The 243,793-nt window shown below is 40.0% G+C and overlaps 1 long non-coding RNA gene across 1 annotated transcript; it reads left to right on the top strand.

The window, feature by feature from the left end:
* The first annotated feature begins 86,375 nt into the window (after positions 1–86,375).
* Positions 86,376–237,789, top strand: LOC125373507. Its single transcript, XR_007218377.1, has 3 exons — positions 86,376–86,491; positions 235,467–235,528; positions 237,693–237,789. It is a non-coding gene; the product is annotated as an uncharacterized LOC125373507 (long non-coding RNA).
* The last annotated feature ends 6,004 nt before the right edge of the window (positions 237,790–243,793 follow it).

Genomic DNA, 243,793 nt, shown 5'->3' on the forward strand with positions numbered 1-243,793 from the left:
GTATCAAACGAAGGCATGGGACTTCGATTTTGATGACTCAATCCTCGAGTCGAGCGAGGATGCCATGTTATTTAAAACCACCATAAATCGTAGAAATTGTGTTAACAGCTTGCCGAGTTGCAAACACTGTAGCTTTTTCAGGACACTGCGTTTCAATACATTTAGATTAGTTTATGGAGACAGCAAGGTTTATGTCCCTCTGAAGACAGGTTTACTTGCCATTCCAGATTGGGTAGAATTTTTTCAATGGTGGACCACAAGATATAAAACCTTTATAACAAACTCTATATGTGTTGCGTTCAGTTCTTTAACAAACTTAAAGAAATGTAAATCAGAATACGATTTTACTTGACTGACTGTTTTCAGGCAGCTGTCGCATGGCAGGATTTCTGCTTTCGGTAGAGGAGGACGTGCTAACCCTTTTCGAGAAAACTATGTGTCATCACTGATTTTCAGGGGTCTACTCACATAGTTTTCACATATAGTTTGCCCATTTGCATAAAAAATGTATGTGTTTGTTGCCTGACGCTGCACAGAGTCCTAAGCATTGATTCTTACTTCTAGAACAGGTACCGTAAGCCTGGTGGCAAATTTTACGAAAAAAGCAACTTTTCAACGTTATCCTTCGTGACGATGTTGTTGTTGTTGTTGGCTACTATAATGCACAACCACCCTTAGCTAAGGTGATGACGTAAATCCTGCTGGGGTATCATGCAGGAAGCCGAGGTACTCTAAGTCCCCATGATGCCCAGTGAGGTGGCCTAGCTTTGGTTACTGGTGGTCTATATAGCCCGTGATTTGAAAGTATATATATGATCTTGTTATGCTCAAATATGTTTTATAAATTGTTTTTAAAAATAACATTGATAAATGACTCAATTGTAAACCAATTAACTTGGTCTCGTCACTATATGGCTTAAATAATGCCGATGCGACGTTAAATTTTAACTCACTCACTCACTATTGTTATTTACAGATTTAAATTAAAAATGCAGCAAAGAGGGTTTTAGGTGATCCTGGCACAGTCAGGCTGGTTAGGCTCATCATCAGCTCAGGGCCCTTGCCCCTTCTACACGCAGCCCAGACAGCGAATGGGACTTCTCCCATGAAGCGCTGCCTCGTCAAACCCACCCAGAACTTTTCGGAGACTGTGAAGACTCCCTAACACTGCAGCCTTCTGCATTACCCAGATTGTCAGAAGGGCTGTATTCCTGGTAGCAAACCCGGGTACTCTCCCAATGTCAGTCAACAGATTTGGAGGTACCAAACCTAAGGCACCGAGAACAATGGGGAGTCGGACAACTTTGTACTTGGGATGCAAGTGTGAGACTTCGAAAGCGAGGTCTGTATATTTGCCATGTTTTTCCTCAATCTTGTCAATCAAATTACTGTCAAAAGGGACAGAAAATTCAATGATATAAATGATTTCATTGGATTTATCAAAAAGGACAAGATCAGGTTTGTTGGCCTGGATATGTCCTTAGGCTGAAAACGGGCCTATTCCAAAGGATTTTGTATTTATCATTTTCCATGACGTATATTCACAAGCCACAAGCATGGCATCGCGGTCATAAAACGATCGAGCCACCCTATCATGTCGCTTAGGATACTGTGCCAAAGCTGGGCATTCACTGACAATGAGTTGGACAGTCTCATTAAATTCAATGCATAATCTACATATCATGTTTACATTTTGATGCAAAATCACACATTGATGGTTTTCTGTGGAAAGTGACTGGTCCTGAGCAGCAAACAGAAAGCCTTCTGTTTCATTTTTCAGGCCAGTCGTCTCTGCAGGGTTGCTGATCGTCTCAACATACTGCACATTAACTTGACGCAGTGGTCGTTCAGAGAGCCTCTCTTTGAAAAACTGAGTCTATGATTATTATTATTATTGTTAACTCGATAACATCGCCGTTACCCCGTAGGGATTTCTGATTCCCAACATATTCGGTAACAGTCGACGTCTGTCTGTCCGGAGATAACAAATGTGACCTGGCTGTGATTGCGGATCCTCATGGATAGATAGCATGGATCGATGCTCATGCTGGTAACGATTTGCTAGCCTTGATTCGTTACAGGTCGCCATTGTAAAACCATATTGCTTTTCTGCGGCACAAAACGTTTGGTTGTAAATTACTTTGGCACTGGGTGTACGTAAAGAAACTTACAACAGTGACAAGTGAGAGGTGGATCTCTAAAGGTGATGTCTCTCACACTATGAAGTATGGCAATATGCTTCAGAGGAGAAATAAGTAATAACAATGATAACAATTAAAATTATACAATAACGACACAGTTTCATTTTCCTAATAACTGTCATATCTCGAAAGATCACCATGCATCTCACCAATGCAACAAATCTCGACCTGATCACATATTCCAGTTTTCACTGTGAATCATTTATCGGACTTGTGGGAGGACTGTAAATATTACAAGAAACATAACTCGGTTCAGAAAATTACAATTAATCCGCTTTGTTACTAAAGCATGTACATTCACTTCAACTTCACTATTGTTACCTGGAGGAAGCATGTTGCCAGGCCGACTCCTTAAGAATTAACACATGCTGGTGGAATTTCAAGGATTTAATATTTGTTTTGATAACGTAGGGACCGTGTCACAAGTGGGGACCCATGCACCAGAGTTCATCTATACTTCATTAAAATTTTACTTTTTTTAGTGAGTAAGAATCCAACCAATGCATCTCACCAAATTAACTAAGCGTCGTCCTCGCAGTATTTGCCTACCTGGGATGAATATTATACGTTACCCTCCAGCAGAATCAACAGATGCAGAAAGTGCTTCCAGGTCGTCTCCTGTAGAATTAACAGATAGAGGTTGTGCTGCCAGGCCGACTCCTATAGGATTAACAGATGCAGGTTGTGCTGCCAGGCCGACTCCTATAGGATTAACAGATGCAGATAGTGCTGCCAGGCCGATTCATATAGGATTAACAGATGCAGGTAGTGCTGCCAGGCGGAAACCGTTAGGATTAACAGATGCAGGTGGTGCTGCCAGGCCGACTCCTATAGGATTAACAGAAGCGGGTAGTGCTGCCAGGCCGACTCCTATAGGATTAACAGATGCAGGTAGTGCTGCCAGGTCGACTCCTATATGATTAACAGATGCAGGTTCAGCCGGCAAGCACACATGCCGGCATCATTTGAAAGGATCAAGGATTGAATGTTTGTTTTGATAACGTGGGGACCAGTGGACTGGCGTTCACCTATATTCTATTGAAATTTTACATTTTGAGTGAGATAGAACTCGTATCGAATAATTAAATCAATCACTTCGTACCAAATTAACCAAGTGTCGTTCTCGCAGTACCCCCACACCTGGATACCCGTGAAGACCCGGGGTAGAATAGATCTTCAGCAACCCATGCTTGCCCTAAAAGGTGACTATGCCTGTCGTAAGAGGCGGGATCGGGTGGTCAGACTCGCTGACTTGGTTGATGTATGTCGTCGTATCCCAATGGCGTAGATCGATGCTCATGATGTCAATCACTGGATTGTATGGTCCAGACTCGATTATTTACAGACCGCCGTCATATAGCCGGAATATTGCTGAGTGCAGCCAAAAACAACAAAACAAACAAAAAACAAAACCTCCACACCTGGGAATTATGTACATTAATCTTGGCTTTGTCGTGATCAGAGGCCAGTACGAAATGTTGAGGACACTACACCCAAAGGATATACATGATTGTTCGTGCTGGCTTGTTTAGAGAAAGCCGCCTCGAAGAGTAACGATAGAGGCGTAAAGAAACAACCCCTTACTCCATCTGTCTCAAGTGGGTACTTCGCTGACTAAACTTTCAGAGTTATAAAGGCTTTTATAGCGTCTCTCATTGAGTGTAACACAAACATGTACATAGCATGGATGTATACTTTCTTTACCCGTCAGTATACATGTACATGTTATTAACATAAAGTTTAAACCAGAGTAAATACCAACATTCAAAGCCCAGTCGTCTAAGGTGCCGCAATTTGTTGTGCAGTGTTGCCTCCCTTGGGCACGCCAGACACCTATGATTACGGGTTCTGTTACAGTTTCGCCCCAATTATGTTTCTAAGTTCGACAGCACCCATGCACGTGGCTTTCACTTCTAGAACTTGCAACAATTCGGGCTTTCCTCCAACATTTTGTTGACACATCGTGATATAACAGGAATGCTGTTCAAAGCAGCCTTAAACCCAACTCACTCGCTCACTCACCAAATTCCAGACTTTCCCATTTTGTCGACTTATCCTCTCCAACAACGTTTTAGGAAACACCTCATTTCAACAATGTTGATGAAAAAAAGCAAAACCTAAATTATAAGAACTTGTAGAACGTGTTCGTTTCTGTTTGATAGCCTTTGGTTGCTTACAAGGACTCTCCGTGTCTATATGCAATAACAGAATGAACAAGGGACAAACCTCTCCTTCAATTCAAATCTTGAAAAGAAATGCTGATTTTTCCTAAACGCCTGACCACCAACATCACTGAATAGTTAATGATTTACTGGGCGTAGTGAAGAACGACCAGTTTCTTTGCTAAATAGTTTTCTGATGTGGCAATGCTAAAGAAAACAATGTCTTATAAAAAGATTTGTCTGAGTCTTTGCGAAATTCTAAGAATGATAAGCCAAAACCCTATCTTCATCTGCGATAGCAGACCCCTAGGCTAGCTGCGATAACAACGTGTTTGTAATTTGAAGATAGCACAAAATCGACGGCGCTGTAGAGGACGTTATGTGTTCGTGTTCCATTACGGATCAGTTTCAAGGAAGATTGTTTAACCGCAGGCAAAAGAAATAGAAAGTATACTGTTTCCTAAAAAGTCTTGTAAGAAGAATGTTTGTCACGTTATACCAATTCTGATTCTTGCGGGTGCAATGTCTGTTGGTAAAAGCATTTTCTCGTCACTACACAAATGGGTGTACCAATTTGGGTACACTGTACAAAATCTCTTCTGGTCTTAAGCAACATATTCTTGTCGTAAGAGGCGACTTATTGCGTAAATGGCGACTAACGGGATATATAGGGTAGTCAGACTCGCTGACCTGGTTGATGCATGTCATTGTATCCTTATTACGTAGATCAATGCTCACGGTGTCAATCACTGTATCGTCTGTTCCAAACTGGAATATTTGCAGTCCGTCGTCATATAGCTAGACTACTGCTGAGTGCGGCGTTAATCAAGGTGAGGTGAGGTGAATTTGGGTTAAACGTCGCGTCCAAGATAATTGCACTTATATAGCGACGTGCACGTGCATGCACGTGTGTGTGTGTGTGGCTGCTTGTACTAGTCCGGACTGATGCCGATTTATAGTGCTAGCTCACTGAGATACCATGCCGCAGTTTAACATGAATACCCCACTCAGACAAAGTATACTGACTCCGAGCCGACAAGTCCTTGTTTTAGCCCCTTAATGCCGAGCGCCAGACAGGGTAACAACAAGTACCATCTTTTAACGTCTTTTGGTATGACGCAGCCGGGGATCGAACCCCGAACCTTCCGCTCTCCGGGCGGACGCTCTACCACTAGACCATGGAGGCGGTCCGATCGAGTTAATAAACAAAGGAAGACATACACAATGGTACCGATTCTTGCTCTTGTTATGTTTTTGCTTGAATTTTTAATAGGGTGGCTGGAATATATCTGGACACACTTTTTCTTCTTACAAATCCTTAATGGCAGATCATTCAAAGTCATTATAAATCCCCTGGGGATTCGTGATACAATTGCCATGCTGGTCGTATGAGACGATTGTATAGTTGTAGAGCGGGCTGAGGGTGTGTGTGTGTGTGTGTGTGTGGTGGCTGTGGTGGTGGTTCGGACCTGGTTGATTGTGTGTCATCGTAACCGGATCGTTGCTCGGAACATCCATCACGGGATTGTTTGGTCCAGACTAGATTATACTTACATGCAGCTGGAATATTTTTTGATTAGAGCGATGCTAAACAACAAACATTATATAAACGTAAACACATCATTCCATGTTCTGGAATGTGTTCTGAAGATGTAATCCCTCACTGTAAAGCAAGTTAATCCACACGAACAGTGTTTCACATGCTAGGATTATAAATAATACATGTATGTAACTGCAATAGTCGAACCAAATGGCTACACTAAAGACCATTGGGACGAGGCTCCCTTTAACAGCAACTCATGTCACATCAATCCAGGGTTACCATCTTTGATTGTTCAACACCGTCTACACACTTGCAGATGCAAACAATGTTTCTTTGACTGATTTGGCTGACAATGCGGACGAACCCTTGATTAGGGTTCGACTCTCCCCCACGGGTACAGTACGTGAAGCTCTGTCGTGGCATTACAATACAACACTAAAGGAAAACAGTAACTAAGATTAATATAAAATATATTCTGAAATAATATAATGCACCTGCCAAACATACCCATGAAGACATCTTCACTGAAGTTCATGATTCAACGTGTGCGAGTATCATACTCCCAAGCAGGATAATGCCCCCCCTACATGTTGTTAATTGAATTGTTACACCACCCCTCCCGTGAAGATTCCGGGGTAGAATAGGTCTTCAGCAACCCTTGCTTGCCGTAAAAGGTGACTATGCTTGTCTTAAAAGGCGACTTACGGGATCGGTAGGTCAGGCTCGCTGACTTGGTTGATGCATGTCATCGATCCCAATTGCGTGGATCGATGCTCATGATATTAATCACTGGATTGTCTGGTCCAGACTCGATTATTTACAGACCGCCGTCATATAGGTGGAATTTTGCCGAGTGCGGCGTTAAACAACCAACCAACCAACCAACCTCTTTAGGGGCGTGTCGCTCTGTCTCCTGTTACCAAGTACATGTACGAGTTTCGTCAATGATAAAATGTTGATCAGATCTAGACGAATGACCGCACATTATATATGTTCTTACTTTCAATAACAAAACACATTAAAACCACTTTATATGAAGAACTGTTACTTGTTCCGTTAGTATATGGTATAATTAAACATACAAGTATTAACTTGTCATTCATTTGATGAAATACGTAACGCAATGATTTGTACATTGGCGCGTCAGAGATGGTGCCAAGTGATTCATGATGATCAGGTATATGGCCTGATCGCGTGTGCCCTGATGAAGTTCATGATTGCTCATGCGTTACAGTGGGTATTCCCCAGACACTAATAATATAACTGAAATGCTGTTCATAGCGGAGTTAAACCTATTGGTGTGTAATACTTGAGTGTCCATATCACGGCTTGTCAGCTGAATGAGGAAGGCTTGTCAGAAATGATGCAGGCAGTAGACGTTTATATATGTAGCGCCGTGACTTTACCCAAGGGTACAAGTATGGTTCTGACAGATTAAGGATCTTAATTATGCATTCAAACCCATGAAAAGCGTATTGCATAAGTTTATTTAGGTGGTATCATTTTACAATTCCGCTTACCCAAAATGTCACAAATAGGTTATTCAAGCAAACAGTTGGGCCGTTTTCTTAATGGTAATGAAAACATTCAATGTTCGCGAAAGGGAAAAACAGTCAATTCTTTGTCAGCCATTTCCAAAATCCTGTTTTATTCATTTCTTACCGAAATAATCTTCAGAGATCACTCTCAGTAATCGCTGTTTTCAAAACAAATGAATTCTTCAGACTGAAACAAAAAAGTAAATAAACAAAATAATTCCAAAGAGACTGTGTACACCAAGTTGCGGCGCCACAAGAAATATAACCATCCGTCCGACCTAAAAGGCATATCTATCACAGGCAAGCCGTATCATAACGCATTCTACCTTTTAAATAAAAGAGGTCGTTATTAGGTTCATGGTCTTTTGTCAATATGTGTGGATTTGGGTAAATATATACATTAAGAACATATACTTCGGACCCAGAATATTAATATCTGGGTTTGTTTGACCGATAATGTGGCTATTCAGTGGAAGGAACCGGGTTTAATACTTCTCGGCACCGGCGTCAGGGGCCACTTCTTCTGCATCAATACACCTTGATCATTTCTTATCTCCTGAGATTTCTCTCACTTGGCCATGGTTTCAGACACGAAACGTCATTTCGCAGTCTTCTGTTCCTAAAAGAAAATCGAATATGAAATCAAATAGGACTTACACATTTCCAAGCGTACCCAATGAACCAGATTCGGAAAATATGAGACGAGCCGGTGCCGGATTATATCAATTTGTCAAAAATCCGCACGCAAACGAAAAGAATTGAAGGATGTTTTATAGTGCCTCAAATGTTGTTTTAGGTTCTTTGTCTTCAAAAATGTTGATTAAATCAGATTGGGCGTAAAGGAACAGTTTTGTCAAGAAATTGGAAAATTGGTGAAAAACCATGAATAAAGCTTCTCACTCCGCTGATGTTTCCGCAAAGCCGAATTCTGATATAAAACATGTTTCAGATAATGTACAAGCGGTTTGTTTTTAGCATGTTCAAATTAGCCTAAGCCTCTTTTCAGCACCTTAATGCCATACGCTATTGCAGCGTGATACCCAAACCCAAGGCATTATGAAATATCAAACGAAGGCATGGGACTTCGATTTTGATGACTCAATCCTCGACTCGAGCGAGGATGCCATGTTATTTAAAACCACCATAAAACGTAGAAATTGTGTTCACAGCTTGCCGTGTTGCAAACACTGTAGCTTTTTCAGGACACTGCGTTTCAATAAATTTAGATTATATGCAGTTTATGGAGACAGGAAGATTTATGTCCCTCTGAAGACAGGTTTACTTGCAATTCCAGATTGGGTAGAATTTTTCCAAAGGTGGACCACAAGATATAAAACCTTTATAACAAACTCTATATGAGTTGCGTTCAGTTCTTCAGCAACCTTAAAGAAATGTAAATCAGAATATGAAGTCGAATCATGGTGTGTTGGCTTAGTGCTTGTCAGACATTCAGTCAATGATATCCTACGCAGGGTCTGCATATACAAAAAGAAGACAACAGTGTTACGTTTCAGGATTGCTAAGCAACGAGAAAAGGTTACAACGACAACACGTGGTATTGGTGATATGTGGTGGTATGTTTGTTTCAAAACGAATATATTTGTTTCTTAACTTTCAAGCAGCATAAATCTCTACTACTTGCACACAGCAGACGCATGGCAGGAGTATTGTGTGATTGACGTGGGTTACCGGTAGGATTTGGTTTGTTGTTTAACGCCGCACTCAGCAATATCCCAGCTATATAACGGCGGTCTGTAAGTAATCGAGTCAGGACCAGACAATCCAGTGATTGACAACATGGACATCGATCCATGCAATTGGGATTGATGACATGCATCAACCAAGTCAGCGAGCCTGACCACCCGATCCCGTTAGTCGCCTCTTACGACAAGCATAGTCACCTTTTACGGCAAGCATGGGTTGCTGAAGACCTATTCTACCCCGGATCTTCACGGGCCTACCGGTAGGACAGAAGGTGCTCACACCTGGTGTCGTCACTGATTTTCATATAGTATTGTACCGTGAACGCCGAAAGGAATCTGTTTCGACAGATAATCACAGACTGGTTATTCTCTTGCATTGATGTTTTATATATATTACGGAAATAGTTTGCAGTTAGTCGGAGGGTTTAGTAAGAAGATATAAAACATCAACGCAACGAGATTCCTGATCAGAACAGATCCCCATCACTTCTGATTATAGTCGACTTCTGTGGGTCCGATGGCAACAATGTGTGACCTGGCTGTGATTAGGGATCTTCATGGATTGATGGCATGGATCGATGTTGTGCTGGTAACTCCTTGTTTGCCTTGATTTTTTCCAGGTCACTATCGTTATGCTGATATTGCTGTCTGCGGCGCAAAACAAAATTCAACCAATTACGCATCCAGCCCTTGGCCAATGGATTCATGTCGGTATTACACTCCATTTGTCTATGCGTCTGTAAATAGTGTCTCCACAGTGCAGTTTTTGAACGTTTTTTTGTTGGAAATAAATGACTGGCGTTGAATGTAAGTAACGAGACTTACAATAGTGACCAGTTAGAGGTGAATCTCCAAAAGTGATATCTCTCACACTATGAAGTATGGTAATATGCTTCAAAGGACAAATATGTAATAAAAATGATTAAAAGTAAAATACAAACTATGACCCACAAGTTTATTTCCCCGATATCTGTCATATCACGAAAGGGCGCACTGCAGCTCACTCATGCAGCACTTCCCGACCTGATCACATATTCTAGTTTTCACTGTGTATAATCTATCGGACTTGTGGGAGGACTGTAAATTTTATGAGAAACATAACTCGTTCGGATAAAACTGTAAAACTATTTTTAGTTCACTTTTGAGTAAAATAAATCACCTGACATAATAAACCAAGGGTTATTTATGCCATATGGATACAAAAGAACCAGAGAAACGATAATTTGTCAGGAACACCCAGAACTCATCAAAATAAAATGGTCCAACTCGAGATGATTGATCCGCTTTGCTACACAAACATGTACATTCACTCTAACGTTAGTGTTTACCTGGGAGGAAGCGTGCTGCGAGGCCAACTCCCCCAAGGACTAACAGAAGCAGGTAGTGCTGCCAGGCCGGTATCGTTTAAGGGATCAAGGATTTTATGCTTGTTTTTATAAAGTTGGAACTGTGTCCCTATTGGAGACCAGTGAAAAAATAAAAGCGACAAAATTCGTTCCATATTCATACGAAATCTCTGCTTAAAGCAGAGGCGAATGTACGATTCCGATTACATCAGGAGCATGTGTATATGAATCATCAAATAGTGCTGATATCAAGTGTTCGCTAAATACCGAGCGTATCCTGCCCTACCAGTGACACCCGTCCCAAACACATGCAAAGGCAAGTCAACTGTACACCTGACAAAAACACGGGAACATATGATTCATGTCAATATAGGAGATAGAAGATCCGGGTAGAGAGGAGGTCTTCAGCAACCCATGCTTGTCGTAAGAAGCGACTAACGGATCGGGTGGTCAGCTTCGATGACTTCGTTTGATGCATGTCATCGTACCTAAGTCGCGTAGATCGATGCTCATAATGTCAATCACTGGATTGGCCTGTCCAGTCCCAATAATACCCTGCAAAAAAGCCGCAAAAAGTAGTAATATCTTAAATATCTGATAGAGTGTAGCTAGAATCCGTACAAAATTAATACCAAAAGTGAATTGGCCATTTCTGCTTGGATTGGAATTGATTTGTGTGGAAAGAATGAGGCACTGCAAAAATGTGGTGAAAAGATGGGATAATCGCAAAAACACAACCACGCGAGAGCCTGGCGCCGAAACACACCAGCATAACATGCACGTGCAACATCACTTGTTGGGCTATGAAAACGTTGGGTTTTCATTTGCATGCCATCACCAATATGACAGCAATTTAGCTGCGAAAAAATGCATCGGCTAACGGAAGCCCAACGCAACAACACCATCGGTAGACCGCAAACAGGAGAATCACCTTTGGCCGTAGCCAGGATTTTCCACATAGCACCAAGCATCATTACAATACCGTGGAACCGTTATCAGACACATAGGACAACATTCGACCACGTATAACTACCAGAACACAGGACAGATTCATACGGCTATGTCACATACGTAAAAGAACCACCACAGAATGTGCACTGTGACGAACCGTTTACGCGCTCAAGGTATTCGCGCTAGACGACCACTTCGAGGTGTCATTTTGGCGGTTTAAAGGTCACAGAGTATGGCCACAACTGCTATGGAGACAAGTTGCGTTTAGTGACGAGTCACGTTTCAATGCTTGACCCTGTGGGTGGTAGATGTCGTGTTTATAGGCGTTGCGGGCAACGTTGTGCATAGAACCACATACAGGACGTAGTGTGATGATGTGGGCAGATATCTCCTACACTTGTAGGACTTACTTGGTGCAAGTTCTGGAAAACAACGTTACACGGATGAGATTCTTTGACCACACGTCCTTCCCATTTTCCAACAAGACAATGCCCGACACCACACGGCAATACTGACAACAGACCTTTTGCAGGAATCACAACATCTAGGTCCGCCATGGCCCTCCATGTCTTCATTTAAACCCATTCATGGGATGCACTGGACCAACGAACGCTAGCAAATAAGCACCAACCACAGACCCCCGACAGTTGGCAAAAGGACTGCTACCAGAAGGGGTGAGCAGTCCCCAGGCCCCAATTTGCTTCAATGGGACGACGATGCCAGTCAGTTTTGGCCTTACAAGATATTGAAAACAGATGACCTTCACCTAGAAAATCTAATGTGCCATGTGTGCCAAATGGGACCTTGGTAAATGAACAATTGACTACTTTTTTCATTCATAAAAAAGAGCGAGACGTCATTCTATTTGCAACTATGCAGAACTGAAGCAATCTCATGGGAGCGAAAGACATTTACACACACTTTACTAAACCAAATAAGATAGTCACACGCATCAACTTCGCTTTGCATTCTGTATTAGTTATGCACAGAGCTACTACAGACATCATATAATTGAGCCAGATCTATATCCATTTGAATGTACTACTACCGATCGATAGATGGACCCAAACACTTTCACGACTTTCAATTTGATTTAATATAAAAGTATAAGCGTGGTGAAATGAAGTCACTTTTAGCTATCTATATTTTGACATGGGTAATAAATAAAATACCACACTCATTCTCATTAGATGCCATTTTTACGTAACTCGTGAACTTTCTATGGTATCTGAACTCGCCTTCGCTCGATCAGATACCATAGAAAGTCCACTCGTTTCGTAAAATTGGAATCTAACGAGAATAAGTATAGTATTCTCTAATATGATATATAAAATATACATAAAAAAGACAATTTTGCGTTGTTTGTTTGCAGAGTATATTTACAGACAACCTTCGTACAGCTCGAGTGCGGCGTAAAACAAACAAACAAACAATAGGGGACTAACGCTCACCTATAGTGAAATTTGAATTAGGACACGTTTCCAATTAATATATCGACCACTCTCTTACCAAATTAACTAAAGGTCAGCCTCGTAGTACCTCCCCACCTGGGATGAATGCTACACATTATTCTAGGCTTTGTCAGAGGCAAATACGAACTGATGAGGTCACCACATCCAAAGGATATACATGAGTGGACGTGTATATTAGAAGACCCAGTGCGTTCCAGACATTGCTGGAGGCTATATTTTCTGTTAAACGGCTACCCTGTTTCCAATACAATGTACTGTGTTGATTGAGGCGTCATTGAACATATCGGCAATCTATTATTAAAACCTTAATTAAAGCCCTTTAACTCTCATGGTTACCGAAATATGTCTCAGCAAATATCTACATCAAACAGTGTCCATTCTATTTATGTGGATAATTTGATTTGTTATGCAAATAAAGGTAGATACAATCGTGAACTGGAAGTTAAAAGGGATATTTTCGTTGTTTGTGTCATAATTATGACAGTGATAAACTGCCGGCCAAAAGAAAGTATACACTTGAAAACTGGATTTGACCAAACTATTGCTAACGTTATCAAACGTTACTAGCCTTGAAACAGTCACCGAAATATTTCAAACGTAAGGACCAATGCACAACTGTGATTCCTGTATTAAATCCATCAATTGTGTCTTCAGCCACCATAAAATATGGGTGTATACTTTCTTTTTTGGGTCACCTTTTTTCAACAACCCTATCCTAAGACAGCATAGGACACTGCAGAACAATTCTGTCCCGGAATTTCCACGAGGGACATTGTAAGGAACTCACATCTGAATCAAGTGGGTAATTCGTTGACGAAAGGTTCAAAGTTGAAAATGCTTTTATATTGTCTCTTATTAAGTACAACACAACCATGTACATAGCAACCAGGGTGTCGCAGCGTCAGCGCAAAGGGACGTAACTCCAAAATGGTTATCTCCTTTGATCAGTAAACCGCATTAGACTTTTAGTCAAATCAAACTATTTGAAATCGGTTAACTGTATCTGAATATCCGAGGACTATAGTTTCAGTTTGTTTTGTTCGTTCCCATTGTCAGTTAACCAACACTTTTCTGCTTATCTAAATAACACTGAACTTTGAACATTTAATTTTTTGGATTTGGTAAAGGAAAAAGAAGATAAAAACGAGCTTGTTAACGGTAGACAGCCTAGTGGCGTGAAGGAAACTGTATTTTTATGCGGTAATGTTTTTGGGGGGATTGGGTAAAAAATCTTTCAGTTAAATAAACATGTCTGTCTACAATACCGTGCCAATGAATACATTTTCTTCCTTCAAAGAAATATGCTTCATTACTGGACAACCCGAATTGCGTTAATGCATTTTTATTTCTCTGATATGCCAATGGGAGAATTAAAACGAGGGATGTAGCTTTGAACTTTAGCAAACACGATAGAAGCTGCTACGAAAATTAGCCTAAACTTCACGCAGACAATTAAAGTTGTCGGACTGTCGAAGCTCCTGACAGCCCCCTCCGGCTCCTGTCATCCGCAGCAGTGCCATCATTACTCAGACACCTAACCAATCCAGCAGCCATGTTTTTGGACCTTCCTGGCACAGTTATAAATGATAGTTTTGCAAATGTCAACAACTTCCAGACCGGTGACCCTGTTTATGGCCATGAGATCACGATCGCCATCTAATTTATGATAAGGATTACATCGTGAAGATATTCTTGGGTGAGTTCTGTGCCGCTAGTGAAGAATGTTAGGACTCGTGATGAAAACAAGGCATTCCACAGTGTTCTTAAACGAGCCAAGTATGTGGGATATGAATGTTGGTTTTGTTGAAGGTTCTGTACTGCTGGACGGTACAGAAATGAGCAGCAGCCAAACGAAGTGCATATCAAACCAGACTCAGTTTTGCAAGGAAAGGCTATCTGAACGACAACTGCAGTGTTTACGTGCAGTGTGTTGAGACGATCAGCAACCCTGCCGAGTTTTGGGCTTGGATGAAGTCGACTGTCCTGAAAAGTAAAACAGAAGGCTTTCTGTTTGCTGCTCAGAACCAGTCAGTTCCCCCTCGAAACCGTCAATGTGTGATTTTGCATCAAACTGTTAATATGACATGTAGGTGAGGTGAGGTGAAATTGGGTTTAACGTCGCGTCAAAGATTATTGCACTTATATAGCGACGTTAATATGAGATGTAGCTTATGCAATGAACTTAATGAGACTGTTCAACACATTGTCAGTGGATGCCAACCTTTGGCACAACCACAGTGTCTTTAGCGACATGATGGTTTGCTGCCAGTAATACAGCCCTTCTGACACTCGGTGTAATGCAGAAGGCTGCAGTGTTGGGGAGTCTTCACATTCTCCGAAACGTTCTTAGTTAGTTCAACTAGGCAGCGCTTCGCTATCCCATTCGCTGTCCCATTACTCTGAGTTTCTTGTAATGTAGTTTGGGAGGTCGTTATCCGTATATCCATATACAATGTACTACACTGTACCTATATCGCAATGACCCAGTCGATTATTCCAGTGATGAAACAAATCGTATATATCGATCTTCTTCTGATCTCCGTTCCAAATCGGGACAATAATAAGTGAATGAGTGAGTGTGGCTTTACGCCGCTTTTAGCAAATTATATTCTCACAATATCAGGCTAATAGGCTTCACACATTGTACCCATGTCGGGAATCGAACCCGGGTCTTCGGCGTGACGAGCGAACGCTTTAACCTCTAGGCTACCCGACCGCCTCGGGGACATAATAAGTTTCCGGAATTCTAGACAATAGACTTTGGATGGAGAAAGCCTGGTTTGAACATGGATCTGGTATTAGGTGTACCTATTTCATATCTCTTGTTGGGGCGTCACGTATGTTGTTGTTTGACGAGGTTGTGTTGGCATGGACGTCCACGTTGTTGCTATTATTTTGGTGGAGAATGACTACTCACACCATCTCTTATGACTAACCAAATTTTTTAAAACTCAAAAGAAGTAAAAGAACACCCGATTCGTTCATATTACTAGCCAATGTATCTTGTAATGACCCAATCAATGATACGGTATATATATAACAGCATGATAACTGTCGTATAAAATTGAATAAAGTAATATGAAAGAATCGGGCACTTTTCGTCTTCTTGTCAATAGCATACTTTGATTTTGTGAAATAAGTACATTTTGTCCTTCATCGTAAAGTCTTATTCACGAGTTACCTCATTTCCAGTAACCTGTTGTCTCTCAGGCAGATGTCAAGAAATAGTTAAATTGTATTTTATTTTGCACTCTGTAACCTTCAGATACACCAAAAAAGTCTTTTATGTCATTATCATGGAATAAAATTAATTTGATATGATTTTTTTATCATCTTTGAAGTAAATTGCGATTTGGCACCTAACACGTCTCTTAAACGTTAATGAGGCATACTATTGACGTGAATTTCCATGAGTTGTCAAAGGGTTGCCGAGTTACAATTCATTTTAATCATCTTAAGAAAAGATTGGAAAAACGGAAAACGTTTTGAGGTTTAAAGTCAATGATCAAACAATGGTTGCAGGATCTTGATTGCCGGAGGTTTCGTGAAAGCTCATTAAAGTAGGTCGTGCTGTGAGTACTTAAAGATTATTTTCAATAATATAACTGTTTCACAATAACAGCATTTATCGCCAATACTATGAACGTAACACAACATTGCTTTAACATAATGTGATAACAGTGACACTGTCATGCAGTGTCCAAATTGATAAAATCACGTGTTTTGCTACTGTCTATAACAATAAAAACTGTACTGGAGTATCAATAAAAACCGCCAAAAGAATATCACGACCAACTGCAGAACAACGGGGGCTACCGATTTGAGTGATCCAGATGGGGCACCCAACGTCCACGCTGCAAGAACCTGTGGCTGTTCCAGGGTTCCAATTGATAACTTGATGATTCGGTTCACACAGACAGGTCGGCCTTCTGATAGACCTAGAACAGATAGAAGTCACAAGTCACCACGCCGCACAAGTCAGCGGTATGGCCGAACTTTGCGCTTACGTAACCGTTTTCTGACGGTGACGTCATCAGTGGCCATGGCATTATTGATCGAATCGTGTGAGTCGACAGACAGTAACAAGAAGATTGCGTGATGGTGTCAGATCACACAGACCATACAGGGTGACGACAGTGACCAGGAGACATCGTCATGTAAGATAACAATGGTTCAGACATGTTAGGCATTGGCAATTACGCTATTGGCGAATGGCCATTTTTTCGGGCGAGAGTAGGTTCTGCTCCTCCAGGAATGATGGCAGGTCTTTAGACGAAGAGGGGAGCTGTGCGTTCAAGACCTACGGGGGTGGTAGCGTCAGGTTGTGGGGTGGCATCTGGCGATAGGACAACAGACTCGTCATCTCTAACGGTAATCTATCTGCTCTAAGTGAACCCTGTTCTCATAGGAAAACGCCAGACCCCACAATGCACGTCTCTGTCAAGACTGTCACAATAACGTCAACGTCTTGCCAGGGCCTTGACGCTCTATCATCTATCGAGCATCTTGAAAACCACCTTGACCGTCAGATTTGATTGAGTCAGCAGCCATCATTCAACAGACAGCAACTGACACAACCTCTGACAGAGGAATCCCAAATGACGTCATGAGAATACTCGCTGCATGTGTTCGTTATGGAAATTCCATTTCAGATCCCATGTGCGACCTTTCGGTCTTGATGTCTCAGTTACTTACAGTAGCCTTCAATAGCGTAGCGCTGAATAACCTTTATTATTGATTTATTAAATAATTTCATACATAACTTCCCTCACATTACATCTTAGTTAGATCCAACAAATATTTTTGCACATGTTAAGTTTCTTTTGGCACCGAGAAAATAATTTTGCGATAGCTGTAACAATACGCTCACTTTTTTACACAATACGGTATATATACATGTAGCAAAATACGATACCTGTTACGCAGTACGGTATACATAACGGAATAGGGTAATAGTAACAAAATATTGCCTTTCCATCTGCAGGTGGATGAGGCACATGATCCCGGGTTGGAGTAGCAGATTCGCCCTGACAATGTATCGAGGATCGTCAGCACCATACACATGTACATGTTCCTTTCACCAAAGTAAACGAGCTGACACGATGCTATATATCTAACATACCGTTCAATGCAACGGTTGGTTGGTTGGTTTGTTGTTTAACGCCGCACTCAGCAATATTCCAGCTATATGACGGCGGTCTGTAAATAATCGAGTCTGGACCAGACAATCCAGTGATTAATATCATGAGCATCGATCCACGCAATTGGGATCGATGACATGCATCAACCAAGTCAGCGAGCCTGACCACCCGATCCCGTTAGTCGCCTTTTACGACAAGCATGGGTTGCTGAAGACCTATTCTACCCCGGATCTTCACGGGTCAATGCAACGGTAAAAACTACTCACTCACACATTCCACTTATTTTGTAGATATATATAGTTGTATGTGACTTATCTTTGCTGTCACGTGTCAACTGACCATGAACATATGCAGTAAAAATATATTATACTGTGTATGCAATATAGGTCACGCGTTGCTTGGTCTTAAGGTGCCATGCACCTAAAATTCAAAGGTCAACGGAGATATACATGTCACAATCGACAATTTCAATATGGTTATAGCCTCGGGAAACTTCTGGCATTAAAGCCATACGCCTAGACTGACACGTCGCCAGTCGTGGTGAGAGAGCTGACGTCGTTGTGTCTAATGATTACTATTCCAATATGATGGACACTGTCTTGAGCTTCTTAAAGAAATCTTCACTGTGATAGATCCCATAAACTATATTAAGCATTGTCTTACCGGAAGCAATTGCGCCTTAAAATCCGGACAAGAAGCGGAACATGCCGACAGTAACCTTAAATGTTATCTTTCACCACAATGGTCCGTTGCAAACATTTATCCATGAATATAGTTCAGAGTCAAACAGATTTGGATGCAAATGGCTTCCTTAGAGTGGTTTTCATTTGTGTAGGATATTTCAAGGAGGAACTTGATCAATCCTGTGTCCATTTTAGGTCATGACGTTATTATCAGTGCCATATTTTATGTTATGACATCTTTCTCTCTGTATTTAGGATTCCCTGTTTAAAACCTGCATCACATCGGACTATCTTCCCGAGATGTCACTCCATGGCATAACTGAAACTGAAAGAACTTTACCTTTCAAAGCGGCGTTAAACTAAATTCATTCACTCACTCACTTTAACTGTACAATGATCTCGACATATACAAAAGCCAACTTTGTAGGGCAGGACGTGAGTGTCATCGACGATACGAAATTGTAAAGTAGAGATTTGGATTTCCCCATGAATGCAATTCAAATATCCTTAGAATTTTGCGATTGCTTTACAGTGAGAATTCACACACCTTGGGCCAGAAAGAATCCCCAGGTTGCCATGCTTGTTTCATTGCTATTTGGGTAAGGATCGGAAGTAACATTGTGTTACCTGGACCCGTGACACGAAGCATTTAAATGCGGCGAGTATCGTCACACTGGGTTTAAATATTGGAGGTAAAATATCAAAAGCTTCATGGAACGTGGTTCTGGTTGATGCAGTGTTATCGTGCCTGAATGGTGGGGTTCGTTGTTCATGCTGTTATTCACTGATGCGTCCCGATTATGAGCTGGCGGACCTTGATCTAAAAAATGACTTCCACTCACTTACAGGTAAACTGTCACGCCCCATATTTTACCACATGTGAACATTCGGAGATCTTTACTGTTCAAGGAGAACAAGTAATCTTTCTTACGCAACTTGTCAGTAATTTAAATCTCTGTGGTGATCATTCGAACGACTTAATGATAAGAAAAAGCGACAAAACATTTCAATGATCATCAGAAATATATTCGATTCCGGATATAACATGAGCATGTGTTCATGAATCACTGTCAAATAGTGATGAAACAAGGTGAGAATATCCTCCCCCAACAGTGGCACCCGTCACAAACACAAGCAAAGGCTAGGCAATTGTGATAATAATCACATGTAAATATGTAAGTCCCGAAACAAACTTCATCAAACGTTGCAACTTAATGGAAGTAGATACCAAACACGAAAGGAATTCTATTTCTCTGACGAACACCCAATGAACTCCACTGACGTAATGTTTGGTAGAAACGTGAATATTGTCCCTTTGAAGAAAGAACGCTCCATAATTCACATTTAGCCAAAACACTCTTTTACAAGAAAGTGTCTGTTGTCATGACGCGCCGTGCAGTATTTATGTCAAATTTGACAATATTGATATTTTATACTAAAAATACATCGAATCAATTTTTACTGCCGCTCTGGAACGGCGGTACAAGTGTTATGGGAATGCCGTCCGCACGAGTATCTTCTCAAACCTCCATCGAAAACTACGCCATAAATCTGATTTTACATGTGAAGGACTTGGATGAAATTACATACCCATAAAGTTTGCAATATTACCTAAATCCGACGCCAACAAGTAACATATCTGCATGTGGCTTTAAGTGTAAATTACTGGTTTTGCTTACCTACGGTCCTCCCAAATAATACCATATGAAAAGTAACTAGAAAACCCTTATTGAATCAGTTCTAATTCATTAAAAGGATTAATTCCAATTACGTATTTGTCTTAATCACCCAGTGACAGTTGTACAAAGCATGTCCTCCATTTGGAATCATCCATTCCCATTGTGTACTTCTTCCAAAACCTGATCTGCTTTTATCTGGACCAACTGAAAATGTTTTAGCTATGTGTTGCTGAAGCTGCCATGTTTTTCTCAAAAAGAGTCCTGTCACAGACAATGCTGCGTGTAAAATAATTGGAGACAAGTTTGACATGTTTTGTTTTTTTCTCTACTCGGAAGCTATCGATTATTTGTCAATTTGGGAATAAAGGCCGCCTATAGGATTTGCAATATCAATCTTTTTTCAATTGTGGCAGGTCGGAACTGATTCTGTATTGGATCTGTATGTAACTTATGTAATTTGCAGTAACTTCTGCATGAAGAAAAAGCATGATTTTTCAATAGGCAAAATGGAATTAAACATACATGATATGTAAATTAGCAATTTGCTGAAGAACTTAAAAGGAATATTTTTTCATAACTACAAAATACTTTGAATTACAAACAGCAGTTGTCAAGTCACTTTTTAGTGATAATTTAGTTTGTGTAGAAGCATAACTTAAAATGGCACCAACCGAAAGTTGAATTATATAGCTGTTATTTCAACCAGTGATTTGGAAAAAATATAGTCGATTATAAACAGGTCTGCGATACGGTTGCCACCAGCAGCAGTGCTATGTTTTGTCGTATGTTTGAGAAATCCCAAAACGTTAGTTCACTCAATGCACAGCTCAAGTTGGTCTGGTTTGTTTACGGGCGCCATCGCGTGCAGGAGTATTGCGTCTGACAATGGAGACATACTTTTTACTTGCTGTAGTTCGATCCCCGGCCGCGTCATACCAAAAGACGTTTAAAGATAGTACCTGCTGGGGCTAAAACAAGGATTAGTCGGCTCGGAGTCTTGAACGCGACGTTAAACCTCACCTCACCTCACCTCACCTCACCTCACCTCACCTCGCCTCACCTCACTTGCTGTGTGAGTTGCGGCTGCTACCCGTTTCATGAACTCCTAGTGTCATCACTGATCTTCAGTGATTCATTCATATTGGCTGTGGGTTAAAATTCCATATTCGATACATTATGAACTTTGGTCTGTCAGCACTAGAAGTATAACCATGCTCGTTGGTTTCACCACATCTTACACCGTCTACAATCTGCTTCATCTGGCTGACACGCCGTGACATAACTAATATACAGTTGAAACAGACTTTACACCCAACTCACTCATTTCCCCCATACGACCAAACGTGCACTGTGAGTCACGAGGATGCTGAATATCGACCATACAAATCCTCACGGGTACCCCAGCTCGCATCGGTCGATGGTAACCAGTACCCCCCAGGCGACTGTAACACAACTTGAATATTAAGAGGCATAAACTCTCACTCACCCGATATTCCAAGGTCTGTGTTGACCATTATCTATCAGTTTCGCCATTCTTTTGCCTCTTACGCCAAATAGAATCTTTTTGGTCTGATAATCGAGACTGGTTATTCTCTAGCGTTGACATTGTGTATTTATTTACTGACAGTAAATATGCATGATTATGATATTACCGGTAAACTTTTGAAGACGATATTGTCAGTTTTAACTTGATATGGCACCAACTTATTACTAAAATGGTAACACAAAACGTCATTTTTGACTGAATAATCAGTCTCAATTATCTGCCGAAACAGATTCCGTTGGTCGTAAAAGGCAAATATAGATATTTGATCGAAATTGAAAAGGTGCTGTTGGGTAACCTTGCAATTAAAGTGCTCGGGATCTATTCCTCACATGGATACACTGTCTGAAGCCCTCTGCTGATGTGATATTACTGGAGTATTACTTATTGCAGCGTAATAATATTCATTCATTCACCCTGAACGACCATATCAAAGATCCCCGTTTGCTTAAAACCAACGTTAGATATACACTTTACCTTCAGACATGTTTCACAAGATCAGGTCTAGATTGAAGTGCTTCTGAGAAAATGGATTTATCTGTCCTTTTGTCAAGGCAGTTTACTGGTCGGAGAAACGTTGCACTTTCAAAGTTGCCAATTATCAGTTAGAAGATGCTTTAGAGAAATAAAATCGCTATTCGATGTTTTTTTCAGTTTAATATACCCATGTTTCAACTCACTTTTAACGTGATCGTGACTTGAGTAATAACGAAATTGGGAAGCTGAAACAACAAAACCTCGTTCAAAGAATTAACGAACAAGCTGCATTGAAAACAACAGAAAATCGATTTTATCGTAAAATTAAATCTCCGAATTATCTTTTCAGGCAGAATGCAGATTTAAAATAGCACATCTGTGATAGAGGAGCCTCCAAACGTTTTATTCACCTCGACAGAACGGTAGGAATCACATCTGTAGCTGGTCCCGACGGGTTTCCGTAAGTTTCTTTCAAATACATGGAATTACCATTGACGTAACCTTGGCGTTACTTTGGGAACTAAAAGACACCATATTACTGTAAAAATAAAAGTGTTTTCACATGAATATTACTTTGTCGGCTCTCTTCTAACGTTTTGCATGCATGCAGCTGTGAAGAATTTGGCAAATGTAATCCGACAATGTATGTTAGAATAATGATGTTTGACTCTTCGATCAGATTATATTCACTATTTGAATATCAACCAGAACTAATTATCTCGAACTGAAGGGACCTACAGAAATAGCTAAAAGGTTAAAGAAAATTGAATACTTCAAGGTTTCTTTTAAAATGTGGACACAACTAGCTTAGGCAGAGTTCAAGATTTCCCCATTTACAAATTCTCCAGCTGATACTATCGTGTTTAGAAACAATGTCAGTCAATTGCGCGAGTTTTCAAAGGAAATGAAGTATTTCGGATAGGTGAGTGAGTAAGTGAGTTGGGTTTATTCCAGTTGTATCAAGGCGTGTCAGCTTTGCTTTGTCTCACGTTTACCACTCTGGTGAAACCAACGAGCACGGATATGGTGCTGACAAATGTAGAAACATAATTGGGGGTGAACATTTCTAAAAGCGCGGTAATTTAATACATTTGTGTTTACCTCTTTCTTATGGATGCAAGGAACCGCCTCCGTGGTCTAGAGGTAGAGCGTCCGCCCGGAGAGCGGAAGGTCCGGGGTTCGATCCCCGACCGCGTCATACCAAAAGACGTTAAAAGATGGTACTTGTTGTTACCCTGTCTGGCGATCGGCATTAACAAGGCTAAAACAAGGACTGGTCGGCTCGGAGTCAGTATACTTTGTCTGAGTGGGGTATTCATGACTGTTAAACTGCGGCATGGCATCTCAGTGAGCTAGCATTATAAATCGGCATCAGTCCGGACTAGTACAAGCAGCCACACAAACACACACACGTACATGCACGTCGCTATATAAGTGCAATAATCTTGGACGCGACGTTAAACCCCATTTCACCTCACCTCACCTATGGATGCAAGGAGGTACATGTAAGTGTGTGACTATTAAGACTACCGACTTGGTCTGTATCAACGCTGTGAAACAAAGGAAATGTGGTTATTTTCAATGTTCGTAAATTCTGTCCCAGAGAGGTAATACATGTACCTTGCCTAAAACGGACAGTCTCAACATGTCAAGGATATCTCATTGGTTAGAAGGTCTGTACCAGAGCAAACTGGCTCTTTCAAGAGTCCAAAGCATGATGAAGCAATGGCTCTAAGTGAATAAAAAAAGTCTTTCTCTGACATCTGCTTGGCAAAATGCATAATTTTAATCATTTCAAGAGTTTTCGAGAATGCAGTTGTGCCACGACTTAGAAATACGGTTTATCGTGTTTGAAGTTCATGTCTAAAATAAAAGGAAGATAATCTTTAATAAATTAACATTTCGATCAAAGCCCGATGGCTCTTCAGATCTTATACTTAATAATGTTTTGCTTCCAATTTTAGCAGTTCAGTCAAGTATAGAAATTACTAAAGTTATTAAAGATTCATCCCAAAATCAATAATTTCTTGACATGGAATCAGAAAAATAACTTTATTTCAATTCCTATGATGAAAGGGGCCGTTCGCCATCATGCTCAGAAACAAATGTTGGAATGTTAGGAGAGGGACGTGTTATTTATTTCCAAGTGTGTTACGTATAAATCAGATTGGAGATGGCTGGGGCAAGCGTAGATTGAAATGTGTAACGTAGCGAATAGAATGGCAAATAAAACTGCTCCCTCGTCGAAAACGTTACATAGAATTCCATCGTTTTGAGTAAGGGTGATGTTTTAAATTCGTATTTATAACCGTTATCTTTGGTACTGGTTTTGGAAATTTCGACATAACATTTTCCGCACTGTCCTGTAATGAATCTACTCAGTTGCTGCATTTAGGGCACGTTGCTCTAAACCGTTTGTACAACAGATACTGGCAACCTTAAGTCATGAATACAACTGAAGTCATCAATACAACTGAAGTCATGCATACAACTGAAGTCATGCATACAACTGAAGTCATCAATTCAACTGAGGTCACCAATACAACTGAAGTCATCAATACAACTGAAGTCATCAATACAACTGAGGTCATGCATACAACTGAGGTCATGCATACAACTGAGGTCAAAAATACAACTGAAGTCATGAATACATCTGAAGTCATCAATACAACTGAAGTAATGAATACATCTGAAGTCATCAATACAACTGAAGTAATGAATACATCTGAAGTCATCAATACAACTGAGGTCATGCATACAACTGAGTTCTCCAATACAACTGAGGCCATCCATACAACTACCAATATACCTCTACTGCTACAAATGCTACTCTACCTCTGTTGTAATTCACGCATGGCATCATCAACACTATCACTATCGTCACTATCACCATCCCTACATCCCTATTACCACCGTCACTACTACTACCATCATACCCCTAGTACCATCATCACTAAGCCACCATTTAATTTACATCGTTAATTTACCATCGTCACAATCACCACCCTCATGTCCCTATTGTCATCGTCATTACCATCAACATCACATCCTTATTGTCACCATAAAATGTTTTCTTTTTTATTTACATGAACCAAGTCGATTTGACGTTTTGTCCCCGAGGAATATGACTAACGTTGCATTTAACAAAACACATGTTGAACGAACAACATAGAAACTGTTTGGGCCGAGACAGTAAAAATATCCCCACTATGCTGCAGACGGGACTGCTGCAACATATGGTTTAGATTGCAGTTCTCGTTGTTGTCCTCTGGGATATCATAAATTCGACCTATGTTCAACATGTATGCAATTTCTGTTTCAAAAACGAAATTTCCTTTTCAAATATCATTAATATATGGTCAGTAGAGGAATATTTTCTTTTCGAAATCCTCTCCATGCGGTATTTCTTCATGTGGCACAAAAGGTGCAAAACACGTCTCACTGATCCTGAACTAAAATCTAACTTTTCAGCTAAAACCATTGAGGCTGCACAAAGTAAGAACAAGACTATACTCTGTGTCATTGACAGAAATTAAACCACTCCAGCAACTTGTGCTGATCAGTGGGACTGCAAACACCAATACCCCACGGTATCAACAAGAGAGTATAGTTCTCGATATTGCTTTGAAACCTTTGGCCAAACCAGACTCCACTACATCAAACAAAGACCGCATGTTCTTGATTTTTAAAAATTAGAAAACAAGGGAAATGATGCCTTTAATGCACCTAACATTCACAGACAAAAATAGGTTTTCCAAAAATGTCCCACAATATGTCTAATTTCAGAAACCAACAATTTCATTATCCTATACGAACACCATTTCATCCATTTTGTTCAATTACAGGAACGTGTAACAGAACGTTGACTTTTCATGATGTCATGATCATGACAGTTCATGATGTAAATTCCACCACTTGTGGAAGACTCGTCATCCTGCTACCAACCCAAACAATACCACCCGTCGTCAGTTCTTCACATATGGACCAACATATCGTGAGCACCCTCCTACCAATTTGGATCGCAATCCATAATCATTATGGATGCTGTCGAAACACATGCCAAACAATTGGCTAAAATAGAAGAGGAACCTCTTTCACGTCTTTCTGAGTGAGCACAATCAGCATGTGATGTTATCATTGGTAGAATGCACAAACTGAAAAAAGAGGAAACAGAACTGGAATAAACCCAGTCTGTCCTAGTCAGCTGTCATTCTGCATGAACAGTTTGTAGTTGTTCCCACTGAAAAGGCCTCAAATTACATAACCCTTACATGTAAGAAACGCTACATTGACGTGACATATGAACATAACGCAACATGTAAGGCTAGTATGGTTACTGAGGAAACCATGCATCATTAATAACAACTTTTGGCTTGACTCTAAAACCCGAAGACATGTCCATTCATCTGTTGTACTGGATTCCAAAGATCCATAAAAACCCATTCTAATTGAGACACATTGATCGGCAAATCCCAGTCTCATAGATTAACCATAATCCTTAATACAATCAGGGAAGGTATTTCTTTATATTCACAGAAGGTATTCAAGATACCTAGATTCTAACTTTATTTGCGACTTTATACAAACGCAGAAAAGAACCAAGCTGAATTCTGCCAAAACGTTTGATTCTTCAACTTTGTACACCACTACCCCACATTAAAAGCTTAAGGAAAAAATTCATTCCTTGATCCATGGGTGCCTCTGCTACAAAACGCGGTGACCACAGATACAGTAACATACGTATCTTCAGAGGTTCAGGGAAATTTGTCAAAAATGAAACCAACTGTCATCTGAGTGAGTGAGTGAGTTGGGTTTTACGCCGCTTCTAACAGTAATCCAGTTATATCACGGGGTAGATGTCATCTGAAGTTTCTGAGAAAACAATATGTGAAATGCTGGACTTCCTCATTGATAACATCTATGTAAAACTTATGGAAAAGACTTTTAGGCAAGAAGTAGGCATCCCCATGGGCACCAATTGTGCTCCCTTTCTTGCTGATCTGTTTGGTTATGCATATGAATCAGAATGTCTGTTGGCATTGGCAAAGGCAAAACAAGGTAATTTGGACAGGAACTTAAGCTTCAGGAATATTGATGATCTGCTATCGTTCAATAACCATCAAATAGCGAACTCCCTTCCACTGAACTCTCATCTTAACCAGAACTATAACAGACCAGTGAGACCGCATCATCCGATTGATATTTAGATGTACATAAAGATTCAGTGTGACTAAAATTCCACAAGACTGTATGACAAGAGGGATGACTTCATCTTTCCAATAGTCAACTTTCCCTTATGTCGAGCAGTATTCCTGCAGCTCCAGACTTTGGTGCTGATATTGAGGTACACTCGAGCATGCTCTTTCTTCAAAGATTTTAAAGAGCGTCATAAAACTCTTGCTAAGAAATTATTTGATTAAGGCTACTCCATTCAAGACCTCAGCAAAGCTTTCAAGACGTTTTATGGTAGTCATGTCGAGGATATTTCTAAACTTCACGCATTACTGACAAGAATAATGTCCGATGAAGTTCCCTATTTTGACTTGAACCATATGTTGCCGCGGTTTTTTCAGGCGACTAATTGACATGCTTTTGCATGTGTATGTGATGGGTGTAACCGGTGGGGCAGGATACGCTTACCTCAACGCGAACACCTGGTATCATCACTATTTGATACTGATTCATAAACGGATGTTCATGATCTCGTCGGTATCGCACAATCGATTCTGCCGTTAGCAGTGATGTCTTTTGAATATGGAAAGGGTTTTGTCGCCACCGCCATCCCAATCGCATCGTCACTACCATCAACAACGACCGCCTCCGTGGTCTAGTGGTAGAGTGTCCACCCGGAGAGCAGAAGGCCAGGGTTCGATCCCCGGCCGCGTCCTACCATAAGACGTAAAAAGATGGTACTTGCTGTTACCCTGTCTGGCGCTCGGCATTAAGGGGCTAAAACAAGGACTGGTAGCCCCAGAGTCAGTATGCCGTATCTGAGTGGGGTATTCATGTTAAACTGCGACATGGTATCTCAGTGGGCTGGCACTATAAATCGGCATCAGTCCGGACTAGTACAAGTAGCCACACACACACACGAGCATGCACGTCGCTGTATAAGTGTAATAACCTTGGACGCCACGTTAAACCCCATTTTATATCATCTAACTTACCATCACCATCACATCCCTGTTGTCATCATCACAAACCTGTACCTAACATCTGTATTGACATAGCCACTCCCTTCATCACTACATCCCTGTTGTCATCATCACTACCATCACCATCACATCATTTTTGTCACCATCACTTAGTCTAGCATCAACATTACATCCCTGTTGTCACCACTAGCATCGCTATCACATTCCCATTGTCATCATTACTGGCATCACCATCACATCCACATTGATACCGTCCCTACCGTCACCGTTATATCCATGTTGTCATCATAACTACCATCACCATTAGATTCATTTTGCCATCTTCACTAGCAACCCAATCACATCCCAATTGTCATCATAACTACCATCACCATTACATCCCTATTGTCACCTTCACTAGCATCAGCATTACATCCCTGTTGTCATTATCACTAGCATCACGATCCCATCTCTATTATCATCATCACTAGCATCACCATTACATCCCTATTGTCATCATTACTAGCATCAGCATTACATCCCTATTGTCATCATCACTATCATCACCATCACATCCCTATTGTCATCATAACCAGCATCACCATCACATCCCTGTTGTCATCATTCCTAGCATCACCATCACATCCCTGTTGTCATCATCACTACCAACACCATTAGATTCCCTTTGTCATCATCACTATCATCACCATCACATCCCTATTGTCATCATTACTAGCATCAACATTACATCCCTATTGTCATCATCACTCGCATCACCATCACATCCCTGTTGTCATCATCACTACCATCACCATCACATCCCTATTGTCATCATCACTATCATCACCATCACATCCCTATTGTCATCATTACTAGCATCAGAATTACATCCCTATTGTCATCATCACTAGCATCACCATCACATCCCTAGTGTCACCATCACTAGCATCACCATCACATCCCTATTGTCATCATTATAGCATCAGCATTACATCCCTATTGTCATCATCACTATCTTCACCATCACATCCCTATTGTCATCATTACTAGCATAACTATCACATCCCTTTTGTCATCATAACTAGTATCACCATCACATCCCTATTGTCATCATTACTAGCATCACCATAACATCCCTGTTGTCATCATCACTACCAACACCATTAGATTCCCTTTGTCATCATCACTAGCATCACCATCACATCCCTATTGTCTTCATTACTAGCATCACCATCACATCCCTGTTGTCATCATCACTATCATCACCATCACATCCCTGTTGTCATCATCACTATCATCACCATCACATCCCTATTGTCATCATCACTATCATCACCATCACATCCCTATTGTCATCATTCCTAGCATCACCATCACATCCCTGTTGTCATCATTTCTAGCATCACCATTACATCCCTGTTGTCATCATCACTACCATCACCATTAGATTCCCTTTGTCATCACCAAATTCATCACCATCACATCCCTATTGTCATCATCACTACCATCAGCATTACATCCCTGTTGTCATCATCACTATCATCACCATCACATCCCTAGTGTCATCATAACTACCATCTCATTAGATTCCCTTTGTAATCATCACTTTCATCACCATCACATCCCCATTGTCATGATTACTACCATCACCATTAGATTCCCTTTGTCATCATCACTAGCATCCCAATCACATCCCTGTTGTCATCGTCACTTACTCAAGCTTTACCATTACATCACTATTGTCATCGTCACAACCATCATCATTAGATTCACATGACATTATGCCATCAGCCGCTAGGTTTTGATGGTCCAGATAGTGGGAACTTGAGTAACATTGTATCTTTAATATCGTTTCCCTTCTACCAAATGTTACCATGATTCGCACATCCTTTCATCTCATTGCCCTAGTTGTTTCCGAAATAAATCTGCTTTGTTCTTTGCTCCATAACATCCGTTTCTTATCCAAATCCACCTTAAAGCCAACAACTGCTGCTCGTGCAAGCGCTGATGCTGGCATTGTAACAATGATGACTCAACTATAATCACATATTGGATACTGTTTTGTGCGCTGAAATAATTGTTTTTGCTGTCGACGTCACAGCAGGAAAGGAGTCCGAGGATGAAAGGAAAAGAACTTTCACGCATGACAATGATGATCCATCTTTCTTGGGCCGGTCGAGCATGAAAAACCTTTCAATGAAAAGGCATTAATATACTTACCGCTTATATGTTATTACCATCGATGAAGGTGAACCTTTCTCAGCTTGACGTATACTCTGCTAAAAATCTTCAACGTGGGTGCATTTAGTTTATTCTGTGAGTGTCTTTGTTTGAGTAACTTTTGAACTAAAAATGTTGGTATAATTTAATGTTTCAAATATGTCCTATTTTGATATATTTTTCGTATGTTGTTCATAGTTGTGACATCGTAGTGTTCATAGTTGATGTAAGATATTAGTGGGCATGAGGACATTGAAGAGTGTCTCGACCGACATGTTCTATCATTTATTATTACGAAGTGGGAAACACAATATATTAGAATACACATGTGTAGGGGTGTTACAATGAGTCACAATAATGTAAACCAAATAGGAGTGTGCGGCGTAATATAATTGGTTACGATTATTGTAAACTGGGATTCGAAGTCTTAAAATCTTCTTGATTTGTCATGTCCCAAATTTGAGGAAACAAACCCATCACGCTCGGCATTCGAATAATATTTACCAGTATAACTTTGATATAGTTGATCTGTCGCAGCATTCTACATGCACTAACCTGTCAGGTTCAGTTCAAAGAACATGACATAATTCATTGTATCATGACGTCACATAATGCCAGAGTGACAATATGTATGTCTCACACCTGTTTGTGTACACTTAGAAAGAAACTGCTTCGGACAATAACCTTTACCTTACTGTTTTGTATTTTGCAATGTCAATAAACATTGTTGTACGATTTGTGGATGTTATGGAGTATTATAGCTAAAATGGACAGAATTATCATTAAACCACCTGCATGTTATCAGAAATGAGCGGGCCACTGTAACTTGATAATGTCCTCATATTGCTTGACGAGGGGCCATTATCACGCCCGTTGTTAGGTGACGTCATAGGATAGAAATAGGTGACGTCACGTTAAATAGTGACGTCATCTGGTTTGTTCTATGACGTTTCCGTATTTGTAAAAGTGGGTCAGTGACATTCGTGTTGATTGCAGTAAATGTTTCAAAACCGATATTGTTGTTTCTTTGTATTTGATAATAAATTCTATCCATTTTAGCTATAATAACGGTAACGCTATCATCGGGCAGTTAATGGAAAACCTCGGGCTTCTGCAAATGATTATGCCCTGAAAAATAGCGTTACCCTTATCTTATATTGACATTAAATATACATTATATATATTAGGTATTAGGTACGTAATTTATTACTGGGATGGGTGGGTTGTGGATGCACTAATGTTCCGAAAATAACTACCCTTCCCTAATGCTTGTCATATTTTTGGAAGATCCTCCCCATATATTTGTACATTTGTTTCATAACCATCCTTGTAAAGACAAAATGCAAAAGCACTTCATACTTTTATTATACAAAGGTCCATGCTTATATGACACTCCCAAAATTTCGGTATTCTATTTTATTACCCTTCTCCAGAAACTGTTATGATGTTTGGTGACCCTTCCATGATTCCCTCTGACCCACCTAACCCTAAACTAAATCACTCTCTGAAACAAATAATCGTTTTCCTGCCCTTCAATGCAAATAGAACCCTTTGATATTTATTTTGTTATGAAACAACACTAAATCCTCCTAAGGTAACAGTAGGTAACATTTTATTCCCACCAACACCTCCACCCACCCACCCATCCCACCCACACACCACACCACACCCGTCGTGGTATGCCTGGAATAAGCTGCGTAAAACCCTTCTCACTCATTCCATCCCTCTAAGACTCTCGAAAATGTGAAACCGGAAACACCCCCATAGTTACGCAAATTCCTGTACATACTTCTTTATCTTTTAAGATATACGTGCATAATACAACACTGATATTGTTTTAGCGTGATTCAAGAGACACTCCAATTCCAATCTGTTGATGACTGTGACGTCTTTTATCTCTGAATGATCATTCCAAAGTGTGTAGTTTCACTGCACAAACGCCACAATCTGAATGGAGTGTCACAAAGCCAGACACATATCAGTCTGATTACACATCCCAGGCTCCAGATCATACTCCTAAACAGATTGAAGACTAAAAGGACCACAACAGCAAATGTTGGAATCTTAACTCGACACTCGTCACAAACCGTGATGTTAATGGTGCCGGACAATGTAACCAGCACGAGTCAACATAGGTATTCATCTTCAGTTATTTACTGTCAATGTCTGAAGACAAGTGTATCTCGGATGTCTCCGGAGATGCTGTTCACACAATTACGTCTCATGCCGCTAAAGCTGATTGTACAGAGGATGCTGGACAGATTTAGCCTAAATGTGCTTCTGTGATTTGATTTTAAGACGTTCGAACGCGTATCCTTGGTGAGAGTGAAGTTTACTTTTCTCATTGTTACAGCTGAAACTGCGAAGTTTTATGGCTCAATTTGTTTGAAATAAAAGAGATAAAACCATTTCTACAAGCAAGAAAAAATATATATGCTAAAAGTAGAGTTCACATATGTATGTATGTATGTATGTATGTATGTATGTATGTATGTATGTATGGATGGATGGATGGATGTGTGGTGTGTGTGTGTGTGTGTGTGTGTGTGTGTGTGTGTGTGTGTGTGTGTGTGTGTGTCTGTCTGTCTGTCTGTCTGTCTGTCTGTATGTATGTATGTATGTATGTTTGTTGGTCTGTATGAGACACATGACCAAGCTACAGGCGCCTACTTAGCAGCGTTCTCTGAGGAACAGTCGTTTCCTGCAGAGCAAAGCAAGTCAATGGACAGCATTACCAACACGTTCGGGCACATGCTATTTCATCTGTGTTTTCCCCTAACCGTTATATATTCAAAGGTAGAACTGCAGGAGATTGTGATGGTAGCTATACCTGTATATCCGAACAGGGATGTAGTGTAGTAGACTCTTTTATTGGATCACCAAACGTGTGTATACATTGTACATCGTTCTTCATAAAAATAGAGTGGAATCTAAACATATGTTTGTTTCACTTTGAACGAAAGCCAAGCAAAACCTTTAAAGAAAGGACTACAGAAGTTAGGCATATAAACTCACATTGTCATAAATGGAATGAATACCAATCTGCTGTTTATCTTGACATATTAAACAAATGTAGGTGTTTTGATGAGATCATTGTCAAGGTGGAATTGGATTTTAATCTTTCATCTGAAGGTATGAAAAAGCTGTTTTCATAGCTTACCATCTAATGACAGTTTCTATGGGTTTGATTATAAACAAGCTAAGCGTCAAGCAAGAAAATGTCTTGTACGATTCAGCTGCAGTAAAACAGATTAACAATAACGTATCTACTACCGTATAAGAAATGTATAAAGAAATGGATGCAGACAAGCTAAACGGAATTTTCAGAGTAGGAAAAGAACAAAGCTTCAACTGGAATTAAAGACTCAGGTAGATTTTGGAAAGAAATTAGAAGTATTTAAGGGCGATCTGTTAATCAGTCCAATATCGACAATGATTCCTAGTTCAATCATTTTAAGAGTGTATTTACCAAAGGTTATACTCATGTAAATATTAATGACGATATTGTCCATAATCATTTGACATTAGGTTATGTTGACCTGTGTCAGCTTGACTCATGTATAAAAGAAGCAGAACTTAACGTAGCATTGCATCACTTAAGAAATAGCAAATCAGCTGGAAAAGATTGAACACTGATTGAAATGTTGAAGCATTCTGTAAATAATACTTTTTACTTTTTTGTAAAGCTGTCTAATACGGTGTTTTCGAATCTGCTGTGTTTCCCGATACGAGGACAAATGCAATAATAGTTCCAATTCATAAGACAGGATTGAGAAATAATCCTGATAATTACAGGGGGATTTATCTGCCTGTAATTGGAAAAATATATACAAGTATTATAAATAATTGAATTTCGACCTGGGCACGAATTCGGGAAGAGATACCAAGCTGGTTTCAGACAGTGATATTCCACTGTAGATCATATTTTTACTTTGTACGAAATGTTTATCAAAATGAAAAAAGAAACTGTATGTTTTGTTTTAGTTGATTTAAAAAAAACATTTGATTCCATGAATCGCACTGAACTTTTGCAATGCTTATTTTCAGCTGGTTTACGTAGAAAAATGATAAAAGCACTTGAAAGTATATATTCATCAGTAATAGCATGTGTAAGAGGTAATAACAAATATTGTACTGGTAATTGTGAGTGTCCCATTGGACTAAGGCAAGGCTGCATACGAAGTCCATTGTGCTATGTCTTGGAATTAGCAAAATAAATTTTAAGAAATGGAAAATACGGAGTGCAGTTGTTTCTGGACATGTTCGAAATCTTGCTACTTATGTTTCCTGATGATGTCATCCTGTTCTCTAACGCAGGATTACAGAAGCAACTGCACTTTCTTGAATCATACGCAGATGTGTGGGGTCTAACGGTCAATATAGAAAAGACACATATTGTTGTATTTAGAAGAGGTTAAGAGGTGGTGCATATATAAAGGGAAGCAAATGTAATCTGTAAATACATGTCATTATGTATATATTTAGAAACTATTTTCTCTAGTACTCAGTCTCTATAAATTTATATATGTATTGAAGACATAGCTGCAAGAGGTAAACGAGCTCTAATGGAAGAAACTGTCAATTTAAGCAAACTTGACTTAGTTGTCTCTGTGGTATTAAAAGAGTGAGTGAGTGAGTGTGTTGGGTTTAACGCCGCTTTTAACAGTATTCCAGTCATATCGCGGCGTGTCAGCTTAATTTTGGAGGAAAGCCCGAAGTGATGCATGTCTCAGACATTTACCACTTCGGTGAAACCCACGAGCACGGGTATGGTGCTGACAAACCTAGAAACATAATTGGGGCGAACCGGGATTTGAACCCACAATCATAGGTTTCTGGCGAGCCCAAGGGACGCAACTCTGCACAGCGAATCGCGACGCCTTAGACGACTGGGCAACCCGTGCTCCCTGGTATTAAAAGAAATATTTGATACACAAATACATTCAATTCTCTTATATGGTTGGGGGTTTGGGACCTACAAAGATATGATAAGATAGAATATGTACATTAAATGGCATGTAAAAAGTATTAAATGTTGATGAAATATACACATGCTAATTTTAGCAGTTCCTGGTTCGAGAAAGATATTTACCGTAAGTTTGAATTCCGTATTGATAATATCCTTATTGTAGTGTTGACATAACTGGTCCTGTTGTACGCTTTGCTCTTGGAAACTCAAAGCAAGCTCGTTGCTCTATCTGGACTCCAGTGTGACACATTATTTAAACAATCGATAATGTCTGTAATGTAACAACAGTGAACCTAATTTGCGTTAGAGTATTTATGTTTGTAACGGATATAATTGACAAAAACTTTGACAAACTCTTATCTTTATTCATTGAAGTAACCCTAAAGGTTCAGTCTCGTAAATTAAAAACACTGACATTGACCTCCAAATCCATGCATTACCTCTTTCCATCACGATAATGCCAAAAATGCCATTAGTGTTACAACCATTAAAGCACAGACAATTTAAATAAAAGACACTTTACTTGATTTAATGGCAACAGATATAATCGTGACACACCTAGTCCCAAATTGCACAGGAAAGGGTTTGAGGTCAGAGGCCATTTTAAGAAAATTGAAAAATATTTCAAACAGTTACAATTTTGAATAAATAAAACGTTTATGTAAACAAATATATGTTATGTCATCCTAGTTCTGGTGTATTTAAATACGTGCCTTATATGTGTCTTGATTCGGAAAGGTTCGTTGATGTAGTTTTGACGTGAAACATCACAACCTCCAAGCATGCGTCCGTATCACACATCCCATGTTATATCATAAATGCGTGGTGATAATATCAGAGAGTGATTATGGTTTTACGCTTTTTTTACCAATGTTCCAGCAATATCATGGCGGGGGTCACCAGATATGGGCTTCACACATTTGCACCCGTGTCGGGAATCGAACCCACGTGGCGAGCGGAAGCTTACACCACCAGGCTAGGTTATCGCTGATAGGAAGATGTCATTTGCACATGCAATTCAGAGATCTGTACAAGTCCTCTACCACCTTATTGTGTTGTATTCTACAAAGAAAGATGTATGCAGCTGGAAATGTAAGCCGTTTGCACGTTCATCCAGCCTCTCAGATACACTCTGACAAGCAATATTCATGTGGACGTACTCCTTCATGTGGACAAATCCATTTGTAAATCCGGTTCAGGGGAATGAGTAAGTAACGTTGATGCAGAACTTGGTAAGCATACCTATTATAGGCCGCTTGGTGTGTGGCTATTAAGTTAATGGGTGAGCCTATGCAAAGAAAAAATAAGATGATTGTTGAAATGCAACGCTGTATTCCTTCAGTAAGTTTACATGGAGGCAGTCACTTTTAAAAAATATATTTCAAAACTCGCATTCAGCATATAACGTATTTCCCGAACGATCACATGTACTAATATCCGTTATCCGTACATATCGGTAAATGGACGGAACAATACAAAACTACGTCCTCACCTTTGTTTTTACCCACTTTTATCTTCATATCACACACACACACACACACACACACACACACACACACACACACACACACACGCACGCACGCACGCACGCACGCACGCACGCACGCACGCACGCACACACACACACACACACACACACACACACGCACACACACACACACACACACACACACTTCTTATTGCGGTTGACACCGCTGGTTCGAACCGAGGAGACCTTCATCTTGAACAGTACTGTACACGACTAACAGTCAGAACATATCGGATGACAGTCGGAAAGTATCGGGTGGCAGTCAGAAGTACCGAGCATAGCGACAGTAATGGAGACCGAGTCATCAACTGGAGCAGGTGCGAGGCCACCGATGTAATCCTTGTGAAGCAGTCTTCTTCAGCGCTAATTGCCCCAGCCTTTCCGCTGCAACGCCGTCTCCTTGACTATGAACTGAACTGGGACACTTATATCTTAGCCTGCCTGTATGTATATGTATCTATGCAAAATGTAACCAATAAGCAATTCCGGTATCCCCTAGCAACAAAGTACAATGTTTTCCTTGCTATATCAACAGAGCAGTTTGCTTCTAAAAGGCCTAGCAAGTTTCATCCGACTAAATGCATCAATATTAGAAGCCGTCTGGACTGGTGTTGTTAGCGCATAATTTACTACTGTTGAGTACGACATTTTGACTATTTTGATATACAAGGTTCAGAAATATCATTACGTATTTCAGTTGGGGAAACATAAGACATGACATGTCAACGCAATTATCATATAATCGCTATGTCATGGCCTTTCCGTACTTGCGTACAAGACGGCAGTTGTCGACAAACCCAATCAGCGCTAAATTATGAATCAGTTGCTTAATGTAGCATTTCATGCTTCCAGACAACAGTAAGTCGTATACGAATGTGTACACGGTACGTTGGAATTGAACCATGTTCCCCTTTGAAGCACAGTAATATGATCATCCTGATCCGTTGTGTGTTGATAACGCTTGGAATTATTGGGTGTTAATGTTGTGACAAGTATATGGCCATACATCATTTAAATTGCCAAGATACATTAGGTCCTAACCTATCTCAGACCGTATCACTCATCCCTTGCCGTAAACCATCCCTTCTATTTAAACCAGTCTTAATTAAAATCAACGGTAAACAGTCAAGAAATTCCTATCGGCTACCGATCGCGTCTAGACACAACCGATATGCGAATATACGCCTTAAGATTCATGAACCGTCCCACAGTGTCTGTCCAGACATTTGTGGTTCTGCTGATGGCCTGGATATGGAGTATTGGTTGCACGCATTCAACTGTAGCCTTATAGATCAACTAAATTGGGCATCGAATATGTGCTAGACGTCATCACGGGTTTTAACTGGCAATGCACAGACCGTTTGGGGAATGCTAAAACCTTTTCTTGCAGCCATTTTAGGATTCATTTTCTGCTGTTGGGACTGTGTGATCTTCTGAGGGGTAGTTATGCTTCCTCCAGATTAACACAGCTCTGTTGTCTAGGTTATCCATTGTCCACCAGAAGTCTCGGTTGCAAGTCTTTCGGAGTTGGGAGGACTTTGGAATTCTGCAAATAAAAGCGACAAAATTCATTCGATAATCATAAGAAATCTCATCATAAGAGTCGAGTGTACGATTCCGACTGTATGATTTTTATTTGTTAATGAATCGCTATCAGATTGTGATGATGCTAGGTGGTGATGAAAAGGTGCGCGCATCCTGCCCCACCGGTGACACCCGTCACAAATACATGCAAGGGCAAGTTATTTGTTCACCTGAAAAAACACATGGGAACATATGATACAAGCCAAAATAGGGATTTACATCAGAAATCATTTTTGTCATTGATGCGTGAAATTTAGAAATGTCTTTCACATGTCTTCTTTTTAAAAGCTTTACTGAGACCTCGAATGTTGTAACCTGATCAAACAAGGAATGAACGACATGTAAGTAGAGGTATTTTGTAATATACAGCTGGTTTGTAACATGTGTTTTTTGTCTGTTGTTTACATGACACTCAGCAATATTCCAGCTACTTGACGGAGGTCTTTATATAATCGAATCTGGATCATACAATACAGGGACTGGAATCATGATCATCAATCTATCTATACGATGACATGCTTCAACCAAGTCAGAGAGCCTTGCCAACTGATCCCAGTAGACGCCTCTCACGACAAGCATGGGTTACTGAAGACCAGCTCTAACCTGGCTTTTCACTGGGGTGTAACATAGGTTAGATTTTAAAGGTATTGAACAGGTTGCTAATGGGTAGTTAGAATATAAGTGTCAATTTATATACACACCGTGTTTGCATGTGTATGATCACGAGCATGGAAATACACATTTTCAATATTTCTATTGAGGTCGCAATTATCAAACTTGGTATTTCATAACTGATTCGAATTAAGCAATGTAATTACTACATTGATTGATGTAGTTATGAAAAAACTGATTAAACCTAAACACCATAAACAATTACGTTTGGACGCATGAACATGTGCATTCATGCACATGTAAGAATTCTGGCGTCAGTTATTCAATACGGAAAAAAAGTGATCGAAACTATTTTTTATTTTATTATTAATCTCAAACCATTAAAATTATCAGTACCATTTGAGTCATATCAAGGAATGTGTTTAGTAAGTAGATATATGGTTCTAAGGATGCGTAGCAGGGCGTGGAGTCATCCCACAGATGACATCCTCACCTTGTCAGCTTGCTAACGGGGTTAACCTCTTTGGTCATGTGGACAAGGCGTCCGACCCCTGCTCAGAAGGTCTGTGGTTCGAATCCCATCACGGGACACGGAAATTTTATGGCCGCTACAGATGCATTACAATGTGGAAGCTATTCATTGTACAGAGACCAAACATACATGTCATAGAAAATGCTAGTCGTATGGTCTGTAGGATTCATAGTTAGATTTCCAAAGGCCAAAGATCAGCAACATAAAGCCTTTTATGGTCAATCTTCGACCATAAAACAACATGATCAATGATATATTGCATAATATCGAACCGCCATGTCTTGTCTGTCAGCAATATTCATCCAAATGACGGCGTCATGTCGACCACACAGTCGTTTAACGTCGCGTCCAACTTTATTGCACTTATATAGCGACTTATATACAGACACAGTGTATGGGGCCACGGACTCCGAACCGACCTTGTTTTAGCCCCGTACCGCCGAGCGCCAGACAGGGTAACAAGAAATACCATTTTTTAAGTTGTTTTGGTATGACTCGCCCGGGATCAAACCCCGGACCTTCCGTTCTCCGGGCGGACGCTCCAGACCACGGAAGCGGTCCCACACAGTTGGGATCCGTTCTTACGAGAAACATGGGTTGCTGGGGATCAGTTCTAACCCGGAATCCCCACTGTCATGTCTCTACACGATGAACCACCACGCTAACCAAACGTATTCAAAGTATGATTTACTTATCCTTGCAGCTCCTGTATATGAAAATATAGCTGAAAGGAGATGCGATCCCATCTCTTGGGCTTCAAGAAAAATGACTTTGAAATAAAATTTCAGAAATCATTACAGATAATTGATTTTTCACAGTACCCAAACCTGAAGGGAATTGTCAATTGTGTTATGCTTCATAACTTGAAAAGCAGTTTTTGCTCTTTTGACATTCATGGCTCAAGGACACAGCCTGAAGACGACAAATTAGGACAATAAGAGATTTGAAGGTGGTTAAAAACTATATCTGTACAGTTCTTAACTACCCTCATGTTGCGAAGGTTGTGCAAAGGAAGGGTTGGTTGGTTGGTTTGTTGTTTAACGCCGCACTCAGCAATATTCCAGCCATATGACGGCGGTCTGTAAATAATCGAGTCTGGACCAGACAATCCAGTGATTAACATCACGAGCATCGATCCACGCAATTGGGACCAATGACATGCATCAACCAAGTCAGCGAGCCTGACCATCCGATCCCGTTAGTCGCCTTTTACGACAAGCATAGTCACCTTTTACGGCAAGCATGGGTTGCTGAAGACCTATACTACCCCGGAATCTTCACGGGTCTGCAAAGGAAGGGTGCATGTGTTATTCGTGTGTTATTGCATTAAGTAATGGGTCCCCATGTTTCATTACGCTAATTTTAACATTGTTTGTACATGATCTGCCATCTGTACATGAGACTTTTATCTCATGCATGTATTGCAAAAAGGTCTGCAGTAATGCAGGTGTACATCTCACACATGTTGACATGTTTAACAGCAATTAATTTCAGTTTAGATTACAAATCATGTATTGAACTCTAAAATTTACATTATGGAATTGTCTTTTAGTTGTATGGTTGTCCGAACCAGACAATCCAGTGATTGATATCATGAGCATCCATCAACGCAAGCGTGATCGATGACATGCTTCAACCAAGTCAGCGAGCCTGACCACGCGGGCCTGACCACCCGATCCCGTTAGTCTTACGACAAGCATAGTCGCCTTTTACGGCAAGAATGGGTTGCTGAAGACCTAATCTACCCCGGATCTTCATGGGTTCTGTCTGTAAATAATCGAGTCTGGACCAGACAATCCAGTGATTGACATCATGAGCATCGATCAACGCAATTAGGATACGATAAAATGTATGAACCAAGTCAGCGAGCCTGACCACCCGATCCCGTTAGTCGCCTCTTACGACATGCATAGTCGCCATTTACGACAAACATGGGTTGCTGAAGACCTATTCTAACCGGGATCTTCACTTGATAGGTGTATGTGTTTGCAGTGTTTGTATGGATTCATGTTGTAAAGGTTGAAGGTTACATATGACATTACAGGTTCATATCAATGTAACTACACAATTGAAATGACTGTCACTGAACTATATCAGCGCAAAAATATCCTATCAATGACAGTCTATGTCCAAGACGGTATGCTTAATTATGCTTAATGGCAGGTGCTATCGGTAGTGCAGAGCATTCTAACCCTTTCTGCGTGCATCTGGTGTCATCAGTTTCAGTGGTTCTTTCACAGGACATTCATCACTGTTTTGTATTTTCGGCAGACATTCAATGCTGATGTTCTCTGGCGTTGACTGTTTGAACGCATCAGTTTGCTATGACATTTAATCATCAGGTAATCCAATACATCACTTCCCCTTCCGGAACGGAATTAATACCCAGATAGGATGGGTACAACGCGTGAACCAGCAGATTGGAGGCCATCGTACATTGATGACGTGGATCGTTGTTCATGTTATCAACCACAGGTTTGCTTGTCTCAGGGATATAGTGTAAACTTTGATTCTGTAGTAAAACAACATCCACCATCTCATGTGCTTTTTAACCACATGAAGGAACATTCTGTATCCTGTAAAATGTACTGATAGCAAGTGAAGCAAGTAACGTTTTGTTTCCAAGGGTAAGGAATCAACAAAAATAATACCTCGCAAAACTGAGACGAATATAGTTACACTTGTAAAAACGTTGTATGCGGCGAACGTGTATTCCTTTTTTATTGTTTATCACAAAGTGCTCTATTAAATTAACAACACTGGTTTTTGATCCACATGCAACTGCTGATTACTTGACGTACAGCTGATGACAAAACAAATGTTTGTTTGTTTGTTTAAGACTGCAATAGTTCCGCTATAAGACGACGGCTTTTACATAATGCATTCTGGATCAGACAAACCAGTGAATGATATTATAAGTAATCATACCCGCCGTCGGAGTCCGATGACATACTATCAACCGAATCACCGCGACAGACCACATGATCAGTAAAGTAACAGTATAAAATGGTTCATTCTAGATGCAACGGACCTGGACTCTTGGAAATTTAAAATAGGACGTTTTATCTCTAATTATCTACGTGACCCCTCAATAATAACGCTGAGTTCACATGTATAGGTACCTGGGCACCCTCGGGGCGAAGAGTGGGAACGGGTGGCCCAGTCGTCTAACGCGCCGCGATTCGCTGAGAAGAGTTGCGTCCCTTGGGTACGCCAAAAACTTATGGTTTTGGGTTCGAATCCCGATTCGCCCCGATTATGTTTCTAGGTTTGTCAGCACCATACCCGTGTTTGTGGGCTTCACCGAAGTGGTAAACATCTAAGACCTGCATCACTTCAGGCTTTCCTCCCACATTAAGCTGACACGCTGTGATATAACTGGAATACTGTTAAAAGCGGCGTTAAACCCAACTCACTCACTCAGGGCTAAGAGTATGAAATAAGGAATACGAAATACAGCCGATGTCAGAATTAAATGATTGACATAAGGTATTCTTATTTGAGAGCCCATATCTGGACACTATTTAAACAGTACCCTCCGATATACAATATGGATAACACGACCATGTTATAGTATTGTTGCGTTGGTATGTTGTTTGCGATATTCCAGCTGTATGACGGCGGTCTGAAAACAATCGAGTCTTGTGTCACCCGTTAGTCGTCCTTTTCTACCAGCATGGGTTGCTGAATATCAATGTTAACCCGAATCGTCACGGGTCCATGTTAAACCATGTCAAACTAATATGTTCCGATAGTTGCATGTTGGTCATGACGCATACACACCACCAATGAGTACTACACAACCCGCTGCTTTAGTAACAGTGGTCCGACAGAACAAAGTCACAAATTAGGCTTGGTATTTGCATGCGTCCTGTCCCGAGGGGGAATACAAATGATGTTCAAATCTCACAATCCCCATGTGAGGTTTTCTTAAACGACACTAGCGGTGTCAACTACAAATATTCATGATCATGGGATTTCCAGGAAGCTCATGCACAATGTCCAACCTCTTGCTACTAGTGTTTAACTGCATCCATATATTGCACATACGTTGCAGGTGGATTTGTGAAAAATATTGCTTCGCTTTCTTGTGTAGTTGGGGGAATCCATGTTCTACAGAAGGTAATGTCTGCATTTAAGCTTACTCAGCATCAGTATGTGATCGCGAAGAGGTCGTTTTGCTCAGTGTGCTATTTATATTGCATTGACCTGCGATCATAGAACGTTTATGTCCATAGATATTCATAAGCCAGATAATGAATCTCCCGTTACTATCATCCAAGTTAATTGAAACAGCTTGGTCGTATCTTATAATATATATAATTTACATGAGGTTTAATAATGACATCCTTAATATATATTGATCGAGAAGATGATTGCTTTGGGACATTCAATTGTCCAATGACACTCTCGGCAATCGCGTTCAAGCATAAGACGTCCCTCAGGTATCATCAGATTGTGTTGGAAGAGGCAAATGACATGGGTTTGTACTTGTCATTGCTGATAACCATCTACACTTTGACAGTGAACAGTCGAAATGTTCTAGATGACTTTCAAGATCAAGTAATTTTCTCGATGAAAGTTTACTTTTTGGGTTTTATTGAATTTGACAGATGTAGATTCAATAATTGGCGAAATGATAACTGGTGGATTTCTCTGATGTTTGCTGAAATTTGTCCATAGCGTTCTTCGTGAACTTCTGTGAAATACTCTTCAGTCGAAGATTCAGTTCATGAACTTTTAATAGCTTTAATTTAATAACTTTAACTGTATCTCTGCTTTCTTCGTGATGCTAAAAATGAGTTGTCTTCATTTATAGCTGCATTACTACTTCTGACGTAGAGTATAGTGCCATTGTTGAAAAGAATATATATTGATTAATGTCATTACTGCACCAATTAGGGTTACATTGAGCTGGAAAGTTCTGAGACCACCAATTCACTATTGCGAAAATCATATTTCGATAAGAAAAATGATCTAACAGTCTTGCATTGTATTCCAAGTATGAAAGAAATCAATACGGACTAATGGAAAAATATCAAACCTGGACCAAAACGGTTGATGAAAACCAAACAGACAAAAGACCAAGTGCAGAAAGTAATGTCAAAGTAACTAGGTTTAAGGATGCTATTCAGTAGATGTATTTGGACACATGCTTTACCTTTTTGTCTAGCATATAGAAGACAGGGCTACTCTCTGCTTTGATCTGCAATAAATCATAATTTCCCTGACGCCCTTTGTCAGTCTCACTATTAGCCATCAAAGCTTGACTATGGAACCAAAGGCTGTTATATTTTGCCCAAAATCCTTTCCACGGTTAATATCATAAAGCTAAGTGGGCAATTCTGTTTTAGGTCTGCGCGCAAGACTCTTCGGGCGATTGGGGAGACCCAAGGCTACAGGCTCTCAATCCTCTGCCCCTTTTTCTCATGCTTCTGAAATCCCTTATACTGTTAGTACTATTTGAGGTGTCTGGGAATTGATTATCCCATTGTAAAGCCTAAATCGCTATCTTCTTGGAGTATTTAACAAATTGATTTCCATCAGTGTAGAGCGATTCTCGTGATGTTCCCTGCCCACTTTTCACCAAGAGCCGATGCTGTATGAAAGTTCAATATTTGCTCAATCGAGACGTGATCAGGCTGGAAAATGGTTACTAGTTCGGTTAACTTGTTTGACTATATGGAAAATCCTGCATTTATGCTTGAAGACTTGTGAAAATGAATAGCACTGATATTTAATTAGCATTGAACAGTATAATGAAATGGTCTAAGCAAATACTGTAACATGGCTTGAATAAGGTTCATATTGTTACAATTGTGTGAAAATAATCTCTTTTTTACATTCGCAAATTGTTATTGTATATGGAAGATTTTATAATATATGTTTCATTGACGTACGCTACAAGGTATCTTGAAAGAGGAACTTTAGAAGCTGTGGTGTCAATGAAGACCGATGTATTTCAACTTATCTTTTCTTTATCCATTCAATGCGAGTGGTACTTGTCTAATAAAGGAACTAGCAGCTGTACCTAAACGTTATTTTAGAAGAATAAAGAAGTTGAAATTCATTTAATCCAGTCTGCCTTCATTCATAAGTGTGTAAAGCCCATTATCTGGTGTCGTCGCCGTGAGGGGCGGTCGGGTAGCCTAGTGGTTAAAGCATTCGCTCGTCAAGACCCGGGTTCGATTCCCGACATGGGTACAATGTGTGAAGCCCATTTCTGGTGTCCCCCGCCGTGATATTGCTGGAATATTGCTAAAAGCAGGGTAATACTATACTCACTCACTCACTCACTCACTCACTCACTCGACGCCGTGATACTGCTGGAATATTCATATACGGCGTAAAACCACACCCACTCACTCACGCACTCACTTCAGTCATATGCTACAGGGTGTACATATGCTGTTCAGTGTGTACAGCATCTACAATCAGGTAGGGTATTTATGGATTTATCTTGGAAAGAAATTGCGTGCAGTTGCTCGCTCTAACTGGGTCAAGTGCTTATCATTTCCTCCAAGAATGAACTATTCACGTTATATGTCTAAATGAAGAGAATTTTACGGTCCACTTTACAACGCAATATTGTTTGTACCCATGAGATATTATTCAGCTCTGTCCAAACTAATAAGTAAATATTCCATTATATGTGTCTCTTAAACGTGGGCTCGTTCAACGGAGAAACATGGTTTCATGCAACCAGCGTCACAAATACTGCGTTAGATGGCTAGCGCAGCATTTCCCAAACAAATCTCTTGACATGTATACAGATCTATGACCAAAATGCTTTCACTTAGGACATGACAATTTGTAATAACCGACATTCGGAATCGTCATATCACCGTTGATGGTATCAGGAACGTTTGATTTACATCTACATAACTTCAGGACATCTTCCCGCGATTGTTTGCATTGATTCGCAGCCCGCAGGGAACCCACCATTGTGTTGTTTCTCTCTTGGAACAACGGATATTATCAGAGCTGATCGAACAGAAAGCAATGAATGAGAATTGGCTAGCTAGAAGTGACAACTCCGTGGTACTTGGCGTCAGGAATTCCAAGTGGTCTTACCATCACTTATTTAGACCCACTACTTGACAATGATGTAGCAATAAACGAAGTTTTTATAGATCTTGAATATATTTACGTTAATTATCCGAAAGAATAGACCAAACAACATTTCTATGGCAGGCGATGATAGTCAATTCTTAAAGGGCTTGGTATTGGAAATATTGCCATAATATATTTGTGATGGATAAACAGAGTGATGAGATCTAGGTAGCATTGATCTATATTCCTACAAAGACAGAATAGCTTCTCGGTCGCCAGAGTGATGTATAAGTAGCGAATTAATGTAACTTTACGCACAGCAAATCACACGGTGTAGTCGATTCTGACTATCCCACCAAAGGCAGTGTTATATTATTTAATATTTTAACCCTAAGCTGCTGATGTTTATGTCAATTCCTAATGCACTTCAATTAACGATGTACTTTGATACATGTACCACATGAGATGACTCTCTACACAAAACCATATTCTTCCCTTGCTAATTACGTTTACTAGGGTATAAAACCTGCCACATGCCATAAGAAAGTGTGCATGTCACTACATGGTGTTCCTTTTATCGAGCTTTATGCGTTATAAAAAAGGTAATAACATTATTTTCCCCAAATGGACAGTTATGATTAAATCCATGGAGCTCTCATGTAAAAAATAAGGTAATATTTTTGGAAGCAGACTTAATCTCATTTTGACTCACATTACAGTTCTGCCCACAGTGTTGGAGGCACTGAAGATGATCTTTGCTATATTAATTAAACACGGATATGATTAATATAAATCTTTCTATGATATTCTAGCTGTTTAAGCAAATCTACGACATATACTCTTCAAAAAGGGGATCATGAAAACTACATGTAAGTACCAAGTATTCAAACAAAGAAAAGTGTTGAAGACAAACATTGTATGCAAGAATGTTAATGTCTGTAAAACAGCAAAAGACATCCAATAGTTTGCACGTGCTTCACGCAGTAGCGCCACACACGTGCATATAGTGTCGTCATTCCTGATTTTGACACTTTCAAGGAAGGTAGATTATTCGCTGTGGACTATTTTTTCTGTTAATCTTAGTGATTCTGCTTATGATACAGTTCTTTACTTCATTGCAGTCATTGTTTGTATATGAACTCGTGATGTGGTGTCTGCAACGCACAGCGCGTCAAAGGGCATGCTGGAAACTGAGTTAGTGACGATCGACCCGTTTAAGGCGTACCAGGTCAATGACAAGAGTACAGGATCGATTGATCCACAAACAGGCTCTACGAAATCAAGCTCAAACGTCGACTCAAATCAGGCTACTGGGGTACGAGTTACGAGTTGCGCCTCATCGCCATGCTCGACTGCCACGTGTTGTGGTGCCATTTACGAATCGTCAAACTGCCAACAAATGTCAATGGTGTACACAACGTCGAAACTGAGTTGTCAGATGAGTCCCGAATCATTTTGCAAAGGCGTGGTCATGTCAGTCAAGCCAATGTCAACCTGAGACCTCAAGACAGATTTGGCATCACAATGACTCGAACTCCACTCCATATTGTGCAAGGAAGGGTCACTGGACTGTACTATCGGGACAGCATCCTGACACCCTTTTTGTCCCGTTTTGCAAGGCGTGTGGGTCGACGTTTGTTTTTTCAGGACGACAAAGCCCGTGTTCACCGTGCATGAATCGCCAATGCTCACCTCATCCGTAAAGTGCCATGGCCAGCAACGAGTCAAGACCTTTCTCTCTTTGAACAGGTCTGGGACAAGATAGGAAGACGTGTGCGTCACGGTCAAAAGCCGTCGACCACGTTGGCTGTACTTGGCAAGGCACTGCAAGAGGTGTGAGACAGACTCCTCAAATCGCCAATGGGAAACTCATACGCAGTATGCCTCGTCAAGTGAATGAATGTTTAACAAACAGGGGTGGTATTACGCACAACTGATCCGAAAATGTCAACTTTGCAATTTCTTAACCCTATCGTCCTTAAAGATCTTTGGCGGCCATAACGTCCACAGTCGTACGTCACTTCCCATTATTATGTGTTCCCAATTTGTTCATTATTATCATACAACTATTGCCAGAAACAAATATATCTTACAATTTTGGAAATTTTAAATTAATTCCGACTTCCCCCTTCTTTTTTAAGAATATATATTATGGTAGTACCCTAGCTGCTACTTGCATAAATCATGTCCGTTCGTTTGAAACAGTTCTCAGGCCCACAAAGTTTCGTTTGGTATCTTAAATCACACTGTTTTTGTCTTAATTCATATGAACCTGATCAAATACTGCAGTAACTGATGGGCAAGAACATTTTATGACATCTTCATGGCATTTTACACGCATCTTGGCCAAATGGGATTTGTTATTTCGTAGTACCTCCATTGCGTGTTGCTGTATTTTACATTGTGTGTTTGCAGGTTCAAGCTTGAAAATACTCAAACCTTCCTATGTGTCCCATTATGCAGAATCAACGAGTGGTCAAGCTGCTTTTAGAAGACATGGAATACTGAGTAGGTGAATGAGTTGTTCAGCACTGCAGCAATCAATATTCGGGGTATATACCGAAGTGGATTGTAGATATATATCGTGAATATTACCATCCCATATTTCAGAGTACAATGTCACACATTAAGACAAGTCACAGAGTTTGACCATCTGGTTCAAATTATTCTGCTCTTACATCAAGCAAGGGAGTGATCTTCAAAGAGCCACTATTACAATAACACCTTCAGAGAATCCAATATTTAGATTGTATTTAAATAATATATTTAATTCGCAAAGAAACGTGCACCCCAAGCCGGCACATGAAATTTGCCACTGACGATCAACAAAATGTGGTGGGTTTCAATTGTTTTCCAGGAAGTAGCTGACGCTGGGATGTGGCGTTGACGTAAGTGGGAACGGACGATAACACTGTGTTGACGTAACGACGTCACACGTGAACGTCCATTACTTGGGCGACACTGCCCATTGTCTGGCGAATCTAGATGGGGATGCTAATACACCCCCCCCCCCCCCCCTTTTTTTTTCCTTTTCTTCAAGACACCCTACATATTAACTGTCTTCTCTGCACACACACAGAGAAACACTATTTCAAAATAATGGATTTGATAGTAGTGTGGTGAACCTCTAGATCTCTTGCCACTTCCATCACACAGCTTCCATGATGTTCAGTGTTCGTTGACGATCGTTTATCCCTTATCTGGCTATGGTGCATTCCATGTCACCCCAAAATGCAGTTATTTTGGAACTTGTTTCTTAAAATGTTGAAATTGAACAGTCCCTGTCATGGCGATAGTTGAAGTTTTTACTTTTGTAAAAATATAAAGATATTTTCTGTATTGAAACATGTTCGAACAAATATTAATATTGAACAATATATTAGAATAGAACACTAACTTTTAATATTTGCGGGGTCGTAAGACGCCATTAGGACAAACCGCCCTTCCACTATTGGCCATCATAAATCAGTTCTGAAGCACACAGCACGTCGGACCTGTCGAGACACACGCTCGTCTTAATTATTCTGGAAAACAAATGTTCTGATTTCACGTAACCTGGATATTCCTATAAAGTTGAGATGTCAGATTAGGTCGTTGCGCTATGTTTTTGTCAGGAACGGGTTTAACTGATGGTAGGCACTGTCGAAAAAAACAGAAATACAATTTGGGTTCATTCATGAGATGGTCAGAAGTTTCGCAGAAAATCAATGGCGAGAAAGGATACTGACAGATTTGGGAACCGACCTGAACCACTGTGTCATAGAAGAAGTCACAGAATCACAGTTAGACCATATCGATTCCTTAACGATTAGGCCTGGATGTTAGGTATTAACTTAATTATAGAATTAATGCAGAAAATAGACGTTTAGTTAATCAATGTACATAAAATTCGCCGTATCCTATGAGGGATGATACTGTCGGGTATAAGTCCTGTAAGAGGTTTCGTAACCATTTATTAATGAAACCCCGTTTGTAACCATAGGTGGCATAGCAGTCTTATCATGCAGTACCGGGTTGTGTATTAAGAATGATCTGATTTTGTTTGTTCATCGTCGTCTGTGAGCAGATTCTCATATCCACCAGTAGAGATAAACATTGATGCCCTGTAAAACGTTAATGATGCCTTCACACATTTAGCTGAAACACCGTCATATTACTGACATACATTAAATATAAAACGTCAGTCTCGATTATGTGCTGAAACAGATTCCATTTTGGGCAAAAGGCAAAACATTGGTGAAACATACATTGTATATGAATGGATCACTGACAATCACAACAGCTGCTTGACCAAGAACTGACCATACAATCCTGAGACCCGAAAGCAAGTTTACTGATTTGTTGAAATTAAAAACTACGACAGCTGCGCAAAACACCAGAGGCTCTGTTGCTTGCAAGTACATAGAAACACTTAAGAAATATATTCGTATTGCAACTTAGTTTTAAAACAACGTTAAACCTCACGTTTAATGTTTCATCAAACTACAATACTTCCACTGCAACATAACCATATGACCTATAGATGTGTTTCTCGTTTATATAAATTTGATAGTTGGGGCATTGGTAGGCCTGACTCTGGATGTTTGTCAAGCACCATTGAATCCCAGTTGTAAAAGCAGCTGATCCATCTTTATTGTGTATGCTATTCATATCACATTGGGATACTATAGAGACCAAACTGTTTCAGTTTCAGTTCCACTATGCCGTTCAAATTACAAGGTGCTGCATCCAAGATCTCAGTACCTTAAAGCAAGTACGAAGTACTTGTAAACGCAGTAATACCCAATCAGCAAGCCAATTACTGATGGAAATTACCCAGATACATATAAATTGTTGCAATTGCCAGTGAGCTTCCTTCCTCTACAACAGCCAGACAGATATATCGCTACATCAGAAGCGAATACGCCCGGAAAAGTAGGTTTAAAGAAGATATTAAGTTTGCTAATGTTTGTCCTCTTCTGGCGGCCCATCCCGTGACCAGAATACCGATCGGTCTGGGCCAGGAATATATACATGTAATAAGACATAGATGTCGCTGTCTTTCCCCAAACCACAAGCTTTTTGTTTACTGTTCAGATTAAATCCTGATTACCCCAACATCCAGAGATTCCTATACCTCTGCAAATGACCACAATTCTCCATTTATCCAGATCTGTGATGGACACTGTTTACAGACTGGCTGTTACAGAATCGATTTTCGAATAGGTCATGGTCGATTCTCTGATTAGATAATTGGGCCGTGAGCCATGCTTGCTGAACAAGGGCTATCGATGATGGTGACGACAGGCTCACAGTAAGAATGCAAACGATGCGAGGTTAACGTGCTAAAAGATGTACTGAAACTAATTAGGATGCATAAGGACTTGGCTTTAATAACTGACCTTTTAATGTTTCCTTTACACAAAAACACAACGTAGCTCTGTGATTCAATACAGTATCTCAGGCATATTTCAGAGATGTTAAAGAACATGACGGGTCTTATTTACTTCATATGGTGTATATGTAGTAGTGGACAGCTGTCCAAGCCAGTATCACAGTTTTCCAGAGACAATTAATTTACATTCTACATTAACGCGTCTGTCATTCTGTAATTGGTTCCATGAATCCGCTTTTATTATCAAGAGATGTTGTTTTTAAAGGTTGAGATTCAGTAGGGTTTACTCGTTTGTTGTATATTTTTGAAGCAAATAAGTATCAGCTTTCAGCATTATTCCAGCCATATCCATGCAGGTTATCGAATTGTGGTATACGTTTTAAGTTCCTTCAGTTACATCATGCCATGTAAATTCAACAAGTCTCGAATATCTGCTTAAATGGATTCCATTTGGTCTAAAAGCCAAACGAGTTATGAACCTTTTATGAATGGATCACTGAAAACCAGTGATGACACCATGTCTTCGCGAAAAGTGTAAGCATGCTTCTCCTGGTCTACCGGTTGCACCCTCCATTCACATTATTGTCATTGAAACAGTAAGCATTGATGAAAGTGGTGCGGATCGTAGACGCCTACTGCTGCAAGGTGTATGTTACGTACCTTCGTACGCGAAAATTTAGCTCGTCACACGTATGACGATTCCTCATATGGATACAATATTAAAGTCAAGTCTATGAAAGACATTTAGAAGTGATACACATATTAAAGACCATGTCAGAATGTTTCCAATGGGGAAAACGCTCTATTTGAGCAAGCAAGGTCCAGTTATTCAAAAGATTCACTGAACAGGGATTATGCAGCACATTTTGTACCCTCAAGTGACAGCTGGCATCGGCGACACCAATTACCATAGAAAGGAAAGAGTTTGTTCGTCACACGTATGTCCCGAGTTCGATTCCTCTCGCAGATGCACTATTTACAGCCTATGCTCCCATGTGGTCAAGGGTAAGCAAACGACTATGTGCACTTTCTATTTGAGCTGACAATGTTGAGTTATTCAAAATATTCACGCGGAAATGGATTATCCAGCACATTTTGTAACCTTACGGAATGTGACAGCTGGTGCTAGCCACACCAATTACCATAGGCCAGAAATCCACATACTTCTTAAATCGAAGAGCCTCCCGCATCTCAACATCAGTACGATAACAATAACGAGACTTGACGCGTCTTAGCTTTAGGGTTTCAGTTAATGAGTTGCACATGCCATTTGTACTTCTGGTTAGGGTGAACCGAAGTGACACGGTATGCTAATATGCCTAACTAGTTGGAAAGATCAAGCAAGGTCTAACCAATTCACAACGACCTTTTTATTTCATTCATGGGAATGTCCTGTTTTTTGACAGAAAATCAATGAAGGCCACATCAGTTGACAGGACGTAACGGCAGAATAGTGATCTAAATAAGATCAGCATGTTAAAATTGAAGGCAAAGGGAACACTAGGGGCCGCTAAGCCACCAACGCATCAACCCCTTTTTACGTACACACATATTCATGTGCTCCTTAATTAAAGGCGAAGGGGAAAATATCAAATCCTATCCGTATGGACAGGGTTTTTCCTTTCCGATTAGAATTATTTCATAAAAGAAATGTATTTTCGGTTACTACATTAGGATTATGGGAACATTGATAAATGTTTGTTTATATTTGAATCAGCCCACACATTTAATAAATTTTGATACGATATATCGCATATTTGGGCTTTCTTAATAATAACTGACATTTATATCAGTTTTAAAAATTGTCGACGAGCATTCAAGAATTACACATGCAAAATGGACGTTTGTGCTGATACATGATCATGTCATATTCCACTCTGTGATTTGAATATTTTCTTTCATCAGTATGAAAATGTAAACACTAGTTTCACACAGAACCCTCAACGTAACACAGTGTGACAGTATGACACACTAGCTCTCGGTTTATTACAGTATGACAATCTAACATTAGTTTAATACATTGTGACAATCTTACATCAGTTTAAAATAGTGTGACAATCTACCCCACTCTTTAATACACTGTGACAATCTACCCCCCTGTTTAATACACTGTGACAATCTACCCCCCTGTGTAATACACTGTGACAATCTACCCCTCAGTATAATACACTGTGACAATCTACCCCTCAGTATAATACACTGTGACAATCTACCCCTCAGTTTAATACACTGTGACAATCTACCCCTCAGTTTAATACACTGTGACAATCTACCCCTCAGTTTAATAGGGTCGGTCGGGTAGCCTAGTGGTTAAAGCGTTCGCTCGTCACGCCGAAGACCTGGGTTCGATTCCCGACATGGGTACAATGTGTGAAGCCCATTTCTGGTGTCCCCCGCCGTGATATTGCTGGAATATTGCTAAAAGCGGCGTAAAACCATACTCACTCACTCACTCACTCAGTTTAATACACTGTGACAATCTACCCCCCCCCCCCCCCCGCCCCACCCCCCCCCCCCCCCACCCCCCCACCAGTTTAAAACACTGTGACAATCTACCCCTCAGTTTAATACACTGTGACAATCTAGCCCTCAGTTTAATACACTGTGACAATCTACCCCTCAGTTTAATACACTGTGACAATCTAGCCCTCAGTTTAATACACTGTGACAATCTACCCCTCAGTTTAATACAGTGTGACAATCTACCCCTCAGTTTAATACATTGTGACAATCTTACATCAGTTTAAAATAGTGTGACAATCTACCCCACTGTTTAATACACTGTGACAATCTACCCCCCTGTTTAATACACTGTGACAATCTACCCCTCAGTATAATACACTGTGACAATCTTCCCCTCAGTTTAATACACTGTGACAATCTACCCCTCAGTTTAATACACTGTGACAATCTACCTCTCAGTTTAATACACTGTGACAATCTATCCCTCAGTTTAATACACTGTGACAATCTACCCCACCGTTTAATACACTGTGACAATCTACCCCTCAGTTTAATACACTGTGACAATCTACCCCTCAGTTTAATACACTGTGACAATCTACCCCACTTAGTTTAATACACTGTGACAATCTACCCCTCAGTTTAATACACGGTGACAATCTACCCCTCAGTTTAATACACTGTGACAATCTACCCCTCAGTTTAATACATTGTGACAATCTACCCCACTGTTTAATACACTGTGACAATCTACCCCCTGTTTAATACACTGTGACAATCTACCCCTCAGTTTAATACAGTGTGACAATCTACCCCTCAGTTTAATACACTGTGACAATCTACTCCTCAGTTTAATACACTGTGACAATCTACCCCTCAGTTTAATACACTATGACAATCTACCCACTGTTTAATACAGAAGGACAAGCTACCTCTCCAGTTATTATAGTATGGCAATATACTCATTTTAATACAGAATGGCAATCTACATCTCAGTTCAATACAGTATGGCAAGCTACACCTCAGTGTAATTCAGTATGACATTATAACCTCAGTTTAACACAGTTAGGACTCCAGTGTAAATGGGTGAGTGAGTATTGTTTTACGCCGCTCTTAGCAATATCACGGCGGTGACACAATGATTCACACATTGTTCCCATGTGGGGAATCGACGAGCGAAAGCAAGGCTACTCCACCGCCCCCATTGTAATTGTAAATCGTTCACGAGATTAGGTCTTCCTTACAATGAACACATTTCCTCATATTCGGATGAACATTATTCACATTTCATCAACGATAATCGATTCTTAGAGATGAAACCTTTTCATTATCATGTTCTTCAGAACAACACCTTGCGTAAATGTCAATGCCATTTCTTTTTTCAAGAATTTCGGGGACAATGGTTTGGTTGGTTGGTTTTTTAACGCCGCACTCAGCAATATTTTAGCTATATGACGGCGGTCTGTAAATAATCGAGTCTGGACCAGACAATCCAGTGGTTAATATCATGAGCATCGATCCACGCAATTGGGATCGATGACATGCATCAACCAAGTCAGCGAGCCTGACCACCCGATCCCGTTAGTCGCCTCTTTCGACAAGCATAGTCGCCTTTTACGGCAAGCATGGGTTACTGAAGATCTAGTCTACCCCGAATCTTCACGGGTCTCGGGGACAATATATTCCCCTGACTACAACCCTGAATATCGGTCCCTAAGACAGCTATGAAGATTAGTTGCAAATTGAATGCAACACTAGTTTTGTTTGTTTGTTCTTTAACGACGCACTCAGCAATACTCCAGCTATATGAATTTAAATAACCCAGGCAGTCCAGTGATTGACATCATGAGCATCGGTCCACGCCATTGGGATACAATGACGTACACCATCCACGTCACCGAGCCTGACCACCCGTTAGTCGCCTCTTAATACAAATGTAGTCGCTTTTAACGGCAAGCATGGGTTGGTGAAGACCTCTTCTGATCCGAATCGTCCCGGGTGACAACACTAGTTAATATATCCTTCTCTTTCGTGAGTCGTCAGAAAGGCAGGTATGGACCACTTGAGTACGAACTGCCCTCATCTGTCGCTGGGTAGAAATTAGCATTGAACGGAAAGTAGACAACAAACAATGAATTATTCAGTGTTTTCAATATGTACATACAGAATCTGTTTCCTTGCAATTAATCAGTATGAATTCAGAAAGACTGAATAATACATTGCACGTTTATCCAGGAGACATCCATATCAGAAATCATTACTCTTGAGATCTTCTTAGATAACCATATAGTTGGTGGTCAGGAAAATAGGCAGTTGATCATGAAGGCAAATCGCTATTTCATTTAGAATCTGGCAGCTTAATTAGACCTGTGACTCTATCCTGCGCGCCTATGTAGTTGAGTATGTGAAGGGTGTAATTTCTCCGCTGAATGAAGGGGACTGTGGCATTGGAATCAGCATTACGTGACCCTATTCTGACAGAAGATGCTCATTCTGCTCAATAACAGTAGGATTTACATATTGCTTATTTGCCGTTCCCACGCATATTGAGGTCAATAATTGGAATGCATTTTGTGCTGAAACTCAGTGAATAATGCTTGTATGACTACGATTGCTTGTATGACAAGGGGCTATTCTGGGTCTTACTAAACTTATGTACGGGTTCGTTAGGTCGTCATCAAGTAGTTATTTCGCACTAGATTTGAGCGTTGTACAAGATGATTATAGGCCTCGAAACAAATTTTATGATCATTCAAGACTGATTTCGGTTTTACTCCAGATGTGATGACTCTTGTTATTTACGATAGAATTGGCCTTTGGAATTCAGCGACATTATAATCTAGATATCATATTTCGACTGTTTAATATATGTTGTGTTTTAACTATGTTAGTCTTTGCACAAATATAATAATCAATTTAAAACAAACATATGTGGTTTCTCTTAGTGTGTCATAGTTTAAATCCGCTTTTGTCCACAGATGAATAAAAGAGTTCATAAAATATTGACTCGTTATACACGACAAAACAACAAAGAGTAACACAGTATAATATATTTTTTACCTGAAAAAATACATTCAAATCACGATTCTAAACCTCAAAAGACGCAGAAGTGTTCCTTTACAGACAAAGGATGTCGCTTTGTGGCTTCCGGTGCAACCTTCCATTACAGTGAAATTAGTGGGTTCGAAACATATCCCTTTGTATCGCTCTTGGTTCGAAATATATCCCTCAGTATCACACTGAGAAAAAAATATGATAAATGATGTCAGATTAGCATCCAATTATGCAGACATCGATTGACCCCTGTTAATAAAAAATTAGGGTTAGGAACGTTACATTTCAGAGGCAGCCCGGCAAATACAGACATTGGGACCTGACATAAATCTGAGTCAAGTCCAAAATTACATTTGTTTCACAAAGGCCTGTCTTTCCCCGACCCCTGCCTTAATAAGCACCTATTGTTGTTTTGGCAGAGAGCACCCTCTATCAACCTTGCAGTCAAGGCGGAAATTGAAAAGAGCTTCTCGTTGACTTCACTGAAAGAAGTAAGAAAATAAATCAACTTGAACAAGCATCAAGCAAAATAGTCCATTTCAATCTTTCGGGAATTTGATAATAAGAAAAAATAAAATACTCCTGTTGTACGTAGAATAATGAATCAATAAACACGTGGACTACTGGCGATGCAGTATTTAGGACCAAAGCCCTAGTTTCTGAGAAACCAAATGATGTTAATATACAATGCAAATGAAATATTCTCTCTAAAAAAACCGATGGAATAACGGCATCTCCGTAAATTACCGTTGACCTTTTCTGTCGACCAAGAGAGCAAACTTTCCAGTAGTTAAGAGTTGATTCAAATTGTGTGCTTCTCTGACCTTTGAGTGTTCTTGCTAGAAGGAACATCCTTTACATCATGTTTCAAAGAATGGAATTTCCGACGTAGCAATTCAGCTTGCAATGTGTAAATATTATTCATTCCACTGTAAAGGAAAATAAGAGATGGATGATATCGTAGATTCTCGTTGAAAAAGTGCTAATTTTTCTTTGAAGATGCTAACATGTTCATCGATTTAAGTTAAATCTTTGTTATACCCAATATTTTGTCGCTCTACCGTATAAAGCAGCAATTTGTCACATTTTCATTTGGTAATAAAGTATTATTTATGACAAGTTATATTACATTTTAAAAGCATGGTATATACTTTATGTAGTCATATCTAAATCGTTTCGAGTAGAAAAATGAAAACGGGAAAACTTGCCGTCAGAACCTCCTCGAAGAACCTATCAGTGGAATGACCTAATAGGATCATTATTACTTGGAACAAATGCTTCTGCAGCTGTGTAGAACACAGCCAGCAATTTATGACTGAATCAGCAAAGAGGTCGGTGGCTGATATGGCATGCATTCAGGGAAGCAGGACATTATTATGCCGCCTGGTAAACTGGGGAAGTCCCATTTAAATTGAAGTACTATAAACCCAGTCGTGGTCAGTTTGGTCACCTTTTACGACAAATATGGGACATTGCCAACCATTCTACCCCTACAGACACACAGAGCATCGAATTTGGTATGAATACTTATGCCAACACATGATCAGATTGGTGGTGTTGGAGTAATCTCTCAACAGAACGGCACTTAACAGTTCCACACCGTATTATCACACCACAATATAGGTATGACCTCTTTTTTTCTGCACAACAATTTATTTTTGTCTTGTTAAGTTTCAGGGCTATTTCTTTACATTAAGTGCGTTCTTGTTTACACTTAAAACTTCTGAGTACATAGCAACGTGAGCTACAGAGCCAGTAGCACTATTTTTACAGGATTCCAATTACCTATTTGCTGGAAAAGCAACATCTAACATAATTGGTTGTGTAACGTACCTTGTGTAATAATCTACATCTATGTCTGAAATGGTTACCCAATGGCACCACGCCTACTATGTTTTCCTATTAGGAAATAGACACGAATCTTATAGACAACGAAATGGTGCATATTTCCCATCTTTAAGGTATCATGTTGTAATTGGAAATGTTGTACACTGACGTAGTGATCTTAAGTTAATAAGACTCTAATAGCACTGCTGTTTTCCATGGCTCCGTTTTATAAAACAAACAAATTATATTCTTCATGAATAGAAATGAATAGAGAGTGTTATTGCTCAATAGTGACGTTGTATTGACATAATGGTCAAGTGAAAATTTTGGCTATTTGAAATCATCTTAAAACGTGTGCCTAGACTATACGTTCTTTGAAATGTTTCATGTGTCAGAAGACGTATGTAAAATTCACATTCACAATTCAATAGTTTCATGTACAGGCACAAACATGATGGTTACAGGTGATGTAGTGACAATAATATTCCACCTTTGTGGTGGCCTAGTTTCATTCAAGAGGCCGGAACGAGAATTCCTTTCCCACAATGGTACAGAGTGTCAGCATCTTATCCGTGTCATAACGAAGAACGTTCTTTTGTTTACTGGTTTATTCAAGAATACTGATTTTTTTGTGTTATGTGTTGTTTAACATTGAACAATATTCCAGGTAAATTAGGGCCGCCTGTAATTAATGAAGTCACGACCAGAGAAACCAGTGATTGATATTGTGAAAAACGATCACGCCATCGACCCGTGAAGATCCGGGGTAGAATAGGTCTTCAGCAACCCATGCTTGCCGTAAAAGGCGACTATGCTTGTCGTAAAAGGCGACTAACGGGATCGGGTGGTCAGGCTCGCTGACTTGGTTGATGCATGTCATCGATCCCAATTGCGTGGATAGATGTTCATGATGTAAATCACTGGATTGTCTGGTCCAGACTCGATTATTTACAGACCGCCGTCATATAGCTGAAATATTGCTGAGTGCGGCGTAAAACAACAAACCAAACCAAAACGATCACTCCATCAGGCTACGCTGACACGCTATCATCCAAATCACCGAGCCGGAACAACCGATCCGTTAAACCTCTATCAACAAAGAGGTTGCTGGGGTTCAATTCTAACCCTAAATCCCTACTTGCTCAGTTGAACCACTTACTCGGGTGATGCTTTATATATTTATAGCGTGTTATACAGTGCCATCTTACAGCTGCTTCCCTTCGATTGTCCAGTAAACAAAATAATTGTTTGTTGTTATAACGCTGAATACGCAGTGTTCACAAATAATATACTTCTCAAACAAAGTTAAGGGTCGCTGATTCTTACATATAACTATAGTTAATCTGTCGTGCTTTTTACAGATTAACTATAGTAATATGAAGAGAATCGGATGATCCCTAACTTCTTTTGAGTAGTATATATGTCTGAGCACTGTGTTGAACGAGAAAAGTCAGCTATCTGTATGCTGACGAAACAAAAAAACACCTGCAACAATACAGTTCCTTTCCGAGCGAAATTGATCATCAAATAACATCGTTATATTATGTCTGACATAATGGTTGCACCGGAAGAACTAAAATGTTTCATATGTGAAGAATTGATGCATCACACAATCACATAAATGTTATTTACTTCAGCACACATTCACACACACCCTTCATTCCTTAATCCAATAGAGCGCCGATTGTGCCGTAGATTAAGCATTGTTGAACACGTAACAGTATCTGAAGGGTCTAGCGGTTTGGTCGATATTCCCATGTTAGCGCGACAGTCGGTTACAAAGCAGGAACGTCTAAATTGGCACACTGTAGGCGCATTCGGCTTAACATCTTATAGATATGTTACATCTAATTGTATTGTCTTCGCTGTCAGTGCCTACGTGCACACTTAAAACATTTATTGTCATTTGGATCTGTAATTATCAAACCACTGAGTTCAACGAACACCCATGTCTTTCCTCCCAAGCGGGCTATCTATGAATGTGCTGATCTTTTGAGGCAACAGGGGGAATTTCAAAGAAAAGAACAGTTGCTTCTGTGCGGGTTGAAAATGATTTCAATCGTTGATGCCATATCCAAGTTGAAACTTCCTAAAACGGTCTGATCAATCAAATACAAAAGTGTGCGTAATGGTTTTAATTTCTAAAACTGCAGGCATCTTTTAGTTCCCCTGTATTCATCTTTGAAAGATTTCACAGATGCCACCAAGATTACCACACATCACATGAGATTGGCAGACCATGTTTGACTTCAGCAATCAGTTGACCAACATAATGTTCTACATCAAAGACGCTATGTTTAAAGCTTGACATGGACGATTGAACCATCGGGGGCAACCGCTGGTTAGTTTCCGATTCCCGTGACATGACCATTTTCAACATCCTCTCTTCTCCTCATATTCCCCCGGAGATCTAAAAAAACCACTACGTATACACGCATGTGTCAAATTGTGCTATTTCGTCAGAAGTAGAGAGCATTATGAGCTACAAGCCAAACACTCTGTCAATCTTATTGCTAATTTGTCTGGACTAGTATTTATCACAACTTGCCTCTCAAAGTTAACGGTCAAAGTCTCTCGAGAGGCACACGGTCGATATTTCTTTAAGGACTTTGCAAAGACATTAGACCAAGAATCAACAAGCACTAAATGCCAGTCCCCTAAATCTAGAATTCAGCAATGCCATTATCTGGTTCTGGCTATTATTCTGGAAGCACTATGATTATAATGAAATCTATTGGAGGTCTTATGAGTTCATTGTGATCTCTTTTGATTTATGCACAAGGACTCTGAGTATTGAAGAGACGTACTCTTTATTGTCCCAGAATATATGTATATCAGTTTACGAGCCACGTGTATCTACTCACAAATACTAAATAAGTCATGAATGGTCCACAATGGTAATCATTACGATGCTAAAAGTGTACAAAGAAAACACACGGACTCCTGATAATGGCCATCAGTACCACCATACACGCAATAATAAAGGAGCAATGGGATGTGTTTATCTTGTTCCCTTATGAAAATAAACGCACAAATAGTGAAATAATGGGCCGGAATTATTAGGTACCGTAAAAGCCATAACAAAAGGTTTCAATTCAGATTTTGATATAAATTCATTTATCGTTAATAGAAATTTGAAATATGGTAGTACCCAAGTTACCACCACACACCATTAAAAGTAATTATCTGAAAAAACAAGTTCATTTGATCAGTTTGGTTTTACGCCGATTGAGGCATTGTCTAAGTCAGTCGAATGCATGTCTGAAGTAGTTCACTCATACTTGAACCTCCCATTCTAGAACACCGAAATGTGTTGCCTGGAGATACCGTTTTGAATACCACGCAGAGAAAAGTATATTCGAATAATGCTATAACAAAAACGGAATATAATATTAATGATCGCATACGAGGTGTGTAATGTTTTACTCTGCATTGTGCAAAATTCCAGTTAATTTCGTGGGGGATAACAAGAATTCGTACATATTGTTCGTGCATTGTACGCATGTTTGGAAGTGACAATGTTCTTAGAACCACTAAACGAGTGACTGCTTAAAACATTTGGACAAGACCTACCGCCCTTTGAATTACACTACTCAATGTTGCAAAAGTCATGAGGATAATTTAAAATGATCGAAATGTATTGTAGTGCTAACTGTAACAAGAAGCGGCAAAATACCAGTTCCATATCAACCATGAATACTATTCGTTTGACAACATATCAATGCATTCAGTGAAAGTTTGTCCTCATCTGGTATAATACGAATATCGATGATCCCTATCAAAACTTGATTAGTAAAGGAAAACCGCCGATGGAATGGATATTTTGACAGATCTTTGAGTGTTGTATAGATCATACAACAGCTGGTTCGACTCCGTGCTGTATGTATGAAATTACCGATACGAATTTTATGTGTTGCATACCTTTATCAGCTGAGTGAGTGAGTGAGTATGGTTTTACGCCTCTTTTAGCAATATTCCAGCAATATCGCGGCGGGTGACACCAGAAATGGGCTTCACACATTGTACCCATGTCGGGAATCGAACCCGGGTCTTCGGCGTGACGAGCGAACGCTACCCGACCGCCCCCTTTATCAGCTGAATTAAGCCGGACTACAGTGTTCATTGATATATAATCGCATATAGGGAGTGATCTATTGCACCAGCAGCAAGATTACAGATACACCGTTACATATACAGTGCCCTTCTAAATACAGATCAGAGCACAACAACTTACAGAAATGTGTATTTGCGTTTGGTCGATTGGGCAGCCAAGTATTTAAAGTGTTCGCTCGACACGTCGAATGCTCGGGTTCGATTCTGCTCATTGGTACAATGTGTGAAGTCCATTTCTGGTGTCCACCGCCGTGATATTGTTTGAATAATGCTAAAAGCGTCGTACAACAATACTCATTGTCTTAACGTTCATTTTAAACTTGAAGTGGAGCTGGACATGTATTACTTTCATAGCAATAGATAAAACTATCTGTATGTCAAAATCTAAATCAAACAGAACGCAGTCAAATACCCTCCCCGCCTGGACAATTATAATCCTAGGAATTGTTAAGTAATGTACGTCCAATGAAGACAAGGTGTCAGATACCACGACTGGGGAAATACGGTAACCATGACTTATTGACTTTTACCATGTAGGAAATTCGAAGGAGATGAAAAGACGTCGCGATAATGTGTGTTTGGGCGTGTGCTGTAAACTGTTTGCATGCACCATGGCATTTGGTCTGCACTACAACTTGTTTGACTGCACTCCGGCAGAATCTGGTTACTCCAATAAAATAATGAAAGGTTTCTAATTCCCGCATGGGATGGGAGAGCTATTTTTGAAACCGTAGAATACATTTTTTGTGATGAACTGTGCGTATCTTTCTTATACATCAGAGTTCAATCGATAGCAGAAGAACACGCAAGAAAAAATCATCCAGGGTGAACGCACGAATATTGAAAATGGGCCTGATGGCGACAACTATTTATTTTCCCTCGTAATATAATTCTCTTGCACAGAATGTTGACACGTCTCTAAAAACAAACTGGAAATTTCATCGTTCAATAACCAGTCTAGACTTAGACACTGGAGAGAATCTACGCCAGTGTAAAATTATGAAACTCGTCTCTGCCTCGAGCATGGAAAACGTTCGGCCAACCTCGGCTATCCTCGGCCATTCTCGGTCAACCAGTCTCAGTCGTATACTTGTTTCCATCACGAAGACCCTTCTATGAAATACGTTAAGATAAGAGTTTGGGGAATCAGTGTAAATGTGCATTGCACGGTTTGTAACAATTTCTTAACTTTATGACTGACATTCTTGTTTGAGTTTGCTTCCTGTTATGGCCACATCAAATTTACTAATATGCTTTCTTTCATGGATTTGGACAAATGTCATTTGTTTGATCTGTCAACCAAATCATTTATTTAAGTAAGTATGTAACAAATCATTCAAGCTTTGAAAGCAATAATTATACAAACCACCACTTAGAGATCCGTACATACATATACAAATGTTGCCTTGTGCCAACTGGTAGATGGGTCATAATAACAGTTATGTCAATAAATCACATTAGAATGTACATATATTAGTATACTTATGATGAGTGATGGACCTTAACAGAGACATTAACCTTGACTGACACCACAGTCTTCCATAATGAAGCCATATCATACCAGCATGTGAATGTCCGAACCCTTGACTTAAAACATGATCCGTACCATTGGACGTCCCAGAGGTTGACCACAACCCTCATAAGCACATTACAAGAAGTATACTCACACGCAAAAGAAACGCAAGTGGTTTTAAGCAAATAGGTAACAAACACGGAAACATACATTGATAGATCTTTAGCATGAAGTGAAGCCTGATGGTGCTATCAATATTTTTGATTGCATTTTGAAAGCCCCGAGTAAAAACGCAACATAAAAAAACGAATCGCCAAAACGCACCATTTCAATGAATATGTGGGTATCATGCACTCATTTCTCGCGAAATCGAAAATGCACGAACTGTCGCGAACTGTAATGGGTATAAAACTGTGGCCGATTCTTGGACCTACCACTCCTCGGTCAACAATGCCACGCCTAACTCAAATTCAGATGAGCCAGTCTATCGGACGTTTGGAAGCTGGAGAGTCTGTCCAAGATGTTGCCCGTCATTTCAACGTTAACGTTAACATAACCACAATTTACCGTCTCCTGCATCGATACAATGCTACACAGACCACAGATGACCTTCCTCGGAGCGGTCGTCCTAGGGTCACCCCACGTCGACAAGATCGGCAGATTACCCGTCAACACCAGCGACATCCGTTCCTAACTGAAAAGTGAAAGTGCTCGACAGACCATAGGAACACATAATCGACACATTAGCCGGGACTCTGTGATCCGACGTCTTCGTTCCAACAACCTCAGATGTCGCCGACCAGCACGTCGTCCTGTTCTCCAACAGCGGCATCGACAAGCACGACTTTAGTGGGCACAGGGTCATCACAATTGACGTCATCGTGAGTGGAGGCGTGTCATCTTCTCTGATGAAAGTCGTTTTTGTGTCTCCCATGCAAACGGAAGAGTCAGAATTTGGCGGCGTCGAGGTGATCGTTTCGCTGACAGAAACGTTGTGGAAAGGGATCCATGGGGTGGACCTAGCGTCATGATATGGGCAGGGATTGGACTTAATGCGAGACTTGGACCCATGTGCTTTCTGAATGTTGGTCAGGGTCGGGGACACGGCGTCACTGCGGTATATCGACCAAGTGATCAGACCCCACGTTGTTCCATTTTTTGCACAACATCAACAACACATTTTCCAGCAGGACAACGCTCGTCCCCATGTTGCCAGAGCTACATGTACCATGGCCTTTCTGTAACAACACAACATCCGTGTTCTACCGTGGCTAGCCCTCAGCCCTGGTCTGAAGCCCATCGAATACTTGTGGGATGAGGTTCAAAGGCGTCTGCACAATGTGCGCCCAGTCCCTACAACTGCCGATGAACTACGCACAGCTGCTCTGGATGTGTGCAGGAGGATCCCTAGGGCCTTCACAAATCGTCTGATCCACTCAATGTACAGGAGATGTGTGGCAGTGATCGATGCTAATGGTGGTCACACCAGGTATTGACTGACATTTTGGGTATTGGCCCGAAACTGTGTAAGCCCTTAACATTTGAAAAAAACAATTATGTCATCTGCCTTTTACTCCATTCAACTGTCTTCAGTCAAATTTTTGTCAATCTTGCCCAATTAGTATTTCTTGTCTTTACTGTTGAAAATAAATAACATGTATACTGCATCCTCGACTTGCGTTTCTTTTGCGTGTGAGTATATATGATAAATCGGGCACCTATTCTGAATCACCAAAGGAATCACTATGTAAGTCTACTTTAAGATGGGTTAGACATAATTTACAAGTATAGTTTTAAGGCTAAACTAAACCCTCAATGGAATGGTGTTCAAAATATATGAGACAAGGTTAGGCAGGATCTGTCCATGATCAGTAATCAATCGCCATGGCGATGGCTTTGAAAAGAGATTCAAGACTTTCTTGTTAACTCTTTTACTATAATGTTCCTTTGCGAATTAGTTGGTGCATCGTGCTGGTCCGGTGATCGTTGATTCCAATCCCATAATTTACAACAACATTGATATTTATTGAACCTTATGACCGGAGGGGGCACGGGTGGCCCAGTCGTCAAAGGCGCGGCGATTCGCTGTGCAGAGTTGCGTCCCTTGAACACGTCAGAAACCTATGATTGTGGGTTCGAATCCAGGTTCGCCCCGATTATGTTTCTAGGTTTATCAGCAGCATACCCGTGCTCATGGGTTTCACCGAAGTGGTAAACGTATGAGACCTGCATCACTCCTGGCTTTCCTCCCACATGAAGCTGACACGCCGCGATATAACTGGAATACTGTTAAAAGCGGCGTTAAACCCACCTCACTCACTCTCTATGACCGGAGACCCGCGAAGGTCCAGGTTAGAATCGTTCTTCAGCAACTCATGCCTGTCGTGAGAGGCGACCAAGGAGATCGTGGAGATCGTGGTTGATGCATGTCATCGTGTCACAATTGCGTAGAATGATGCTCATGGTGTCAATCACTGGATTGTCTGGTCCAGACTTGATCATTAAAACTGGCATATGGCTAGGTGCGGCGTTAGATAGGAAACAAACAAAGGAACAAAAACGGGAATATTCTTTATGGTACAAGTTAAAATAGGGAATTGCGTTATTACATTATTTTTGTCACCAGTGTGTCAAATTTTGAAATATCCACCATAAACCTCTTTGAAAGCTTTGCCGATGCCTTGAAGTTTGTATGAGTTACAGCAAGAATCGTATTTCGATATTTGAAATCTTCAGCGCATGAGCATGCTTCACTGTTGTGAAATGTAGACACCAAAGCCTGGAGCTGCAGGAGGACAATAAGAATTAAAGATGAATAAACGTTTCAGAAAGTGATGAATCGCCTGTATAATTAACAAGGCAACCATGCACTATTAGACAGACACGCAGCCACCTTTAAGCTCACATTTGGCTCCAATCTCTTCAGACGCTGTAACTGAATAATGAATGTTGTTTGTCTAATTTCCCAGTAATTGCACAATTGATTAAGGAACGTCTGGACTATCTCGTTGATCACCCGGTAAAACATATAACCAATATAAACCAATCTGATGAGGAACTCATTCTATATTTTGCGAGGTTATGTATTCTCTACTCATTTAGTAATCACAAGTCTTCACATTAGCCAGAATGTGCCAGGAAACCTAGTGACCATTGCGACCCTTACTTCAGATGTACGGTTGTCAATGGTCGATAAATTATAAGCTGCATATTTGACATCACCTTGAAAATTATCAGCTTTGAACTACGTGTTGTGGCATCTGCACAGCGGATTTTGACACCTAGTTGACAATACGATTGAGTTTCCATCAGAACCTGAAACATAATCCTGTTCGAATTAAAATGGATTTGGTGTTTTTCATTGAAATGTGTCCGAATGAAGGGAAAGTCTTGGATCACTTGCATGCTTCCGTTACACTGAGCTGTCCATGTCGTTTTGTCTCAATTTCATCTGCAGAGGAATCCGATTCAATTGTTAAGGATACGTATTCAGATTGTGAATTAACCAATAATTTCTATGAAAGTGTGTTTTTTCTTTTACGTTACTTCTTCAATGTATCATATTGTTAGACTTACATGAGGTTCATCGGCCGATTACAAATACGCACCAGCATTTGTTTCAGTGACACATTATAGACGTTTGTGTTGTATAAACATTTACATTTACAAAAACTCCATTCACTCCACATCCACGCTACATATACATTATTGTATGCCCATATCCTCTCCGTTCGTCCTTCACCATTGTCACCAAATCATAATTCCCGCTAAATTCTCTAATTCTTCAACTCATATTCTATGAAACCATGCCTTCCACACACACCACCTGGTCATCTTAACAACTTTCCTTGTCATTAGGCAATGCCTTCCACATTCCCCTACGCCAGATGCAAGAACTCTCATTTGCTAACACCCAGCGCTTCAATTCCCCAACAACTTCCCGTATGGGTCTAGGAAAGAACAGGACCCCAGTGCTGTCTGTAAGAGGTGATTACATTGGATAGGCTGTCCGTCTCTGTAACTCCACTCATATTTTCATCCACTGGTTGGCATAAAATAATTTGTCTTGCTGTAGGTAGAACATTGCTCAGCCTATATATCTTATTCGCACAGTCAACATATCCAACTATTTGTTAGATTCAACGCATCGCCATGTCTACGCACACATCATGTGTATTGTCGTTGATAGAGGAGATATGTATGACTAACTGAACACGCAATCTTGACAAGCAAAGGCCTGGGCTGAGATGATAATGGTAATCCAGATCCATCGATTTTCTCGTCATTCTTTCCTCAGGTCCATTTACATGCAAGGTTGGTACTGTGTTCCCCTCTAAGACGGTTTCATTTCATTGTTTATATGAATACATTACACACACATGACAAATGTATTTACATCACCATCGATCCCAATATATGAAATCATCCGACCAATTTCAGTAAATTTCATTGAAATATGTCATCTCCCAAATTCGTTGAGCAGAGCTCAATTTGCAATTTTGACGTTAGCTGAAAATGAGCATGATGCAGGATAATTACGAGCACAGGCAAACTACTGTACATTGGTAGACATAGGCAAGAAGTTCGAAGTCATTTCAATTGTATGACTATTATAATATAATGATTAAAAAAATAGCTATCCCATGATCCCATGGCATTGGTCGTTTGATTCATACTTGCTGAAACATAGGTGTTACCGAAGGTATTCTCCAACTCCAATTGCTGCACATATTATATGTGGGACATAAACGATACTGTTAGAACATTAGATACATGTCCATTGAAGAGCAGGTTTGGGCAATATTGGAAAACACGCACACACACACACACACACACACACACACACACACGCACGCACGCACGCACGCACGCACGCACGCGCGCGCGCGCGCGCGCATACATGTACATATCAACATACATGTAAACTCACACACGCACAGTCACTCATACACTCTCACACACATTCATACACCACACATGCATACACACATACAACATTATACATATATGGACGTTAATATTTAATTTCTGTAAACTGACGTTATAAAAAATGAACCATTTTATCATTTCATATTGATGGTTTTATTATCTGGCTCCATGGTAATGTATCAATCCTCAAGACAAATATGTCAGCGTGAAAAAGTTCAGCACCAGCGGCGATATTCATTTGGTATGTATCTTTTAAGTTCGTATTCATGATATTTTTTCTTCTGAGTATGTAGTGATGGAAAATAAATATCCCTCGGGATGATAACGTGATATTTGTGTATGACCCGTCTATTTAAACTATCAACAAAGGATCAATTTATTTGTTTCAAGGACTCGAAAGAATAATACGTGTCTAAAATGCTATTGATTTTTCATATAATGTCACCAATACATCAAATTGCGATACATCGTGGCCTTTTTGTTGTCATATGTAAATTTCTTCCTTACGATTTGCTCATATGTTTGTATTAAAGATACGTTCATGTGGATGCAATTCAATAGTCAATATTGCAGCTTCAGTTATAAACGACCCAACGGCCATCTTGCAGATGCCATAATGTGGTATTTAACGTTGAAATTATATATTTCTCCATATTTGTAAATATTTGAGTTTGTTATTATCAATGACTGATCAAATTCTGGAGCTGATCCAATCTAGCCTATATTTGATCTTTCAATCAAAACTACATGGAATTGATCATTAAGATATCATTATGGGAGCATGGTTTGGCTGACGAGACCGCGTTTGTATCTGCAGTCAGTATCTGCAATTTTAGGCAGATGTTGTATCTGTATTATGAAGTGACACTTCATGTTGATGACATGTGCCACATATATACCGTGCGACTCTCTAATGGGTGCTAAGGAAGCACCACATGTAACAAGTGTGGAGCATAACCGAAGCCCTAGCAACTCGTAGGAGTCACTCTTGCACGCACTCAGCAATATTCCAGCTAATGGACTGCTGTCTATCAATAATCGAGTTTGAACCAGAAAATCCAGCGATTGACATCATGAGCATCCATCGACGCAATTGGGCTGCGATTACGTGCCTCAACCACGTCAGCAAGCCTGACCAACCGATCTTGTAAGCTACCTGTTACTACAAGCAGGGGCTTCTCCGGATCGTCACGGAACAGAATCAGTGGACACAGTAGCCCCAGTGATCAACGATGCTCTGATTAGTATCGTTGATACCTCAGCACAATACATGAGTTTCACGATAGTGGAAAACGTCTAAGACCTGTGTCCAAGACCGGGAGCCAACGATGGGACAGGATACGATCGCACGCTTGCGAATACTTGGTTTCATCATTATTTGATAGTGATTGTTAAACGCATGCTCGTTATATAGTCGGAATCGTACAATGTACTCTGCTTTTAGCAGAGATTTCTTATGATCATGGAAATGGTTACCTCGCTTTTATTTAATTTAGTCCCACGTTAAATCTGATACATCATGTTTATCCAAAGTTACGCACTGCCTCGCAAGAGTTGCTGTTTCATACTATATTAAATAATTAGGAAAATGACGATTAACAACACGTGGCAAAAAACTATGCATGGAGTCGTATTGTTTCGTTTCACAGAATAAAAGATTCCTGCTTAAACTGGTAATGTATAGGCCTTTAGAGAAATGGGAAGTGACACAGAAAGAAACATCAGAATAATAAAGGAGGCTGAATCCTAAAGAAGTTCACCATCTCACGACATTTGCGGATATTAACTTCTGGTTTTTGAGATAAACATCCTTTACACTGAATGGCTGATGCGCAGTAAAAGACGTCTTTAAACTGATACTCAAATGCTCTGCAAAATCTGTCATAAACCTAAACGCGAATAAAACAAGGTGATGCATATCCCCAGAGGATTTATTGGGATCTAGAACTGTTGATTAACAGTCAAGGTCATGTTAACCCAAAGCGATGTCATGTCTACGGGGAAATATAATGACTTATGCTTCCTCCGAACCCCTTCACTATTACTGATGATGAGTAATATGACCATACACATAGAGTACGGTTAGGTGTGTAAAGGCTTGAAATATTATCCCCAAATGGTAGCTGGCTTGAGATACACCTATTTTGGGACGGACATCAATGTTCAGAAATACTGCTCTTTGAGGGGCCGGGAAGGTAATAAGAATAAATGATATATGAATATATACATGAACTTTCATGCTCTTTGGGGCACACACAAACATATATAGACGTTTGAGATCCCTAGTCCAAAAGGTTCAAGACAAAATATTTATAATATGTTCTCTGCTAAGCATCATGGTAAATTTGTGTAGGCTTCGCATCGTTCACCGAATCGAATCAAAGTTTATCATTACACTCATACTCACAACTGGTGTGTACCATGCAAGAAAACGTATTGTGACTGCGTCTCAGCTGGTGTTCAAAGTAGCATGACATGATGTTTGTCGGGAGAGTACCCCGACAACGGGGTTCGTTGTCCATTAAATAATGATAATCTGTATATTGAAATGACCTCACTGTAACCTTTTTTATGAATTCGTGACTGTACATAGAATATCTTACATATAACTTTTAACAGGACCGTTCTACTTCATGTATATAGCCAAACTGAAGTACTGACGAAAAAAAATGTGACCATCTTACATCTAACCACTGGATATATAATTACAGTAATGCTGGACTAACGAAGGTCAACTGCCACCATTTTGAAGGTCAGGTCCATTGCACTTCTGGCAAATTGTCCTGAACTTTGAAAAAGACATAGGTGACTACATCTATGTTCACAGCGTTTTATGACACATGCCCCATGAATCAGAGAAATGACGTTTTACCTTATGTTTATCATGTGAGATAGTGATGTACAAAAATGAAATGTTTTGAAACAATTAAACTTGATTATTTACTGAGATAAAATGTACAGCGTTTCCTTGAGCTTCCAGTACTGAATAGGAAACGGCATGTCTTCAGCTGGTTTTAGAGTCAAGTCAAAAGTTGCGAATTCTGATGCTTGGATTTGGCAGATTTCTTCGGCACATACTGGCCTCAGATGTGGCATTGATATGTCACATATATTAGTTCTCGGATTAAAAAATAATATTGTGGTTATCTTATTTGCGGACTCGTCAGTGGAACAACTGCAAACGTTTCATCATGTGGAGCCAGACTTTTGATGGCAGCTGGCTAGGACAGAATGGGTTTATCCCAATTCTGTTTTCTCTTTTTTCAGTTTGTGCATTCTGCAAATGCCGTCGTAACCCTCATGAAAGTCATTCAACACTTTCACAAATCTCCGTTGTACGATTCCGACTGTATCATTTACAGGTATTTATGAATAACGCTTCATTAGTGATGATACCAGGTAAAGCATGTTATGCTGATAATTAAATCAAACCTTAGGCATTAAATGACAGATAACCAGTTACTGATCGCAGTCTAGATTTCTGGTGTAAATTATAAATGCCTTTGCCTTCAAATATTCTGTTTGTTTGCAGAATAAATTCACAACCCTCATAAATCCGTAAACTGATGACTCCTTTTAAAATACGTTTCGCCAGTTTGTTGACACGTGGAATTGCTACAATGATAACAATGTATGAACGGTAAAGATTTCAGTAATTGTCTGTGTTAGGGTAAGACGGGTAACCTAGGTTTCGGCATCAGTTCCTGGAAAGGCAGTGTTAAATTTCCAAATTGGTCACAAGTTATGATTCCAATTGTTGGTTATGGTACTGTTAACCTGAAAGCAGAGCAAAGACTACCCATGGTCCCACTTATTTTCAATCCTAAAGACCCGCCTTTGCCAGTTTTGGCCACTACATCCATGCATGCGTGAACATAACCTACTTTGCTATGCTATCAGGAAGTTCGCTTGCGGGCCGAGGTCGGCATGATAACATTGAACGTATGTCAAAGAGAAAGGTCACTGGCAAGTAAGGTCAATACCAGGAATTAGTTTATAGTGATAGGAAACCCATCACGTATTTGAGAAAATGTTAAAGTAACCTAATCAACTTGATAATCCTCAACATAGGATCAGTGTTATTGGAATCTAGAGTAAGCAGAGCTAGTTTTCGTTCACCATGTCTTTGCTCATGATCCCAGACCTCTGCAAGGACTGATGTCTAGACACCCCACTGTGCCACCTCTTATCATTCAATATCCTCCATGAATCACAAGTGATCTGACGTTTACCAGCAAAGTAATTGTTTTTGTTTGATTAATATCAAGCAGGGATCCATCACGGCTTCGGATGACATATTGGAAAATGGTGCAAAGAATGTGATTTGTTCGATCAATGGCTGCCAAGACTATGGAAGCCTTGGGCAAATCTTTAGAACGTGCTGTTCCCCACTCATGACTGAGATTTCTTACATAGTTGATTTCTGGTGTTGGATGAGTTGTACATTAGCCGAATGTGTCCGATTATATCTTTATACCAGTGTTTGGTGGCGCTTGAAGACGGCCGAAAGTGATACGTGGTAGAGAACATCAATTAACAGCCATAGCCAGGATCTTTGGTTACCGGGACAAGGACTAGTTTCAATGTGGTTATGGATTTGAGCTGTCAAAGACCATTGGAAACCGGGGACACTCGGTGTTGAGAAACTGTCGACTCTTTTTGTCCAGTTTTATGGTTATTGAACTCAATTTCCATCACCGCTTTCTTGACAAGAGGATCTCCTATTGATGCAATCGTTGATAAAAGGATACCGAATCAATGCTCGTATGAAGGTTGAAATGGGGTAAATGTTTGGGGTATGTTTGCAGTCACTGCACTGCCTAACGAGCCTGTCTAGGAGGCCAGGAGTTATCTATGGCTGTTATATATGGAGTGTAGACTGAACCAGTTTCAAGGGCCTTTCGTTTCAAAAGCGAAGACCCATATGACAGATTGCCCATATTAGCATTCAATGCCGCCTCAGCTGAATAACACTTGTTAAGTGATCATATTATGGAAATGTGTATGCTAAAGTTCAGGTTTCGATCATAAAAATCTTCCATTGGAATCTAGGTCAAGGAACTAATGAGAAAAAATGGAAGGAAAACTGAATGTTTACTGTCTTAACTTTGATGGCACCAACGAGATTATACTTTATGAAGTCCCTTGATGCATGTTGTGTTCTAAATATCTTGACATGTTTGATACCAGGGCGATCTATAACAATACAAGTAGTTCTTATCACAGAGCACTGTCAATTCTAAACTTTGGTATTTTTTTAGATCCGAATTTCAGTTACATAACACAAACGCAATATCTTATCTGTTACTAAATCCTGAAAGGTTGCATGACTGCACCAAACAGTACTACTGTGACTAAGTGTATGTCATAAGAAAGGACCATTATATTGTAATAATGATCATTTCTATTTTACTTAAGCACATTATCGGAGCACTAAGAAATGCATAATAAATCCTAATGCCTTAGAACATTTATCACTTAGAATTTTCCACTTAGATCTTTGAACTACTTGACAAAACAGCATGCCTTGTTGAAGGCGTTCAATAAAGATTTTTGTGTTAACTTCAAAGTTTTAGGATGAAGACGGTGAGCAATAAATGGCAGATAAAATGATTGATGGTACAAGGACCATGGCAGAGGTCCGAGTCTTAGATCTCACTGATCTGTCCCTTCGAATCTGAAAATACGTATCTTTTAACCAAAAGCAACTGTTATGCCTAAAAGTAATCTCAATTACGTCGAAGTATTTTTTAATGTTTGCATGATATATATTGCTTTGTAGTCAACCAGAAGACTTTAGAAATGAAGTCACATTCGGTCTCTGAAGACTTCAGAAGCAAGCCTTTTTTTCAGTCTTTCTAAGCTGACGTGTGTAAGTGATATTAATGCAAGTCCCTCAAAGTTAATATCGTTCATGCGGAAACCCATAATGTCCCATGTGAGGTCGGTAGCTGATGGTGTATTTGTATAACGCAATCGTTGGTTTCCACCAGCGATTGACAAAAACGCTAGGGTCGACGGGTTCAGCAAAATGCTACAGTTGTCCACCACGTGAGGGGTTGGAAACAATAAGTCTTAATTAAAAAAACTATTTCCCCATTGCTCTGACTGACACTGAAGGATGCCCTCTGGGAGAGAAAAGATTGACAACGCTTCTAATAAACCAAATCGTACAATTTGAAATGGCAGATGAAGATGTCCCATGTAAATCAAATACACTGGTGGAATTGCGTAATGAATGATCTGATTTCAAGGGGAATAACATTTTATGCTCCTTTATTTGAAAACATTTGTCGGTTGTAATGTTTCTCAAATTCACTATTATTGATAAATGTAGCAATTTGCGACTTGACGTTAGGTTTTATTCACCTTTGGAACTTGACACTCATCATGGCACGTCAGGAGTTTCTACAGAATAAGCAGCATCCCAACATTTATTTTATCCCTTGTATGATTTTTATACCATTGTGTGCATGGCATCAATAAATGTGGTATCCCCGACAACGAACCAATACAAGTGGTGTTCCGTATTTAAGCCTGATGTCCATGTCCGCATTATAGAAGTGAGTGTTTCCACATGGGATGAAAGGAGACGTGTATGGGCGTGTATTGATTGTACAGAACACACGACACACAGGCAGGTATGTTACGTGACCAATTTACATCGTAGTCATCACTTTTGCGGGGGAGGTTAAATGGGGTTTAACGTCGCGTCCAAGATTATTGCACTTTTATAGCGACGCGCATGCACGTGTGTGTGTGTGGCTGCTTGTCCTAGTCCGGACTGATGCCGATTTACAGTGCTAGCCTACTGAGATACCATGCCGCAGTTTAACATTGATACCCCACTCAGACACACTATACTGACTCCTAGCCGACCAGTCCTTGTGTCGGCTCCTTAATGCCGAGCCCCAGACAGGGTAACAACAAGTACCATCTTTTAACGTATTTTGGTATGCCGCAGCCGGGGATCGAACCCCGGACCTTTTGCGGACGCTCTACCACTACACCACGGAGGCGGTCCCATCACTTTTGCATTGTACTGGCACTGTATATCCAATGTACCAACGTCGTTGTTATAATCTATATGTCGTGGTTTGCCCTTTCAGACAAAGGTTAGATTACATCAGATCCCAATAATAGGATTTAAACCCAGATGTATTTACCGTAATAAATTTACTTAGTTCTGAACCATCCTCCACCTACAATAGAATTACTCGGAATCTAAACACAAGACATTCAGTAGCAGACCGGCTTGATACTTTCAACTTAGAGTTATTTATGTACATGTAGGTAAATCTGACAACATTCCATCCCAAGGGAGTCTACGCAAAAATTGAGGTCAACCTCTTCCAGAGCGAGCCGACATGATCAATGTTGTAAATCTGCTGGCCTGCTCCAAACAGAGGGGATAGGTCAAATTATGCTCCAACCAAACTCATTATTCTATCATGGAACTCAGATTAATCCCTCAACGGAATATCGGACCTGAGTATCACATATAGTAGGGGTATCATTGATATTTGTTCATGGAGAGATGGAGACTTCATATGACAAATGGTATTTGACAGTTCCTTTCAAGAATGTCATTTACTGTCAGTGATTATTGAAGGATTATGTATGGCACCCTGTGCTGTTCGGGTTGTCCATGAGGATAGGGGATGTATGTACTAATATATGTTTTGTGCTGATGTGTTTGTGTCTGGGACTGACCATTTGATGTGGGCGGAGAGTGGGATTTTATCGAAAAACATAGATTGTGCCAGAAAATTCTTCAAACACATTATCATGATTCAAACGGATGAAGGAAAACGAAATTATCTGCCACAAAAACATTTTTTCAAGCTGTTTTTAAAAATTAAAATATGCTCATTGTTTTTACTAAAACTATCTGGTTTTGGAAATGTAGCTGAAAAAAGTATCTAGTCTAGCATACAAAACTCAGTTACAGTTTGTCAACATGCGTCCTTGACCTTATTTGATCTTTTGGGATAAGCATTCCAGGGAATAATGAGGTACTAGTGAAAAACATTTGAAAGAACATTTTTGACATTGTATCGTTACGCAGTCTCATGCTATCAACCATTGGTGTGTTTTTGGTCAAGGTACAAATTTGTCACAATCATATAACTGAATAATTGCTGACTACCAATAGATGGCATTCACATCAACAAACATGCTTATGTTAGTAAAGAGTGCATTGTTTCATCATAGTAGCTTAATGAATACGTGGTAGCATTTGATTAGCGTGATTTAAATGCAGCTTTTCGGCGCAATATAATCCAGAGCCACCGATGCCCCCTGTTAAAGGATGAGCATGGAAGAAAAGATAGCATCAACTACATTGACATGACGGGATGCACGGAGTACCGCAATGAGTTGTCCCAAAGAGTGTCAGGATCTTTGGAATGTTGGTTCAAATTTCCGATTCGCCATCAGTCAGTGACCAAATGATTAAAATACTTATCGTTTCCAACCCTTCACGTGGTGGATAACTGGACCATTTTATTGAACGCGTCGACCCTAGCGATTATGTCAAACGCTGATGGAAACTAACGATTGCGTTATACAGATACACCCTCAGGCTGCCGACCTCACATGGGACATTATGGCTTTCCGCATGAACGATATTAACTTGCATAAATATCACTGGAAAGAAGCCTTCTTGTTGACTACAAAAGAAGATATATCATGCATACATTTAAAAATATGTCGTCGTAATTGAGATGATTATTTAGGTATGACGGTTACTATTGGTTTACTTTTCGATCCTTGGTTTGTCATCACACATACCTCGCGCTGTACCCATGCCAGATGTGCATCACTTCGGGCTTTCCAGCCCCATTAAACTGACACGACGGGATAGTGATATATAACTGAATATTGTCTAAAGCGGCGTTAAACCGAGGTAACATACTCACTCACCTCTCCATGACCTTCATTGAAGGTGTTTCTTCTCTCAACCAGTGCATGTAGATGATGCATTTTGCTCCACAACAGAATACGTCTGTTAGAGGAAACACAAATGAACTAAACCCATGTCCAGTGAGTGCACTAATGGCTACTAGACTGACTGGCGGCCTCCAGGGAAGGTTGATATGATTGATATTGTACATCATATACTGCACCGCAAAAGAAACGTCACCATGGATAGATATATATATGAGAAACCGTATTTGTCCAAACACTGTAAACTTACTTTGAGACATATTAAACAGATGAAACTTGGCAAAACTGATCCTCAAGGTTGAAATTAAAGTGTCAAATGTTCTTAAAGTGAAACACAACACTAGTCTCTGAGAAAATGGCATCACAAGTCAGTATCTCGTGTGTCCGCCATGTGCATTGATGACTGCCGTGCAAAGTTGATACATGGAATGGACGAAGCGGTTGATGAAGGCCATAGGCACTTGAGCCCACACTCTGAGAAACGCCTGACGCAGTTCAGCTGCAGTTGTCGGCCTTGGTCGGACGTCATTCAGCCGCCTTTGAATCTCGTCCCACAGGTGCTCAATGGGATTTAAATCGGGACAACAAGCATCCGAATAACTTTCCCCGAGGCGTCGCCAGACTTTCCCTCTGCCATCTGCTGTTGAGATACAGTAACGGCTCTCGTCTGAGAAGAGGTCTCTTCTCCACTGCTGGTGGCGCCAATGCTGGGGCTCTCTTGCCCACTGAAAACGGTCCCGGCGATGACGTGGTGTCAGAATGTGTCCTCGGTGTGGCCTGTGGTAGTGGAGGTGTCTGCTTGTCAATCGTCGACGCACGGTGTCCGCACTAATGTGTCGCTGGTGTGTCCCCATGCTCTGTCGAGCGGTTTCCACAGCAGTAACAAAGCGATCTTGAAGATGCTGTCGCACAATCTGACGATCCTGACGTCGGGTGGTGACCCTTGGTCTTCCACTACGTGGTCGGTCGTCTGTAGTTGTTCGAGCCTGTATATGGTCCTTACGTGGACTTGAAATGCATTGGCTTCTTGCTGGGCGATTCGTCCAGCATGCAAGCGTCCAAGGGCTTGGTGTCGCTGATTTCTTGTCAATCTTGGCATGTGGTAGCAATTCAATAACGAATGAATGTTATCTGATCTGGATTTTTATAGGGCAAGAAATGGGGGAATGCATGTGCATTTCAATTTGCACGGAACTCACGTGCATCGGGTTACCATGGCCGTTGCAGTGATGCGTTTGGGCGATCGGTTTTATTGACATCTGCTTTGTTTTGTTTATCATCAAATTTCATTTTTCCGGACAAGGTAGTGTTGAATTTTAGAAACTTCGACAAAAATTACCCAGGTATTTAAATGACAACTTTTCATGCAATGTTACTTGGGGTGACGTTTCTTTTGCGGTTCAGTATATAAATGGCATTACAATATCCTCTGTTCCAAGCAGTCAGCGTTTTGTGTTGCGAAATGCTATAATCTATGTACGTGCTGGCAGAAGGTCGACACTTCATGATGGTAAAAAAACTCAACCCTCCTGAGGGTAATGTTATTATTTATGAGTTCAGCCGTAACATATATAAAAAAATGACCTGTAGCATTTTTGTTTGAAACCTTATTTGGATTAGTAATTGTTTTATGGAAAATAATTCTGAAATCTAACAAAAAAACTAAATTCCCAAACGTAGGCCTGTTTCTTGCCATCCATCAGTTAATTCCCTCAAGAATGTATGCGAACGACAGGAATCTTCTTTGCATAGACAACTCCATAAGGCAGATAATGTTTTTGTCCATTTATTTAAAAATGTGCATATATATATCCAGCTAGGCTGTTGCCTGGTAACATTATTTTTCTGATCGTGCGGATAAATCCTTACATTTGTTTTACAGTGTGTGTGGTAACATCGAATTTTGGCTTCGAGTTAAACAGTTTATGTGTTGTCTCTGTTCATAATATAATTTGTTGTAGTCTTGTGGGTATAGTGCTGGCTTATCACGGCGATGTACCGGGTACCCCGTATTGTTACAATGCGTATCAAGTCCGCAATAGACTCACTCATTCTCGTTGTTCAATTTGAAACATCAAACCTGCCTATTTTGACCACTAGCCAAACGATACAAATGACAACGATCACGGTGTGAGTGAGTGAGTGACTGAGTTGGGTTTACCGCTGCTTTATCAAATATTTCAGTTAGATCATAGTTTGATGTGAATGGAAAACAGATGCTGGTCTTTTACGAACACGGGTCATCGGCGTGGCTAGCGGACGCTTTAATCACAGGGCAATCCGACTACCAGCCAGGAATGGAATAGTTGATATTATTGACCTCATCAGATATGTTGAATCATAGCAGTTTTAACTTAAAAACAAAGTCTTAAAGTGACTGGCATTTGAGAACGCTGTATGAAATGAGTCATTATGTCACTGCAACGTTTTATAAATACGGATCTGAATGACCCGAGTGAAAGACATACCCATAAATTTCAATGGCATACTAGATAAAAGTAATGACCAATTATGAGCAAAATACAGGTTAAAAAACATCAACCCATCGATTACTCCTTTTACGTCAGAACAGGTGACTCTTTAATATTTAAAAAAAATTATGGAACCAATAAAGTATCACTTTATAGTTGTAATATTTATATTTGAAGATACATAAAACACAGACGAAGAATATTTCCTTGAAGGTCCAGATTTCCGGTATCATGTTTCTTCTCTCTTCTAAATTGCCATGGACTCAAAATTAGATTAATCCCCGAGCAGTATTTAAATCAATACCGTCGTGGAAACTCTATGGAAAAATCCCATTATCCACATTGGAGCACTTGCTTACGCTACGGCGAAGCTAACTCCTACATGCACTCAAAAACTAAGCCGACAAGTCTTCGTTCTGAAGTTTAATCAGAAAGGTTTGTTCCGAATGAAATTGAGCGTAACTTTACAATCTTGTGAAATAAATCATTCTTGATACTTCAATTTAGCCATTTCAAATTGCAATAAATTAAATAAGGTCGTAATAGCGAATGTGAAAAATAATATTCCTCTACTCCAATCACTGGCTGAAGATGAATCTGAAGGATTTACGGATTGTTGCTATAAAATGGGCTGACCAAGGCATCATTTGTGAGGCAAATACAAGTTGTCGTCGAGGAAGAAAAAACTTACAGACAGTACATCGATATTTGAAAATCGATAGAACCTTTACTTGCGTTTTTGAAGTGGAAATTGGAAATGTTGATTGTCATTTTCGTGAGTTTTAATTTTTGCATATTTGTTTTGAGCTAAACACCGCCACCCAATTTGCCCCACCCCCATGCCTGACCAGTGGTGCGTTTCAACGACATCGCACGGGCACCATCACTAGTACTCCAACCTCTCTCAAAGCCATAACATAGACTCCCAATTGATCGTGGAACGACGAGTTATAAGGTTGACACATTTTACGGTTGTGGTACATTTCGATATAACCGGGTTCGTCAAATCCAAGGGGCAAGGCGGATCTAGTTGTCTAAGGCACTGCAAATGTCACCCAATGCGTGCGCCAGAAACCTGTTTGTCAATAAGTCCCGATTGAGATATAGGTTGGTTAAGGTCTTTCCTTCTGGGATTTTGTCTGTCTGCGTGTGGATATGCTGGTTCGGAGACTTGGTTGGTTGTGCGTCATCGTACCCCGGCGGCGTGGATCGTTGCTCATAACATTAATCACTAGATTGAGTCAGTGTATGTGTATTCCTTCTGTCAGATATCAATCTCTGTATTTAATCTAGCTGTTGTCTAGCAGTCCCAAATTAAAAGTTGGGTTAGTTTTTTTACCCTACCTCTTGGTCTGAACTGTCTAGCATGTGTAACATGCATCTAGAAACAGCTCCAGTATTCATTCAGTAGATTCCAATAGGGAACATCAAAGTATCTGGATACATTTCCATCCCAATATCAAGACGAGACATGCATGTAACCCAAGGTCCGGAGGTTGAATGCCCGATATGACGCCAGATATACATTGTACTGAGAAAGTCGATCGTCTTAGCTGGTTCCAGACTAACGGAGTCTCCCTACCACTATAAATCATATGCTTCTATCGTATTCGGTTGTGTTAGGCTACAAACGAATGGGGAAGGACATCTAACCGATCTATCTCGATGTAATCATGCAGGTTGTTTTTTTTAAATAGTCACGGTTTCTATCAGAATGTACAACTCCTCACATAAGTTAGCTCAGCTATACCTAAAGTAAAGTGGGCCTTATAACGGTTCTAGCTTTGTCAACACAACACCCGTGCTCGTGGGCTTCAACAAAGTGCTAAACGTCTAAGACCAGCCTACATTACGCTGATATGCCATGAAATAACTGGAATTCTGTTCATATTTGTGCACACAAACCAAAGTCACTCCCTCACTCACTCACGCACGCACACGGACGCAAGCACGCACGCGCACGCATTCACACACTGACGTCACTTACGATAGTACGCACTCACATAAATATAATCAAAATTGTTTTGTTTTGCAATACTTCTGAGTCGTTGATCCACGAAACAGAGGCAGTTACGTAAGTGAATAGATCATGTCAGAAAATAGCTTTAAAACTTTTTATCTGAACACAGAACGAAAGACTATTATCTGCCCAGACCTTTGTATCAGCTGCTCCCAGTTAATAAAGTTTGAGTTGTTAAGGGGGACTGTACGTGACTAATAACTCATGTCATCCAGTTAGCTCCCAAAGTGGAGATCTCACACTGAATGTCCAGGATGAAACTACTCGCTATAGCTACTACGCACAAATACAGTTATACAATCTGCGTCAAAACATATTGAATAATTGCACATGACACTAAAAGCCTCATCAAAGGCTGTAAATTAATTAGCAGATACAATTGTATTATCTCCTTGGTTCCTCTGGGTACTTTGGACAGGTTTCTTATGGATTTCTAAATACGTCGTAAGTGACTGCTGTCTCCTGGCTTCTCCCCCTTTGCACAATGCACGTACACGATTATGAAAGAAGACTTAAAACTACATCATGATGTATTCACTTAAGAGGCGTTGTTTCCAATACTTGGTCTAAGCTGTATGGCAAGGAAGGAGGTTTCCACAAGGCTTCTTAATACTCTTTGACCAACATTAAAGGACACTCTGACAATTCGGTTTCCCGTATAACACTTGTTTAAGAAAATTACGTTTTACTGTTTGAACTGTCTCTGTATCATAATTGTTTTCGAAATGCGTTTTGATTGATGCATAAGGGACGTGCCTCTATATTCTTTTTATTCCAAACTTTATTGATTCTGTCATTTTCCTGACGGCATGTTATGTTCCGTATACCTAATTGCATGCGTGTACTTTTACAACGTCTTCCTTGTCTATCAATTATAACTAATATCATAATATTATTTTATTTCTTATTGCATCAACATTGATGTATTTAGCTTGTCAGGCTTTCAATTAATTTACTTTATCTCATGTCACACATAATTATCCCATGTATAACCATGTGCTATTCATTTGTCAATGCCTCCGTGTCATCCGTAATGGTTTGGCTTTAATTTCTTTGTCATTTTAACTCAAGTCACTTCTCAAAATATGTCACATGTTTTAATTTATTGTCACGTTTTCAATGTGTTTCCATACTGGTATTGTTCAGAGTGTGTGAATAGCTTTGGTCCTATCACGGCGTATCAGTTTGATGTGTAAGCACTCTTTAGAAGTTCTGTGTTAGTATACAAGTGCAGGAACAGACAACTTTGGTGACAAATTCTTTTAACGATTCATTTGACTTTATATTGTTTATTAAAATATTATTTGCATCTAGGATGTTTTAAATACAAATAGGCACATGGATAATAAACAACTTAATATCCCACTCATACTGATTGAATATGAAGGGAAACATCTTATATTCATTTTGGAATTGAAAAAGTACACGTTAATCAAGACCAACTCTTCCTTTAACTCCTGTGGTCGAATACATTGAAAGAAATAAACAACACACTTGAAAGTAAATATCCTTCACGGAGTAGACAATTCCAAAATGGCGAATATTGTCGTCTCGTCTCTACCTTATAGCCATTTAAAGATCCATCCAATCACATGAGAGTTGATCTACACGACATGATAAATGTATTCAAGTTTACGTTAGCACATCGATTTATATACAATGTACAACGGTAATGTCGAATACCTTGTATTTTTCCCAAAACACGACACTGGCTACTGAGTATCGTTCATGTTATGCTATAGTCAGACCATTTGTATGGTCCAAAGGATACCTAGACGATAATGTTATTTCAAAGGTCAAAATACAAAGTGATGAATTTGAAATGTCTGAAAACACAATGAATGCGCAGAAAATTAATACTATACATCATAACATTTACTCAAAAGGTAATCAAAGGTGAATAAGCCTGAAAACGTTAACTAGCTTTAAAATGGCCTCTTCACGTTTCCATACATCGAGGTGCGGTATTTTTAAAAATAGTTTCCTTCGATTTTATATTCGCCCCATTTCCTTCTATTAATCTATGAAGGAACGCCTCATGAATTTGCAAATACGGCTTGACAACGCAAAGAAAGAGAAAAAATGCATGTAAGAGTTGCGAGGTTGAATATAGAGCTAACATACCTCTCCAGGCGAACTACTTCCGATTCCTCGATGACACGAACTGGAATCAAAACCTTCAACAAACATTATGGACCATACGCTGAAGCCTTTGTTGATCATCTTCTCCGATTAATAATTCCAAGAATATGATAGAAAATCTTTCGCTGAACCACATGGTCGAGAAGGCGCCAGGCAAGCTCATGAGCATAGAAATGTGTATTGCCACTTATCCTGTGCGGCTTGGAGTACACAAGATTGCCCTGTCTCTCTAGAAGTATCATGCTAAGGCTCTGCGCAGTATCACATATGTGACCGTTGCTACTGCCTAGTGTTACGCCCAGCGCCGACTGCACAAACTTTCGTGCACCTCTCGTTTACACGCCCTTCTATTTGTTGATGGGTTCCTCAATGGATGCGAGATCGATCACTCACGTGGTGGCACATAACAAAGATCGTTAAACCTTCGTCGTGATCACTACAAAAGCCAACTTGATTCCACCGTGGTGCTGCTACTATTCAACAGTACTCGCAACACTATTGCTTTTGAGATTCTTGGATGTTCTTATATTGGACTTTACTAGAAACAAGCGATAGAAGACCAGAGGTGAGTACAAGCTTTAAGGCCAGTTGTTTTTAGTGCCTTCTTGGGTAACGTCTCGTGTCTTAAAGCACATGTCTGGCTCCAGTCACTTCTAGTGCGTATCCGGCTGCATACGATTCTGTGCAGATATCTTACACACTGCTGGAACTTTTACAAAGATTACAATGTAAACAGGTTGCATGATTAGTGGTTGGGGTGACTTAACGCAATTGGCTCATTGCAGATCATGTAGGAGAGCTATCGAGGGGAGTGGATAGCCAAACTTATATACCAGAAAGGCAGGGTCAAGTTTTTTTACACAGGAGATTCTACAAATATGATTAAGAACTCAGATGGGAGTCATGTACGATATAGTTTGGTGCCGCTTTGTCAATATTTCAAGATGGGTTCAATAAGCACTAGATCAATTGGACGGTAGCTGTCTAACGCATCTTGGATTCTGCCATCTCTTGAACTGGTGTGAGCTGACGACTGTGTTTGTCTCAAAACCATTCTTTTCAAGAACACTTGGCCATTATTGTTGTCTCTGTGCCAGATGTAAGAACGACGTACTTCTTCAAACCGATGGTTTGGTTGCACGAGACGGGGACGCTTGATAATTGAAGTTACAACGAAGAAGTCAGATGTGTCACTCTCCCTCGCTATAGAGACGGGCTATATAGAGACCGCTTATTCTGACGGTCAGACAAGCTTAAAATCGATCTTCGGTATTCTCTCTACAATATATCTATTAAGAACAAGCTTCACTTTTATACGGTCATGGCTTCTCTCTTCGCCATAAGGCGTACATGCTTAATGTACAGACTGGGTTTAACATTGTCAGTAACCTGAATTTGAAGGTGTTAAACTACAGGGGAACTTGTTATTTACTAATTGCGTGTTGCTGAATTAAAATAACCTTTACATGTAATGATTTACGTTGTTTAAATATAAGATCACAACCACGTGTTGGGTAATACAAGGGGGATAACTCTGTTGGGAATTCCGTTTCAAAGCAACGCCTTATCGGAATTTGGCTCGGGTTTACAGTGTCCTCTGTTGTGTGTGCAGTAGTCCTCGTACAAGACAGTAGTACATTGAGTACCAAAGATGTAGTTCACCTAATCACAAGTTAAAACCCAGTTCTTTGTATACAGAAAAAAAAGTACAATACTTTCGAGCCTTATTTCCCAGAGCACACTCAACACTCGCTTCTATGATAGGAATATATTGATTTGTCCGAGATGTGGCTTCTTGTGGGGCATTATTACTCAGTATGCTGGTCTAGTCGCACATAAGAAATGTTCATCTTAAAACGTGATAGATACGTGCATATGGTATCATACATGTAGAAATGGCTATCTCGTAGCTGCCTCTACATTCATATTATCAATATAGTGTTAGATTCTTCATGACCATGGACACAGGTCTAAGTTTTGCACAAATTCCGCGTTGTTAATGCATGTGACAATATTTGTCATTTTTACTCATAGTGTGTTTTTTACGTAAGTTATCTATGCAAAAATTGTTTCCTTACAAAGTAATATGTATTCTGTCAAGGGTATTATTTCTCTCATAAAACATACGCTCTGAAGCATGTATAAACTCTTACGTGTTTGCCTTCTATCCATTAGGCAATTGTGTCAAGGTTCATCCAAGTTCGTTGTGTTTGTTTCTCATAAACGTATAAGAAGATAACATGTTAAGATGCCCCCTTCGTTTAACGATCCAATACTAGTAACCATGGGCATATAGTGTTATCGATGTGTCGATCATAGAAAGGAAACAAGGAGAGCCTTTGATTAGTGGCAGAAATATGATGCCCTCCAATTCACACCAATGAAATTGCCACAATTTCCTTTGATTTGTTTTTGGAGTATTGAAATACGGTTACTACCGAATTCGTATACTCCTCTGATATTAAAGAAACATCAGTGAAGTGCAGTCCAACACGTCACCTTTTCTTGTATGACTTACTCGTTTCTCAGGACAGAGACTGATACAAAAGTTGAGTTTGAGATACTTCATTTATTAATTAACAATCATCTAACTAAATGTCAGGCTTTACAGAAAAGACGACCTTGAAAAAGTGCAAATTGCAGTTATAAATGAAATCTTCAAGTTGAGTACAATTGCTTTTCGCTGATAATGTGGTCTTACTTAATAATGCATAGGTTTACGAAATAAACCACAATAGAGAATACCTACGGGCTTTGTCTTGCCAACCTAGAGCAACCTGCATATATATATAAATGAAATGAAAAAGACAAAAAACAGGTATACGGAATGCATTATTCAAAGTGGGACATGCATGTAGATCCACGCTACTTACTGCTGCATAATGTTCGTTAAATGCTGTACCCAGAAGCACAGAGCTCGTTAAACAAAAAATGATTAAAGTTGGCGTTCGGGGATGGTTAGTTATGGATTATGTATTCCCATTATTTCAAGACCTTAGATGTTGGCTGGTGGGGACATTTTAGCAGACATTATCGATGGCCTATTCCAAACGACAGGGTCTCCCCAGTCATCAATCACTCCCGCAGCAGGTGAATGTATTCAAATAACAATCTTCACCATATGACATGTACTTCTACTCATTAACATTGTACAATGTTGTGTTCATTTCAGTTTATGGATTAGCTGCCTGTTTATACATTTGATGGTCATTGTCGAAGAAGAAAATAAGGTTCTTTTGGAGAGTTTGGTTTCCTTTTAAGCTCATTTGGTAATGATTAACGTAGAACGAGACAATACACACTACGATCGGTTATACCTTTATTTCAAGAATGTAATAATAATATGAGAAACCAATTGAGCCCAGCACTAAAGTGATATAAATGGTTCATTTACATGACTTATTCAGGCTGCATTTCATACAGATAGTTCCATCCGGAAATTAAAGCCTAGAACACTTGGTTTTCGATGTTTTAACATCAAGCAATAACGACGTTGAACGCGATTACAGTGGAAGAAATATTCAGTTCTTTGTGATTTTGACTCTATTAGCACTTTGGTGTGCACATAAGATTAGAATGAGTGTCAATACATGTGCATGCATATATTATACTCAACTGTGGGGAGAGAATATGTTTTTCAACAATTTGAATGTTTTCAGTTTTGATTTTATTACTGTGTAAATACCCTCGCGTAAAATGTATTGATAATATTCATGTATACGGGTTGAAGGCCTAGAAGTCTTTATTGTGTCAATTACATTTGAACACGTGGATTGTGTCTCGTTGACATCTGTGAATAAATAAAATATTAGACAATTAATGCTTCACAAGTCCATGAATTCGTTTCTAACTTTCAAATGTGAAGCAGCACGTTTACATATTGGGCGACTGATCAAACAAGATATTGCGTCTGTCAAGTCGTTGTTGTCTTATCAAAGAGATTGTTGCATCTGCTGGAGTGTTTGCTGACCGGCCAAGGAAAGTATTGCATCTGTTGAAGTATTGGCTCACTGATAAAGGAAGTATTGCATCTGTCGAAGTATGGGCTTACTGTTAAAGAAAGTATTGCATCTGTTGAAGTATTGGCTTACTGTTAAAGAAAGTATTGCATCTGTCGAAGTATCGGCTTACTGTTAAAGAAAGTATTGCATCTGTTGAAGTATTGGCTTACTGTTAAAGAAAGTATTGCATCTGTTGAAGCATTGGCTTACTGTTAAAGAAAGTATTGCATCTGTTGAAGTATCGGCTTACTGTTAAAGAATGTATTGCATCTGTTGAAGTATTGGCTTACCGTTAAAGAAAGTATTGCATCTGTTGAAGTATTGGCTCACTGTCAAAGAAGGTATTTGCACGTGCTGAAGTATGAGCTCATAAGTAATGTAAAGAATTGCATCTGTTGAGGCATTTGTTGACTGGTCAACGAAAGTATTGCATCTGTCTTTTAAAGTATTGGCTAGGGAGGAGGGGTGGCATTGTGGTTACAGCGTTTGTCACGCTGAAGACCCGGGTTCAATTCCCAAACAGGGGTACAATTTCTGGTGTTCATCGACGTGATTGCTGGAATATTGCGTCAAACTATACTCACTCACTCCGTCGCGTATTGGCTTTTTGGTCATAGGACTATTGCCGCTTTCGAAGTATCGGTGGCTGTCGGTTTTCAGTTTAACTAACTCCTATTTCCGTAACGCTCCTAATCGCTTACAGCAGTCAATTTGTCTCCCTACCCTAGCTCTACTCATTCCGAAGCGCATTCTTATAGTATTTCGACCTTAATATCAACCAAGCCAAACGGTCTAACCAACAGCAACGAAAGTATTAAGTATCCCAGTGTTGTTTTGAAATTAAACTGTTTCATCACTAACGGCTGAGGAACACGACATGTAGTCGTCATCATAGCCTTGTGAATAATGTCGTTTTACTGTTATTTTGCAAATTTGTACTAAGGGCCAGAACCTGGTACGGTCAAACCATTGGGGTTTCGACCATAGGCGTTGTATTACATACACGAGAAGCCCAGTCACAGCTGATAGCCGATCCTCCCAAGTGGACAGCCAGTTCTATAGATATTGAATAAACGATATAAACACTCGGATACTTGGACGTTTCTGTACTGGAGTCCCCATGCGGTCAATATAACTAAGAATTTATTCACGGTCGATAATTTGGCATGGCAGGCATGACAGGATGTGATCAAATATTTATTCACATGCCCGGTATCATTACAGTTCCAGTAGTTCTTTGAGTGAAGTAGCCTTGTGGATGAAGCGCTTGCTCGTAACTCTTGTAAGAGGTGGGTTCGAGTCTGTACATGGTACAATCATGTGTGTATCTCATTCTTCGTGTCCATGTCGTGAAATTACTTAAAGGGGTATTAATAACGCTCATTCGAGTGCACGCACGCACTCACTCACTCAGTGAGAGAGAGGGGGGTAAGAGAGATAGAGTGAGCGAGCGACAGGGAGACATGGGTGAGAGAAAGAAAGAGAGAGAGATAGGCAAGGAACTGTGTATTAAATAACATGATTTTTTTAACCTTCCGCAAAAAAAGGAATGTACGAGAGATTTATTATATGACGATTGGATACTGGCGGTTCGATCATGCATCCGATTATTCTGACAACATATCAAACAATCCTAAGCGCTATGCGAAAAAGCGTCACGTCGTCAAAGATAAGCCTTTCACGTGGAAAAAACACGTAGATCAACCTACATTTCATAACAAGGTGCATGGTACGTTCGACAGTAGTATGTGTCTTACACTACCACCCTCATAAGCTGCATTGCATAACGTAGTTACGCATCTCCATGTATGACGTCATTGCATTATCATAACGTGTAATGACACACTGTGATAAAATACATACATGCATCTGGAAACACTCGGATCAATACTTCATCCATATGAAAAAGATATCCAAAGTGTGCGTCCGATTAAAAGGACAGCTACATGTACATGTACAAACATACCCACTATTAAACACACTATTAAAACGATAACAACCGTACCGTTTGTTAAACCATGTTGCTTGAGACAAGTGAGCTTAAACAGACCATTAACTACATAAAATATACATGTTCTCTCAAAAAAAGAGAAGAAGTAAAAGTAAAATGGAAGAGATAGATGATATCCTAGTGGTTCTTGAACAGGACAATTCCACATGTACACCACATATACCTATACTCCACGTATGTCTAAAGGAGGTATTTAACATTTTATTGTAAAATAGCAGAGATGGTTGCATCTAACTGTACGCTAGTCTACGAGATGATAACTCGTTTTTGATTCTCAGAATGCAACCCTCTTTACTCGTAAATCAGTCCGAATCCAAGCACTGATGGCAACCAATTGTCACCCTCAGCTCCCAAAGGAGTCATGAGGTGTAATTTAGATGCATTGTTAAGTTCCAGGTAGTATTTCAAAGATTAATAGCCTCAGCAGTGTTCGTGATCATTAGAATTCTCTGGCGATTTGTTACTTGCCTTTATGTTTTTATGACGAAACAATTGGGCTCGCAAGGGAAAATATATAGATATCAAAGCGAGCACAAGTTAAAACGCATTAATTAATCTATGTCTCTCCGTAAAACAGGGAGGTAGAATCCAGGTCTGTCATGCTGATCATCTGTAATAGTCCCTGGGAATAGGCTCCTACATATTTGCCATCATTTTAATCATTGATATCACAAACTGTTTAAAGTCAGGAACAAGAACAGTCATTTAACGAAGTAAAGAGACAGGCAGTTTTCTCCAATAAAAAGACCAATCTGTATTTGAAAAGTCACACTCTATCGCTTAAGTATTTCAATTTCTTGGAGATACCCTCACGCAAGGTTTAGCCGCTATTTGTTCTAGTTGCAAAATTAGTTCCCTTGAGGCTCTATTAATAGCAAACTTGAAAACTAAATAATCTGTTTCTACAAATTCCTAATTCCTCAAAGCTGACAAAGGAATGTGCACATATACCAAAAAATCAATATTTGGGATATTTCCAATTCAGTGCAAAAATATATATTTATCATAAATATATAATTCTCTTTTCCCGAGTAAAAATTGCGTCGGTTTACTCGCCTCGAAGTTTTTTTTAGAATATCCGAACAATGCGCCGTCGTCCAAGTTGTTATAATCATCGCCTTTTGTCTCAAGAAATATCGATAACTTACCAGCTTGTCTGAAAAGCCATTGTTGATAGCTTAACTACTTTACATGAGTTCTTTTAGAAGCGAAACCGGTTTACAGTTGGTCTTTTGTGGCTTGCATGAGAGTTAATTACTCTGCAACCATCGATGAAGTTACTGGTAGGAGAAGCGCAGAGGTATACATTTTTCACAAGTTAATTGTTTGGGTTCGCGTGATCGCCGATCACAAACATTGCATATAGCATGTATAGGCCATGATCGTCATTCATGTTTTATATCAACGTCACTGAAGGGTTGGGGCCTTTTAAAGTCGAAGATTTTTTCAGTCTGGACCTATCCTCTTTTTATGACATTATAGCATGAAACAGGATGAATGATGTCAGTCCTGAATGTTTTATACACATCTGCAGCCAATGTGGCTAAAAGGTTCCACATCCTCGTCTGTCGCTGCAGCTAGTTAAGCTTATGACTGATGCTTTGACTTTTACATAGCTCACAAGCCATACCTTCCCCACTATGTAAGATGATAACACGTGAATACTTTTCAGGGTCCTGTGTTAAGCTGTTTAAGATGTAAATATTGACTTAAAGTCTATTTTCACACTGTTTTCTTCAAGGCACATGTAGGCAATGCGGTTTCAATCTTACTTTAGTAGCAGATGAAGCTGGAAACTGATAGACGACGGACAATAATTCTAACATGGATGCCTGTCAACTTAATGTGGGATGAAAGCACGAGGTGATGCAGGTTTAGACGGATACAGTGACCATTGGTGCAGTACAAGTCAAAGCGAAAATAGGATTCGAACCCACGATCATAGGGTTCAGTCACGTCTTACCTAAATTGATGAGCACATTGAGGTCGTCATGTGATACTCATACCATAGACCAATGTCCACCCGCTCCGACCCTCCCCCCCCTCTCTCTCTCTCTCTCTCTCTCTCTCTCTCTATCTCTCTCTCTCTCTATCTCTCTCTCTCTCTCACACACACACACACAGCTTCAATAACTTTGATCCTGTTGATTCCGTAGCTAAGAACCTTGAGGAGCTAATTAAACTCAGTACGGACCTGTATACACTCCTGCTCCCACAGGTATGATGAGCGTCTTGCACGAACTGCTTCAATTGTAAGTCATATTCGCATCTGTTACTCAGGATTGTCATTCTCAAGAACTATGACTTTGAATAAATGTAATTCGCGTTTCAACAGAAAGAGACTTGAAACTGTAATATTGAAACTAGGTTTCACGAGACACTTGTGTATGGTTATTACATAATTGGTGGCAGTTGTCCGGGACCAGTTTTCCATGGGATCAGTTGTCCGGCACCAGTTTTCATGGGGCATTTGTCCGGGGATGGTTTTCCAGTGGGCATTTATCCGGGGATAGTTTTCCATGGGGGCAATTGTCCGGGAACATTTTTTTTTAGGGGGCAGTTGCCCAGGACAGTTTTCCATGGGATCAGCTATCCGGGGACAGTTTTTGGGGGGCAGTTGCAAAGGGAAAGTTTTCCAGGGGGCAGTTGTCAAGGGGCAGTTTTTCAGGGGGCAGTTGTCAAGGGACAGTTTTCCATGGGATCAGTTGTCCGGCACCAGTTTTCGTGGGGCATTTGTCCGGGGATAGTTAACCAGTGGGCATTCGTCAGGGGATAGTTTTCCATGGGGGCAATTGTCCGGGGATAGTTTTCCATGGGGGCAATTTTCTGGGAACAGTTTTTTCAGGGGGGCAGTTGTCAAGGGACAGTTTTTTCAGGGGGCAGTTGCCCAGGACAGTTTTCCATGGGATCAGTTGTCCGGGGCCAGTTTTCTTGGGGGCAGTTGTCAAGGGACAGTTTTTTTCAGGGGGCAGTTTCCCAGTAAGTTTTCCTTGGGATCAGCTATCCGGGGACAGTTTTCTTCGGGACAGTTGCCAAGGGACAGTTTTCCAGGGGGCAGTTGTTCAGGGGGCAGTTGTCAAGAGACAGTTTTCCTTTGGATCAGTTGTACGGGGCCAGGTTTCTTGGGGGCAGATGTCAAGGAATAATTTTTTTCATGGGGCAGTTGCCCAGGACAGTTTTCCATGGGATCAGTTATCCGGGGACAGTGTTTTGGGGGCAGATGCCAAGGGACAGTTTTCCAGGGGGCAGTTGCCCCGACACCTTTTCTTACCTATTTCCAGGATCATCCTGACACATTTTATTGCAGATTCATTGCAAGCGAACAATTTTCAGGAGTATGGTGTCCTAATGTCATATTGTGTCATCTTAGGAGGAGGTCTCAAAAGCATGCAAATGATCGCTAAACTGCCTACAATGAACATGTGCGTGCACTGCTGACGAAACGTGTAAAAAGAATAAAAGATTACCACAGAGTTTAACCAGAATTACCCAACTGGTGAAAGACCAGTTAGGTCACGTAATTGTCAGAACCAGAAATCGGTGTGGGTTGGAGGGATTCTCATTCCTTGTTGATGGATGAGACTATATAGTTATTGCATTGAAAGACTTGTATTTCTCGACAGACTATGTCATGATATATAATGATGATACATGTCTGGGCATGTAGCACTTCATAGTTCCTGTGTCCAGATATTAAGGATCATGGCAGTTGATAACGAATGGCTATACCATTGCCATACATGGGTCTATTGACAAAGAATGTTATGATACATTAATGTTGATAAATGAGTAGACGTGTGGCCTGATTGTGTATATTTACAGGTTTATAACAGTGAATGCAACATATTTGTATTTCTTGAGACGGTCATGTCATTTTGATTGGATGAATTGATATGACAGAGGAGATTATATGTATCCTGACAGGAAATGTCATGACAGAGTAGAGTGTGGTGGTGAATGAATGCACTACTCAATCAGAACCCAGTGGTGTCGGCGCAGTAATTGCCTCTCACGTTACATGTGTGTGTACATTTAAATTTTGACAAGAGTGACACATATCTCAGGATATGTGACACGTGTTGCCAGTTACGCCGGTTGCGTCTTTATCCATGTCAGGATCAGGTTCATATTTCAGATTTGATCCGAGTATTATGTTTGTTTTTTCGTTACCATATACATCCTCATGTTTTTTACCAAAATGATCAAAGTTTACAACCTGTGCCATTGTAGACACCCACATTGCTATGCCATGCATTGATATAGTTAGACTTGGGTTAAACTTAAACAGTATTTTTCAATTATATGACAGCGTGTCAGCTTAATGTAGGAGGAAAGCCCGAAGTGATGTAGGTCTCAGACGTCTACCGCTTTGCTGAGACCCACGAGTACGAACATTATGTTGACAAACCTAGAAATATAATCGGGGCGAATCGGTTTTTCGAACTCACAATCATGGGTTTCTCGTGTGCCCAAGGAACGCAACTCTGCACAGCGAATTGCGGCCCTCTAGACGACTGAGACATCGCTAAGAAAGTGTTATCCCCAACACAACATTTCTTACATGTTGACCACTTTCTAAATGGCATTGTGTTCGTATTTAGAAGAGGTAGGATGCTAGTAGGTGGATTTCACATGTTTCTCTATCACAGCGAAGATTCAGTACTGGCGTACCTTTATGTGTAAGTGGTCACTTCAGATCCGTCAGTAAATCTTCATTTGGTAGCTGATTGTGAATTTGAACTAATCATCACAGAGATCCTATAAAATATATTGACTTAATTCACTTTCCACATCCATGTATATATGCATATTCAAGTTCCAATCCACAACATTAAACTTTTTTATGTCGCTCATTCCTAGCTAACTTTCCGGCACTTTTAAATCCCAGATACAGCATAAAATCCAAGCTGTAAGACGAGCCCGTTGCGTTTGCATGAAATTCATCAGTCCTACAAAACATAGCGTGACATGTTTTCCTATGTTCCGGCCCATTCTTAATAGCTGGCTATTCGTGGAACCATCTCGGCAATTACGAAAGCCATGTCCGCCTGAGCTGAGACTTTTCTGGGGTCACCTGCTCAATCCATTTCAATTTCTCAAATAGAGACATTTCTCATGGGTCATACAGAAAATTACTGACTTCTGTGAGACTCTATGGAGATGGGAATGCGAGGAGTTCCCGGTCTTGGGCCAATCAAGCAATTTAACCTCGTGGAGTTCGAATGTCGACAAGAGCTGCTGCATTTAAGCTGCCAAGGCTAGGAACAATTGCTTACAACACGCAAACTATATCAAATTGTGACAAGATATCTAATAAGCACAGATCCAATTTGGAAAGAGTAAGTGGGCCTAGTATCTAGAGTTGTAGGCCAGTCGGACAACCATCCCTGCCTTGAATTGTCCAGCATGCAGTAAAAGATGCTTTTCCCTCCGTAATGTCTTCAGTCTTGGCTGGCCACCTCCTTGGCCTTTGTGTCAATGCGGATGACCAGACAGATACTCTCTCCTATTAGCTTATTAAATCAAATATTTATCAAGCTGGCTCTTGTAATTTCCCGCCCTGAGTGTTACCCAAAAGTCGTTCATCTAGGCCATGTGTTTCCTTGAGAGGATGTAGTCATCTATTACCTGTCTCCCGCTAGTCCTTCAAGACGAGGGCTTGGGATTAGTTTACATCTAAACTTTATGGTACCAAGTGTCGGAATCGTTGAGATTGTAATACAACATGATTCAGAGTAAGAAATGTGTGGCTTTATATGGCAGGAGGTAAGGTATTGACTTGTGGACACGATGAAATGAACGTTCCTGCTACTTGCTCCCGAGGACCTGATACTTGATCTTTATACAATATTAATGACTGTCTGCTGACTTATTAAACGTGCATGCAAGACAGGAATGAAATAGCGGGAAGAAAGTTGATAGGGTGAGCAATTCATATACATTTTATGGCGGAATTGATCAGGGCGAAGGAAACTGTATTGCCTCTGGATTTGTTATGCGGATGTCAAACTAGACCCGATAGTGATTTAGTTCAGATGTTATATTCCAAAGTACAATATTAATTGTGATCATATAATGAACTAATACCATGGTGATATGAATCATATGGCATTTCAAATCCATCAATTATCTTTATTTAAAACAAGGAGAAAACGTCCGTGTGTTATTTTATCATTTGTGTATATGTAAAATCTACACATGAGGGATAAAACCTAGTCCCGAGTTTCTTTCGGACGATGGATGTTTAAATGTCGTAAAGTCCCCGAGAAACGCGTTTTATTTAACGTATAAACCGATTTTCTTACTTTAACATGATGAATATCTACGTTACAATATTGCAAACGAACATCGGTTGGCCGAATACAAATACACGAGATGCATGGATTGGTCGAGAGTTGAGTTGTTTCTTCCCTATATAGACCTGGACTCGTGGACATTCTCGTGACAACAACACGTATTGCTTTGGAAATCATAGAAGGTACTGTGAATTTGTGTGATATTATTCAATTTGTGAAACGTAATTTATGACACACATTTTCGATTATGATTAAGCGCTTCAAAAATGACTTCAAAATTCTGCTCTGTTCATGAAGATGCAGTGGCCGGAGGGTAGCTACATGACGATCTTTAGCGAAATGACATGCGATGTGTAAGGGCTCGAATCCCAGCAGCGGGAACTATAGAACAAGCTAATGAGATGATAAAATCCCTGTGATTTGACAAAATGTCCCTTCATTGGATGAGCATCGTGTCATGCTGTTGGGGTACGGCATACATTCGGCATACAATCAGTCAAGTTCTTGCCCGGACCCACTTGTATCAACCACAAGGTACAGATGCATATTTTGACCTGAATTCCAATATGACACAGGTACATGATAAGATAAGTAGGGTATGATTACACTTTTCGTGAACACCTTGTGTCATCACTGACTTTCAGCGATCCATTCACTTAATTGCCGTCACTATCTTGATTTTTACGCCCTATGGAATCCTTTTCGGAACATATTCGAGATTGAATTTACTCTGGCGCTGATGTCTTGAATGTATCACTTTTTGTTCTTAACGCCACACCTGGGTTCCACCTCTCACATGGGTATAATATGGTAAGTCGTGATATAGCTGGTATATTGCTAAAACTCACTCACTCACGTATTTAAATAGATGGATGGTGCCTATAACTTAATAAAATGGAAGGAGTGATAGGAAGAATATGGACGAAATTTACTCCAAAGACAATTTATTTACAGAGCAAGAAAACATTATCCTCTGGCAGTAATCCTCTCAGACAGTTTGTCAATTAAAGCTCTCTTGGAATTACACGTGGCATCAGTGCCTCCTTCAAAGGCCACACTTTCTTAATTACACTGAAGATAAATATGGTTTAACTAAATAATGAAACTGGCCAGAATGGCGTTCGTTTCTTGACGTCCGCGACAACACAGCCGTCCTCGTTGCCGGTCTTAAATACCATGTCACTCTTCCATTTTCACGCTTTTTGAAGGCATACGCCCTAAGTTGCTGTAACCAATAACCAGTCCCCTGGGAGTTACGCAAACAGTCTCAATTTAACAATGGAACGACATTTTCCACCATTTCCCGTAATCAGCGGCCATTTAGAAAATTAGGATCATGCGCTTAGTAGCCGCTGTCCCGGCATTAATCAGTGGCTATTTAGAAAATTAGAATCTGCTTCTATGCCTACGTTAACAGCAGTTATTAAGTGCTTTAGCAAATTGACGTAAAACAGGCCATATTGAAAGCATAAGGTTCGGGTGTCGTATTAAGACCGTACAAGATGTATAAGGCTTAAGGGGTTCTCCGAGTGCGATTGTAGATTGGGCCATAAATATGGCTCATAAAATATACGAACTCGTTGACCATTGTCTCTGTGTACAGTAGCTGATTTATAGCTTATAACCTTTAGAAGGTAATAAGGAAAGTAGTTTTTATAAATATACATATAGGGTAGATTGTGATTGTGAAGTTCCTTCAGATGATGGGTTTCAGGATTAATCTGTACATGTCAGCTTGTCAACCCCTGTCAGCTATTTCCGTGAAATTAAATAACCGTTACTTCATCAGATGGTATTGGTGTTTGCGCTTTCAAGCAGAGATAGTCAGTACACGTCTCAAAAAGTAATTTGATTGAATGGATTCCGTTTGAGTCTGGATTTGTGTGAGACGCATTGAAACTGGGAATAACCTGTATTATCAACGGGCTGCATAGAGGGACTGAAAGGAAGCTAAATTTAACTACTAATTCATAACATGACTCTTCTGGATGGATTATTGAAGGAATTATTCATTTCTGTCGTTCCATAATAATAATGATAATAATAATCTGGTTGGGTCTGACTAGGCAGCGCTTCCTGGGAGAAGTCCCATTCGCTGTCTAGGCTGCGTGTAGAGGGGGCAAGGACCCTGAGCTGATGATGAGCCTAACCAGCCTGACTGTGTCAGGATCACCCAAACCCTCTTTGCTGCATGTTTTTATTTTATTTTAATCTGTACATAATTATAATAATGATATTAATAATGAATTTATAATTAACTCTGACCTCCAAAAGCCTGTGGCAAAGGGCTAGGAAGGCAAACTTATTTGAATAGAAAATCCTTTGTGAGAAAAAAATAGAAAAAATTGACACATCATATGAATATTTATTCCCATCCCACCGGCAACAGCCCATGGTTACATCACAATTCAGAAATGATCCTTCATATGAATTTATCATATAGGTTCCGTTGATTTCAACCCGAATGGACAACAAAGGCATCGAATTATGGATCTATTCGAGATTACGATTCTTTCCTCTGTTCAAGAAAGCGACCTTTGCCATACGACTGAATTCGTCTACGTTAAAGTACATGTGCGATTATAGTGCAATCCACCATAATTGTGGAACGGCACTGAGTAACCCAATCTCGAATGCCTCATTTATTCCCTTCTCTATTCCAGTGTGGGTGCTTCATGTGTGTTGAGTACATGTAGAATAGTTTAGTCAAGAACGTAGATGGCAATCTTTGTGAGATTGGAGGGAACCAGTGTGTGTGATTCATGTGTGTTGAGTACATGTAGAATAGTTTAGTCAAGAACGTAGATGGCCATCTTTGTGATATTGGAGGTAACCAGTTTGTGTGATTCATGTGTGTTGAGTACATGTAGAATAGTTAAGTCAAGAACGTAGATGGCCATCTTTGTGATATTGGAGGTAACCAGTTTGTGTGATTCATGTGTATTTAGTACATGTAGAATAGTTAAGTCAAGAACGTAGATGGCCATCTTTGTGATATTGGAGGTAACCAGTTTGTGTGATTCATGTGTATTTAGTACATGTAGAATAGTTTAGTCAAGAACGTAGATGGCCATCTTTGAGAGATTGGAGGGAACCAGTGTGTGTGCTTCATGTCTTTTGAGTACATGTAGAATAGTTTAGTCAAGAACGTAGATGGCCATCTTTGTGATATTGGAGGGAACCAGTGTGTGTGATTCATGTTTGTTGAGTACATGTAGAATAGTTTAGTTATGAACGAAGATGGCCATCTTTGTGGGATTGGAGGGAACCAGTGTGTGTGCTTCATGTGTGTTGAGTACATGTAGAATAGTTTAGTCAAGAACGTAGATGGCCATCTTTGTGAGATTGGAGGGAACCAGTGTGTGTGCTTCATGTGTGTTGAGTACATGTAGAATAGTTTAGTCAAGAACGTAGATGGCCATCTTTGTGAGATTGGAGGGAACCAGTGTGTGTGATTCATGTGTGTTGAGTACATGTAGAATAGTTTAGTCAAGAACGAAGATGGCCATCTTTGTGACACTGGAGGGAACCAGTGTGTGTGATTCATGTGTGTTGAGTACATGTAGAATAGTTTAGTCAAGAACGTAGATGGCCATCTTTGTGGGATTGGAGGGAACCAGTGTGGGTGCTTCATGTGTGTTGAGTACATGTAGAATAGTTTAGTTATGAACGTAGATGGCCATCTTTGTGACACTGGAGGGAACCAGTGTGTGTGATGCATGTGTGTTGAGTACATGTAGAATAGTTTAGTGAGAAATGGGGACCTTTGCGTCGGTTTTGTGTGGAGAATTGTAGTTTTCACAGAGGATGCAAGTACAAACGTCATTAAATTCTGTCATACTGAATATTTCTGCTACTATTGAAACCGCTGCTCCACTTGCCAATATGTATAATCCCTTTGTATATTTGTGACCAGTAGATGCAGAAGGATTTTGTCAAGAACGTAGATGAGCGTCTGTATTGGATTTGAGAGTTTCCACGCGATGGCATTAAAAGTAAATACGTGATTCGTCTGTATCATGTTGCACATTCCTAGTCATACAATAGACGTTGACTTAATCAACTTAGTGCAAATACGTAGATCACACAAGGTGATTAATGGATATTTTATTCCAAACGTGTCCCATTCCATAAGCGTATAAGTTACCCATAAAGTGAAGCATGTTGCACTCCATCGGCTCTATGAATATTCATCAGGTCCCAGGATTATTCTAGTCAATATACTTCGCAGTTTTTACTTGGGAATACATCCAAGGGCATAACTGAAATTTATAAATCTCTACCTGAGATCTAAAGTATCGACCGTTCATGACTACAGTTAATACTGGCCGTGCGATAGTACTGACTGAAAAGACAATCTGATGGGCAATATACAAACTCGATATACTTTTCGATTTAAAACAGTATACCAAGTTTGTAAAGAAAACGAATACGAAATGATATATGGAATTCTTTCCTTCAAGATATCTTCCTTACTTTTTAGGAAATGTTTATTCAGTTGGACGGGTGATATACAATGTACATATTTTTTTTTATATCATTGTTTGATTCAATGCTTTGATGTTAAGATAGTTGATGTCTGTATACATGTAGTTATGTTTGTGTAGCATTTTGGGTGTATGTTTGGCTGTCATGATCTAAACTTTGTTTTTGGTAGATTGAATAATTTAACACGAATCTTTGAAGTTATTCATGAATACGTTTTACATGAATTCAAATTATCACTCAAAACACCGTTCACACAGATTTACAGAGGCACGAATTACGTAAATATTTTTGGACATTATTGGAATAAGCACAAGGTCATTGTGTACTGTTTCGTCCCTCGTACCCATGCTTGAGGTAGAAGGAGGTGACAAAGGAGGATCGAGTGGTTATAATGTGTGAGCAGGCTGATGGTGTGTCATCGTACCCCGACAGCCTGGGCCACTGCTCATTGTATCAACCACTTCCTGGCCACACTCGATTATTATTACTGGCCGTCATGACAACGCTATGACTGTAACGTAAAACAACATTATCTCACTCATTTAAAGAAAATAACCAATCGATAGAAGACGAAATGAAAGATCAGTCTCTGAAACTAGGATGTAAGACAAAATGAACATTACCATGACAATGATAGTGGTAAAAGCTAAGACGGTGCTGTGTCTCAATCTTCCCTACTACCATTGCAAGACTATACATTAAACTAAGTGAACCGCTAACATCTGTACACACACCAAGCACGCGGTATTGTTGATATGAACTGAAAGTCACAGCCATACAATCTGCTTCACCAGACCATTACAAGCTTCGGTGATGGAAAGACTACGACAACGTTCTCGTTATTGGCCTTTTGCCCACTACGTGTTATTGCATCAACTGTAGTTGCCAAATTACAAAGCAAATACGATATTCTATGTTTTAAGCACATCCTTGGAAGCACAATTGTCTGTCTGACTCGCTCACCCAAAATAGACCATCCGACCTCAAGATCCGAAGAACAATATCCCATTGTCTACACACAACCTTTGTCTAAGTGCAGCTGTGTAGCTTTACCATTAATAGAAGACTGATTGCATTGTTTCCAGATCCTTGGAAATGGGAGCAAGAAGTCATTTGTTTTTACTTTCTTGGATATCTCTTTCAAAGAGAGCTGAAAAAAGCGAAAGGGAGACCGGCGTTTGTGGAATTGCGGACAATATGGGTTTCACTCAATAGCTCTGGGCATTGAGTTAAATGGGCGCATTAAAGAATTTCCATTGATTTATCAGCGTGAAATCGTTTTTACAACACATATTTTATGTAAAGTACAAGTTTCGGAAGCATGACCTGTAACTAGGCCTTTAATTATTTCATTTTGAATATAGGATCAGCTGCACTTTTCTTTGAGGGTAAAAGGACATTTACAGGATCTCTGTAAACCAATGGTATGCCATGATGATCTATTTGAGGAAATATATGGGATGCTATGATGATCTCTGGGAGGATAAATGGTATGCTGTGAGGATGTATAAGAGGATATATGGTACGCGTACAGAATGAATTGGATTTGGTTCTTTAATAAATAGCAACAATGTGTACAAATGGTGGTAAAATAAATGGTCACAAGTGGAAATCCACTAGGGGATTTAATTCCACCAGAGATCCATAGACAAGAAATGGAGGCTCAATATATTAACACTAAACACTCTCCATCGTTATTGGGTGAGTCCGTAGAACAGTATAACATGTATTCATTGCTATATTTGTGTAAAAGCGACAAAACCCTTTCTATATTCATGAGAAATCTCTGCCAAAAGCAAAGTCGATTGTACAATTCCGACCATATCATGAGCATCCTTCCATGAATCACCGTCAAATTGTAACACATTTAGAAAATACTTTCAAATGTTTCAAACATGTGTAATCAAATTGAAGAGACAAGATGCATAAGAATCGTTTCATCACATACATTTTATCTGAATCAAGCATTTTACAGTTAGGTGTTTTTATTTGAATTAGCTTGTTTTCAAGTGTCTGCTTAAACTCAAACTGAAACCTATTTCTACGACATTCACCTTTCGCTGCACACGTGACTTAAATGAAGCTTCGGTATTCTATGCACTAAGGCATCTGTGAGAATAGTTCTCATTTCGTGCTAATATATCGTTGATCAAAATGCAAAGCACCCAAATCGCATTGTTCAAACGATCTGTGATTTTTAAAGGCCTTGCGTTTTGTACAAATGCCATTATGTCGTTAAAAAAGTTAACAAATATGTCATGTTTATCATTTGAGATATATTAACAGTAATAACGTTTCATAAACATATAAATAATACATTAAGCATGATATAATATGAGGATTTGCAGTGACGTCAGCTTCCCGTGTGGATTTCGGGTTAGCATAGGCCAAAGAAACCTATGCTGGTCGTAAGGTGTGACTGAATGAATCATGTGGTCAGACTCGATGACTGAGATAATTGCGTATCTTCGTACCACGACGAAATGAATCGTTGCTCATAATATCAATCACTGAAATGCCTGGTCCAGATTATTTACAGACCGACGTCATATTGCTAGACAAGTGCTTTGCGCAACGCTTAACATCTTACAAACAAAATAATTGTTGCATACATGTACATTGATTTTAAAACTGAGTCATGTGAAGCCGGCTTATATAATTCTGTCTGCTAAATTGCAATGGTTTTATGTCCGGATTGGAAATTAATAAATTGGAACACTCCCGGGGTTATTTCCCACAAACTGACTGTCTCTGTTCTCAGACAACCATGGTGTGATTCTTCCATGACTGGCATACACCCTCAGCCCACCTTCCACCTATTTTAATCACCTGTTCTGAATAATTGAAATGTTTCGACCGTGATGAACTCACACGTGACTGAGGGGTCACCGGTGGTTCTAAAACTCACAGAAGGGAATTCTGCGGTCGTGGTTGGGCCACTTTCTATATCATAAAAGGTGGTAGTGACAACACTGCTTCTGTTAGTAATGAAAGAGTCGGGTTAGGGCTGATTATGAGCTCTTCCATTATGCAGGTGGATTCTGTGTAACGTCAATGACGTGGGTCGTACGGTGACTTGTTTTCCTCTGGAAAAATGTCACATGGTATGACCTCATGTTGAAACAGCATTTGAAAATGCTCTCTTCAAATATGGTTTCGAGACCTGGTCATAGAAATAACTGTTGAGTGACATTGTTAAGTGATTGTGAGCGAGTTTGGTTAAGCGTCGCTTTTAGCGTTATTACAGACAAATCACGATTAGGCTTCACACATTGTGCCCATGCGTGGACGTACATGTAGCTTCGACGTGATGATCCAATGCTAAAACTACACAGATACCCATCGACCTCACATTGTTAAGTCAAGATGTGTCATCCTCACGTTGTTAAGTCAAGATCTGTCATAAACTGTCTTTTGTATGAAGTTTAACAGCATGATATATCATTTTGTGGAACATTTCAAGGTCATTGTAAAAGAGCTAATTTGGAATTTCTGTCTGTGCATACTGTTAACGTAAATGATCTAATTAATCACGGGGTACGTTTGAGTATTCCCGAACCAGCTCGTTATCCAAAATATCACAGTGCATCATTACTGTCACCGCTCCTTATCGCAGCGGCATCATCCTATCAATCTGGGTACATCAATGGAATAGCGAGCTATCGCACTGGCATCTAACGATGACCTTCTGATATATTGAACTCATTATATATATCGTCGATGCATATTTGCAGGTGTAAATGATTAAACCATCACCATGACCCTCCTCAGGATAACCTGCAACAGCAAATTCACAAACAGACATGAACAAGGTATATCGTATTAAACTGATTAAACTAATGATCATATCCAAATCACAAATACCCAAGGGGCATGTTCAGTATAGCAACATATATTCATAACTTACGCAAACAAAAAAATACATAGAAGAGGTTGATCATACAGTGATATATTAACACAATTGTGCCACTATTTGCCTTCTACGCCCTATGGAATCTGTTAATAATTTTCAGTATTTTATGTATCTACGTATGTGAGGCAAAACATTATCTCGGACTTTCAAAAAGACTTATAAATCAATTCAAAAACAAAAGGCATTTCGACTCTGTCACAAAGCTCAAGAATCGTAATGCAGATGTGCAAGTTGAGGCTACCAACCGGCTGAACACAAGCCTCTTGCAGAGAATATATGACAACAGACGTCATAAAATCTATGCACTAGCTGCATACAACGTTGATTATGTCACATAAATCTCCTTTGGTTCGACCGTGCTTTCCTTTCCCATTTCCTGCCCTTTGCTTCTATCATGCGATGATCTCATAAATGTGAAGCAAAACTTCAACCACAGTCGTAAATAACGGGATCGTTTTCGAACACATACAGTGCTTACTTTGGTAAAATATCGCATTCTTGAGGTGTGTTTCATATTGATAATTGAGAAATGTCAGAATAGGCAGCATGAAGGACGATATTCACAATTAAATTCCCTCAAAATGTTGCCATTGAATTGATCAGCATGCAAAAGCTATGAAAATGAATAATATTCGAAGTTCACGTCGTGCTTTTTTTTCTGTATATGTTTCATTTGTAATGAACACCAACATTTAACTTACAGTGTATGTACACGGCCAGTGATCTACGTCACTGCAAATCATTGAATATACTTTCATTCTGTAGCTGTGCCAGGTCCCAATGATCGTGAGTTCGAATCCTATATTCGTTGTTTATGATCCTTGTTGTTTCACCAAAGCGCTAGACGCCTCCAGCCTGTGCCTCTATCCTCCCACCGACACGTCGTTAAAAACTGAAATAACGTTCAAAGCGGCGTTAAACCAATCTCACTCACTCCACATAAGTCCTTCATAAAAGAGTACACTAATTTTGATGTTCTAAGGCTCTTAGGAATTGCATAACAACACATCCGACCATTGCATACCATTATACGGTTTCAACGCGATATCCCTTTATAATCTTTCGGATTGAATATATGATCAAACCGCACAGCTGACGAACATTGAATGTCTTGCCAAATGCCGAGGATCAAGGTATCCAATGGTGGATGTTATGTAGCAAAAAATGTATCAACGCCATTAAGTCTGAAAAGCACGATGTGTTGTTTGTTCTGCAAGAGAATATCAGGAAGCTCCTTTCATGGACCGCCTATACTCTACCTTGTAACATCGATGAACATGCATACAAGTGTGTAGTGACGCCACTGGGACTTTGCAAACAGCCTTGAAGTACAATTCTCTTATATGGCGCACTGACATATTGTTCCGTTGAAAGATTTAGGTCAGTGAGAACTGCCACAAATTCTCATACATGGTTCTTCGTGAAAGCATGTTCAATATTTGCAACCATCGTATTAATCACTTAAGAAGGCAAACGTCTGCACAAAAGGAAGTAAATCAATGGAATACTTTCAACAATCACATCCTCTTAAACGCGATTGGTACAACTGCTCCCAATACCTTTGGGATGTGTTTCCGGAATTCCAATATATCAATTGAGTATTAATTTATGAGATTTTCCCTCCCTTTGTGAAGTAAGGATGGTAGGAAAGTGACCTCTCTAAGTTAGGATGAGGATCGGCAACCATTCGATATGGAAATATCATCTTCATTCCAATAATGTGAGATTAATGTAATCAGTTCAATGTAGATTACCTTTAATATGTTTTCTGTAATTGGGAACACGAAAGAAATACATCTGATGCAATTTCTCAAATTATATGTATATCTGGCAAAAAGTGTAAGGAATAAAATGGAAGAATATTTCTCTGGTATCTGAGCATGTCATTCTTTCTGACTTTGTCATCGTTTGCGTGTGCGCGCCATCCGGCAGTTATTTCAGCTCAATTTAAATGTTTTTCACGTTTCTCCAGTAACATGTTATTTGATCAAGACTTCAAAGATAATTGATTCATTTGCTCGAAGGTGATCAATCATTTCTAGCGTTTAAACATAGCCATTACACAGTTTGGTCCCGAAAATACCACTCTCTGCGGCAAATCTCTTGTTATCGCATAGTTTCTCTTCGGTCCCCTAAACAAAATGCCAGGTCGTTTCAATATATTTGGAAAGGAGAGCAGAATTTCTGCACAACGTAGGGCTACTTATCATTACACAGGGATATGACCCCGGCTACTATCTGGGCATTCAATCAATTACGAAGAATTAAGTGATTCTAAGTGACATTGTTTTAAGATCAAAGTTAAACAAAAACTTATTCCGGATTTCAACTGACTTAATGTCTACCTTTAATCACAGTTTGTGTACTTGGTTTATCAGCACCATACCCGTGGTGGTTGGCTTAACCAAGTTGGTTTGTTTCTACGAGTTTGGACGCCTGCTTGGCGCTCGACACTAATGGGTTAAAACAAGGACTGGTCGGCTCAGAGACAACATACTGTGTATGAGTGTGGTAATTATGCTACACTGACATCTCCGTGGGTCAGTGATAGATACACACCCAGTACACACACACACACACACACACACACACACACACACACACACACACACACACACACACACACACACACACACACACACACACACACATGCATGTTCTCAAATTGCTGCACATATTATATGTGGGACATAAACGATACTGTTAGAACATTAGATACATGTCCATTGAAGAGCAGGTTTGGGCAATAAAGAAACACACACACACACACACACACACACACACACACACACACACACACACATGCATGTACTCACCCAATACTCGGACACGACAATAGACCCTATTTTACGTCACCTCTCCCCACAACAACTGAAATCAACTCACCCGTCTTCACCCTTCTTTGCATAACCAATGGTTTCAGTTCAAACTGACTTCGGTTTGTTGCTCAAAGGACACAAACAGGGGAACGTGCGGAAACGTGTGTACCAATGTGGTGACATTGTATTTGAGCCTCATCGAATTCCTGACCCCTGATCTGGAGACTAGAAAACATGTTTAAGGGAATGGTGTTTCCTTCAATACAGCGTTGCAGTTCAATTGCTGTGCGCTTACTTTATCACATACAATGGATCTGTGAGGTATTGGTGTGACACCTTTAAGTGTGGTAATTTCCCTAGATATTACTGATATAATAAAGTGTTGACATGTGATGGAAAGTTTCAATTGTAAAGTTTGTCTTTACTCCTCTATCATCATGATGCTTTTATTCAAACCACAGATTGATACGACCACATATGAAACGGGTTTTAGTTTGGTGTTAAATACTTCTTCATAAGTCATTAGAGGCTTGTGTTCTAAATTACTCTACTTTTAACAATTATCAACAGAATGTAAATCGTTCTAGCAAAGGACATTGACAGCATGTTACATTACACCTATTCATTAACACCTTATGCATCCAAAATAATACATCATAGCCTGAACCCTCTCTTATCCAATCTTTTGAATTATGGTTGTTTTTATTCAGCAGTGGGACTTTCTACTCATGCACGTTCTGTTGAGATATAACCAATACGGTAGGACAGAAACGCCTTGAAAGTAGTTGAAGATTTTTCTAATAAAGAGATAGAAGTTGTTAAGCCAGCGAATCATCCTTCAGTGTTGCCTGGCGTCACTTCTGAATTGGCTCCTGCATGTTATTGGTTTAACAACTAAGGAAAACAAGGAATATATCCGGAAGAAGATGGAGTGACCCTTCCGATCAATATAGTTTTTTCCTTCGCACAAACGTCGAGAGTGTAATTTTACTCAAAGAGTTTTCAGCGAGGTCGTTTTATCAGTCCGAACCGGCTGTTGGACCTCGTGTTGCTCCTCCACAAGAAAGGCTTAGTCCCTGAAACACCGATAGACTGAATTAATCAAGCGCGTTAGTGCTAAAATTGATAAGGAAGCCGCTATTTATGCCACTGCGTATCGACAGACAGGAATTGCTATGCTGAAGCCAATGCAGACACACAGTTGCAGTCATTAAATTTGTTAAACGGTGTCTTATAAATCAGCGAGTCAGGATGTGTACATGACAAGATGGCTAAGGAATTAGAATTTCCTGGTAATTGCGTCAATTCATGCAAATCGGTGATGAACTGTGTAGCGATTCTTCAAACGTACTGGTTGGAACACTGATAAGCTACGCCTGAACGACCATCTCGCAGTGGTGCATGCTATAGCTGTGTCATATTGCTTCTTTATTGGACCTAATGCAGATGCACCCTCACTTTACGAAAGGGCGATAATTGATGGACTAATAACATCACAGGGGGCTTGCAGATAAATGTCAATAAGAAGCTGCGGGATTTGGTTCAAGTGGAACCTTCCCGACTCCATGTACTGAAAGATGGCCAAATAGATGTGTTGATGCAAGCTGCCGCTAACGCCACAATGTAGTGGGAATGTAATGGTTCGAATGGCATTGTCTTCACCTCAGAAAATGATAGCGGCATGGAAATGACTCATTCTTCAATTCAAAGAGAAAGCCATAAGATTTCATTCTTCCTCCGAATCCTGACGGAGGAACAGAAAATGTAGATCTTGGAACAATGTCTCTCTGGGGGTGGTGTTCATTGAATGCTGAATAAAAAAATAGGTGAATACGATATACATTTATTAAGTCTTTGTTAAATGTGAACTCATTGATTCGAAAAAAACCTTCTTTAGAAGTTTCAACACAATCCCTCTTTTCGAAAGAACTTGCATCTTAATGTAGGTTTAGTACTTGTGTTATCTTTTCTTGGGCCTTTGGGCATTCTTCAAAATGACAATGACAGAGAAGAAATATAACAGAACTGTTGTTTTGTTTTGTTAATATAAAATATAACAAGTTTACTGAAGGGAAATAAATATATGTATGATTAAGCCAATGTTACAAGTAAATAAAGGACACTTCAGAGGAGGGGGATATTCATTCTATTCCACCCTGGGCGTGTGGTAAATCGGAAACTGAACTAGGAGAAGTGATTTTCACAAATCCTGCACACCCAAATAATGACAAGGTGTGTGCCGAATTAGAAACATATGTTGATCGGTAGATTGAATATACTCCCCAGAGGCACAACGAGGGTAAATTGAACACGTGAATGTTTGTCATTACTTTCTTACAAACACTCTAGAATCCATATCAGATGGACAATGGCTTGAACCACTGGAGATTACATAGGTTTACAGTGTACCGGGAACCTTGATGAAATGTCTGCCTACACGACAGCGACATATTGGAGTTATTCTAGTTATCATGGACAACTCGAAGGCATTCCCCCAAGAGGGTGCCTGGAGAATACGACTGAACGATTTGTAAATGACAATAGTCACGGCAGAGACCTGTCAAACCGATTCAACATCTTGGAACATATTTATGAAGACATTTGTCTCGGATATTCATCTGTAACATTTCGTCTTTCTCTCTTTTCCACTTACCGCCTTACATAAAATGCAGTTCTTTCTCGCAGTTCCTAACACAATGATCATCTTGACAGCTACGTGTTTAAATTGCGATATCGTTTTTATTGGTGCGAAGTAATTCATTCGCCAAGATCATTTTCGATCATATATGTCGACACGGAGTCTACACGTATTTTTAGGCAAGCTGGTTTCCTCAGATGTCTCAACCAAAACATTGACGAAATCTATAGACAATTTGAGACTGATCGGTTAAATTCCTCTGCGAGAGATCGCTGGGACTTGTTTTGGTCAGAATCGGGCCCTAAAACATGACAGCATTACAATAAGCCAGGGGGGTGCATCTCACCTGGTCCGGTTTTTTTTATGCCAATAAAGAAAGGTCACCGTCATCATCGATATATTCATATATGCTATGCATATGATTACGGACGAACATACAGTGTTTCTTCACGTACAACAATGATCAAATGGTGTAGCAATATATTTCCAATATAGTTTCAGATAGTGTGAATGCTTTAACTTATTTTAACTTTATTCTTTCAAAATATGACACAAATTTGATGCCTTTCACACCAGAAAACCCCAAAAATTGTGACAAATCTTCAAATATATGTGTCTCAGAAAGGTGTAATTGTTGAGTTTGAATGCTGTTCATGTGTCGAGTGTCAGTTGTTTCACTAGTGATAGAATGCAATATGCTTACTAAAGAATTTTGGCAGCTCTTTTTATATTATAAACAAAATCATATTTTTTTAATGAAAATCCCACTTCTACCATGTAATAGTTACCAATATAAATGTCACACTGAGTACAGCAATTCCTGCCAAAAGGCAATCAAATAAGTTTGAATCCAATCATGTTGCTTGATCAAACATGAATCTACTGAAGGCAATTATCAATTACGGTTTCAGCTTTCTTAAAAGCTTGTCGTTTTCGGAAAGGGCGTTCTCGATTCATTATTACGAGAAATAGTTAGTTCTCATCTGTACTAACAATCTAATGTGCCAGTGTGAGTGGAGTATACATGGCTATTGTCAGCTTTAGTTCCCGCAATTGCAGAGAAAAGCTGGTCTAGAGACAGCACGCATTTGGGACATCTTTAAGGGCATGGTAAAATCAAGGTCAATATCTAAAACATGGCAAAAATGGAGCAGCCCATACACTTACATGTAGAACTCGAAAACAATATTTAAAATTTCAATTCATAATCAGATGACAGAGAAACCGACACTTCGACTGACGGTTTGGTTAAAAGGATTACCAGCGGGTAAATAGTAACAGATGGACTGTTTGATTTAGGAGTATTTCGCGTTATGAACTTAGCAGTGACAAAAGATACATTATTATGTTACATAACTATACAGGGAGACGAGGAGACAGTGGTATTCATCAAACCCACGATTGAATATCGTTTTTGAGATAGCTAATTAGCTTGGTCTGGGGCGGAACAGCTTGAATGTGGACAAAATAAATGATTCTCACCATTAAAGCACTTCATGTCTATATCACAGATATGTCACATGAACATTGTACATGAAACCCTAATGCTTGTTCATATCAACGTAAACATCATATGTGTAACGTTGAACCTCCATGTCCATTTCACAGATATATGACATGTAGATGAGACTGTTAAGCAAACATATGCTTCATGAACATAGCAGATGAGAGTGTCTATTTCATACATATGCTACATGCACATAGTAGATGAGACTGTCTATATCATACATGAAGATAGCAGATGAGACTGTCTATATCATACATATGCTACATGAACATAGCAGATGAGACTGTCTATATCATACATATGCCACATGAACATAGTAGATGAGACTGTCTATATTAAACATATGCTACATGAACATAGCAGATGAGAGAGTCTATATCATACATATGCTACATGAACATAGTAGATGAGACTGTCTATATTAAACATATGCTACATGAAAATAGCAGATGAGACTGTCTATATCATACATATGCCACATGAACATAGCAGATGAGAGTGTCTATATCATACATATGCTATAGGACCATAGTAGATGAGAATGTCTATACCATACATATGCTACATGAACATAGCAGATGAGACTGTCTATATCATACATATCCTACATGAACATAACAGATGAGAGTGTCTATATCATACATATGCCACATGTACATAGTAGATGAGACTGTCTATATCATACATATGCCACATGTACATAGTAGATCAGACTCTCTATATCATACATATGCTACATGAACATAGTAGATGAGACTGTCTATATCATACATATGCTACATGTACATAGTAGATGAGAGTGTCTATATCATACATATGCTACATGTACATAGTAGATGAGAGTGTCTATATCATACATATGCTACATGTACATAGTAGATGAGACTGTCTATATCATACATATGCTACATGTACATAGCAGATGAGACTGTCTATATCATACATATGCTACATGTACATAGTAGATGAGACTGTCTATATCATATATATGCTACATGAACATAGCAGATGAGAGCGTCTATATCATACATATGCTACATGTACATAGCAGATGAGACTGTCTATATCATACATATGCTACATGAACATAGCAGATGAGACTGTCTATATCATACATATGCTACATAAACATAGTAGATGAGACTGTCTATATCATACATATGCCACATGTACATAGTAGATCAGACTCTCTATATCATACATATGCTACATGAACATAGTAGATGAGACTGTCTATATCATACATATGCTACATGAACATAGCAGATGAGACTGTCTATATTATACATATGCTACATGAACATAGTAGATGAGACTGTCTATATCATACATATGCTACATGTACATAGCAGATGAGACTGTCTATATCATACATATGCTACATGTACATAGTAGATGAGACTGTCTATATCATACATATGCTACATGAACATAGCAGATGAGAGTGTCTATATCATACATATGCTACATGAACATAGCAGATGAGAGTGTCTATATCATACATATGCTACAGGAACATAGTAGATGTGTGTCTATATCATACATATGCTACATGAACATAGCAGATGAGAGCGTCTATATCATACATATGCTACATGTACATAGCAGATGAGACTGTCTATATCATACATATGCTACATGAACATAGCAGATGAGAGTGTCTATATCATACATATGCTACAGGAACATAGTAGATGTGTGTCTATATCATACATATGCTACATGAACATAGCAGATGAGAGTGTCTATATCATACATATGCTACATGTACATAGTAGATGAGACTCTCTATATCATACATATGCTACATGAACATAGTAGATGAGACTGTCTATATCATACATATGCTACATGTACATAGTAGATGAGAGTGTCTATATCATACATATGCTACAGGAACATAGTAGATGTGTGTCTATATCATACATATGCTACATGAACATAGCAGATGAGAGTGTCTATATTATACATATGCTACATGAACATAGTAGATGAGAGTGTCTATATCATACATATGCTACATGAACATAGCAGATGAGACTGTCTATATCATACATATGCTACATGAACATAGTAGATGAGACTGTCTATATTATACATATGCTACATGTACATAGTAGATGAGAGTTCTTATATAAGACATATGCTACATGAACATAGTAGATGAGACTGTCTATAGTATACATATGCTACATGTACATAGTAGATGAGAGTGTCTATATCATACATACGCTACATGAACATAGTAGATGAGAGTTTCTATATAATACATATGCTACATGAACATAGTAGATGAGACTGTCTATATTATACATATGCTACATGTACATAGTAGATGAGACTGTCTATATCATACATATGCTACATGAACATAGCAGATGAGAGTGTCTATATCATACATATGCCACATGAACATAGTAGATGAGACTGTCTATATCATACATATGCCACATGAACATAGTAGATGAGACTGTCTATATCATACATATGCCACATGAAAATAGTAGATGAGACTGTCTATATTATACATATGCTACATGTACATAGCAGATGAGACATAGCAGATGTCTATATCATACACGTGTGATTGTGTGTGCGTGCGTGCGCGGGTGTGTGTATGTTTGTGCGTGCGTGCATATGTGCTTGTACTAGTGCGGATTTATGCTGATTTTATCGTGCTCGCCCACTGAGAGACCATGCCGTATTTTAAAATAGACCCCACTCAGCCTTTGAGCCGCCCAGTCCTTGTCATCCCCATAATGGTAACAGTAAGTACCATCTTTGAACGTATTTTGGGATGACCCGTCTATGGATCGAACCACCATCCTTCCGCTGTTTTGTCAGATGTTATGTTATATGACGAAGGCGGTCATTATGATAAGCGCCGACTACCAGTTTTTTAACTTCTGGTTAAGCAACATTTACTTACTTACGTCTGTGAATACACAATGCCGTTTTAGAAAGTGGTCAAGTGTAACAAGACCCGTGAAGATTCCGGGGTAGAATAGGTCTTCAGCAACCCATGCTTGCCGTAAAAGATGACTATGTTTGTCGTAAGAGGCGACTAACCGGATTGGGTGGTCAGGCTTGCTGACTTGGTTGATGAATGTCATCGATCCCAATTGCATGGATCGATGCTCGTGATATTAATCACTGGATTGTCTGGTCCAGACTCGATTATTTACAGACCGCCGTCATATAGCTGGAATATTGCGGCGTTAAACAACAAACCAACCAACCAATCAAGTGTAACAAAATGTTATATTTGGAACAACAATTTGCGTTGAGTCCCATCCGGAATTCGAACCCGCACTTTCAGAGTGAGGCACTTAATCGCCAGTACTGAAAGTCAGCGATCTAACCCACTCGGCCACAGAGGCTGCCACAAAAAGTCCGACAACAGGCAGTCCATATCATGTATTTTGTGTCCATCTCTGACAAGTGTAAATTGGCACGGCTCCAAAGGCCTAAAGCTATGAATACACAATGCCCTTATAGAAAGTGGGCAAATGTAACAAATGTTACACAAATAAATGTGTCTGTCTATCTGTCCTTATTACTTGCCCGTCAAGAGATCACCCGTTTAATAAACATACAGCTGTATAACACAGTGTGTAATACCAAAACGCGTGCTTATGTACTCTCGGAACACGTTTCACGAACAAATTTTGAAAACACTCAACATCCCTTGGCTTATTCACCGACATTGCGTGTGGAGATGATAGATCACAGAGAAGAGCTTATGCACACTCGATGACCCCAGCGAACTTGTTGCTAGGCTGACGAAGGATCTTGCAACAAAATTCCACAAATTACGTCATCGGGTATTGTGACGTGATTGTAAACTCTTAGGTGCAAGGCCCCGTTCCACATGGCGATCGTACGGTAGCGCAACGACACTCGTTAGGTATGGGTTAAAGTATGTGAGTTGCGATAACCTTAACGCTACGATAATTTTGTGGAACGGACGCCTGAATTCTAAAGGTGGACCGTTGTCTGGTATTAAATTCATACGTTTCAACTTTTGACGTGTTTGAAGTATTACTGTGTTAAACTCAGTTGGATTATGCCGTGGATCGTGTAGGTGTCAGCCTATTCACACTCCAACAGTATAATTCTAAAAACGTTATAAATGGCCAGTAATAAATAAAATACTAAACTCGCTCCCGTGTAAAACCTTTCGCTCGTCAGATACCAGAACTATTCACTCGTTTCATAAAATTGGTATTACACGGGAGCTCGTTTAGTATTCTATATATATGGGATAACACTTTCTCAGTAGATCTCTGACTGTGTTGGCGACTAGGTGTTTGACTCCGAGAATGCGGGTTCGACTCCCGGGAGGGAAACAACACAGAAAAGTACTAGAATTTGTACTTTACCAAATAAGTGTTATCCTATTTGTTACTCACACATTATATAAAAAACTGACACCGAATTACACTTTGTATGAAGAGTAAATTCCAGAATGTCTGCAATGAATAAAAGACCCCATCATTTCCATTTGTCCTTCCAACTGTGTGCTATTCTTGTTTCTAGAAGTTGTGGAAATGCCCTACTACCCCAGCTGTATGGAGAAGTGACACTTTAACGACAGCAGGGGCATGACATGACGAGGTGGACTAATGGATCCTGATGAAACATCTGGGTCAGCGCATTGTGCTTGGAGTGGAGTCACTCCCACACACGTGGGTTAATGTTCGGCATTTTAGATCTTCAGACAAATATTGACATTCACATTGGGAGAGGCTTCGAACCACGAACGACGCTAATGGTTGTCAAACTGCTGATACGGCGTAAACATGATTTATGCTTTATTGCTGGTGATAAACATATCAGGTCTAAAGTGACCGATATTTTCCATGTGAGTTGTGCAATTTTAAGACTGTCCATCACGAGAGTATATATCTTAAAACCTGTATAAACAATGTATACATGGCGTGGAAAAGCCAAGAAAGGATGTCAACTCCTCTTAAGTCATGCTGCTTGTCATTGCTACGTTTGCAATAAGTCTGCGTAGAAATTCCCTTATTTAGGAGCTCTTTGGATGGGTCATTGCTCATACGAACCCAGTTAAAATTGTGTTTTGGGTTACAGTGCGCTTCAGTACTAAATAAGGTAGTCAACAAAACGAACCGTTCAATCGTGTACTTCTAATTGTATATATTACTGACATCCTCAATTTGTCAAGTATCCAACATAAATGATGCATTGTTTCATATTTACGATCGACGAGTGGATGTTTTTTTCAAATGTTTAATCATGTTTCTTGCGCCTCCTGCAGGTGATTAATGGTCGTATCGCTATTCCAAGCATTTGTATCTCTATAATAGATCTCTTGGGAGCTTACTGGAATTCGTTACAGTCTATGTGAGAAATTGCACATTTTTTTAAGGACTAGTTAGGGCGCCCCTTGCTTTGAGTATCCCCCGAGCGATAAGGTGTGTCAACCTGTCGGCCAAGATGTCTATAACAATGCATAATGTCAGACTTGAACTTACACAAATGAGTCGATTATTCGGATATGTGACTTGTAAATCAATAGTTAATTATTACGTCAACTGTGCACGGCGTATCTTAGGTTTAACTAAAACAAATGACACTGGGCCTGCGACAAGGACAGGTTTAACAAGACTGGGTTCGTGCATTGTAACACATTACGTAAATAAATAGTCTTATGACAAACCCTATTCACGCCTTGAGATTGTAAGTACATATAAACACCTTGAAGACTGCTTCAGACATTGTAGGTAGACCTAAAAAAGTACTCAAAGAGTACTGACTTTTCAGGATCTAATTGAGAAATGTATCCATCAGAGCAACTGAGTCTTCTGATCTCATAAACTCTTCAAAGATATTGCAAGGACTTGAAACGAACGTGTTCATATGCAGTCACCAACTGTCTCAAACTTTCTCAAAACGCTGGCCATTGGCTTTCAAACTGAAAGGCGGTGGGGTAGCCTAGTGGTTAAAGCATTCGCTCGTTACGCCGAAGGCTGTGTTCTATTCATCACACGGGTACAGTGTATGAAGCCCATTTCTGGTGTCCCCCGCCGTGGTATTACTGGAACACTGCTAAAAGCGTTATAAAACTCGAATGGAAAGGTATCAACATGATTACTTTAGCTCACCAAATATGAGTTCTCCAATTACCGAGGACTGTAATGAGCACTTACACTTAACAATACTGAACAACAAAAGTTCCCGTGACATTGAAAAAGATTTCATGCAAAGTTCTGTTTTTTACCAAATCTGAAACAATTTCTGTTTGCAACAGATAAAAGACTCCTGTAAGTGTTCAAATGGTTTAATTTGCCATACTGACATCAGAAAATGCGTGATTTCATTAAAAAAAACATGAATATGCCAAAATGTCAATTTACAAATCAATAGCGTGTGTGTCCACCTCTGGTTGCGATGCAATCAACACATCTTCGTCTCATGGAATGGACCAGGTGTCGCATAAAGTCCTGTGGGATATCTGTCCATATCTGCTGGAGTATGTTTCGAAGTTCCTGGAGTATCTGTGGAACACGTGGTTGACGTCGAAGGCGCCGATCCATCTCATCCCACATGTGCTCGATTGGTGAGAGATCAGGGGAGCGAGCCGGTCAGGGGATGACATTCACGTTGTTCTGTTGAAGAAAGTCCTGAACAAGTCGAGCAATATGAGTCCGGGCGTTGTCATGTTGAAAGGTAATGCCTGGGCCATGACGACGCCAAAACGGTAGAACAACAGGGCCGATGATCTCGTCGCGGTAGCGCTGTTCATTTAGATTTCCCTCTACCACTATGAAACGGGTCCTCTGTCTTGCATACCATAACGCTGCCGACCCCGAACCGATCTTCTTCCATGACACAATGATTGACGTAACGTTCACCTCGACGTCGGTACACTCGAATTCGTCCATCGCTGTGACTGAGGTGAAAACGAGACTCGTCAGTGAATAGAACTTCTCCCCACTGCATGGCCGTCCAGCGTAGACGCTGTCTGCACCACTGCTGATGTGCTTGATGGTGGTTTCCTGTCAAAATGGGACGTCTGGCGGGTCTTCTGGCGACAATCCCTGCACACCTGAGGCGACGACGTACGGTTTGTGAAGATATTCGTCGAAGGCCAGGGATGCTTCTTGCAGTCACTGTTGCTGGCTGGAATCAATTTCGTAGGTGTGTTGTTCGAATCCAGTTGTCTTGTCGATTATTGTTTACGCGTGGCCTGCCACTCCGAGGATGGTCTCTGACTGCATTCGTCTGTTGCCAACGTTGCCATAAACACCAAATGGTGTTTCTGTGGAAGTTAAATTGTCTTGCAACATCACGCTGACATGATCCGGCTTCAAGCATACGAATGGCTCACAGACGCCCATTTTCGGACAGGCGTGGCATTTCATAATGTTGAATAATTGCGTAATATTGTTGTTTTTCTGAGTGGTTGTTGTCAGCACGATGCTAAACAATGCATATGGAATCCCGTAAATGCACATGTTTTTATACCCATTCTTGGATAGTGAATGCATGGGGCTTGCATGAAAATCAACTTTTGCATGGAATGCATGCTTTTCTGTAGCAGTTGCGTTTTTGTGACTTGATTCCATACATGTACTAAAATATTGAAAACTAAACATTACTTGTTTGAAAAATAGACTAAAATATTGGTGTCACAGGAACTTTTGTTGTTGAGTATATTATATTCGTAGCCAACTGTTGTAGGAGTATTAGCAATTTACACATACATGTAGAAGCTTTCCAGGCGTCACTCCCTGAAGGCGTGAAGTGATTACCGAGGCATATACACAAGGACCTGTTTACTTTAAAACGCGATGTAAAAATGCGACATGTTTCCTGATACAGGGGTGAAAGAATGGCACGTGAATTTAAAGCAAAGATTTTCGTGGCTTTCATGTCAGTGAACGTACTGCATCTCTATGGCGATGTCACGCCGTGAAATAACTGAAATATTGTTCAAAGCGATGTTTAATCAATCGCAATCATGTTCTTCCATTATTACGTGTATGACATTTTTTGTTATCAGGACGTTTTCATAAACTATGATTATATATTATTATGATGATTATTTGTTATTATTGCGCCACCTGTTTCTGTAAACATGTTGTTATCACGCCGAATTAGTTTCCCATTGGAAGTTCAGTCATGTGATGTACTGAACCCTTGTTCCAATAGCGTCAGGATGGTGTGTTAAATGTGTTTAATCGAAAGTGGGGTCGCTTAGTGTTTAAAGCCTTCACTCGTTTCACCGAAGGCACTGGTTAGATTCCTAACATGGGTACAATGTGTGAGCCCAGTTCTGGTGTCCCCCCGCCGTGATATTGCTGGAATATTGTCAGATGTGTTAAAACCAGACTCACTCATTCACACTCTAATTGGAAGTCGGCCCTAAAATGTCTTGATTTTGTAAGAGAAGCTTTTATGTGTCCATAGTTGAGCAGATGATTATTACACATATGTTCATTCACAATAAAGCAACGTATAGCAACGTATCGGTTCCAAATTGAAACAAAAGGTCCCCGTGAAGATCCGGGGTAGAATTGGTCTTCAGTAACTCATGCTTGTCCTGAGGAGGATGCATGTATCGTATCCCAATCGGTGCTCGTGATGTCAATTACTGGATTGTCTGGTCCAGATTCGATTGAATACAGACCGCCTCTTCCGACAAGCATAGTCGCCTCGTACGGCAAGCATGGGTTGCTGAATACCTATTCTAACCCGGATCTTCACGGGTCAAGAGGTATCTAATGTGTAGTTAGACTACCTAATATTTCTAAACACAGTAGGTGTATCTCCGAAAAGAAATGACATATTGTATAATATACTGATATAATTCATAAATATTATACAACAAAACAAAATAGACAAAACTTGTTTTTTTCGGGAGCATGTTAATGTTGATGAGGTATTAAAACGTTCGGAATATTAATTCTAGTTTCCAGTCTGATTCATCATTAACTAGTAAACTATTATACTTGCATAAATAGCTTATTGCACTGCCAGATTTAAGATGACATGCATTAACCAAGTCAGCGAGCCTGACAACCCGATCCCGTAAGTCGCCTCTTACGACAAGCATAGTCTCCTTTTGCGGCAAGCATGGGTTGATGAAGACCTATTCTCTCCCAGATCCCCCCCTAATGGATCAGGTGGTCAGCCTCATTGACGTGGATGATGGCGTGATAACTCTCCCCAACAGGGTGGACCGTAATCTCAATCAGGATTGTCTGGTCCAGAGTCGATTATTTACAGGCCGCCGTCATATAGCTGGAGTGCAGCGCTAAACAAAACATACGTACATACACACACACAGCAGTTGATGTGCTTGTGGCAGCCAAATATTAACAGGAGTCTACACGTTTGTAAATTCTCCTCCACTACCGCCTTTGATCTTATTGACGCAGAACCCACATGTCCACCTCCTTATGATTATATGTATATCTTCAATTACTCGGACTTCATGGATTTATTTACTTTATCTCTTAAACAAATCAATCACGAAGATATACACTAACATCGAAGGCATATAGACTCACGTAAGGGTATACATATATATATGTATGGCTAAATGGGCGGATACTATAAGTGGAATTGTTACTGTTATTATCAAAATTGCGGATCACAAAAATCAATGTCAGTATCAACTTTCATCCATCATACAGGAAATTTATTACTTGTATAGTTTAATCGCGTGATGGATGCTGAAAGAAATATATAGATTTGTGTATTGACTCCAATAAAAGTGGACATGAAAAAGGCAATATGGTAATGGAGATTGGAGTTGTAAAATGTTGCCAGTCTCTGGGCGAAGTTGGAATTAGGCTCAACCGGGGATCTGTTAAGTCGGGACAGGTTCGAATTGCAATATTTCCAGTTATCGATTCCAATATAAAACTCTTTAAAGTTGAAATAGCCCTCAAGAAAAGTGTACTGGGATTTTTTCCTCATCTGAAATCTCTAATATCGCGGGTGCTGTCCATGTTTCAAAATACCCAGTGGTTGTCTGAGGTCCTCGAATCCTCGTGTCAATACATCAACTGCGTTTACATGACGTATATATGCGTCTACCTGTGACAAAAAACATGCATTTGCTTCATCCTCAATTAGACACCTTTCTTACAAGGAATAATCTTCTATATATATTTTCATTCCAAACAAAGATATATTTAGTACTGTGAGATTTCGTAAAGCATTAACACGCCCACTGTATGTTCTACATATTCATATATATATATATATATATATATATATATATATATATATATATATATATATATATATATATATATATATATATTCAAGTACATCTTATAATTCTCCCAGGAAATCTTCAAATATTTTATGACTGACGACTCGTTTTTAAAAGCGCCTACACATTATATGCATTGGCTGTCTATCTTTGTTGCTTTCAGGACAATAATATTCCGTTTTCTTATTCATTGGTATTCGTAGCAACAGCAGAATATATGCTTCTACTGTAAAGTCCGTCTTTCATCATATTGTTTAAATTAACTGCACTCCTGACACAAAAAGGAAAACATGTCTTACTTCTTTATTAGTGTAACATATAACGCAAGATCCAGACACACTGTTGCAAGGGCGTTCTACATACAGTTAGGTTTAAGGCTGGTCACAGGTGTGATGTTCGTCTGAGGAGTTATATGGGCCCGAACTTGAGACGTTACTAATTAATACCATTTCCTTCGATGCGAACGTCTTGAAGCACTACAATGTCTTCAACCCTTATTACACAAAGAAATAAACACAAAACCATAAAATGATCGTATGTTTTCGGACGAAAGTATTTTTTCCACGTATTTGAATGTCTATATATGTTTTATATATTTGTTTGATAATACCATTCGTAGTTTTGTTCAAGTAACGTGTTAAGCCAAGTTGCTTGGGTATATGTTTTCACAAGTAAGGATATCGTACTGTAGATGTGTCAAGTTTGTGGTAGGGGGCGGTCGGGTAGCCTAGTGGTTAAAGCGTTCACTCGTCACGCCGAAGACCCGGGTTCGATTCCCGACATGGAGTCTGGTGTTATTGCTGGAATAATGCTAAAAGCGGCGTAAAACCATACCCACTCACTCACTCACTTAAGCGGTAGGTAAATCTAGATAAACGTCATTGGTTTCTGTTTGAATGACTCTTATGATGTGAGATAAGGCTGCGTTTGTGGGCAGGCGTTGTCCAAATGCGAGATGGTGTGTTGGAGAATTAAAGTTTGTGAACGGTACTCATACAGGTAAAGCAAGGTTCATCAGAAAAGGGTTCATCACGTGGCTTCAGATGGCAACACCAAGCTTTAGCGACTTTGCTCAACAGATGTACTTCCGACACTGAGCAAGAAAGCAACATTTATGACTACACCTGATAAGTGTCCATGTTAATTAGTAGTTCATGAGAAATAGATTTTGTGTTAAACAAATGTGCCCGAACCAGTTGTGTTAATGTTGTGTAACGCCGCAGTCAAGTATATTCCAGCTATATCATGGTGGCATGTAATTAATTAATACTGAGAAACTGCCCTCGTATTTAGGATACGATGAAAAGCCATCAACCTGACTACATGATCCCCCCTGTAGTCGGCACATTGTGGGCTTCGGACCTACTCTGATCCAGAATCACAGGAACCTGACAAACCGATCCCATTGTAGTCGGCACATTGTGGGCTTCGGACCTACTCTGATCCAGAATCACAGGAACCTGACAAACCGATCCCATTGTAGTCGGCACATTGTGGGCTTTGGGCCTACTCTGATCCAGAATCACAGGAACCTGACAAACCGATCCCATTGTAGTCGGCACATTGTGATCTTTGGGCCTACTCTGATCCAGAATCACAGGAACCTGACAAACCGATCCCATTGTAGTCGGCACATTGTGATCTTTGGGCCTACCTTGAACCAGAATCACAGGAACCTGACAAACCGATCCCATTGTAGTCGGCTCATTGTGATCTTTGGGCCTACTCTGATCCAGAATCACAGGAACCTGACAAACCGATCCCATTGTAGTCGGCACATTGTGGGCTTTGGGCCTACCTTGATCCAGAATCACAGGAACCTGACAAACCGATCCCATTGTAGTCAGCTTATTGTGTGCTTTGGGGCTACTCTGATCCAGAATCCCAGGAAGCTACAATCACAAGCTGAGGATTATCGGGTGAAGTTGATCAGAGCTTAGTTATCATCGTGTCAGGTTATCAAGGTATGGACTAATCAAGTGGATTGATGTGATGGCCATCAAGTGTCTTGGCCAATTAATATGATTTTACCAAAAAATTGCATTTTTTTAAAAAACGTTCCTAGGCTGAAAACAGTCCCCGAAACATTCAAACATAAGGCCCAAAACACAACTATGATAACCATATGAAATTCATCACCATCGAAAAGCTATTTCCTGTTAGTTTCAATTAAGCCACCATCAAACAAAGGTATATACGTCTTTTGACTGGCAGGTCATAAAGGTAGATGTTCTCCTGACTTTGAAACAAGGCTGTATTTCCGAAAGGCTGAGGTTTATCACACAGGATTAAGACAAATCAATACAATTGATCTAAGCAGCGTTTTATAAATCACAAAAAAGCGTTTCACGGTGCAAATTTCGATCTTCGATTGCTTTGATAGTTCTGTTCTATTTCTCTTTCGATAGTTCGACATCAATGTATTTCTTATTCAAACGAAACATTTAACCCTGTATTTTACTGTAATTGATTGAAATGCTGTTCTTCAGAATAAAGTGTATTATGTGTTCGAGAAGTATGCTCATTGGTTCAAACAAATCATATAAGACCTATCCTCAGCTTGCTCCCATACTATATATAACACTCTAATTTGTGAAACTAAAAGTATATTAATTTCATAAGTGAAGGTATAAAGGATAATCGGTAAAGTTCAACCCGTTTCAAAACACTCTGATCAAAGTAACTATATTCACATTTTAGCAAACAATTACTTCGTTTTCCACTTATTATAAGTTTGATTCAACAATAATAAACAGTTATTACTCAACAATCGGTTTAATGCCACAGGGAATTAACTCATCCCCAAACTGTAAAATTTCATGAATAAATAACACACAGTATAATTTTGATCGTTTTTATCTGGAAAGTTATTTCAAAACATAGTTATTTACTCACCATGACGGCAGGTGCAGTTGATCTTGTGTCATGGCGTTTGCCATTGCCTGTCCGCCCATAAATATGTATCTTCCCCGAACCCGCCGAAGTGCAGATTGTCCAGGGACTTCAGGAGGGTGTCTGGAACCATGACAAAAGTGAGATGTGTTGACATATTTAAAATCGAAGTTGTCGTTGTTCATTTGACTTTGTCGAAGTCCAAAAACTGAAGAAGCTTTACGAATCTTACTTTCAAACACCGCGAGGTCTGGATGTATAATACATATTATATGATTTATAGCAACAAAGGAATTAAGATGTGTCTAGGCAGGTTAAAACGAAATAAAAAGTTCGAAAATTGGATAAAGGAAATATCCTTGCTCGAATAGCATAAACTTCAGGGGATGTCTAGCCAAAACTGAAATGAAACACGCTGTCTATTTTTTAAATGAATGCATTGATTCAGATTAGAGTTCAGATTTTCATGCCAACAATAAGAAAATCGTGTCTTAAATTGGTACAACAGTAATCTTTGAATGTTTTTATACATTTTTTAAAGAATAAACTTCTCGGAAGTATGTATAAACAATATTCGGCAATGTTGGAAATTGTTCTGGCATCATTGTTTGAGGAACTGACAGGCGCAGGGGGGTGGCCGGCATGGCATGTTGGTAAGATGTGAAGCACTACAATGGTGTTCGGATGTTCATGACGTTAGGAATAACAAGTAACCATTAGCGATTCGGAACTTGTTGAAGGCATCATCTTCACTTAGCTGTGACCATTGTTGACGATGTGGCAAAACATATGTTACATCTAAGAAACAGATGTACCAAGTGTGATGAGACATGCCATGCATATATATTTTATATTATAGCATACCTTCATACACTTCAAGCTAAAACACATCCATTCTCCTGACTTTATTGCTAAAGATTTCACTATATATAACATTTTATCTCAATTCAGTTGCACCTATAAAGTAAACATAAACAGTTGTATTAATTTGTGTATATTAAGAAAAGCTGAAGCAACATTTGCTGATTGATGTGTTATTTCTGCAATTGCATTTAATTGATCGCATCAAAACTATCTACGGGAACGTATGTTATGATAGGAACCCTGTTGACTGATTGACTTGTATGCTGATTAACTTTACACAAATATGTATCGAATTGCCAAATCAATTTAGTACACAGTGTTCACTGCATGGTAGTGTCGGTGGGAAAGTGAGGAGCGAGTGACTGGAGAAGGAAATTATGTTATCAGTGATCTGAAGCTGGCTAATCTGAAGAAATTATGTGTTTATATGTGCAATATCGTGTGTCCAATTCAAATGTGAATTAGCCACATGTGACCGGGTACAGCAGAGAGGTCTCAACATAATGAATTACCAGTAGACACCAATCAATGGTCGAGTATTGATTACACCACGTGCTCAAGGTTTATATTTCCCATCCGTTCCATAAGGATTCTGCGTGTATACAGAATATTGGCAACTGTTTCTTAGAAATGCACTTCCCTTTGAAGATTGAATGATTTTGACATTTTCTCTTCGCAGATGGGACATCATATTTTCATGCATATGTTTATTTTGATGACAAGCATGTTCTCTTTTTGTATACCTTTAGCAGAGACTATCTTGTAAAACATATTTATGAAAATGAGCGGCAAAGCCATTTCCATATTCATGAGAAAGCAACTGAAAGCAGAGTCGATTGTACGATTCCGGCAATATTTTGAGCATGCGTTTGTGAATCAATATCAAAAAGTGATGATACCAGGCGTTCGCGAAAGCCATTTGAACTCAAAGCATTTAAAAATTTGTAGTGAAACATTGTACTATCTTCTTTATAAGATACAGCTAACAAAAAATACTGTCAGTGTAAAACGGAATCGGCAATTTGATCATATTTTTTTTTTTTAAGGTGGAGAGGCCTCATAGAATCTGCTATACTTGACTAGCGCCTTACACCAAAACCAAATCTAGGCATTATAACACGTAAATACATATATGTCAGTTGAAGGAAATATTTAGTTAGCAATAGATTATGTCTTCTAAATATGACTTCGGTGATTAATTACCACAGTTTGGAAACACGATTTCAAATCATGCATTGTTTCAGATCACATTTGTCAAGAAGATTGAGAAAAAAGGCCTCAAGTCCATGAAAGGGTTGTTACACAGGCCAAATGTTACGACTGTCCGCGTAATGAATTCTTGGTAAAGATGGCGATTTTTCATCTGCCATCTTCAAAGTGAGGAGAAGCTAGTAGAAAGGGGTTATACACGTGAGGATTGCAATGATTAGATTCACTCTCTTATATGATTGATGAGACCTCCAAAACGAGATTTGCAATGGCTGCTGCTGTTTTATTTCAACCTGATATCAGGTTAGATCCAGAAGAAGTCTTCACTTAGTACATTTATTTTTCAAAAAAGTTAAACTAACATTTTAATGTGATACAAAACATTCATTTGTGGGTAAAACCATCTTATACAACTCAAAACTTATTTAGAAGAATGAAATAGGTTCGTCTCCGTAAGCTCAAACTTAATAACAACATGATACTTTAGTTACAGGGTATTTTCAACAAGAGTTAGCGTTTGGCTATTATTGATCCACTTCCCGAATAATACACTGAGAACAGAATTTAAAAATCGGAGGCGAAAGTGTTCACATTAGCCATCCCTGAAATGTTTTTTTCAATATACCCAGTTGACACACTTTTTCTCTCTAAACTATTAACGAATCTTCACTATGTTTTCTGAAATGGAAAGCAAAGAATTGTTAGTCTTCGTGGGTAACTATAAATAATATGGACCTGTTCTTACGTTACTATTTCACAAACACGTCTTCTGGTATACATCTGTGAAGTTGTTGTAAACAGGGAAACTGATATTGAACAAAACCACTTGCAAATTTCATGTCATTTCTCATGAGTTTTATCTAGAGCGTGCATGGATAATTGCAAAAGCCATTTTAGATAATGTCTAAACTCTTTTCTTAAAACCGATTTAAGCATTGGGTTGAAAGGATAAAGCCTTTTAGACTTGAAAGTCCTCAACTTTTATCCCTCACCTTTGATTCTTTTACTTGTGACCTTCATCTGAGAAGGACTCTCAAACAGACTACAAAGGACGACCCTACAAAAAAACGGCGATGATAGATTTACACTCCGCTTTGTATTTGTAAACAACTGAATAGAATAACTTATTCTTGGCGTCAACTGTTCTGGAACTTTGATAGCATAGCTATTGAGTTGTCCTATCACTTCTTTGATATGAAGATGTAATGGTACTGCAATCCTTTCAGAGAACAAAGAATATGTGTTTCGTTATTCACACAACATATATGGATTTCAGAAGGAGTAGTGATAAATAGGTAGATTGACACTGACAGACATCAGATACATGTAGATTGATCCCCGAGAAGTGTACATGTTAGGACAAATGGGAAAATATATGAATAGGTTGAACATGGACAGATAAGAAGATGTATAGAAACTATTAGTAGAGTGATAAGTAAAGTTATGTGCATCCATACATGACACACTTCCTTCACGAAGTTACGGACCAACCGATTCCTTCAAATTTCTATAGAACGCCTCCGTGGTCCAGTGGTAGAGGGTACGCCCGGAGAGCGGAAATTCGGGCGTCATACCAAAAGACGTTAATAGATGGCGCTTGTTGTTACCCTGTCTGGCGCACGGCATTAAGGGGCTAAAACAAGGACTGGTCGGCTCGGAATCTGTATACTGTGTCTGAGTGGGGTACCCATGTTAAACTGCGGCATGGTATCTCAGTGAGCGAGCACTATAAATCGGCATGATATGCGCCTTAACTTTGGTAATATAAAGGAATCGGGTGGTCCTTAACTTCTTGTGAGTAGTATAAACAGAAATATAGCCAAACAGAACGACAGATAACATCGATTTGTATATTTCATTGTTACCTTTGATGCCTGGTTGGTATTAGTTCTACTAGTTCTAATCCACAAGAAGACCTTTTTGTGATAATTACAACGTGGCTCTTAAAATTCGATTACGAATGCCAGTTATCAAGGGAGTATCAAGGTATGAAAGTTTTAGGCATTTACTAAATGTGACACGTCTTGACTTGCCATTGTCTTTTGTACTTGCCTTTGCATGGGTTTGTGACGTGTGCCACCCGTGGGCAGGATACGCTCACCTTTTCGCGAACACCCGGTATCATAATTTACTACTATCAACACATGCTCATGAAAAAGTTGGAAGCGTGTAATCGACTCTGCTTTATGCAGAGATTCCTATTGGATATGAAAAGGGTTGTGTCGCTTTATTGTCAACATAATGCGCTCATACTGTGACGTATACGTTTTCACACATCCTTACTCACTGAAACTTTTTCAATGAAATGTATGTAAATGCTACCGGTAGAGCAGGGCATGCTTACCCTACAGAATCTGTTTTGCAAATATTCTCTCGCATTGATGTTTATTAATATCTAAATATCATAAATGAACGTTCAAAGGCATATCACTTTTGTAGACAATCTTTTAATCAGTCTCTGTCATTGTGTTAAAATGTATGGTGTCCATTTCTGTTTGTTCTTTCCAACTTGGAGAGAATAAATTTGAGGATGGGTTTAATTCTTAAGACCAACAAGAACTGTCGGTTCTCAGGAACAAGGCTTCCGATGGAATGTTTGTTTGTTTGTTGTTTAACGCCCTCATGTTAATATCACGACGGCCTGTAAATAATCTGGACCAGACGGGTAAGATGACTTGCAATCAAGCCACCGAGCCTGACCAACAGATCCATTTGGTCACCTCATACAATCAGCATGGGTTGCTGGGGACATATTATAACCAGGAATCACCACGGGGTCCGGTGGAATGTCCCTTTGATAGGAAATGTTAAGTCAGATTTCATTTTTATCAAAGAAGATCGTTCTGTCGTTCAGAGATTGACGATTTTAGCGCCCGTAATCATACCTGTCACAGACATGGCAATGTAACAATGCTGGAGAAGATGGTGTTATATATGACAAACGAATGTCAATTGCAAAGTAGAAAAGGGCTGAGAATGTAGGTAAGTTTCAATGCCACTATGTTAATAATACAATTATTGTAAAGATGTGAGATATCAGCGAAGTCTACAATTGTGCGTGTAACTCATATCCACTGCTAAAACCCTCAGCTACAACAACAGCCTAGCGTAAGCCACTTTAAAACCCATCCATCTTCACCAATGAGGACGAATCTTTAAGCTATATGGTCATTTTTGCTCCGAAGTTAATGCCAAGACTTAGTATAGATCAATGCCTAAAGAACTGTAACTCAGGGGATCTATTGCTTGAAATAACAAACTTAAGGGTGACAATGCTTCTTTCTACATTGAATCTTCTATTAACTAAACAATGAGAAAATGACTTGTATATTTTCGAAGTCGTATTTGTAGAGGCGGTGTATATTAGAAGGTAAGTAGTGACTGAACATATTTCGTCAGTAAATTGTACTATAGGAATGTGGCAAACAAGGCTGCAATTATTTCAAAGCCATTACCATAGACCTGTATATTTTGTATCTGTTCGTTTTTAAATACATTTATATACAAAAAAAGCGACAAACCATTTGCACAAAACCCATAATCATATGAAACATATGCTAAAAGCAGTGTCCATTGTAAGGTTCTGACTATATTATAAGCATGTGTTTATGAATCACTATCACATAGTAATGCAGCTGGTATTCGCGAAAAAGTGAGTTTGTTATTAAAAATTGAAACTTGCCTTCCAACAGTTATCAAACCTCGGATAAGTTGACATCAAACATGGACTTTTGCCCTCACAAATAAGTTTGAAGATTTGTTTTTGCATCAGGTCCTTTCTGATTGTCATTTATCATGTCCAGAAGTCGCTGCCAAGGACACTACATGATGGTGTGCACTCCTTTATCAACATCACAGTCACAAATAGAAATAATCTGTTTATGTCCATTTCGGAGGGATTGTGTGCGTCTTTCGCTAGAATGTAATTTGTCTTGATCAAGTTCACCTTTAAGCTGGACGGATGGGAATGGATATAACAGCAGAATGCCTCCTAAGATAAGTAAAAAGTCCGAAACTTTTTTTCTGGAATTTTCATCAGAGTTTCAAGACTTGTGTCTCGAACATAAACACATGAATCACTCATTTTTCCCAAGGTGTCTGGTATTTCTAACGGGTCGTATGAGGAGAACGTGTACGTTTCATCATATATATCACAAGAAAATATTGCTATTATGTAAAAAGCTATGTTTGCTTATAATGCTACTATATAAATGCATCTATTCGCGTTTTAAAGTGTTTGCGATATTCACTGACAAAATTGTAAAGTCTTTTTTTTGTGGCCGGAGCAATTTCTGTACCTTATACTCATTTATCGAATAGAAACCGACGAAGCTTTATTCTTCATCGTTCGCAGTAACATGTATTGTGAGGAGACGTGTCTGTTATAATAATACTCTGTCAATCAGTTTTAAATATGTTTTTAAAACGTCAAGGGCATGTCAATAGATGCTTTCTTTGATCGAAGAGCATTTACAAGTAATTACTTTAAATGTCTTGTTTTGTTTGACTGGACAAAATACTATCTTATTTATTCATTTTGTTGTAATTTATTTCCCAAAGAAAAAACTGATTTCGTAGGATTTCGTTTCAAGCCTCTCTTTGTACTCAGCCTCATGTGAAACGAAAGTTTCTTTGTTCATTTTACCGTTTTTCTCTTGCCATTCTCATAAATATTTAAGTCAAAAAGTATTTATTAAGTATTCACGTCAGAGTAGCATGGGTCTAATCGTTTACCAAGACAGACCTGCTTGACTAACGATAATAAAAAAAAAAAAATCATATTTGGGTAATGTTTAGGCAACTGTGAAATCATGATTTATATATATAAAGATCTGAACAGAAAATAGTTGTACATGTGGAATGATGTTTTCATATATTACAGTACGTATTTTCTGTACTAAATCAGGGTAAGTAGCAAAAGATTCTGTAAACTTAAAACTTTGTTTGTTTGTTTGTTTGTTTGTTTGTTGTTTAACGCCGCACTCAGCAATATTCCAGCTATATGACGGCGGCTTAAAATTATGGAATTGTTTCATTACGTATTAACAAAGTATGTTTTCAAGTTGTTATTTTGAATTAAAAAATCTACATTGGTTCATTTTTTTCCAGGATTTACATTTGCAATGTTGATGCATATAGCGCTTGTATCACGTCAAGTCTCACCAAATAGGATGTTGCAAAATAGAAATATCTATAACGATAACGTGACGACACCACCTGTTGACTACGAATTTAACATGTGTGCACTTTAATCTCAAATGACGCGTCGTCAATTTGATCACAACATGATGTAATTAGATAAATCAACTGGCGCATTCCCTGGGGAAATGTGATGGACCTCCTTCAGCCGAATTCAGTGAAAGGGAGTTCGCATTATATCTTGGTGGGCAAGAAAGAACAGTACTTCACTGCAAGTTAATCTGAATCATTCGTTTTTCGAGATAAATTACGAATTAGACGAAAACAATTAAATTGGAACATAGTTTGGTGCGTCTTCCTCTTGGATCTCATTGATCGCAACCGTCTATATTGTGGAAACATGCGTGATGTATGTCTTACTGTGTCTAGCTGGTTGTGTGGGGGACAGATTTCCTATGACTACAGCAGCCGTACTCCGAGCAATGGGTTAAAAGGGCCTCTTATAGGTTCCAATAAATTTGTAGTCTAAGGAGATTTGATTCAATTCCCTCAAACACCACTGACAGTGTCTGTTAGTTCAAACTGCATCATGTTTATCAACTTAGCAGTCAATTGTTACTGAAATTACAGAGACATTGTCACCCAGGTACAAAATATATCGCAAGACGAAAAATTTGCTCCAGGCCTCTGATCATAAGAAATGTCTACCAAAAGCAGAGTCGATGGCACGATCACGACCATATAATACGCATGTGCCCACGAATAACCATCAAAAAGAGATAATACCAGGGTTTCGTGAAAAGAGTGTATTCTGCCCAATCGGTGCGAAGGCAAGTCGATTGTTCACCTGACAAAACACGGGATATATGGTACAAGTCAAAATAGGGAGTTACGTTGGGGTTGTTATGTTGATTATGACGATTGTACTTCCGCATGAAATGCTGAATTCTGAAATAGATATGTACACGCATACCAAGTCATTTTAAGGCACAGAAACCTTAAGCGGTGGTTTCCTTTTGTGGCTCGGCTTATTGTGTACTAATATATCCTGACGTTATGGAAAAAGTGAGTGAGTGAGTGGGTGGGTGAGTGAGTGTTGTTTTACACTGCTGTTAGTGATAGTCCATCAATATCACGAACGGGGACACCTGGTGTGGGCTTCATACTTTGTACCTATTGGGTGAAAAGAACCGGAGCTTTCGGCGTGACGACGGAACGCTTTCACCACAAGGCGACGTCACTTCCCCCGACGTCACTGATCCGACTCGATTACGTTAATATCACTGCCGTTGGGCCACCGTAATGACGTTAATAACATCTCCTCATTAACTAACGTCGGGTACACTTGTCTTCTTGTCATGTTCCAGTTCTGTTATTATTCAGTTCAATTCTGAAAGACATCGTGCATACTGCCACCAGTTGGATATGATACGGCCACCTTTTCGCGAAGACCTGATACCATCACTATTTGATAGTGATTCATTAACACATTCTTGTGAAAAGGGTGTATTTTCAAGGTGGTGTTAGATTGGGTACAGTTGAGGACAGTTTGTCTGAACTGTAAAACAAGCGGGTAACCATTAGTGTCATTTCTGTATACCATTTTATAACACTAGAAACTTGATCTCTTACAACAGGGGGCAACGTGCATCATTGACTTGACGTCAGCGTAAGGCGAATGGATTTCTGTAACCTGGTTTTAAAACAATCAATCACCATCTGGTGAAATAATGAATTATATAAGGACAACGATCGAACTTAATTGACGACAATACACAGTCGGTACAAGGAGTAAACATCAGGTTGATGGAATCAGCATATTTAAATTTCGGTAATGGCGCTGACATATTGTTTTCTAGGCTTCACTCCAGGTACACTGGCTGGATCCTATCACGTGGAAATTGCTCCCGACCTAATTTTAAAATTGGGCTAAATAACTCACCAGCCGCCAACGATTTCATTAAGTTTTCGTTAATTTGAGGAAATAAACGTTCTGCTTTCGGAAATTTGTAGTTGAGGTCACTGTTAGCTATGAGCTGCGCGTTATAAATACTTCTCCCGCATCGGATTTCGTTGAAGGAGATACTTAATGCTTTTTTGTTATTTTCAATTGTGTCTTTTAAACGCCTGAAGCGATTTGCCGCTTATTTGAATAGTTCAATTTAACTGTCAATGGAAATGTGTCCATTTAAGTTGCTTTGCAAGAAAATTTAATTTTGGTAATTTGTTTGAAAATTATGTCCGCCAAGTGTTTCTTTATCCCCGATGTCGATTACATTTCATAAAAATCGACCGGGACGTAATTTGCTTTTCATGAGGCAAAAATGTAGGACGGAATTTCATGTCGTATATTCCACTAAATGAAGTGTAATTTGAACTGCCAATGCACAAGGTAATTCAATTTTGCAGAAATCATAAAGTTTCGCAACAAATGGTGTAAAAGATGCCGAAACATTCTTCTAGGTTGCTGCTTTGTTGTGTTTTTAATATCGGGGTCGACAAATTATTCCTCAAAATGGTGTTTAATTGCCCTCTTATTTCGCGCAGCATGTTAATATCTTTAGTTGAATAAATGCTTTAACCAGAAATCCCTTAGGACCTCTGCTCAAATTGGAGAATGCAGATGTCAGCATCTGATGACCTTGGCCCCCTTTGGTAATGACCGATTTGGGTGACCATCGATCAGCTTGCGAGATATGCAACCGGAAATCAGCCTCACACAGGGTCTGGTCTGGTTGTATGTTCTGTGTTTAACTGACTTGTAACTTGATCGGGGAAATTAAGAAGCATTTAAAGAAACCAAATATTGTCCAAATGCTCAATGTGTGAGTGTGGACTAAAAATCTTGGTGGGGTGAGGTGTGTGTGTGTGGCAAAGATGTAAAAAAGCGAAATGTACGCAAAACTGGATCTGGCGTTTTTGTAAGAACCATGTCAAGAAACTAAACGTCGTCAAAACATTTCCATATATGTTTGAGTTCGGGCCAGAAACAATATTAAACTTGATCTGGCTTTTTGTAAGAACGATGTAAAGAAACTAAATGTCATCAAAACAGTTCAATGTGTGTATGAGTTTGGGCCAGAAACCGTGTTAAACTTGATCTGGCTTTTTGTAAGAACGATGTAAAGAAACTAAATGTCATCAAAACAGTTCAACGTGTGTATGAGTTTGGGCCAGAAACCGTGTTAAACTAGATCTGGCTTTTTGTAAGAACGATGTAAAGAAACTAAATGTCATCAAAACAGTTCAATGTGTGTATGAGTTTGGGCCAGAAACCGTGTTAAACTTGATCTGGCTTTTTGTAACAACGATGTAAAGAAACTAAATGTCATCAAAACAGTTCAATGTGTGTATGAGTTTGGGCCAGAAACCGTGTTAAACTTGATCTGGCTTTTTTTGTAAGAAAGATGTAAAGAAACCTAATGTATTCAGAAACATAGTTTGGACCAGAAACCATTAATGTTACTCACAACGGTTGACAGAGGGCCCATGGGCGTTAACGACATTTGTTTAGATCTGTCCTCTGCCACGATCAGTTAAACTAATAACATACTCGTTAAGCAACAAATAACACACTAAGTCATACTTGTTAATTTATTTTGCTTGTTTCTACAAGATTCAATGGCTATGTGTCATTATTGTGTGCATTTCACATAAATACTTACTGACAAATAGATCCGTTACTCCTGACGTTCTCATATTTGTCCGAATTATTCAAACAATGTAGACAGATATATCATGCGTATTAGGAGATATCTATCAACATCTTGATGTGCTTCTAGGCCACATTGTGTCCAAAGATATGGCAGTATCCAACAGCCAATTCTTTTTTGAACCAATCAACGGCTGCAAATGCGTGTAGGCGTTAACTATGCGTAATATATCTCAGAGTCAAGTAATGCAATCAAGTGAACTTGTAGAGATTACAAGTAAGGTTGACTGTGACCGAGATGTGCGACTGTGGAAGACGACCCTATCACGTATCGTAATGTCGCTCTGGCCTAACACTATCATCCAACAGTTTGCTTGCTATAGTACACTGTAAATGCAGTGGAAAAGTGACCAAAATATAATTTCTTCAATATCAGAACAGACAGTGCCATATCTTGGTATCTAAACCTTTACTCGCATTAAAAGAACTGAGTAATTTGGGATCGTATGGTGACAACGGATGACCTGCCAGCGTATTTAATGTTATAAACAGGCGACGTTGCTCACACTATCAACCATCGGCTTGACTGTTTGCTTGTTCGTTGTTTAACGACATACTCATCATTATTCCAGCTATATGTTAGAGGCCGAAATAATCGAGTCTGGACTAGACGTCCCAGTGATTGGTATCATGAACATCGTCGCCTCCTTTGACAAACATGGGTTGCTGAAGACGAATTCTTCTTTTTCTTCCTCTTCAGTTTGGTTTAACGCCGCTTTTAACAGTATTCAAGTCATATCACGGCGTGTCAGCTTAATGTGGGAGGAAAGCCCGAAGTGATGCAGGTCTCAGACGTTTACCACTTCGGTGAAACCCACGAGCACGGGTATGGTGCTGACAAACCTAGAAACATAATCGGGGCGAACCGGGATTCGAACCAACAATCGTAGGTTTCTGGCGTGCCCAAGGGACGCAACTCTGCAAAGCGAATCGCGGCACCTTAGACGACTGGGCCACCCGTGCCCCCGAAAACGAGTTCTTACCCGGAACTTCAAGGGAATGTTTGACTGGTCAGGATGCCACGATCTGGCTGTGCCCGTCACCAACATTTCTTCATTAACATCAATTCAGCAGGAACCACTTAATGCACTAGTTTACACGAGTATGTAGTGTAGTGGTAAAAGCGTTTGCTGATCAAGACATTGGTACTCGCCGGTACAACGCGTGAAGCTTATTTGAATTGGTTATGTCTTCACACATGAAACTTCACCATGGTGCTGATGAAACAGCCTGAGGCATTATCTACTCGCTCCCCTGCCATATGGGAAACCTTACAGTAAGATTGTAAGGGATCCCAACCCGAAGTGTCCTTGATGAAACGGTTGTAAGCCTTTCCCATCAACCCCAACTTGATCCATCATATGGTGTAAAATCGCATCACATAAACCCATGATTTATTTTATGTTTGATTTTATGTTGCATGAAATAATGCATTGCATAATTTTTCATTATTGTCAAAAAATTAAAACAATTAATAAAAATCCATATAATGTTTACGATGCAGAAAACGTCTCTATTAATTTGAAAAGCTCTCTTGCCTCTCCAACATCAAAAGCTGACATTACATTTCTTGGAATAGTTCAAATGAGGACTTGGACATTGATAACTTCCTAATTCCTTATATTGACTACTGGAGGCCAAGAGGTCAAAGGCGAAGGTCAGCTATCGACGTCAAAGAATGTGGGAATTCCTACGCGATGAGATCTCCGTCAAAGGTGGGATTACTGTTGGGAAATTGCCTCTGATGATTTGCATGTTAACTAGCTTTTCAATCAAGGGAGGACTCGCGCGAAGCGATAGGAAGCTTATGTTTTCTCGACGGGCTCTCTGGTGTTGATCATGATATAAAACAAGACGCCACCACCATCCAGTAGTGGTATGCTTTAAACATACATGTAATTGAAGGTCACAGGGCGACAGGGCACCCATTCCACAATTGATATTCTATGCATTCAGATGCGCTTAAGATATCGAGTATGTAGATTCGGGGGGATGAGAAGTCATGTCGTGCTAATAATTGTTGCAGTAAAGTGTTATATTTACCGACAATCTTAGAGACATAGCGAATGCTGTGTACATCAGATCGTTTTCTAACCCCTAGTTGTCTCTAGGTTGTAGTACAATGAGACCACGTCCAGACATACGACTGTTATTACGTACTCCATGTTTGATTTTTAAATGAGACCAGGTCCAGACACACGTATATTATTACGTACTCTACGTTTTCTTTTAAATGAGACCACGTCCAGACATACGACTGTTACTACGTACTCCACGTTTGATTTTTAAATGAGACCACGTCAAGACATACGTATATTATTAGGTACACAACGTTTTCTTTTAAAAGAGACCACGTCCAGTCATACGACTATTATTACGTACTCTACGTTTTCTTTTACATAAGACCACGATCAGACGTAAATTATTATGTACTGCACGTTTGCTGTTTAAATGAGACCACACCCAGACATACGTATATTATTACGTACTCCATGTTTGATGTATAAGGAGACCACGTCCAGACATACATATCTTATTACGTACTCCACGTTTTCTTGTTAATGAGACCACACCAAGACATACGTATATTATTACGTACTCAACTCTTTCTTTGTAATGAGACCACAACCAGACATATGTATATTATTACGCACTCCACGTTTGCTGTATAATGAGACCACGTCCAGATATATGTATTTTATAACGTACTCTTCATTTGCAGTGGAATGAGACCACGCATATACGTACGTATGTATAGCCGTTACGTAAGCCAAGTTCACATAGCATTGAGACCCGTACAGACGTACGACTGGCTGTTATATACTACAAGTTTACTGTGCATTGCACATCAAGTACTCGAACCCACAATCACCGACTCCTTGTTCGACTAAGGGATACAAATCTGCAGAGGGGGTATGTGCCGCGTTACCCCACATACTCCATCCTACTGGTTTAACGTTCCCCAAACAAGCTAAATATGAGTGATGACGATTCACAGTGTGCATGTGTCGGTACGTCATTATATTTGGCTAGTTTAAAATCGAACATAGATATTCAAACTTGATTGTTGTCCTCCTCTCTGATGGATGCAATCGATGATTGTTAATTACTCAATTACTCAAGCTTGAATGCTTTCACAGTTTCCTGTTGTGTATGATATGTCCCTGAGTTACTGTATTTGTACGGCAATGAAAACTCTTCTGTATGTCTTGAAAGCGCCACGCATATTCCGCTAAAGCCATCAGACCGGAAGATTCGAGTATCAGTTGAGATTTCACCCATTGATCAAGCAGGAAGTGGCTATTATCATTGTCTTTAAGCTATCATTGGGAAGTCATACCATCAGAATTAAAGGCTTACAACATCAAAGCCCTGTAAGACTTATTTAAGGAGAAAACAAGAAAGAGCGTCCGTTATAGCTGCAATTGTTCCACGTCTTTAACAGTTGGGGAACTTTTGTCCCATAATGACATTCTGACGGCATACCGTCGTGTTTACTCTCTCCTGGAGGCTGTTTCAAAAGACAGCAATGATGTTGACCCAGGAACAGTTGTGTCCCTCGAGGCCGGTCGTCTATCCACATGTACGACTTGACATTCGGTAATCGGTGCTTACCATCGAGCTGCTGAACAGAACACGGATGGCTGCTGGTTGACCCACGAGGATCTTTCAGCGTGTTCAGCTAACAACGTTAGTGGACTCCCTGGTCACTCGTGGCCACTGAAAACAAAACAGATCGATCGCCTGCACCAAAGGGTTCCCAACACGCAAAGAGGCAACATGAAGATCCCTCCGCGTGTTCATCTTGTACATGCACTTGAAGGAGGTGGTGATACAACAATTGATTCACCGCTTTCACATGGGTTGAACGACTTCCGACCATCCCTGTATGTAATGGAGAATTGAGTCAATTATTCCATTGTTCGTTCACAAGCACTGCTTTAGGGCAAGTCTGACACGGCTTACTTCGAGTGCTGGCTGAAGAAACATATTAAACCAATCCACATGATACCTTGTCGGGCCTTCAGGTCATTCATTCGTCTGACAATGGTTTGTACATGTATGTTTCCATGACTTTAAAAACTGAAGGTCCGACACACTAGTTTCTGTCTTAATGTCCAATGCAATTCCCCATTTTGACTTGTACCATATGTTCCCGTGTTTTGTCAGGTGAACAATTGACTTGCCTTTGTATGTGTTTGTCACGGGTGCCACCGGTGGGGCAGGATATATTCACGTTTTTGCAAACATCTGGTGTCCTATTTGATAGTGAATCATGATGTTATCGGAATCGCTAAACCGACTCTGCGTTTGGCAGATTCCTTGTGAATATGGAAAGGGTTTTGCCGCTTTTGTTGTATTTGAGAACCGACCCACATTCCAATAGTATGTGGATGATCGGGTACTTCATGTGTGACTCATTTACATCGCAAATGTTACAATTTTCAAGGGTGAATACATTCCCATTGCCCATGATTGGCACAAGAACTAATGCGAATCTGGTGGTTACAATGTCTTGCAGGTTGACAGTTTTTCATGCCACTCAAATAACATGGACGTCATCAACCAATACATACTACTTTTATACGAGCCACTTGTTTGTCTGGCCCAGACCATTCTCAGGCTGCTGCTTGCTTATTGCTGGCTATGGCGGAAACAGAACTCCTTGACTCGCTTATAGTTATCATCCTTGTTGGTTGGTTCCACGTTAGGCATCTATAGATCAGACAGCACAAAGCCTAAACTATCACGCAACGGATTCGAGACTTCCAAATACCAGTATGGAAGTTCCCTCCAAAAGAACATTTAGTCGTTCTGATCGTGACCGGAAAAGTGTGTGTATGATGGTTCGAACAGATCTGCGTGTTTGTTTATTAATAATGTGTCCCTGTGGGTGAGTGAGGTTTGTTTAACGCCGCCTTGTTGTTTAGTTGCACCACGGCATGTCAGCTTGATATGGGATGAAAGCCTTTAAGTTTTGAGGAGGCCCAGATGGACTAACAGTGACGCTTGTGTGAGACGTTTGTCACTTTGTGCACGGGTAAGTACTAAAGTAAAAGGATCATAATCAGTGAGAATCTTGGATTCAAAAACCCGATCTTCGGTTCCTGGCACGACTAGGGGACACAACCTAGTACAGTCTTTAACTTAAAACTTTGGAGTTTCAAAATTGGATTTTGGATACTTAAGGATTTTGGGTTCTCTAGCCACAGACTAGCTTGTACTGAATACTGTGAGGTGGAAGGGCAAAGGTCAAGACTGTCCACAAGAAGATTAGCATGACATGATTCAGGATAACAAAACACTAATCACAAGACAAGACTGTCTGACAATTTGGATGATTGCAACTTCCAAACTTCAAAGTTCTTTAAATGGAGGTAAATTCAAGCAGCTCCAGCCTTTGGTGTCCACATTTTAAGACTACAATCAAGCATGCTCTTTCTAAGTAGATATCAAAGAGCGTCATAGGAATCTTGCTCAAAAGTTGTTTGATAAGTGCGCCAACCTTCATGGCCTTAGTAAAGCTTTCACAAAGCTTTCACAATGTTGCCTTTTATACTTTTATACCGGTGGGGCAGGATACGCGGACCTTTTCGCGAACACATGGTATCATCACTATTTGATAGTGCTTCGTAAACACATACTTATTTCATAGTCGAGATCCGGCAAGAATAGATCTTCAGCAACCCATTCTTGTCGTAAGAGGCTCAGGATCAGGTGGTCAGCCTCGCTGACCTGGTTGATGCGTGTCATCGTATTCCAACTGCGTGGATTGATGCTCATGATGTCAATCACTGGATTGTCTGGTCCAGACTCGATTATGTGCAGACCGCCGTCATATACCTGGAGTGCGGCGTTAAACAACCCACGAACAAACAATACATAGACAGAGTCGTACAATGGACTCCGTATGGTCATGAAAAGGGTTTTATCTCTTTTATATGCAGGTCTCAGTCAGGATGCGTTCGTTCACTGTGGTAGAGCTTTGTGTTCTTAAAACTGCTCTTGCACTGTACGTTATCAGAAGTGTTGTCTAGATTGCCCTGACGATACAGCTAGGATCCGCCACCCTTTCTACGTGAACACAGACAGAGCGAGATTAGTACTTAACGCCTGCAATCAAATATAGATTGTGACAAAGATAGTTTGTACGATGTCACATTGAATACATCAATGAACTCCAGTACTACTCTGTAATTAATTTCGAGTACTCGTTTGTACCATGGTACCAATGCTTTGCCTGTGGTACACGTTCTCGTCAAACATGCTTCGTCGTCTCTAGTTTCACATGGTACAATATAAGGAGAATATGAGCCCTGCAAAACACTTCCCCACTTTAGTTAATTTACATTTCCTTTGACACACTCTGACAAACTATGATGATAACGCATTCTCCTGCCCTCTCAAACGTTTATCTTTATTATTTGGGATTCTGTCGAACCTGTTTTAGTTAAAAAGTGAGAGTAACAAGCCCGATGTTGTTACAATATTTCACTCTCCAATATCTACTTTAGGGTTTTCTTTCTTCATGTGTCGATCCTGAAAATAATTTTTATTTCATAGTATCAACAAAGCATGTTCTCCACATGAGATATCGCTCCTGGACGATTTCGCTGCAATGAAATTGCATAACAATGTTTAGCATCGATAAACATGACGTCACAATCAAATTATTCACTTACATCTGCCACTCAAGCTTGTTAGCTGTACTTTGTACACACAAGACACTGCTTATTGCTGTTTACAAACTGAAAAAGTTATAAAAATAATGTTGGATGATAAATAGATTCTCACACGCGTGTCTTTTGATATCAAATATATCAAACGTCACTCGAGTGAGCTTCTCTATTTTATAACTGCGCTCGCTGTGATATGAATCTACCAACCATGGGCTTCATCAAACTTGTTAACATGTGTGTATAATTCAAAGACCATTTAATCTTCTTAAAGCCATCACAATTCCCAAGAGAAACATATCTAAATACATATTGTTGTGGCATTTCAATGATCAAATACCCACAGTAAGTCTCAGATGTGCAACACCACGACGTTTATTGCTGCAGAAGTGTAGTATTACTCAAAAAAGAAAGTTGATAGCGCAAGAGACTCTCTTAACGTTTCATGCACTTCTGGAAACCTCAAAGACACGAAGAAGTCACATTAATAACCTCCCTGATTAGCGTATTATTCCTGTTATCTTACTGAACTGTTTAGTGGTTTATCACATTAACATTGTCTTTAACAGCCCTAATCGTGGATTCCTTAAGTTGTCGGCCTGGGAGCCCATTTTAAGTCCCCTGTTAGAAAGCGTTTGCATCTACGAAGTTGATGGCGATACAACAACCGCTGGTTCACTGTTCCCAAAGAATGCGGCCACAACGTTTGCGTAGGATTGTCTATTAAGCTATTAAGAATAGCCAAGTAGTCATCAGTCTCCTGGTCGTACCGTCAGTGTTAACGTTGCGTGTTTTTTCTGGCTCATTTACAGTTATATTACCGCTCATTCTTTGAATAATATTGTGTTAAAGACAATACAGTACGATGTAGGTTAATGCATCGCCTTCCCTTGAGAATAGATCACTTAAGTCAAATGGGTCATTGGACATTCTAGATATATTAGGATTCGCTGTGTGGGGATCTGTCCGATCATTATTCTTTCCCTTATTCTCACAAATGGCTAAAACGTTTGAAAGTGTACCTGTGGAGGTTGTGTAGTACCATAAAGAGACAGAGATTCGTGCAAAAAAAATATAAAGTGTTGAAACTGTTTAAGAATATCTTTTTTTCAGAAACTCGACCTAGGGAGCTGAGATATACAGACACCTAGCGCTCATATTTCTTAATGGTATTTAGAGTGAGTTGGGTTTTTTAAAAATTGAAAAAGGTCAGCAATTTGAAAAAGATATGTTTTATGCTCTACTCCTCAGAAACCAGGAGAGACATGGGGCTAAAACAGTATGTAAATGGGTGATTTGAAACCTCGTGATCAACGACACTTTTTTTAATATTGCTTAAAATACGCATTTACTTCCTGAAATTTTACGTAGTTTACTATTGCTACCAAATCTTTTATCACGCCAAATTACACACACGAACGATAAATGATAATTGATAACGTTGGAAAATAAATACATGTTGTCACTTTTCTGATACATTATTTTACCATGAGTAGGGCCCATTAGTCTCAGGTGTACCAGTGCGGTTTTCCTCAGCCCTGACCGGATCCGCTCATCGTGCGTTGGATTTTCAGATTCGACCGCAGCTATAGTTCTTTGTTTGTCAGCGACCGCCTCCGTGGTCTACTGGTAGAGCGTCTGCCCGGAGAGGGGAAGGTCCGGGGTTCGATGCCCGGCCGCGTCATACCAAAAGACGTTAAAAGATGGTACTTATTGTTACCCTGTCTGGCGCTCGGCATTAAGGGGCTAAAACAAGGACTGGTCGGCTCTGAGTCAGTGTACTGTGTCTGAGTGGGGTATTCATGTTTAAACTGCGGCATGGTATCTCAGCGGGCTAGCACTATAAATCGGCATCAGTCCGGACTAGTACAAGCAGCCACACAAACACACACACGTACATGCACGTCGCTATATAAGTGCAATAATCTTGGACGCGACGTTATACCCAATTTCAACTCACTTCACCTTTGTTTGTCTTGTCAGCACTGTTCCCGTGTTGATGGTTGTCATCAAAGAAGTAAACATGCGCCACGTTCCTCAATTAAGCTGACAAGATGTTATGGCATAAGTACCTTTCAAAACGGCGTGTGTATTATTATTCAGCATGTATTGTACAAATAATGACCTTCCCATCAACCCCACCAAACTGAAGCTTCATAATTTATTGACTAGATGTCGCGAATTGAAAGCTGATGATCAACACATAGCTCGGGACTGAAATCATTTATTCCCCTAAAAGGTGAGAAATTACATGTTTAATTACGAAATTTTGGCACAGTAGCAATAATTTATGGCGATGATAGGTATTGTTCTCATCAGTGTACCTTGCAATGTGATTTTCTGACGCGAACATTTTTTCAAGTCAATCACAGGTAAGGGAGCACATATCAACACAGCGATATTTAGATTAAATCTAAGATCCAGACCTATAGTACATGAAAACATTTGTTTATGTATTAATAATCATATATATATAGATGTGCATTGGTAGATATACGTATAAAATACACTCTTGGTAACTTTACATTGAAATCATAGCATAAAGTTATTGAGTGACTAGTGTATTTTCAGAGAACGATGAACATATATAAAAAGACGAAGAATAGTAGTTTTGCACGTTGAGGACGTAGGCGTACAAGATGTTTATGGGAATGTTAGCACGCACTTTGGGATGTGTATTTTAAAACAAAATGATGGGTGAGACTTGTGGTGTCGTAGTGAAACGTTCACACCGAGTTGGATTCCTCCCTATGTGAGAGACCCTTTCTTAGAGCTCCCATCGTGACATGACTAGAACAGTACCAAACCGCTAAGCTAATTTAACCTAACGTTCTCTCATTCATATGAAGCTTCGCAATCCACATGAATACGATAAACATGTGACAAGCTGATGATCCAATATCTCTTTTCTGTGGGAAAATTTTATGTCGACAGTTTAATTTCATTCCAACTTTCCACGGCCATTGATTATTGCTAAAACGATTGGTAGCATAATTGAATACCTAAATGGATAGCAAGCACGCCCTTGTGCCTTGGACATAGGCAATACCTTCAAGGAGAAAACAAAAGCATTTTCATTCTATTTCCTTGTTCTCGATCGTCAGGGAAATGGAAAAGTTTTGATGTTCTTTACGATGGGAGCAGGTGTCTCATTCCTGCTGTTTAAAAAGAGTGATGGTGTTATTCAGTTGTGTAATTACAAGAAAATCCCCGGAAACCGCATATAAACAAGCAATTAGAGGCACGAGAAAGCAGTTCTTGATGCTAATTGTCGTGGCAGAGGGTATCGACTTGCACTCTCTGGTTTTAAACCGACGTACCTAACGTGTGGATTCAAAACCTACTAAGTTATTGCTGTTTGTGGATTTGTAGTTTGTGGCAAACTGGGTGGTCGTTTTGAAACCTTGGCGTCACTGTCTCGACAATAGCAATATGCACACGGTGGGTTCGTAGACGGTGCAACTAGAATTTGATCCTTCTATTCATTTGCGACAATGAGTCTTTAGACTTTAGATTATTTGCTCGTCAGAATCATTGTCTTCTGTTTTTTCGACAAAAATACGAAATCACCTTTCTTGTACAGAAGGTCCTGTCTTGGTGTCATAACGAAAACATACTCCTTGGTCCATATTATAAATTAATGGGTAATACATTAGTTTGTTCGTTTGTGTTGTTGAATGCGCACTCAACAATAATCCATGTCATGGCGATGGTCTGTAAATGATCGAGTTTGAACCAGACAATCAAGTGAGTGACTCTATGAGTGTCTATCTACGCAAATGGGATACGATGACATACATCAACCTAGTCACCGAACCTGACCACCCTGCAAGACGCCTCTTGCAACAAGCAGGAGTTGCTGAAGACCAATTGTAACCCGGATCTGTTGATACAATAAATACATGTATTGTATGGAACTGGTAGTATAAGTGAGAAGGGTTTCGGCGTGACGAGTGAACCTATCTATGACCACCATAGTACCCAATCGCCCCAAAGGTAAACATTCCTACAATGTACGTCTATCCCGTATCCCAAAACAGAAATCGACATTTTCGTCTTTAAGAGGTGGTCATCATCATCATCATCATCATCATCATCATTATGATAATCAATGGACATCATTTCCATCTTCATTTGCAATTACTTCAGTATCAGTCATTTATGATATAAATATAGCGACAAAACCCTTTCCATATCCAATAGAAATTACCAGCTGTTCGCGAAAATGTGAGCTTATCCTGCCCCATCGGTGGCACCCGTCACAAACACATGCAAAGGCACATCAGTTGTTCACCCGAAAAAATATGGGAATATACATGTAGCTTACAAGTCAAAATAGGGAATTGCATCTGACATCATTTTTGTCACTGATGCGTCAAATTTAGAAATGTCCCCCTATCATAAAAAATTTGAAAGTTTTACTGAGGCCTTGAATGTTGTAACCTTGATCAAACAACTTCTGAGCAAGAGTCGTATGACGCTCTTTGAAATCTTCGCAGAAAGTGCATGCTCGATTGTATCTCAAAAGTTGTGAAATGTAAACACCAAAGGCTGGAGCTGCTGGAATATAGCTCGACATGAAGGGAAAGTTTACTATTGGAAAGCTGAAATCATCCCTCTTTTTCAACAGTCTTGTGGTGAACGTTTTGTCACTCTGAATCTTTATGCATAGATCTGAATATAAAACAGATGAGGCGTTCTCACTGGTCTCCTTTATTTCTAGTTCATGTGGGTAAATCAGGGGAAGGGAATTGGCTATTTGATTGTTATCCAATCATCATCATCATCCTCATCACCATCCTCATCATCATCATCCTCATCATCATCATCAACAACAACAACAACAACAACTAGGTGGTACACGGAGAAGAGTGTTACAGTTTATGTTCATTAACTGCCAGTACGTTGAGTTCGTATCCCAGTTTCACCACGAGTGCGTTCCATTGTTTGGCTGTTACATACTAATGTTATTTATATATGTGTGTTAATATGTCACAAAGGTTTTCAATTTTATTGTTTCTCAAATATAAACGTAGATATAAATAATTCATCTTTCGTACCTAACCTTTAAAACCAAACCACGATAAGAGATAGCACTTGTACAACACTTTGGTGTACATAGTGCCATTAGCAAGAATCTGCAGGGTAGATTCATGGCTGGGTCCGGCCGGAACAGGCAGATTCTAGCATTGCAAATTAAGGAAATTGAACACACCAGGTGCTAACGGATGCACTTAGTGTGTTTCCTGGCTCTCATTCAGTTGGAAGGGTCTCACAAGTCTTGCAAGAAAGTATGGACAGCAAGCAGTGCCATAATACTAAGCTTGTAATCTCGTCATTACAAAGGTGTTCACTTTAGAAATTGAATTCTGTCTCACTTTAGACGCATATAATGCGAAATTAATTGATTCTTTGCATCCTCATGCTGCGTGCTAACACGCTTATATTTTCCATGCGTATAAATACATATTGACTTGTTTAGTTATAATTATTCGTTGTGATTAGTAGTGTGTGTCAGTTGTATTATATCTTAACACACCAGGGTCAGTATTGATTAAAATTTCTATACAAAGTGTAAATTGTGTGGTACTCGTGGCAACGAACGAGAGTTTTAGTTTGTAGTTATAAGATATTGAAACTGATTAACAATGCAATGAATGCTGCTCCGCTGAGAGTCAAATTGACAAAATAAACATTATTAAGACTATAATTGTGTTAGGATCGTGGTTGAAAAGCCCCCAGTTGCTCCATTTTCTTGATATGGTTATAGTTCATGTCATTCATGTCTCAACAGGGGCACGGGTGGCTCAGTTGTCTTTGGCGCCGCTATTCACTGTGCACAGTTCCGTCCCTTGGGCGTGTTCGAAACCTACAAATATCAAAGTGGGTTCGAATCCCAGATTCATCCTGATTATGTTTCTTGATTTGTCAGCACCTACCCATGCTCGCGGTTTTCACCGAAGTGGTAAACGTCAAAGATCCCTCAAGCTGACACGCCATGACACAACTGAAATTATATGAAGTGATATCGTTCAAAGTGGCACTCTTTCAGCCCTAATTCATTGTTTCATTCGACGGGTGGTCTGTTAGCATAAGGCACCACATTATGTTAAACGTTGCGCTGATCCGCTTATCGTAGGTTCAAATCCAAGATTCCCGCCTGTTAGACCCCTTGGTATATCAGCACCACATTTGACGTTTCCCATAATAACCTTCCATCTTTCCGAGGCAAGGGGGTTGGCTGACTGTAAAAGTCCAGGTTTCAACCTAGCGTCACTATTACATCGTTGATCAGTGATGTGGATATTTCTCACCATTATTATTGAGCGAATGAATGGATTAACACCACTGTAAATATATCATCCCACATATATAAGTAATATCTGCAAAAAAGAAAAGTCCATTGTACGATTCGGACCATATCATAAGCATGTGTTTATGGATCACTATCAAATAGTGATTATACCAGGTGTTCGCGAAAAGGTGAGCATCCGTCACAAACACATGCAAAGGCAAAGGCATCACATGAATTATGTGACCAATGAAGGTCAGTTATATAACAACATGTCTTCATGGATGCAACAATGATAATATCCTACCTCATTCATTTAAAGTTCGACGGATAACACCAGGTGTTTGCGAAAGTATTGAATCATTCTTCACAAGCAATACATTTTCAGCAAAACTGCTTAATGAAGATTTTGAAGATGTTAAATTGATAAAAAAAAATATTAACTCAATACTATACCAAGTTATAGAATTCTTAAGCACCTCTACTGTGGGTTGATTTGCTGCGTCATTAGAAGTAATGTCACATGCACGCTCTGATTGATAGGAATGGGGCCCACCATGGCTGTATAGCTCTTCTGGTGGTTAGCCAATATAAAACAGAAGGAGCCCTGCTTCATTTATTTACTGTCGCAGGACGGTACGGGCTATAGTATCTGCGAAAGTTTTCCATCATGTCCATGGCTTGATTAAACTGTTCATTTGACATTTAGTGCGTCTTTCAAAAACTCTCAATGCTTCTTGAAGAAAATCGAATCAGATTTGACCGAATAAGCGTCTGTCTCTCCGTCCGCGTTGCTCAATATCAGCTTCCCTTGACCTCTGATTGGCTTAAATCCCTTGGAACTCCGAAAAGGAAAAGGATTAGAAATTATTTGCCATGTGCCCGCCACCTTTTGTCGTCTCCTTTTCAATAATCAAAATCGCGATAGTCTAATTCAAGACTGCCAAATACCAAGTATGGACGAACACAATTGGCGAACAAAAGGACTTCTTCAGCAAGTACTATCGACCATCTAGAACTTTATTGGAGGTTGGAGATAAATTCAGCAATAAAAATGGGCGCTCCGTCTCTCCCGTTTTGATGCCTTAACTACGATTAAACAGTCATCATTTTCGACGCGTTAGATACAGCAAATTGTCTTAATCATGTTCAGCAGTAAATTGTACCACCACAGCGCCAGGAGGCCTTCGCACATCAGAACACGTGTCATTGGTCATTTGGCGCCTGCAAAGATCCCAGCCCAATCTTGGCAGAAGTATTGTAACCGGACTCCACTTCCAATTTAAGATGATTGCACGTGATGGTCTGCCTCAATCTTGACCTGGCTTGTGGGAGAGGTCATTGTTTTACGGGTTGTGGCTTTGTGCATATGCAGATGATAATGTTTTGTGCGCGCCATGTCTGATTTCTTGGCATGCCGCAATTACTGCCATAAAGGAGAGAGTCATTTACGGATATAAGATCTGTCAATGACATTTATTGATTTTAAAATTGTACAGATTTACTTTTATTGCCTCCAGCGCTTATTTGAGCAGGAGTTGTATTCTGAATGAGGCGTGGTTATTACAGCTCATATACTACCACAGAACGTGTGTGCATGATTGCGTTTTGATCCTAAGGGTTCAATGCCGACCAAGTAGTCCTTCAGGCTGTGTGTCTCTATTTATATGTCCGTATTTTGATGAATGCATTTATAGAGGGCCTTGGTACCTTATCAACTATTCGTTGATTACTCGATGTATAACACCACAGCACGTCAAGACAAACCGTTTGAGGCAAATAGTATAGTGGTGAAATGGGGTATAACGTCGCGTTCAAAAGTATTGCACTTATATAGCGATGTGCATGCACGTGTGTGGGGGCGCTTGTACTAGTCAGGACTAATGCCGATTTTATAGTGCTAGCCCACTGAGATACCATGCTTCAGTTTGATATAAATACCCTAATCAGACACAGTATACTGACTCCGAGCCGACCAGTCCTTGTTTTAGCCCCTTAATGCCAAGCGCCAGACAGGGTAACAACAAAGACTATCGTTTGACGTCTTTTGGTATGACGCGGCCGAGGATCGAAACCACGACCTTCCGCTCTCCGGTCAGACGCTCTACCACTAGACCACGGAAGTGGTTGGCAAGTAATAATGACGTCATGACGTTAAGTCCACATGTGACATGTACAACATGTATATTCAGGCACTGCGATCACTGCAGAGACAAAGAAACAAACAAAAAATGTTAAGGCTGGATTTCCGCTATTCTAAATGGACATTTTATGTACCTCAATTTGCAATAACAGAAACCCAGCTGTGATCTCGCTGTGTATTATCGCTCACGTCTATCATGCAAGCACATGTAAAATACAAATGTCAGGATTATATAGAACCCGCCAAGTATTTACGTATCATATATTTGCGAAGCGTTAATTCCAAAGTGTCTCCAGCTGGGGGACGGATACAAATACCTTCTTCTGAACATTCGGTGGACTATTTCTGTTCATATGAAATGCAATAATAATTGATGCCGTAATCTTTATAACCATGGTAAACTATGATAATTATTTTCACAGACGCCAATGCAGGCTCAAGGACGCTAAAAACGGTATACTCCTACAGTGCCATGATTACATGAACGTGAAAACTACTTTGTCTCAGGTCTATTATTTGGTTCCTGGAAAAAAAACAATTCTGTCTTGTTTTTATCAAAAACAAGGAACTAGCACAAACCTTGAACTCAGCTGTGAGCAAAATTACTCTGTCAATATTTTTGTTGAGGCAAAATAATTTCAGAATGATATGTTTGTTTTTCCCCTGACATTCGCCAAGAGCTGTCAGAGCTATCGTAGTCTAAATTTAATGTTATCCTTTCTTTTGACCATGTCACAGAAAGTGATAGCTGCTCTTTTTTGTTACATGGTACGATTTGTGGCATACTGGTATGTCCAAGATGTGTCTAGCATTCTGTTTTTCTCTCGTTGTGTGTCTTACAAGGTCGAAGAATGTAGGGACAGATTAAGTTTTGTTTGTGTGTTATTCAGTTCTAACAGTGTTATAAAGAACGTAATATTTTTATGAAACTTACTAATGGAACTTTCTATTTTGTAGTCACTAATATGATTAGGCATGCGCGAGCCTTGAGCGACATAAGCCACAGAGAATCTCTTTAATCCGCATATTTCGATTGAAGTAAACTGTCACAAGTCAGAAAATCAATATTAAATTATGAGTTAGGACAATATATGTCTGAGTATATTTTATCCAATGTAAGGCGGTAGACCTCATTTTTCTTCATTTTATGACGACCATCGTTGGACGTTCGACATGTTAAGAGAAGGAGCAGCTATAAGGTTGCAGTGATGTTCAAATGATAGGTATCGCTGGTTAGGTTAGTCAATCCGTAGTATGGTCACGACGGCTAGTCATATTGGATTAAAATCATTATGGTGGACGTTTTCTCCAAAACAGCAGAACATATGAAGTCCTCACTTTGCAAAGAGGATAAGCCCCCTGTTCTCTCTCCCATTTGTTTGCATATTGGTGCATAGCTTTCATCCAAGATGGCTGTCATACCAGACGTCCACGCATCGACAAATCACTGAAGATGAACTTGATCACGAATCATTTCTCCAATTCCCTCTCCGAAAGTTATTCCTATCGTTTCAAACAGAAGTTAGCATGCTTACCCCGGTCCTTAATCTGTGCAGTTTATTTTTATATGTTTAAGCTCCCATAAACATGCATATAAAGAAATGTTTTCCATAATAAGGAGAAATATTATGCTAAAAGAAGAGTCTACTGTGCGATTCCGGCTATATCATAGGCATGTGTTTATGACTCACTGTCAAATAGTGATGACTCCAGGTGTACACTGCCCAATCGGTGGCATCCGTCACAAACTCATGCAAAGGCATATCAATTCTTCACCTGAAAAACACGGGAATAAACGGTACAAATCAAAATAGGAAATACATCAGACATAATTTGTGTATCCCTGATCAAATAAATAAAGGCGACAACACCATGTCCATATTCATAAGAAATCTCGGAGAGTTGATTGTACGATTACGACTATATCATGTGCATGTGTTCATGAACACTATCAAATCGTGATAATACCAGGTGTTCGCGAAACGGTGAAACTGGTGGCACCTGTCATAAACACATGCAACGGCAAGTCAATTGTTCACTTGAAAGAACACAGGAACATATGGTATAAGTAAAAATGGGGAATTGCATGAGACACCATTTTCGTCACTGATGAGTCAAATTTGTAAATTCCCTCCACATGTCTACCATAAACATTTTAAAAGCTTTACTGATGCTTTTAATATAGTGACCTGTCTCAAACAATATTTTAGCAAGAGTCGTATGACGCTGTTAGAAATCATGCTCGATTGTACCTCAAACGTTGTGAAATGTAGACCGCAAAGGCTGGAGCTACTGGAATACTGCTCGACATGAAGGGAAACTTGACTATTGCAAAGTTGAAGTCATCATCTTTTTCACCAGTCGTGTGGAGATGCATAGATCTAAATATGAAACAAAAAATATTGCGGTTTCACGGGTTTCTTTTATTTCCCGCTCAGGTGGGTAAATCAGTGGAAGTGAATTGGCTGTTAATTGATTGTTATTGACCGATACCAGATCATCAACTTACGTGAAGCTTAAGATAAACCTATTGGCCAAAGAGTGCCAATCCCAGCACAAATTCTCACTCGTTTGCATAAAGGGAGAAATCAGCGAGGAGTGGAAAACAAATGGTTCCCATAAGGATGCCTACTACTTGCCTAAATGTCTTATCCCCAAATGTCACATAGCTGTTATCTATGAGGATGTCCAGCATTTCACATTCTTTTCTCAGGAAAACTTCAGATGACATTTACTTTCCAGTAATATTTTTCGGGTATATTTGCTTTCTGTCTCTCTGAGCCAGGTGATCTACAATAGCCACAGCTCTATTTGACTGTAACAAAATTCTTATTAATCCCCTGTAATGTTATAGACAGCTTAAGAGGCGAGCGATAACAAATGGCCGCAATAGTTGGTATGATTCAATTGAAGCTGCGACGAACATATCAAAATCAATTGAAGTATCATCTACCGGAATTGCAACAAATTCTAACGATGTTACCCTAAGGAGTCCATGATGTGAAAATACTTCAACTCTGCAAAACAATTCTAACCCTGCCCTATAAAAAGGTATGCCTGCCATCAGAACTAAACCCAGGCTCAGTGTATGCTATTAAACAAGAAGCTATACAAAACAAGTATACCGGAGACCCTTCATCCTTTAAGGTCAGGCAACAGATGAAAGGTTTAAGATGTGTTTGTCCCTCCAACACCACTCTGTATACCGCAACAGCTGTAAACCCTTTGACGATTATTCCAGTCAAAGAAGCCATAAATAACCAACGGAACAGTGTTGTTGGCCCATTGAGGGAGAGGAGCCAGCATCGAAATAATGCACTTATCCCAACCACGTCAACCCTCATTACAACAGGCTGGTCTGGGATGCATCAAGGAGCTATGTAGCTCTTGCTCTGTTCTTGTCCGCTAAATTCACAATGACAAGGAACATTTGTTATCAAGGTGCTTGTGAATGTGATTGACCTCCGACTGCAGATAGTTCAGTCTTGAGACTGAAATGGTAATAGTTGGAACAGTCGATAGACAAGACTCTAGTTCTCTGTGGAATAGTGCCTGGAAGTGGTCCAATCACCCCAAGACAGAATACTATTAAGAAATACGACTGTTTTATCTATCTGTTTAACCAAAAAGCTGGGTCAGACATTTACAAAACCGCTAATTCTTGTAAATGCTACGTTTTAGTTCCAGGGGAAGCAGATATAGCGTGTAGTAAAGTAGTAAAATACGTTTTTCTTCTGAACGCTGCAGCTGGACGGTGAAGTCGTTTCTAAGATGAAAGGCTCAAATGTCAAACAGGTCACACAAAGAGATGCTGATGCATCATCGCCCAAACAGAAAATTTACACCAATATATCCTCATCAGACAAACAATACTGCAATGAAAGGGTGTAAGGTCTGCATAACAGTGATGATACTAATGATGGCATCGGCATGGTATGCTGGGGGTTGTATGGAATGGTGATAATGCCGATCATGCGATGCAAGATTGATTATTGAGATGAACCGCATTGAATAGTAAACAAAGCTCAAAAGTATGACCATGATGATAATGCTTTTGATGATGATGATGATCATTTAATGGTACGATACATGAATCCGACCGCAACAAAATTGTCAGTAAAGCTATGAAATCAAGTGACCCCAAAGCCTTTCCCCAGTGCTACCTCGTGCCCTCTGATCGAGCAACAAATGCGAATTGAAGCTAACACATGTGAGCACCATACCGCGCGTGGCACCGTCCTAAAGCAGACGTCCTTCAGACAATCTGATATTTCTGTCCCATCAATCATATCCGGATCTGACATCTGAAGAACCGCCAACCCGTCTACAAGAGGACCTCAAAGTCACATGCTGAACTTGTTCGCGGATTTGGGATAACTATCCCTATTCAATTGGTTACTTAACGAACATAACTGCTGGATCATAGCATTTAATTTGAAAGGGATTGGTGGTACTTAAGAGGGTCGATAGAAGAAGGTCATACCAGGGATTGCTGCACCACATGGTATAGGGCATCTTTAACCGGGTCCTATATCCTTGGAAAAACACTTTGGATTTTGTGGCAATATTTGCCTGTCACAAAATATTTTCTCATGTCTCTTGGGAAACAACACTTAGCTCCGATAATTTAGTTTCACTCTATTTTTCAAAAAATGAAACAAATTGGAAAGTTAGCTTTTTATTTGTCATGTGGAGTTTGTGACTCATAAATCAACAAGAACTTCTGTTTCCCCGTAGATGTATTACGTACATCATAAAGAAGACAGGCATGACGTTAGATGAACACTTGCTGGTGTCCAGGTATGTAAGTGGTGTTTTTATCTGAGAGAAGTAAGGGAAAATGTTTATTGAAATCACAGGAGCATTTATTATACCGTTGGCTCTACGTCTGGAGACACAGTGCTTGGAATCTGAGAACACTCACTTGTATTAATAGACGAACAATGTTAGCTTGTATCTCAAATGGCTATGCTTACATTGATAATTTTCATATCTTACAAATATGAATACCCAGATGAGTGCTTTTGATGTCTTCCTTGTGTGTTATGATTTCTCCTGTCAACTTGTTTGATAGGCATTATTTAGAAGTTGACGGGTGACAACGGTATAAGGATCTATACCGAAACGTCGCTTTTTTCAGTATTAAAGAAGTTGTTGTCCATAAAATTGTGTCTACCTTGGATTTCTCCTGTCTTATTTTTCTCTTCTTTTTATATGATTCCTTCCTTGTGTCGTATTTCTTCCTTCTGTCTTATGACTTCTTCCTTCTGTCTTATGACTTCTTCCTTCTGTCTTACGACTTCTTCCTTCTGTCTTATGACTTCTTCCTTCTGTCTTATTACTTTTTCCTTGTGTCTGATAATTTCTTCCTTCTGTCCAATGACTTCGTCTTTTTTGTGATGATTTCTTCATTGTGTCTGATGATTTCTCCTGTCTTATGTTTTTCTTCTATCTTATTATTCCTTCCTTGTCGTATTTCTTCCTTCTGTTTCATAATTTCTTCCTTCTGTCTTGGACATGTTCCTGTGTCTTATGATGTATATCTTGAGTCTCATTATTTGTTCTTTCTTATAATTCGGTTTGTTTTGTTTTGTCTTAGGATTTCTTCTTTATGTTTTGATTTCTTCTTTATGTCTTGGGTTCTTATTCTGCCTTATACCAGTGATTCATACTTAGGGGTTGTCAGGCTCTGTGACCTGGATGATGACGTGTCACCGTGCCCCGATTGCCGCGCGGGGGGGTGGGGGAAGTCGTTGCTCTCTCGACATATACCATGAGACGGTAACATCAATACTTAAGGGGCTGCTCTTCCTCTCTTATCTGTCTCAAGAAAGAAATCAGAGCCGAATCAATGCTGAAATCAAATATTCACTAATCATTGTAACAGTACTCTTATAACTCAATGCCGTGTCTAACCATTACAGATGGCCTTAGAAAAAATATTTTACTACCGCCAAGTCCAATTACGTTGAGTTTGTTTCAAGTGTATCAAAATTAATCTGTGACTTTTGTAGTTGCACATCTGGGACGCAAGAACATGTACAGGCGACACGATTTGTCTTATGTCTTGATGTTAATTATATTTGTTGCACTAGAATTGTAGTTAGGCCTTCATGTGACTCACTGTAATTCAGAGCCAGGAGTTACCTCCGCTCAGCGGGGCTCATTTAGGATTTCTACCTTGGTGTGGATGGAGTTGTAGGTTGTGGTGTGGATGGAGTTGTGGGGTGTGGTGTGGATGGGGTTGAAGGGTGTGGTTTGGATGAAGTTGTGTGGGTGTGTGGGGTGGATGGAGTTGGGTGTGGTGTGGATGGAGTTGGGTGTGGTATGTGGGGTGGATGGAGTTGGGTGTGGTGTGTGGGGTGGATGGAGTTGGGTGTGGTGTGGATGGAGTTGGGTGTGGTATGTGGGGTGGATGGAGTTGGGTGTGGTGTGTGGGGTGGATGGAGTTGGGTGTGGTGTGGATGGAGTTGGGTGTGGTATGTGGGGTGGATGGAGTTGGGTGTGGTGTGTGGGGTGGATGGAGTTGGGTGTGGTGTGGATGGAGTTGTGTGTGGTGTGTGGTGTGGATGGAGTTGTGGGGTGTGGTGTGGATGGAGTTGTGTGTGATGTGTGGTGTGGATGGAGTTTTAGGGGTGTGGTGTGGATGGAGTTGTGGGGTGTGGTGTAATGGAGTTGTGTGTGGTGTGTGGTGTGGATGGGGTTGTGGGGTGTGGTGTGGATGGAGTTGTGTGTGGTGTGTGGTGTGGATGGAGTTGTGGTGTGTGGTGTGGATGGAGTTGGGTGTGGTGTGGATGGAGTTGTGTGTGGTGTGTGGGCTGGATGGAGTTGGTTGTGGTGTGGATGGAGTTGTAGGGTGTGGTGAGGATGGAGTTGTGTGTGGTGTGGATGGAGTTGTGCGTGGTGTGTGGGCTGGATGGAGTTGTGTGTGGTGTGGATGGATTTGTGGGGTGTGGTGTGGATGGAGTTGGGTGTGGTGTGGATGGAGTTGTGGGGTGTGGTGTTGATGGAGTTGGATGTGGTGTGGATGGAGTTGTGGGGTGTGGTGTGGATGGAGTTGTAGGGTGTTGTGTGGATGGAGTTGGGTGTGGTGGGGATGGAGTTGGTTGGTGTGGTGAGGATGGAGTTGTGGGGTGTGGTGTGGATGGAGTTGGGTGTGGTGAGGATGGAGTTGGTGGGTGTGGTGAGGATGGAGTTGTGGGGTGTGGGCTGGATGGAGTTGGGTGTGGTGAGGATGGAGTTGTGGGGTGTGGTGTGGATGGAGTTGTAGGGTGTTGTGTGGATGGAGTTGGTGGGTGTGGTGAGGATGGAGTTGTGGGGTGTGGTGTGGATGGAGTTGTAGGGTGTTGTGTGGATGGAGTTGGTGTGTGTGGTGTGGATGGAGTTGGGTGTGGTGTGGATGGAGTTGTGGGGTGTGGTGTGGATGGAGTTGGGTGTGGTGAGGATGGAGTTGGTGGGTGTGGTGAGGATGGAGTTGTGGGGTGTGGTGTGGATGGAGTTGGGTGTGGTGAGGATGGAGTTGTGGGGTGTGGTGTGGATGGAGTTGTAGGGTGTTGTGTGGATGGAGTTGTAGGGTGTGGTGAGGATGGAGTTGTGGTGTGTGTGGTGTGGATGGAGTTAGTAGGGTGTGGTGTGGATAGAGTTGTAGGGATGTGGTGTGGATGAAGTTGAGGGGTGTGGTGTGGATGGAGTTGTGGGTGTGAGGGGTGTGGTGTGGAGGATTTGTGGGATGTGGTGTGGATGGAGTTGTAGGGTGTGTAGGGTGGATGTTGTTTGGGATGTGTGGTGTGGATGGAGTTGTGTGGGTGTGTGGTGTGGATTGAGTTGTGGTGTGGATGGAGTTATGGGGGTGTTAGGTGTGGATGGAGTTGTGGGGTGTGGTGTGGATGGAATCGTAGGGTGTGTTGGGGCGTGGTATGTTGGTGTGGATGAACAGTCGGGGCTTACGGGTCCAACTCGAATGTGTTCGGCCCTAGAAACTGCAATGGAGACCTGGCCATCCGTGACATCTGTTTTGAGGCACTTAAAAGTAATCAAGCCACGCATGTCTGTTGATGATTTTGTCGGATTATTGTGCATATCTCCTCACAGAGAAATGAATCTTTCTTGTGCTTATTTCTGTTTTCTAATTCCATCGCATTGCCCGTGTGGATAAAACATTGCGTGGTGGCTGCATGCGAAATGACTGCATTCCATTTTCCTATGACAAACGATACTGTTGCCGGACCTTTAACATTCATGCCTCCTATCCCGCTTTTCTAGAATGATATTGAAATATTGCATGTGAATAACTATACATTTTGTGAACATATTTTGTGAATTACATGCATCGCACTCATATACAGTCAAACACCATTGTGTCGAAGTTGAAGAGACCTGCGTATATACTTCGAGTTATCCGAGGTTCGACACAACCAAATCTGATAATTAAAGGAGGAATACGAAGAGACTAAGTTTTTACTTCGACACATCAAAGTTCGACACAACGGTGTTTGACTGTATGTTGTTACTATAGTATCGGTTGTTAAAAGAGTTTTACTCTGACGTTGGTGTGTACATATTGCATACGAAGTAATGGAAAGTAGACCCAGTGTTCGCCTGCTCCCACGCACAATGTTTGACTCCTATTGATCCTGGCTGAATGTTGTTTAATGACGCAGTGAAGACAATTCCAGTTATATCATCGCGGTCTGTGAATAGTCCAGTCGCGTCACTGAACCTGACCACCGGGTCCTCTCTAGACGGCTCTTACGTCTAATCCACACTGGACTACATGTCCAGAGTATGTTGTTAGTACCCTATGCCTTTTAACAGAGTCTACTACCATTGAAATCGGAAGGTCACAATAACTGTGTTTCATGAACAAGCTGGACAGGAGACCATTTGGAAAATTAATTTCATTGTTGGAGTGAGACAATGCAGACTCCGACCTGGATTGATGGTTCCAGACAGGACTGAATATGATACAAATGCAACGCTGAGGACAAAAACGCACCATTAATGATTAATATTTTGTGTAGCTCAGTAATAAGTGGTTACACAACATCTAAACAGGGTTTTTTTACGATCGGCAAAGGGCAATGTTAATGAAAAGCGTTAAAGTCGTATGGGCATTCATATGCCTACCTTAGTGCCGAGCAGAATGACAGAGTTGAAGGTGGCCTGTATATACTGTGTAAACTGTCTGGCCCACGTATTACAAAGTCCAACATCATCATGTGACTCTCGGTCTGCCAAATCACATACTGTTAAACGTGAAATTAACGCGAGCGTGAATTAAATACGAAAAATGCGAGTGGTCTTTGCTCGCATTATTAAACATCGCATTTATATCAACAATAAGACATTTTGGATAGCAGAAATACCAACTTAGACATACGCTGAAAACAAACAACTATGTATTCCACATCAATGTTTATTGAGCAGCACTTGTAACAAGTATATAAACAATGTCATTCAAACACTAATTACATCCTGTGAATTGTCACTGCTGGTGTCAAGACAAGCGTTCTACTCACTCATGTCATCACTGATCACACCAGACAGACGCCACCCAACACGGTGTCTTTGCTCTTTGCGACTGCATCAAAGGTATTTCAACACACAATCCGCAAAAAAATGCCGGTCAAAAGAGTGAGTGAGTACGATTTTACGCCGCTTTTAGTGATATTCCAGCAATATCAATGGGCTTCACACATTGTACCCATGTCGGTAATCAAACCTGGATCTTCGGCGTGACGAGCGAACGCTTTAACCACTAGGCTATCAGACCGCCCGCCGATCAAAAGAAACTAAAGACACATGTCAGATAGTCGCAACAAATGACACAAACAAGAAAAGATTATTATTTTTAGCTGATGGATTTGATACGGGTACCACACGCGATATCATATGCACCATATCAGTAAGTACGTGTTTCTCACAACAAATCAGCCAATTCAAAGTTTAGATAACGTTTGTATTTTTCAGGTCAAATACAATTTTCAAGTGTATGCTTTCTTTTGCCCGGCGTTAAACATACACCCTGTAAACATGCTGTCTGTTTGTTTGTTTGTTTGTTTGTTGTTTAACGCCGCACTCAGCAATATTCCAGCTATATGACGCCGGTCTGTAAATAATCGAGTCTGGACCAGACAATCCATGACTGACATCATGAGCATCGATCCACGCAATTGGGATACGAAGACATGCATCATCCAAGTCAGGGAACCTGACCATCCGATCCCGTTAGTCGCCTTTTACGGCAAACATGGGTTGCTGGGTTGACCTATTCTACGCCCTGATCTTCACGCGTCTAACCATGCTGTAATTAGGAATAATAATAATAATAATACTCCCTCTGTTTAACACATATACGTTTCCTATACTCCATTCAAACATTCTAGTTCTAATTATACCACAATTCAATACCATCTTTTCACATGCGAGTGCTTCTTTGGCATATTTAGCGTATACTTAGAAAACCTCAGTCCAATTTTACACTTGATATTACGCCTACCATTACATCAAAGGCGTCCTTAAAACCTATTATTGAATAGCATACAAATGTGTTTGTAACATGTAAATTGAACCCATTTAAACTCTTTATCAGTTCAGGTCCCATTGACCTGACTGTGCCACCAGTTCACCTGATCGAATTGTCACTTCTCTTTCGTGGTACACGTTCGTAAGTGCTTCAATCAGTATGGTGCGGCTTGATGGAAGCATGTTCGGTGCGACCTCGCAATCTTGATGGTGTAATATAAATGACTCTATTTCTGTTCCCGTGGTCATTTCGTTTTGGCTGACTACTCTCGCAGGCAAAGGTCGAGCTTAGCTCCTTCCAGCTACCCGCTGATGGTATCATGGGCTGTTTCCTTCAAATTGTGTTCGATCGAAAACCAGAGTCCGTGCCCTTCGTTTCATTGTATCGTGCTGTCTCTCTTTCCTCCTCTCTTAAATCTAAAAGTCTCCAGAGACTCTGATATCAGTGTCTTGTCTCAAAGAGAAGATCATCCGTATCAGAAATATTACAATTGCTGATGGTAAATAATAGGAGCTATTGGGTCGAACCCGTCGTCGGGAAGGCGGGATGAAAAATACAGAGATGAAGCAGAAGAAGTGTAAAGAGATGGTTTTCTCGGATGCTGTATTTACAGCAAGACACGTCTCTGTCTCCGCATCAAAATCCGTGCCCATAGGCGCGGGATGACACGCCTATCCCCATAAGTATTAGCGAACACAACCAGGGACACCATACTACATGAGAAAGGAATCGCAAAATCAATGTGCCCATGTTCTGGCTGGGGTGAATCTTTAAGAGCCAGTCTGAATGAGCCCTAGCCGCCGGCTGGTCTCGCTCAAAGCGCGCATTGTGATAACATTGACTTTTCACGACCAAATGCAAACATCGACTTCTGATACGATCCCGGTCCTGATTAGGAGGAGGGAAGGCGCCTCTTAGCATGAACCATAGACTATGGTACTAAGGGACGATGAAAAAGGGGCAAATACGGGCACTGTATTTCCCTTTGTTGATGCTATCAACGACACCTAGCGGCAACGGAGCAATTTGTTAATCGACACGCCGATCCCCCTTCGACGTTATCCTGCTCCTTTGTGCGGCGTAAGAAGGCATCGGTGGTTGGGCAAAGGGCGTGATGTTTGGTATGAGATTCTCCTGTCTATGTATGTTATACACCGGTTGTTTCTGGTGAAGACGGTGGCGAAATTATCACCGACATTACTCCATGTTGAGGAGCGACTCTCGAGAGCACTGAAGCAAGATGTCAGACACCCTCAACCTCAGTCTCAAACATCCTTAACCTAATCTCACGTGAAACGTGCCTGCGTCTGCGGCCGATTCGGTATCCAAACACTTGACTATGTCTCATTGATCTGCAGGTAGTTGTCATATTGGTCTAGCTTAAGTGGTGTTATATGTGTGCGAATGTATTGAAAAGATCCGTAAACATGTCATCAGCTGGTGTACATTTATATTTTAAATAACGTCATTCATGTCACATGATGTGTAGACATCTGTAGCTTTCTAATGAGTGAATTGGTCTTGTTCATCTTGCCTCACGTCTCCCACGGAGTGTCAGCTTTACATTTGAGGAAAAACCCAACTGAACTTACCAAGCAAATGTCTTTATCGAAGCAAATATGGACTCGATGCCAGCATCAACGAATTTTGTTCCAGGAACCCAACCTGATTTCTTGCCGCAATACCTACATATAATACTGATTAAGCGAACTACGTTGTCATGATTTCAGGACCGTTCATAAACGATTGCTGCTGTGTTATCTGAGAGCGTACACGATACTTTAGTGAAAAGTCGAAAGCTCCATTTGTCTTGGCTGAAATATGTGGAGATCATTCTTTATGTCAAATGTTGAAATAATTGCTGAAATATTTTTAAAACCGTCTAGACACTTACTGTTAATCGTTTTCACACCTTACCATGCCGAGGATAACTTTGTGGCGGATTATGGTATTTCTAGATGAAAGCTATTTTGAAAATACTAAAACTGGCGCATGTACCACCTCTTGACAAAAATGCAAAAGTACAAGTATGCTGTCTGGGTCTTGTAGAAAGGTTGTTGATCAATAACGTTCTTTATTGATGGGTTGTCTCATAAACATGACTCATGCCAATGTCTCACCAGAACATGTATTGGACAATTAAATGGCAAATGCCACCCTCGTTTATCACAACACATGGACATTTCTACTTTTGTTCACCAAACCTTTATATCAGCGTCAAACAGCACGGTCTCGTCTCTCGGGATGAATATATATATAACAAAGAGGAAAGAGGCCTTCAGTCACAAGCCTTTACTTCATTATCATCTTAAACGGAGAGGGCCAAGGGTGACCAAGTAGCCCTAGCTCAAGCAATTCCCTGTGCAGAGTTGCGTCCCTTAGTCGCGGCAGGATTCGAGAATACTGTTTTGACTACTGGATTTACCCTCGTGGTGATATTTGGTTGATCAGGCAGGTAATTTTGTGTTTGTATAAAACACAAGACATGTAGTAATCATAAACACTCGTCCATTGCAATCCAGTGTCAACTTTGATATTGTTAAAGCGTGAAAGATCTGTTTAGTTATGGTGATTTGTGCTATGTTTAAAAACATTTGTTTGTACCATATATTCCTGAAGTGTGTTTTTTCAGGTAAAAAATTGACTTCCCTTTGCATGTGTTTGTGACGGGTGCCACCGATGGGCACGATACGCTCTCCTTTTCGCGAACACCTGATATCATCACTATTAACACATGCTTATGATATAGTCGGGGTCGGACTATCGACTCTGCTTTTAGCAGAAATCTCTATTGGATGTATGGAAAGGATTTTGTCGCTTTATTTACTTCAGAGTAGAAAGTCAGCAGGTATATCCAGTTCAAACCTAAATGATACACGTATGGTGTCGCTTTGATTACTTCTGATTAGAGAGCCAGCAGGTATATCGAGTTCAAATCTAAATGCTACACGTATGGTGTCATATTAATAAAACCCAAGCTGGAATATCTTGGAACTCCGGACCCGAGGGAAATGGACATTCTCTCAATTTCAACATTGTTAATGCATTCCGAACCGTTCATTATTGGTAGATGGTTCTGCTAATGGTCCCCCAGGATGACGCGTGTTATTTTTAATCAGCTGTTTCAAACAATATCTATTCCGAATAATAGTTACATTGAAATACATCGCCAAACAGTAAGTTTGATATGTGTGTTGACATGTTTTCATTTCACAGTGATTGTGTGACAATATAATCATTGTGTATATAACAAAACATAGCGTGCATGTACTGAAGAACTGACTTCAATTTGTTTTGCGTTTATGGAGGAAAAACGTGAAATCCGGTCTAGCAAAGTGTACACACCGGTTTTACGTTTGGCTCTCCATAAACGCCAAAACATATATGTCAATGCTTATAAAAAACTAAACATTAATTACTTCACAGACTGCTTATATTTTTACGAACACACAAAAAACTGAAGACAACAGAATGAAATCAGTGACCTCGTTCAGCGCAATAATACATCACAAGCCCCGCCCATTCTATGATTAACCGGATAGCCTAGTGGTTAAAGCGTTCGCTCGTCTCGCCGAAGATCCAGGTTCGATTCCCGACATGGGTACAATGTGTGAAGCCCATTTTAGGTGTCCCCCACCGTGATATTGCTGGAATATTGCTAAAAAGCGGCGTAAAACCATACTCACTCACACACTCTATTATTATCAACCAGTCAGCAAACAGTAGTTTCTAAGTGGGCCTTTATGGTTTTCGGCGTTTTCGGTTTATGGAAACATAAACGCAAAAAAAATGCTATGATCCAATCAAATGCCTCGGATTCGCTTGCAATTTATTTATATTTACACTAAAGAAACCAGACATATTGTAATAGTTGTCTGGTCTCTGTTGTAGCGTTTATGGTGTTTCATCGTAGTCAGTGTTTCAGCTTTATATCCCGTCGGCTCTGATATAATCAAGTCTGGACCAGACAGACCAGGTTTAATATTTTGAGCAATGTCGCTATACGTTGACACACAATTAGCCAGGTCCCCGTTCCACGAAGCGATCTTAGCGCTTAGGCGGTCGTAACTCTTAATACATCAACACAGACGTGCGTTTGTACGACAGCCGTTGCGCCACGATCTTTTGAGGAACGAGGCCCAGGTCACGGAACCAGACCATCCGATCCAATATAGTCGTCTCTCACGACGAACAGGAGAGTGATGGAGACCTGCTGTAACACCTGACCTCACGGGGGCAGCATGTATGTATATGCAAGGCACAGATAACTTTGAACCCGAAATAATGGTACAGCAATGTGAATGTTTGCATTTTGATACGTATTCCTATATGGTAGAAGCCCCATAATGTTGAGCTATGTTGTTCTTTTCCCTCGCAATGCCCCGATCAATATCAGCTCAAGTCTCACATCACGAAACCACGTTCCACTCTAATCCATGAATGAAAGTAAAAAAGTTTCTCATTCTCTGTAATTGGCATCATGTGTTTCAATTGTGAGTAAGGGTTCCTTAGTGGCGTGTGCTACCGGTTGGACATGCTTACACCTTTCCTGAACATCTGATCATCACTGATTTTCACTGGACCATTCATATAATTTTAACAGCCAGTTTGCTTTTAACACCCAATTGAATCTGTTTCGGCGGATGATTGAGACTGGTTTATCTCTGGCGTTGACGTTTTATATTTTTAAAAACTCATTTTGTCCAATATCATGTCTCACTGAAGAAGCCTTTTACATTCATATTCAATATTGGTTGGTTAGTTGGTTGGTTTATTGTTTAACGCCGCACTCAGCAATATTCCAGCTATATGACGGCGGTCTGTAAATAATTGAGTCTGGACCAGACAATCCAGTGATTAATATCATGCAATTGGACCAATTGGGATCGATGACATGCTGTTACTAGGGAATGCTTCCACAACCAGAGATGTTGTTGATGTGTAAGGTTAGGTGGAACTGTTTGGGTTTTGGTGTTTTTTGTTGTTGTTTAACGCAGCACTCAGCAATATTCAAGATATATGACAGCGGTCTGTAAATAATCAAGTCTGGACCTGACAATCCAGTGATTGACATTATGAGCATGAATCAACGCCATTGAGATACCATGACATGCATCAACCAAGTCAGCGAGCCTGACCACCCGATCCCGTTAGTCGCCTTTAACGACAAGCATAGTCGCCTTTTACGGCAAGCATGGGTTGCTGAAGACCTATAATTCAATATTGATGCACGATGGTGTGAATGGCGTGTACTACGGGGGGGAGATACCTGGTGTCATCACAGAGTATAAGTGGTCCATTCATACATATTCTCTTCACAGCTATTTTGTCCTTAACGAAATGGAATCGGGGGATAATCAAGACTGGTTATTCTCTTACATTTATACATTCACCCTTACGATCAATTCCCAGATAAAGTGATCTCGATTCATCCCTGGTGGTATTTCGCAGGTTACCGGTTCCTTAAGGTCTAACTATGTTTATTTTATTGGAGCAGAAAACTACCCTTAAATCAAGATGGTCACGGTTTATTCACATCTTCACTCCGTCCGACGTTGGGGGTGTGAGCATGTCAATGTTCATGCAGAGGTCCATGGGCACATCTGAGGCTAATGGGCCATAGTGTAGCTTCATCGTCAGACATCTGAAGATGCGAATTACTGGTGTTTTGTTGTACCATATTATTAACTAGTTAAACTTCTCAGCCAGTTTGAAGGATTACAATCGATTGTCCATCACTGTGTAGCAGGCATATATATTACACTTGTCTAGACTTTCACTGATGACTTAATAATTTTGTACTTGGGAAGCACTAATATGTTAAATGGTCATGTTCGGAATTTTAAATGAATTCATGTCACCTGTGAATGGGGTAACAATGGTTTAATTCAATATAACATATATTATTCTGTTGTTAATACTTATCAGTTGTTTCTGTCACGTTTGTAAATTTTTATATTTAAACGCTTTGATGATCATACAAAATGATGAGTGAGTGATTGTATGAGTTGGATTTTACGCCGCTTTTAGCAATACTCCCATATCACGGCGGGGGACACCAGAAATGGGATTGACACACTGCACCCGTGTGGGGAATCGAACCTTGAATTTCGGAATGACAAGCGAAGGCTTTAACCACTTGGCTACACCACCGCCATAATTGATTATCATTTTATTAGTCATAATATTAGCTAACACAGGACGGTATACAGTGGAACCTTGTTAGCGATCAAAATTATGTCGAGATAATCGAATTTCGATATAAGCGTAGTAGGATTATGACTAGAATAGTTCCCTGGGAACCTTTACTGACCGTACAAGGCGACAGTATACATTGGATGATCAGATTCGAGGATTGCGTGTCATCGTACCCCCTTCTATCTGCGCCGTTGGTCATACTATCGGTCACTGGATTGTCTGGTTCAAAATCGACTATTTTCGATCGGAGATGGTCGGAGATGTAGTCATGTAGTGACAGTAGTCCAAACAGTGGCACATAGAGTGAGTGAGTGAGTTGGATTTAACGCATGGATTAAATGATTCAAGCCCATTTGTTTTTTCCCCTGCCGTGATATTGCTGGAATATTGCCTAAAGCTATACTCACTAACTCACACTTCACACTTTTGCGAAAATTGTATATAATGTTATTTGTGAGAACCATTTCAAAACCAGTGGCAGATGTTTGTTCATTAATTCACTCGTACGTGGTGTATGTAAATACCTCTTTAACAGACCGCCTCCGTAGAGCGTCCATCCGGAGAGGGGAAGGTTCGGGGTTCGATCTCCGGCCGCGTCATACCAAAAGAGGTTTATAGTTGGTACTTGTTGTTACCCTTCCTGTCGCTCGGCATAAAGGGGCTAAAACAAGGACTGGTCGGCTCGGAGTCAATATACTGTGTCTGAGTGGGGTATTCATGTTAAACTGCGGCATGGTATCTCAGTGGGCTAGCACTATAAATCGGCATCAGCCTGGACTAGTACAAAAAGTCACACACACGTACATGCACGTCGCTATATACAGTAAACTACGGTTATAACGAACACGCTTATAACGAACTGACGGATATAACGAACTTACTTTTTGGTCCCGACTACTTGCTGTAGTCATGCTGTATATATGCTTATAACGAACTACGGTTATAACGAACTAAAATTAGCAGTCCCTTTGAGTTCGTTATAACCGTAGTTTACTGTAAGTGCAATAACCACGGACGCGACGTTAAACCTCATCTTACCTCACCTCACCCGTGTCTATCATAAAAGTTTGTACGAAAGCAACTGCACCAAACTTTCATAGAGTTACACAATCATTGTTCATAAACAAAGTATATTAAGTAGGTCAACACAATTATCACGTATAACAAAGTAAATTAAGTAGGTCAGCGTGACCTACACCTGTGTTAACCTGTTAATTCTATTCCCCGCCTATCCCTGACAAGTGACGGGTACGATGCATCTGCAACCCATCGCTGCTGCGACAGTTATTGTGCTAAACGGATAAACCTAGATGGTATAACACGCACACAAAGTCTCTAATTGACATATCTGTTGCAAATAAATTTATTACAATTCCTTCCAGACGCCACATCTAGTTAGGAGCCAGACGGCGGGAGCATCAGTGACGTTTGATGTGGACAGTGACAAAAGTTGTTGTGAATTAGCGTATATTTAATGATAATAGTTGTACTTGAAGTCTCGACTAAGCTTGCTCGGACACGCGGCAGAATGTAATAAGCGTATCATGTGTCTGTGTTTGGATATATAATAAGACCAGCAATTGAAGGGCGTTGATTCATTTAATAACGACTCTAAACCATAGGATAAGTGATTTGATGGTTTGAACAATTGTTAGCTTGTTGATGATCTTAGTAACCAGTCTTATCACTCTGACGTTGCTTTTTGACATTCTTCACTGACACGAACCACTTATCTGTTTGGATTATTCTGGAAGGAACTGTTGGTAAGTTAAATACATAGTGTTGTGAATGTTTTATAAGTTCTAGTTTATTGATTTTGTTTGGAACACGAATCACACAGATGGGATTCTAACGGTCCAACATAAAAGTAGCATCCATTGTGACTATGAAGAAAGTTAGGATGATTGTAATAGTCGAGATGATGTTATTCAGTTGATGACACTGTTCATGTTTGCGATATTGGTGATGAGATGTCGCGGATCGTTGATTGTGCCTCACTCAATCCTGGTGACAAAGGTTATTATGACGCTACTGAGGAATATGCCTTTTTAATTAGGATTGGTAATAATGACAATTGACATTACGGGGATGATGATGATGATGATGATGATGATGATGATGATGATCGTGATGATGATGATGATCATCATGATGGTGTGGTGGTGATGGTGATCGTGATGATCATGATGATGATGTGATCGTGATGATCATGATGATGATGATGATCGTGATGATGATGATGATGATGATGATGATGATGATGATGATGATGATGATGATGGTTATGGTTATTGGAAACTCGTCATGATGGTTAAATCAACATTTATTTTTTATTAAAGGCTATCGATGCCCGTTGCGTGGGTTCCACCAAAGTGGTGAACGATTAAGATCTTCGTACTATTGAGCCTTCCTCTACACTTAGCTAGTTCAAACTGTCAGAGCCAGAGAACAACCAACCTCTATCGTATGTTGCCAGGAACCGCTTATGGTAGATTCGAATCCAAGATTAGCCCCGAATATCACCCTTGTCTGTCAGTAAACCTCGTTCTTGTGGGTTTCACAAAATGCAGAATGATAAGCATCTACGTACATACATGCACATAAATGCGAATAAAACCTTTCCATATTAATATTAAATGTCTCATTAAAGCAGAGTCATTTGTAAAATTCTGATTGTGTGTTAATTGAGTATGAGTGTATGAATCACTATCAAATAGTGATGATACCAACTGTTCTCGAAATGATAAGCGCATATTGCCTCACCGGTTGGACCCGTCGCAAACACATGCAAAGGTAAGGCAAGAGTTCGCCTGACCAGACACGTTAACACATGGTACAGGCCAAAATAGAGAATTGTAATGGACATCATTTTCGTCACTGACGCGTCAGTTTTGAAAATGTCCTCCATATATCTACAATTAAGAATGACAGTGTCACATTGGTCTTTAAATTTTAACGCAGTAATATAACTGAAATGCTGTTGAAGACCCGTTGAACCAAAAGAAGTCATTCAGTCACGCTTTCCTCAATAAGCCGACACCTTGGTTTCCCTGTTTTTGATCGAATATGGCCACGATCACCTGTGCCATAATAGCCAGCTCATGCCAATCCGTGCACCGTGACATGCCATCGAATATATATGCACAGTTTCGTCTGCAACATTAATCTAGGGATCAGTGCCACATGTAAGGAGGAAATGTATTACCTGAAAGTCTAACAGACACATACGTCTGTCCCTTACGTCTTATCCATCCACGATGTATGCAAATTCGTGACTGCTGACGATGTTTGTACAAGATGTATCACGTAGGTGATATTTATGTTGTTTTTCAATTATATGACTTTGTAATGAATAGAATATACATGTGTTATGTATTATTATTAATGTGAGTGGTATTGTGATTTTGACATTGTTGTAAATGACACATACTCCTCCTTGGAGGAGCCTAGCTTTACATGATGGTCACAGTAATTATGTATTCTTATCATCGTTAAATTTAATAACAGAGCGAAGTATGTGGGCCATTATCTCAATGTGAGTGTTGATTTTGTTGATGGTTCTGTACTGTACAGAAATGAGTTAAACCAAGTGAAGTGCCATATCAAATCGGCCCAGACTCTGCATTTCAAGGAGAACGACCACTGCATCGGGTTTATGTGCAGTGTGTTGAGAGGGTCAGCAACCCTGCAGAGTCCTTCGCTTGGATAAAGTCGGCTGGCCTGAAAAGTGAAACAGAAGACTTTCTGTTTGATGCTTAGGACTAGTCACTTCCCACTTGAAACCGTCAATGTGTGATTTTGCATCAACATATATAATATAAATTGTAGATTATACAATGAATTTAATGAGACTGTCCAACACATTGTCAATGGAGGTCCATCCATGGTACGACCCAGAATATGTAGAAAGCGTCATGGAAAATGATAAATTCTTTGGAAAAAGCCCGTATACAGCCTCAGACATATCCAGGCCAACAAACCAGATCTCGACCTTTTTGATAAATCCAAAGAAATCAGTTATATCATTGATTTTTTTTCCCTTTTGACACTCATGTGATTGACAAGATTCAGGAAAAACATGGCAGATATGCGGACTTTTCTTTCGAAATGTCACGCTTGCATCCCAAGTACCAAGTTGTCCGACTCCTCATTGTTCTCGGTGCCTTTGGTTTGGTACCTCCCAATCTGTTGACTGCCATCGGGAGAGTACCCGGGTTTGCTTCCAGGAATACAGCCCTTCTGACAATATGTTTAATGCAGAAGGCTGCAGTGCTGGGATGTTTTCACATTCTCCGAAAGGTTCTCGGGAGAAGTCCCATTCGCTGTCTGGGCTGCGTGTAGAGGGGGCAAAGGCCCTGAGAAGATGATGAACCTAACCAGGCTGACAGTGCCAGGATCACCCACACCCCCTTTGCTGCATTTTTTATTTTAATCTGGACATAATCATAGTCTTGAATGATTTTAGAGAGGTGCTGATTTTGTTGGATTCGAGCGTCAGATGATTCCATAGTTCATCACCATACTATTGGAACTATCTGTGTCCAAATGGCTCATTCTTGTACACTTTGGTGCGTTTTTAGTGTATGGATCCACGTACGATGTACAATGTATACATGACACTATTTGTATGGATAACATCTCCTTTATTCTTTGTAAAAGACGTTTTAGAGCTACTTCTCGCCATCATTCATTCAACAGATGAAGAGGCAAAAAGTAACCAAGAAATGTCCTTTGCAAAGCATAAGGAAGTTGTTATCCATAAAAAAGTATTCATGCTCTTCCAACTTTTAAATATCTATCAAAGATTTGATGTACAACGTACGTCAATTCATGTTTCAGCACTAGCGACGCAAACGTCCAATTGAAATTATTTGTCAAGTTAAATTAGTAAGTTACTTGAAATTTGTCATTTTGCAGAGTCGCCATACAATTACTGTTTATAAACAGAGTGGTCATATCTATGACTAGTATCTAGTTTATCATGGACTTTCCCATCTTGGCGTGCATAACATCCATGAAAAAATCATCTTGAAAACATGTTGTCTGAACATTTTTGAAAGTTTGTTACTTTCTATCCAACTATCATCAAAAGTACATAGACAACTTCTCAACACTCTGTAACCTTTATAACAACAGACAAATATAGGTTTGAGTCTCGTAACAACTTAGAGCCACTTACTGTATGCCCGAGTTGATGCGGTTATATTAGGGTCATAACTGCAACAAAATATTCGTTATTTTTGCCCCGCCTATTCAAATATGGGTCAACAAAGACATCGTCAGAAGCAAAACTGTTATCATGCAATGATAGTACGATCGGAGAGGGAGCATCTAATTTGTAGTCACTTACGTTATGACAATCAATACTACGGTCATTAAACTTGGCCCTTGCTCCCCCGGGACGATGTAATTTATAGAAACCTTCAGATATTGTCTTCAGACAATATAAGAGAAGTAAATTCAGTTTGGGGTGTCGATTTTGTCGCCTGCTCGTCAATAATTACACCAAAGCATGGACGACTATGGCATGGGACTTGATCCCTTCCACTGACGTGATGTCAAGGTCATGCAAATTAAACAAACACGGAAACTGTGGAATGAAGATTGACGGATCGGTCGAAGTTATTACACGGCGTTATTGTACAGAGACACTTTCAGGATTAATGCCACTCACAAGATCATTTCTTGAAAAAAGCTAGGCTCACAGTTTGATTCTTTGAAAAGTCGTTTGTAACGGTAATCAACAAATTTCTTTACTTTTAAGCTGGCTCGCGGCTCGTGTTATTTGTTAATTTGGAAATTGATTCAGGTCTTGACAATGTGCTTGTTTGTCAGACGTTCTAGCTAAATCTGAGGAATGAATGCTACTTTTGAGGAGGTCAGGAGGTATTTCCTGGATCTTTCTTTTCCACGAGTCTGATACAAATGGTGGTCGCGAATATTCTTAAACAAATACAAAAACTGCAAGTATTATTTTTGTGTAATATAGGATAGCTTCGCGATAAAAAACAATGAAGAACAAGCGTGGTTTATTTGACGATAGAACATTGTTCTATCACGACGCCATTTCTGGAGATTGGAATATGCGCTCTCAACGTGATGACGTCATATATTGCACGACGTTATTGTGTAGAGTAAGGTCGTTCCCCATAGGATATAGCTGGACTACGCAGATAAACGCAGTGGCCGGACGATCGCATCCAATAATGGGAGAGATATGACATTCGGTATTGGGAGAAAAGGTACAGATAATCGACGTTAGGATTGTGAGAATATGCGGGAAGTACCAAACTACCCACCTGTTCGTAAAATGGACCTTTTCGACATTTCCGAGGTTGGGTTCTATTCAGGGAGTCTTCATATTAAAATTTGGGTAAATATTTTTGAAGCTTGTACATTTTATCAACACCCTCAAAAAGGCTGTACATAAATATTGATATCTCATGTATGATATAACGAGTCGTACAATAAAACACTCCCACTCGTCGTTTATTTCTTAAATAAACGCCAACATGTGGCACATAAAGTTTATCCATAATGCAGGCGTTGACCTACATCTAAGTTGGAAGATGTTATGCGTAATTATGACAATTGTGATTAAATATGCAGAACTGAACCCAGTTAATCCCAATCGCCTTCTCCTCAAGTAGTCGAACATATGACAAAGAGGTAGCGTGCACGCTGAAACACAATTCGGCCTAAAATCCTCCATCGCCGAACCATATTATTTGTATAGTCTTATTCAATATTCGTATACTTTATTCAAGAAGAATGTACGCCATCGGCCCATCTTTCAAAACTTGGCAGAGTGTGTTGGTCAGCATCACAATAGTCAATACTGCTATGGACCTTAACTGTATACATTTCTGATATACTTAATATTACATGTCTTTGATAGGGATTCAGAAGTTGGGAGAACATGAACACATGAATTTTATGAATAGCAACTTCTTTTTATTCTTTGTACGACGTTTCAGAGCTACTATTTGGTCCTTCATCAAGCTTTTAATGTTATAACATGACACTTTTATGGATAGCAACTTCTTTTCATTCTTTGTACGACGTTTCAGAGCTACTGAATCACCTGATGAAGGAGCAAGAAGTAGCTCTGAAACGTAAAGTTGCTATCCATAAAACGTGTCATGTATTAACATTAGCGTGTTTGCTAATTACATTTACATCAGTAGATGACATAAGCATATAAAACGTCTGCTGTGTTGGATTTACACAGAACGTTCCTGGTAAATGTTTATCACGTAGATGTATTTCGCACAGATGATAAAAAAATGCCAAGCAATAGAAAGTATACCGTCATGGTTGACGGTCGCGAAAAATGAAATAAACATTAAATGGTTATTCAATGGTGATCTGTTGGATACGGGTATCATGGTAGTGTTTTGGACCTAACGTCGTCAGTGTTTCTGCGACTACTTTCAGCCTTGTAACGTTTTAATAACGTTTGTAATTTTGGGGTCAAATCCAATTTTCAAGCGTATGGTTTCTTTTGCCCAAAAGTTTACATGAGCTTCTAATGTCAGGAACATTACACTATTTAACGATTTCTATCTTAAGACGATGAGATCTTTAAATACAATTCTGTTCTGAGTATACCTTTACCAATGTGTAGTTTCTTGTTTTTGAGTCATCATAAAGCGAAAAGTGTCAATTTTGAATTAACATTTGAACCTTAACATAAATTCTCCAATAAACAACCCTTATGGTCTACAAGATGTGCTTCAAACCCGGACACAATGCACACTGTAATGTCCTGTTTGCTTTCATCTATACAGTTTAGAGACGAATACTTTTCGAAATCCCCCGTGTAGAGATGGTCTTCAGACACCGATGCTTGTCGTCAGAGTCTAACGGAATCGGGTGTTCAGGCTTGCTAACTTGTTTGATACATGTCATCGTATCCTAATTGCGTAGATCGATGTTCATTGTGTCAATCACTGGATTGTGAAGCTTTAAACAACTTACAAAGACTCACTTTGGGGATTACTTTCCAACCCACCACTTCCCTCCTCGCTCTGTGTACTCTCCATCTTGCATCCAAAATAAGATCATGATACAGTTATCCTAAACACTTTTCCCCTCTCGCCAAAGTTAGAGAAATCTGCTGTACGCGACTTTTTAGACTTTTTCCAATCTAATGAAATTGCAGACATTAATCCAGGCACAAAAGCGTTGGCGTCTGTTTCATTCAAAGTATATAACACCTCTTAGTCCTGAGACTAATTCTCCATTAATGAGTTCACCCTTCGAGGTGTAAAATACTTCCGGAACCCAGTTCCTGTAACATCGTAGAGATCTCATCTGTGTCAGTGCTCGCATTATCTCATCACATGATTTCAAAAATAAACTTTTTATCTTGTATCACTCCGAACCCAATAATTCAACTCCTTTATATTGCCCTGTTAAAAACGCCGAAGTTGAGCAATGATTGGGACTTTTATTTTGACGAGACGTTATTCTCAACGACGAAATTTGGACCTAATATATACAAAGTTGCCGTTACTAAAAGCATTTACAGATATCTGGCCACTATATACTTTAATTAATGTTCGCCATCGAACATTCGAAGCCAGCTTTTCACAAAATTTCGATCCACCGATCGTAAAAAGATCGCTGTAATCATTTCAACAAACGTTTGGATCTTTAAGGAGAGGTCAACCTCTAAAATCTATTTCGTAAACGTAGCAAAGAGTTTGATAAACTTAACATCAACTAGCAGAGCCCTTAATATGTCAGAGGCATTCCACAATCAATAGATATAAAGATTATATAAGGTCTCTTAAGATGCTCGGCAATTACATGCTATTTGACCAGCAAAATGGACAAAAAGTATAGAGTAAACAGATCGATATTTCAACGTGAGTTCAAGCTCGACAATTGCTTCTTGCGAAGAACAAAATGATGCTAGGAAATTGGAAATTACATTACCATGTCTGACCGCCAAGTACAAAGGTGCCCAGTTAAACAAAACACTTCTTCTGAAAAATGGCATAGCGAGTATTAACGGTTGAGGTTGTGCAAATGATAACTTTTGTGATGTGAGGTTATAATATTCAAACTGGCATGACACTGATGTTTATTTAGATATATGATTCACGCTGGTTAATGGATCTTTTCTTTAATTGCTTTTCAAAGGTCGTGCAATTATGCGTGTTTTAGGAAATGTGCGTGGCTTGCATTGTGTAGAGGGAGAGATGGGAAGAGAGTGAAATCGGTTTATTCCAGCAACTTTGGCGTCTATATTTCACACATTTTGAGGTACAGTCGAATATGCCCTTTCTACGAATATTTTAAAGAGTGTCGTACGATTCTTGCTCAAAAGTTGTTTGATCAGGGTTACAACATCTAAGGCTTCAGTGAAGTTTTCAAACGTTTTGTGTTATACATGTGGAGGACTTTTCCAAAGTGTATGCATAAATTCCCCGTTTTGACTTGTACCATATGTTCCCGTGCTTGAACTACTATTAAAAAAAGCGACAAATCTTTTCCATTATCATAAGAAATCTATTTTTCCATGGGTACCACCCTTGGGGCAGGATACGATCAACATTTGTCGAATACCTGGTATCATCACTATTTGATAGTGATTCATAAACACATGCTCATGATATAGTCGGAATCGTACAATGGACTCTGCTTTTAGCAGAGATTTCTTATGTGCTGTTTGTTTGTTGTTGTTTAACGCCGCACTTCGCAATATTCCATCTATGTGACGGCGGTCTGTCAGAATCTGGACCAGACAATCCAGTGATTGATATGAGCATCGAGTCACGCATTTGGGGTACAATGACATGCATCAACCAAGTCAGCGAGCATGCCTACTGTTAGTCGTCTCTTACAAGCATGGGTTGCTGAAGATCTATTCGAACCCGGATCTTTGCGGGTGAGATTTCTTATGATTATGAAAACGTTTTGTCGCTTCCATTTAATAGTGGTCCATTTGTCTCACGGCGTTTCAGCCTCATGTGGGTGTAGGTTTTGGACCATTACCATTCTGTGGAACCAATCGACATGGGTTTGGTGCTGACAAATCCAGAATCATTATTAGGGCAAATCTATGACTCACACAGGTGCATATCTTTGCCTCAGACCACTGGGCTACACGTTTCGGAGACAGGAATACTTTTTAGAATCCTTTTTTGTTGTTTTACGCCGCAATAAACACCACACCGGCTATATAACGGCGGTGTGTGTAAAAAGTCGAATTCAGACCCCACAAACCAGTGACTGATATCATGAGCAACGTTCTATATCGTAGGGTTCCACGCAATCAGCCAAGGCGCATTTCCTATTAAAGTGGGCTCTTACGACAGAACTTAACACATATTCTGACCCGACATACCCACGGGAGCCGTATTCATTTACACCTTACCAGTGTCATTTCGAAATCGGTTTCAAATTAAGTTGCCGGTGATTAAATGTGCGTCGTGGGACCACGATCGAATATCTGCAACAGTAAAGTAGAAATATGTGAGGGTAACGTTGTTCCACTTTATTACAACTATATAAAAATATTGAGGAGACAATTAATGGTGAGGTATTTAAGTACAAAGTTATGTGAACAGTATTTCAGTTAAAACGGAGAAAGTCCAGGGGGATGCTTTGTGGACGGCTTTTACGATGACTGGTGTCACAAACCAGGGATCATTATCGGTGTACCATTATTGGATATCGGGGTACCATTATTGGATATCGGGGTACCATTTTCAGGGTATAATTATCGGGGTACCACTATCGGGGTATCATTGTCGCGGCAAATTTGGCTTCTTTTTTCTGTTTATTCAAGATTAATGACAGCAGACATTTGAAATGACTGTACAACCTTGCAAGTTTCAAAAGAAACTATCTTTGCATGACACTATATTAATATGGATCGGGGGCGCTGGGGCCGAGTCGTCTAAGGCGCCGCGATTCACTGTGCAGAGTTGCGTCCCTTGGGCACGCCAGGAAACCTATGATTGTTGGTTCGAATCCCGGTTCGCCCCGATTATGTATCTAGGTTTGTCAACACCATACCCGTGCTCGTGGGCTTCACCGAAGTGGTAAACGTCTGAGACCTGCATCACTTCGGGCTTTCCTCCCACATTAAGCTGACACGCCGCGATATAACTGGAATACTGTTAAAAGCGGCGTTAAACCCAACTCACTCACAATAAGGATCGATTCAATAAAAACTCGAAAACCAAAATATTTTATTTCAGAAGGCTCTCAATATTTCACACTTATGAGGTCATTAGTTATTAGACATTTTATTCGAATTTTTTCTTTCACTTGTGACTTCATTGGCATAGGAACTTCATGAGGGCCTAAAATGTATGAACGTCGGAGCCTGTGCAGATGTAACATATTTCGTTAGTTTGGTTACACCAAATAGATTTTTATAAGAGCAGCATTGGATGAGGAATGCATGTTTAGAACTACCTCAGTAAGTCAGTCAGAGTCACCGCGTTTCGTAATTTATTTACCCCAAGGACAGGACGTCCAAATGGCCGTCAAGTTCAGCGTTGTTCAAGTTGTCAATGAACCTATGGCGATTATGTGTGTCGTTGTCAGTGGCCGGGCATTCTAACGTGATTATAAAGATAAGTCGGATAGACGCAGAATTAAATTTTTTAAATGCGGTAAAATTTTGTTGACTGTCACTGTCACTGTCGGATGAGTAAATAAATTGTTTGTGAAGTTCTTAGTTTTGTTCACTAGGATTGGTCGTAGTGAGGATATTCGACCATGCGCTTGCAGGAAATCCCTCTGAATTGTATTCCTTGTATGCAAATATGCTGAGTTCAGGATTAAAATAAATGACCACAAACGAGACCTCTGTATTTATTCCCATAGGTTTCCACAAGAATGTGGAACACACCCGTCAGTGTAAACGTCATCTCAAAAATAGTCTCCTGAAAGACACATTAACGTTAAAATATGGCGTTTATTCTTATGAACTCTAGTTTCAAGGTCAAGCGCCCGTCCTCTCGTTTGATGGTTAATCCGTACATCGTGTAAACTTCACGTTGAAATGATTGATAATGGCCAATGAACTGGACACAAAAACAACGCTAAATGATTGAGATTGTTGAAGTATATAAAAAGTACTTTGGGAGATCCAATCGCAGCGTTGTTACTGGGACACAAATACAAAACGTGAGTGCTATAAGAGAGGTGAGGTGAGGTGAAATTGGTTTTTACGTCGCGTCCAAGATTATTGCACTTATATAGCGACGTGCATGCACGTGAGTGTGTGTGTGTGGCTGCTTGAACTAGTCCAGACTGATGCCGATTTATAGTGCTAGCTCACTGAGATAGACTGACTCCAAGCCGACCAGTCCTTGTTATAGCCAGAGCGCCAGACAGGGTAACAACAAGTACCATCTTTTAACGTCTTTCAGTATGACGCGGCCGGGGATCGAACCCCGGACCTTCCGCTCTCCGGGCGGACGCTCTACCACTAGACCACGGAATCGGTCGGTGCTATAAGAGAAGTGAGTGAGTGGGTGATCTGGCTTTTAGTGGCATTTTGAGGGATCTACAACTGTAGTGATCATATATTACAGCGTTATGTAAATGAGAAGAAAAAAAACGAACACCAACCACTGTACTGTTTCAACTGATTGTTTAAGATTCCATGATCATTGTCATTAAGCTGAATCTGATTTAACTGAAATGATGTTCAATGCAGCGTTAAAAGCAGCGCACTCTCTTTGCGCTCATCAGCGAACGGTACCTGTAGGAGAGACCTATGCTGGCACAGTGGTTACGCGTAAAGAATGAATTTATCCTTTAACCTGTCTTAATCCTTTTAGGATTTAAGTTGATTTCTATAGAAGTTCTGAAAGCATTAGAGCTTCATGCATCGTGGTCCTCAATTCATTTGATTAACAGCATCTGACATTTTATAGAATGTAGGTCAACTTGCCTCAGAATTTCCATTTCAATAAACCAAAGAAAGGTTATTGAGCATGTCTGGGAGGGAGTCTACCGAGTGATCGCGATACAACTGTCAACTCGGTCCAAAGAAAACGTATTTCACGACACTCTGTAATTCAAATCAAACTCGAGAAAGATGACTTTCTTCTCAAACTAATCACATCATAGATAGTATTCCATTATTCATAAGAAAACGAGGACGGCTACAAATGGTTACGAACAGCCTGTCACACAATACCTCCACAGGCACGGCTGTTTTTTGTAGTTCTGTCAGAATTATAAAAAGCTATTTTATTGTTAGGGATTGAATATCCACATAAACATCAACTACAACGGACGAGTCATAAACAAGTTGGCAATATGCTTAACTTAAACCAAGAGGGCTTGGAAGAGCGACATAGTTTATTTTGAAAATGGAATAAGGGGTACAATGTAATATATATTGACAAGGTGAAGCCCTCAATCGATTCACTTCGGGAAGCGTCCGTCAAGTCCCAGAAATCGCGCTGTGAGATACAAGTGAGATTCGTGGTGTTTTTTTCCTCTGAAATCTGCCTCGACGGCTTCTCTGGATCTTCAGGGTCTAATGCCTGTACCGTTGTGGAAAATAAAACAAGATTACTTAGTAATACATTTCTCCTTGCTGAACCGAGGAGTTAAAATATGACGGATTTGCAATTGAAATGAATAGCAGTGTCGCTCTATGTAGTCTGAGCGAAGGGTTTATTAGATTTCGAATTTGGGTTTCATTCGAGGCTGAGGGCATGTTTCTGTCAGGACGAGTATGCTAATGTGGTACTATCTTTGTCCAAGGCGAGTTGATGCTGATGCTGGTGATGCTGGGACTGTGATTAGGCACGAAGATTTCGACCGAAATGTTCTAATGCTTGGATATTGTGATCTGATTAGTCGCTGAAAGGGTACCGGAGCCCTACTAAAGAAAGGTGATAGACTTGATATTAACAAGTTAACAACATCATGTGGAGTATGTCAGTATCATGTGTGATGGTCCTGTCAGCTTGCTAACTACACCGTGTAAAATATGTCACTTTCTTCTGTTATAATATCCGACATGCTCTTAGAACCACATTGAATGTGACAGTTCTTCATCTTTGCATTGATCTTTTCGGAAGGAAAGCATGGTCAAATGGAGAATGAGGGTTTCATCTGTAATTATTCATGACCTGGTAATAGGTGACCATGGATATGTCTGCGAATTATGCCATTATCTCCGCATCATGGAAACTCCTATCAAAAAGAAGTATACATGTATATGCGGTTCCGTGTTTCAAAAAAATAGATGATTACATACTTCTCGTTTTCCACATTTTTCAGATGAGTATACACGTTTTTATTCAATAAATGAATCTGGATTTGTAAACAAGTCACCTGACTTATGATAATACCGCTCCAGTACAAAGTAATAAAAACAAAATTATATTTATCATCCAAAACTGGCTTGGGTGAGATCAAGCGATATCTACATTGTAGACGTCACAATCAAATGACATCAATAATGGCTCTTGTACTGAAGTTGGTAGCAGCACTTTTTTAACTTAAGACACTGCTTATTACTGTCTACAAACTGAAAAAGTTGAAAGAATGATGTTAAAATAAAATTTCACCCTCGTGTCTGTTGAATAAAAGTGGAAATCCTCCTCGGGAAGCCTCGGGTGTTTTCCTCTTGTATTAACTCGTGTTGATATATTTGATATAAAAAAAGACACTCGGGTGAGATTCTCTATTTATCAAGTAATATTGATACATGTTGGTGTCTGTATATATATATATATATATATATACACACACACACACACATTAAAACAGAACAAAAACGAGTGGTCAACAGTTTGGTCCGGTTGATGGAAAGGTGTTCAATTCTTAAGAAAAGCAGGCCATTAACCATTTAATTCTTAGTACTTGTCTTTAAGAATGAACTGAATCTTAAATTATTACATTTGCGCAAATCTACCAGAACGTAGGGTGTACATATGACGAATTCGGTATGTACACACTACGTTCTGGTAGATTTGCGCAAAGGTAATAATAAAAATCTAAACTGACAGATTTTGATTCATTTCCATTGCCGTAAAGCACTGAATTTATACAATTTTCACAATAGTATTTAACATTGTTTAGGACTTGACTTCAATAATATATTAAGGAATAAACCGGCTTTCACGTTTATATCTCTATAAAGGCAACAACATTTTCATGTCAATTCTTATAATAGATACGTAGACATAATAAGTTTACAGACTGGTTGTTTTATCAATAACAGTTTAAAAAAAGAAACTGCAGACAACATTACGAAATCAGTGACATTTTTCAGCACAACACAAGCCCGTCGGTTCTGTTATCAACTTTTTTTGCCACAGAATGACTTGCAATTTATATATAATCTGATATTATCTCAAATGACATTTCTATCATGTACAGAGCTTTTTGATAATGCTTAGTAATCTTAAAACAGCCCTAATCGCTCGTGTGTGTGCGCATACACAACACAGCGCATTTCGTTTTAAATGTGGTTCACATTTCCATGTTTTTGAAAACCCTGCAATATCGAATGTCATTCCAGACGGAAAACATGGACCCGTTGAGGATGGGAGCTGCATGTGTAATTATGCATGACCTGGTAATAGGAGTGCATTGGATATGTCTGCCTCGGTTATGAAAGTCTGACAGTCTGCTTGTCTGACAGTTTTATTTGCAATGACGACTAGCAGGCTGACAGTCTAATCTAACAGAACATGTCATTTGCATTTATTTAAAAAGATTCGTTTTCATAAAAAGGATAGGGTTAAATATACAATCATCATCAGAGTAAAGCCAGTCTCGATTATTCGTTGAAACAGATTTCATTGTGCGTAAAAGGCAAAATAGCGGTGACAATTACATGAATGGATCACTGGAAATCGGTTATGACACCGGGTAAGCATGTTCTGCCCTTTACATAGCACCCGCGTTCTCATTTATAAACATGTTTTGGTGGGTAGCACATTGTTGGTAGTTTTGATTTTCCATCAGGGGTGACGGGAAGCCTTGTAAAAGCTTTGCTCATCACACTGGTCTGAGTTCGAGTCCCTCCAGACGACCATGTGAAAAACTCGTGGGAAGCCCAACCGTGTGTTCCCACTCCGACAATGTATCTCTCTCTCTCTCTCTCTCTCTCTCTCTCTCTCTCTCTCTCTCTCTCTCTCTCTCTCTCTCTCTCTCTCTCTCTCTCTCACTCACTCACTCACTCACTCACGCACTCACTCACTCTCCTCCAGATAGCATGGGTTCGATTCTTACGGGAGACGCTCTGGGAAACCATTCCGACAATGTATCTCTCACTCACTCACTCACTCACTCACTCACTCACTCACTCACTCACTCACGCACTCACTCTCCTCCAGATGACATGGGTTCGATTCTTACGGGAGACGCTCTGTGAAACCATTTAAAAATTGCCCTTGTAGAAGGGGTAAGACGACACAAAGATGTTGTCCCTGTGTAATCGAATGTTTTAGCGTTTCCAGAGCTGATGATATACCACACCGACATAAGGCGTATAGAAGCATCGGTAGACAGACAGGGTGTATGAATTAAAGAAATGAGAGCGCTCTGGGTTATCTAAGCTATAGCACTAAAGCCTTTAGAATACTGGGGTCAAAAATATATACAGCCCACAGGTAAGAACATTGCCCTTGCAGAAGGGGTAAGACGACACAAACGTCCGTCATAAGTGCCCCTCTAAACTAACGCATTTGACCAAATCCCGAAACAAGTAGACTTGACATATTTTGTTGCCCACGCAAAATGAGCGACTAAAGTGGATTAGCTCGTATGATCGACAAAATAGCGTAATTTCTACACCTCTTTGAGGAAATGCATAGGTATGGTTCTGACAGACCAAGGGTCAACGTGAGCACGTGACCGGCGGATCATACCAAGACTCATGAGACAGAGTGCTGTCTGGTCTGGTTGGCACAGAGACAGATGCCAGTAGATACAAGCACTGGCAGCATAACGCTTAGGAAAATACGTACATATATACACGGTCATTGATCGTGCTCAGAAATCATCGTGAGGTGCGAGGTTAGGTGAAATGGGGTTTAACGTCGCGGCCAAGATTATTGCACTTATATACCGACGTGTATGCACGTGTGTGTGTGTGTGTGTGTGTGTGTGTGTGCGTGCGTGCGTGCGTGCGTGCGTGCGTGTTTGTACTAGTCCGGATTAATGCCCATTTTATAGTGCCTGCCAACTTAGATACCATACCGCAGTTTAACATGAATACCCCACTCAGACACAATATATTGACTTCAAGCCGTCCAGTCCTTGTTTTAGCCCCTTAATGCCGAGCGCCAGACAGGGTAACATCAAGTTCAATATTTTAACGTCATTTGGTATGACGCGGCCGGGGATCGAACATCGAACCTTCCGCTCTCCGGGCGGACGCGCTATAACTCGACCACTAGACCAGTCTCATTGTGAGAGGAAATGATCTGAAATCACTACATTTTAACGAAAGAACAAACGAGCTAGGACGCCATATTTTCTAGGCGGTCGTCTTGGTCAGCCATTTTGTATCACCTTTATGCCCTTAGAAATGACCCCATTTCTGTTATTCGTTTACTCGTGTGTTCTCTCAATGGAAGGGAATAGTTCTTGTGATTACAAAGTAGGAAGTTTAATAAGATTACTCCAGTGCACGTATCAAAACTTTCTTCCATAAACAGTTTGCAGAAGAAGAATACTGCAATTAACTAAGAACCAATGCCGGAAAACTCGAGGCTCGCCTAAGTGCAAAAGGCACTTCAATAGATTTTATGCCCAATTACTGAAAATGCACATATTCGTGATTCACTCAAGAGTAATGCTCGCACCGAATTATTCATTTTAGATAAGAGAATTGTAAGTATGCCAAGAGTTCTTTTCAAAGTCTGGGATTAAATTGTCAAAGGTTTTATGATTTGAGGCATGCAATTACTGTCTTAAAATTGGTTACAGATCACATTTGTTGGGTATAGTTTCTGTCGTTCAATATGTGAAATTATTTCAATTTTTCGGTGTGCTTAATTCCTGGGTCAGAAAAGGTTCCGAGCTACCTATATTGGTTATAGCGACTTCGTGGATCAGATGGTCAGGCTCGGAGACTTGGTTGACGGGTGTAGCACACCTGACAGCATGTCATCGTATCCCAATAGCGTGGATCGACGCTCATGATGTCAATCACTGGTCTGGTCGCCCCAATCTAACCTACTAGTCAAAACAATGAATGCGACGTGTCTCTGGGACCAGACCACAGTAAAGCAAGTGTGTTGTTCTTTGTTCTCAGTTGTTTAATTATACATTCAGCAATATTCAGCTACACTGCCGGGCAAAAGAAGCATACACTTGAAACATTGGATTTGACCAAACATTTACAAAATGTTATCAACAGGTTACTTAGCTAACGATCGCAGAAACACTGTAACCTTAAGGACCAAAACACTATTATGATACCCGTATCAAATACATCACCATCGAATATCATTTCTTATTTGTTTCATTTTTCGCCACCATCAAACATGGGTGTATACTTTCGTTTATTGTTTATTGTTTGTGTTTATGTGAATATCATTTCTTGTGTGTTTCATTTTTCGCCACCATCAAACATGGGTGTATACTTTCGTTTATTGTTTATTGTTTGTGTTTATGTGAATATCATTTCTTGTGTGTTTCATTTTTCGCCACCATCAAACATGGGTGTATACTTTCGTTTATTGTTTATTGTTTGTGTTTATGTGAATATCATTTCTTGTGTGTTTCATTTTTCGCCACCATCAAACATGGGTGTATACTTTCGTTTATTGTTTATTGTTTGTGTTTATGTGAATATCATTTCTTATTTGTTTCATTTTTCGCCACCATCAAACATGGGTGTATACTTTCGTTTATTGTTTATTGTTTGTGTTTATGTGAATATCATTTCTTGTGTGTTTCATTTTTCGCCACCATCAAACATGGGTGTATACTTTCGTTTATTGTTTATTGTTTGTGTTTATATGAATATAATTTTTTGTGTGTTTAATTTTTCGCAACCATCAAACATGGGTGTATACTTTCGTTTATTGTTTATTGTTTGTGTTTATGTGAATATCATTTCTTGTGTGTTTCATTTTTCGCCACCATCAAACATGGGTGTATTCTTTCGTTTATTGTTTGTGTTTATGTGAATATCATTTCTTGTGTGTTTCATTTTTCGCCACCATCAAAAATGGGTGTATACTTTCGTTTATTGTTTGTGTTTATGTGAATATCATTTCTTGTGTGTTTCATTTTTCGCGTTTATAGTTTATGTTTATGTGAATAGGGTTCTGTTTAAGATGCAAATCATTTTTATGATTTGCAAGAAATCAGGTCTCTACGTGAAAACTTTTACCAAGGAAATTCTTTGTAAATCCATCACAGCAGCCGTTTTCTATGCTTATAACATCTACTGATGTAAATGTAAATATGTATATTAGGGCTGGGACGGGTAACTCGGGTCGGATGGGACTACCCGGACCTGTGGTTAATCATGATGTGCCCGTAATATATTGTTTCATGACAAACTTTCACTATATAACTACATGGTTACACGAAATTTTAAGTCTCTAATGTTCGCATGTCTTCATGACTATGAACACGTTCATTCTGACTTATATATGTTTAAACAAAGCTAAAACTTCAGTCAACTTCAGTGTATGCATGACCACATCGTTTTATACGTGTATCTAGATACATTCTGCCAGGGCTACTGTCAAACTATTCCCAATCGGACATTTTGTACCTATCTCTTGACACCAACAGTGGGTACCCGGGTAGGGTCGGGTAATAGGGATGTGGGTACCCGGGTAGTAAATTTGGACTCGTCCCCTAATGTGTATCTGAAATTTGTACAGTTACAGTACTTATTCTACCCTGTATTAAATTGCTGACCATCACACTCGAATACACACAACTATGATACCCATATCACACACATTAGGACTGGGACGAGTCTAAATTTACCATCCGGGTACCCGATCCCCTATTACCCGACCCTACCCGGGTACCCGCTGAAGGTCTCAAGGTACAAAATGTCTGATTGGGAAACGTTTGACCGTACGTATAATCCGATCTTGTCATGCACACACCAAAATTGACTGAAGTTATATAATTATGCAAGCATATAAAGTCAGAAGGAATGGGTTTATAGTCAGAAAGAAATTTGTGACTTATAGTGTAACCATAGAGTTCTAAATATTTTTTGCCATTAAAATATAATCACGTGACTAACCACGGGTCCGGGTAGTCCTGTGGGTACCCAGGTCCTACTCTGTACCCACCCGACCCGAGTACCCGAGTTCCCCATCCCAGCCCTAACACACATCACCATCACACTTCGCTTTTTGAAATATCCCTATACTTTTCCGATCGTCAAAATGGAAATGCATGCAATGTAATCTTTAACAAAGATCTAGCACTTAAGACAGCGAAACTAAGTCATCGGAGGCATAGGACGAGGTCTTGTTCTGAGATAGATGGATCTGAAAATAATCGATCTTACCCTTGAATTCCCTTTTGACGAGTGATCCTTTGACCCGAAGTACTTGGTATTCATGATACTTTAAGAACAAAACTAACAAATGCTCAGGCAACCTCAGAGTGATAAATACAATGGGATTTTTTGCCCTGTCACGAAAAACGAAGCTACTTCCTATGCTGGTGGGTTAGGGAATGTGAATTGTCGATACGTATAATAACGTAGAATGTCTCTAGAGTGCAGCAGCCACATATCGAATAAGAGAGAAGGCGCTTTGACACTTTGCTTTAGACGTGGATAAAATCAGTGATTAAAGCGGCTCTCCCCTCCTCTGTTGGGCTTCCGTGGTCGTTGTGCCTGAATATGTGACATTGTTGACCCATGGCCCTACAAGACAGCACATTGATATGATTGATTGATTTACAGCATATTGATATGCTCTCCAGCATGTCGTTTCCAGTTGACTGTCGTTTATCCGTGTGTCCCTACAAGAAATGCTCTAGAACTATCGTCCTAATAAGCCGGTCACTATGTCATGCTCTCAAGATATTTGCATTTATTGGACTCTATTAGTTCTCTTTATTCCTGGCGCCACAAGCAAATCTGGAGATATGCTCTAATCATACAAAACACATACTGTATGATGGCAGGGTTGTGATAGCGACTGGTTGGTTATTCCCTGTGCGACATCTATATTTAAAGAATACTGTATTTTATTTCGTTCTTGGTACCACAACGGCACGAGTTCCCTAGTAGTCTAGGTTACACACAACCAAATGTTTTCCCATAGACTTCTATAGTAACGTTATATTTTTTTTTAAAATAACTGGGCATTCAACAGCTATTACCTGTACGTGTGTGCACAGTTTGGCCTTAGAGCAGCAATAAAAACCAAAAAAAAGACTAGCTTAGCCAGCTCCTTTTCCGAGTACAGGAAGCTAAACACACCACCCCCAGTTTCGCACCAAATGTCACCTACTTGAAAATAGCTGTGGTCACATTCAGCATAAGTCATCATGTTGAAAAAGACAGTACTAAATATAGAAAAACATGGTCAGTTTTAATAACTGGACTGATGTACATTTAAAAGACATATTTTTTTCACACAATATCCTCCAATCACAGCCTGCAGATATCTCTCGATCTGCACTGAAGGCTCCCTACGAAAACCGCACTGTCCCAACTTGTTCGGATTTGGTGTAGTAGAACCTCTAGGGCACCGCGGTTCATTGTGCAGAGTTGCTTCCCTTAGGCGTACTTGAAACCTATGTTTGTGGTTTGAATGTATCTTCGCCTGCTTATCTTTCACATGTTTGTTTGTTGTTTAACGCCGAAATATTCCAGCTATATGACCGCGGTTTGTAAATAATCGAGTCTTTTCCAGTGACTGATACCATAGCATCTATCTACGCAGTAGGAATACGATGACATGCATAAACCAAGTCAGCGAGTCTGACCACCCGATCACGTTAGTCGCCGCTTACGACAAGCATAGTCGCCTTTGACGGCAAGAATGGGTTGCTGAAGACCTTTTCTAACCCGGATGCTTATGTTTCAAGATGGTCAGCACCATACCCGTGGTAGATAGCTAAGACTGCATCACTTTGGGCTTTCCTCTCACATCAAGCTGACACACTGTGATATAACCGAAATGTTGTTCAAAGCGGCGCTATACCCATTCACTCACTCACTCCTGGCTTCACAAGAAGACCACCATGACATGCTGTTCTGGCACGCTTTTCATTTGTCAAGGACGCTGTGATGGCCTGGAGTCCTCCTGGCCATACCAGCACAGAAAAACGTTTTGTACCGCTGTTTCTATCCATGTATAGAAACCCTCGCGGCTTCCCTACCCAATACCTACAGACAGAACATGCATCTGTACAGCCTGTAAAAACAGCATACGGTGTCCCTTCGTGATACTTGTTGGGGATCGGATAAACATAACACTGAAGAATGTGCTTCATCGATGTTTGTGTACATCTGATTGATAGAGATAAAGTATATGAAATGAAACCAAGTAATTGAAGACATACATATATACATAAGGATGTGGACACGTGGGATCAGTGTCGAGTTGATCAAAGGCGCCGAAGGAGAGCCGTACACACTCCTGTGACAATGGACTGCCACAAGCACAGCAATATGGCGTATAATGAAGGCAAACAAGATATATAGGTCTCTCCTCTCCTTCTCTCTCTCCTTATCCCTCTCTCCTCTCTCTCTTTTCCCTCCCGCCTCTCTCCCTCTCTCGCTCTCTCTCTCGCTCTCTCTCTCTCTCTCGCTCTCTCTCTCTCTCTCGTCATACCGGTAAACCAAGGAGAAAAAGTGATGAACACGATACTTTCTGCATCATAAAATGAAATTGGAAGACAATCTCGGATATGTAGGGATACACACACAGTACTCTCTCTCTTTCTCTCTCCCGCCTCCCTTCCCTCTCTCCCTCTTCCTCTGTTCACGTCTATTTGAATATATTCATGTAAAGCAAACATGTTTTAAAGAATGCCATTCTATAGGGAATAACATTTCACATTTAACATAACATTTCGAATATTCTGGTGATTAAAGCGTTAATCGTAGGTTTTCGCCGAAATAAAATGTGGTCGAAAACCTTAAGTCAGACTTGGGATGAATCAGTTCCAATATTTGATTATAAATATTCAGTTTCCAAGCTTGTGGAGTTAAGGGAGTATGGTTGGACTTCAAATATGACCCGATCGCTGGTCATCGAACCTATGTATCCTTGTTGAACAAGCATGATTACATTGTCTAATCTTGGACATATAATCTCCTGGTTGGAGTCAAAATACACCCTGACACTATTTCTGATCTGAAGTCCACATTATTTGATTTCGGCCGAGATGGCGAAGTTATGATCAGCAAATATGCGAGATATTTATATTTTCAGTACGACTTTGTACAGCGACGTTTCACTTTATGTTGCGCTGACATCGTTAATATCGTGGGTTCGAATTCCGGTTCGCCACGATTATGTTTTTAAGTTTGTCAGCACCATACCCGTGCTCATGGCTTTCAGCGAAGTGGTAAACGTCAGAGACCTGCATCACTTCGGGCTTTACTGCCACACCAAGATGACACTGGAATACTGTTAAAAGCAGCGTTAAACCCAACTCACTCACTCACTCTTTTAAACCCGGGAAGATTCGGGTAGAGAAAAGATCTTCAGCAACCCATGCTTGTCGTTAGAGGCGACTATGTGGTAAGAGGCGACTGACGGGATCTGGTGGTCAGGCATGGTGACATGGTTGTCATCGTATCTTTTTTATCCTCCAGTATGGTGCATTCCAAACTTGTAATACCCTGGCATCAATAAAAGTGAAAAAAACTGTCCCTATTCAAAAGAAATCTCTGATAAAAGAAGAGTCGTTTGTACGATTCCAACTACATCATGAGTCGGAATGAAACTCCGTTTTTACTGGGTTTTTTTATAAAGATGAAACAGCATACTGGTGACAAAAGACCTGGGTTCGATTCCCCAAATGGGTACAATGTTTAAAGCCGATTGTTTGTACCCTCCTTCGTGATATTGCTGGTATATTGCTTAAAACGATGTGAAACCACATTCGCTCACTCACCTATTCTTTGAAAAAGTGATTTGCACTGTCTTCTGCCAAGCGAACAGGACACGAAGAGTTCGCGTCAAGGTCGCGATTATTGGTTTGTTTGTTGTTTAACGCCGCGCTATATTCCAGCTATATGACAGCTGTCTGTAAATAATCGAGTCTGGGCCAGGCAATACAGTGACTGATATCATGAACATCGATCTACGTAATTGGGATACGATTACATGCATCAACCACGTCAGCGTGCTGACCACCCGATGCCGTTATTCGCCTCTTACGACAAGCATAGTCACTGCGATTATTGGTACGTTTGTCCAAGAACGCTACAGTGACGCGAAATGTTCGCGTCACTAACAGGACCTAGTGATAGCCTTGAGATTTGGTAAACATTGGTGGCTGTGAAAGGCCGCGAGATCCTGCAATGGTAATATACTGCTAGTGTAAATCTACATGTATACTGTGGTGTAACGTGTATACAGTTATACATGTATGCTGTTGTGTAACTCTCGACACCGAGCCAAGCCAAGACTTCTACACATGAACGCTGATGGAAACTGCTGAAGGAAAAACACTGACATCTAACAATTGGAAGGCGGCGTATTAGTTTTAAGTTGAATTATATATCTACAAGGAGGCACGTAGGTGTCCATTTCGCTGACATCGATTTATCTCTGTTCTTTTCTCCGTTTAATGTGCCGTGCTTAACTATGTGATAACATTTCGAGCAGGAAGCCCAACGAGACTGCAGACCACCAGGGGACGTAACTCCGTGATAACACCTGATTCCTATTTCCGGAGTTTGCGATGTACATGTATATATCAGGTTGTTGTCTGTATACCCATCAGCTGCCTGTATGCATACGCAACATCGCCGCCTTATAAAACGTCCTTAAGGGGCATTTTACCGCCGCTTCTTATGGTCATTCGTCTTGAGTAAAATGAACATGTCAGTCAGTTTTGTGGACAGTATTATCGGAATTATCGGTTTTTATACCATGCATGTAAAACAATATTTGATTTTCCAGAATATTATAAAATGTGCGGAGTATGTCTTCCCTTTGTGGACGGTATATCGCGGGAAAACAGTAATTTTGCGTACGTCAATAGATATTGTTTTTACTTCAAGACTGAGGCAATTAGTGATGGTGAGGCTATATTATCATCTAGATATGCAAATATTTAGCCACTTATGTATCTTTGTTCCTAGTTACGCTCCAAGGCCATCACTCCTATATGTACCTTGTGCATTCAGACGACAGCCTCCCACCTCCCACTTTGATCTCAAATAGTGCTGCCCGGCCGCTCTGACCTACATGACACACCCTGACCGACATACCCTGGCCGACATAGCACATCCAGGCCGACATAACACACCCTGGCCGACATACCCTGGCCGACAAGCACATCCAGGCCGACACAGCACACCCTGACCGACATGCCCTGGCCGACACAGCACACCCAGGCCGACATAACACATCCTGGCCGACATGCCCTGGCCGACACAGCACATCCAGGCCGACATAACACACCCTGGCCGACATAGCACATCCAGGCCGACATAACACACCCTGGCCGACATACCCTGGTCGACATATACAGCGCATCCAGTCTGACATTAAACACCCTGGCCGACATAGCACATCCAGGCCGACATAACACACCCTGGCCGACATACCCTGGTCGACATATACAGCGCATCCAGTCTGACATTAAACACCCTGGCCGACATAGCACACCCAGGCCGACATAACACACCCTGGCCGACATACCCTGGTCGACATATATATAGCGCATCCAGTCTGACATTAAACACCCTGGCCGACATAGCACACCCAGGCCGACATAACACACCCTGGCCGACATACCCTGGTCGACATATACAGCGCATCCAGTCTGACATTAAACACCCTGGCCGACATAGCACACCCAGGCCGACATAACACACCCTGGCCGACATACCCTGGTCGACATATATATAGCGCATCCAGTCTGACATTAAACACCCTGGCCGACATAGCACACCCAGGCCGACATAACACACCCTGGCCGACATACCCTGGTCGACATATATATAGCGCATCCAGTCTGACATTAAACACCCTGGCCGACATAGCACACCCAGGCCGACATAACACACCCTGGCCGACATACCCTGGTCGACATATATATAGCGCATCCAGTCTGACATTAAACACCCTGGCCGACATAGCACACCCAGGCCGACATAACACACCCTGGCCGACATACCCTGGTCGACATATATATAGCGCATCCAGTCTGACATTAAACACCCTGGCCGACATAGCACACCCAGGCCGACATAACACACCCTGGCCGACATACCCTGGTCGACATATATATAGCGCATCCAGTCTGACATTAAACACCCTGGCCGACATAGCACACCCAGGCCGACATAACACACCCTGGCCGACATACCCTGGTCGACATATATATAGCGCATCCAGTCTGACATTAAACACCCTGGCCGACATAGCACACCCAGGCCGACATAACACACCCTGACCGACATACCCTGGTCGACATATATAGCGCATCCAGTCTGACATTAAACATCCTGGCAGACATATCACATCCAGGCCGACAAAACACACTCTGACCGACATACACTTGCCGACATATGTAGCGCATCCAGGCCGGCACAAAACACCCTGGCCGACAGAGCGCATCCAGTCTGACATAACACACCCTGGCGGACATAGCACACCCAGGCCGAGTTAACACAACCTGACCGACATATATAGCACGTCCAGGCCGACATAAAACACCCTGACCGACATATATAGCGCATCCAGGCCGACATAACACATCCTGGTCGACATAGTGCAGCCAGGCCGACACAAAACGTTCTGACCGACCTAGCGCATCCAGGCCGACATAACACACCCTGGTAGACATAGTGCATCCAGGCCGAGACAAAACGCCCTGACCGGCCTAGCGCATCCAGGCCGACATAACACACCCTGGTAGACATAGTGCATCCAGGCCGACACAAAACGCCCTGACCGACCTAGCGCATCCAGGCCGAGACAAAACGCCCTGACCGACCTAGCGCATCCAGACCGACATAACACACCCTGGTCGACATAGTGCATCCAGGCCGACACAAAACGCCCTGACCGACCTAGCGCATCCAGGCCGACATAACACACCCTGGTCGACCTAGCGCATCCAGGCCGACACAAAACGCCCTGACCGACCTAGCGCATCCAGGCCGACATAACACACCCTGACCGACCTAGCGCATCTAGGCCGACATATCACACCCTGGCCGACTTGCCTATTGAGACACCACCTTTGAATCATGTGCATCAGTACGGGTCAGGACCGATGTCCCAGACACTCGCAGTCACCCATGCAGCTACTCTCAGGGACCAACGTTGAGTAACTGCGACTGACACTTGTGACCTGTGCGATGTATATAGGACCAGGTGCCACTAGATGACGCCACCATCCAGACCCACATAATATACCACAGTCGACAACGTACATGTAGTCTAATACTATGCAACATAGTCGACATAACATCCAGGCCGACATAAGACACCCTGACCGTCATTGTGCATAAATGCTGACATGATACACCCTGCCCGACATAACGGTCACATAAAGGCCATATCTTACAGTCTCATATCGTATCCAGACTATCCCAAGAGCTCCAAACTGATTTTTACATGGCGCATCCAGACTAATATTACACCTACGCATCCAGGCCGACAAAGGCTATTTGCAAGAGTGTCACAGCCACCCCACTGGATTGTCTGGTCCAGACTCGATTATTTACAGACCGCCGTCATGTAGCTGGAATATTCCTGAGTGCGGCGTTAAACAAACAAACATACGTATCCAGACCACCACCCTAACGCTGGTCTACCCACACAGCATGTCCATGTGTTAGATGTTGCGTAATTCCATTGAACAACGAACTTGCATCAAGGACTTGTCAATCCAATTTTAGTTCCAGTCACTCCCACTCATAACGAGACACCTGTTCATGTTTTTGACGTGCGAGACAGACGACTATGAAATAGAGATACGTCTATACTATGGCAGTCCATTTGAGCTCGACAGTCGAGGGAGACAAGACGCCTTTGAGAACTCCAAAGCCCGCCCTTTTGAACTATCTTGCTACACATTCGTAATCGCGTTCAACAACCTACACCGGTATCTGGATGTCGATGTCGACTTCAGGTCAGAAGTAGTGTCAGGGTGTATTATATCTTCGACCAGGAGAGTATATGTCCAAGACGAGACAAGTCATGCTTGTTCAACAAGGATACATAGGTTCGATGACCAGAGATCGGGTCATATTTGAAGTCAACTCCCTTAACTCCACAAGCTTGAAAACTGAATATTTATAACCAAATATTGGAACTGATTCATCCCAAGTCTGAATCAACGTTTTCAGACCACATTTTATTTCAGCGAAAACCTACGATTAACGGTATATGTAACGGAATATTAAAAAGGTAAAATGTTATTCCCTATAGAATGGTGTTCTTTAGAAATGTTTGCGTTACATGAATATATTCAAATATAAGCGAGATGAGAGAGGGAGAAAGAAAGATAGAGAGAAGGACGGGTGGAAAGAGGGGAGGGAGGAGGGAGGGTAACAGAGAGAGGGTGAGGGAGGAAGGAGAGAGAAAGAGACTGGAGAGGCAGAGAGAGGGAGAGAAGGGTGGAGGGAGAGAGAAAGAGAGGGAGGGGAGAGAGAAAGAAGGGAGGAGGAGAGAGAAAGACAGACACAGAGATAGAGAGAAACTGTGTGTATATCTCTACATATCCGAGATCGTCTATCAATTTTATATCATGATACAGTCAGTATCGTGTTCATCACTTTTTTCTCCTTGGTTTTTAAGCTTTGAAAAAGAAGCTTGATACGTCGCATGCACAGTCAATCCAACAAAAATAAATGTAACATTCTCGTCAACATACATACAGAAGCTGAAATGGTGTTCTACAAAACAAAATCAGTGACAACTTTATATATAATTAAAAATATGAGAACAACATCCACTGTACTTTCTGATAAACTTCGATTCTTTATTTGACAAGTGGTTAGCAGGGGACGCCCACTTCTGTGTGTTAAAATGGCTCCAAGGACGCTTACGAGAGAGACCCATTGCCGGGGTCGATAGAGCATTGTGTACTGTTGGTTTTCACAACGACAAGATATTGGCAGCAGAAGCGTAGACTGCTCTTATTACGTCAGGAACCAAGAAGAGAAACTCTGGCTTGCAGATTGCTGGCTTGGGTCGGAAGCTGCCAAAGCTATTGACGTCTCACGAGGAATAGTCACTTTACATGTAAATTCCGTGCTGGTTGAGGCGATCTGCGATTGGGAGTAACGTTGTGACAATCGGTGTTCACTTTGGTTTTGTCGCTGTATGTCCCGGTGCAGAGAGCTTCAGGCAAACGCTGCTGGTGACATGTTCTTATGTTTGAAGGCAACTTGAATAAATGAGGGTGAAATTGAATTAGACCTGAAGCGTTTGGTCAACGAGCGTTTCTGTTCGCACAGTCGTATCGTTTCGCTTGGCTTACTGAAATTAGAGGTAGTGTCACTTAACATACCAACTTGATAAGCCATTTAATGTTTTGAAATACTTATAAGCTATAACCTCGCGATTCTCGACAATACGATATCCTGATTGATAAGTCTATTGATAGTCTAATACTATGCAACATAGTCGACATAACATCCAGGCCGACATAAGACACCCTGACCGTCATTGTGCATAAATGCTGACATGATACACCCTGCCCGACATAACGGTCACATAAAGGCCATCTCTTACAGTCTCATATCGTATCCAGACTATCCCAAGAGCTCCAAACTGATTTTTACATGGCGCATCCAGACTAATATTACACCTACGCATCCAGGCCGACAAAGGCTATTTGCAAGAGTGTCACAGCCACCCCACTGGATTGTCTGGTCCAGACTCGATTATTTACAGACCGCCATCATGTAGCTGGAATATTCCTGAGTGCGGCGTTAAACAAACAAACAAACAAACAAACAAACAAACAAATATACGTATCCAGACCACCACCATAACGCTGGTCTACCCACATAGCATGTCCATGTGTTAGATGTTGCGTAATTCCATTGAACAACGAACTTGCATCAAGGACTTGTCAATCCAATTTTAGTTCCAGTCACTCCCACTCATAACGAGACACCTGTTCATGTTTTTGACGTGCGAGACAGACGACTATGAAATAGAGATACGTCTATACTATGGCAGTCCATTTGAGCTCGACAGTCGAGGGAGACAAGACGCCTTTGAGAACTCCAAAGCCCGCCCTTTTGAACTATCTTGCTACACACTCGTAATCGCGTTCAACAACCTACACCGGTATCTGGATGTCGATGTCGACTTCAGGTCAGAAGTAGTGTCATGGTGTATTATATCTTCGACCAGGGGCGGTCGGGTAGCCTTGTGGTAAAAGCGTTCGCTCGTCACGCCGAAGACCTGGGTTCGATTCCCGACATGGGTACAATGTGTGAAGCCCATTTCTGGTGTCCCCCGCCGGGATATTGCTGGAATATTGCTAAAAGCGGCGTAAAACCATACTCACTCACTCACTCTTCGACCAGGAGAGTATATGTCCAAGACGAGACAAGTCATGCTTGTTCAACAAGGATACATAGGTTCGATGACCAGAGATCGGGTCATATTTGAAGTCAACTCCCTTAACTCCACAAGCTTGAAAACTGAATATTTATAACCAAATATTGGAACTGATTCATCCCAAGTCTGAATCAACGTTTTCAGACCACATTGTATTTCAGCGAAAACCTACGATTAACGGTATGTGTAACGGAATATTAAAAAGGTAAAATGTTATTCCCTATAGAATGGTGTTCTTTAGAAATGTTTGCGTTACTTGAATATATTCAAATATAAGCGAGATGAGAGAGGGAGAAAGAGAGATAGAGAGAAGGACGGATGGAGAGAGGGGAGGGAGACACACAGAGAGAACGGATGAGAGAGAGAGGGGAGGGAGGAGGGAGGGTAACAGAGAGAGAGTGAGGGAGGAGGGAGAGAGAAGGGGTGAGGGAGAGAAGGGTGGAGAGAGAGAAAGAGAGGGGAGAGAGAAAGAAGCGAGGAGGAGAGTGAAAGACAGAGATAGAGAGAAACTCTGTGTGTATCTCAACATATCCGAGATTGTCTATCAATTTGATATCATGATACAGTCAGTATCGTGTTCATCACTTTTTTCTCCTTGGTTTTTAAGCTTTGAAAAAGAAGCTTGATACGTCGCATGCACAGTCAATCCAACAAAAATAAATGTAACATTCTCGTCAACATACATACAGAAGCTGAAATGGTGTTCTACAAAACAAAATCAGTGACAACTTTATATATAATTAAAAATATGAGAACAACATCCACTGTACTTTCTGATAAACTTCGATTCTTTATTTGACAAGTGGTTAGCAGGGGACGCCCACTTCTGTGTGTTAAAATGGCTCCAAGGACGCTTACGAGAGAGACCCATTGCCGGGGTCGATAGAGCATTGTGTACTGTTGGTTTTCACAACGACAGGATATTGGCAGCAGAAGCGTAGACTGCTCTTATTACGTCAGGAACCAAGAAGAGAAACTTTGGCTTGCAGATTGCTGGCTTGGGTCGGAAGCTGCCAAAGCTATTGACGTCTCACGAGGAATAGTCACTTTACATGTAAATTCCGTGCTGGTTGAGGCGATCTGCGATTGGGAGTAACGTTGTGACAATCGGTGTTCACTTTGGTTTTGTCGCTGTATGTCCCGGTGCAGAGAGCTTCAGGCAAACGCTGCTGGTGACATGTTCTTATGTTTGAAGGCAACTTGAATAAATGAGGGTGAAATTGAATTAGACCTGAAGCGTTTGGTCAACGAGCGTTTCTGTTCGCACAGTCGTATCGTTTCGCTTGGCTTACTGAAATTAGAGGTAGTGTCACTTAACATACCAACTTGATAAGCCATTTAATGTTTTGAAATACTTATAAGCTATAACCTCGCGATTCTCGACAATACGATATCCTGATTGATAAGATATATTACTGAGTATCCCGGTGATATATAGATACGGGTTAGAATTGGTCTTCAGTATCCAATCTTTGTCAGCCCCCGTGAAGATACGTGTTAGAGTTGGTCTTCTGCAATCCATACTTGACCAGAGAGGCGACAAACGGGATCGGGTGGCTGACGCATGACATCGTATTACAAATGCGTAGATCGATGTTCAATCACTTAGTGATTGATAATGTCAATCACTGAAATGTCCAGACCCGGTTATTGACAGAGCGCCGCCATGTACAAATGTAGCTGGAATAGTGTTGTGTGTGCTGAGCACGGCGTTAAACAACAAACAAACTAAGTTGATCTTTTCTTTCCTTTATGCCATTGGCTAAACAGGTGGCCCAGTTGTCTGGGTGTCGCAATTCGCTGCTAACAGTTGCGTCCCCTAGACGAGCGAGGATGCGCTTATTGTGCGTTTGAATCCCGGCCTCGCCCTGATTATGACCCTTGGTTTGTCAGCACCATACCCGTGCTGGTGAGTTCCATATCATGTGTATACTCTTTATGAAGAAGCGGACACGGGTGGCCAAGCTGTCCTAAGAGGCCGCAATTCGTTGTGCAGAGTTGCGCCCCTTAGACGAACCGGAGTCATATGATCATGGGTACGAATACCAGATCACCTTGATTATGTTTCTAGGTTTGTCCGCGCCAAACCCGTTCCTGTGTGTTTCACCAAATTGGTAAACGTCTCAGACCCTCGGGATTTCCACCCACGTCATGATCAAGCTGACGTACCATGATATAGCTGAAAACTGTTCAAAGCAGCGTTAAACACATTTGCGTTCACTCGATATGAATGGAACCGACATCGGATAATTCCATGATCCACTTGCCCTATACTTCAAAGTGCTTAAGCAATTTCGCAAGTCATCGTTGGGACTTCATAACCACTTTTTGCCACAATAATATCACGCTTGGTACAACAATGATTTAATAAAAACACCTCGTAGTGCCCAGACTAAAGAGAGTTGTGTAAGCGTCAATACACTAATTTGCTACAGATAGTCAGCAATTGACACTGATGATAGGCGCAAGATCAGATTGCGTGTTTTTTGTGTGACCATATGTCATTTGAATAATCGTAATCAGCAATAATTTGTCTACATGTTCCATTAAAAAAACATTACGAGTGTAACTATATATTCAATTAAACGCGATACAGGTTGCTTGTCACTGCTCGTGACATCAGTAGGTACACACATTTTATCCCACGTTCTATACCTGACCGAGAAAGTAACGAATGTTTAAACACTGCAAGTGAACCCTTCAAGCAGAGACTGGTTCTAGGAGCGTATTCGCCGCGTATTCGCCGCGAGTTCGTCGCGTATTCGTCGCGTCGCGTGGCGTCACATCGCATTTATGATGACCGGTTTCTTATTTCCATTTTAAATCCCGCCGTTCATCGTCTGGGGAAGTATTAATTTTACAAAGCTTGAAAGTGTTATTATAATACTTTTTGGTAAATAATTGTTGCCTTCAAAATTTGTAAGCGTGGACCTAACAGCTAGTTTGGGTTCTGAATGTATATGTCCCTGGAAATTCGGAATACAATTTCTATGCATCTTCATCTGAGTAATAGCTTGTCCTTTAAGAAGGTTTATGTTGAGTCAGATGCTCTAATGCAGACAAATTATAAAAATTACTGAATCCTCGTTTCACATACCTACCAGAGAATTGTTGAAATATGTTCTTGTACGTAAACTTCGTGACGTCGCAAAGGTCGTAATTGTGTTGAAGTTATAATGAAACCTTAATTTAGATTATTGGATGGGAAAAGGTTGACTATTACATTTGAACCCCTTGAAGTAGTCCATTAGTAGTAGGTTACTGAAGAGATGAGGAATGTATTATAGTAGCAATTACATTATCTTAACCAAAGAAAGTTAGTCTACATTTGACGTCAGATCACACATTTGAAGGTGTGGCATTTAGATGAGATATAAAAGTTGTTTTGTCAAGCAGTTGCCACGACGTAGGGACGTGTTTCATAAAAGGCCGCGTGTAGCCGTTTTCAAGCAAGATATTTTCCTGTTTAAGGTAGGAATGCCAATGTAATGATTTGAGGAATCGAACCTATGAGAAAAGCATGCACCACAAACGAGGACAACCACACATTTCAGATGTGTTCAATTTGTAAATGAGGCGGGCAGTTTATTTGAATTTGGACACGGCTGGCCCTGCAGTCAAAGGCTTTTTTCGATGTACAGAGGTTTTCCCTTCCGAACTGGATGCAACTGGCCACCCGTGAACCGCCATTTCGATATTTACAATGTCAGTGCAACATGTAAGTGCAACTTCGCGGTACAAAGTCGTACAAACGTAAATATCTCACATATTAGCTGATTATAACTTAGCCATCTCGGTCGAAGTCGAATAATGTCTACTTCAGGGGCGGTCGGGTAGCCTAGTGGTTAAAGCGTTCGCTCGTCACGCCGAAGACCCGGGTTCGATTCCCGACATGGGTACAATGTGTGAAGCCCATTTCTGGTGTCCCCCGCCGTGATATTGCTGGGATATTGCTAAAAGCGGCGTAAAACCATACTCAGTCAGTCAGTCAGTCTACTTCAGATCAGAGGTGTCAGGGTGTATTATGACACCAACCAGGGATTTTATATGTCCAAGGAGAGACAATGTAGTCATGCGTGTTCAACAAAGATACATAGGTTGAATTAGAAGAGATCGCTTATTATCTGAATTCAAACAAAACTCCCTTAACCCCACATGCTTGGAAACTGAATACTTATAAGCAAATATTGGAAGTGATTCAACCCAAGTCTGACTTAAAGTTTCAGAGCACATTGTATTTTGGCGAATACCTAAGGTATATGTACGAGAATATTCAAAAGGTAAACTGTTTATGCCTTCTTCCCATTCTACAAAAGTGGTTGCTTTACATAAATATATTTAAATATACGTGAAGAGCGATTAAGAGAGGGGGCAGGGAGAGAGAGACGGAGAGAGAGGGAGAGAGAGAGACGGAGAGAGAGAGAGAGAGAGAGAGAGAGAGAGAGAGAGAGAAAAAAGGAATTGCATCGGACATCGGCCCCCTTGTTAATGCCATTTAACTGGACAATAACACTGCCTTCCCCCACCTGACCTTGACCTTCACGTGTTGTTTTTTGTGTGTGTTTTTTTGTTGGTCAATTTCAATGAATTGGAAGATGTATGTCGACCAAAACGTTTTTACAAACATGACCGCTCTTTCATGTTATTCCATCACAGAAATTCGGCTGTTCAGACCATGCATATGAACCAGTTTTAGCTTCAATACAATTACTTTTAGTTCTTTGAGAGAAAAGGTTATGGGTGTCCTGAATTGTTTACTCTGACAACGTTAATTTCCACTCTCTGACTCAGTTCTAAGGGATCGTTTATTTTTGTGTGCGATATCTCATTATGTGTTCAACGCGTACCGCATCAGTCACAAATGTAAACACATAGCTGGCTATTTATTGGCAGGTCGTATGCTAATCTCGACTGCTCGTTCGTCACGCGTAGAAATAACACACACTACTTTGTGTTGAGTGAAACAAGGTGGTGTATTGCTCACATTGCCTCTTTCCTTCCAGTTTAAGAACATTGATCACCGGTTGGTTGGAGAAGAACGCTGACTTCAACTAATGGCCTGCCTTTTCGCTGCACATCGCCTGATGGCAGTTCTGATAATGAAATGTTAATATCCAAGACAGCATGCCTTAAACATCTATGAATGTGATGTGTACTTGATGAAAAGTATATAAATGCGACAAAAAACAGTTCCATAATCATTAAGAAAATAAGAAGAAGAAGAAGAAAAGGTGAGGTGAAACGGGGTTTAACGTCGCGTCAAAGATTATTGCATTTATACATCGACGTGCATGCACGTGTTTGTGGCTGCTTGTACTAGTCCGGGCTGGTGCCGATTTATAAGGCTAGCTCACTGAGTGAGTGAGTGAGTTGGGTTTTAACGCCGCTTTTAACAGTATTCCAGTTATATCACGGCGTGTCAGCTTAATATGGGAGGAAAGCCCGAAGTGATGCAGGTTTCAGACGTTTACGACTTCGGCGAAACCCACGAGGACGGGTATGGTGCTGACAAACCTAGAAACATAATTGGGGCGAACCGGGATTCGAACCCACAATCGTAGGTTTCTGGCATGTCAAAGGGACGCAACACTGCACAGCGAATCGCGGCGCCTTAGACGACTGGGCCACCCGTGCCCCCTAGCTCACTGAGATACCATGCCACACTTTAACTTGACACAGTATACTGACTCCGAGCCAACCAGTCCTTGTTTTAGCCCCTTAATACCGAGCACCAGGCAGGGTAACAACAAAAACCATCATTTAACGTCTTTTGGGGATCGAACCCCGGACCTTCCGGTCTCCGGGCGGACGCTCTACCACTAGACTGCTGAGGCGGTCAAAAAGAAGAAGGAGAAATCCATTGTACGATTGTTATTATATCATGAGCATCTGTTTATGAATTACTATCAATTAGTGATGAAGCCCACTATAGACCACGAATGGCACCAATAATTGGACTCATACTCATTGCCAAATTGGGAATCTACTAGCCAACCCAGTACATGATGATAAAAATAATTGTCTGAATATATTTTGCATAGTTGTACTTTTAACATGGCTTTAATAAACGGCATCCACTGTCTCCATGGCATTAGCTAAGCATGGCACCGATGCAACGTAAGAAAGAGATGCATTCCTGCAAGTTGAATGAGAAATTGATTCTCATGAAACTAGTTTTCTTATGTAATTTAGAACCAGTAATAACGATACATTTTCGAACATGAAATTGCAGCAAAAAATGATACAAGTATCAAATGTGATTTTCAAATGCTCAAAGTCCTTGCGCAAAAAGGATGTTTTACGCGTACGATTTCAATTAGTTAAAAAGGTACAAAGCTATTCTTAAAAGTCACGATAATTGCCTTAAGGAAAAGAGGAATATTATAAAGTTGAAATATTGTCAATTTTAGAACAGATATTTTTGTTTTATGTAAGCCTGCAACTGATTAAACTTTAAAAAGAATGACGTCGAGTTATATGTTTCATACTAATAGGCGAAAGAACCAGATGTAGTTTTTGGCTTGTTGCTATGCGCCTCCAAAAAGATCTAACTGTAGATACTTCCATGTTCATTTTATGAGGACTGAATGGATTAGGATTTGCTGTCAGATTATCGATATTGTAACAATAAAGTAACGATCATACACGTTAATGTACACGAAAAGCCAAGTATCCAAGAATAAATATATAAAACAAACAAGATCGGAAATATAACACATATAAACAACAGGTGCATTTAATTTAATATATATGTACTACTCACAATAAGTTAAGGACCACCCGATTCCTTCATATTACTATACTAGTCATATTACTCATGTCATGAGATAACTAATGCTAGACTATTCAACTTGGGCTCATCAGTAAACAAGAGGTGAGATGAGGTGAGGTTTAACGTCGAGTCCAAGATCATTGCACTTATATAGCGACGTGTGTGTGTGTGTGTGTGTGTGTGTGTGTGCCTGCGTGCGTGCGTGCGTGCGTGCGTGCGTGCGTCCTAGGCCGGACTGATGTCGATTTATAGTTGTAGCTCACTGAGATACCATGCCGCAGTGTAACATGAATACCCCACTCAGACACAGTATATTGACTCCGAGCCGTCATTTTAGCCCCTTAATGACAAGCGCCAAACAGGGTAACAACAAGTACCATCTTTTAACGTCTTTTGGTATGCCGCGGCCGGGGACCGAACCCCGGACCTTCCGCTCTCCGGGCGGACGCTCTACCTCAAAGCTACGGAGGCGGTCCAGTAGATAAGACAGTTTTTGAAAATAAAAGCATATTACCATGGTAACGTGCTTTTAGCAATAATCCAGCAATATCGCGGCGGGGACACCAGAAATGAGCTTTACACGTTGTGCCCACGTGGGGAATCGAACCCGTGTCACCAGCGTGACGAGCGAACGCTTTAACAGCTAGGCTACCTCACCGGCCCCTTCTATTTATAAGATGTCTTAATTCGCTGTACAGAGTTGTGCCAGAAACCCATGATCGTGGATTCGAATGCCAGATTCGCCCTTATAACGTTTTCTAGGTTTGTCAGCGCCATACCCGACTCTTGCTCAAAGGTTGTTTTATGAAGGTCAAGGCCTCAGTACAGCTATTAAAATGTTTTATGGTAGACATGTGGAGGACATTTCCAGATCTGACGCATCAGTGACAAGAATTATTTCCGATACAGTTGCCTTTTTTGTTCCCGTGTTTTTAGGTGTACAATTGACTTGCCTTTGCATGCGTTTGTGACGGCTGCCCGCGGTTTTTCAGGATACGCTCACCTTTTCGCGAACACCTGGTATCATCACTTTTTTTATAGTGATTCAGAAACGCATACAATTGGAATCGTCCGGACTTACCTTCCACATCAAGCCGACATACTGTGATATATACTTTGTAAAGCAGCTCTAAACCAAACTCACTAACTGAGTTGGAACTAAAAACTGAATTACTGAGTGCAAGGATAACGCCCCATGTCAAGGGAGCAGGGGTGGACAACTATCCGCTTGCTATGTTAGATACGTTTTCGATCATTGTTTCAATAACAGACCTGCGATATCATGTTGCTTTTTCCTATGTAAATAATAAAGAAACCTTTCGTCGGTTTATTTCTCCTCATCTTTAAAAATCGACTTTCTGTCCTATTTTTACAAATTTGTTGATACACTCCACTTTTGGCATTAATTGCATCCAAGTCGATGGTCTCACAAAGAAGCCCAAGCCATTAACATGTCATACATGTAGTTACATTTTACTCAACGTCTTCTCATAAGAACAACCAAAGTTTACATTCATCAAATTTCTCTACATATCTCTGAAACTTAAATTATCATTTTTGTTAATGCGCGGGGAAACTGAAAACTGGGACAAAATGTGATTAATTCCTCTTATTTTCGTCTGAGTTTGACTTTCTTTGGATAATTGTTTTGATAAATGCATGAATTGAATGGTTGATTTGGTTCCCTATACGACATAAAAACTTCAAACGTAAATAAAAATGTTATTTTATCATTCATCAATCTTGTGAATTTGTCATATAATGACTTTACTTACGACAGTCGCAGGTGGCCTTCTCTTCCAAATGTGATGGATGTCAGCCTGAAAGAAGTTTCAAAGTTTAATTATTTGATGCACTGAATTATATGTAAGCGAACTTTAATTTGTCGTTAGGGTAGTTAATTTGGTCGCAAAGAGCTTGGCTATTTCTTGAAAGCAATATATTTCAACAAAAATGGCATGCGTATATATATTTCGATGAAGTCAAATTTGTAAATGGATCTATACGTGTAGAAGGTTAGATGAAACGATAGAGAATTGGTTTGGTACATGAATAATTTGTATAGTTGTAGACCTTATATGCAGTAGAAAGTAAGTCGGATGCATGGATAGGATGTTGATTGATGGAAGGAAGAAGGTTATTAAAAATAAGTTATAAACGGAAGGAAAGTAGTTTGATTTAGAGCATAAATAGGAAGAATAATCTATTTTTACAAAGATTGATGATGAACGAAAGAAAGGTAAAGAGGTTAATTGTTTAGGTGAAAGCATACACATAAATTGACGTGGACGAAAAAAAAAAGATGGATGAATTTGTAAGATGCAAGAACAAGATGGGGAAAAGAAATTACGAGTAAAGAAAGTAACGCTTTGGGAAAATGGCGCAAAGAAGGGCAATTGAAAGAAAATCAAAATAGTGCCATCACACTGCAGCTTTTTTTTATTTGTACGTGTAGTCAACAGTGTAAGTGTCAACTGGGGCTCCAGTCGTCTGAAGCGCCGCAATTCGCTGTGCAGAGTTGCGTCCCTTGGGCACGCCAGAAACCTATGACCGTGGATTCGAATCCCAGTTCGCCCGATTATGTTTCTTGGTTTGTCAGCACCATACCCTTCTCGTGTGTTTCAGCAAAGTGTAAACGTCCTCGACCTGCATCACTTTAGTCTTTCCCCCCACATCAAGTTTACACTCCGTGATTTTACTGGTTAAAAGCGGCGTTAAACCCAACTCATTCACTCCCTGTAAATGGCAACAAAGACACCTTGAAACGTTGCTATCAGCATTGATATTCTAATATATTCATAAATCCTCAGCACGCCAGAAACCTATGATTGTGGGTTCGAATCCCGGTTCGCCCCAATTATGTTTCTAGGTTTGTCAGCACCATACCCGTGCTCGTGGGTTTCACCGAAGTGGTAAACGTCTGAGACCTGCATCAATTCGGGCTTTCCTCCCACATTAAGCTGACACGCCGTGATATAACTGGAATACTGTTAAAAGCGGCGTTAAACCCAACTCACTCACTCACTCACTCATAAATCCTCAGGACTAAAACTACTGATTGTAATTAAATTATATCATCACAAGGATAGGCATACATGCCAAAGATCATCTCCTTAGTCCGGTAATTTGCCAAAGCCAAATATACCAAGAATGTAAAAGCATGGTAACTTGGCGTAGAATATGAAAACATGATTCGAACCTGGGGTGTTGTCATTGGTGGGAACAAGCATGTGAGGGTTCAGTTTCATTGATCCAGTGGTTTCTTTGGATAACATGTTCGCGACGCAAGACGCACGATGGATAAACAGGGGACATGCGTAAGCTTGCTTGACATTTAATCAGATGAGCTACAAATGCGTGATGGAAGGTGATCTGAAAGCGGATAACACAATTTGCGTATGTCAATCAGTTAAGTAAACTTCATTGCTGTACATTCTTTCCAAAGAAGCCATTTATCAATAGCTAGTTAATACATTCTTTGCCATTACCACTATGGTAAGGATCTATATTCAAATAAAAATATACATTGATCAAAGTATGGAAACACCCGTCTCAAACCCAAACAGGCCAGAACTGACAGCAATTGAAAGTTGTTTGAAACAAAAGCACCATTATCTTTCGGAACCGATGAGAAGGGCTTGAGAATTTCACACGCGGCTTGTGTTCCCATTTGATATAATCTTACATTTCCGTCAGAAAATGCATAAGGAAACGTTATTTCTTGCGATAAATCATCACGGCAATGAATTTATGAATAATAAGTGGCATGGAATGGTAACAGATGAGATTCTCAGACAACAGTCGTGTTTCAGCATACGTCTTTGAGGAACCTTACAGCCATATGGTTTATGGAGCCATCACCGTGCAATCTGTCGTATATTGGTTGTGACTTGATGGTTCATGTGTGTAGTAGTCTCGGATGAAGACTAAAAGGATGTACAAATATGACAGCATCGTGTCGGTGTGAACTGACTGAGAAATTTATTCAAATCAGACACTACACATATGTAGTCTTTATTCATAAACCTTTGAGAATCTGAGCGCATTGCGTAGATAAAAGTCAATTGTATAATCATAAGACATCTCCAATCCATTGTACGATTCCGACTACTAGTGTATCATAAGCATGTGTTATCAAAACGCTATCAAATAGTGATCATATCAGGTGTTTGGGAAAAGCAGTTTTCATTTTTATATTTAAGTCTCTTCAAAAGTTGAAAACTTTAAACTTTAGATGAAACTGGTTTTATACTTTTATCAATTCCGAACACACATCTAGGTAAATGACATTTCAAGATCAAATGTCACTTTTAGTTTCTACAACCAGAAAAAACTTGGGGAAGATGAACGCATCCTGTACCACAGGTAGCAGAGAACGACACTCATACAAGTGAAACCATCACTTGTGGCCCCTGTCTGAAATTTACAATTTTAAATGCCGAAGCGTATTATGTAATGTAAGCAACAAATTTCCATAATCATAAAGATTCTTTGTTAAGCAGAATCCATTGTAGGATTCCGACCAGATCATGAATAACTGTCAAGAAGGTGATGGTTGTGGTGAAGCTCTTGTTAGTAACATATAGGGGAACTAAAACATACGGTCATCTTGGCATTACACAACCACACTGTACCAAAAGTACATTCTTCATTCATGGTAACAGGTTTATTTTAACAAAGCCACTATCAACATATTCTAACTGAAAAGAATATATTTTATTATGTACGATAGGAATATTTTCTCTGGATTCCTTTTTAATTAAAAGATCTAAAGAAAATAGTTTGTGTGTTGATGGTATCTTACGCCTAAACATTCACACTGATACGATATCTCACAACTCGAGATTCACATGATATCTGACACCTTGAGTTTGTTTGTTTGTTTGTTCTTTAACGCCGCACTCAGCATTATTCCAGCTATATATATAAGCATCGATCCACGCAATTGGGATACGATGACATGCATCAACCAAGTCAGCGAGCCTGACCACCCGATCCCGTTAGTCGCCTCTTAAGACAAGCACATTCGCCTTTTACTGCAAGCATGGGTTGCTGAAGACCTATTCTACCCCGGATCTTCACGGGTCCAAAAGATAATAGAGAATACTTTTGTAACTATTGACTCAAATACATACAATACGAATACCAGCACCAGTATCAATACTAATATGTGAGTTCAAGCCGATTTTGAGTTATTATTTAAATATCATTACTGACTAATACTAATTAATACCAGATTCATGCATACATATTCCAATGGCAAAACTAATACACTGAACCAATGCCAACAGCGAAGTAAACCTTTGTCAAGTATACCAACAGCAAAGTATACCTTTGTCAAGTATACCAACAGCGAAGTATACCTTTGTCAAGTATACCAACAGCGAAGTATACCTTTGTCAAGTATACCAACAGCAAAGTATACCTTTGTCAAGTATACCAACAGCAAAGTATACCTTTGTCAAGTATACCAGAAGCGAAGTATACCTTTGTCAAGTATACCAACAGCAAAGTATACCTTTGTCAAGTATACCAGAAGCGAAGTATACCTTTGTCAAGTATACCAACAGCGAAGTATACCTTTGTAAGGTATACCAACAGCAAAGTATACCTTTGTCAAGTATACCAACAGCGAAGTATACCTTTGTCAAGTATACCAGCAGCGAAGTATACCTTTGTCAAGTATACCAACAGCGAAGTATACCTTTGTAAGGTATACCAACAGCAAAGTATACCTTTGTCAAGTATACCAACAGCGAAGTATACCTTTGTCAAGTATACCAGCAGCGAAGTATACCTTGTCAAGTATACCAACAGCGAAGTATACTTTGTCAAGTATACCAGCAGCGAAGTATACCTTTGTCAAGTATACCAACAGCGAAGTATACCTTTGTCAAGTATACCAACAGCGAAGTATACCTTGTCAAGTATACCAACAGCAAAGTATACCTTTGTCAAGTTTACCAACAGCGAAGTATACCTTTGTCAAGTATACCAACAGCAAAGTATATCTTTGTCAAGTATACCAGAAGCGAAGTATACCTTTGTCAAGTATACCAACAGCAAAGTATACCTTGCCAAGTATACCAACAGCGAAGTATACTTTGTCAAGTATACCAGAAGCGAAGTATACCTTTGTCAAGTATACCAACAGCGAAGTATACCTTGTCAAGTATACCAAGAGCAAAGTATACCTTTGTCAAGTTTACCAACAGCGAAGTATACCTTTGTCAAGTATACCAACAGCAAAGTATATCTTTGTCAAGTATACCAGAAGCGAAGTATACCTTTGTCAAGTATACCAACAGCAAAGTATACCTTGCCAAGTATACCAACAGCGAAGTATACTTTGTCAAGTATACCAGTAGCGAAGTATACCTTTGTCAAGTATACCAACAGTGAAGTATACCTTTGTCAAGTATACCAGCAGCGAAGTATACCTTTGTCAAGTATACCAGCAGCGAATTATACCTTTGTCAAGTATACCAGTAGCGAAGTATACCTTTGTCAAGTATACCAACAGCGAAGTATACCAACAGCGAAGTATACCAACAGCGAAGTATACCTTTGTCAAGTATACCAGCAGCGAAGTATACCTTTGTCAAGTATACCAGCAGCGAATTATACCTTTGTCAAGTATACCAACAGCGAAGTATACCAACAGCGAAGTATACCATTGCCAACCAGACCGACATAAATGCCGCTGATACTGCTTTCCTTCTGACCTATTGTTACCTACCAGTACGTTCAAAATTAAGAGGAAATTTATATCTTAAAATATTCATATTGTTTATTGAACTTAGACTTGTCAAATCGGAAATTGATGGACACAACCATTGTGTCTACACGGCATCATGATGAAATGTTATCTTGACTGCTTCTATAAGAAGTACATTTTGTTTCGACATCACCACTGAATCCTTTTAGCTTCCACATACTAGTATTTGATTGTCAGCTCTGCAATCTAAAAACGATTCAGCTGAAGTTGAAAAAAAACATAACCTAAATGTGTCTAATTCAATATCTGGAATATAAAAAATAGTTCATTGTAAACAGAAGTAAAACAAAAAGTAATCTGAAAAACATTCTTTTTAAAAATTCTTTTTCCGCTTTAAAGAGGAATGGAGTTAACACTTTGTTTGGAGATGTTTTCAATCATGTTCTGATTTTGCATCCTTTGGACGTAATTAAGAAAATTCCTTAAACGAGTTTCAGTGAAATAATTGTGTCTTAGAACCTTGTCACCAATAATCGTATTGAATAAGGATAGGTCTCAAACGTCGTTGGACTGTATATGAGGGCGTGATTACAATCTTGACAGAGGTCGTTAAGAAAACCCACGACTAAAGGACTCGGTGATGAAAAACCAAGGGGCTTAATCAGGGTCAATAATAGATTCAAACCTACGATCAGCGGATCCTGGAACTGCTAGAAGACGCCCATAGATGTCCAGTGCGTCGTGGGTATCACTTGGAACTTTGTGAGGTGAGGTGAGGTGAAATGGGGTTTAACGCCGTGACCAAGATTATTGCACATATATAGCGACGTGCATGCACGTGTATGTGTGTGTGTGTGGCTGCTTGTACTAGTCCGGACTGATGCCGATTTATAGTGCTAGCACACTGAGATACCATGCCGCAGTTTAACATGAATACCCCACTCAGACACAGTATATTGACTCCGAGCCGACCCGTCCTTGTTTTAGCCCCTTATTGCCGAGCGCCAGACGGGGTAACAACAAGTACCATCTTTTAACGTCTTTTGGTATGACGAGGCTGGGGATCGAACCCCGGACCTTCCGCTCTCCGGGTGGACGCTCTACCATTAGACCACGGAGGCGGTCCTTGGGACTTTGTACCCAGGCAACCTGACACGCCGTCATATTACTGAAATTTTGTTCAAAGCGACTTTAACATCACTCAATATGTGCAAATATATATTCAAGGATGCAAAGGGGAGACATAAATACAAATATATTTTCATTCTGATCATAAACGAATCCACTCATATTAGTGTTGGGGAATTGTTTAGACTACAAACACATCAAAAAGTGATTAAGAATTGTGTCACGAAATTGAACTGTCTTAAACACAAATGTTAAGTATCCATTGCTTTGAATTTGTTACGTGGATATACATGTAATGTCCTGGCAGAACTTGAATCCCTCCTGGAACACCTGCAAGGATTGACATCTGTTGTTGAATTTTCCAGTAACCGTACATATCCGGGGTAGAATAGGTCTTCAGCAACCCATGCTTGCAGTAAAAGGCGACTACGCTCGTCGTTAGAGGCGACTAACAGGATCGGGTGGTCAGGCTCGACTTGGTTGATGCATGTCATTGTATTCCAATTGCGTGGATCGAAGCTCATGATGTCAATCACTGGTTTGTCTGGTGTTGCTTATTTACAGACCGCCGATATATAGCTGGAATATTGCTGAATGCGGCATTAAACAACAAACAGTTAAGCTTCAAATACCTACATTTAAACATGTCCTTTTGCGACCCTGTCCATCTTCATTCTGAACCTTAATACCAGGAACCTTAATACCAGGAACCTTAATACAGGAACCTTAATACCAGGAACCTTAATGCCAGGAACCTTAATACCAGGAACAAATAATGCAAAATGATATTTTGATCAACAAGGTATGTCAATTGATGAATATTCCTTCTAAGTACAGAAGACTTCGTTGTCGCTGTCGCTTATTATTCTCTTACCATTCCAAGTTTTCAAATGTTAAAGCATACCCCAATTAGTGTAGAATCAGTGTACGGGTGGATTTGCAGAAAGCTCCGCGTACTTTAATGAAATAACACCAAGATAATGAGTGCCTTTCCTCCTATAATTCAGCTGAAGTGAAAAAATATGAAGCAAGTATTTGAATGATAAAGCGTTGTTTGGCACGTTTTTCTCCAAAAGAAACTCATCTGAGAATAACAGATTAGCGTCGTTTCTGGCTCCGCGAACTGGTGTTAAAAATAAAGTGGTGTGTAGACGTGTAGTAAATATTCTTGGCCGTATTCTCGTTAATTTCAGATTTGATTCTGATTTTTTGCAATGCGACCCACGCTTCACTTATCTCATAAAATGAACGCAATTCTTACGCCACATTATTGTCAGAATTGGACAAGTTATATTGAAAGTGTTCTGGGGTGAGTAATTCAGAATAGGAATAAAATGTAGACTTGTACAAATGGTTCTTGTACTTTTCATCGAATCTATGCATTGGCTTGGAAGTATAGTGTCAAATCCGAACAGTCTTTGCTTGGTGTAGGAGGCGACGAAATGGATCGGATAGACAGGCTCGGGGACATGGTTGTTTGTAATCATGGCATCGCCATGACGTGGTTCGGTGCTCATGATGTCAACCACTGGATTGGCTGGTCCAGACTTGATTATTCACAAACGCGATCGCGGTGTTAAACAAACAGCTTTTTCTCTAATATCACACGTATCAGTGGAGGGGAGAACATTGTTTTTGGACCGCAATTAGCAAGATGCAGATACATCACGAGCATCTGTTAATAGTAGTCTGGAACAGATAGCAGTGGTTGATAGCATGAGCAGCAATCGTCACCGTGGGACGGCTATATTAAGTGTTCATTGTATATCTGGACTGTAAGCTGGACTGTTTGTAATGATCAGTTTTATTCAAAAATTAATTGAATGTTTACACTGATTTCGCCAAAATAATGTGTGAACAGATCGGCATCTGTAATATTCAGGACACTATGTGAGCAGCGTAGGTAATTGTGAGTGGTGTGGTTATTGGTTCCTTATGTTTGGCGTTCTCCGCTTGCTGGTAATTTCAAACTAAATTCTTTACCAATTGACCAACAACAAAAATCGGTGGATAGAATAGTATTTCCCTTCTTCCTGAATGTTTTAATAGGTTGATCTTTAAAACGCTACTTCACTGCACAGTAGGGGACAGGGTGGCCCACAAATCATTGGCGTCATAATTCGCGGTGCAAAGTTGCGTCCCTTGCCTGTCAGGATCTGCTGCTCATGGGGTCGAATCCGGCATTCGCCCCGATTTTGATCGATGCCCGGTCAGGACTATACATGTACAAAATGTACCTCAATGAAATATACCACTTAAAAAGTAAACGAAGACCCGATTCCTTCATATGACTATAGGTGTCTGTCTCGGAATGCCAGATTGACTATAGCTGTATGAAAGAATCGTATGTTCCTTAACTTCTTGTGAGTAGTATATACTGAAGAGGCATGTATCATTTAACAATCCCTTCTTACCTGCCTTGTTCATCTGATTCACATCCAACTAAGACCTTGGCATCAGTTTGGCAATATCATGAATTTCTAGATGAATGAAATACATCACTTAAGTTCTTTAGAAGCGGCCCAGCAAGATAAAAATAATCTCTATGTTCCACTTGGGGTAAACTAAATTATCTAGTCTGTTGAATTTGAATCAGTCGTCGAGAATAGAGACTACCTGCTTGATGAATTGCCTCTGAAATTGCCTTGACCCTTCATTAACCAGGGATAACGTTTTTTAAATTAAAACTTCTATGTTTGGAGTTGATGGGCAGTTGATCACTCATTCAAACAATAGACTTCATTAAGAATCTTAAAATACATATGTAATACTGAATCACACAGCTTCATCAGTCATCGTAGGTACCTCATTCAATTTTACGGACCGTTTTATCACTATTCACCTCTCTTGTAAAGTCTCATCTGCATTCACATCCTGTGTAAAATCTCATCAACATTCGCATCCCTTTTAACGTTTCATCAACGTTCACATCCCGTGTAAAATCATCAGCATTCATCAACAATTACATCCCTTGAAAAGTCTCATCAACACTGACATCCCTTGTAAAGTCCCATCAACATTCACGTCCCGTCTAAAATCTCATCAACATTCACATCCTTTGTAAAGTCTCATCAACATTCACATCCTTTGTAAAGTCTCATCAACATTCACATCCCTTGTAAAGTCTCATCAACATTCACAACCCTTGTAAAGTCTCATCAACATTCACATCCCTTGTTAAGTCACATCAACATTCACATCCCCTGTAAAGTCTCATCAACATTCACATCCCTTGTTAAGTCACATCAACATTCACATCCCCTGTAAAGTCTCATCAACATTCACATCCCCTGTAAAGTCTCATCAACATTCACATCCCTTGTTAAGTCACATCAACATTCACATCCCCTGTAAAGTCTCATCAACATTCACATCCCTTGTTAAGTCACATCAACATTCACATCCCCTGTAAAGTCTCATCAACATTCACATCCATTGTAAAGTCACATCAACATTCACATCCCGTGTAAAGTCACATCAACATTCACATCCCCTGTAAAGCCACATCAACATTCACATCCCTTGTTAAGTCACAACAACATTCACATCCCGTGTAAAGTCACATCAACATTCACATCCCGTGTAAAGTCACATCAACATTCACATCCCAAACAGCCGACTGTCAAACCAACAGCTAGAGGTGTAATGAGTGATAACCACAAGCCCATACTTAAAAGGTTAAGAAAGTATCACGTGATCCACAGTCATACATCACTGGCTTTTCTCTCACGCTGATGTATGGCGTTTATTTCGCTGTGTCTGTCAGATACGAACACTTCAAAGAGGAGACACATTGGATATAATGTCACACCTCACGACAAAGGCAATCAACAAAGAGAAATAATGGCTTGTCCATGTTCCTGAGCACTACGTCAAAGGCGTTCTAATGGAGCCTGTATCAGCGCCGGACACAAATTGGCATTATTTTGTATCGTTAAAGCTCATATTGCGGACTATCATTGCTTCTATTGTCTAATCCGTGTTGGCAAGGTTGTAATTCTATGATTCCTTTGCGTATATTTATGTTGTTGCCTCGATTGAAGACAAAATTGGTGCTGAAATGTATCTTCAGAGCGCGGAAGCTTTACTGGTAGATATGACCGTCCCAAAATACACGACTCAACCAAGTCAGAGCATTCATTTACATGTTACTATTCTCCAGGAAATACTTTACTTTCTTCAGAACGTATACATGTATTAACACCATAACAGACCATGCATGTCACCACCAACAGATCATACATGTAGTCACGCACAGTACTTACATTTTCCCCATCCATCACTCTCCGAAATTCATTCATTCATTCATTCATTCATTCACAACCAGACCATTAACGTCACGCACAGTACTTACATTTCTCCATCCATCACTCTCCGAAATTCATTCATTCATTCATTCATTCATTCATTCATTCATTCAAAACCAGATCATTCACGTCACCATCCCACAGATCATGTCCCCATACAACATCATACGTATACACGTACCGCTGTGCAGATCACGTACGTCAAGGCGTACGTCAATCACTTCCCCAATACACACTTACATAACAGTTTTTTTAGCAAATAAGGACAGCATTGTGGCCATTGCAACGATTCCAAGTACTTCGCGAAGCAATTTTGGTTTGTGTATCAGGTGACTCTCGTTGAAGACATCCCCAACTGTTTTAGTTAAGGTTGTAAACGTTAACTCTTGGTTTATCCTATTATCTATAAAACTATCAACTGTGTACAGTTTTTTGTCTGCTTCAAAAAGAGTAGTCTGAATCCGCTAATGGTACTCTGTTACCTCGCAAAGATCAATACTGATATAGACCAGTCTTCGGATAACGTCGTTGTGTATGCAGTGGCCGCCTATCAACGATGACCTATTTGAAGGAAGCACGAAGAAGAACTATTATTCTTCACCGAATCTTGTCAGTCTTGGTCCTGCTATATGAGTGACGTTCAAGAGAAATTGTCCAAACTTCGACGGCTTGTTTGGGAAGATGTCATAAACTCGCCAGCGAGTTTATATCGGCGTGTTTGACGGTATGTATTTGGGACAGCTATTAACTTTACGTCTGTCGAATATACTGTCCGGTGCTGAGGATTTATATCCAATCTTAGAGAAAAGTATGACTCCATAACACTTTGGCATTATTCGTAGTCCATGGAGGATGATTATTTCGCCCAAGCTAAAATGACAGCGTGATTTATCCGCTTGGGAGCCCCAAAGACAGTGTCTTTAAATACCGTCTTATGCCGAGGAATTAGACATACGGGTCAGCGTTTCATCCCAGCCTTCTATCAATGCGGTATGAAAGCGGCTGCGTTGATAGACTCATTGGAAAACCGATGCCGGGAGCTTAATGGATTATTAGAAATATGTGTACGATATCAGGCATTTTACTATGTTAATTCCAAATCAGAATCAATTTCACATCTTAAGTCTACGTCATTGATATCCTTCGGGGATGGATGATACTAGTTTTTGATAAGGAAACACGAACTGAAGTCACTTACTCTTAATAGCTGATTAAAGTGAAGTCGTTAAAGTCACGTACTGAAAATATATCACGAGCATTTACAGATAACGGTGGAAAAGGAGTTAATATGTTCAATTTCATTTCTACAGTTTATCAATCGATGCAATTACGATATAATGTGTTTCTGATTCCATGCTGCTATCTGTGTTCAAGAATGTCCAGTCTCATAAGAAAAGTCAACCAATTGGCACCAGAACCAATTCTGTGAATCAATAAATGAGAAAGTAAAGAATAATTGGGGTTTGAACGCATGAATTGTGTTGCAATGTGTTGGATCCCGCAATTTATATCGTATAAAAGACATAAATACATCATACCAAGGAAAAGCAATCAGGACGAGGTTCCTCAATTGTCTTTTGCCAGTGGTAAAAACTGTTGGAGAATACTAACGCAGTCCATGTAAAAGATATAACGCTCCCCAGACGTCTACAGCCAAACGGTTATCAACTTACTATTTGGCGTCCATAAAATCATAGTTCTTGGCTTCCTGGTACGACGTCTAAAGATATTGTTAATTCCCATATGAAGCGATCCGACAGTTATAAGCGGAGAGACGCGTGAAACCTTGGTTTTAACATAAAACTAACCCCTTTCCTGACACCAGTACGTCTCCTGAATTCGCATGTCTAGAAAACCTCCAATTCTTAAGGTTTATTTCAAACCAACACGTTTTCATCGATATATTCAATTATAAGCCCTCAGCCTTCAAACGAGCTATCAATACGGCGCCACCATGAAGCCTAAAACGTCCAATATACACGACTTCTCAAAGTTGGTCTTGGAGTCGCTGCATATATGTTACCACGGAGAAGAGACGTAATGTACATCGGTTTCAGCCTATCATATTCCGAATGGTGCCGTTTAGAGTTCGTTAAAGAGGACGCGAGACGGTGTTAGGAACGTAAGCGTAATAAGATGCACAGTCGTTTCGTGTTCTACTGTCTGTCTGGCCTTCCTGATGATTGCTTGTGAACGACAATTTGAGGAGGCGATTTGATAATGTTAAGATATTTGCATTGCAAAACGATACCGAATTTTGGTAGTGGCACTGTTGATGATTGAAGAATAAAATTATGTCGGCTACTGAATAGACAGTGACGTTATGTCATGAACTGAGCTTCATCTTGTCTGTCAATATAATGCGTAGCACAGATTCTTGCTATTGATTCTTTAATGCTTCGGTTTGGTTGAAGTGTACCACTGTTTTTAAACTGTATTTTTGTAAGTGTTGTTTTTTGGATGAGTGATGTAAGGTCCATCGACGATTCTTCAAAGAAAGAAATGTAATTGGACTGATAAGTGATCTATATCGATAGTGAAGAGGTCTTAAAAACTTTTCCATTCGAAGAAATGTTATGTATTGATATAATTAAGGTTCACGCCGGGTCTTAATGATTATTCTCCGGACTAAACGAACCTCCAAAGAGGTTACAGTTTGCAGTCTGAACGTTAACAGATACTGGAGGAAGCATGATAAGGCGTAACAGATTATTTCTGTTTCTTAGTAAGAAGCTGGTGAAACGTATTTATAGTTATTGTCATCATTATGACAAGTAAGCATTACCCTGAAATCGATTTGTAAGTTTCGAAATTTAAGCTATAATTCAGTGTTTATTTAACCCCTTGTAAAGTATCACTTAGGTGAAGATGGCCAAACTGCCTAAGTGATTGAGTGAGTGAGTGAGTGAGTGAGTGAGTGAGTGAGTGAGTGAGTGAGTGAGTGAGTGAGTGAGTGAGTGAGTGAGTGAGTGAGTGAGAGTGAGTGAGTGAGTGAGTGAGTGATTGAGTGAGTGATTGAGTGAGTGAGTGAGTGAGTGAGTGAGTGAGTGAGTGAGTGAGTGATTGAGTGATTGAGTGAGTGAGTGAGTGAGTGAGTGAGTGAGTGATTGAGTGAGTGAGTGAGTGAGTGAGTGAGTGAGTGAGTGAGTGAGCGAGTCTTGCTTTAAGTCGTCATAAACCATACTTCAGTTATGCCACGGCGTGTCAGCTTAATGTGCGAGGAAGCCCGAGGTACTGCATGTCATAAACATTTACCATTTTGGTGAAACCCATGAGCAAGTGCAAATTGCGACACATTTAGATAACTGGGCCACCCGTGTTCCTTCACTTAAAATATCAAATCAGCTCGAGACACGTACAGTCTTTTCATGCAATAACTTCTGTATCCTCCTCCCTACTATGATGCCGCTTCACAAAGTTGATAAACAACGCAACGATCATCAGAAACTTTATGCGTAGGAATACATTTTGGAAAGTTACGCTGCCATGGCGTGATGCGGTGCAATTCAAACGCTACGGAAAGGTAGTTCCCTGTTTGATGTTAGATGTTGACCAATCTGAGTATTAATTGACTTATTTTCTCATCTTTGATAAGAAAGTATTAAAAACATGTTTTAAAACATCAGATTTAATTTAAACCAGGTAGGATTATACTAGGCTTTGCCTCTGGGGAGAAGTACCTGACAACATTAGAGTGTCACACAGAACGAACTATTCTCTCATCACAGGGATGAAAGTGGTGGAAACCTAATCTATTGACATTTCATCATGGTTGTATATCACTCCAAATGTTTTACGGGTTAAAGAATGCTTAAGTCGTCGTTCCATAACTTGAGGTCATACAATCTTGGTTATGCAGTGTATTAAATCTACATTCCATTTTGATATATCATACAGTTAGGTTATTATACACTGGATAATCGAGGATTAATAATTGCTATCACATTACACCACTGTGAAAGAATATTTATCATCGATTAGGGGGATACTAGAGTCTGAACATTTGGCAGTTCCTGTAAAAGGTTTATTCAAGCCATCCCAGATCCACTTTTACTGATTACTTTTGTTGTTGTTGTTGTTGTTGTTGCTGCTGCTGCTGCTGTTTAACGCCACACGCAGCAATATTCCAGCTATATGACGGCGGTCTGTAAATAATCGAGTCTGGACCAGACAATCCAGTGATTGACATCATCAGCATCGATCCACGCAATTTGGATACGATGACATGCATCAACCAAGTAAGCGAGCCAGACCACCCAATCCCATTCGTCTCCACTTACGACAAGCATAGTCGCTTTTTAAGGCAAACATGGATTGCTGAAGACCTAGTCTACCCCGGATTTCACGGGTCTACTTTTTACTAAACATACTTGTGTCAATACCACAGTTGATAATACTTTACATACAAAGACAAAATGCTGGGGGAGTATTTTGGCCTCAGGTTTCCACACATAAAACAATCAGTCACTGGACATCGTGGGTGTTTTGATATACTGTTGATGCTGGTCAAACAAAGATATCAATTAAATAAAGACACGGGTGGCCCACCGGTGTTTCTTCATCGTGCCAAGAACCTCTGATTATGATTTGACCGCCTCCGTGGCCTAGTGGTAGAGCGTCCGCCCGGAGAGCGAAAGGTCCGGGGTTCGATCCCCGGCCACGTCATACCAAAAGACGTTAAAAAATGGTACTTGTTGTTACCCTGTCTGGCGCTCGGCATTAAGGGGCTTAAACAAGGACTGGTCGGCTCGGAGTCAGTATACTGTGTCTGATTTGGATATTCATGTTAAACTGCGGCATGGTATCTCACTGAGATAGCACTATAAATAGGCATCAGTCCGGACTAGTACAAGCAGCCACACAAACACACACACACGTACATGCACGTCGCTATATAAGTGCAATAATCTTGGACGCGACGTTAAACCCCATTTCACCTCACCTCACCTGATCATGATTTCGAATCCCAGATGCAACCAGATTGTTTCTAGACTTGTCAGAACCATACCGTGCTTGAGGCAAACGTCTGAGACCCGCATCACTTTGAGCTATCCACATCAAGCTGATACGCCGTGATATAAATGTAAATATACGACAAAACCCTTTTCATATCCAATAGAAATCTCTGCATAAACCAGAGTCGATTGTGTGATTCCGACTACATCACTAGCTTGTGTTTATGAATCACTGTCAAATAGTTACGAGACCAAATGTTCGCGAAAAGGTTAGCGTACACTATTCCACCTGTGGCACCCGTCACAAACACATGCAAAGGTAAGTCAATTGTTCACCTGAAAAAACATGGGAATATATGGTACAAGTCAAAATAGGGAATTGCATCGGACATAATTTTAGTCACTGATGCGTCAAATTTGAAAATGTCCTCCACGTGTAATACATTGAAAGCTGTGTTAAACCCAACTGACTCACTGTATGTATATAAGTGTTCAGAATACATTGTCGATTAATGGACGGAACTAGATATATTCCTTCTCACTACTATCTAGATATATTCCTTCTCACTACTATATAGGCATATGTACTTCTAAAGCTCGATGGATTTATTTCATTCTTTTCTTTTCATAATATTCTGTGGCTGTCTGAAATAGAAAATGTCACAGAATCTAACCAATTGTTTTTCAAGACCCAATTTCGACAATAAATGATGGATATAAAGGGAAAATCGACAGAAATTAACTCAAAATGTACCACATAAAAATCCTGAAGATTCATTGCAAACAAGTGATTTACACTTCATATAAATCAATTCATGCCCCTTTCACTTAATCATCTCCTTGACGTTTGCCTATATCGGAGAGTCGGGCTTGTTTAAATATTTGCTTTTGTCACGTGATCAAATTCATCTTTAACAGACTACTGAGTAAATACAATTTTATGATGAAAAAGACCGTTGTTTGTACACTTTCCGTTAGATGATGACTTATGTGACTCTTGATATGAATACGTTTCAGTTTCTGATTACGACCAGCATGGTGCTTGAGGCACACTTTATGCTTTTGTGTAACATTTGTGAAAAAAGTATTTGAAAAACAGATCAAACTTAACATATCTTAAAGCTATTCCATAATGGAAAAACATGTAATTATTTCATTCAATTATTTAATGAGAGTGAGTGAGTGAGTGAGTGAGTATGGTTTTACGCCGCTTTTAACAATATTCCAGCAATATCAAGGCGGGTATTTAATGAGATATCATGTGACGAGAAAGATCGCGTTTTGTATAAGATATACTTCCAATTGTTGCAATTCAGGTTAACCCTTAATTTAGTTATTTAACTGAAGGGCAAAAGAATGTATACCGAGTTTGTTTTTATTTAATTGAAAATGGAAGGAGCTGTTGTTAAATCTGATTATGTCTATTTAGTCATCACTCATTCCTGCAACAGGTTGTAAAAAGTAATCTGTGGCTGGGTAATTTGTGTAAAAATATATTGCTTCGGTGAAGACTGGAGTAAGAAATGAATTTGCAACCACATGGCCCCCGCCATGTTATTTTAAATAATGTTAATCTGTGCCGAAAAAACTCAAATGTGTTGATTTTCAAAGATACGATGTCTAAGATACTAATTTTTTAAAGTTTTAAAGTCAAATTATGTTTTAAAAATAAAACCGTGCCTGGGCGCTAGTACAGTTAATGATTTGGATATAATATCGCTAACTTAAGATATTTTGAATTGAAAATTAAACAAATGATTAAATGAACTGAGAGGTATAGTTTCTGCTGCCTCTCCGTATATTTGGATATATTGTTCAGTGATATCGGTTGGCTGTGAAATCGTAGCCAGACACAGCTCCGCTTTATCATCAAACATCCACTGGACGCTAATAAACCGCCAGGCAAAGCGAAGTACACACCCATGTTTCATGGTGGCACAAAGTGAAACAAACAAAAAATAAATATTCCATTGCGGTGTATTTGATACGGGTGTCAGAGTTGTGTTTTGAACCTTACGTTTGCAGTGTTTAAGCTACTGTTTTCAGCTTAGTAACGTTTTCAAAACGTTTATTACGTTTGGATCAAATCCAATTTTGAAGTGAGTGAGTGAGTATTGGTTTACGCCGCTTTTAGCAATATTCCAGCAATATCACGGCGGGGGACACCAGAAATGGGCTTCACACATTGTACCCATGTGGGGAATCGAACCCGGGTCTTCGGCGTGACGAGCGAACGCTTTAACCACTAGGCTACCCGACCGCCCCTAATTTTGAAGTGTATACTTTCATTCGCCAGGCTGTTCACATGGCGAACAGTCACGTGTGGATATCAGACACTAAAAAACGGAGCAGTATACTTAGCTAGTCCCGAACTAGGGATATAGTTATTAGTACTTAATAGTCCTCGGGTCAACGCGGTTCAACTGTATCATGTTTAAGGTTGTGTGTTCTTGCAGCAAACTATATTTGAAGACTATTATAGTTCAAAATTGAACTTCTTTTCCTGTTGTTTTTCGGGAAATTGCGTTGTATGATGATATACTGAATTACAAGATTCTATGTCAAGGTGAGACTGGTGTAATTTAAATAAAAGTATTTTAAGTGAAGTTTTTTTTAACTTCAAACAAATATTTCGCAATTAAACTTATCTTATGTTATTTCTATTCGACATATAAGTAACATGAAACGATACAAAACACGACTTAATCAGAATTAATCTTATTAACTCGAGACTCGAATATAAACATGAGGCGTTCTTTTATGAGTAATTTGTTTTCATCACGAATGATATTGATTTTGTACAATTTTCAAAACGAATGATATCTAGTAAAAATCAATGTGGGCAAATTAAAACGCAAATATGCATGAACTTATAGCTTCTGAAATGTATTATGTAACATATATATGCAATGTGCCCGGTAGCTGAAAAAGTACTGCCTCCAGTCAACAGGTTCCATTTTAGGTATTGGGTTTCCCCAGAACATGTTATCAGTAGGTTAACAAGAGTTGTTCCCCTTTAATCTCTAAGGTTTACGAGGCACTCTCGGTGATCTTTTAACGTCCGTTTGGGTGCCTGTCTGTATTAACACGATCCTTACTATCTTGAAACAAATAGCATATATCGACATTATAGATTTACATATACTTCTCCCATCTTCAAAAAATACATTAAAGCTTTATCAAGACTTATGTTTGAAGCTACTGAATTCAAATAAAACTATGTACTCTCTTTCGATGATAGATCACAGTGCTTGCATTCTGTAGATAGGTAAATATTTATCTCAGCCCCGTGTGTTCCAGGTTAGAATATGTATTTGTGTTAAAATCATGTTATAATATGTTATAATGTGTATATATGTGGTCCATATACGTTGTGTTAAAATTATGTTATATGTATGATTATATAAATTATATGGTCTTTATAATTTGTGCTAAAATGATGTTATAATATGTTGTACTTATGGTCCTTATAATGTGTGTTAAAATTATGTTATATGTTATATATAAATAATATGGTCCTTATAATTTGTGTTAAAATTATGTTATAATATGTTATAAACATGGTCTTTATAATTTGTGTTAAAAGGATTAGTCCATTATGGGAAAGGAAAATAACCCCATAATCATGTGGAACTTACCCCATAATGTACCTTAGTATTTGTATTATAAACTGTAGGCAGAATGGGCTGTAGGCAGAATGAGATGTAGGCAGAATGGGCTGTAGGCAGAATGGGCTGTAGGCAGAATGAGCTGTAGGCAGAATGAGAAGTCATCGGGTCATGGATCCTACTGGCTGTACGGGGCTGCTTTCTGAAATAAAGTGTGCATTAACAGAGAGAAGAGTTTGTTAATGCTTCACTTCTGTACACACGTAGGATGTTTGAAAGATATACATACAAGATACAATATAGATAATTTCTTGACTCATGTATATGAATTCACATAGCATATATATTACTATATCTCAAATCAAATGAAACAAAACAAGCCATGTAAAAATGTTTTCTCAGATTTAGCATTAAAAAGCAGATTTTGAAAATAGTAAGAGAAAAACAGTTTTTGCTGAATATAAAACATTTTCGATATCAGGTATAACTAGACAAATTTGTGTTTTATATGTGAGGGGTGTAGCAAAAGTCTCCCCCCCCCCCCCCCCCCTTTTCAATAATACAAATACTTCGATTATAACACTTCTAGGAAGGTTGGCTGTCAGAAGTGTACACACATAACGAAAATCAACGAAAATGGTTTGGGTTCTGGGAAGGGAAGATTCACGTTTCTGATTTGGGGAAGACAGCAAGACGAAGCGACGACCCCGACCCCGCGTAATCCATTTTCTGAAATCATCCAAGACTGTTTAGCAGTTCACTTCACTCGGGATGCTAAGCCCAACCAATAACAATACCATCAATTCAGCAAACAAACACAAGTATCTTTAGCCTTGCATCCACTCACGTCTCTAGTTGAGTCAAACTCGTCTCTACAAATCCACCAGAGCCACCAGAGTTCAATCACTGTGCATTTTCCACGACAATTCTATTACGATTTATCAATATCTGATTCTAGTCAGTGTCTGCAAAATCCAGGAGGCAAAGTTTCGTAGAGTGCAGTTGAATTAAGATACCCCCTCGACCTTTCATACAGGTCATTGATTCCAGACTAACAGTGAGAAATGCCCTCCGTCTGGTGCCTCTTGTATCATTAAAGCGGACAGTGGTCAGATGCCCGTCTGACATCTTAATTTGACCAATACTAATGTCACTGCCCACAACATCAATTTTCAATTAACCTGGACTTCAGTGTTCGATTTGTCATTATAATGGGGACGTTATGCGTTATAACGGGGAGGTTATAAGGACTGATAGTTGAAATTTTAAGGTGTAGGTTGTCAATTTGTGATGAGGCGACCTTCACAAATCGCACACACACACACATGTTCCGACGGGCCAGTTTAAATCCAAACGTTTGGATTTAAGTTTAACTACTATTTCTTCTAGATGGTTAGGTATTGATTGAGGTTTGCATTTATGGCCTCTCGGTAATCAAGGGTTAGAAGATGAATATAATTTTATTTTAATATTTTCAACGCGTATGTTGACGGGGACATTATCTCAGATTGAGAAGGAAAAATACGTTGAGTCCAAACTTCTTTAGTCGGCAATAATACAAACAAATACAATTACTAATAGAAATATGTCATGCGGAGATTCCAACTCAACTACTACAAGTCAAATCCAGCAAGCAGGCGTATCCTACTCGCGGCTCTACATACAGGTGCTGTCGGAATACCAGACTAACTAACTGTAAAAATGTAAACATATATATACACTATTGGACAACAATAGACAGACGAAGAGACAATGGCGTTATCCTGGACATGTTTAAATCCAAACGTTTGGCAAAAGTTTAACTACTATTTCTTCTAGATGGTTAGGTATTGATTGAGGTTTGCATTTATGGCCTCTCGGTAATCAAGGGTTAGAAGATGAATATAATTTTATTTTAATATTTTCAACGCGTATGTTGACGGGGACATTATCTCAGATTGAGAAGGAAAAATACGTTGAGTCCAAACTTCTTTAGTCGGCAATAATACAAACAAATACAATTACTAATAGAAATATGTCATGCGGAGATTCCAACTCAACTACTACAAGTCAAATCCAGCAAGCAGGCGTATCCTACTCGCGGCTCTACATACAGGTGCTGTCGGAATACCAGACTAACTAACTGTAAAAATGTAAACATATATATACACTATTGGACAACAATAGACAGACGAAGAGACAATGGCGTTATCCTGGACATAGGACTAATGTGAGTGATTACAGACACGGCTTGGATTCAAGCTATAAATGTCATAATGTGAAATGCTGTGTTAGACAATGGGTGAACTGACCGCTGTTACGCATGGATTACATCATGTTAAATAGTCCAGATTTCCTAAACGATACACTCAACACGGTACAAAAGGGAAGTAGTTAAGAATCTATAATTCTTTAAATATCATGAGTGCTATTAAGTCACTCTGTGACAATATGTATTTCCTATAAGAGCATAAGAAACATCTGTCTGCCTAAAACGTATTGTTATTATCCGAATATATATAAATGTGGAACGCTTCTGTCTTCGAAAGATGTAAGGTTACCAATAACTTATGTAAATATCTATGTCATAGTTGAAATGAAATGAAACAATGTTTTGCAAATACTGGGGTTATATGATGTTTGTTATGTATGAAATCATGGACCATTGTAATATGTATAAAAATGCACTTCTTCTGTGTGTAGATAGGACCAGCTGTTAAAACGCTCGCTCGTCATGCCGATGACAGGTTCGCATCCCCACATAAGTACAATGTGTGAAGCCCATTTCTGGTGTCCCCCGCCGTGACATTGCTAGAATATTGCTAAAACCGGCTTAAAACCATAATCACTCACTCACTCTGTATATGGGACAGAGCCTACGAATAAAGACTTGACTTGGCTTCGCTGTTTCCAGTAAATATTGTATATTTTAATGCCATGTTCCACATTTTCTGTCATGTTCAATTCCTCAGTGATTTGAATTGGACGAAGCGTGAGAAAAATCTTACCCCTGGTAAATTGCTGGGTCATTTAGTTCTATGACTTTCATCATAAATATCCTATTCCCTTGAAGAATGTTGAAAGAGTGGTGCTTGATCCAATATTGACGTTGGCTGAAATAGTGGAATTCACCAAATCTTATTGGCAGCAATATAAACCAGCGAAATGATTCGAATTCGATATCGCCAAACTCACGAGGGTTGTCGAGGGGGCAAATTGAATTTCTCAATGCGCTTAGCGCATGCTTCCTACTAATTGATTTGTCTCGAACTTGGGTCCTTCTGGTTGAAGAAATTCACATTACTTGGAGAAATTTAGATCCAGTCAATTCGATAGCAGTTCTAAATTCATCCATTTTGATACCCCGAATATTTATGATTATAAGGTTAACTGGCATTCGGTTTGGGGAGGTCTCTCAACGGAAACGGTCTCCTTCGCGTTATCGATAAACAATTTCGTCGATGTGGATAAGAACCAACCGCAAATATTGCTTCGATCGCAAACTTGCCCAACGAGAAAGAAATATTTTACGAGGGCATCTGTAAGTTATGACTTCAGCCGACGAGGAAAAGGTGAGGTTGTGATGTTCGGAAGCCTCGTGACACTTCGTGAATATCCGGAATTTTAGAACTTGGCGAAGGAAAAAACAATTGAAACTATTTCTTGATTTGGCTTTTTAGGTACACGCTCTTTTGGTGTGATCTGAAATATAAATGAATAATAATACTTAACAAACAGATTTCATTCCTAACCGAAAATATTGATTGGAGATGTTTGAAAGGTACCTCGTGTGTTCCGAATGTCTCCATTCTGAACCCGAACTGTGGTATCTTTACCCCTTTTGAAATGAATTTCATTTTTCAAACGTTTAAAGATTATACCTGAATTTATTGTAAAAAAATCGTGTGATAGTAAAGCTGGTACTAATCGCAGACTTAGTTGATATTCGTTATCGAATCCCAATTGATCGATGCTCATGATATCAATCACTGGATTGTTTGGTCGAGACTCGATTATTTAGAGACCGCCGTCTTATAGCTGGAGTATTACGTAGTATCAGTGCGGCGTTAAATTACAAACAAACAAACAAACAAACAAAAACAAATATTACAAAAAGCAGGAAGTGTCAAAGACCTGAGGAATACTATCCCCGATATGCAGAAGGGTAGTGTGTAATTTAACACGGCTTTGAGCTGTATTTCAGTGATATCAAACCGGGGTTCGAACCCACGATCATAGAATGATGAAACGCCTAAGGGACTAAGGGACTTCCAGGAGAAGTGCGGCCTCTGGGGCGACTGGGGTATCCGTGCCCTGTGAAATGAGTGAGTGAGTGAGCGAGCGATTCCAGATAGGGCTACAATTGGGCGTCCACCGCCGTCATATTGCCGGAATATTACTAAATTCGGCGTAAAACAATACTCATTCTTCGATGTAGTTAGTTTAAAATGGGTTTACAAAATAAATAAAAAAATATATGAATGTGTTTTTCAAATCGTCGTAAACATCGTCTTTCTGGGGCAGGGGATAAGTCGAGTGGTAAAGCGCGCGCTTATAGCGCTTAAGACAGGGTTTTACTCCCCACATTGATATATATTTGAAATCAGTTTTTCTGTCCCGCACAGTGACATTGCTGCATGGGATATTATAAGGGTAAGCTATTTTTCATGGTATTATCATTTGCAGAAGTGCGAGGTCTTCCATTAACTGCCCGACGAAGGAGGGCAGTTGAAAAGACCGAGGGCTTCTGCAAATGATAATGCCCTGAAATATAGCATTACCGTTATTATAGCTAAAATGGATAGAATTTGTTATCAAATAAAAATAAACAATATCGGTTTTGAATCATTTAGTGCAATAACTTTTGTGCAATTTACTTTTACAAATATGGAAACGTCATAGAACAAACCAGATGACGTCGCTATTGAACGAAGCCCGCTCAATTCTGATAACATGCGGGCGGTTTAATGATAATTCCATCCATTTTAGCTATAATTAAAAATAACAACGTGAAAACAACTCTCTTTCTCCGCCACCATTGTACCGCAACAGAGCCAAACAGGATAAATTACTCTAATCATCCTCGATAGAGCTGCATCGGTACTATAGGCGCAGGAAGGACGTGGACATAAACCTGCCCATAATTGGACGGCCGCTGTCCCCGTCGGACACGTGAAATGTTATGATTAATGAAAATTGTCAAGTTAACAGAAGAGCTTCGGAATAGAACCAGTCGGATATGTATCACGGAAATCAATTAACTGTCAACACAGCCAGCTCAAAGGTGCTTCTTCTTCCATTAAAGCGAGTGTATCATTCCAACGTTATCGTCACTAAGTATCCTACTTTGCAAAACAAAATTCATAAAAAACACGTGGAAATTGGAAAACATATCTCTCCTGGTATAATATTACTTTTAAGATTAATTACTTGCTTTGAAAAGCTGAACAGAAACCTTTCTAAAAGAAATAATGTGTGGTCAATGCTCGAGCCCGGAATCCCCCCAAAGTTTTAAGTTTAGAGTCGTCAAAAGTGTTATCGTGGAAACGACTTTATTTTTTTATTTTTTTACTGAAGTGGTTTCCGCTATAACAATACATCGATGCTCTGTAAAAGACGTTGTTTTTTCAGTCTTAAATTGATCTCCAAACTCCCGTATCTCTAATACGGGACATTTCGACATTCTCGGCGTAACAAATTTGGTGTCTAAATATAAACGCTATTTCTTCCTATTTGGACGTATATTAAAATATTTTTCTCGAAAGGATAATAACTTTACCAATAGATCTGGGCATGTTTCCTAATTAGATTATGCATGTTTACGCCTTGGCGTTCTCTAAGAAAAGTAACAATTTCCCCAAGGTCGTATGGTATACTTAAGACTCATACGTTGATGAGATATGTGTCTTCCGGACTCGGGAGGAACTTGTGAAAGGTTTTCTTAATAGACGGGGTTTTTATATGATAGGTTTATAAATTTAGCCTACATTTCTCTAAATAGGATTAACGGAGGGTCGGGTCTTTAGCTGTTATTTAACAAAATGTCAGCCACAGCAACACTGAAGGACTCGGAGCTCGGTAACAGCATTTCTCACACGCACGCACGCACGCACGCACGCACGCACGCACAGAGAAACAGCTGGAATATTCCTGTCTGCTTCGAAATAACCAATCACATCATCTTGTGTCGCTAATGCGAGGAGAATTGACTTCAATAATGTTTATGGAGATATTCATTCATTAACAGACAAACAACCACAGATAACACAAGGCCGTACTTAACTTCTTTTTTTTAACATGCCCCGCCCATTCTATAATCAGCAAATCAGGAAACTGTAGTCCATTAGTGGGCGTGGAAAAACAGACGCATTTTTGTTTGCTTTGTGACTCAGCGATCGTGGGTTTCAATTCCGGTTCGCCCTGGTGATGTTTCTAGTTTTGTCAGCACTATACCCGTGCTTGTGGTTTCACGATAGCGCCAAACAACCTGCACCACTTCGGGCTTTCCTCCCACATCAAGCAAACACGCTCTGGTAATTATGTTGAATAATTTTGTGGTCATTTTAACTTCCCGTATACCTTTAACCGCCTCCGTGGTTTAGTGGTAGAGCGTCCGCCCGGAGAGCGGAAAGTCGGGCTTTCCTCCCACATTAAGCTGACACGCCGTGATATAACTGGAATATTGTTAAAAGCGGCGTAAAACCCAACTCACTCACTCACTCAAATTAATGTGGCAACATACCCATCTTTAGCTTTGTTACAACTAGGAAATATTTCAGATGAGCTATATATACCCCATACTAATCAAACGCTTAGCTGAATACTTCTGGTTACTGCAACGTGTTGTGACCTATTTATGCTCTAAGTACCAATCATTTCTGACGCCAATTCCCAGAATCGATATGGAACTACATAACTTTTGACATTGCCACCTCACTGATATCATCGAGTGCAGATATTTTGTCACGATTAACTTTATCGTTATCTATCGTCATCAATAAAGATGTCCATCGCAGATAACGGGACATATTAGGAACAATTTAAAGCGTTATCCACGTCCAAGTTTCTTTGGAAAGAGGGCGATTAGGTTTAAGCAATAAAAGTCATCGTGAGCGTATTCAGTATCGCGTGATCGTGAAACATGTACGCATGCGTATACGTGTTGCACGTGAACCTCCTGAATTCTCGGGTTAGGGAGTGCTTGGCTTTTGTGGCGGTGCTGATGTGAGCGATGGATTAGCCCTAGTTATAAATATTCCGGAGGAATAAAAATTAATTTGTAGAAATAGACCTGGGAAGGAAATATCGTCCTCGTCCCGGGTATATTGTTCCACAGGAACCAATACTCCTGGTATTTCGATTCCTTCAGATCAAATGTTTAGGGGGAACATATTTACTCTCACACTTATCGTTCGTGATTGAACATGACTTACAATATTTCTCATTAGCGATTCGCTGTGCAAAGTTGCGTCCTTTGGGCACGCCAGAAACGTATGATTGTGGGTTCGAATCCCGGTTCGCTCCGATTATGTTTCTAAGTTTGTCAGCACCATACCCGTGTTCGTGGGTTTCAAACGTCTTAGGCCTGCATCACTTCGGGCTTTCCTCCCACATTAAGCTCACACGCCGTGATATAACTGAAATATTGTTAAAAGTGGCGTTAAACCAAACTCACTCACTCTTCAAATACAACCTTGACCTTTGATACTTATTTGTTCAGATGGGTTGTTGAGGAAACTGGGTAATGTCCTTAATGAGATCTTCATCCATTTCAGACTCCCGAGAACGCTTGACCGCATGGGAGTGGCCAGATCGTGGAAGGAGGGCGTGGTCAGCGGTAACGATGACAACAGTACATTGATTAAACATGTTTCATTTATGATGTCAGGAAGTCTACACAAGAAACATAGACTAATGTAGACTCCCTGATCGAGTATTAATGCATGGCACGAAACATGGGTACATCAATTCAACAGATGCATGCGATTTAGTGGTAATGTTGTGACGATTCTCGTGCCTTTCCCTTTGCCCAAAATATGTATGATTGATTAAACATGGCATTTATTCCGTAAAGATTATGCCATGACAGATTAAATAAGTTAATATGATGTTGGTTGCTTGTTGTTAAACGCCAGACTCGGCAATATTCCTGCCATTTGATGGCGGTCTGTACATAATCGAATCTGGACCGGTCTAGTGATTGACTCCATGAACATCGATCTACGCAATTGGGATACGATGGCATGCATCAACCGAGTCAGCGAGCCTGACCACCCGATCCCGTTAGTCGCCTCTTACGACAAGCATGGTCGCCCCATCACGGACCAAGTTCAGACCGTGGAATGCTCCTGACCGTAAAGTGATTATCATGAATTGCTCAATCTTCACTGGTATAATACTATTAAAGAAAGGGGAGTTCTTTACCTTCTTTTGAGCATTGACAGATGAACTATAGTAAAATGAAACAATTTAGTGTTCTTTAAATGCTTTTGAGTGTTACATGTTAGTTAAATTTTAAAGACCAGGATTATTCCAGGTAATAAGTTTTTTTACATGTTTTGGGCACTGGGTCTCACGTCTTGAATATAAATATACACCCTTGAGTTTATTCTGTTTCTTTTACAAAACATGTTTGGCATTTGTATCCCATCTGACCATATGTGTTTGTTGTAAATCTTTTTACTGTTGTTTTTTTTAAGTCTTCGGTAAGTAAGACGAAATTCCTGTTAGAGTTTAATCGCATAGACATAAGTATGATATGTTAAAAATTATTCGCCTGCTTCTTATTGTTATGTCATCTCAGTATTCTACATGGGTGCACATGTGCTCGACAAACAACAGAATAATAAATGTCAAGTATCGCAAAAAGTATTTGTATTCACAAAAGGTTTAGCCTTTTACATATTTTCGCAAAGATAAAAGTTAATCAATAAAAATATGTGTGTCGATAAAAGATAATGATTAAAGTTTGAATCACTTTGCAATTTTTTTACGAATAGCGCATATCATAGGACGAATGTAAATGTACACGCTTTTTTGTCTCCAGGAAATACCTTTGAAAAATATTTCATTGTTGTCTGTAGATGCAGCATCATACAAATGTCATAATAAAATTCATGCACTTCAATTAAATTAAAACTTGATATTCAGTATTTCGCAATGATCATTCATGCACGTCTTCATTCTTTTTTCCACATCTGATTTTTTTGTGTTCAGCATATATATATGTGTTGTGTGTGTGTTGTTCAACAAACAACTATGCTTACCATAATACGACAGTGCTGCCATATCCCGGACCAACTGCTGCGCCGTATTAGAGTAGCCTCCCCTTGTACATGGTTGGCACCTGCGGGAAAATTGACGCCGCCAAGTGGACATTTGGGTTCAGCAGGTTGCTGCCTATCGAATCTACTGTGACATATAACGAGGTATTTGTTTCTGTCATACGCAGGCCTAGCTCTTTGGAATATTCCCCTTTTGTGAAAATATCTGACGTGTATAAGAAATCCAGCACTAAACTCTATTTGATATGGGTATTAAATTGATTGGGTGTCACCAAAGTCAGTAGAATTGATAGGCTATAGTTGTTTGTCATTTCAATGAAAATTGTCATTGCCTATGAAATTCATGAGTGAAAGTTTAACAATAATTTGAGTCAGCAATTTAGTATGCTGTTGTATCAATATGTGTATACAATATCGATAACCGGAAATCATGAAGTCTTTGACAACTTTCACAAATGTCATTGTCATGGTCAAATGTGTCCTGTATGCATGAACATGTCAATGTCGTTACTATTTTAAAGTAAAATAAAGTAAACAAATGTAAAGGAATTAAGACATAAAGTAAAATCATTTTTTATTTTCTCACTTTAATTTTTTATTGCATTATCATTGCCAGAATGACAATAATCTTTTATAGCTGTCAACTCCATTCAAAGTGACTAAAGTAAATTGAAAAGGCATTTATGATAAGGTTGTATGATATGATCCAAAATGAAGCTGCAGTCAGACCGAGCGGAGTTGCCTATGACGTCCACCTCTTAACCCCTTCTCACCATACTGCCTGCTGTAACAATCTGTATCACCGTTGTGCCTGATATGCAGGTAAGTACAAACTTATTATATTTTATGGTGTGAAGACTTTTTTGCTAACCATTATTTGAACGTCTCATTTCAACTCAGACCTTTTACTGCAAGGCGATAAATTTCTGCATGACAATCTCATTACCTTCCACAGAAGGTCTGGTCAGGTGAACTACGGAATCATCCAATTAAGGTTGAGGTCCATAAAATCTTGGTACAAGTGAGCAAAGTATTCCGACAAGAATATCTGTTTTCTGTAATTTGAAATGAACAGCTAGTTCCAAATGTAAATAATTAAAGACGTGCCCTGTCATTTTTAGTGCTATCGCATCTACACCCAAAATGTACTACCATTGAAGAAATATCTGGGTTTCTTTTGTTAAAAATGAATGGAGGTGGTAAAGATAAGTAGTTTACCTGCTTGTTTCACAAAGGACGAGGAAGCATTATTCAGCCCATTGGGTATGTCAAATTGTAACTTTGAAAATACTGGAATGAATATTATTAGACATTTTTTTAAAATGGCGGACAACATGCTATATTTCTTTCTTACACTTGTGTGTGAGTGAGTTGGATTTTACACCGCTTTTAGCAATATTGCAGCAATATCACAGCAGGGGGCACCAGAAATAGGCTTCACACATTGTACCTATGTTGGGAATCGCACTTTGGCATGATGAGCAGGTGCTTTAACCACTGGGCTACCCCACTGCCACTTGTAAGTTTAGGACATATTACAACACATAAAGTTTGTGACTTCTCATGAAGTTTGTGACCCAACATTATGTTTCATATATTTGTACTGTTTGTATCTCTATATCCTAAGAAAATTAGAAGCAGTCAAAGACTTGTTCATGTTTAAATATTAGAAAAATCTTTCTGAAAACTTCTCAAATCAGCATTTTAAGACATTTATAGCCTTACATATTTATGTAGTGTTGTTGTAAGTCCGAAACACCATTTGTTGAAATGAACAAAGTCTGGTCCACTTTCATATGAGTGAGTGAGTGAGGTTTTACGCCGCTTTTAGCAATATTCCGGCAATATCACGGCGGGGGACACCAGAAATGGGCTTCACACATTGTACCCATGTCGGGAATCGAACCCGGGTCTTCGGCGTGACGAGCGAACGCTTTAACCACTAGGCTACCCGACCGCCCTCTTTCATATGAACTTCTGTGATAACTTTCATAGTGATTTGTAAAGATCTTTCACATGTTTAAGCTCATGCAGATCCCATACCTTGTTTTGTCATAGTCATGATGGCAAGAAGCAAAACCAAACCAAAAACATCAGGGTTAATCATGTTGATTTCGTGTTAATTTCTTAAAAAAATATGTGAATTAATTCTTTTCACAAATATGTTGACAAAAAGACATTGATAAACCTATTTCCAATCAAACGCACCTTTTACATTTGTTCTTTTACTTTTGCCAAATTAAAGGTAGGTTTGCCTATCAAAAATGAATAGGGTTTGTTTAATGATGAAGAAATAATTGCCTACCTACTCATACCTCTTAAGGGTTTTGTACCAGACACACAAGTCCTTCAAGGGAAGAGGTGAAGTCATGGGTGAAAGATGCCCACTCACTCACTGCTCGTTGGGGTGTTTGACTGATCAAACTATTGATGCCATGCAATTATCCATGACCCAAAGGGTTAGGTAGGTGAAATAGGGGTTAACGTCAAGTTCAAGATTATTGTAGTTTACAGCGATGGGCATGTTTGAGAGTAAATATGTTCCTCCTGAACATTTGTTCAGCTGGAATCGATATACCAGGAGTATTGGTTCCTGTGTCCTTTTTTTAGGGGTATATTGTTCCAGAGGAACTAATCTGGACTAATGCCGATTTATGGTCCTAGACTACTGAGATACCATACCACAGTTGAACATAGATACCCCACTCAGACACATTATACTGACTACGAGCTGACCAGTCCTTGTTTTAGCCCCTTAATGCCGAGTGCCAGACAGGGTAACAACTTGTACCATCTTTTAAGGTCTTTAGATATGAAAGGCCGGGGATCGAACCGGTCAGTCCGAAGACCACGGGGCGATCCATTGACCTGATAGCTATTCACTGATGACAAGATCAAGTATCAGGATAATCACTTTATGGTCAGGAGCATTCCACGGTCTGAACTTGGTCCATGTTGGGGTTGTCCAGAATCGCCATGGTACTGCCCCATTGTGGACGAGGCTCACGCACTGGAAATACTCCAATACAGGTCGATGTATCAATTATACCATCACAAAAAAGGCTACCTTTACATTCAGATAAAACAATCATAACTTTATTCTGAACAGTTATCTCCCAAAGACCTTCCTTGTATTCTGCTGAATATTTGGACATTTGGGGATTTGGCTTTGTGTCAAACAATGCATGGAAATCTATAAAGTGGAAAGACAAATGTTTTTTTAGCTTTTTACTTTGTTACACAGTTGTTTTTGCTTAGTAATATGATCTCTGTTATCTGTCTTCAAGACAAACTATCCCCATCCGTCTTTGCAAAGGGACCACACAGATTTTGTACATGGAATGTAATTTTGCAACTTAAAACTCCACAATCACTGCTCAGATCCGAGCAAATTCTGACCTCTGGAGGATATAGTATATTTCCAAGTATTGCTATGCCATATTATTGCAGTAGTTGTACAAGGTTTCTATTATGATAGTGTAAAAGTATCTTAAACCTATGTTTATTTCAGGTTAACAATTGACTTGTCTTTGCATGTGTTTGTGATGGGTCACCGGTGGTGCAGGATACGCTCACACTTTCACTAACACTTAGTGTCATCACAATATGATGATTTATAAACACATACCGTATTTGACGTAATAAGCGCCCATGGCGCTCTCAAAATTAGAAATAGGGGGCTCTTATTAGAATATTATTTTGGTGGAAAAAACAGAGTTGAAAGATAAATTTCGTGGTTTATGCTGACAGCCTGAAATGTTTATATACGACAGATATATTTTTCAAGAATTTAATTGCCCATAATTAAGGGTTCATATAGCACATGAGTGCATATTATACGCGAATAAATAAGTCTTGTGTATATTGATCAATCGGAAGGGGTGCTAATTGGGATGGTTCACTAGCCAATATATTAGCAAATATCGCCGTGGGCGCTTATTACATTGAATATGGTACATATGATATTGTCAGAAGAGTACAATAGTCTCTGGTATTAGTGGAGATTTTTTTTATTATGGAAAGAGTTTTGTGACTGTTATTATCATTGTAATACTATTCATGGTTAGAATTATATTTGTTTTCGAGTATGCCACAAGTGTGAGATTAGTCTGGGGATTGTATCAAATTTTGCTGACCCAACCACTTTATATATACCTGTCATTTTTTTTCAACACCCCCCTCCCCCCCCCTACACACACACCTCTTATAAATGTCATTTTTTAATGTAAAAGTCCTCTTAAAAAAAAACCCAAGAGATATTTATTCCAATTAAATTACATTTCTAAATGTGTCCTTCAGACACAAGAAAATTATGGTAACTATTACAATTTTAACCATTCCATTGGCATTCCAATACAATGAATTTTGAACCCTACTATTGCATTGCTTAAGATGCCACAAAGCATCACAGTTACTAATGGCTGTCATTGACTAATATTTCAGCAGTTGGTTCTGATGAGCTACTAATCGATTAGCATCATAGCCCTTTCTGTGGTCATTAAAAAAAGGACTCTATTAACAGGGAAAAAATATATCTAATTCTCTTAAAGATTAGAACTCTAATATGAGCTGTAGAAAACTGATACATGTAATTGGTAGAACGTCATGTTTCATTTATCTCCCTTTGACTGCTCATTGCCTGAGAGAAAGAACCATGACATTTGATTTGCATGGAACTGTGTTTTAGTTTGCTTTTTTCATGTTGTGAGAAATTATACACATGTATATTGTTTTCGTCTGATTGCTAACATTAAGACATATTTTGACATTTTGGGACAGTAATATGAGAAATTAACTTTATTACAAATATGACATGTTTGTTCATTTTTGTTCTTGTTTTGAAATTAATCATGTTCTTATCCAGACACAAGCAATTACATGTCTTTATGATTGACTGATATTAATATACGATTGACAGATATTAAAATAAAGTCTCAACTTTTTCAGTGTATGTTAGGTTGTAATGACATGAGACAATCTTACTTTGACTGAATGTGATGTGAGCTGAGTTGAGTTGAAGATGGGTTTAACGGCGCATCCAAGATTATTGCACTTATATAGCGACGTACATGCACGTATGTGTGTGTGTGTGTGTGTGCGTGTGCGTGCTTGTGCGTGCTTGTAATAGTCCGGACTGATGCCTATTAATAGTGCTATCATGCTGAGATACCATGCCGCAGTTTAACATCAATACCCAACTCAGACACAGTATACTGACTCCGAGCCGACCAGTCCTTGTTTTAGCTCCTTAATGCCGAGTGTCAGACAGGGAAACAACAAGTCCCATCTTTTAACGTCTTTTGGTATGACGCGGCCGGGGATCAAACCCCGGATCTTCCGCTCTCAGGGCAGACGCTCTACCACTAGACCACGGAGGCGGTCTGACTGAATGTGAAATGTAAAGATAGTCGAAAAATAAAACATATGACTAGTTAATACTTCAGCATGCAGTCAGATGTAAAGTTTGGTCCTGCTTGTTCAACTTCATATCTAGTGGATAGAGTGTCTGCTCCGAGAGCGGAAGATCGGGGGTTCGATTCCCCCTTTGTCATACCCAAACAGGTCTCCCTGTTGTCACCCTGCCTAGCAATCAGCATTTAGGGGATAAAACAAGCACTGTATGGCTCAGTCAGTAGACTGTGTCTGAGTGGGGTATCTAGGGCTGGGACGGGTAACTCGGGTATCTGGGTCGGGTGGGTCCTGAGTAGGATCGGGTACCCAAAGGACTACCCGAATCCGTGATTAGTCACGTGATATATTGTTTAATGACAAAAATGATCTGAAACTCTATGGTTACACTACAAGTCACTAATGTTCGCATTTCTTTCTGACTGTGCACCCATTCCTTCTGACTTTTATATGTTTGAATAAAGATAAAACTTCAGTGTATGCATGACCTGATAGTTTTATACGTGTATGTAAATAGTTTTTGCCAGGTCTCCAGTCAAACTATTTCCAATCGGACATTTTGTAACTATCTCTTGAGACCTACAGCGGGTACCCAGGTAGGGTCAGGTAATAGTGGGGTGGGTACCCGGGTAGTAAATCTGGACTTGTCCCAGCCCTAGGGGTATCCATGTTAAACTGTGGCATGGTATCACAGTGGGCTGGCACTTTAAGACCAGCATTAGTCTGGACTAACACAAGCAGCCACACTCACATGTGCAAGCACGTCGCTATGCAAGTGCCAGGTACACTTCCATTGCAGCAGATAGCTGCATTAATTGTTTGATGCTTGTAATGAAACGACAAACTACAGTGTGGTTACCGTATTCAACGTGATAAGCGCCCAGGGCTCTCTCAAAATTAGAAATAGGGGGCTCTTACTATAATATTATTTTGGTGAAAAAAAAAGAGTTGAAAGATAAATTTCATGGTTAATGCTGACAGCCTGAAATGTTTATTTACGACAGATATATTTTTCCAGAATTTAATTGCCCATGATTAAGGGTGCATATAACACATAAGTGCGTATTATACGCGAAAAAATAAGTCTTGTGTACATTGATCAATTGGAAGGGGTGCCAATTGGGATTGTTCACTAGCCAATATATTAGCAAATATCGCCGTGGGCGCTCATTAGAGCGTCGAATGCAGTATTTAAAAAAACAGGGATAAAATCAACTTTTAATGAGTCCGGATTAGTAGCAGCAGCCACACACAAAAGCATATGCACATCGCTACATAAGCAGGGTATGCTTTCATTCTGTTTTATCACCTGCACCAGGTGCAACCAAGTGAATTAACCAGGTTGCACCACCAAAATATTGGCTGCACCATTTCATCTAAACTGAAACACTGTATTTTACGTTATTTTG

Source organism: Haliotis rufescens, unplaced genomic scaffold (assembly GCF_023055435.1).
Source record: "Haliotis rufescens isolate VD_foot unplaced genomic scaffold, xgHalRufe1.0.p SCAF_5, whole genome shotgun sequence".
Taxonomy (NCBI): Eukaryota; Metazoa; Mollusca; class Gastropoda; order Lepetellida; family Haliotidae; genus Haliotis; species Haliotis rufescens.